Below are 247139 nucleotides of genomic sequence, written 5' to 3' on the forward strand. Positions count from 1 at the left end.
CTGCTTCAAATGCTCCCTTGCACCCCACCCTCGCAGTCCCCGTGCTCCTCCACCCCAGGTCCCCAGCCCTGTAGGATCTGGTCCTGCTCCTCCAGGCCCACCCCCTCGAACTCCAGGCACCCACCTTGCTGCCTGACAGGCGCACCTCGGGATGGGTCCTTCCACGTCTCCATGTGCATTCACTTGCTGGGGCTCCCGGAACAAAATACCACCCGTGGAGTGGCTTCAACAACAGAAGGTCATGGTCCCACAGTTCTGGAGTCTAGAACTCTCAGATCCGGTTGTCCGGGGGCTTGGTTCCCACTGAAGGCTGGGAGGATCTGTTCCATATTCCCCAGCTGCTGGGGCTCTGCTGGAAACTGCTGGCATTCGCTGGCTCGTACAAGCATCACCCCAATCTCTGCCTTCAGGTTCCCCTGGCCTTCTCCCTCTGTATGTGTCTCTGTCCGCTCATACTGGAGGAAGGTCCCTTCTTGCCCCAGCACGACCTCATCTTAACTAAGGACGTCAGCAATGATCCTATTTCCAAATCAGGTGATACTCTGAGGTCCTGGTGGCCACGATGTGAACATGTGAATGGGGGAGGGGGGCACAATTCCACTCCTAACACCAGCTTTTGCCTACGCCGTTCTCTCAGCCTGGAACCCCCTTCCCCAAATGGTCCGGCAAGCAAGCATCCGCTTGCTTCCAGAAGGCAGCTCAAGCACTGTTCCTCAGCCAAGGCCTCAGAGTAGGGGAACTCACAGTGACCCTCCGTCCAGGGTGTCCCTCTGTCCCTGCACAGCCATCGGCCAGCACACCCAACACTGTGTGCCAATCTGTCTGCCTCTTTGTCCCCCTGACTCCACTAGACGGTCGCCTCCTCAAGGACAAGGATTGTAGCCCACGCATTCTGGGGCGCCCAGCACCCCGAGAGGACCAGCCCATAGGAAGTGGCCCTGGGTCGACATCCACTGAATTAATGCATGAATGAGGAGGGAAGAAGTTGAGGGAAAAGATGGAACAGAGAAGAGTGGGCATCAGGGGAGGCGGGGCCCCTTGGCCCTCCCCTCTGCCAGGGAGGCCTCCATGCTTGCACATCTCCAGCGGAACCTCAAGAACTGAGGAGGTGGCCTCTGAAGGCTGCGTCCTGCCCAGCGGCTCAGGGTGGCAGAGGTGGGGGCTCCTGTTGGGGGGGTTGGGGGGGCAGGAACCCACAGGGCCAGGCCCAGCCTCCCGCAGGAGCAAACGGCAGTCCTTAAACACTCCCCAGCAAATGTCTGATGTAAATCTGGTTTTGAAATAATAACCATAATGATAAATGAAAAGGACGGGAATGCAGGAGGGAGGGAAAGGGGGCCCCGCGAGGCCCCTCCCTCCGGGCCACCAAGCGGGGGGAAAAGCACATGGGAAAATTGAAATTAGTTGTGACAGCTGAAATTCTCTGCTCTACAGACGACATTTGACAGGGTACTTAAAAAAATAATAAGAAAAGGGAAAGTGGTTTGGGTTGCCCATGGAAAGGGGGGGACGGGGGATTTCAAGTGACACAAGACGCATAATTCAAGCTTCTTAGATTGCAAAAGCTCTTCTTACCTAAGGGGCCCGCTGCCTTTATTTTTATCCAAATGGCTCAATTACTGCAAAGCCCCACAGAGAAAATTACGGATGTTTGCCTCTATTTTCTCCTCTTGTCTCGACAACTGGAGATATTTTGTTTTCCTTCTTTCTCTTGCTCTCTCTCTCTCTCTTTCAGTGGTGAGGGGGGTGGTGAGGAGAGAAGGGGGTGTTCAGATGGGCTGAGGGGCCGGAGGCTTCTGAATTGCTCCTCAAAACCCACATCTCACACGCACCCCACCCCCAGGCCAGGCCACCCCACCGTCCGCCTTTCCGTGTTGGTCTGCGTCATTCCTCCCTCCCTGTCCTCCCCGCCCCACCCTCTCTCGCCCAGGCCTCCCGTGCCCTGCTCTCCTCTGCCCAGCGGGCACCCCTCCTCGTGGCTCTCCTTCCAGCTCCGCTATTTCCAAACCCTGCAATAGACACAGGGAGGCGCAGAGGTGCCCATTTTCCAACCTCCTTATTGGGTCTCCGTTTGTCATTTTCCGAATTGGCGCTCCAGGGAGCCGGGCCCGGACCCTGCCGCACCGGCACCCGCCTGCTCTGCCAGGCCAGAGGGCTGAGCCTCAGAGCCCACAGCAGGCTCCTGAAGGGTCTCTTTGGGGGGCTCTTGGGGACACCAAGGGATGGTGTCTGAGCTTCAGGTCCCAGGGTCCTGACAGGTGGGGACAAACTGGGGAGGGGTGCCTTCCCTTCCATTTTACCTCTCCTGGCCTGTGGGGTTGAGCTCTCTCCTCTACCCCCCTTCCCAGACCTTCTGCGGGGCCGTCCTTACCACCTCTGCCCCCACTAGGCCACAGCCTCCCTTCTTATCCACCTCCCTGGTCCCCTCTGCTTCCTCCCACCAAGCTAGGCTCCTGCCTTGCCTAGAACCTCTTTCTGGGGCGCTGACATTGTAATGAAACCCAGTCTCTTCCCCTGGCCCGCGAGAAGGCCCGGCAGCTCTCAGCCGCACCCCAGCTCCCGCTTCGTCACCCGTTCCCTCCCTCGGCTCCCCGCACCTGCTGCGGCCTCCACCTGGAAGGCTGGGTGCCTCTCCTTCTTCACCCACCTAAATTCTCTCTGCCTCAGGGAGCCCTGGAAGACCTGTTCCTTCATCAAGGAGCCTTGCTGGTGATCTACTCCCCACCCAGCAGGCCAGGCCCTCTCCAAACCCCTGCAGGTGAAGTTCATATATAAACTCCCACAGCACCCAGAGCAACCAATCAGAGTGCTGGCTGGTGCGGGGGATGGGGGGGTCCCTCAGGCTGGGCTGGCCTTACCCCTCTCCTTGGAGGGGGGGCATCACCAGGTCCCTGGTGCCGCCCCACAGGAGGGCAATCAACACGGGAGTCCTCCAATAATTTCAACCCTGTTGCTGCCATGACCTTGAGCTTGCCTGTCCTGTGTCCTCCAGGGGTCTCTACCGGCTGGGAATTCCTGCTTGGATATCGGTCCAACCCCTCCACCTGTGAGAACTGACTGTGTGCTTCCTGCTCAGGGCTATATCCCGGGCTGCCCACGTAGAGGTGTTTGATGATAGGTGATGAGAGGCTGGGACCGGGCCTCTTCTGCGGAACCACCGAGATCTGGGCCCACCGCGCCCTGCTGTGCCCGCGTGTAGCTTAACCAGCATGGTGGGCACAGTCCCCGAGGAACACGACGTTGTTGGCACTGGGTATCCTGGTCAGACTTCAGAGGCTTTAGGATCCAAGAGCCTGGATGTAGTGCTCTCTCTCTGGGTGACCTTGGACAATTAAAAAAAAAAAAAAAGATTCTAATTATTTATTTGAGAGAGAGAGACAGAAAGAGTACCAGTGGGGGGTGGGGGTAAAGGGAGAGGGGGTGAAGCAGGCTCCCCCCTGAGCAGGGAGCCCTACGCAGGGCTCGATGCCAGGACCCTGGGATCATGACTTGAGCTGAAGGCAAACCCTTAACCTATGGAGCCACCCAGGTGCCCAGACTTGGGGCAATTTATTGAATCCCTCACCTGGGGGGGGAAATGCTAATGTATGTAAATTACTTAACCCCTGGTGCCTGCAGGTAGCTGATTAGTGATTACTGATTAATGATCTAGCTATTTCTCTTATCCCCTTGCCCGCCACAGTCACAGTCGAGAAGGACCTCTAGGTGATCCTGGCTTGCCCCCCACAACACCGCTGTCCACGCCTCCATTCATTCGACCCATATTTACTGAACGTCTATTATTCTCTGGCTGTGAAGATATAGCAGTCGAACAAATTAGGCTAAGAGCCTGCCCCTGGCCTCTCTGAGCCGTGGGTCGTGCTGGACTCCCAGACCCACAGCAGCGTCTCTGTGCAGGAGAAGCTGGGACCATCCTCATCTGGCAGCTGGATAACCTGAGCCTCAGGGAGCCTGAGCCAGTCACCCAAGATCATGGACTCAGAGACAGAACCAGGATTTGGAACTCAGGCCCTTCTGAAGCCAGACCTTGAACTTTCATCTGCCAATTGGATTGAGCTACTCCTTTGCAGAATCCTCCTCGGGGCCTCCACACTTCTGAAGCACCCCAAGGGTCTTACACCTTCTCCCTCAATGCTCTCCTGTTCCCCTGGAGCCCCTCGACCCCGGCTGGGTGCCTCCCTCCAGCCACCCTGGTCCTTCTGTTCCCCAGGCAAGTCTAGTGCTCTTTTACCTCCTAGCCTTTGCACATGCTGTTCCTTTTGCCCAGAATACTCTTCCCTTCCTCTTGTTAACATTTCCTCTTCTCCAGGTCTCAGCCAGACCCAGTGTCCCCAGGGAGGCTCTCCTGTTTCGCTGAGGCTATGAAACAACTCTCACCTTCTCAAGTTCAAGCCCTCCTCACCTGGGGCTTGCCTTGTCTGAAGCTATTATACTAACAGCCTAACTCTGCTCCTAGCCTGTGAGTTCCCAAGGCCAGTGCCTTGTCAGCCTTTCACAGGTCAGACCCCGAGCGCCCAGCACGGACCTGGCTCACAAATGGAGCTCAGCGTATTTGCCAAATGAACGAATGAATGAAAAATCGCAGAAGCCCCTCTCCTGGCCTCCTCTCAACCACGCTGCGAGCGTGAGCCACAGCCACGTAAACAGCAAATACTTCCCATGATCAATGAAAATGGGGAGTTGTTCACATAAGGATTGCTTTGATATAAACTTGCCCTGTCCGGGGAACACAACTCAAAATGAGCCTTTCACTAGAACAGTTGTTTGAAGAACTTATTTTCCCCCAAAGAAGAGCAAAGCAAACAACCCAGGGAAGATGAGTAACATCCCGTGAAATCACCGGCGACCACACACTTTGGAAAGAGTGCAAAGCCGCTGCGTGAACAGGGAGCTCACTCTTTGATCCTTGAACTCTGTGTGGGTTCCTGGGCAGCTTCCTCCAACATCCAGGTTGCAAATAATGCAACTGACATGTTTTGGGTTTTGTTTTTAAGATTGATTTGTTTATTTTGACAGAGAGAGAGAGAGAGAGAGAGGGCACGTGGGGCAGGGGGAGGGGTGTTGGTGTGCACGTGTGCATGGGGGAGGGGCAGGGGGAGAGGGAGCGAGAATCTCAAGCAGACTCCCCACTGCAGGGCTCCATCCCACCACCCATGAGATTATGACCTGAGCCGAAACCGAGAGTCAGATGCTGCTGCCTGAGCCACCCAGGCGCCCCCAAAATAGGCCCCAAGTGAAATGTACTGCGACGTCAGACTTACTGGAACCTCCGTGCCAAGCCGCTCGGCATCCCTCTAGTGTGGGAGTCACACAAGCATTTCCCGCCAGGCCTGAGCTGCCAGGTGTCAGGAGGGGCCCTGCAGAGCAGAGAGAGAAGACCAAGGAGATCCCGTGAGACCCCCCGCCCCAGCCCAGCCATCTCCAGGAAAGGCCTGGAAATGCACAGGTGCGGTGTGCGGGAGAGGAGGACCGGACGGGGCTCCTGCTGGAGTTGCTTGCTGGAAGGTGAACCCACAGAAGCAGAGCGGGAGGCCAAGAAGGCTGCCCTGGCACCCACATCCCAGGATGGGAAGTGACGGCCCACAGGCAGGGAGGCCCCTGCAGACACCTGTCAGGTCATCTCGGAGCCAGGCCAGAAAATCAGGAAGAAGGGACAGCAGAGGTGCCCTCTGTGGAGCCCCAGATGTGGAGCTCCCGGATTCTCCTGCAGAGGCGGGGATGGCCAGAGGCCAGAGACCAGAGACCTGAGCTCAGCCAGTCTGTGGGTCTCCGCCTGCAAGTCCCCAGGTCCCCCTGGTGCAGTCAAGAGAGTCTGAAGGTGGGAACCAGGCAGGACCAGACCCCAGCTCCCAGCTGTCCACACGCCAGTGCTAACCTCTGCTCTTTCCCCTTCTTTCTAGCATCTTCTCCATCCTTGGAAACCCTTCTTGGCCTACCTGAGCAGGTGGGGCCCCAGACACTTCTGCTGGGAGCACCAGCCTGGAGGGCCCCAGGCGGGCGCTCACCATGGCCCCTGCCTTCTGCTGGGAAGCACCCAGTGGGAGGGTAGTTCCAAATGCAGACAGGGGAGCCACGGGCCCTGGGTTTGAGTCCTGCTTCCACCCTTTAGTTGCTGTGTCTTCGGCAGCTGGCCTCGCTGAGGATCCTCAGTTCTTCCCCCTGTAAAATGGGTTGGGAAGAGTCAGTGAGACATGGTTTGTGGAATGCTTGTCACAGAGCAGGAGCTGGGTCCCGGGACTGGTGGTGGCCGTGGTGCTTATCATGATTCTTTTTTCTAGTCCCGGAGGCTCTGCCCCAGCCAGCCACAGTCCCAAGAGGAGCCCACGTGGCTTTCGAGAAAACCTGGTTGAGAGTAAGTTTACCTCCACTTTGTGGCCCTAAACACAGATCAAGTCTGAGGGCCAGTGTCCAGAGACCCAGAGAGGGGCACTCGTGCCCACTGTAGGAAGAGCCAGGACAGGCAGCTAAGAGAATCCTGACCCCAGGCCCAGGACACAGCATCCCCAAGACAGGGCCTGCCCCACACACCCTTCCTAGAGCCTGGGGCTGGGAGGGCCGAGGGTGGGGCTCGATCCGAGTTTTTGAAGAACAAACAAATCCTACAGATCTGGTCCCGTCACTCCCTGCTGAATACCTCCCCCGGGCGGCAGGAGCGGTTCTAAACACGTTCGCTGCAGAGCCCTTCCGACGACGAAATCTTCCGCAGGAAATCTAATCCTACAACCAACGAAAGTACAGATTCCTTGTCTGAGGCCAGGGTGGGGGGCTGCGGCTACCTCCTTTCCAATTCTCTTCCTCCAGGGTGCCTGGGAGGCTCTAAGGACCCCTTGGAATTCCAGCGAGCCCGCTTGGAACCGCTGGCTGGAAAGCTCAAGCCCAAAGGCCTGAACCGGGTATTTAAGGCCTGGCAGAGGCAGCCAGCAGACTGCCTCTCAGCTCACCTCCCAGCCCTTCCCTACACGCATCCCTGCACTTGGCTCTCCCACCCATAACTGACTCAAACCTGTGGCCGATCCCAGAGCCAATTTGCTCACCTCCTAGTGCTTTCTCCTTGATTTCCACCTGGCTGACTCCTAGACCTATGCATTCTTCAAAAATCAGTGAAGCATCGCCTCCTCCAGGAAGCCTTCCCAGGTCCCTGTAGATGTTGGCACTGCCCTTCCCATCCTGGGCACACCTCGCGGAGGGCATTTATCACCTGTCCTGTAGGATCAGAGTCGTGCAAAGAGCCAGTCCCATGTAGGAGCTCAGAGCTTGGGCCCTGGCCTCAAAGACTCAGGTTTGAATCCCAGCTCAAAGCTCAGCTGCTGTCGTTCCTGGGACAAGCTTTCTAGCCTGTCTGAGCTGAGTTTCATCATCTGCAAAACGGGGGTAATAACAACGCCTGCTTCCCACGGTCATTGTGAAGATCAGATGAGCTCGTGTGTGCAAAGGGCTTGGCTTGGTGTCTAGCCCATGCCACCCATGGCTTCTGCCCTTCCTGTGGGTGCCCTGAGGTCCTGCTCAGGAACAGGCTGGGCCAGGGCTAGCAGGAGACAGAAGCTGTGGATCTGCCCCCACCCCGCCACCCCACCCCGGAGCTGATCATGCAGGCCCTGGACCAGTCTAGAGGCCAGGTAAGGAAGTCATGCCCTACTCGTGATGTGCAGGGAGAAAGCACTGAGTCTATACAGCTGGATCCAAGACAGAGGCTCCGTAAATGCCCTTGAAAGGGAAGGAGCTGAGCTCAATGGAAGGAAAGACAGCCCCGGGCTGCCACGGTCTAGAAACGCTTTGTGGGGAGGAAGATCCCAAGCTGGGGCTCTGGGGTGGGCAGGAGGTGGATGGGAAAGGGAAGGGTGTCAGCAGGGCTGGAAGGTTGGGGCCAGGGAGCCCAGGCAGGGGGAGGGTGGGGCAGGCAGGGAGCACCCCAGTTTAATAAAGAGGGGGCCTCCTTATTCCAACTCTGGTCCCAGCTACCTGAGACTGCTTCAAAATCATCTTGTAGTTTTGCTTCTGTCTCGCTTTCTGTGCTGTCTGGATGTTTTTCCTCATGAGCAAGTTTACTTTGAAAATCAGAAAAAGCAATTAAGTTATTTTCATGGGCAACTCAGTCCCCCTTACATCACGCGCACAAAGGACCATTAAAATCAAGCTTAGAGGGACGCCTGGGTGGCTCAGTTGGTTGAGCGGCTGCCTTCGGCTCAGGTCATGATCCCAGCGTCCTGGGATCGAGTCCCACATCGGGCTCCTTGCTCGGCAGGGAGCCTGCTTCTCCCTCTGCCTCTGCCTGCCTCTCTGTCTGCCTGTGCTCGCTCTCTCTCCCTCTCTCTCTGACAAATGAATAAATAAAATCTTTAAAAAAAAAAAAATCAAGCTTAGAAAGAAAAGATAGAGGAGACGCCAGAAGCAACGGTCAAGGGGGCCAGTTATCACACCAGGAACCTGGGAAGAGCAAGTGATTTTGACCAACAGTTCACTTTGGCTTTGAGCTGCCAGAGCCAAAGTCAAAGGGGAAACTGGCAGAAGTAGAAGATGGGGTCATGAAATCACTGGTTCCTCGCAACATGGAAAGGCGGGGCTGTGGAAGCTGGGAATGGTAGTAGTGGCCCCAGTTTGCGGAGCCCTTTCTCCCAGCCCAGGTCTCCCTGGAACCTGTCCTGGTCCTCTGGGGAGCCACCACTGCCGACTTCCCTGGGCAGGTGAGCTACGGAGGATGGAGGTTCGGAGGGTTTGAGCATCGCATCCCAAGTCCAGAAGCCAGAAGTGGCTGGCATGGGATTCAAACCCGGGCTGCCCGGACCTGGAGCCCACGCATGCCCGCACCTCTGGGGAAGGGACAGGAGGAGGTTGCCACATTGAGTGGCAGACAGAGCTGTCCTCAAGGGTAGACACAGGGGTGAGGACTTGCCCCCCTGGGAACCCCTGGCCTGACAGCTGGGGCTGCTGCCTGGGGCTCCCTAATGGAGTCCGGATACCAGGCACTGCTGTGACAGTTGAGCCCAGAGAAAGCAGGGTGCACCAGAGCCCATGGGACAGAAGGACAGGCCACTGGCAAACCGGCAGTCCTCTCATTTCTGTGAAGCACTGGCGTTTAACCCTTGCCTCTCCAGGCTGGGCAGCAGCTACACCAGTGGGGCCAGGGAGCAAGGGGTCCCCAGGAACCAGAGCAAGGAACACTGGTTCCCTCTTCTTTCCATCCAAGTGGGACTGTCACTTTGGCCACCCAGCCAGTGCTTGCTTAGGCAGCCCCTTCTTCTGCTCTGTCCCCTACTCTCCAAAATCTTTCCACCTGGGAAGCAGGCTGGGTCTTTGAAAAAGAGAAATCTAGTGGGAACACCTTCCTGCTCTCATGCCTTCCATGGCTCCTTATTGCCATCTGGATAAAAGCAAGCTCCTGGCCTCCAGGGTGCTTCTAGCCAGCTCTTGTCATTTCTCTAGCTCTTCCATCTAGGCTCTTTTCTGATCTTCCAATTCAGCCTGGCCTCAGGGCCTTTGTATATACTGTTTCCTGCCAACCATGATCCCGCCCTGCCTCTGCCCAAGCCCTGTGCTGGTTTGGTTCTTATCCTTTCCATCTCAGCTTTACCTATCCTGATCCCTGAGACTGGGCCCGGGTGCCCTGTTGTGGGGTCCCAGCCACCGCCATCCTTTAGAATGTGAGCTCCTGAGCACAGTGGAGGGCCGGTGCTCCTGGATCCAAGATCCACACAGGCACGTCCTGGGTGAATTCTTGCAGTACCCGAAGAGAGCAGGCACGGCATTAGCTTGTGCTCTCGATGAGGAAGGTAACGTTCAGAGAGGCTGAAGCAACAGGTCACATAGCGGGTCTGTAGTTGAGGCAGGATTTGAGATGGGGTCTGCCTGAGGATCCCGGAGTGCCAGACCAGGCAGCATCTAGAAGCTGGAGCAGACTATAAAGCCATACTCCAAAAGGCCCAAGCGATATATGGGGTTTGCGATCCCTATATCGATGGGGAAGCTTAGGCTCAGAGATGGGCAGTGAACCCCCCAGGGCCCCACAGCAAGCTGGCAGGAGCTAGGAGAGAAGTCCAGCCTCTTGGTCCCAGGCTTGTTTCTCCTTCCCACCCAGAAGCGTCTCCCACCCCCAGCCAGGGAGGGCTGCCTCTGGTCTCCTGGGGGCGGGGGGGGGGCTCCTGGTGCAGAGGCAGGGGATGCAGGCAGTGCCCAGGCCAGGCACCCTGCCCCAGGAGCTGGGCTCAGTGGGGCGCCCAGGGGCTTCTCCCAGAAGTGCAGCCTGAGGGCTGAGCTGGCTGGAGGTCCCCTGTCTGCCCCTCCCCCAGCCCTGCTGGCAGCTGCTTCGCACAATTAGCCAACAAGTGGCTGTTTTGTGGAGTTACTGCTGATGTGTTTTAAGTGGCTTTCTGAGTGGGAAATGTTCTGTAGGAGAGTCGGGCAGACAAAGGGGAGTGAGTGCATTAGGTTTTATTGGTCTGTTTGGCACACATCTGACATCATTCTTTGAAGCAAGTTCTGTTCAGCCCTGGGAGGATGATAAAGAGACAAGAGGGAGAGAGAGCAGAGAGGCAGACACGCTCACTCGCTCGCACGCGCTCCATCCGGTCCTCCGAGTGGAGGCATAATGGCCGGAGACATTGGAGCAAACTGTCGGACAGATGGGGCCTGCCCTGTTCCGAAGGGGAGGCTCCGGCTGCAAAGAGAGTCTTCAGGTGAAAGAGAATAACTGAATTAGCCAAGCATTGTGCGCTGAGAGGGTAATGCGCCCGCCTCTTCCTAATGGCTGCCCCGTCGCCAGAGAATGAAACCTCTTCTGAGCGCACAGACGATCCAAGGACAAAAGTCACCAAGAGAGATGGCAGAGGGAGCAGGGAGCAGGGAGCCCCCCCACCCCACCTGGGCTGAGGCTTGGACAAAGGGCCTGTCTCCTCGCCACCCTCACACCCAGGGCTTTGGCTCCAGGTTTGGTAAAAAATAATGAGCTAGGAAGTAGCTGCTATGGAGAGGAGTAGCTACCTGTAGAGGGGAGTAGCTACCTGCGGAGGGGAGTAGCTACCCGTGAAGGGGCAATAGACACCTACGGAAGCGAGTAACTATCCATGGAGGGGAGTAGTCAAGTCACCTGTGGAAGGGAATAGCTACGTGGAAGGGAGCAGCTACCTATGGAGGGGAGCAGCTACCTGTAGAAGGGAGTATCTACCTGCAGAAGGGAGTAGCCTCCTTTTGGGAAGGGAGTAGCTACATGTGGAGGGGCTGCTAAGGTGGGAACACCCGGGGGTTGGGGGGGCAGAGGCCCTGGGAGCAGGGAGGAGTGTGGCTGACGGGTGTCCGTAACAAAAGGGCAGGCAGTGGGATGTGGTCTGGAGTTAAAGCGGCTTACCGTAGCCTCGATTCACTGCAGCCATCTTTTTAAGTCTCTCTTTCTCTTTAGGTCAGTTTCTCCTTCTTAAAAGGAGAGGATTTGATTTAACCCATTATCCATCTGTCTATCCGTCCGTCCATCCATCCATCCATCCAGATAGACAGTTATTCATTAATAAGCTTTCTGTTTGGAAAAAGGGTTAAACGTGTTTTGTTCTGCTGTTTCATGAGGCTGGCACGCACTCTCCTCCCTCTACTTCCGGGTTCACTGTGAGCTCCCTCCTTGGAAACCTCTGTTACTCTGTCTTTGCTTATTGAGCAATTTTATCCATTTTTGAAACCTCTTTTGGACACTACCTCCTTTGTGGTGCCTTTTCAGCTTTTTAGCTGACTCTATATGGTTTATAATATCTGATAAGTATTTTGGGGCTTTGATTATGGACCCCAAGTTCTGCAAGGGGCTGGGGATGGGGAAGGGACACTGAGCCCTCCAGGCTGAGCCTTGGGGACAGAGAGAGAAGGAAGAGAGGCATCTGGGTGCAGAACAGCAGTGAGAATGCTTTGAGGGGACAGAGCCCCAAAGGTGGGAAGGGCACAGCCAGAGCCACAGAGCCCGCCTGACGCTGGATAAAGGGGTGACATCAGGAGGGGCCCCAGCTCTCCACGTAAACACTGGAAAACATTGGGGTTGACCAAGGCGGGGATGAAGGCAGGTGCTAGGGACAGTCCTTGCCCAGGAGGAATCAGCCGTGGAGGGGACCCAGTCTGGGCCGAGAATCCAGGGAGGGAGGAGAAAGAGGCTCCACCTTGAGCCCGAATTTCATTCAACTCACCAAAGCCTTCTTGTTGCTCCTGGTGCTCACGCCACCCCCAGCCCCTGCTCGGGGCCTGCTCCTCTGTCCACATCCCTGCAAGCCCTGGGTGGGGACGCAGCAGGTGCAGGGAAAGATGGCGCCTCCTGCCATTCATCGCCCCGGGGATCGCCTCCAACAGAGAGAGCTTTTCTCCCCCTCGAGTAAAAGATACAGCTTCCCCTCCTGCCCTTTCTCATTACGACAGTAGCACACACTTAATTGTAAGAAAAAGTCAAGAATCACGAAATTCAACAGGCCCAGAACCTTGGTGCCCTCTGAGCTCCTCCATACCCCCTACCCCCACATCCAGTCCTCAGCCATTCCTGGTGTCTCTACCTTCAGAATGGATCCTGCCCTAACCCTGACCACCACCTCCACCTTATCCTGGCCCAAGCCCCTAACATGGATCTTCTGTACCGAGCAGTAGCCTCCTAATGATCTCCACACTGAACCCTTTCCTCAGGCTCCTCACTCAGCAGCCGGCAGAGACCATGTTATTGAAAGGGCAGGGGAACAGGACACGCCTCTCCCTCAAAGCTTCCAGACACCCTTCCTCTCACTCAGAGCAAAAGCCAAAGTCCTCCACTGCCCACACAATGCTGCATGATCTGCCCTCCTCCCTCTTCTTGCTCCCCTTCTCTCCTCTACCCACTGCCCCACCAGCATCCCCCTTGCCACACTTTGAATCCATGAGCCCAGTCTTATCTCAGGGCCTTTGCACCTGCTTCTCTGAACACCCCTATCCACATATCTGAGGAACTAGCTCAGGTCACTCCCCAAATGTTACCAGTTTAGAGGATTTCCCTCAAGACCCTGTTTAAATAGTCTCCTCCTGGGCCGAGGGGATGGAGGAATGGGGAGCTGGTGTTAAATGGGTACAGAGTTCCAGTTTAGCAAGATGAAAGGGTTCTGGAGCCAGATGGCTATGGTGGTTGCTTAGCAATGTGAATGTCCTTAATGTCACTGAACGATGACACTTAAAAATGCTAAGAGAGCCCATTTTACGTACTTACCACAATTACGATTTAAGAAAATTCAACCATTATGGAGACATAGCAGATGATCCTCCTCTGGGTGAGACTCATAGATAACCCAGACTCCGACCTATGGGCAGGTATCTTCACTCTCTAGGACGCCAATGTCAAAGCAGGTAGAGGGTTAAATGCCATTTTCAATGACCAAGTAATACAGTGGCTATCAGAGGGGAGGGCAATTTCAACATTCACCACCATGGAGGTAATTATAGTAAAGGAAGGGCCGATGAAAACAAAACAAAACAAAAACAGTCCCTTCCCATCACTCTCTACCTCTTTTTTCTGCTTCATGTTTCTTTCTAGCCCCATTGACTTCTTATACACTTGGCTCCAGGTCTGTGATCTGCTCCCTCCCGCTTGCTGAGCATGGGGTCCCATGGGCATAGAAACTTGGTTTGCTTACCGGCATCTTCATCACCTGGTGGACTGGAAGGTCACAGAATGACTGAGGCAGGACCAAACACTGACCTTCCACTGCCTTCCTTTCCTCCTTCTCCATCCCACAATCAGAGCAGGGAATGAGGTGTCTTCTCCAGCTTCATTCATGCATGCATGCATCCATCCACCCATCCATCCATCCATCTATCCATCAATCCATCCATCCATCCACCCAGCACATATCCCTTAACACTTCCTCTGTCCCAGTTGTTCTCTCCTTTAAGAGAGGGACCAGGTCGTATTTCTTTCTGTCTCTTCTGGTTCCCCCCTCCAACCAGGGCTAGTCCAATCCTTGGCACACAACCCACCAGTGCCACAATATGGAGAGTGCCCCCTGTGCCAGTAGGCAAACTGTCTCTCTCTCCCATTGGGTCCCTGTCGCCTTGGCTGCAGACATGATTGGAACTGTGAAGGGCTCCAATTCATGCCATCCTTTGTGAGTGAGGTAAGTAAGGAGCGATGGGAGAGAATGTACACTTGCAGAGCTGGATGGAAATCATGGATGACCATTTTCTAAGGGCAATTTGTCCAACTGCATGAGATGTGATTTTGTTTTTCTTCTCCCTGGCCCTGGTGACCCAGGAGAGGTTTACAACTGCCACAACAACAAGGCTGGACTTCATCTGAGGGCAGCAGCTCCAACCCACACTGAAGGACCATGATGTTAGGGAGATGGAAGCCCTCAGATGTTAGGCAGGATGCTCTGCCTAACATCCTGGTAAAAACACGCAGGCAAGGGAGCCCAGAGTTGCCATACGTGTTGGATGTTGTTTGCCCTTGACAACCACACTAAAATGGTCTAAAGCCTGGGGAACAGGCTGGGTTTTGAGCTCCTTCCTCTTAACATCTCAAGCAGAAGAATAAATGATTTTAGTGAAACCCAGTAATTCCAATCCCGAGTAATAACAGATGAAGACTGTTCAAAGCAGCTTTCCTCCTGTGTCTCTAGTAATTTTTTATTATATTCTGGACATTGTAAAGATACACGATACAGACATTGGATTCTGTTATCTCCTGAGGAGGACTATTGATTCCTTTTGGAGCACACAGTTTAATTACTGGCTGATCAACTTGAACTTAGCCATGCTTCATTTTATGTCTTGTTAGAGCAGATTTGTGGGTAGACCAATGTGTTTTTCAAAACACTCTAACTTGGTAGGACTTAAACTTCAAATTTTGCCCTACCCCCCATAGATCTTGTCACGGCTTGCTTTTAGGAATTATTAGGGCACATAGTTCCTGAGGTCCTTATTCCTCTTCTGATATCAACGCTGGATGCCCAGGATGTTAATGAGGTCTCTCCTCCCTGGCTGGACTGGGACTCTGACGTCCCTTAGCACTGTTCTTAGCACAGCAATATCTCTGTTTCCTTCCCCACCCCATAGCAGCAGATCTCTGGGGAGACTCAAGTAGTCTTGTTCTGGAAATGGGCCGCCCAGATTTGGAATACCTACTTGCTTCGAAACCCACCCCTGTGCAGCGCCTTCTTCTGCAGCCCCAGGAGCTCCCCAATCTTGACCTCTGTCTCCCCAGCTCAGCAGAATGCTTCTGTTCAGCTGGGACCCATGCTCTGCTCTCTGATTTGTGCTTGGGAAACTGGCCCCAGGCAGAGACCTAGGTGACTATAGGGCTCCTGAGTCCCCCTTCTCAAAGGATTACAGTCTCACCCTGCCTGAGAATAGTTGCCTCATACATTTTGCCCAGTTTCCTGAATGTTTATGGTGGGAGGGCTAGTTGTGTGCCCATGCTTCCTAGAAGCTTGATTTATTTTCTTCTTCAATACAGTTTTTATTTTGGAATAACTTCAGATCTACATATAAGTTGCAAGGAGAGGGCAGAGAGCTTCTCTATGCTCTTCCTCTGGTTTCCCTCTTGTTAACATCTCCTATGGAACCATGGCCCATTTGTCAAACCAAGATATTACCATTGGTACACTATTATTCATTAAGCTGCAGGTTCTACTCTGATTTCTCCAGTTTTTCCACTGATGTCCTTTTGCTGTTCTAGAATCCAGGCAAGAATCCCACAGGCTAGCAGCTCGTGTTTATAGCCAGAAAGTGGACCCCACCCAAATATCCACCAGCAGAAGATGGGGCCATCAATGGTGCATTCCCCTACTGAAACACTATGGTGCTGCGAAAAGAAACAAATTGCAGACACGGGCAGCAGGTAGACAAATCTCACAGAGGCAGGATCGAGGGAGGGAGAGGAGGCTGAAGCCAAGACGCTGTGTGCTTTCTTTGGCGGGGAGTTCTAGCTGATGGCGACGGACCTTACAATAGTCATCACTGTTTGTGGCAACAGACCCTAGAGTGATCCCCCAGTAATTCCAATCCCCCATGTTTACAGCTGGTGTAATCCCTCCCCTTGACTGTGGATGGGACCAGTGACTTGCTTTTAGACCACAGCACCTGACGGACGTGAGGAGTTTTACAGGTGTAATGGAGGTTCTGTATGTTTACTTTTCAGTTCATCCTGAGGGTACATCGGACTTCATCATGCAGAAGCCTTAAATAGACTCTCCAGCTGGCTTGTAGGAGTGTGAACTGCCTGGGAGAGGGGCCATGTGGCCAAAGCAGCCCCCGGCTGACGGCCAGCGGGACAACCGGGACCTCGGTCCTACCACTGCGAGGACCCAAATTCTGCCAACAGCCATGAGATCTTGGAAGACAGCCCTGAGCTCCAGAAAGGAGCGCAGCCCAGCTGACGCCTTGGCGGAAGCCTTGGGAGACCCTGAGCGGAGGACCCAGGAAGCCGTGCCCAGACTCCTGATTCACAGAAACTGGGGGATCCTACACGACTGTTGTCGAAAGCTGCTTAATTTGTGGTCATTTGTTACACAGCAGGAGGTGACTAACACACCTCGGAGGGAGAGTGACTGGGAGCGGGGAGGAGGGGCTTTCTGGGATGCTGGGAATAGTCTATGTCTGGATTTGGGGGGTGGTATTAAATAGTAAAAATTCACCAAGCTTCACACTTAAGCTTTGTGCAGCTCACTGTATGTACTTTATGCCTAAATTAAAAAGAATTTTAATTAAAAAAAAAATTCCAGTGGCCAGCATTATGGGTCGCCAGCCCTGATTTTCTATCCCAGTCACATGAGGACTGAAGAAAATTTGGACTCAGGGCCTTCCGGCTCTCGGCAACCTTCCTCTTTAAATAAAGGCTGCTCTTCTTTTTGGGTCGAGGACCTCTGAGCACGGGATAGCTTGGTGTCTCTGGCTTCTGGTCTTGGCAGGATGTTATGGCTGAGCCAGAGACTGTCCAAAAGGTCTGGTTTCTGCTGCACCTGAATCAAAGGCAGGGAGCTCTACCCCGGTGGTGTGGTGCGTCCACTATGGTCCAGCTCGAAGGCTCTGGGAGAGCCAAGCTTGGCCTTTCAAGATGCCAGTGACATCCCAAATGCCATGACTGCCACCTTGGCTCACAGGAGAAGACAAAAGAGCTGAGCAGGGCGTGTGCCCCAGGGGAAATCCAGAAACCTCCTTGAACTTGCTCTGTGAACTTGAGGAGCACCCCAGCCTCAGTTTCCCCATCTGAAACCAAGGCAGCTAGACTCCATAATCTGGGCTGTTGCAGGCTTCTGCCAGAGACATTTCCGTGGAGCAGTGGACAAGCCCAGAGATGTCCCAAGTCTGTGCGTGCACACAGACCCCAGCTCAGTGGCTGTCGGCGTGGGGCTTCCGGGGAAGGGGTCCTTCTCTGCTGTCCTAACTGGCCCACGTGGGGCTGTTTTTCATGGCACCATTGATCCCGCTAAACCAGGGAGATGCATTATGTCGTCCCTCCTGAGGTCAGGGCTTGGGCATCTCCCCCGCTGGTAAATCGCCCCAGGGGCGGTATTTTAAAGCCCTGCGCTGTGTTTTGGCTCCTTGGGGCTCAGCTTGGGAGTGAGGCAGGGGGCAGGCTGCTGAAGCCTGATATGGCTCTGGGGGACTGGCCAGGCAAAGGGCTGTAGCCAAGGGAGGGACAAAGAGATCGAAGAGAGACTGCCATGACCTCATGACCTCAGAGATGGCTTTAAACCATGATCTTAACATGCCCTGGGAAATCTGGGGCTGGGTCTGCCTCCACTGAGGATAGCGGGGACTTGGGCAGGGGAGGCGAGGAAGGGGATGCTGGGGCTAGATGCCCAGCATCCCTGACCAGACTGCGTTTGTCTGCTCTCCTTGGTGGTCAGAAAATGACACCACAGAGTTCCGGGTTGGCATGGAGATCTCTGTGCATCCTCCTTGCTGGAGGGACTCTGAGGGACAAGGTTCATGGCGCCATCCGACAGTGGGGCAACTGGGCTAGACTCAACCCACCCATACCCTTCCCCCGCCCCCCACCCGCCATCGTCCAGCTTGCTGGTGGCAGTGCTTTTGACAAGCTGCAAATAGGTCAGTCTGGCTCACAGACAAAATTCAAAGGGGTCTGGACAGCTTGTGGGCTAGGGCCCATGGGTGGCAAGGAGCACCTCCAGCCTTAAGGAGTCTCGGGAGGGTTTTGGCTCCCGAGTGGGGGAGGGGCAAGACCTGATGCAGTCTCTGTTCTGGAAATCTCACACTGTCATGGTCGCTGGGGGGCTACAGGGGAGGTGGGTGTGGCGGGAGCTGACTGGGTTTGAGTTTCCCTCCCAGCATTGCTCCCTGGCCCCCACTATCTTCCCAGGTATTCAGCCCGCTGTCCCTGGAGTCTGACAGACCAGGGTTCCAATCCCACTTCTGCCCCAACTTGCTCTATGGATGTGGGCGAGTGACTCTGCCTCTCTGTGTGTTTAGCAGAGAGGGGAAACGGAGGCTGGGGTGCTCCCCAAGGACACAGGTTTAGCAACACCTAGGGTCAAGTGCTGAGTCTGGTTTCCATGAAAATCCCACTTCCCCTTCTGGTGTCCTCTGCCGCCCCCTCCTCAGGGTTCCTCCAGCCCCGAAGACACACCTGCCAGGGCCCCGGTGCCCAACACAGACAGGCCGAGGCCACAAAAAAAGCAGGCCATGGGGCCATCTGCTCATCTGCCCCCCTGGTGGCGTCAGCTTTCCCTGCTGGACCCCGCACAGCCGCCCCCCGCCCCGGGGCCGAGGTGCCTCCAGAGGCAGCCTGGGTTCCAGCCCGGGCTTTGTCTGACTGACCCTGTGCCCAGGGGCTTCTCCTTGCTCTCTCCAGGCCTCCACATCTATATAATGATTGGTGTTTCCCTAAAGTAACAGGTGGCCCTGGTGCCCACAAGCAGATTTAAGATTTCATGTGTTATACATAACATTGGACTCGCTTGGATAAGCGATGTTGTCCTTTAAATTCTCCTCCATTCCTTCCCATCGTGCCAGGGAGCCTTGGGTTGGGGTCCATGTATCTCTAGCGGGTGCCACAAAGGGTCTCCTGGGCATGAGAAATGGTCCCTAAGGAGTCACTGCACATGGGCGTGTGTACATGGTCGCACATTATCATGAGTGCCATTATCCGCGCTCAGACGGACAGACAGACACCGGGCTGGGAGGCACCACCCCACGCGCCCAGGGAGAGTCTGCGCAGGGGACGGCAGCCCTTATGGCACGTCCTTTTTCTGATTCACGCTCCCTCCAGTCTGCCCAGCGGGGGCTAAGGACAGAGATCTTTCTCGAAGCTCCTTTTCATGTGGAAAGCTGCCCTCCTCACCTGTTCCTTCCCACTCCCTGGTGTTTCCCAGGACCAGAGAAGGGGAGTGGGGACCTGGGCCCAGGAGATCTGGTTACGGGCGCGCCAGGCTTACCTGCCTCCTTTCTCCCACAGGACGGGGACGGCACAAAGGGCCAAGTCAGTGACCACAGCGATGGAGCGACCAAATTGCAGGGGTGGTGAGGAGGGATGGGAATGCCTGTGTCGTCTTCTCGTCTTCCTCTGAGGTCGGGCTCTGACCTGCTGCTCCACCGGGGCACCCTTTTGTCCCCAGCCTCTCTCTGCATTTATAGCCCGGGGACTCAGGTCTCCTGCTGCTGCCCGGCTTCGTGGGCTCTCGCGGTCTGCCCGCTTCCCAGCAGTCTGGCCTAGGACACAGATAAAGCCGCCTTTCAGGGGCCTGGGGAGGAGCACTGGGGTCCTCAGCGCCGGCAGACAAAGCTGCCTTGTCGGGAGGCCTCAGAAGGAGCAGGGACCCCGCTCCCTGGTGAGACCCTACCCCTCGGGGGCTGTCCAGGGTACACGGGGGCAGCTGCTCCCAGGAGCAGGGCCATCAGTCTCACTGAGCCCCAGGCACACGACAGTGGAGTTGGGGCTGCCGAGGGGCCTAGATCCCTGAGAGCTGGACTCTTGGGCTTGGGAACAGCTTGGCTGCCTCTTGACCTGGCTCTTCTCAGCCACAGGAAACAAGCATGACTTCCCAGTGCTCTTAAAGTAAGTCCAAGACCCGTAAGGCCTCAACGTGTCTCTCCCTCTCTCTCCTGAGCCAACTCAACCCCTTTAGTTCCTCAAACCTTGGGTCTTAACCATGCTGTTCCCCCTGCCTGGAATGCCCTTCCCTGCACTTTTCACATAGCTCCCCCTGCTGGGCCCCCTCAGAGGTCTGCCTGACTCCCCTATCTCAATGACACCCCATCTCATTTCTGTTTCCTCCTCGACCACGTGTTATCTGGTATGTGGGGGAGCTTGTGTTTCCTTCCCCTGTGTCTCCAGCCCCCAGAGCTGGGCAGGATAAACGGGACACGTATAACAAATAACCGTGGACTGGTTAACAGCATCCCTATCTCCCTGGGGCGAGTCGCCCAGCAAGAGGAAGGAACTGTCAAGTGTGCTAATCTCTCACGCACAACTGTAGAGTATCTCCCCTGGGCCGCTCCGACCCCACGAATGGGAGCCGTACACCTACCTCTGTCTCATCGCCCACACCCCATCCTCTGAGTGGTGCCAAAGGGCTCGGGGCCGCCTCCTTTGGGGCCACAGCCCTGGACATCTGTCTTCATGAACGGGTCTGGCAGGGACAGAGTGAGGCCCAGGGGAAGACCAGGGGAGACCAGCAGGAACTGGGGGGCGGGATCTGTGCCCGGGGAACATGGACATAAATAAATGATCGCACCAGGGATAAACAGCTGGGCTTTGGGCGGTGGGATGGGGGGCAGGGTGCACACAGGGATTTCTCCGACCTCAGGCAGGAGTCGGGTCAGCCGGGGTCCCAGATGGAAAGGCCTCCTGTTCCCAGCCGCTTCATTACCGTCTTAACTGAGTGGCCGGCTGGGTCCCTGTTAGCCCCAGTGCGGGTGGCTGGTGTCACGATTAGTCACAATTGAAGCCCCCGACCCCCGGGGCCGCGGTGTGGGGGAGGGGCTGAGGGAGGGGAGCCATGCGGGGGCCGGGGTGGAGGGGTTTGCTGTGGAATTGTGATGAGCACTAATAATGGAGCAGTTCTCATTTGCTGAAGAGTTACCAGGAGCCTGGCCTGTTTTAAGCTCTGTAGGTGCATCATTTGTTTCTCAGGAGAGCCCCATAAGATAAGGACCGTCTTGGGCCCATTTGGCAGAGGAGCAAATCGAGACTCAGAGAGGTCTTCCAGAGTTCTGGCAACCGCTGTGCTCGCTGGTGTTACTGTGGCTGTGCAGGGAGCCCTCGAAGGCCCCAGCCGCTGTGGCTATCTTCCCCAAGGAGGCTGGCCACTGCGGGCAGAGTCTGCACAATCCTGATCAAACTCGCAGCCCGCTACCCGGCCTAGCTCCCCCAAAGCCCGGACCGGTACTGAGGAAGCACTGGGGAGCCCATGTATCAAGCCTCCCTTTCCATGGATGCAGTTAGCCGCCATCTGCCAGGCCTGTGGTTCCCAAATTCCAGTGGGCCTCAGCGTAAGCCAGGGAGCTTGTTAAAACAGGGGCATTTCTGGGCCCCAGATTCAGAGGCCTGACTTGGGAGTCTGCCTGTATTTCAAGAAATATCCCACTCCCTGTGTCAAATATGCCAATTTAAAAGGCCTAGAAGACATCAACCCAGAGTCCTTTCCTATTGGTATAACCAAGCGATGCCAGAACTCGGACAGGTGGGCCGGTGTCAAGTCTAAAGTCCTATGGCTTGGCCCTAGGGAGCCCTCCCGGCTGTCAGCAGTGGGGAGCTCCATGAGGGGCTTCTAAAATCTCACAGGCTATAAAAAGACACTTGAAAGGAAACCTGGTAATTGTTAAAATTCTGACCCTTTGTTTTACATATGGGGGAATTAAAGGTCCAGAAAGTTAAGGTGCCTGCCTAAGACCACACGGCAAATTAGTGGCCTAGTCAGTTCAGCAAATTTCCACAACATCAAGCTGCCTGGGGTAACAGGTGACTGGGATTCCACCATTTGAGGGTCAGTACTCACTGCCAAGTTCCTAGAGGCACCCATGAAGCCATTAGAATAAAGGGCTTTGTGTTAGCTGGGCTGCTGTGCCCCGGGGCCTGGCACATAGTGGCTGCTCAGTGAAAAGTTTTGAAATGTGCACAGGACATCCACCATGACTGTGGGCAATATAGATGTGGCCCTTGTTGTCTCAGGGCTCACAGCCTGTCACCTCCCTGGCTTGTGAGCCAGGAGAAGGAAGGCTGAGCAGGGATCCCACTTCTCCAGGGGACAAGGTTGATTCTCTTCCTCTTCATCCCACTATGCTAAGAGCTCAGTCTTACTAATCCAAGTCCAGACAGGTGATGAAATGAGGCAAGCTGGAGGAGTGTGAGACATTAAGGCACAGTAGGGACTGTGGCCAAATTTCATGGCATTTGAAATCCAGTGTTTTCAAGAAGCATTGAGTTAGCCAATGGGAAACCCCAACATACCCAAGGGCCAAATATGGTCCATGGCCATGAGTTTGCCGTGGCCAGCATCCCCTGTACGGATGAGGCATCTGGAGACCAGAATTTACTTCTGGGGCCATCTTCTGAGTGTGTGACCTCGGACAAATCACTGCTTCAGTCTCCCCACCGGTGCTCTGGAGGATGGGTCAGGATCGCCTCCCAGACTTGTGCCAGGAAGTTGCTGGAAACCCCGGATGGACGCAGTGAGGCTGCTGTAGCTTTAAATGTGCTCCAGTGGCAGCAGTGAGCTGTGGGCCACCTGCGGAGCCCTCCACAGCTGGGAAGATTAGTCTCTTCCACAAGACAACACCCATTACCATGTTCCAATAGCCATCACTTCCGCTAGGAGAGCCACAGATGAGATATCGATTGGGCTGACCCCAGGCGAGCCCTTTCCCCAGCCTGAGAGGCGTGCAGATCAGCTCTGGGCCTGGGCCTTGGCCGCCGGGCCCAGCCACTCCTCCCTGCAGCTGCCTGGGGCCTTGAGATCCAGGTGAGGCCGACAGCGGGCCCTACCAGGTGGGCCTGTGGGCCGGCCAGCGCCTGGGCTCTGGGCCTTTATTCCAGTGCTCATTACTATCAAGAAGGGCAACTGGGGAGACGAGGGTTTCCCAGGAGCAAAGGTGCCCGCATGGGAAAGGAGGGTCTGCCTGAGAAACGGGGAGAGGTGGGGAGCGAGGCTGCAGTCAGGGGAGGACAGTCTGATGCCAGAGCTTGGCCCAGGAGTGCAAGCTTTGGGGCAGGATGCGACACGATCTCAACCTCACCTTTGTCACTTGAGACTTTGGCCTGCGTCCCAGGAAGCCTGGCCTGCGGCAGCTCCTCACGTCTGCTACTTCTTCTCTGCGGTTCAGGCACCAGAACACTTGGACTAGAAAGGGGGCTCACCCCCGGACCCCGTGCCCCAGGGGCAGGCCGCTCTAGAACGCCGCCCCTGCCCGTACGTGAATGAAATATCTCAGGAGAAATCGGCGGAGAGCAGAGACAGGTGCAATCCCCTTCCTTCATTTGTTCTCTCGTTCGCTCACTCAGGAAATCCCGCCGGGCGGGAACCAACCACCGCCCAGAACTCTCAACAGGCGAGCAAGAGGCCCTCCGTGGTCCCTGCTACCCGTACGGTGACTGGCAGCCTCGGTGGCTTTGAGCTTTCTCCACTTTCCCATGTACCCAATATGTCTCCGTGATTTTTAAAAAAGAAGCAAGGTGTCTTTTCTTCCCCCAACCCTATGATTTCTGAGTCTCATGGTGGCACCACGGAACCTTCTGGGCGCTGGAAATGTTCCCTGTCTTCATCTGACTGGAGCTTACACAGGTGGAGACCCCTCATCGAGCTGTCCACCGAAGATGTGTGCACTTGACGGTGTGTGTAGCTGTGCTTTAGTGTGTATGAGCATTGGGTCTCACCAAAACCACCCCCATCTTCTGCCTGGAACAGGAATGTTTTGCTTCTTCTAACAGCAGGGAGGGGGACCTGGAAGGTGGGCGTGGCTGGCTGGTGGGTGGCTTGGATCTCTCCTTGTCTCCCCTGCCCCAGGAGATGAAACGGGTCTGGGGGTCCTTGCTCAAGACTCAGGTCCAGCCTCCCAGCATCTGACTTCTCAGGATCCTGTAGGTGAGAAACCCTCCTCCACCCAGACAGGAGCTAGAGGACAGAGATGGGGTGGAATTAGAAACAGTAATAAAATAATAGCTAAGCTGGATGGGGAAATTCATTCATTTACTGTAATTTCATCTAGAACCTCTGATGCATGAGATCCTGGGCTGAGTGCCGGGGGATAGAGCGGGGTCACAGTGTGCACACTCATGGCTCTCAGGGTGCCTGCCATCAGCAAGGTAGACGGAACCCATCCCAGGAAGGTTCAGGGCAGGGCATTTAGGGACAGCTCCCCTCCACCTTGAAGGACAAGAAAGTGGTGCTTGTCAGGGTCCAGGGCTCATCAGCTCTGAGCCAGTGTCTGCTGATAAGTAAAATGCAAAAAGTCAAATTGTCACAGGCCAGACACATCAAGGGAGTCTTTTCCCTTGCGGGCATGCTCCATGGGCTAACAACCGTGGCTGGAAGCCAGAAGCCCTGACACCCACGGCTGCTGCCTCTTAAAGAGCCCCTGTGAGGTGGACACTATGATTATCCTCGTTTGATAGTTGAGGACACTGAAGCCAAATGTTAAAGAGGTCACCCCAGGTCATGGGTTAGGAAGTGCAGAGGCAAGATTCAAACTCAAGTCTGAGTTCTCCTTCCCGCTCCTTTACTCGCCCTGATTGCGAATCTCCCACGGTGTAAAGAAGGAGGAGAAAAGACCTTTGGAACGGTGCACCCAGGGTGCACATAAAGGCGGCGACTAGCTTCCCTGATGCTGCCACAGCTCTCGTGTGGCTCGAGGATGGAGACCAGGGTCTGTCCCAACAGCTCGCCTATGCCCCGGGGGGTCCTCTAATATCCCTGGGAGGAAGGACCCATTATGATCCCATCCTACAGATGGAGAAATCAAAGCTCAAGATGGTGAAATACTTACCCAAGTTCTCAAGGGGACAGAGGAGTCGTCAGGATTTAGTATGGGGTGCCTGTGTCTGGTGCCTGAGCTGCCCCATGGTCTCATCCCACCTGCCTGGTCCACAGCTGCCTCGTGAGAGTTCTTTGCTCCCCTCTGGCCAGACACCTTCCTTGCCTGCCAGAGACTGGCTCCAGCCGGTGCATTCCTAGACCATGCTCTTCCCCACCCTTTAACACTAGCCATCTTTCCTTCTTGCATTAAAAACATCATTTGGTTTTTTAAAAAAATATTATTTATTTATTTGAGAGAGAGAGCGAGCACAAGCAAGGAGAGTGACAAGCTGACTCCCTGCTGAGCTGGGAGACGGACATGGGGCTCAATCCCAGGACCCAGGAGATCATGACCTGAACGGAAGACAGATGCTTAACCATCTCAGCCACCCAGGTGCCCCCAAAATGATAATTGTTTTTAACAGCTTTAAAATGTAATTTACATCTCACGCAAGATTTACCCATTTCAGGAAGATAATGCAAGTTCGTTATGGAGTCTATCGACAATATGGAAAATTAATTATGCTGTCAAGGGAAGAAATGAAACAAATATGCAGGTACACACTGTAAACAAATTACATTACATAGATGAAAACAAATGTACACATGCAAAAATGACTAGCAAGAAACATAAAAATATTCACCAGAGCATTTTGGTTAACATATGGATGGAGAAATGAATTTTTTCCCTATGATTTTCCAAAGGTTTTGTAAATTTCAGTATCTCTCTACTAGGTCACTCTGGCTGGGCCCAGGTAAACAAACAGTGGTTGGGAGATATTGACAGCCCCATCTACATCCAACATCTTTTTGAATTTCCTGATTTTTTTAAAAGATATTTTTGTTTATTTTAGAGAGGGGGGATGGTGAGGAGGGAGAGAGGCAGAGGGAGAGGAAGAGAATCTCAAGTAGACTCCCCACTGAGTGCAGAGCCTGATGTGGGGCTGGATCTCATGACTCTGTGATCATGCCCCGAGCTTAAACCAAGAGTCAGATGCTTAACCAGCCAGGAGCCCCTTGAATTTCCTGATTGACTTGAGAGCTAGGAACATGCCCAAAGACAGATCTCTAGTGTTGACAATGACCTCATTCAGACATACCTGGACTTCTGTGGTGGCCCGGGGGCCAGTGGGTAACAGGATCTTGGGTCTCCCAAGGATAACGTCTAGGATATCCTAGATTATCTCCCAAGGATAACCCCGAGAAAGGCAGAGTCAGTCCGAATGAACTAACCCCTGCAACAAGGTCTGTAGCTAGAAGACAGACTGGTTCTAGTAACAGCTGGGGGCTGTTGGTTGAAACTATCAACAACCCAGACCACTTAGCTACACCTGCATGCCCAGATGTGGCAGATCTGTGTTATGCGAAAGGCTGAGAGTCCTGAGAGTCCTAACCCTTCAGTGTCCAAGCGACCCTATTCTAGATCTCTAAGGTGGTTTCCTCCCACTTCTCAGTGGAGTTGGGGTCTGTGGTCAAGAGATCAGGAGCAGTGGCATGTCAAGGTTGTAGATAGTGGCTGGAATGAAGTTACAGGAGTGGCAGGAGATGAAAAGAAGCAGGACCAGGGCTATGGGGTGAGGATTGGATTGAAATGTCTCCATAAAGCGTAAGCACCATTCCCTGTACTTCTAGAGCAGGACTGGGAGCTGAACTGGGTAGAGAGAGAAATTTCGGAAGTTCCTGCGTTGTGGCTTCTGTGCTAATGAAGACTGGGTAGATATTCACTCATTCTACAAATATTTACTGAGTCCTGTTATGAACTGGGCTTGGTTTCAGCAGCTGGGACACAGCTGTGAATAAGACAGATCTGATCTCTGCCCATACAGAGCTCCCTATCCTGGTGGGAGAGACACTCAGCAATGCCCAGCATCTAACAAAAAATTATTAGGCACACAAAGCAAATCAATGCCTAGTAGGTCAAGTGATACGTGATATGGAGCAGAGAAAGCCAGGGTAAGGGGTACAGTAAGTGCCAGGTCAGGGCTCGGTAAAAGTGAGCCTTGTAGCTCTCGCCGGGAGGAGGGTCCAGGGAGAGCTGGCCTGTTTGGGGAACAGCAAGTAAGACAGCGGGCTGCACAGAATGAGAGGAAGTGTGAAAGGAGGTGAGGAAGGGAGCTAGTAGGGAGCCAGATCCTGAAGGGACTGATAGGCCATAGTCAATTTTTTAAAAAAATATTTATTTATTTATTTGACAGAGAGAGATCACAAGGAGGCAGAGAGAGAGGGGAAGCAGGCTCCTTGCTGAAGCAGAGAGCCCGATGCGGGGCTCGATCCCAGGACCCCGAGATCATGACCTGAGCCGAAGGCAGAGGCTTTAACCCACTGAGCCACCCAGGCGCCCCAGGCCATAGTCAATTTTGATGATCTGTTTCTGCATTATAAATAACCCAAACTTAATGGAATAGAACCAAACTTTATTTGTTCTAATGTGCCTAGAGGCTGTTGTTCTGGATGATTCTTCAGCTGGTCTTGTGTGGGATCACTCAGGCAGCTGCTGTCATCTTACGAGCCACATGGTCTCACTTCTGTGTCTGGTAGTTGGTGCTGGCTGGTAGTAAGGACTTTGGATTTTATGCCAAGTGAGATCCACGATAGAGACAGTAAGGATAAGAAACGAAGTGATGTATAGAAACTGAGAGGCATAACTGCCAAAAATGTTCCTAATTTGGTAAAAATCCCCAGGTTCGAGCCCAATGAACCCCAATAGAGTAAACGTAAGAAAACCATAACAACGCACAATCAAGCTGCTGACAATCAGCGACAAAGAGAGTCTTAAAAGTAGGCAGAGAAAGGAGATGTTCTGTAGAGAGGAACAAAAAATGGTAAGTTTTTAGTGACATTGATCAAGAAGACACTAGGACTCGAGTCACCAAGGTAAGTAATGAAAGAGGAACATCACTATCAGTCCTAATGCATTAAAAAGATAATTAGCCTTTCCAACCATGATGACCTCCCCCTGAGAACATGACCCTCTCAAAGGACGTCCTCCATCCATCCTGGGAAGAGGACAGGGAAGCACCTGGTACAGAGCCCCAACTCCTACTCATGCATGTGAATGCCACAAAATCACCATCTTTAGCTACACACAAAATGGTTGTTTTGTGTGTTGGCTGCTCCACTGTCCTTTGCCAGCCTATGAGAGGGAAAACAAGGCTTCCAGAAGGATGCTCCTTTAGACAGAGGCAGAGCTAAAAGCACCCTGAATCCAGGGTAGGAAATTATCCCAGTAAACACATTTTGGAGAAAAAAGGAAAAAAGATCCTAAGGAAATATCATGAAAGGTTTTATGCCCATAAAATTGACAGCCTAAATGAAATGGGCAAATTCCTTCAAAGTCACAATTGCCCAAAGTGACCCAAGAGGAAATGGAGAATATGAAACACCCGATATGAATTTTAAAAAACCTGAATTTATACTTTATTTTTTAAAGATTTTATTTATTTATTTGAGAGAGAGAGGGAGAGCACAAGCAGAGGGAGTGGCAGGCAGAGGGAGAGGGAGGAGGAGACTCCCCACTGAGCAGGGATCCAGATGTGGGGTTCGATCCCAGGACCCTGGGATCATGACCCGAGCCCAAGGCAGACACTTAACGGACTGGGCCATGAAAGTGCCCCTTTAAAAGCTTCCCACCAAGAAAATTCCAGGCCCAGATGGCTTCACCGGTCAATTCTGGCAAACACTGAAGAAAGAAACATTACTGATCCTACATGAGGATAAATACAAAACATTCTTTTCTTAAAACAAACAAAACAAAAAACCCCCATTCTTTTCTTATTTTTAATCGTTTGAAAATGCTTGGCAATCCAAAGCAAAAGTAATTGCAACATACTGTGGGGTTTTGAAAAAAGTAATGCCTACGACAATAAGAGCACAAAGGCAAATGTCATAAGGTTGTTGTGTGTCAGATTCTCATATTATACATGAAATGGTGTGGTATTACTTGAAGGAAGACTGGGGTAAGCTAGAGGTAAACCCCAGAGAATCCACCAAAAAGGCAAAAAAAAAAAAAAAAAAAAAAGCATAGCTAATAAACCAACCACCCAAAATACTCAATTCAATTCAACAAAGGTCAGGAGAACAATTTAGATGTGGGAAAAAAAATCTATAAATGGGAAAAAGTTGAGTGATTTAATCTTTTTTTTTTCCCCCAGTATAGCAGAATATTATGTAGCTGTTGTGTTTGAGAAGAGATTTAATGATGTGGGAACCATTCATGACATAGTGTTAGCATTTTAAAGCACAGTGCAACATCTGATTTTAAAATACTTTAACCTAAAGAACTCTGCAAAAATATTTATAAACGTAGAAAAATAGGATCATAAAGAAATACACTAAGTGTAAGCAGTGTTTGTAACTGGGATGCTAAGCTGATGGCTGATCATTTTTGCCATAAGATTTTAATTTTTTTAGTAAGATGCAGGCCATTATGATGATTCAGGACATAAACAAGGCTCTGGGGGTCAGCCAGGCCAGGGTTTGGTTCTTGGCTGTCATCGTGCTAGCTGAGTGGCCTTTGGCAAATCAATTTCTCAGCATCTGTTGCCTCCTCTGTGAAATGGAGATGGAAGTTTCTACCTCAGTGTTGTTTTGGAGAGCAAGTGAGATCATGTGCATAAAATGTACAGCAAAGTGTTTGGCAAAATTAATATCGAGTAATTCATTTATAATTTTATAATTAGAGAAAAATACATTTTTAAGACATAACCTGTTTGGAAAGAAACCCTCATCGACAAAGGCAGTACAGAGATCAGAACCAGGGCGGGGCCCAGAATAACCAGCATTCCAGTCTTCCCAGTAAAGATGCTTCTGGTTCCAAGAATCAGAAACTCCCTCATCAAGCTTAAGCCCTAAATGATAACTGGTTATGAGAACCCCAGGGTGTCTTACAGAATCCGGATGGAGAAATGCCACCATTAACACCACCAGCACTGGGGCGCCTGATGGGCTCAGTGGGGTGTCTGACTCCTGATCTCAGTTCAGGTCTTGATCTTGGAACCCGAGTTCAGGCCCTGCGCTGGACTCTGCGGTGGGCACAGAGTCGCCAAAACAAAACGCCACCAGCACCACAGTGCATACCAGGATGGGAACTGGGGTTCTAAACCTGGAACCCACTCTTCCCTCCTTGCTCCTGCTTCTTTCTCCTCTCTCTGCTTCCCCCGGCACAGGGCAGCCTATCCTGCCCAAGTACACCTGGGCTCACTTCCGGCTATTTGCCCCTGTCCAGTTCCTGGGAGTGACATTCTGATTGGCTCAGCTTGGGTCAGGTGCCCAGTCATGGTCCAATGAGCTATGACTGCAGGGGCGGAGTCACTGCACCAACCAACATGGCGGCCTTGGGCGCTGGTTGGTGGAGGTGCAGTAGCAGAAACCTTGTAGGCCAGGTGGCTTCCCCCCAAGAGTATGGGTTAAATGCTGTGCCTGTCCTTTTCTGTTCTCTGTCCAGGCTTTTCTTCTTACTGGGGGCTCCTCCTCCTCCACAACTTAGGCTACTTAAGGCCACTGTGCTGTGGTGGGGGGAGTCTCGTGTGGTCCGTCATGGCCGCCATTCCCGGCTGTTCTCCGTGGGCGACGGCAGGACAGCTCTCCAGCATGTCACCCCAACTCTCCTTAGTTGACCCAGGGGCGCGTATCTGGGTCCCCTGGGTTTTGCTGGGGGAGCGAGTGTCCCATCCTTCCAGAGGAACAGGTTCCCCTGAAAAGATGCGTCTGGCAGCGCTTAACTCAGAAAACGCAAAGGTCGGGGTAGGAAGAGCGAGACTGACAACACACGCACGCCCTCGCGGCAGAAATAAGGAAACAAAAATCTCATGTATCCTTTTTTTAATTGTCATTTTACATCTCCCCACTGCGGCCGCCCCAGCCCCTCCCTCTGATGACCATTTTGGCAGGCCACCGGGGAGCAGGGAACAAAGCTGGGGCCTGGCACCCCCACCAGGCCGCCAGCCGCGGAGAACAAGTCACAATTACAAATTACCACAACAATTAGCGCCTGTACTTGGGAGATGGGCAAAGGAGGAGGCCCGGCTCCTCATTGTCAGCCGGTCTATTTGGCAGTGACCTTGCTCTGGAGGCGATGATATTCCTTCAGCCTGTAAACCCGATTGAAAACAAAGAAAAATGTAAATTAACAATAACAACATGCACTCCGTTCAATTAATTCAGGCAGAACCCGGGTGGCGGGGGCAGCTGTTAGTTAAGATGTGTGTGAAGTTGTCTTTTTTTTCTCCTGCTCTGTTCCCGCTCCTGCCCTGGCCCCTCCTGCCCTCCAAACAGGATAATGTAATTAATTTATCTTTAGGGGAAAACATTGCTTGGCATTGTTGAAGACAAAGCATTTAACTGGCAGTGGGAGCGATGAAGAGGCCATTATGAGAACCCAATGTGTTCGGGGCCATTTAAAAGGGTTTATAGTCATAAAATACAGAGGGCGAAGGAGGCGGGGTAGGTGGAGGTGATTGTTGGAGCAGGAGAGCGCCCAGGAAGGTCAGGCTGGATTCAGCTGTCTCTTGGCTCCAGGGACAAAATGGTGGCTCTGTGCCCAGGACATGTGTTCAGGAGACAAGAGAGACTCGTGCCTTCTTCCCAACGCCAAGCCCGGAGAGAAGGAAGTTGGTGACTCAGAACTCAAGAGTTGGACAGACACACCTTCTGGACTTAGCTCCGAGGCTTCCTAGCTGTGTGACTGTGGGCGGCTTACTTAACCACTCTGGGCCTGTTTCTGGGGTTGCAAATTTGTGTAAGAATTCAGTGCAACCCCGGAGAGTGGCTGGAAGTTAGTGTATCATAGCCAGTGGTCATAAATGACCCTGTTTGCCCTCGTGCGTGCCCATCCCCTCCCCAGGCTACGCCTAGGCTGAGCACAGGAGCTCTTCCTGCAGGCCAGGGTCCAGACTGAGTGCCGGGCTGATGTCCCGGGACACATGCAAACTTTTGCCACACCTGCGAGGTGGCTAGGGTCAGTATCCCCACCTGTGCTCCCAGGGGTCCGGAAGGGGTCTGAGACCCTCCTGCGGAGCCAGGATCTGAACCCAGGTCTGAGTGACTGCAGATGACGGTGCTACCCCACCAGGCCATGGGCACCCACATAGCTAGGATGGTTTCCGGCTCAATCTGTAGCTCAGGTATGGTGACAGGCACGAGGGACCTTCCGGCCCAATGACTTTTTGAGGTCCATTTCTACGTCTGGGCCATCTGCCTTTCTAAACCTGCCCAGGCAAGGGGCTCCTGGTAGAGTCCTTCTTGCAGCTAGAGGGGTTGGGAGTGAATGTCTGAGGCAATGGGCAGGACCCAGAAACAGGGAACCCAAGCACCCAGGCTTCTGTAGTTTCCAGCGAGGCCTTCTGCCCCTCTGAGAACGGGGGTAGGCTGGGCCCAAGGCAGGCACTGAAGATGCTGTGGGCAGAGGGACGGGAAGGCGGGGTTTGTCTAGGACGGGACAGCAGTCAGAGCAGCCGAGGTCCCATTAGAGCTTGCTGCCCGCACCTAGGGGGTCCGAAACCAGAGGGAGCGGCTCACCTGAGGGAGTTGATATTGATGAACCCAGTGGCGTCGCCAGGCTCATAGTCACCCTGCACGTTCATGCTGCAGAGAGAGGAGAAGCCGGTCAGCACACCCTAGGCTTCGCTTCCGGAGGCAGGGGCTCTCCGGGGCTAGGGACGACAGCTCAGGCTTGCGGGTACCCAGGATATCTTGGGAAGCGTGGCCCAAACTTTGGTGTCTCATGGCTTTCTGTCCAATTCAGGCGCCCTACTATGGGCAAGGCACCGTGCCCAGCGCTGGAGAGCAGGGAGCCTCAGCCCTGCTCCGTGGATGTGCAGGTAGGGTTCCATCCAGCTCAGCCGGCGCCAGTGGCCGAAATCCTCCAATGAGGACACACCTGTGAGCCAGTCTGCCTTCAGGCATCCAAGCAACAGTTGATGGCCTCCAGTGGCCCAAAGGACCAGGAGGCCACGGGATGCCCCCGCGTCGGCCTCGGACTTGTGACAGTACCCCTGAAGAACTCAGTGCTGGATCCCCCCTCCACCAGCACGGAGATCCATCCACGAACCTGGCACCCACCCCACGCTGGCCAGCCCCAAGAAGGGCCTGGTCAGCCGCCACTGTTACAATATTCCCCCTGTCTACAAGTGCCATCTTCCGGATTCGACAGCCTTCAGCTTCGGGGCTGTTTTCACTTAGCCGTCCTTCGAGAAACCCTTCCCAACCACAGTCCTTCCGGGCAGGCTCTGCCACCCCTCCTGCCGCAGAGCTCAGGGTAACCCCTTCCTGCTCGATGAGCTTCGGACTTTCATCTGCCAAATGGGCCTCTCGGATTGATCGCCGGCCCCACGGGAAATGATGTGGCTGCCACACCTGGCACACGTGCGCTAGGACATGTGTCTTTCATTCACTTATACGGGCTCTTCTTAGGCACTTATGGTCTCCAGGTGCCGGGGAAGCAGGAGCAAGACGAGAACAGGGCCCACGGTGCGTGCAGGGGCAGCAGATGTCAGCAAACTGTCACCCATCGGCCTTAATCGCGGCTGGGATAAACTCTTTGAGGACAAGTTCAGGGCACTGTGGTCTCAGATCTGGCGCCTCATGGCCACCCTCCGAGCCTCTGGTGGGGAGGGGTCCCTCCTCTGTTTCTCACGGGTCCTGCTCTGAATCAGCCCCTTGTCCTCGTGTCTCCAGAACTCCAGCCTCAGGACAAAGCAGTCTCAAGGTTCTCGATGACAAGGCCTCCTCAGGAGCCTTCTCGGAGAGGTGAGATCGGGGAGGAAGAGGGCAGAGGGGAATCTGCTGATTTTTTTTCCCCCTGAGACCCTAAGGCTGTGCCTCTGACTGGCTCTGTGGACTGTGGACTTCTTACAACAACAAGTGGGGTCTCGGCGCTCAGCTGTCCTACAGCTTGTTCAAGACATGGGCTCTGGTGCCCTAGCCCCACCACGCCCCAGCCCTGCCCTTCACGGGGCTCGTGAAGCTGCCCATGAACGCCCACCCCTTCCTTCCTCCTCCCCACCTCCGCGGGCCCCTCCAGGTCTCAGGTGGCACAAGCCACCAGGAGTAGACCAGCAAGTCCCCTGGAAGGGCGAAGCTTCCGGACCCCTGAGGGGCTGCCTCTTGGCACCCCTCAGGGGGCAGAGGAAAAAGCCGGACAAACTTAAGCATGAGCCTCTGCAGCTCCCTTGTACGGACCTCGCTCTGGATGAGAACGCCTACCCCTCCCCACGTGAATCAAATTGTGGCACACACCGCCACTGTCCGAGTCACCCGTCCCCTTTGGAAGGATCCCTGTGCTCCGCTCAGGGAGAAGCCAGGGCTCAGGGCCCCTTCCAGCTCCCCTCCATGCTCATCTGCCTTTTCGCTGCCACCTCCCGCACGCGTTGTCAAAACAAACTTTCCCGCTCCCCTCCCCGGACACCCCGGCAGAGAGAGGCCCACGTCCGGGGACACGCTTGTCCTGCGTGCGAGGCTGAAGAAGTCCTCCCAGAGGTGCTTCTTGGGAGCCGAGAAACCTCTCTTTAAAACTGTGGTTTGGGGTGGTGGTTGGTTGGAGGGGGGTTGGTGGTGGAAAAAGAGTTTACAATGATTTTTTTTTTTTTTACCTCCCCTGACGGTCTACAGAAAACCTCTGTGCTTTTATTTTTGCTCATTCGAGTGGCTCTGACCTGCTCTATAATTACGTTACTTTCTACCTACTGTGCCACGGCATTTCCAGTTCTGTTACCTCTCGCGGCTTCCTTGCTGGTCCCTGCGAGGCTGTCACTCAAGGGCTTTCAAGTCAGCGATGTAGAAATCAAAAAGAAAGGGGAAATGGTCGGAGACACAGTGAGAATAAATGCGCCTGCTTTTCTCTCTTTTTTTCCTTCCCCTTTTTACTTTCTTCATTTAATCTCCCTGAGTGAGGCTGTAAGGTTTAATGAAGGGTTGGGCAGATTATTAGAGGCTGCTGATTCGGAGGGGGAGGGAGGAAAGAGCCAGAGAGAGAAAGAGAGAAGATAATTTGACATTTACCCCGACTGATCTAAACTGATTCAGTTATATTTATGGCTTATAAAGTGTTTAGAAAGATGGAAGGGGGGAGAAGCTCAACGCGGCGAGGACAGGAAAGAGGGAAATAATATTGACCACCAAACAAAACTTGCCCGCTAATTCCCAACGGGACTGCGCCGGGGCTGAGCTGGGCCTGGGACCTGCGTCAGGTGGGGCTGTCGGTCCCCACCTCCTGTGTGGCCGGGTGACCTCCCAAGGGGATGCTGTGGTCCTCGGTAAAGGCCACACTCTCGTGCACAAGTGTAGGCGAAGCTCAAGAGCTCGGGCTGCCTTGGACTGTCCCGGGGCCTTGGCAGCACCCTTGGCGTGGCCTCAAGTCCCCTCCTTGGCTCCCTTCCAGGCTCACTCTGACCCTCCCCTCCCCGGCCGGTTTCCTTCTGGCTTTGGGAAACCTCGAGATGTCTCCCACCCTGCCCTGTCTTCCCCCCACTTTCTCTTCCACTCTAGACCCGTGTGTCCACGGCCTGGCCAGATACCCTCCTGGTCTGTCTCCAGGATGACTCACCCTCAAGGTGTCTGAGCCCACATGGAGGATCTTCCCTCAAGAACCCCCTCACTTTGGGAACTGCCACCCACAGGAGCCCAACTGCGTATGCCAGACGATTCCATACCTTTTCATCTCCCTCCGCATCCAAGCCCTCTCGACTCTTAACCTCTTAACCAGTTGTCAAACCTGTTTCTCTCATGCCCACCTCGCCCAAATCAGTTCTCCAGAATGGCCAGAAGCAGCTCGAAAAGCACAGGTCTGACGGCTCCATCGCTTTAAGATCTGGCCCCGGGACCCTCACGCTCTGAGGTCTGGCTCCCGGCGTTCCTGTACTGCCTGGGATGTTCTGGAATGTTCTTCCAAGGCCCAGAACCTCCGCCCAGGTCTGTGCCCCTGGAAACCTCCTGCTCCCTCTCCACCTGCTTAGCTCCTGTCCTTGGGAGTCCGGCTCCAAGGTGACCTCCTCAGGGAAGCCTCTCCACACCCGTTAGATACCCAGCCAGCCTCTCCTGCGCCTCCGCACAGCCCGACAACATATTGCCTAATTCTATGTTCAGGTGACTGTTTGCCAGGTGCCTTTGGAAGGCCCAGGGGTAGAGGCGGCATCGACTCCCCTGGTGACTGTCTCCCCCGCGCCCCGTGCGTGCTTTGGCGCGTCTCTGTGGAGAAAGCTGGTCGGCAGTGACGCTGGCCATGAGGTCAGTCTGTTCCTCAGCCGGGGGGCCTGGGGGCGGGGGGCACCTACCTCACCAGCTCCTCGTTGTAGAGGGACAGTGGGGACTCCCGGCCGAGGATGTACACCTGGCCCTTGAAGACAGACACCTGCACTTTGCCTTCCACGCGTTCCTGGGATTTGGCAATGCAGTGGCGCACAAACTCGCACTCGGGACTGTGCCAGAAACCTGCGGGGAGGAAAACAGCGAGGGAGCCAGGGAGGCCCAGTGGGCTGGGGCCCGGGGCTGGGAGTCCGGGGAGGGCACCCCGAGCCTCAGCCCATCACGGTGGACCTCGGGGGTGGCCGTTGGCCCAAAGCACACTGGTGAACAGTCGCATCAAGGAACGAGCTCGCGTGCCTGTCTGTGACCTTGCAGGTCTCCTGTGGGTAAGGAGGGCCCTCCCTGCCCTCCCAAACAGTCACCATCCAAGGCTCAGGAAGCGAGGAGGTAACCTCGGCCTCATGCCATGCGTTCGGGCACTACAGTGGGCCAGACCCTGGGAAGACAGCCGGGAAGGGATGCTGTCATTTGCCCACGGCGGCTCGGGTCCTGAAGACAGCTGTGGGGCAGGAGAGCTCCGCTAAGACTCAGACATGTGTGTGCGAGCCCAGGCTGAGCGATGGGAGCACCCAGCAGGGGCAGCTGGGTGGGCGGTTCGGGGTCAGAAAGACCGTGAGCGTGTGGGCTTCACCGCTCTGTGCCTCGATTCCCCATCTATGGAGTGGCGAGGCCGCAGCACCCCTCCCTCCCAGGACCAGTGAGTGGGCTTCCTGGGTGTGGAGGCCCTGGGCATCCGCATGCCGGCGTCCTGCCCGACAGACAGGAAGACCCCCCCGCTCTGCCCCCACCCCAGATGTCTGTAAATGGTCTACAGGCTGCTAATACTTTCCTATGCAAGTTCTTGAATGTACGAAGCGCAGGCTACGTTCTTCCCCCAGACCAGCTCTTTGCATCATCAGAAACAGTCCTGTGAGAAAAACCCTCTTCATCTCTCTCTCTTCTGAGAGAGCAGGTAAGAGCTAGGGAAGTTGAGGCTTCTCCAAGATCACACACAGGCTGCAGTGAGGGGCCCGGGGTGGACCTACATTAGAACAGGTCAGCGTACAGGTGCCTGGGTGGGTCAGTGGGTTAAGCTTCTGCCTTCGGCTCAGGTCATAATCCTGGGGTCCTGGGATCGAGCACCGAGTCAGGCTTCCTACTCAGCCGGGAGCCTGCTTCTCCCTCTCTCTCTGACTGTCACTCCCCCTGCTTATGCTCTATCAAATAAATAAGTAAAATCTTTAAAAGGAAAAAAAAAAAAAGAAAAAGAACAGCTCGGCCTCACAGGATAATCTGGGAGTTTTCCTGTGGAAGGACCATCCGTCAGTATACAAGGTGCCTGGGGAATGTGCTATCCCCCGCCCCTGCCCCTTACCCACACTCTGTCCCCCAGAGCCCTCAGGCCCCAAAGGCTGTGTGCTCAGTTCCCGGCTGCTCCGGGGCCGGTACCTCAGTACCAACGGGCTCAGCCGTGCAGACAGCCATCTCCTCTCTAGTCTCGGTGGCAGGAAGGCGGGCCGTGGTCAGGCCTGGGGGAGGGCCAGCTTGAGGGGTAGAGTTTCCCTGAAACGGAGCTGGGAAGGTGAGCCCACCTGGGCAGCTGCGGGGCCAGATGGTGCGCGATCTCCTGCCCTGATAAAGGGCCAGGTCAGCCCCGGGTCCAGGGCTATTGTTGGAGGCCCAGCCTCCGGGGGCACCTGCAGAGGCTCTCCGTGGGAAAGGGGAGCAGGCCTTCTCTGGGATAGGGTCTGGCGGCTTGTGGGGTGGGGGAGGGCCAGGCAGGGAGAGAGGAGATTGGGTCCCCACCCCCTGGCCTCCTGTCATTTGGGTCTGTCTCCTGCTCTACGCTGACAGGCAATGTACCACTTGCACAGTGAGATATTATTAACCCTCTGGGGGGGGGTAGATGGATTCCCAGATGGGATGCAGGCTGAGCATTAAGCATTTTAAAAATTCGAGATCTGAATATGGCCTCCGCCAGCCCCCCGACCCCCGTTTACAGGGAGACGGGCACCCAGAGAGGTGTCCCCATCCACAGTGAGATCCTGAAAAGTACTCCTGACTCTGGGCTGCACCCCCATGGGAGGGGACACTGATGGCCCCCAGACCCCGCCATGCCTCAGTGGCTTGGCCCTCTTGCCCAGTCAGGATAATTAGACCATTAAGCTCTCAGCCTGGAAGACAGGGAGGAGATGGAGCCAGAGATAAGGCGGGGTGGGGGGGGGTTGGGCAGAAACCCACGTGGGAGCACCTGGCCTGGGCTTTATCTCAGGATCTCCCACCTCCCCTGCATGGGGGTCTTGCACTCAGATTTCTTTTCCCAGCAGACCCCGGGGGCCTGGGGAGAGGGAGAGGGAGCTTGGCCTGTTGCATGGGTATCTTGGGTCTGGGAGAGGGCCGAGCACTGTGCTGATCAGGACAACAGCCCTCTCTGTACCAGCTGTGTGTCACCCCGTCCTCCTGCTGAAGAAACAGCCGAGAGAGAGGAGGTGAGCTATGTGCCCCAAAGGAGATGCGTCCTGAAGCTGGGGTCCTGCCAGGGTGACCCCGCAGATTGGGACCCAGAGGCTGGGGGAAGGGGGTCCGTGTAAGCCCTCAGCAAAACAAGGGGATGGGGTGAGGACAGGATGATGAACAGGGCATCTAGCTGTGGGGCCGAGGTAGAAGGGCTTCTCTGTGCCTCAGTCTCCCTCTCTGTGTTTCCGAGGAAGCCAAGTGTCACAGCAGAGCGGCGAGAAGAGATCTGGCCTGGTGCCCTTTATTTTAGAGGAGGACAAATGAGACTCAGGGGAGACAGACCCTGTCGAGGTCATAAACCCAGCCCAAGGCAGGGTCCCCGGTCCCTGACTCCAGCCTTGGAAACCACTCCAGGCCTTTGTAATTTATCAACCCACACTGAAATTGCATTCCTCCCAGTTCTAGATGCTTTTTGCAAATGCTTATGTAGTTAGTCCTCCCTGTGCAATGCGTACATTTACGATCCCCACTCTGCAGATGAGGAGACGGAGGCACAGGGAGCTTCACTAACTAGCTTAACCCGCTCAGTAACGGTCATGTCTCCCTAACGTGAGAAAGCACATCAGGCACCCCCTCCAAGCTGTGGCAGGGACAGGCTGTTGCCCAAGGCCAAGCAGACATCTACAGGGGCCTGATGACATCACGGGTACCTGGGAAGGCGAGTAGCAATAATCCGTTGAAAGCTTCTAATCACTGTACTTTATTTGGGGATTTGGAGAGCTCAGTGGGTAACAGAACAAGGATTCCACCCCGGCAGTGAGGTGTAGAGGCACTGAGCCGGTGGGCCAAGCTGTGCCCCAGATACTGAGGGACCCCTTGATTTCCCTTTCCTAAGGGCCCCAGCCCACCTTCCCGCCGCCCACTGGGTCTACTGGAGCGGCGGAAGGCTTGGCTTCCAAAGTCAGCCTGTCCTGGGCTCCAAGCCCCAGCCCATCAGCCATGCAGCCTTATTCAGGTGTCCTGGCCTGCCTGGGGCCCAGCTTCTTCACCTTGGTGCAGCTGAGATCAGGTAATGCCGGTGAGTGCCTAGCTCAGAGTCCTGCAGCAAGACAGTCACGCCTGCCTCCACTTGGCCAGGCCAGGTGCTCTCCCCTATGGGCCCGCCAGGCTTAATGACTCTCCTACTTTGTAACCAGAATCCACCTTTCTGCTGAAACCCCACTGGGCAAGAGCGCCTGCAGGAGACAATGGTATTTAAACACCTGTCTGTACCTGGGGGGGAGGGCAGCTTCAAAGCTGCCAGATACAATGGGAGGGAGAAATCACCAGCCAATAACCACTGAGTCCCCTTAAAATCCCAAGATGAGTTACAGTGATTAGGAGCTTTCAAAGGAAATAAAACCTCCGAGGGGAAGAGAGGACCAGGCAAGGGCAGTGGAGGCTGATTCCAGGTAGGGATTATGAATATGCACTTTCCCAGTCTCCTTGATGTCCAGGCCTCGAGGCAGCCCGCCCCCCCCCCCCACAACCAACAACTCAGAAGGACCGTTGGATAGGACTTCTCATGTGACAGAGCAGGGTCAGCAAACATTTTCAGGAAAGGATCAGACAGTAAATGTTTTAGGCTCGGCAGGTCATGTGGTCTCTGTCAACTCTGCCCTTGTCGCTCAGAAGCGACCACAGACAACATGTAAGCCAGTGCCCGTGGCCATGCCCAAGATGCTATTTATGGACACTGGAATTTGAGTTTCCTATCTTTTCATGGGACATGAGATAGTATTAATAAACAGTTTCTCCCCCAACTGTTTTAAAAATGTGTAAAAAAAACCAAAAAACAAAAAAACACCCACGGCTTCGCTTGCGTGCTGAACAAAAACAGGCCATGGACTGGATCTGGGGACCCCCGTGACACGGCATGAGGGATGGGTTTGCAGTCAGGAGGCCTGGATTCCAGACCTGTGACAGATATAGCACTGAATCTCACCTGTGACATGGGGACCATGTGCTAATGTCATTGCATGCATGGGCTACCTCTGGCTCAGGCAATGCCCAGGCCTGGGACCAAGTTCTTGGTCAAGGCAGGCTTTCCCTTGTTTGTGACAGCTCCAGGTTCTGCCTGGTCACAGCCCAGCCTGGGGTCAAAGCCAGCTAGGCCACTCGAGCTGTGTAACTTTTTGTACAAGGTCCTTTAGCCCTGAGCCTTCCGTTTCCTCATCTATAGAAGGGGCTGGTTGCTGCTCTCCTAGGAACGCTGGGAGGAACCCCCGGGATGGCTCATGTCCCCAGAGGGTGCGTGCTGGGTCACAGTGGGCCACCTGAGGGGTGACACTGCCCAAGTCGTGCAAATCACAGGGGGCAGAGCCAGCTGGCTGTCTTGGGGACTGCACACCCTGTAAGTGAAGGAGGCAGGTGCCGTCAGCTCCCCCAACTCCTGTCCCCTGCCCTGACTAGACCCCCTCCAACCTGCCCCTGTCGGGCTCCTGTGAGGATGGCCGTGGGCGGGGTGGGAGTGGAGGAGGGTGCTGTTCACCTGGCCGGGGGGCGGGGGGGTCTACGCACCTGTGTACACCAGCTCGGCGAATTTCAGGCCCAGGCCCTGTTTGATTTTGCGCACTTCGCGATCCATGGTGAAGGCCTCGATGTCTAAATGAGCGTGGTAAAGGATCGTCCCTGCTGGGGTCTCGTAGATACCTAGCCATTTTTCCAGGCAGGGGGAAAAGGAGAAAAAAGAGAGAAACGCATGAAACCCAAACTGTCAGCAAATGACAAAAAAAAAAAATAATAATGACTCGTCTGACAGGAGACAAGCCGGTCGGACCCATTCACTCCCAGCTTGTTGCAAAATGCGCCTGTCATTATGCTCATGCTGGGGCCACGACAGTCCACTCTGCGGCTTGTGGAGAAAATGTCTGGATGCCCCCCTTTGAAGAGGCCCTCAGACGCTGGAAAATGACAGGGTTTCGGAGCTGCTCCCCCTCCTTCCCAACGCGTGCCCACCGGCCCGCGACTGAAAACCTGTAATTAAACCAACCACGGTGGAGCCCAGGGCCCCAAATATCCCTTCCTCCCTTCCACTGGGGAGCCAGGGGAGGGGACAGCTGTGCACACACTTGCACACACATGCACACATGCCACCTTCAGCCGGCAGCTCCCTTGCCAGCCATGTCTCTGCAGATACACCCTGACCTCTGTGGCCGCCGGGGCCCTGGTGGGCTCCCGCACCAACCCCACCTGCAGATGGGGAAACCGAGCCCAGGAGGAGACAGAAGGTTGTGGGAAGAGGGTCTTGCTCGAGCCCCCTCCCGATGACCTCAGGGCCCTGTGTCTCTACCTCCTAGACAACCTGCTTGGACCCAGGGGGAGGGGGGTCTCCAAAGTGACCCTGAGCTGAGCCTGGTCCTGGCTGGGAGAGAGGTCTGATGGGGAGTCCCACACCGGATTTGAGGACACTGAGGCACGGGGAGGCAGGACTGCCCATGCGCACACGGCCAGACCCTCTCGAATAAATCAGGGGAGCGCGCTGAGTGGACCAGGGGCACACCGGCCCCGCGTCCACTCTTCCTGTGGGAGAACAGCAGGCGCAGTCCCCACCCCACCGACGCGACTCTGAAAGCTTCCTTTCTTCCCACCACGTCACGTTTACAGCAGTAAAGGGACACAGTGATCCCGAAAATTCATCAGTCCTTCCACACTGGTTGCTTTAGAAATCAGAAAGGATCTGTGCGCCCTTCACAGTAGCAGCACTGTTCACAGCAGCCAAAACGGGAGCCACCAAAACGTCCATCACCGGCTGAACGGACAACAGGGTGTGGCCCAGTCATGTAACAGGTAAGCTGCTCCTCGGCCTCTAAGAGGGAGGGGATTCTCGACACCTGCTACAATGGGGACGGACCTGGAGAGCAGCACCCTGGGCCTGGGGAGGCACATACTGCCCGATTCCACTTTGAGGCGGTCCCCAGAGTCATGGAGTTCACGGAGACGGGCCATGGGATGGCGGAGTGGGGGGTGGGGAGGAGGCGGCAGCAGGAGGTTGTCGCTTGGGTGGGGGCTACCTGGGGGGCTCTCAGTTGGGGAAGGCAGAATGCTGGGGGTTTCTGGGGATGATGACTGAGTGAAGGTACTTCCTGCCCCTCAAACGCAGATTTCAAAATGGGTAAAATGGTCAGTGTTAAGTACATTTCACCACAATTTAACAAAAAGAGTTTTTAACCACCTGTTCCCCCCGCCCCTCAAATCAGAAGGAGATTGTTTTTGACCTTGGAGCCCAAAGCCCCCCGGGCGTGGCTGAGGGTGCGGTCACTCATCCTCCTCTGAAGGACCTTCCAATCTTCGGTCTTCCACTCTGGGAACTGGAGAAATGTCAGCTGCCAGGACAGGTCCTTTCAGACCACTGGTGCCCCATTCTTACTTGGAGCTGCAAACCCCTTATTCCATCTTTGGCAGAAGCCTAGCACACAGGAGAGAGAGCCCAGGCCCCACCACGGGGAGCAGAGGCTTCTCTGCAGAGCCTCCAGATCCACCAAGATGCAGACATCTCCACCAAGATGTCCTTAAAATGCCAGTCTGGCCCCAACATCGATTTTACAGATAGACAGACTGAACTCCTGGGAGAGAAGTGACTTGCTCAAGGTCGGTGGGAGAAGCATCTGGCTGTCCCTTCCCGGCTCCAGGTTGCCCCTCAGATCCTTTGGCCAAGCGATCCTATGCTCCCTGGGTCATGGACGGGAATGCAAATCTGGGGAACCAAGGAGGACCAGCTTGGGCTCCCACCCTAGCTCTGAAGTGTTCCCGAGCAGGAAAGAGCCTCTCTAGGGGCTTATCCGCAAACCCCTGACAGCCTGGTCTCGGGGAGGGAGGGACACACGTGTTAAAGCCCCCCCTGCAGACCAGGCACTGCTAGAATTAGGACACGCCACAGAAGAGCCTGTTCCGTTTCATTAGCGTGGCTCTTGGGCCAATCTGCTGTCCTGATCCCGTTGTGACCTTGCGGGGGCAAACGGCCTCCCCAGCAGGAAAAACACCAGTGTACTAAGTTCACGCACCGGCCCCAAGCCCAGAGTCCTGGCTCAACCTCCTTGTCACTCTTGCAAACACAGTTCACAGGGGCTCTGTCATCTGTTTCCACCAAGCGCCTGGGAGCCCCAACCCAGAAAGGCTGTTGGAGGCAGAGGTGGAGGGGAGACTGAGAAGAGCCAAGAGCGTGAAAACAGGGAGTCACGGGAAACCTGCAAAAACTCAGCCCAGAAGTCAAGGCTCCTCCTGGGAGGGAACAGGAAGGAGCCACAAGCAAGTGGCTCCCGCTGGCCCCGGGCCACGGGGAAAGGCGCAATGGTTCAGCCACCTGTTTACAAAGACGTTTGTAGAACATTTAGAAATGTCTGCCTTCAGCATGGCAGACACGACCGACCACCACGTTAAAGGGCAAGTTTCCAATTCTCCTAGAAGTTTCATCACCGGAAGTACGGTAACTCCCCACGAGCCACCTAAAGCGAGACACACGGACAGAAGCTTACTGGTCTTTCTTCCCAGCACATATTAAGAGCTATTTATTGAATCAGAGACAGGCCGTCTAATGATTTAGTTTTGCTACGTCTCGGAAAAACCCAGAAACTCTCAAAGGCTGTCTGTATATTGGCACAGACAGTCTCAACAGTGCCAGTGCTTTCAGCTCCCAGGGAATCGGACTCCTTGCTTTCCTGTCTTCAGCTGGGGCAGGCCTGGGACACAGTCCCAGCTGTATTTGCAGGGCTGAGGCTGGGGACCAGAAGGCTCAGAAAACCGACACCTTCACGTTGTTCCCAGCTCAGGTTTGCTGTATGACCTTGGCCCAATTCAGGCACCTTCTGAGCCCCAAGCAAACTGCTCTTCCTTCTCTCTTCCACTGAGACCTGCCCAGAAGGTAGGTCCCCGGACACACTGTCCCCCTGATGTGGCGGGCACGCTGATGGTTTTGTTTCTAGGAGACCGGGGCCGACTCCACAGCATCACCTCCCAGCATCCCAGAGAAGGGACGACAATGGTTGTGTGCAGGGTGCTGGGAGGTCCTCTATACTTTCCAGCCAGCAAGAGCCAGGACCTGCCCAAGGGCCACCTGCTGCTGGCCCACGAGAGCCGAACCCCAGGAAAGGAGCAGTGTCTCCGGTGGGCAGAGCTGCACACTCCTGCAGACTCATGGCCATCGACCCTCCTAGATAATGGCAGGAAGCGTTGGGGGCCAGAAAAAAAGCCACAGCCCTCAAATGCACTGCATAATTAATACTCCTTTTCTTAGGTGTTAAAGTTAATTGTGACTGATCAAAAAGCTGTTTTCAGGCTGCTGCTGTTGTGTGTGTGTGTGTGTGTGTGTGTGTGTACGTGTGCAAGCACTTGAAAGATCCCCCCGCTCCTCTCCGCAGGGGTAGGGGGCTACCGATGATTTCTGTGTACTCCTTCTGGGAAAAAATGACTTAAAAAAAACCAGTGACAGAAACCTGATGCTAAAAGACTATGGATTTGGGGCTTTTGACAGTCGGCATACAAACCACTGCGCAAAAAGGAGGAGGAGATGACAGGTGAGTCTCGCTGTCGCGGTGGAAGAGACAACAGACATCTTCGCGGTGACACGCACAGCGGCTCCAAGTGTCTATTTTCATCTCCCCGTGTTTACAGGAAAAAGACAGAGGTGTCAGCGGTTCTCTGTGGAGCAGCTTCAATCACACCATAATTACTGCCAAGGGGGGGGATGGGAAAAGGGCAAGGAGCTGGGGGGGTGGGGGGGGTGCAGAGAGTGGACCAAGGAGGAAGAGGTGGGGACCAAAACACTGCTGCAGCTTAAATCTGTCTCCTCTGTTCCTGAGGCTGCCGGGTTAACCGGATGGCACAACCTGGCAGAACGGGATGGGATCCGCCAATCCACTGGGGTCTGGGGTCGAGGTGGGGTGGGGTGTGGGTTAGGGCACCCAGACCAGAGGCTCTGGTCCTTTGGGAAAGCAGTATCTAGAGGAAGAGATGTGGAAAGGTCTGGGGAGGGGCGGTTGGCTGGAGCCCAAGGGCTTCCCCTCTTGGGTACCAGGGCCTCGGATGGAGGCGGTTGCCATAGTGATGGGGAGGCAAGTCATGGTGGGTCTCTAGCCATCCTCTATGCTCCCGGTGCCCTGCAGGCCCCAGTCTGGGGATCTGGGTGGGCCTCTGAGGGTACGGACAGCTTTGTTTCATAGCTCTCCCTCTACTCCCCATCTGGAACGTTCCATCTGAGCAGAGCCTCTGGGAGGCCTGGACAGGTGGGCAGGCAGGTGGGTAAGTGGGTGGGCAACCCTTGCTTCTTCCTAGCCAGAAAGTGGAAGAGTCAGGAGGAAGTGAGGTAGGAGGGGAGAGTGGGAGATAGATGGGAAGGGTGGAGGAGAGAGGGACGGGGAGAGAAGAGGAGAAGTAGGCAAAGAGGAGGAGGGGAGGGAGTCCCTAGAGGGAAGAGGGAGCGGCAGGCAGAGGTGAGACCGGCAGGGGCAGGACTGGGGGCTAAGGAGAGAGCCAAGCAGGCTAAAGGAGGGAGAAGGTGAGCGGAAGGACAGGAGCTGGCTCCTTCCCCACTTCCCTCCTGCCTGCCCTGCCCCCCCTTCTCCTCCCCACTGATTTCATTTACTTCACTTAATTAGCCCCCCTCCGGAGTTAAAAAGATAATGTGGTAATGACCATGCGAACAGCCACAATACAGCAAGAGCGACTCCATCTGCAGCTGCCCCAGCCCCCTGGCCCTCTGACCCCGTGACCACCCCAGACTCGGGGCACTAACACTGCCCAACTCCCCACCCACCTCCCCCCTGCACCCCCCCCTCAAAAAAATACAAGCCATTTAACGAGTTTCAATTACGAGCTTTGTAAGATCAATACAAAGGCCATCTCCCCCTCGTATACGGAGGTACGGACACCAGCATCTTCCTGGTCTGCCCTCAACATCATTGACAATTAACAGCTTCTCCCACTACCGTAGACTTAATAAAAATTGTGGGACGTGGACACCCCCAACACCCTCATTTACTGCGCCTGCTCAAGCTTCCTCATGATGAATTACTCAGAGCGGAGACATGAAAACAGGACATCACCCTAAACTCATGAAGCAACCCTCCTCTCTTACCCCTCTAACCCAAATAACAAAACAGGCCAGTTACAACTTCCGGGGGAAGATCACCTGGTGTCACCTCACCTTTGATAAGTTGGAGCCACAGAGAGGGCAAGTAACATGCTAAGGTCACACAGCAAGCTCCTAGGAGTCCGAATCCTGTTTTCCCCAAGGACTGTACAACCCTCAGGCTAAATTCCCTGCAAGTAGGGACAGCCCGCCCACAGGTACACATAGAGTACCTGGGCACTGCAAAGGCCGTGCTCCAGGAACCTTTCCCTTGGTGGGGTTTTGGGGGGTGGTTAGAAGTCAAGGGAGTCAGAGCTGACTGCCAGACTCAAGGCTCTGAACTTCAGGGGTGACGACGCCGCCCAGCTCTGGGGAAAAGGTAGTAGTCTACCATTCAGAGCACTCTGTATTTGATCCATACAACAACCCATTTCACAGATGAAGAAACTGAGGCTCTAGGAGGCTAAGTTTCTTTTGCGGTGGTGCTGGGGCCAAGATGGGGACTCACGTCTGCCACCAGAGCCCAGACCCTCTGCATGTGCCTCCCTTAGGCTCCAGGGGCTCAGTCCCCTTCAGCCCTTATAAACCACCTCAGGGGACCCCCCACCTTCTCTCCCAATCTTCCAGAATGTTCCTGATCCATTCTCTCCTTTCCACATCTACCAGACTCCTCTCCTGCCACCACCTCCAGGAAGCCTTCGCGGCACAGCCTAGCTCAGGCCTTCATCACCACCCCTTCAGTTCAAGTTTACCCGACTGTCCCTACCCAGCAGGATGGCATTTCACGGAGTGACCTTGGGCCCATCCTTACCCGGCAAGGCAATTCATTTTCACAAGTGCAATCCTGGTCCATTGGTATAACTACCCGTACCGCTGGGACACAGCCACAGTCAGTCAGTGATGGTGCGGGGACAGGCATGATGGCAGGTGCCATCGAGGACACCTCTGAGCTCCCAGAGGGCATAGGCTGCCTCTGACCCTTCTGCCTGCCCCTGGGGCCACTGCTGTTTATGGGGCATCTCCCCTGCACTGGACGCCACGATCAAACATGGGCTGGAACCGAGATCTACCCCACCCCAGAGTTCTAGCTCTTAGCCTCCACTCTGTGCCTGGGTGGGTCAGGGCATCAGCCCTGGCCTTGGTTTCCCCTCCTGTAAAATGATGGCGCTGGTCTGTGGCTCCCCAAGGTTCCTCTCTGGTGTGCCTTGTATGATTTACACTGTGTCGTCTCCCAAGGGCAGACTGAGACAAAGGGACCTTTAATCAGATATTAATACAGGTAGGAGGCAAAGGTTTACTGAGGACAGAAGGGAGCAGCTGATTAATTACATTGTTCTGACAAGGCCTTGCCCGAGAGTTTCAATTAGGTTGCTTCTCCCAGACAGTAGCTGTGTTGAGGAGGGAAAAAACCCAACTCACAGGAAAGAGGCAAAGTGGCCGCTTCACTTCCCCCCTCCCCACACCTTTCACGATAAATCCAAACAGGTCAGAGTCAGAAGGATCTGACCCCCATGCCCAGGGCCACCACATCACACTTGGGGAAATGGGGCCCAGAGGTGACAAGTCAGAGGTCAGCGTCGTGCAGGGCAGGGCGAGCTTTCGTGAGGACCCCCACTTCCTGTCTGCCGGACCAGCACCCTGTTCTAAGGGTGCCATTGGCTCTCTGGATAGGAGATCCCCTCATATGGGGAAACTGAGTCTGGGAGGGGAGGGTGTGGTCTGATGACCTGGCAAGGGACCGACAGAAACCCATGGGCTCTGGTTAATAAGAGAGCATAGAGGCACCTGCTTGGTTGGCACCAGAGTTCTCTTCACTCCCGGTCCATCCGGGAGGCGGTGACAGTCCTGGCAGGGGCTCCACACAGAGGCCAAGCCCCACCCAGCCTGTGCCCTGCCTGGGACGGGCCCTGGCCGGCTCCCACCACCAGCGCAGCCCACAGCACCCACCCCTGGCGGGACTCCTGCCCTGCCGGGCTTGTCACCGCCTCAGGGCAGCCTTAATGACCGTGAAATTGGCCCTGCAGGGTCAGCCTCCAAACCTGGCCGACGCACCCAGGACACAGGAGAGCCCGGCCTCCGGGCCGGTCCCTGGCCTCCCCTCTCCTCCAAGCCCCTCCTGAACCCCCAGGTTCCTCCTCACATGCTCAGGACAGCGCTTCTCATCGTGCCCTTGAGAGTCAGTGGCGAAGGGCCCACTATCTTCACCTCCCAGGGGAGAAACTGCGTCTGGTGGGGGAAGGAGTGAGCCCAGAGTCACCCCCATAGCAACACCCAAATGGGGGGGGGGATTCTGAAGGGCCTCTGGGGTCTCCGGGAGCTGAGACACGCCCCCAAGGGCGGTGAGCAGACTCACCTCGGGACTTCATCCCAATGAAGCGGTTCTCCACGATGTCAATGCGGCCCACGCCGTGCTTGCCCCTGGGGGGAGAACGGGTCCCTGAGAACCATGGGCTGTCACGGCTGCTGCGAGGACTTGGGTCAGATGCCACCCACCTGGCTGGGCTCTCGGGGGCAGGACGCTGGAGCCCCGCTCAGGGCGTCAGGCACCATCCCGGGGCCAAAGACGCAAAAAAGCCAGGTCACCCACTTCAACGGCTCACTGGGCAGGTGGGGAAACTGAGACCCAGCGAGGGAGAGGACTGCCTGTGTCACACAATGGGTTGGCTCTCCTCTACGGCCTTGCGTGGCACCAGCCCTAACCACTGCTCTCTCCTGCTGTCTGGGTTCTCAGGTCTGGCAGGAAGCTCAGAAGCTCTAGTTGGACCATCCCTAGGGGTGGCAGACCCTGTGGCGGGGGGGGGGGGGGGGGGGGGGGGGGGGGGGGGCGGCAGGGGGGTTATTAACCTTCCAAGGCTGAAGGCCACCAGAGGCTCCCATCAAACCGGGAGACCCCATGCCTGTGGGCTACACCGAGGCCGCTTGGCCTTCTCAGTCCCTGAGCTTCAGGCCGTGAGCATCAGGCATAATGCCCCCCCCCACCCGCCACCCAGTGCCAGCGCTAGCCACGGGGTGGGGGGCGGTTAGCTTCCAGGAAGGCCTGGCCGGCCGTGGGCACTCACGCGACTTCATTCAGGTACATGAAGAGCTCCAGGGATGTGCGGTGGGTGGTGCCGTCCTTGACGTTGGTCACCTTCACGGGGACCCCTAGGGCGGGAGGAGAGGGCAGTGGGCCAGCGGGCAGGGGCTCGCTGCCTGCCACCCCGCCCTCTCCCTCCGCCCGCAACGCCTTAAATGGATCTGACAGATATGGACTCCAAATGACTCCTTGAAAAGCCCTGTGCAGGTTGGGGCCTGCTGGAGGGAGAGAAGGGGCGAGAACGCCCCCCCAGAATGAAAGGGAAAATGCAATAAAAACGTGCCCCCCCACCCTTCCCATTCTCTCCGTCCCTTTTGCATTTAGGGGCTGTGAAATTGGAACCAGCCCTGAACTAATTGAATTTCACGCTCCACCATTGTCTTCCGCCGGGCACCTTCTGTCCCACCAGCTACCCAGGCCTCCTGGCCGAGGTGCCGCGGAGCTCCAGCTCGTGCGCGCGCCCCCGCTTGCACAGGCGCGCACGCCCTCGCGGCCCCTGCCACGCCGTCGGGGGGACCCCAGCGCCCCCCCCCAACCAGCTCCCGACCCCGCACCTCAGACCAGCCCCAGCCGGCTGATGGCTGGGGTGCAGCGGTGCCCGCTAGGGCAGCCGAGGGGTCGGAGGCAGCGGTGAATTCTGAGAAGTCGGGTCTGGGGTGGCAGGAGGGCAGGAGGGAGGCGGCTGCCGCTCGCGGAGGGGAGAGCAGGGCTGAGTCAAGGGGGGTGGCAGGGAGGGGGGCAGTGGGTGGGTTCAGGGTTGACTTTGAATAGCAAGGGGCACTTTCTTGAGCGGTGTGAAATGAGCAATAAATGTATTAGGGGGCTAACAAGAGAGCTGTAACAGTGACAAAGGAAAGCTGTTCAAAGTTGGCGGATAATCCTCCACCCATCTGCCCAGCTCATTACCATGTACCAGCAACCGGGTGCCAATCAGGCCTCAATAGCGGCTTTCGAGTCTTTATTAAGCCAGGCGCCGCTTGGAGGGGCTTCCCTCAAGGCGTGTCACCTCGCCATTCTTCACCCCCATTTCCAGGGGTTTTATAACTTGGTTGTAAATTGCTATTAAATGTAAGTCTGCCCAATAATGAACCTTAAGCCCCTCTCGCCACTGCCCGCCTCTCCCCTCTCCCTTTCTCTCCCTCCCGGTCCTATTATGGCCTTCGCAGGGGCCGTGGATGGGGCCTGCCCCAGAGAGGAGCCGACATTGTTGGTGCTGCTGCCGGAGAAAGCCTCTTAGCCTTTAAAATAGTTAATAATTAGATTAAAACTTCAAATAAATTAACTAGTGGGTGAATGGGAGTAGTCGGGAACGGCTCCTCCTGTCTATTTTTTTTTTTTTTTCCAGACGGTCCCCAAATCATTAAAATGGATCACGTTTCTTCTCCGGCTCAGCCCTTCGGGCTGCCCTATATCTGGAGGAAAGGCTGCCAGAGCCTTGTGTCCGAGACCCCCGCTGCCTCCTGCCCACCTCCCACCCTCACCCAGGCTCCCTGAGGGGACCCGTCGGAGGTGCCACCAGGGGCCATCCTGCTACCTTCTCCGAGATGATGCCCGGGGATGCCCCATGCCTGCGGACCCGGCCCAGGTCAGACAAAGTGGGCATTCGGGGCTCCAGCTCCAGTCAGGGGCCCCAGCCCATGGACCCTTGGGTCTGCAAGTGGTGTGAAATTCAACAGCTTGAACGGATGGGGGGAGCCATGGACATGCCCACTGGTTTGGCCCGTCTCTCGGGAAAGGCCAGAAATAGGCACGTTATTCAAACACGAACAGACTCCGCTCCCCGCTCCCTCCGCACACCGTACTCGACACCTGTGAGCATCATTTCTTTGGCCTATTTTAGAGGCAAGTGAGCCCAAGGCCCAGAGGGGCCTCATGGTCACAGCAGGATGAGTGAGGGCAGGGATCTGCACCCCCGCTTCCCATTCCCCATCCTCCGTCCCTGAGGTCCCTTGGGAGGGGACGAGTCCCCCTCCCTCTGCTCTGTTCTAGCCCAGGCAGTCGGCTTGTGGATGGGCTTGTGGATGGACTGTCCATCCTCCCTGTCCAGGCTTGGGATGACCTCACACCTCCTCCTGGGTCCTCTAGGTCCTGCCTAGCACCACCTCCTTCAGGAAGCCTCCCTGATTTCTCCAGCTGCCAGGATAAGTCCTCTCCTTGGGTGCCCTGAGCCCTCACTCTGAGCCTGGTCCTGCCCTTCTCATCACCAGGCACACCTTGCATTCCTCTCCGTCCTCCATGGCAAGAGGTGTGCCTGGTGCCAGGCTCAAGACTGGGCATTCAGGTCAGGCCAGCAAACACGTCTTGTTGATAGCAGCAGAGATAAGGAGATCAGGACACCCACCCATGGCCAAAGGGAGCAAAAACACTGGCAGTTTTTGAACTCGGGCTGGAGGGGTAGTTGTATGGTGTAGGTCTAGCTGAGGCTTTAGCTGGGGGTCAGAGGGGCCCCCGAGGCAGGCTCTCTAAGACCCACCATTTACTGAGCACCTCTCCTTGGTGCCAGGGCCCAGGACAGGACACATGCCTTACAGACCACATTCTATCCTGTGAAAATGCCAGGCGGCCGGTGTTTTTATCCCCGGTTTACAGAAGAGGACAGTGGGGCCCACGAAAGCTGAGTGACTGTCCAAAGTCCCAAAGCAACTGGCAAGTCACCGCTTAGGGACTGGAATCTCTCACTCCAGACCTGGTGTCCATGAGCCCACGTGATGGGCGGCTGAAGGTGCTTTCCTTTCAAGTCTGGAGGCTTCCACGGACCACGCCGTCCTGGGAAAGGGGTGGTTAGGAGTCCCTGAAGCCCCCGCCTGAGCTCTGACTTCCAGAAACACAGGAGGGATGCAGTGGGCTCGTGCCCAGGCTCCCAGCAGAGGGCAAAGAGTCCCGACAGGTGGGCACCTACCTTTCTTGAACTCGATCTCAAGGATGTCAGGGCTGTTGGGGGCTTTGGCGGGGTCCTGGGTCTTTGTGTAGAGGCCTGGAGGCGCTTGGTTCTGACAAAAGACAGAAAGAGGCTGGAGGATGGGGTGTCCGGAGCCGAGCCGTGCCCCGAGGTCCCTGCACACCCTGCACCCCACCTCCCACAGAGATCTGCACTCCTTCCCCAGAACCAGGGGTTGTGGCACCTGCCACTGACTGACACAGACCCGTGGGCCTCCCCGTCCCCAGCCCGAAGCCGGCCCCCACTTGCCAGGGGCCCTCCCAGCCCCCAGCCCGAAGCCGGCCCGCTTGCCAGGGGCCTGGGAAACAAAGGGCTCAAGAAATCAGACAATTTTTCCCCTCAACTTGATCTCATCTTTTTCTTCGACGCCCCCACAGCTGGAGGTAGAATAGCAGCGGAGGAACAAGTCAGGCAAGAAAAGTGTGAGTTTGGAGGAGCGAGACAGCCGTGGGCCTCCGGGGAGCGGGCGCTCGCTCTCCCAGGCGCGGGGAAATGGGGTTTATTCTGCACTGACCGCAAAGCTAATGACTACGCGTGACCCCAGCAGGTGCTCTGGCGAGCCGAGCCGTCCCCGGGGTCCTCGAGGTTAATACTCACAGGGAGAAAAGAGAAGAGCAAAGCAAAAACCCATTTGAAAACACATCAACCTTTATGTATATTTTTCCTTGGGCGTGTTGGAAAACGGGCCTCTCGTCTTGATGCAGCGTGTAGAGGGGGCCACTGGCTGCCTGGAGCTCTCCAAGTCCCTCCCGGCACCCAAAGCCCAAGGCCCAGGGGCCCCCCGAGCTGTGCTTGGACCCTGGCCACCAAGGAGGTTGGGGGGCACCTCTCGGCCTGACTGCTCTGTCTCTGCTGTAGGCACCTCGGGGCCCAGCTGTTCCCACCTGGGAAGCCCTGGGGTAGGCCATTCCTTAAATCTTTGCTTTCGAGAACCTGTGGACATTCGCTTGTTACTTTCCGTCCATCTGCGGCTTCCTTTGGGCTCACAGCAGCCCCGCTGGGTAAGAAGGTCAAGTGCTGTCACCTTATCTATAAGTGAAGAAATATAGGCCAAGGGGGGTCCCCCCGCTCCAAGAGTGCATTCAGTGCAGGCCATGACCCAGTACAGGGCAGGGAACCCCAAGGCCAGCCGCAAATATGTGCGGGATTTTAGAGTGGTCTAAAACATCCCCCAAGCCAGGAAGTCAAGGTCCCCAGTGGTGGGGCCTTGGCCAAATTGCTTTACTTCCTTGGGCCTGTTTTCCTCACCTGCAAATGGTGAAAGGATGCCTCCCCTTGACGGCCTTACTTACACCTTAAGCATATAGAGAGTTTTTATAGTTTTTACTGGACATGAACATTACTTAAGAAAACGCCAGGGAGGACCAGGTGCGAGCCAGAGTCTGCTCTGCAGGCGGGGATGGGAGCTGGAACGGACTCCGGGTAGGGCCTCCCAGAAGAGCCCCCGACCCCACCAGGAGGCAGGAGGCCTGGTGAGTAGAAGTGCCCTGGGTCCCTCACCTGTGGTCACTTCACTTGCTGGCTCTACGTCCAGGTGACCAGCCACCCTGGCTCCCGCACCCCTAGGCACATCTCGGTCCCAGGCAAGGGCGACGGCTGGGCCTTCTAGCTCTAACGTCTGAGCTCAGACAGTGGCCTGTGGTGGACCCGGCACCTCCCGGCTGCTGTGTGATGTGGGACCAGCTGCATCTCTTCATGTTTCTATTTGTCCAGTGGGAATAAGGACCCAGAACTGGCCCCAAAGACAGACCCAAAGAGGGAAAGGGTCCTTAGGGACCCTACACCCGAAGCCTCCATGGACCGGGTGGAAAACCAAGGCCAAGAAGTGGCTTGACCACACCATAGTGCCTGCCCCCAGTAGTGTGGAAGCCCCACTGTGTGGGGACTCTGGACTCCCTGTTCAGTGCTCTTTCCATCACCCCCTGCTGTTTCCCAGCCACTTTAGAAACCTAAGGGCTAAGAAACAGCACCAAGGGCTTTGGCCAGAGACAGCCAGCATCATTAATGATGGGGACAGGGTTCGGGTGGTTTCAGAGAGATGCCGAGCTCCCCCAGGCCCGGCTGGGTCCGCCAAGCACTGGATTCCTTGGGCACAGACAGGCCCGACGACCAACCACCCTTGGCCAAAAGGCAAAGTGAATCAGGGCTTGGGTCTCTGGGTGTCGAACGTGACTTCAAGCCCCTTTCCCTGCCTGCCCGGCGGGGGGTGGGGGGCACACTGCCAGCCCCCTGCCCAGGAGGAACTCAAAACAGGGTAGCGACAGGGTAGCGGCACGGCCAGCCCCCACACCTCCACCCACAGCTGCTTCCCGTCTCCACCTGCCCGCCTGACCTTCTCCCGCCACGCTTCTCCAGGAAGCCCCAAACGGAGGAGCGGGCCTGCCCTTGGAAGGAGAGAGGAGGTGGGCAGACCCGCGGGACGGGCGACACGCACTCCACGGTGCACGTCGGAGGCAGCTGGCGTGGCTTCCGACACCCTGACAGCGCCGATTAAATAAAATAACTAAATAGAAATAAAGTGACATTTGCTTTGCATTCCGAGGTGGCTGGGCGCCTGCCTTCTTTTTACTCTCCCTCCTAAAAGCCCAGTTCAAATGACAAATAGTTTGTTGCCGAGTATCAATACCCTCTATTTATCCAACCCAGCGGGAGGGCTCACTTCCAATGTCATCTGGGGGGGGTGTTGGGGGGAGGGAAGAGAGGGAAGAAAAAAAGAGAGAGAGAAAGTGGGGGTGGGGTGGGGGGGGGAGAGGACGAAAGAAAGCATGAAACAGGGCTGAGAAGGAGAAATTGGAAGCAAATGGCCCATGAACTAAACCATGATGTAGAGGCATGATCGATGCCGCAAATGGTTTATTCATCCGTCAGATATGGCGGCCCGGCAACTGAATGAACTCTTTCACTCGGTGCCGTATGAAGTTAAAGCAAGTAAATTTCTATCTTTCTTCGCATTAGCTGCCTCATTGCCCTTCAATCAGCCCTCACGGAGGCAGAAAATGGCTCCACCATCTGCCTTCAGACCCTCCCTTCGGCAGGTCTCGGGGCTTTTTTTGGAGAGGGGGAGGGGGCACCGGGTTCCCTTAAGCCCTGTCTCCCCATCTCCTCCCGAGGGGGCCAGGGCGGTGGGGCGGGGGTGCGCAGGAACTCTCCTTCTGGAGGGTAACACAGAGCCCCTAGTGACTGCCTCCTAACTCCAGAGATCCGGAGGACCATGTCCACCAGGCTGGGGGGTGGGGGGACCCCGGGATGCAAGGGAGGGTCCTGAGGCTTAGCCTGGGGGTGCTCCCTGACAAAGGAGGGCAGCCCAGGAAGCCAGAGCCTGGGTTCTTCAGCCTCACTCCGAGCTTCTCAGTGGGAATGAGGTTTCCCCTCTCTCACACCCAGCCCAGCCTTCCCTGCCCCAGGGGAGGGGTCCTGGGAGGATCTTGGCCCTTTTCTCCAGAAACAATCTGAGCCTGCCTGAGGAGGCAGAGAGGGACCCCTGGCTCTATCCAGAACTGAGGTGGAGGGATAGGCCAAGAGCTTTCTGTGCTGCAGAAGGGAGGGGCTGGGTTGTCCCACTGTGTGCAGGAGGAATCAGAGACTCAAGAGAGGCTGCGTAACTTGCCCAAGAGTGCACAGCAGTAAGTGGAAGCGTCGGGATGCAGACCTGGTTTCTTATCTCAGGGTGACTGATGCATCAACCTTGCCACCTTGATCACTCGATGGCAGAATCCTTGAACAGACTCTCTTTGGCACCAACTCATCCAACCACCGCCTTCCTGAGACAGGAGGCCGGAAGGGAAAAACCTGCCCAGGGTCACAGAGCCATCTGGACCCCCAGCCCTGGCCCCAGGGGCCATTTCCCCTCTGGCCGCGCCCTGCTCCCCCGTCCCCGTGAGAGTGCTACGGGATGTTGGGAGGGGGGTAGAGCGGACAGCCGGACAGCCGGCCTGTGCGGCCCGGCCCGTGTGCAGCTTGGCCTCTGCAGGGCTCAGCCTCGCCCGCCCCCCTCGGTGCTGACTGACTGGCTAATTAGGGGTGGCTGGCCTGAGTGTCGTGGGGTCAGCAGAGCATGAACTGGAAAAACCTGTGGCCAGCAGGCAGCAGCCCCATGGGGCCATCAGCCCCCAGGGGGCAAGGGTGCGGGCTCTCTTGAGTGACACGGTTGGGCAGAGTGGATCGTGGGGCGGCAGGGCGGGGGGGGGTGGCGGCGCGGCGTTGGGGGGCACCGCAGAGGCAGGAGGGCCGGCTCCTGAGAGATATGGGGTGAGTCACTTCTCTGGGCCTTGGTTTCTCGGTTTCCTCGCCCATAAGACGAGGGCGCGTACAGCCAGCAGCCAAGGAAAGTAAGCCAAGAAAATGCTATAAACCCAGGCCTCGTCCCAGAATCGGCTGCTGGTAGCTGTTTCACGGTCACTAACGCTGACCGGGCGGCTGGGTCCCTGCTGGAGCCAACCCAGGACCCCCGGGCCGGGCTCCAGCTCTCTCACTCTCCCCAACACCACGGGGGCGTCCTGCCCTCCAGCTGGCCTTCTTGGATCCCCCAGGCCCAGCTGCCCGAGCACACTTCTTCCCGAACGTCAGACAAGCAGCCCACCCCACCCCCAAACCAGCCGCCCTGGGTGTGGGGCTGAGCCAGGGACGGGAGAAACATTCCCTCAGGGACAAAGAGATTTTTCTCTTCCCAGGATGGATTTCGTCCTGCCGGACCCCCACCCCCACCCCATCTTCCATGGTGGCAGCGGGAGATACAAAGGGAAACCCCCCCAGGGACAGAAATCCTAAACTTCAAACAGGGCCGAGGCCCAGCCTGGCCAGTCTATGAGGTTGGGGACAGGGGATCAGGGCGGCCTGCCTGGGGCGGCTGCGGAACACAAACCCAGACAAATGGGTCCTGAGGCTCTAATCTGTGCCACCGGCCCCCCCCACCCCCCAACCCCAGTGCAGCAGGAGCAGCCTGAGAGCTGGTAGGCACAGGCTGGGGGCCCTCCCACAAGTGTCTCATCTGCCTAATTGCTTCTTTATTGTCTTACAATCACACACTCTCTCCATGCTGCCCTGAAATATTTCCTTCCCCTATTCATCCCAGTGGCAATTAGAAAGAGTATGGTGGGGGGGTGGGGGGGTCTCGAAACGCAGCAGCTTGGAGTAGGCAGGCGGAGGAGGGGCTGGGGGAAGGGTCGGCCCCAGGCCCACACCCGGCCCCCGTGAAATTTCAAATTAGGCTACCATCACATCAGACGGCATCGGCAGGGACTCGCTACCACCAAAGACGGGTAGCGCTGTTCACAGGAGACGGCGGGGGTGGGGGGCTTACCTTGGGGTTCTCCAGGATTCCAGCCTCATAACTGTAAGGGGGAAGAGGAAGACAGGGGATCAGGTGGGGAGGGGCAGGGAGACACCCTCCCCAACATAAGCTTGGTCTGCCCTTCTTTCTCTGGCAGAGCAACTGCAGCTAACCCCACCCGGAACATTTTGGGGCTCCCCCAGTTGGCTGTGGGCGCTGAGGTTGCAAGGAGCCTGGGGCTTCCCATGGGCAGGGGGCTTCATACATGCTGTTCTCTCTGCCTTAAACACACCCTCCCCCTCGTACTTTGGACAGTCAGTCCCTTCTCATCCTTGAAGTTTTCATCTCAAATATCACTTCCTTCGAGAAGCCCTCCCTGATACCTCAGCCAAGGGCAGGTGCCTATTATCTAGCCCCTGACACCAGCCCCCACCCCGCCCCAGCCCTGCAGGGACTGAGCAGCAGCAGCAGGGAGCACGGGGTGAGGGGCAGGAGGAGACCACTACCAAGGCTACAGGTGCTCTGGGGAGGCAGGTGCTCCCAGATGTGGGGCAGCGCAGCGCACAGGTGGGATGTCTCGCTTACCTGATGTGCATGAGGTTCTCGTCCATGCTCCATGGGTTCTTGGGGGTGACCGGGATGGGGATTCCGTGTTGCTGTGGGTGAGAAGTGAGACGGGGCCAGCGTGAGGCAGCTTGAAGGTGGCCTGAGAGCCATGCCCAGCTGCCTTGGTTTTCTTATGAGGCTGTGGACATTCCCCAAACTCTGGTCCTCGTGCAGTTGAGCCGGGCGCCCCTCCATCTCCTTCCCCTCCCCACACCCCTGGCTGCCTGGGGAATGAGCAAGGGCCCCATTACTGGACACGCCCGTGCAGAAACTACAAGGCTCTGTGTCTAAGATATCATGGAGTGGACACTGACCTTGGAGGTTCCTTCCAGAAGATTCTCTGAGTCTATACTTCATGGGCCCTGAAGCACTAGGGTGTGCCAGACAGTGTCCCAGAGGCTTCCCACTTGCTGACCCCACCCCTCTACGACCCCCATGAGCTGGGGGGTGGGAAGGGCCCAAACTTCCACCATAGATCTCAACCGAGGTGCGCGCCCGCACGGTACTCAGTATTGCCTGGGGAAAGGGCTCCTAGCTCCTGGCACCTGTTTACGGTACCCCCCTGGCACGTTCTGGAGCCACTCCTGTCCTCCTGCCTTGCACAATCACCACATGACTCTGCAACCCTTTAAGGAACATCCCAGCTACAGCCCCTACCGGCTCTAGCCTCCCCTAGTGGTTCCAATTACGCCTGGCTTCCCAAATGGTTCAATCCATTGTTCAAGGAGAAAACTCATCCCAACCTTGACCCTGGGTCTGAAGGGTGTTGGTGATCACTCTGAAGGCCCACCTCACTCAGCCTTTGGGATTAAAGACAAGGCTGACCTCTTAGCCCCCCTGTGCTGTCCCGGCTTAACACCTGGTTGGAATCCAACATGCACATTACATTCTGCTTTCCCCTCCCCTTTCTTATGGGGCACAAGGCAGCTAAGTGGCCCTGCCAGGCCTCTGTAAGGCAGTGAGACCAGACGCTTTGCTTCCCAAGCCCCTTTCAGCACCTTGCCCCACCCCCCAACCCAGGGTCCTAGAACCTGGCCAGCCCCGGTCCCTGTGGCCCCCACCAGCATCACCCTGTCTCTCCTGTCGGGGCCACACATGATCTGCCCTCAGTCCCGCCACAGGAGGCCTCCAGCATCCTCCAGGTTTCCTTCATCACCACCTTAAGATTTCAAAATAAATGAAGCTAAAACCCTCCAGATGCAGGGTTTCTTTCTTTCTTTTTTTTTTTTTAAGCTTTACCTGGGGAATTGCATTAAAAGATAGTCCAAGTCTATTCTGGGATTTGTGTACTCCTCAATTTAAGCCACATGCGCAAAGAGGGACACCTCATTTAGAGGCTGCTCAATATCGGGGGGGGGCACTCACCTCCCCCCCTCCCGAGTTGTGACCAAGACTTCGGGCAAGAGCTGGAACCCCAGGGCTGGGGGCCCAGAGAGCCAGCAGATGGGTTGCCCGCAGCCTTTGTTTTGGGGGGGGGGCTTGGAAACACTTTCGCCTTCCTTCCCACGGGGCCTCCACTGTCGTGGTGGGAGCAAGGAGGGGAGGCGGGGAGGAAGGCGCGAGGGACAGGTTGGGCAGCTGTCCTCCGCAGCAAGAGACACACACGCACGCCAGAAATAGTCCCTTGACCAGAGAGATTTTTGTCCCCGCCTGCACCACCCCCATCAAGAAACTCTGACTGCAGTTGAGGACAGAAAACAAAACCACCTTCCCACAAGTACACAGGCAACGGCCCTGCCTTCCAGCCCCCTCCCTCGTCTCGTCCGCTGGCCTTTTTAAAAGAAATTAATTACGGTGACGATGCTTACGACAGGATGATGGAGGCGGGGGAGAGTGGAGTGGATGTGTGTGTGGCTCTCCTACCGCACCTTCTGGCCTTGGCAACTTGCGGGTCTTGAAAGCAGGGGGTTTTCAAAGTGCCATTGATTTCTGTCTTGGCAGAATCAGCTGTCTGATTCTGCATTTCGGACAAAGCCCGCTTGCTGCTCAGTCATTCTGGTCATTTCCTGGGTGCAGAGACGCGGCCTCCCTGAGTGTGCCCAGGTTCCCCAGAGCTCAATGCGGTACCAGCTGCCCAGGGAGGCTCCGAGGCCCGGGACCCCCCCCACACACCCCGCCCCCACCCCGCCAGGGCCCCTCTCCTCACCATGCTTTCCTGCTCCAAGATTACGGGGGACGGAAGCTCCGTGAAGGGACTTCTCCCCCAAAATCTGGGAAGGCGGGCCCACAACACGCCTGAAATTCATCTTTGCTGGGACAACACCAGGAGTCGCTTTTGTTTGGGGCTTAACGGAAACGAAGGGCAAGGCACGGGTCACCCCGGCCCTCTCTTGAACCAGGAGTGCCGTCGTGAGAATGGAAACGGGGCGGGGGTTCCAATTCATTATTCTTAAAGATGAACTGAGGCTCCATATTCTGTCTCAAGGAGACGAAGGGGGGTGGGAAGCCTTACCCACCCCGGTTCTCTTAATAGCTCTGCGATTTGACAATTTGTTTGGCAACATATGGGCTTGCTCTTGTAAACTCCCCTCTTAATAATAAAACAACAGATGGTACAGGAGATCTTTCCTCCAAGCCCTCCAGGTCTTAATGGGATGCTGGCGGCCGGGGCCGGGCTGGGTCCCCGCCGCGTCCCCTGCCACGCGGCACCTTGGCTGCTGCAGGAGCTCACAGCCAGCCCCGGTGACTGCTATTTAAAACCCGAGCAATTTTCTGGTGTGTGCACCGAGTTGCTTTTCCCCGGTCTGATTGATTGAGGCTGTTTGTCAAGGGCTGCCATCGAGTCGCTAAAAAGAAAGGGACCCCGGGGAGCGGCTAAGGACCTTTGATGCAAAACTTCTAATATGTTTTATTGCAACTTGTACTTCAAAAGGGTTGGCTCGACAAAAGCCTTTGTCTGCCAAGGCCCCTCGGAGCGCCTACCTGTCCCCGGCAGAGAGCTGGGGACAATGAGCAGCCCCGTAATTGCCGGCCGGAGAGCACCTCCCTCACACCTCCCACAGGGGCGGCGGGAGAAGGGGAGGCAGACTGAGGACTCTCCATGGAGATGCCCAGCCCAGGCAGTGACCGCACCTCTGCGGGGGCCGCCCCTCCGGGAACAGGTGCCACTGAGCCGCAGTGGGCAGGGTCAGCAGGGGCAGAGATTCAGTAACCCCCCCCAACCCCCCACCCCCTCCTACCATCCCCCCAGAACGGGGATCGCCCCCCAGCCTGGTACGACTGGTCCGGTCAGCCCCTCAAGAGGGCTAGGCCCCTGGGGGCAGCAGGCAAGGGCTGAGGGTGTTTTGGGAGACGCAGCCATACCTTTGCATACTCCATCAGATCATTGCGGCCCTGGAACCGGTTGTAGAACTCGGGCATCCTCCAGGGGGCGATGACCTGGGTGCGGGGCAAGGGGTCAGGTGGTGGGAGAGCCCGGATGTTGGCTTCTGCGGGCCCTTGACCCGGCAGAGCCAGCCTCTGTGCTGAGGGGCCTGGGACACCCACTGCTCACCTGGGGTCTCCAGCGAGGATACAGCCCATGCGGGCCGGGCAGAGGTGCCCCACTAGGCAGGGGAAGGACAGGACCGGCTACACTGGGGGTGGCCCGGGCTCCGTGGCAGGAAGGCCCTGCATCCCCTAGTTGGGTCCCTGTCCTTCTGGGCTTCCGTCTCTCTGAGACTTGGGGTTCAACCTTGACAGGCCTTGTGTTTCTTGCTGGCAAGGCCAGTACACCCACTCCCATGGCCTGGGGACTCAGAGGGGATGCACAGGGCTTCAGATGCTCCTGCTCCGGGACGGGAGGCCTGGACAACAGACGGTGCTCTCTACCCATTCCTCTTGCTTTCTCTCCCTCTGCTCCCCAGAGCCGCTTGGGGTGGGGAAGGAGGGGGAGTGGGAGCCTGACTGGGGGCACTGAGCTCATTCACAGGAGCTCCATCAGCCTGGAGGTGGAAAGGCAGGTCCCCAGGAAGAGCCCCCACCCAGCCCTGGAGCCAGCTGGGCCCCTGCCTCTGCTGGTGAGCTGTCCTGGGCAACCCCCACCCCTGCCCCCTGCCTTAGAATAAGAAGCCCCGGCCCTGGGAGCTCCCAGAAACCAGCTGTGGCCCTCCGCCTCCCCCCCTTGCCTTGCCCTCTATGGACAAAGATTCAGAAACAGGACACCCCCAAGCTACTGTGGGAACCGAGAGAGTGGGGGTCAGAAGAAAGCCCCTGTGGTCACCCGTCTGCAGGCGGCCAGTTCGCGGCCACCTCCGAGGACTTCTCAGCTGCCCAGTGTTTGGGGTCCGAAGGGATCAGTGAAGCGCCTTAGCTCCAGGCCACCCCCAGCCAGCAAGTGGTACAATGTTCCACTTAAAAAAGCATGAAAGAAAGAAAGATGGAAAAAAAAGGGACCCCCCACTCCCCGAGGGCCCTGTCAGAGCTTAGAAGGCAAATCTTTTGCAGCCTGAGGTCCAAGTGACCTCTGAGGAGCTTAGACCTAGGCCAGTGTGGCCCAGTCCTGTGGCACAAGCCACCCATGGCCCCTGGGGCCAGCGATGTGGCCGGTGCCACCCGAGACGGGCTGCCGCGGATCTCAAAGACTTGGGACGGGAATGGAACACAGCTCACGAAGGATGTTTTCATCTCCGCGACAGATTGAATGAGACTATTCGGGTACACAGCGTTCCATAAAATATAGTATTAAAATGAAGTCACCTGTTGCTTTTTATCTTTTTTTTAATTTTCTTTTTGGTTTGTTTGTTTTAACGGGGCCGCTAGAAAAATCTAAATCACCCACAGGGCTCACATCGGTTACACACTATGGCTCTGAATGCCCGGAGCCTGGCCCAGGGCCTGCACTGAGTGGGCGCCTGGTGTATACCGAAGGAAGGAAGGAAGGAAGGAAGGAAGGAAGGAAGGAAGGAAGGAAGGAGTGGATGGACAGACAGAGGGACACAGGCCCAGGGCCAAGGTCAGGCTGGATGGGCAGGGGCGGTTGATTTCCCCGGATCCTGGTGATTCCCACCCCAGGGAAGGGCTCCAGGATGTTGGGGGTCAGACAGACAGAGCTAGGGCCTTAGCTGGGTGACCCCGACCGGGGTTGAGTGGGCTATGAGCACCCCAGAAACAGGGCAGCAATGTCCCAGTCTGCACCCAAGAAGCTAAATCCGGGAACACCGAGGACACTGGCCAGAAGGCGCCACATCTTTCTGTCCCACGCTCTCATCTCCCCAGGCCCCTAAGTGGTACCTCTGGGAGGGGCTGATGGTCAGAGACAGTGCCGGTCCCCTGTGTCTGGCATGAGCCCACGGTCGCTCCACTGCAAGACGGGCACCACCCACCTGGAGGATCAGGTGTCCTCTGTCCCTGTCTGTGGAAACTCCCGGACTCCATACCCTGCCCTCCCCCCACCCAGGGACCTTAGCTCCCAGCACCCACCCCGAGGGGAGGGCAGCATCTTACCTTAATCTGAGGGGCCAGTGAGTAGCAGGTGAGCTCAAACCGGACCTGGTCATTTCCCTGGAACACAGAGCGGGGGGTGGTCAGGAGCCATAGCACAGGGGCAGGGGCAGGGATCAGGGGGTCCGGGAGGCAGAAGCTGCCCCTCACGACTGCTGACCTCCGACTGGGTGGGGGGGGGTCTGCTCAGGGAAGGCCCCCTGCATGGCTCTCCTCTCACCCCAACCTCGAAACCCCCCACGGTTCGTACTCTCTTTGAAAAATGACGGTTGGTCTTAGAGGGGAAAGCCCAGCTCCTGCCCTCCGGGCAGAGTCAGGACAGGAACACAGGGCTCCCCGGGCGCTCGGGTGTGCGGGACAGGATGCTTGTGGGCCCGGCTCATGCACCCCGCGGTGACTGCCGCGACTTCTGTGCACGTCGTGCTGTGACGTGTGTGTGTATGGGGGGGCACGTGTGCAGGGGCGTGTTGGCAGGACGGGGACGCAGGCGTTTGGGGATGTGGCAGGGCACCCACACGCACCATCGTCTATGTACACACTTCAGGGGCCGTGCGTGTGCCTGAGGCTGGGGGTCTGGCCCCGCTGAGGTCCCGGTCCTTCCCTAGGCAACCCCCGGCTGCCCACACCTCGGCCTCTTCAAGTTTTCCTCCCCGCCTGGCCTCATCCACCCCAATCCAGAGCCCGAGTCTGGGGCTCGGGCTCCGGGGTGCTTGTGCTCCTCATATCCATAAAACTGGGAAGCCTGTTGCCTCGGCAAGCCTCAGTTTCCCCATCTACAATCGCTGCCACTTGGCGGGGAATGGGTGGAACCAGGGGACCACGGAGGGCCCTTTGTCCTCGGCTCTGCTCTGGGAAGCTGAGGTCCCATCAGAAGGGACCAGTTCAAGGACCCCCAGCCCCCACCCCCAAGGGCTGCGCGGCCTCTCTGCGCCCACGTCCTCCGCTGCAGACGGAAGCCTCGTGTGCCCCCCCTCCCTGGCGCGCAGACGCGAGGGCTGCCAGCGTCCTGCCCGCTTCCCATCAGCTCGGCACCCGGAGGGGGGACTTAAGCTGTGGAAATAACAGAGGGACCTTTCGCCTACTGTGAAAACTGCACGGGAAGGCGGCGGGAATGACATGTTATTTTCCAGAGTCTTGTCAGGCGGCATGGAAACGCAGATCTCAGCCCCTCTCGGCGGAGGAGCCAGAGCCCAGGGACTGAGGCTGCCCCCCAACCCCACCGTCCTGTGCCTCTCGCGGGGGGGGGGTTGAGCGGCGCCAAACCTGCCACCCCACTTGCCCGCCGGCCCAGCCCTGGCGTGAGCACCCACTAGGCGCTCGCTGTCACCGGGGATAGAGCCACGCAGGGCCAGTGGGGTATGCACCCCGGCTTGCCGATGACAAGAGCGAGGCTCAGAGGAGTGATGTCACCTGCCTGGGGTCACACAGCCAGCAGACATTTCAGTCTTAAGACCTCACCTTCAGGTGACCGGTCCGAGCTCCAGACTTAAACTCACTGAGTCCTCACAGCTGACAGCAGTCCCCCGGAAGTAGGTTCTGTTATTATCTCCGACTTACAGGTGGGGAAACTGAGGCACAGCCAGGGACATGTGCCCAAGGACCCCATGGCCAGCCCAGTTCCTTCAGCAATGGCAGCTACCACGAAAGGTAGATCCATGTCAGACTTGGAAAGCACAGGGTGCTACATCTCCTGGTGACTTCTCCCCCCCACGGCTTCATGTTCCCCTAGTACAATGGCAGCTTGTGCTTCCCTGGACAGGCCTGCTGGGCGGCTGTCTGCCCATTCAGACCCACATGGGGACACCCATCTGTTCCAGAGTCAGAGACCCTCCCAGAAGCCAAACAGCCTCCCTTGGTTCAAACTCTGTCCTGATGAAAAGCCAAGGTGGGTCCAGTCCCCCCCGCCCACCGAGCCCCAGGACCCTGTGGGCCAGGGCAGCTCCTGGCTGCTCCCCCGGGACAGGAGAGAGCTGCACCCTCCACACCATGTGTGTCCACGTGCTGATACACGTACAGGCGTATGTAAGTGTGGGTGCAGCGCCCACAGGGACTGGAGGGGCTGGGGGTGGGGGTGGGGGGTCCGCCCATCTGTTCCTGGGCTAACCATACAGATGGCGCCTTTTACAAAACTGCTCCCCGTACCCCTGCCCGAGTCTGGCTCATATTTCCAGGCCCTTCTTCCAATACTGGGGTGGGGGGAGGCCCTGGAGGGGCTACCCCAGCTTCTGTGCGGCTCTCCACAAGGGAGGGAACCGGGTGGGGCGTGGAGGGTGAGCCCCAGCTTGAGCTCTGTAGCAGGGGCTGCCTGGCTGGGCCCTGGGAGGGATGCTGCCTCCCACCTCCAGGCCTTTGCAAGGGCTGTTCCTGTGGCCTGGGGTGCCTTTCCCCCTTGGTGTCACTGGCTAATTCTTGTTCCCCCTGTGTTCAGCCCCCTGCTGGGTTAGGGCTCCTAAGTTCCTGGGTGCCTCCCAGAGCCCATGCATGGAGGACCAGTGCTGGATAAACCCTCGGGGAGTGAATGAACACACACGTGAACGCGACTTCTGGGAGGTGAACGGGGGCTCCCGAGGCCCTGGTTTCCTCCATCAGCGACTCAGGAGCTAGGAGAGGTTAGGGGCTGAGTTTCCACATGGCCACAGCCTCAGAACTGGCCACGCCAGAATCTCCATCTGTGGGGGGAGCCCCTGCCATCTGCTAACGCTCCAGCTTTTTCTGCACTGTGACCCCCTCGCCAAAAACTGCCAAGGGTCCTCTGGTATCTCTCTGGGCTTGCCGGCCTGACCCCCCGGCCTCGGTTCTTCCACCCGGGGCCACAAGCCGCCCACACTTGTTCCAGAAGCCCACCTCCCGGAATGTAAAGTCACAGACGCTGGCCCTCAGCCACCAGGCCATAAGCCACGGCAGGCCACCAGCTCCCCTGCCCCCTAACTTCCTGCTGCAAACTTGGCATTTCTCTGGACCCCACCCCGGGCCTGCCTGGTTCTCCCTATTCACACTCCTCAGTTCTAGGAAATTGTCTCCAGAGACTTGGCGGGGGTGGCTTTCCCCGTTTCTGTAAACAGGGGAAACTAAGGCACAGCAGTATGTCTTACCCAATAATCCCAGGGGAGATAGAGATCCAGGGTAGCACTCCCCTCCCAAGGCCTTCCAACATCTAGTCTTGGAGGCCAAAGAACGTCTGGAGGGGGTGTTCTTTTCGGAACCCCAGTCCTGCGGACCCCCGGTAGGACCCTAGGATCCTGGCCGGTGGTGGCCTTTCCAGCGGCTTTTCTCCAGAGTCAGCAACCCAAGGCCTCAAAGCCAAGCCTCTGGTGCCCTCCTGTGGTCAAACTGAGAAGCGCACACAGCAGCAGGTGGCTACTGGCAGTTTTGGGGAGGCCAGGGTAGGGGGTGGGTGTCTCCCAAGACCCTTGAATCTCCTAAACCAGGGCCAGACCCGCCACATGCACACATTCACTCCACCAGCCCTGAATGCCACCCATTCTCAGTCCTGGGGCTACCACTGGAGGGACCCTCTCCGGGCACAAGCCCTTCCAGAATCCTGATCTGGCCTCTGCTTAAACATCTCCAGGAACAGGGCGCTCACTGCTCAGCCCACTTCAATATGCGCAAATGAGATGGCTGGGAAGCTTCTTTATTCCGCACCGACTTCTGCTCTCACTGACTTTCCTCTGCCCACAGGAGCCCCCAGTACAGGTCTGACCCTCAGACGAGTGGGGCAGTCCCCTCCGGTCCCGGGTGAACCGAGCCGTCCCTGCACGCCGACCCCGTGCCGAGCGCTTTTGCAAGTTATCCTGCTCGTCGCTCCCAAACTGCCCCATGAACTAGTGCCACTTGCTCCCATTTTACAGACAAGGAAATGAAGGCTCATGGGGGGTGAAGTCACACAGCCCAAAAGCAGGGGACCCGGGATCTGAACACAACTGCATGGGCCCTAAGCCCTGAGTCCTGGACCTCTGGGCTCCCCTCCACCCTGCCCTACAGCTCTCCAGTGGAAGGCAACACGCACATCTCTGTCCAAACAGCCCGGCTCTGTCCTCCTGCTCCAAAGGTGCTCACGACTAGGCTGTCGGTGAGTGCTAGGGCCACGGGTCTGGGTGAGAAACCTGCCAGTTCCCTTCTTCCATAGAAGCCCACCATTTGCGTCCAGAACAATCCCAAACACCCCACTGGGGGAGTCACGGGGGGCCCCCCATCTGGCCTGGGGCCCCCCTGTGCTCCAAATTGTAGGCCCTCAACATGAAGCCAGCCCTGACGGAGCCGGCTCTGGTTCCATGCTCCGCTCCCAGGGAGGCCGCAGTCCAAGGCTCCTGGCTCCAAGCCTTTGCACAGACGGATCCCTCTGCTGGGCGTACCCTTCTCATCCTGCAAGGCCAATGTCTATAATCAGCCCTCCCTCCCCTGCCCGCTGCTCCGGCAGCCGCCTTATCACGCATCCCCTCTCCTCTCCCTGGGGACAGGGGGAGCCCAAGAGTTCCACACCGTTGCCAGACCCAGCTCGTGCCCAGCCCTTTCTAGAGGCCCAGCAGAAGCTTGCTGACCTATGGCCCAACGAATGAATGAACACATGAGCTCTCAGAGACATGAACCGGTGTCACCCTTGTTTGCAAGGCTACCCTGCAGTCGCATGTCCTCGGTCCTAATTGAGGCTGCAAGTGCCTTTAAATTCCAGAGAGCCAGAGCCTGGGTCAGGTTAGCACGAGGGGGCCAGTAATGTAGTGAGCTCCCCGTCACTGGGACGTGTGCAGTCTACTGATGGTGAGGTTGTTAGGGAGCCAAGTCCTGGACTGGGCTATTGACTTGGTGTCCAGTGATGTTGAGAGCCCAAAACTACAATCTTCAGAGTAACATTGCCCAAGAGTTGCCAATATTGGACTCTTGTTTCCGGAGCACGGCCCCCTGTGGGATAGGGCGCTGAGGGCTCTCCTGCCTGGTGCCCCACAGGGCTCTGTCTCATTCTGCACTGTCCACGTGGGGCCTGGAAGTCGGGGGTGCACCACAGGTGAGTTGTGTCCACCCCCAGAAGAGAAGTTGAAGCTTCAGCTCCCAGTACCCGAGGATGTGGCCTGATTTGGAAATAGGGTCTTTATAGAGGTGATGGAGTTAGGTTGAAGTCACTAGGGTGGGCGCTAATCCCCATATGACTGGGGTTCTTATAAAAGGAACCACAGAACCACACATGCCTGCAGGGCCGAGGAGGGACAATGCATGGGGAGAAGACAGCCATGTGCCTGGAGAACATCAGTGTTGTGTCTACAGGGGCTCAGCCATTGCTATAGAAGTCTGGAGAGGCCCGGAATGACGCCTTCCTAGCCCCCTCAGCGGGAGTGTGGCCCTGCCCACACCCAGGCCCCAGAACCCAGAGAGACAATCCATTTCCAAGGCTGGAGCCGCCCAGGGTGTGGTGCTGGGATGGAGCCCTCAGTGCAAATTAAGACCAGGATGCCCCCTGCCCCTCCCCAATCCACCCCCGTTTTGCAAATGAAGAATCTGAGGCTGGGGGAGGGGAAGGGCCTCCCCAAGGGCCACACAGCTGGGATCACCCCCTCTTTGCTAACGCGGGTTTCCGACCTTTTCCACTACCATCGTGTGGCAATGGGTGCTGTGTGACCTGGGTGGGTGGGGGACGTCCCTGAGCCTCCATGTGGAGTCTGCAAACTGCTCCCACTGTTGGCCGAGCCCGCCCACGGAACCCACAGCTGCCCACGGAACCCACGGCTCACAGCCGCTTCCACCCCCAGTACCCGCCCCTACGATCCTGGTCCTCCTGCTCAGACCCTGCCGGCCGTGTGTCACCACAAGCCTGCCTCTCGGGGGTGTGGGGGACGGTGGCGGGGGGCAAAGTGTGCCACTGCTCAAGGACCGTTGGCCACCCTGGCTGCCTGAGTCCCGTTGGCAGGTTCACCCTGCCCCTCCTCCCCTGCATGCGCTGCCTCACCTTTCCTGTGGCGCCGTGAGACACATACTTGGCTCCCTCCCGCTGGGCGATCTCCACTTGTTTGCGGGCGATGCAGGGCCTGGCGAGCGAGGTGCCCAGGAGGTAGCGGTCCTCGTACAGCGCACTGGACTGGATGGCGGGCCAGATGAACTCCTCCACAAACTCCTTGCTGACGTCCTCGATGAACACCTGCGGGGAGAGCAGCCCATGGGAGGGAGGCTTGGCAAGGATGGAGCCCAGCCAGAAGGCAGAGCCCCAGGGGCCTCCCTAATGCCTGGCAAGAGGCACCTCCATTATTCCTTCTGTATCTATAGTAGACATCATCAATCAATCCTAGCATACAGTGCTATTACTCCCTTCTTGCACTCATTGCAGACATCGCTAATCAATCCTGATTTCCATCTAGCTGAAACTGGATACAGTTTTTTTTTGTTGTTTTTTTTTTTTGACAGGCAGAGAGAGACAGACAATGAGAAAGAGATACAAGCAGGGGAAGTGGGAGAGGGAGAAGCAGGCTTCCCATTAAGCAGGGAGCCCAATGCAGGGCTCCATCCCACAACCCTGGGATCATGACCTGAGCCGAAGGCAGGCACTTAACAACTAAGCCACCCAGGTGCCCCTGGATGTGATTCCTAAGTCCCTCCCAGCACAGCATTCTGGGCCCCAGATGGAACCTGTTGTCACCTAAGACCTAGAGCAGTCCAGAGTAAGTTATCCACAAAAGCTCTAAGCCAGGGATGATTCTATCCCCCAGGGGAAGTGTTCCCCAGAAACCATCTGGAGACATTTTTGGTTGTCACAGCAGATGGGCTGGGGGAAAGGGCTTCTGCTGTCTCATGGGTGAAGGCCAGGATGCTACTGAACATCCCACGTTGCTCAGGACAGCCGGCCACACAAACCCATAGTGCCAAGATCGAGAAGCCCTAATCTAGAGGAACGGCTCTCAAAATGTAGACCTTGGACGTCTCAAGACCCTTTCAGGGAGACGGAGCAAAAAGACTTTTTAGGGGCGCCTGGGTGGCTCAATGGGTTTAAAGCCTCTGCCTTTGGCTCAGGTCATGATCCCAGAGTCCTGGGATCAAGCCCCGCATTAGGCTCTCCGCTCAGTGGGGATCCTGCTTCCTCCTCTCTCTCTGTCTGCCTCTCTTCCTGCTTGTGATCTCTGTCTGTCAAACAAATAAATAAATAAAATCTTTAAAAAAAAAAAAAAAAGACTTTTTAGAGTGATCCTAAGGTGTTATTTGCCTTTTTCACCAGGTTGACATTCACCCTGAATTTATAAAAGCAACGATGGCTACTCAAAACACAAATCAGGGCAGAGACACGGTCACTGCGTTCCCAAGGCCTCCACTCCACAGTGAAGATTTCACTTGAGATCTGTCTTGAAGCCGTAAAAAATGATGACTTTTGTCGAATCTCGAGCACAGAAGGTGAAATACACACAAAACACTTCTGTTGCATTCCAAAGCGAGTTACAAGCTCAACTAGCCACTTTTTTTTTTTTCTTCACAGAACATTGTTTTTACTGGAAAGAATGATAGACAAATTATGGTCTTTCAGACTTGAGCGTCTGGCCAACAGTTTCACAAAAATGAAGAAAACTGAGTATTTGTTGCCAATGATAAAATTCGGGCTTTCCAGTTAAAATTAGAATTATGGGCAACTTGCGTCTGACAGCTTCCTCATATTTCTGAGTAATGGCGAGACTGACAAATGTGATATTTTGGTATTTTATCATGAAACATACCAACATTTGGGAGAGCTGCCTAACTCAATGAGATAATAGTTTTCTAAACGACCAATGCATGATGTCGCACCATCTCGCATGGTGAAAAAAAAATCCATCTGCAGGGCAAGATGGACAAGTGGATTTTAATGCATGAAAAGTTCATTGTGGAGTTTCAGTTTCCCTGTTGCACTGATCTTTAAGAAACTACCCCTTGTTGACTTTTGATGGGGTATTCAAGAATATCCCCAACTCTCTGAAAAGGATTTTAAAATATTCCTCTCTTGGGGCCTGAGTGGCTCAGTTGGTTGAGTGTCTGACTTTCGGTTTCGACTCAGGTCATGAGATCAGGGTCCTGGGATCGAGCCCCACATTGGGCTCTGTGCTCAATGAGGAGTCTGCTTGGGATTCTCTCTCTCCCTCTCCCTTTTCCCCTCCCCCCTACTCACACACCCATGCTCCCTCTCTTGAAAAATCTTTAAAAAAATAAAATACTCCTCTCTCTCTTCCAGTGTTACATTCATGAGGCCATATTTTTTCCTGACGCAAACCAAAACAACACGTCACAAAATGAATGGCAACAGGGCTATGGGAATCCACCTGTCTTCTGTGAAACCAGACATTAAAGGGGTTTATAAAAATGTAACACAATGCTACTTTTACAAAAAACTCTTGTTTGGAAATAGTTACTTTCCTGAGGTAAAAACGTCACTTATGTTAACCTATAAGGTGTTTAATATTATTCTTTTAAAAATGGGTTAATATTGGGGCGCCTGGGTGGCTCAGTGGGTTAAAGCCTCTGCCTTCATCTCAGGTCATGGTCTCAGGGTCCTGGGATGGAGCCCCGCATCAGGCTCTCTGCCTGCCTCTCCGCCTACTTATGATCTCTGTCTGTCAAATAAATAAATAAAATCTTTAAAAAAAAAAAGAAAGTATATGGGAGCCCCTGAGGGCACAAAGTTAAGGATTACTGATCTAGGGTAATGTATGAAGGCCAAATCTTTACACGAAAGCCCAGCTTATGTGAAAGCCCAGCTCATGTTCAACATTCACGCGTTCTTCCTGCACTTTCTGGTCTCTTGCTCGGATAATTCTTCTCTCTGAGACGCAGGGGACTCTCGACCAAGGAGGGATATCCAGTGTTAGGCGCATGGCCAGTGATGGGATGCGGGACTCATTCATTCATTTTAAGGTACTAATTGAGCTCCTACTATGTGCCAGTCTTTTCAGGTTCCAAGAACCCCACAGAAGTACCCTACAGAGGGAACCAGTTCTGGCCAAGCAGGTGGGCTGATGGCCTTTCACACCACCCCTGTTAGGTCCCCTGCGAGGGTGCTGGGGACATCCCCATAGGAGCAGCTCAGACTTCATACTGTGAGCCTATATGGTGAACCACGTTGGCTCTGTTCACCATCTGGGCTCTGCACCCAGCAGAGGACCTGCCTGCCCCATGATAAGATGCTCAGTCAATGCACTGAACTCAACTAGAACTTTCTGATTCTGCAGAGTGGATGGAAGGAGGGACAGAGATAAAAGAGGAATGGGCAGGTAGGTGGATGAAGGACGGATGAAAGGATGGGTGGACGGATGAAAGGATGGATGGATGCATGGATGGAAGGATGGATGGATGGACGGTTGGATGGATGCATGGAGGTATGGATGGATGATGGTTGGATGGATGGATGGATGTGTGGATGGATGGATGTATGGATGGATGATGGTTGGGTGGATAGATGCATGGATGTACGGTTGGATGGATGTGCGGATGGATGGATGCATGGATTTATGGATGGATGATGGGTGGGTGGATGGATGAGTGAGTGGATGAGGGTAACAGGGATGGGCAGGTGGATGGACGGATGTGGAAAAGGAAATAGGTGAGCAGGTGGGACAAGGAGGTGGTGGGGCAGAGAACAGTGACTAGGGAAGTCAGGGAGATGCTGGCGCCCACATGCCTGAAAAGAGAAGGGAAGCGGACGACAAGGAACTCTGGGACAGCATTGCCCCTGCTGCCCCCACATGTCAGAACCCCACTCCCAGCCCTGAATCCTGCCTCCACTTGGTACCTTTTTGGCCCCGAGCTTCAGTGCCTTCTTCCTGGCTTCTTCAAAGTCTTCCTTCTGGCCGATGTTGGCCTGAGAAGCAGAAGCAGAGAGGGGCCATCAGCCCAGCGGCATAAAGAAGAGTGGGGGGGAACTGCAGCCGCCCTGGGCAAGTGCTGTCTACAGCACCCCTCAAAGGGAGGTACTTTCCATCTGAGGGGCCAAGGTCACAGTAAGAAGGAGAAAGGCACAGAGCAGGGTCTGGAGAAGCTGGACTGCTTCTAGGTGACACTTGTCCCTCTCTGGACGTGCTGGGAAGCAGTTCCCGTGGGTCAGAGTGCTAGGTGGCCCTGGCCCTGCACACTAGGCTGCCAGGACCCAGAACTTGCTGCCACTGCCTTAAAGGTCTCAGGCTTGCCTTAAGTCCATCTATCTCATTCTGAAAACTCCCCCAGAGCCAGTACCGAGGCCGCTGTGTCAGAAAGTGCACAAACCCTGGGGGACTTCTGCCGCCGAGCACAGTGACTAGACCATCCCAAGGCATGTGGGCAGGTGGGAGGCCGTCTCTGCTGTTGGACTCCAACTTCTGTGACAGTCCCCTCTTCAGACACCAGCGTGGTTTCTGCTGGCTGCACTCTGGCCTGCTGCCCGGGTTTCGACCCTGCATTCTGCTCGCCAGACTCTGGAATCTTTCCAGAACCCAGGTGCATGTGCTTTCTGAGGGCACTCAGCTTTTAAATCTATTCTGCAGTAGCCGGGCTTCTGGACCGCCCCACTGTGCTGCCATCAGCAAGTCCAGCACACCCTGGGGTCCTCCTGTGCTCCCAAAGCGGTGACTCTCACTCGCCAGGGGGCTGGGAGCAAGGCACTTCCCCTCCTGGGCCTCACTCTCCCCGACCCATGGGACAAGGGGACTGGGTGCTGTTAGGTGGTATTGACTTTAACTGCAAACCAGTCATTCCTGGCAACAGCTGAATTTTTGTCTATGGAGAGCACCATCTTCCCTTCCTCTGGAAACAGAAACCTCTCTTCTGAGCCCTCTTGCCATAAGAAGGGAGGGGAACCTTCGTGTCTCCTGCTCACTGTTGGGACAAGCCCAGGATCCAAGCCCACACAATCAGAACCCTTCATGACACAGCCATGGAAATCAATGCGTGGCGGGCAGCAGCTCCGGCAGTGAAAATACCCCTGGGCTCTCCCATCAGGGCCTCTGCAGGAGGCTCTCCTTTCCCTGGGAGAGCCAGGTTACAATGACAGGAACCTTGCCTGCCCTGTGGAGAGGCCAAGAATGAAGCCCAATAGAGGTGGAGACAGATCTGGATATGCACCTGGATCTAGCCTTGCCTGAAGCTGTCAAAGCCCAGATTACTATCACATGAGCCAAAAAACTCTTTTTTTTTTTCATTTTGTTGATTTTGCTTAAATTGGTGTGTGTTAGACTTCAAGAATTTGCACTCAAGGGTCCTGAGTACATGGAGGATTCAGAAGCTACCTCCAGTCTAGTTCATTAGAAACAGAGCCAGCTTGACCAGGGATGCCTGCTGGACCCAGCACAGGGGAGTGGCATCACACATAACCTATTACCAGCCTGGGACCTGTCTGCCCCTAGAACTAGGTGGTCTTCAAGGGCACTGTCAGTTCAGCCACTGCAGGGTTCTGTAAACTTTGCAGAATTACTGGGGCTGACAAGGGACTTCTGGAAATGGGGAGAGTGTGCATTCCATGGCCTTCAGCAGGCCCATGGTCCCTTGCAGGCAGGCTGGCCAAGTCACACCGCCAAGCTCTTTCCCGCCGTTCCCCACTCTGGTTGCCCACAGAGAGCTGGCCTCCCTCGTGCTCTGCAGGGCATCCCAGACCTGGGGGACACCACGGATATTCGTTTTATGAAGGAAGAAAGGGAGGGAGAACCACAAGTACGTGCCTATAGTTCAGGGCAGGCTTAGGGAGGGGTCAGGCGAGTGATGGGGAGCAGGACAAATGGGGAGAAAGACACACTGAGCATCTCCTTACCAGGTAGGCGATGACATCATAGCCTTGTTCCTTCAGCCACACGAGAATGCAGGAGGTGTCCAGGCCGCCACTGTAGGCCAGAACCACGGAGCCTTTGCTGGACATCTTGTCTGGTGGCGGGGGGGAGGGGTTGAGGAAGGACAGTGACGCGGAGCCAACCCGTCCAGACCCGTCAGCCCCTGCAAACAGCTCCCCACTCCCGACCCTTGGCCTTGGGCAGCCTCGTCCTCCAGCACCCTCCAGCATCCCCCACTCTCGCTGGGGGCTTGGGAACAAGATGTTCCCCTGTCATCAAGGCCAGCCCAGGAGCTGTTCCTTCCCAAAGCTTCACCTTCTCCACCCCTACCCGTGGGGAACTGACCCTCCCACTGCATGCGCAGTCACACACAGGCAGGGTCTGGGGAATACTGACAGCAGCTTGGGGCTGTCGGGATCGGGGGGCCCCTGGGGAGTGGTGGGAAGCACGTCTTACAGCCACTCCCCCACCAGCTAGAGAAGGCTGAGCTGTTGGGACCAGGCCATGAAGCTTGGGAGACATGGGTGGGGTCACTTGGAGAGCACTAAGCGTGGCTCTGAGGGCCTCCCGAAGCTCGCCCTGGACCCCCACCATGACCCCAGGGAGTAGCTGCTGTCACAGCCCCTGGGGAGACAGAGACTGGGGCTCAGAGCACGTGGCAGGGCCCTTCCCAGCATGCAGTGCTGCCTCCCAGCTGCAGGCAGAACGGGATGCTGGGGCGCAGAGCTCCTGACTCTACGCTTCCTCCAAACGGGGGACCCAGTGAACCCTCCTACCCTGGGATCTTAGACTCTCTTCAAATGCAGGCACCTCTGGGAGGGAAAACAAGAGACCCCGAGCTCCTGAGGGACCTGCTGCTCTGGGACGCAGATGCAGACACCAAGCCCCCGAGAAGGAAGGAGACGGGCAGAGGGAGGGCCTTCCTGGAGGTGCAGATCACAGACCTGTCCCTCTGCAGCAGGGACAGGAGTGTCCCGCCCTATCCATCTCCTCGGCTACCCCGAGGCATCAAGGGCTCCTGTCTTCTTGCTTTTGCAGCTGCTGTTCCTTCTTCCAGAAGCCTCTCCCCAAACCCTTGGGCTGTGTTGGGGCTCGCCCTACCTCCCCAGGCTCTCTCCCCAGGGCCCTGAGAGCAGATGCCGTTACTGTGCCCTTTTGCTAAAGAGGAAATAGAGGGTCAGAGGTGGAGAGTCATGAGCTTGACATCAGATGGCCAGCAGGCAGCGGGTCCAGATGTGGAAAGAGCCCGTCTGGCCCCAGCGTCCCTGGACGTGGCCCAGCCTCCTGCATTACAGGGGAGATGCCTGTGTCTGGTGACGGCGTTGACCCTGGAGCCTGACCAAGGGCAGGGTCCTCATTAGATACTCTTGGGAAAAGCCATGGATACCCCTCCACAGACCCCTGGAGCCCAGAAGGGGCAGCCCCCCATGACAATCGCAAAGATGCAGGCTCTCACATACCGAAAACCTTCCCTGTGCCTGGAGGTCCCGAGAGGTGCTGTCCCTGTCACTCAGCCCTGCGCAGCAGAGCCTGGACAGAGCCCAACATGACTAGAACACACGTCCCCTGTGCAGACACAACTCACTGGCCCACCCACCTGCCGGCTCCAGGGCTCACATACCCTGCAGCCCTTTGGACACAGAAGGGAACAGTGAGTTTGGGGGGGGGGGTGTGCTGTTTCTGACGCATGTTCACAACTTTTGCCTCCAGTGGGCATCCGACCACCTGCCAGGCCCTGGCCCCAGCCACCTGTTTGCTGGTGACTCAGCAGACCCTGACCCTGGGGCCAGGAGATGGTGCCCATGGCAACTGCAGCCAGGCAACAGGCCATCAGAAATGGAGGGAGGGAGGGAGGGAATGGGAAGGGAGGCAGGAAGGACCTGGAAAGCACCTTGGATTGGAGATGTGGGTTCCTGGCTTCTGGAATCTGACTTCGCAGCTCCGTGAACCACTCTGCAAAAGCAAAAACTGTTCAGCTTCTTGGAGCAGCAGTCCAGGGGAAGCCGAGGCCTTGAACCTGGCCTCTCCTGCTGCCGGATTCCCCTTGAGCAGCCCTGTTGATCGGGGAGATGTGGGGAGGCCCAGGAGCCACCCGCCCAGCCTCCCGGACCTGGAAGGTACTGGTGCTCCCAGCTCCGTCTGCTTGTGTCACGGGGCTGGGGGTGGGGGTGTGTGTGTGTCCTGCTGTATGTCTTCCAAACAGCTCCACTCAGGAATAACTGAGATACAAGAAATTGCATTTACTGAGAATCTCGGATTTAACGCAAAACCGTCACCACGATCGACATAAGGAACCTATGCATCATGGGCTGAGCCCTTCCCTTCGAGTCATCTCTGTTTTAGAGACCGGGAAACTGAGGCTCAGGTTAAGGAACTGGGCTGAGGCCTTGCTTGGCGGGTCCTGTGGCAGAACCAGGACTCGAACCCAGAGTGGCTGGGCCCCGCGAGCCCCTGCTGGAAGGTACAAGGGCCAGAGAAGGGAACCACGGGGGCACATGTGGTCTGGGAAGCTACAGGGGGCTCGGACACCCTGGCATGGCTGGGGCGGGTTCAAGACAGGGAGAGAGGATGCCGGTCCAATATTCACCCTGTTCTTAGAGTCTAATCACCTTTATTTTTCTTATTAGCAGCAAAATGAACAAAAGAGTGCTAGCTATTTTTTTTTTTTTGCTTCTCATTTTAATCTGTAATATTAACTTCAAATGTATGAAGTAGAGATAGGGAAGGTCACTCGTGTATGTAACCTAGCAATACTTCAATTTACTGTGGATAAATGTTTAAGAATGCCACACACAGGGGCGCCTGGGTGGCTCAGCTGCCTTCTGTTCAGGTCATGATCTCAGGGTCCTGGGATCAAGACCCGCATCAGGCTCTCTGCTCAGCAGGGAGCCTGCTTCCCCCCACCCTCTGCCTGCCTCTCTGCCTACTTGTGATCTCTCTCTGTGTGTCAAATAAATAAATAAAAATCTTAAAAAAAAAAAAAGAATACCACACACAAATGTAGACCTTCAGAACAGGCAAAATGTAAGGCAACAGGCTATTTCTCATAATAGCTTTAAAAGACATTTTGGGGGACACCTGAGTGGCTCTGCGGGTTAAGGGCTGGCTCTTGATTTCGGCTCAGGTCAGGATCTCAGGGTCGTGGGATTGCACCCCACACGGGGTTCCATGCTCAGTGGGAAGTCTGCTTGAGTCTCTCTCCCTCTCCCTCTGACTCTCTTCTCTCTCTTTCTCAAATCAATAAATAAATCTTAAAAAAAAAAAAAAAAAAAGAAATAGAAGTCCCTGCCCTGCTGTCTCCTAGAGCACCTGGAGCCAAGAGGGTGGGCACAGGAGTGAGGGAGAGGAAACCCCATGGAGAGAGACAGACCGCCTGTGCCTGCCCCGCTCTGCCTGTGAGCCCTGGTCCACGGCCCATACTAGCCCACGTCACGTGGGGGTCTGACTGCACCCCCCACCCCCACAGCTGTGAGCTCCACAGGGACAGGGACCATCTCACAGACTGCACCTGACATGCGGCTGGTACTCAGAACGATGCCTTGGATGCTGTGGTCTAGAGGTCAGTTCCTTGCCTCGAAAGAGAAGGTTAGGTAAATCCCCCGAAAGCCTAGAATTCTAGGGGTGCCCTCATCCTGTCTGAGGATGAGCCTGTCTGCTTGCCAGGCTGCGTGCGTGCACGGGCACCGGGGACCTTGGTCCTGGGGTCCGGGCACAGTGGAAGAACGCACGTAGCCCCATGTCCCCCCCCGACATCCTTTACCAGAAGAGGGACATCTGGGAGGAAGGAAGAAGGTGGCCTCGTCCTGAGACGCCCGCCAGCCCAGCCCGAGTTGCAAAGGCGGGCGACATTCTCCGTGGCCCCAGCCAGAGCTGCCCTGCACCAGAGGCAGTGCTAGGCCTGCCGTGGCCCTCGCCCTGTTCCGTGGAAACCCTTGTGCTCTAAAATGTCAAAGCAGGAACGAGGACAAGAGAGATACTGTGTTCAGGGCCACACTCGAGGAGGAGACTTTTACTACCACACGGGGCTTGGAAAAGGTAAAGCAACTTCCTGGGGCCACAAGGTAGGGGAAGGCAGGGCTGGGACAGAACCCTGAACGGACTGCACACCGCCTGTTCGTTGCTGCCCCGTGCCCTATACAGTCGGGACTCTAGGGGACCACAGATCGCCTCCCCCTCACTGTCGTCTTCCAGAAAACAAAACCCTCAGTGAGCCGTCACCAGTCAGTGCATTTGTGTGTGCCAGGCCTACAGGCCGGCAAACGTTCTTCCAGAACCCCTCCCTGGCTTCTGACTCAGCTGAGCTTAGTTCGTTGCATTTTCTTAAAACCCTAACTCCACTGAGGCCAGAAGAATTCTCTTTGGGTAATTCCTCATTCTAGGGCTGCTACCTCTGTCCCTTTGGGGCCCCCTTTTCTGTCTGAAGACCTAGGCTGCAATTCCACACTCTGACCAGGAGGTGCCGCTGCCGGGTCTCAGCCTGCGCAGAGGTTAGACAGGTTCTGCTCAGCTCTTGGACACATCCTTGGTAAGACAGGGGAAGGATGTTCTTCCCAATTGACAGATGAGAAAGCTGAGGCCAACGGGCTTGCCCTGGGCTAGACACTGAGCTGGCTCTCAGCCGTGGATTCCTGGGGCCTGAGAATCAAATCAGGAGCACTGGCTCCCTCGAGGACAGTGGAACTCCAGCAAACGTCTCCCACCCAGGGTTAAGGGTCATTCAAAGGGTCTGCCTTGGTTGGGGAGGCTGAGTCTCTGGTTCTGGTGAAAAACCCGAGATGGGTGGTAGGGAGCCTAAGAAGATCTCACTAGACTCTGGTAAGAGACACACAAGAGAGTTTGGAGCCCATAGAGGAAAAGAGAGTGCATTCGTTTATTTGTTGAATCTACAAGTCTGGGGAGGGCGCCTGCCACCCGACAGAACATGCCAGGGCCTAGAAGGTCAACCCTGCCTATAGTGCTACAGCAGAGCTCAGAGCCTCAGACCCTGAGCTGGTTTCTCTCTTTCCACAAGGGTGCCCACGGGCAAGGCATCACTTCAGGGGCTTTGTGCTCTGGTGAAGGCGGCTGGCTGGCCTGGCTTACTTCCCAGGACCCATGGAGCTAAGATGAAACGGGGCATGGGAAAGTGCTTGCGCAGCAGGTGAGTCTGGGCCTGGCTCCCCTGTGAGTCAGGTTCCTGGGGCCCTAAACCAGGGGAAACGGCTACCAGCACGGCCACCTGGCCACAGACCCCCGAGCAGGCCCGCAATGGGTGGGGTGCATGTGAGGACTCTGGGGACCTGACCATTTGGAGTGGGGGCCTCCCTCCTCTGCCCCACCGGGTGCCTGGCCCCAGCTCCAGGTGCTCCGAGGGCAGCCTTCATCATTCCATCAACTTGTACTGAGCAGAGCGCTCTGCTTCTCAGAGCAGTGCACAGGTGGCTCCAGCTGGGACAGGCCCCCTTCCCGCCCCTGGGCTCCCCTGCCTGGGCTCTGAGAGGCAGATGGAAGAGGGAAGGGAGTTTAGAATGAAGCCACCCCGGGGTCCATCCATCTCCAAAGTTCCCATCCCTTTGTGGCTCTTTCTGTCTCCCTGGTCTTCCTCCCCACCGGAACCTTCAGTAGGAGGGCAGAGAGCTTGTCTCCTGTCCCATGTCCCCCAATTATGGCACAAGGGGAGACCGTTAATGAGTAAATGGACGCATGCACCGTTCTCAGTGTGTCTACAGAGACTGCCCCACAGACTGTTTCCTGAGCCCCGAGCCTGTGCCAGCTCTGACAGATGGAGAAACTGAGGCTCAGGCAGCTGGCAGCTGACCCAAGACTCCCCTTTGGGGCCTGCCTTCGCGGCTTGGGTCTACTGGCTCCAGAATCTGCCCTGTCACCAGCCATGGTCTGGGAAGGAAGGATCAAAGCCCAGGGTCTATTTGATCCATCCCCGCGGAAAGGACAGGTTTGGTCCTGCCTGCGACGTGCAGCCAGACCGCGATGCTCCAGAGGAGACGCCCCCACTGCGCGGAAAGGAACACTGAGGCGGCCAGGTCACGGGACCTCCTCAGGAGGAGCTCCGGCGGGCTGGGAGAGGAGTTTCCTCTATTTCACAAGGACTCTCCCTCCCAGGCGGGGCGCAGCCGCCCAAGATGCCAGAAACAACAGCAACCCGGACCGCGGACGTTTCCTGCGGAGCGGCCCCTCCCGCAGCCCCGAGCCCAGCGCCGGCCAGAAACCCGGCACCGCGACCCGGCGCCGCCACCCTCCCCACCCGGCGGAGATCGCTGATCCCCTTCAGAGCCAGACACTGCCCACCGCTGCCGGGGAGGGAGCGCAGTCCCACCCACGACTCCAGCGCCTCGCGGCCCCGGTCCCGGAGCCCAGCTGCCCGGAGTAACCTGAGGCTCGGGGCTGTGGGAGGGGCGATACGCCCAAGTCCCGGGACAGGGGGCCCAGGTGGGGCTGGAACTCCGGGTTCACGCGCAGAGAGGCGGAGGCAGAGACCGCGCGGGGGGTGGCCGGAGAGGGGGCGAGAGAGTGGGGACCCCCCATACCCTCCGGACTCCAAGGTCTCCATCTGGCGGGCTCCGGCAGAAAGGAAGCTGGATTAGAGACGGGGATTCCAGAAAGGACCCCGGCCCGCAAAGGGGACAAATAACCCGACCTGCCGCCCTCGGAGTCCCCGGACACGCGCCCCGGCCCCATCCCCGAGGGCCCCAGGAATCCGGCCGCCCGGCGTTGGCCTCCTTCCCTCCCGTCCGGTGCCGGCCCGGGGCGCGCGGCCACTCGGCGCCGCCCTCTGCTCCCGCCCGCGCGGGCGCCAGGAGCGCGGTCCCCTGGGCCTCCGCGGCTCGCTGTCGCCGGGACCCGCGGCGGGGTGTCTCCTAGGCGGCGGGGTGGGAGCGGGAGTCTCCGGCCGGGAGCTCCTTACCGTGGCCCGGGCGGCGGTGGCAGGCGGCGGAGCAGGGCCGGTTGCGTCGCGAATCCCAGATTATAAACACCGGGCCGGGGGCAGGGCCGGGGACCGGGGACACGTGGGAGAGCGCGCGCGACAGGCCCCGCCCCCGGGTCCGGCCCCGACCGCGAGCCGCTCGGCGTCCGCGGCCACCTGCGGGTGTGGGCGGGGCCCGGTCGCTCCCTCCTGGCCCGCCCCTCCCCCTCCCGCGCTCCGGGGGCCACAGCCCCCGCCCCGCCCCCGCGGCCACAGGTGCTCCAGAGGGCGCTCGGGCGATGCTCGGTCCGGGTCCTCTCGCCCCGGCCCCGGGCAGACGCCTCCTCCGGACGCGGCGGAGGCTGGACCGCGCGCAGCTGGCGGGAGAGCGCGGCCGTCCTGTCAGACACGTGCCACCGCTCCGCGGTGGGGGTGGGAATTAAAGTCCCTTAGATGGGGGCACCTGGGTGGCTCAGTCGTTAAGCGGCTGCCCTTGCCTCAGGTCATGATCCCAGGGTCCTGGAATTGAGCCCCACGTGGGGCTTGTGTGCTTGGCGGGAAGCCTGCTTCTCCCTCTCCCTCTCCCCCTGCTTGTGTTCCTGCTCTCGCTGTGTCTCTCTCTCTGTCAAATACATAAACAAAATCTTAAAAAAAAAAATTTTTTTTAAAGTCCCTTCGGTGCGGTGAGTTTCGTGTCCACTCTTATCCCATGGTGGCCTTCTGCAGACCTCGAAAGCCCTCCCTTCCCCCCACGGTAGCCCCCATGAGCGGGAGCCTGGGGGGAGGGGGAGAGCACACTGGAAGGTCGGGGTTTCATCCCTCCGTCCGGGGCTGCTTCTTGGCCGTCTCCCCAGAGGCTGGCAACTGACCAAACTCCCTGGGGCATCCAGTAAATAGTGAATAGAAGACTGGGCAACTGCCATTGGACATCAGGGGTTCACAATGGAGGTTTACAGAAGTGAAGTTTCTTGCTTGCAAAAAGAAACCGGGAGCTGCTACCCCAGCCTGGCCTTGAGAAGGTTCTGTGTTTCAGACATTGGCCAGCCTGGTTTAGAGGCCCCAAAGCCCCCATCACTGCAACCACAATTGAGCGAAATAGCAGGCAGGCGCCCCCTGCCTCCGGCACCCAAATGCCAAAAGTGGCTGAGGTGGCAAGGAGCCCCTTAGGAGCTGGGTGGGGCTGGGAGGCAGGTGGCAGCTGGCCCCCTTACCCCACCCTGAGCCGCTGGCCTTCCGCACTAGCAGGAAGCAAGTGTGGAAGAGCCAAAAACGCACACCTGTGCCCTTGGGTAGCTTCTCTCCCCAGCGGAGGCGGGGAGGAGGGGGAGCATTTCCACAGTCCTCTCTGTCTCCATCCTATGACTCTGTTCTGGGTCTTTGGATGCCCTTTGAGAAAGTTGGGGGGAGTGTGGGTGCATGGGGGGCCACCTCCTTGGAGTTATTACAGAGGGAGTGGGGAGGGAAACTGAGGCAGTGAGGCCTGGCCCTCCCCTGAAGTCCCTAAAGATAGTGGTGGCCCCAGAGAGAAGCCCCATGACCCAGACCTTAGAAAGAGGGTGGGGTGAAGAATGAGCCCCTGCCAGTCTAGGATGGATGGGTGGGGGGCAGGGGGATGGGAGAAGAAGTAAGGTCATCTGTGTCGATCTGGGACACAGCTACACCCTTGTGGTTCTCACCAAGCACTGTTTCATCTCCCTGCCTTCACTTACTCTTCACAACTACCCTATATGAAATCACTGTGACCACTATCCCCATTTTACAGATGGGAACCTGCAGCACAGAGAGAGGGTGTGTCTTCCCCAAGGTCACACAGCATGTTAGTGGCAGAGTGTGATTGCCCAGTGTCGGAAGCTCTGGCCCAACCCTCTGTTTTAGCTTAGGCTTGAGTTGACCTGGTAGAGGCACCAGGGTCTCAGTCCCAGGGTCACAGGCTGTGGGGACCTTTACTCTGTGTTGCAGAAATGACTCCAGTCCAGGGGACTGTCCCTTTCTGATGCACAGGCACTGGTGACGTTAGGGACAGTGGTGTCACAGCTCTTCGGGAAAAAAAAAAGGGCCCAACTTCCCAGTACAGGTCCTGCCCACTGGGCACCAGAGGGGGATGAGAGGCAGAGGTTAAGGCCAGAGTGGATTGGCTGGCTCCCCGATGAGCCACCTTCCACCTGCAGCCCTCCATCCACACCCTGCCCCAGCCCTTTCCCTGCAGAGCAGGTCCTGGGTCCAGCACTGGGGCGTGGCCAGAGGGGATCCCCCACCTGGGCCCGAGCCACACTATGGCCTTTGCCTTTCTCCCACACCCAGGTCAGGGTTGTTCATCTGTATTATCTTTTTGCCGCTTATTCTTGCCTTATTGCAATGCTGAGAACCCCCAGTAAGTGTTGAATAAAAATGGTGACAGTGGATATCCTTGTGTTATTCATGATCTTAGGGGAAGGCATTCATTTAGTCTTTCACTGATAACTGTGGTATTAGTGCAGGTTTTCTGTAGACACTTTTCATCAGATGAAGAAGCTCACTTTTAGTTTATTGAGAGTTTTTATCATGAGTAGGGGCTGAATTTTGTCAAGTGCTTTTTCTGCATCTATTGAAATGATCATATATGTTTTTCCATTTATTCTTTTTTTTTAGATTTTATTTATTTATTTTATTATTTTTTAAAAGATTTTACTTATTTATTTGACAGACATTGCAATTGGGCAGAGAGGCAGGCAGAGAGAGAGAGAGAGAGAGGAGGAAGCAGGTTCCCTGCTGAGCAGAGAGCCCGATGTGGGGCTCGATCCCAGGACCCTGAGATCATGACCTGAGCTGAAGGCAGTCGCTTAACCAACTGAGCCACCCAGGTGCCCTGATTTTCTGTTGATTCTATAAATATGGTTACATTGATTGATTTTCAAGTGTTGAACCAACCTTGCATTCCTGGAATAATTATATCTCAATAAAGTTGATTTTTAAGTTTTTAAGACAAAACACGGGGGGATGGGAGCTTAGGGTTAAAAGAGACATGAAGGATGTACTTGGTCACAAGATATAGACTTCATTTAGATCCTGATTTTTTTTAAAGATTTTATTTCTTTGTCAGAAAGAGAAAGAGAGCACAAGTAGGGGGAGTGGCAAACAGAGGAAGAAGCAGGCTCCTCTAGGAGCAGGGAGCCCAATGCAGGACTCCATCCCAGGACCCTGGGATCACGACCTGAGCCAAAAGCAGGCGCTCAACTGACTGAGCCACCTGGGCATCCCCGGATCCTGACTTTTTTCAAGCATAAAAGAAACACCCTCTTTGTGAGCATTTGGAAATCGAACACTGACAAGACCTTGAATGATGGTAAGAAATTACTGGTTGGTTTTTTCCTTTTTTTTTTTTTTTTTAACTAGATGTGATGATGATATTGTAGACAAGGGTTTTATTGATTTTTTTAAAAGTTTCAGAGATTTATTTTAAAATATTAATGAATTAAAGCATTTTTAAGAAAGCCTTTGATGATCTGTCATCACTCTTCGTATCAAATCTAGAGCCCTGTACTTCCTCCTCCGCCCTCAACCTCTACACCCTGGTTGCACTGGCCTGCTTGTGCTTTCTTCGGCATGTCAGACTCCTTGCTGCCTTATGGTCTCTGCACTTACAGTTCCTTGGCGACCGCCCCCCCTTCCTCCCACCAGATCCGTCCCTTGTCCGATGCTGTCCATCCTGCTGACACACAGTCGATGCCTGGAGATTCAGGAAAGGATGGTGCAACGTTCTTCCCCTCCCCACCGCCGCCACCATCACCTCTCCCCTGTAGCTCTCGACACCTGTCTTTCCGGCTATGTCACCGCCGCCCCAGCCCACCCCCCCACACTGCAGCCAGGGCGGTTTTCCAGAGGGTGGGCTCTGATTCTTGTGGCCACTTGTCTGAACATAGATACAGCCTGAACATCTAACCAAGGAGCAGGACTCTCTTGTCTGCCTTCTCTCCTCTGCCACTGGAGGGCTCTGCGCCTGCTAGTCACCAAGGGGCCCGGGAATGGAGAGACCCTAAACACGGCACGCCGCGACCATCTCGTGGTTGACGCCAGATACCACTTTGCTGCTGCCCAGACCTGGACACTGGCTCCAGGAACAAGAGTGTCCTCTAGGCCGGACTCCAGGTGGCCTGTCTCTGCCCAGAGGGAACACAGAGTCCAGTTGTTGGGTTCTTGGAAAAACTACATCAGGGAGTTTAATAAGTGACCTGCAGGGCTGTTTACCAACATTGATAGTTCCGGACAGCCTCAGCCTCAGCCTGGAGCTAGGGCTCTGGGTCGCTGGATGGCCCCTTGGCCAATGATTGCCTGCCGGCAGCTGGAAAAGCAGAAGTGGAAAGCACTGCCTTGGAGCTGGCTCCCGTGGCAGCTCCCGAGGGAGGCTCCTCTTCCCCTCTGGGACCATCCCCGGGGATGTGGGCAGGGGTGGGTGGAGTCAGGGGCGGGTGGGCAGCACAAGATCGTGAGTCCTAGCCCGGATTCCAGGCCAAGTCTGCCACCGGCTCGGCAAGACATTGAGCAATCAGTCCCTTCCACCAGCCCGCCTCAAATAGAAATTTAGATGGTGCAGGAGAAAAGGAGGCAGAACTGAATGGACACTCCGTTGGCAGCTCCTCAGGTCTTGAATTGCCGTGGTCCCTCCTCTTCATCGGGCTCCTGGCTCTTCCCCTCGTCCCCCTCCTCCTTTCTTGGGGGAGGGGAGGCAGGGGACCTTGCAGGCTAATGCCCCTGAGCTCTGGAGTCAGAAGACCTGGTTGAGTTCTTCTTTTCCCCTTCAGGCTGTGTGAGCTTGGACAGGTGTCTCACCTTCTCTGAGCCCTCATTCCTTCATCTTTGCAATGGGCATACTCTTTCTTGCCTCTGGATCTCCTCGGAGAATAAAAATTCATAAAGAGACGGTTTACGAATATGAAGGGTGAAGGGGGTCTGGGAAGCAGCAGGCAGGAGACAGCAGGGGTGAAAGAGAGTCAGCACTTCCCCTCCCCTCGTCTCACCTCTGCAGTGCCTCACCCTGGGACTGACCTTTTCATGGGCTCCATAAAAAAATTAACAGCCCAGCAAATGGCAGGGCTCAGTTGTGACTTTTGGCCCCTAGGGTTGCACAAAGAGGGGCATTTAGCCCAAGGATGGTCTTCATAGGTGGGTGCTGGATAAATGGGTGTGGGGGGGGGCTTGGAGGACCCCAGCCCCTCCACCCAGTGTGAAATCCCACCATTAGTGACATCTGTGGCTTAGTTACATCAGGGGCGGCAAACTATAGTCCCCGCCAGTTTTTGCGAAGCCTGCAAGCTAAGAACGGTGTTTGCATTTGTAAATGGTTGGGAAAAAAAATCAAAGGGAGACTATTTCATGACATGTGACGATTGTATGAACTTCAAACGTAAGTGCCCACGAATAGGTTCATTGGAACACAGCCACGTTTCCTCATTCGTGTGCTGCCCGTGGTTTTCCAGTGTCTCAACGGTAAGGGGAGTGGTTTCAACAGAGACTGTTCTGCAAAGCCCAGAGCACTCCCTATTCGGCCCTTTAAGGAAAAAGTGTGCTGACCCCTGGTTTAAACAAAAGCAAGATCAAAAAGTAGCTTTGAAAGTGGAAGCGCCCTGGGAAGATTCTGGAGGGGTTGTGGGGTGGAAGTCCGGCGTGCCAGTCTAACCATGAACTTACCGTTCCGTCACCCATCCAGCCAGCGGCTGGGTCGTGTCCCCTCTCCAAGCCTCATTTTCTCTGTCAAATGACACAGCGATTTAATGCACAACGTTTAATCCAGCACTGCTGGAAGCCTCCGTTTACACAGTCTGATTGTCAGCCACCCCTTAATGAGAAGTAACTCAGACAGCTTTCCTCCGTGCCCAGACGAGAGCTTGAGGAGACACAGGGGGTACGGGACAGTGTCACACTGAGCAAGGGGAACAAGGAGGAAGGAAGGGTTTCTCCTCTTCAAAACCATGTGCAAAAGACCCTCTTTCTGTCACAGGCCATGGCCAGGGGCAGCTGGCAACAGGGGGTCACTGAGGCAAGGGCTGCAGCCAGCCCAGGGCGGGGTCGGGGTAGCGGGGCGGTGTGGGAAGACAAGCAGCACACTCCCCTTCTGCCGGGACTCTGGAGTCTCAGATGCTGTCCCAGCACACTGGAGACCGGCCAATACATACAGAGATGTTCTAATCCTGTCCCATCCCGGCTCATTCCACCAAAGCCAAAGTCCCCTCAACAGCCCAGAGGCCCCAAGGGTCTGACCCAACACCCTTATCTTTCTGATCACAGCTCCCTCTTCCTTCCCCCAACCCAGGGCAACTCCAGCCTCCCCCACCTTCTTGCAGGATGTCTAGAGGAGACCACCTTCCAGCCTAAGGCCCAGGGCTGCTGGACCAGAAGGTTGGTGGTGGCCACCGCCCACCCTGACCCTCCCCCACAGCCAAAGCCTGTCCTTACCAAAGCAAAAATAACTGGACGAAGAAATCGAGTTGGTTAAAAGAAAACATTTTTATATTATACGGACACATGGGGCTCAGGGTGACAGTGCCATTTGTGGGCGGAGGATAGCCGCTGCGGCCCTCCGGGGTTCTGTCCTTCCCTCTTGGGCCTGCGGGTGTGCTGTGTCCCAGCCAGGTCTCCCTGGGGCTTGGAGGGGCAGGTCAGACCAGCAGGCTTCCCTCCAGTCCAGCCCAAGGGCTTCACCACCTAAGGGCAACCTGACACTCCTGACTGCTGAGCTCCACCTCCGCGAGGGTAGGGGGAGTCGGGTTCGCGCGATCCGGGGGTCAAGGTTACATCTTCCCCTTTGCAGAGCGGCGGGTCCTGTTTGCCGAAAGGCCTGATGACGCACAGGGGTGGGAGATTACGTCGCTTGCCACAGCCCGGTGGCGGCGAGGACAAGGGCCACCTGGGCGGTGGGGGCTGGGCCTGCTCCTCCCTGTCCCCCATCCTCGGAGGTCACTGGTCCAAAAGCTGCTGCCGGCGACCACGCCCCTCAGTAGGGATAAGGGGACACCGCGATGAGCAGGACGAAGACGCTTTGGTGGCGCGGCGCCGCGGCGCGCACCTTCAGCCGGTAGAGGCCGGCGCGGGTGAGCGCGCGGCGGGTGTAGACGGCGCCCTGGCCGGCGCGCAGCGGGCGCAGTGCGAAGGGGCTGCGCGGGTCGGGCTCGAGCACGCTGAGCTCCGTGCGGTTGGCGGGGACGCCGGCCTCGGAGAAGGCGGCGAGGCGGGCCACGTCGTGGTGGGCGCGCACGCCCAGGGGCAGCGGCAGCAGCTTGTACAGCAGCGTGGAGGGGCCGCCCGCGCTGCAGTCCTGCGAACAGCGCCGGAAACACGTCCTGCGGGCGGGATACACGGACCGACTCCGGTGGCTGGCGGTATAAACCGGCCCTCAGCCCCTCGCCCCGCAGCCCTCGCCCCGGCTGCCCGTCCCCTCGCCCCCAGTGCCTTCTCTACAAGCACCACTGTTAGCCCACGTTGGAGATCAGCAAGCTGAGGCCCAAAGAATCTGGAGACGTGCCCCTTCCCGTGGGAAGCGGGTCTCAGAATCCCATCGGACTTTCCCAGCTCACGCCCCCAGGCCAGTCCGGTGGACAACACAATTTAGAACCCTCCAGGTTCGCAAGGCACCCCAGAGCTGAGTCACCTGCTCTGGGTTTGCAGGGGGAGGAGGACTCAAAGACACGTGCCTAGCCCTTCCAGGGCATCCATGTCCCTCCAGGGCCCTCAGCCTAGGCCTCCCAATAGGTAGAGTCCAGGGCAAGTCACCTTCCCTAACTGCTTCTGCTACAGCTTGTGTCCGCCAAGGTCCCCATGCAAGTGCATCTTTACCAGTATGTGTAGCTGCAATGAGTGGTGTGAAGGAGGTGTGTTCTGTGCTTGTGTGCCAGTGTTTCGGGTCCTGGGGTTACATGGGGGGGTGTGTGTGTGTGTGTCCCTGAGTCTAGGGTTTTCTGTGTGTAGCCATGTGTGTCACGTGAAGGTCTCCAAGTCCCCCTGGCCTTTGGCCTCTCCTTGCCCCCAGGTCCTTATGCTCCAGCCACAGGATCATTGCACTAAACACTGGTGCCCGGATGAACTCGCACCCTGAGGGGCTGCAGGAGGGGCTCCTCAAGAGGGCACCCTGCCCTGTGGGGACAGAGGCCCCGCTCGGGAATTCTGGCAGGATTGACCCCCCACCCCCGCCCCTAGCAGGGCCCCTGCCTGAGACATGGCCCTTCTGGAGGAAGGATCCAGCTGTCCAGGAACCAGAACGTAAGCGCCCAGCTCCAGGCAGGCCATGTGCCCCGATTTACCCCCAGCCAGCTCAGCCCTTACCCTGGGCTGGAGCCTTGCCGGTAGGTGGCCGGACACGGCGTGTCCACACACTGGTAGCTGCCACGGGTGTTAAAGCACATCTGGCTGGGCCCACACTCGATGCCGTCCTCCTCACACTCGTTGATGTCTGGCAGGGGAGGGTGGCGGGGGGAGGTTGGCAAAGAGATGGGGAATAAAAAGGTGTGACTTAGTGGGAGGGCCCAGGGACAGGAACCACAGAAGGAGTGGGAGCAGGGAGAGGCAGGAGAGAAACGCCTTCAGAGGACCAGTGAGGCGGGCAGCCCCTCTCCCCTCGGACCCAGCCACCTTGATCTGGGACAGTCCAGCTGGCAGGCCCTGAGCCCCTCCCCAATCCCCCCAGGTGGGCACCCTGGGGACCTCTGGAGCCTCCAGCTGGGCTGCAGGGTCTTGAAGAGATGGGGGCCCCTCTGGGACCCAGAGTGCCAACTGCCCATGACCCTTGTTTGTCCCAGGGGAAGCCCCGCCCTTCTCATAGGACAGTCACAGATCCTCCCGGCAGAGAGTGAGGGATGGAGACAGGCAAGGCAGGCTGATTCCCACTTTCCGGGGGTGGGATGGCTGGCCCCAGCCTCGGAGCACATTCAGACAATCGGGATCGCACCTTGGCTGGGGAGTTAGGGGACCAGCAGCAGCTGCCTCACTGGAATGCTATCTCTGAGCCTGCCCTCCCAGGTTTCATCCAGCCACTTCAGAGAGGACTGTGTTAGCCCCATTTCACCAGGAGGCAGAGGCTCAGAGAGGTGAAGTGAGCTGCCCAGGGACACACAGCAGCGCTGCGATCTGCCTCCAGGGCTGCTTTCGGAGCCTGCCCACGCAGCCTCTTAGTTCCTGCCTCGGAATGTGGCTTCCAGACAGGCTGTGGGCCCCTGGGGTGCTCTGACCTCCTCTCCCTGCCCCCACCCTAACATGCGATGGTTTAGAAGCAGCAGGAGACAGCCTCCCCTTCCCAGGAAGCCCCGTCCTGGCCCGCCCAGAACTGGCAGGGGCCCGCTCACCCTGGCAGTTTTTCCCGCTGGGAAGGAGGCGGTAGCCAGCAGGGCAGAGGCACTGGTAGCTGCCCTCGGTGTTTCGGCAGGCGTGCTGGCACAGGCTCCTCACCCGGCACTCGTCCAAGTCTGGCCGGGGGGGTGGGGGGTGGGCAATGGTGGCCGAGACACACACTGAGTCATTGGATGCTGTGGCACTCCGCCCCGTCCGCCCCTTGTTCCCAGAGGCTTGGGGGGTGGGGACGCAGGGGGGGGAAGGTGGAGACACTGCCCTCCACGCCACCCTCCCCTTTTCTTCTGCTGCCCAGCACCAGCCTCCACGGGGGCCTGGGGACCATCCCTGCCTCCCCACCCCCACCGGTCCCTGTTCACCGTCTCATGTGGACCTGCAACGGCCTCCTTCCTGCCTGCAAACCTCCCTCCCTGACTGCTTCACCTCTGCACACCAAAAGGAGTTGTTTCTCAAAAGTGGGTCAAGTGTCCAGAAGTCAAGTGTTTGGGAGAATCCTCTGTTTCCCCCGCAGAAGCACTTTCCTAGTGCTTTATTTTGGGTGCCTTTCCTAGAAGCTGCCCATCGGTCCACCTGTGCCACCCATCCCACTTGCCCTGAATCCCGGGGTGTTGAACACAGGGTGTGGTGCCCAGCAACCCAGCCCCAGAGCCCAAGCTAATGTGGCTACTGTGTCCCCAGTGGAATGGCTGGGGCCTGGCCTTACCTGTGCAGATCCCGTTCTGCCGGATGAAGCCAGCAGGGCACCAGGCCCGACCCAGACTGCTCGGGGCCCTGGAGCCCGGCCGGAGGGAGACCCAGGCGTGGGAGGAGCCCCTGGGGAAGGGGGCACGGGGCCGCAGCCAGGGCCCTAAGGGGCCCCGGTGGCTGACAGTGGTCACGTTTTGGTCGCTGCGCTCTAGCGGGACACAGGTCTTGCCATCACGGAGAAGGGTCTGGCCCGGGGGGCACAGGCAACGGTAGCCGCCCTGGAGGTTTTGGCACTGGAAGGCACAGGTCTGGGGCAGCTGCAGGCATTCGTTGATATCTGCAAAGGAACAAGGCCAGGCAGGGGGCCAGACGTGGGTCAGAGGGCTTGCCACGGCCACTCCACCTGACTGTGGCCACCTTCCTGGGCTCCGGCCTTCCCCGGAATCTGGCGGCCTCCCCCCCACTGCATACAGGCCTGCCCACGAGCCTCCCGGCACCGCCTCCAGCCTCTGCTGCTCAAGGAGGCCCCGACATCCCCCAGCTCTGGGCCTCCTCCCAGGTTCCCTGGTACTTCAGCCTCCTGGGGAGGCCCATTCTCCCTGCTCAGCCTCTCGGACACCCTCCCACTTCTGCCCACCCTCCCCCTCTTCCTGGACTCCCGAGGGTTGGGGGGGACCTAGGCTCCCAGGGGAGCCAGACAGCAGCAAAGCACGGATCCCGGGGCATGGAAGGGGGAGAACGCACCATCAATGTTAGCTATGGTTTTGGTCCCAGAACTCAACAACACCCTTGTCACCCGTGTCTGCCTACGCGCCAGGGGGTTCTGACCCGGGCTCCAGCGAGGGGCTGAGTAGCCCCATACCTAAGCAGGGCAGGCCGGGGCTCTGGGTCCGGTACCCCCGGGGACAGCTGCAGTGGTGCCCGCCTGGGGTGTTCTCACAGATCTGGTTGAAGTGACACTCATCCGACTCTTCCAGACACTCATCCACATCTGGGGAGGCAGGGGTGTGGACAGAGGTGGGGCCGAGCCTCTCCCCCTGCCCACAGCGGCCACAGCACACCTCTCCACCTCTGGGCCTCCTCCCTGACCCCTCCTCCCACTTCAGTGCCACCGGGTAGAAGGTCAGTGTTTGCAGCCACCTGCCTCAATTAGGCCAGCTTTGGAGAGCAAGAAGGTTCTGGGGTCCAAAAAGAAAGCAGGGGCTTAAAAGGTGGGTTTTGGAGGCCGAGTCCCGGGTTTGGGCTGAGCTCTGCCACGTCTCTGGGTCCTTGAGCAAGGGACTGTCCCTCTCCCATCCTTTGTTTTCTTATCTGTGAGAGGGTCAGGACGGGACCTTTCAGGAAAACCCTGCATCACGCACGGGGAGGCGGTCGGAGACTGGTTCAGGGAAAGAGCTCACGAAAAACAAGGAAGTGAGGGCGGGAGGAAAGCAGGAGGCAGAGGACAGCCGGGGCACCTCCTCTTCTGAGTTCCAGGTCCTCCTGCCCTTTGTTTGCCCTTGTACTAGGTGGTCCTATCCTCAGAGCCCGAGGACCTGAGATCAGAAAGCTCTAGAATGCTGGGGCAGGAAGGTCACCCATCCAGGGCAGAATCTTAAAGGCTAACAGCATCCGATTCCTAGTGGCCGCTGGAGAAGCTGTGTTGAGAAGGATTCCGAGGCCATCTTGGGGCCGGGAGGGGGCCTTGGGGAAGGGGCAGCAGACATGGTGTATTTGCCATCCCTGACCTGGTCGGCTGCAGCTTTCTCCCCAGCCTCACTGCTCCTCCTGCCAAGAGAGTTCTGCTTTCCCCAGAAGCCCAGAGGCCCAGTGGCACACAGTACATCCTCTCCTGAAGCCTGGGACCACTGGAGTCCGGACAGCCACCCATCCTGCCCCGTCACCTTCACAGCCGGCCCCGTGAGGGGCCACCCGGAAGCCAGGCCTGCAGTCGGGGAGGCAGTGGTAGGACCCAAAGAGGTTCACGCAGCGCTGTCCCTCCTGGCAAAGGTGGGCATCCCAGGCACACTCATCCACATCTGGGGGGCAAACAGGGACGACGTGAACACACGTCCCCCAGGCCCGCTCTGGTCCAGGAGCCCCTGGCGAGAAGGCCCCGCCCCTGCTGCTAGCTCCTTCCATCATCTCGCCCCTCCCCCAGAAACACAGAGCCCACCCCCAGGGACCCACGGGCCTGGATCTGACGTGGGGTTGCACACAACCCCCTGACGTGGGGTTGCAGACAATGCCTCGTGGGCACACGGCTCAAAGCCAGTGGAGACTTGGCAGGGCCAGGCCTCACTGGGGAGGGTCAGCATCCTAGGGTCGGATTTGCTGTCCAGAAACCCTGTGATGGGGGCAAACAGAGCAAGTGGGGCAGATGGCTGTTCACCCACTTCCTAACCCAGTCGGTGGGCAGTGACCATGGGGTGGTGGGAAAGGCCGCGAGGCTGTGTCCAGGCTCAGCAGGTGCGCGTGCCATGAACCCGGGGTGGCCCCGTGTATGTCCTCGGGGCTCCCTATCACCCCAGCATCCGAGCTCCTCCCATCTGCAGCCTGCGCAGCAGGAAATTCCCGATGGAAACAGGGTGTTGCCATCCCCAGGCTCGCAGCCAGTGCTGTCAGGAACAGGCCACGTCCTGAGGCGCATGCCCCTGGCTGGGGTCCGTGGCTCCAGAATGGAAAGCCCAGCGCATGCCCAGGCCGACTTCAAGGAGAGCTTCTGCCCTGGGGCCCACTCACCTCTGCAGTTCCTGTCATCCCTGGCCAGGGCAAAGCCCAGCGGACAGGAGCAGGAGAAGCGACCAGGTGCATTGTGGCAGGAGTGAGAACAGGGGGTGGGGCCCTCCGAACATTCGTCCCTGTCTGGGGGGCAGGGTGGGGGGACAGAGCTCTGGTGGTCCGCACCCACAGGACACAGCGTCCATCCCAGGCTGAGCGGCCTCCCTCGTCCACCCCGGGGGAGGGGGAAGGCACTCACCCACACAAAACTCTCCCTGGGCATCCAGCTCAAAGCCCTCCGGGCAGCCGACTTCATTCTCATCTACAAGGCAAAGGGACAGGTCCTAAGGATGCCGGAGCACTGTGGCCAAGGTGCCCCAGGACAGACAGCAGTCCCGGCCGTAGCTCCCTCTTGCCAGCCTGGCCAGGTTGATGCTCCCCAGCCCTGAGCCCGGCTGAAGCCCAGCCCATCTGGGAGCCCATTCCCACCCAGCCCAGGCCTGGTGGAGGCACTGGCTGTGAGGGCTCACAGCAGGCTGGCCAGACCAGAAGTCAGCAGACACAGGAGAGATTATTACAGAAAAGCACAAAACGGGCCGTCCCTGCGTGCAAACACGCACTGCTGAGAATCCAGAGGAGTGGACCTGGCCCCTGGCTGTGGGTGGGGGAGGGGACCTGCAGAATGGGTACGTGATAGCATCTGATGGCGGCGGCAAGCACAGGGGCGGCAGCAGACTGAGTCCGCAGACAGACAGGAGCCCGGGAGCCCGTAGAGACGGCTGGGCCCCAACTGCACTGAAGTGCTGCTCAAAGTCCTGGAGGAGGGGGGGGGAGGAAAGAGGAGGAGCGAGAGGGGGGAGGCAAGGAAGGGGGGGTGGGGGGACGAGAGGGAAGAGGGGAGCCATCTGAGAGCCCATTCCCAGCCCAGACCTGCTGGAGGCACCGGCTGTGGGTCACGCCACAGCAGAGGGGAGGCTCACAGCGGGCTGGCCAGACCATAAGCCAGCAGACTCAGGGGAAATCATTACAGAAAAGCACAGAACCGGCCATCTGTGCATGCACACGCGCACTGCTGAGAATCCAGAGGAGCGGACATGGCCCCTGGCTGTGGGTGGGGGAGGGGACGCGCAGAATGGGTACGTGATAGCATCTGATGGAGGCAGGCACAGGGGTAGGGGCAGGCCACGGTCTGGAGACGGGAGCCCAGACTCCCGCTGGGAGTCACTGTGAGGGCGGCAGGCTGCGAAAGCAGTTGCTGGGTGTCAGCTAAGGGTGTCAGAGAAAACGCTGGTAACTCCTGGTACCTACAAGGCAGGCGATACAGTGTCCACTTTACAGGTGGGAACACTGAGGGCCAGGGCACTGCCGCCGAGGTGCCACAGCTGGGAAATGGGTGTGGCTGGGTTTGAGCCAGGGTCTGCCTGACCCCAAAGCTATGCCCTTACCACGGTCCTGTGCTCCATGCTACGAACAAGCTACCAGGTGTAGCCTTAGCCTCCCCGGCTGGATATGAACCGCATCCGTACGTGGGCGGCCAGGCCTCCAGCAGTGGCTCCTGGCTGCCCGGGTGTGGCCTCTGCTGCAGGGGCCTTTGAGGACAGTGGCATATGGCTGGAGTCTGGAACAGCAGCCGGGGCGGGGTGGGGGCGGGCTTGGACCTTCACCATGGCGCCCAGGAAAAGGCTCTGGGGGGTTTGAACAGGAGTGGCCTGAAAAGCCACTGTTGGGCATATGGAAGGTTGGACGGGAGCAGGGACACGCGGGAGGTGAGTGGACAAGGAGGTGAGCTGTCCCAGTCCCGAGTTTCTGGCCCACGGTCAGTGGGTGCAGGAGGTGGGGCGTCCCCTTGGCTTTTGGCCAGGTGCATCTGGGGCCCCTGGTGGGGGTTTAGCGGGAGCAGTGGTGAGTGGAGGCCAAGGCTGGGGGCCTCACCGGCTTGCAGGGCTGTGGTAAGCTGGAAGTGCAGGGCCTCGGCCTTGGGGTCGAAGGCCGAGCTGATAGCCGAGGCCCTCAAGTGCTGCACCAACGGGGGCTGGAGGCCCTGGGCCACCTTGTACTGGACACTGTGGTTACATCGCAGGAACGTGGGAAGCCCGTCCTGCAGGAAGTGCTGCGTGGAGCCCACAAACAGATGGCCTGGGCCAGTCTGCACATAGCTCTCCTCGAAGTCCTGGAGCAGGGATGGGGGTGGGGAGGAGAAAGGGGCAGGGAGAATGGGGGTAGAGTAGGAGGAAGAGGGGGAGGAGGAGGAGGAGGAAGGAGACAGATAAGGGTCAGATTTCAGCTCCCAAAGGGTAGGACCCTCAGCCCCCCATTCAAGGGGGGGGCCTTTCTCCTCCTCCTCCAGCCGGCTGGGCACCCTTGCGCAGATGACCATGACCTCCCTCCGGCATTCTCGGGTATGAAATGGGGAAGACACTGGAGAGGCTGGGCCCACCAGGCTAAGTCCAGGCCAAGCCACACCCTCACTCCTCCTGGGGTGTCAGGAGGGGATGCTTGGGGCGGCTCATCCTTCTCTCCCCCGCCTTCTCCCCCGCACACCCCCACCCCATCGGGCCGGCCCCCACCTGTACTTGAAGTTCCGCTTCAGCCAGGCTCTCGGGGATGCCGCCGCTGACCTCCACATCGAGGAGCAGGAGGCCATCGGGATCCAGGCCCCAGGCCTCCTGGGTCATGGTGAGCAGCTCCCCTGTAACGCATCCCGCCCAGCCCGGAGTCACCACGCGAGGCCTCAGCCCCACCCAGCCGACCAGGGAGGAGACCAGCCCGCCACCCCCTCACCTGTGGCAAACTCCACATGTGACTTCTGCAGGAAGCTGCCACCTGTCAGAGAGTGGCCGTTCAGAGCGTCCCCACTCTCTCCAGCCAGGGCCCAGTAGATGGGGGCGATGGTGACCACGAGGACCCGCATTAGAGGACCTGCACGGGGCGGGCGTGGAGGCTGGGTCAGGGCTGGGTCCTCAGGGCCGCCACTCTCCTGCTCAAGATCCCTCTGTGGCTCCCTATTGCTCCGGGAGGTCTCAGCCTCTTCCCTCCCTGCCCAGGCCCTACCATGGGATCACCTGAGTCAGTTGCTGGATTAGAACCTGGGAAGGGGCGAAGGCAAATACCCAGTTTGTGGAGACATGTGGAAAACGTGCAGAATATGGGTGTGCACAGACGGGCAGCTAACTTGTCGATACTCAGTTCAGTTCAAGGAATCCTAAGGGTAACTGGGTCACTGCCGAGCTTGGGACACAGGGGCTGGACCGAGCTGGAAATCAGGTCTCCTAACTTACAGATGCCTTCCAGAAGAGCCTGGGAGAGGACGGCCATGGACTTTGTAAACAGGGCCAAGAAGTTGCTCTGGACATGGATTCCCTGACCTTCACGTGATGCCCAGGCCTCCTCACAGGGCTGAGGGCACCTCAGTCTGGGGATGCAGAAACCCCACTCGCTTGGGGTCAGGGAGGGTGGAGCTTCTCTGTGGAGCCCCAGAGGAGTGGTCTGGAGGACCCAGGCTCGTGGCCAGCAGAGCCTGTTTCCAGCACATGGAGGCTGGCCCACCTGGCTTAGGGCCAGCTGCTTCTCCAGGGGCAGCTGGAAGTAGCAGCCCCATCTGGGCGGCCTCTCACTTCACTCGCTCTCTGCTGCCAGCCAGCCTGGAGTGACCCCCGGCCAGAGCTCCCTGACCCCACGCTGTTCACACAGGCCTGCGGTCAAGGGCAGCTCTGGAGGAGCCGCTTGGGCAAAGACCCGGCGTGCAATGCCCTCTCCCTGCTCTGGACCCTCAGGGTGCCCTGCGAAGGGCGAGGCAGCAGGGTCTGCAACATCACTTCAGAACATTCCATCTGCTAGGGCACACTAGGATGAATCTGAGAGTGGACATTCCCTGGTGCTCTGGGCCTTCGAACTAATTTTATTGGCTTTATTTCTCCCTTTCTGCCCCCTCCAGGGGGCATACCCCTTCATCCTTCTTTTTCTTTTCTTCTTCTTCTTCTTTTTTTTTTTTTTTTAAAGATTGTTTATTTATTTATTTGACAGGCAGAGATCACAAGCAGGCAGAGAGGCAGGCAGAGAGAGAGGAGGAAGCAGGATCCCTGCCGTGCAGAGAGCCCGATGCGGGGCTCGATCCCAGGATGCTGGGATCATGACCTGAGCCAAAGGCAGAGGCTTTAACCCACTGAGCCACCCAGGCACCCCATCCTTCTTTTTTTATCGGCTCTTAACAGTGAGTGGGTGGGGGATCCTCACTTGGCCGTCAGTGCTCTCAAAAATTGTTATCTGACTGCATTCACGTATCCTGGTGATTTCACACTGTCTCGGTCTGATTCTTATTTTGTTCTGTTGGGAGGTACTTGGGGGGGGGCGGGTAGGAAGTGGCCTGTACCTAAATCCACTTTGGCTTGGACTCGGGTCTTAGGGGTCGGCCGGTTTCCTCCAGCCATCAGGCCCCGAGCTGGCCTCAGGACGCAGGCGCAGGTGCGGCTCTGCCCCCCACTTACCCACACTCGCAGGGACATGGCTGATGCTGCTGTGGATGGTGGTGGCCCCGGAGCCTGCCTCCTTCCGCATGCTGCTGTTGAGAATGGCTCTGCTAAATTCCTGGCCATTGATCACCCCGGACATGCTGCCTCGGCTCCCGCGGAGCTCCCCTGGGAGGAGGTGGAGGACAGGGACATTATCGGAGGAAGCCCGTACTGGTACCTGCTTCAGGGAGGAGCAACGGAGGCTCAGCACGTGCAAGTGACTTGCCCCAAGCGACAGAGCTTGTGAGTGATGGACTCACTGCCCAGGAGATCCTGGCTCTGAGAGAGAAGAGGTGGGGAGGCTTTTGAGAGGCGCCCTGCCCTGGGATGGTACTGGCGTCTAATTCTGGCTCTGCTGTCACCTTCCTGAAAATCTGGACAAGTCAGGCCCCCGAGACACCCTTGAGTTGGGTTATCTATACAGTGAGGAGGTAGGAGCACAGATGTGCCAAAGACCTGTTGGGTTCTAAAATGCCAGGAGCTTGTGATGGAGGAGCGGGCAGCCTCCTCTGGGCCGGGGCATCAAGCCAAGGCCTGAATGCTGCCACCTGAACATCCTTCATCCCATCCGTGGCCCTGGCTCCAGCCGCCCCGCAGCTGGATTTCCAACAGCAGCGGGGCGGTCTGCAAGCAGGTGCTCTCTCCAGCACTCATCAGAGGCTGCTTCCTCTGGCTAATGGGCCAGCTGTCTCCTCGGCACAGATGGCATTCGGGGGGGCGGGGGGGCGCATGAGACAGAGGCTAGTCTGCCTCTTTGCTTGCTGGCTCTCTGGGGAAATTAACAACTAATTGCCCATGATCTGTCGAAAAATAACATAAAACACTCGACTGCCAGGATCCTAAATGGGCAAATCAGGGGGCTGTTTCACTTTGGATTCCAGGAAGCAGTGCCGTTTTCCTGCAGGCTGGAGCTGGGGTTTGAGGCGATCTGATGCCCATCTGGGATGTCTCTTGTCCATATCCGCAGCTCTGGGGTTTATAGGAGAGACAGCGGAACAGGCCCGCGGATTGTCCCTGGGCTCTTAATAAGGGCAAGAGGAAGAAGTCGGGTGCAGAGAAGAAGGCAGCAGCATGGCCTGGCATCTTTCAAAGCGGACAAGAGACTGGAGGCTGGGGATGACCAGTCACCATCAACTTTCTCAGATATGGGGTGACTTGGCAGCCCTGTGCCCCCATTGAGGCCGGGAGGGGCTCCCAGGCTGATGGGGAACAAGGAAGAGAAGACAGTGTTGGTGGTGAGGGAACCTCCAGACCCCTCCCTGAACACCTTTTACCTCTCCATGCCCCATGGGAAGGACTTATCCCATAGACATACTCATGCGAGCATACAAAGATGCCCAGCACGGTGTGCTTTTTGGAGGGAAAACTGGAAAACAAAACAAAACAGAACCCTAAAATGTTGCTTATTTAACAAAGCCAACAGCAATTAAGTTAGGAAAGCATCCCTTTGGGATAAGAAACCACTGAGAAGATGTAGGCCGGGCTTCCTGTCAGGGAATATTGTCCAAACAGGTAGGTTGTAGGACAACCTATAAATTTGACCTCATTTATAAGAAGGATAAAGCACATCTCTTTATGTTTGGGGAAAAATGTGTAAAGAGATATACCCCAAGTAATGGTCAGAGATCGCTCTCTTTGGTCATTGAAGGAAGTGAGAACATTATAATTCATTTCTTCTTTGTGGATTTGTTTCTAACTTATCTGGCCTTTCTATAATTAGCATATGGGAGACTTTCAACACGGCTGTTTCCATTTAGAAAGTGAGGCTGTTCTGAATGAATGATGTGCCCTGAAAAAGATGGATGGGAATCCTAATCCCCAGACCTGAGGCTGTGACCTTTTTTGAAGACAGGGTCTATGCAGAGGGGACTGAGTTAACATAAGGTCATTGGGGTAGGCCCTAACTAATTTAATAACTGGAGTCCTTACGTGAAGGGGAAATCTAGAGGCAGGCAAGTCTCTGGGGGGAAATGCCGTGGGAACTTGCAGGTAGAAATTTGGATGATGGGGCAATGCTTTTATAAGCCAAGGAACACCGGAGTTTGCCAGCAAACCGTTAGAAGCTGGGGTCAGGGTGTGGGACAGACTCTTCATCACGGATCTCAGAGGGGACCAACCCTGCTTCTTCTTGATCTTAGATTTCTGGCCTCCAGAACTGAGCACTGGAAGTACTCCAGGCTGCGGTACTTTGCTATGGCAACCCTGGGAGATCCATCCAGAAGCCACATGCAGGGCTCTGCGGTCTGGGGTCAGGGCTTCCGAACAGGAGAGGAGAAGGACGGGGACCCCGCTCTGAAGGTGTCCTACAGAGACATGGAGAAGTAACCTGATGGTGGGTGCGGTGACAGAGGAGTGACGGCTGCCGTGGCTGCGGACGGAAATGTGTAGGGAGTATTTGCTACAGAAACACAGAAATACACTCAGAAGGAATATTCGGAGACTTTCCATTGTGCAGTCTGAAGTCATCTTGCTGCGGTTTCTCAGGACAGGCCTTTTCCTGGTTTTGAAGTCTGGCCTGAGCTGAGGCATTGGGAGCTGAACGGGGCGGCCCGAGATCGCCAGTGTCTCTAATGCCAGAATCAAACAGAAGCCATCACCGCCCCCCTACCATGGCCAAATTCAGACTTTACACATCGACCCCCAAAGGGGGCACCCTGGACATCCTGGTCTCATTCTGCCTACTTCACAGGATCGTGGAACATCCCCCAAAGAGGACCCACGTCTGTGCCCGGTGAGCACGAATGGCCAGGATTCCCATCCAGTATGAACAGCCGGCCCTCGGGCTCTTGGAGCCTCAGTTTCCCCCACTGTAAAGGACAGGGTAAGGAAGATGACCCATCAGTCCCTGCCAGCTGGTTCCTCCCAAGTTTGTGACTTTAAGCAAAGAGAAGATTCGGGTAGCTGGCAGGGCAGGGGGTGGGGGGGCATGTCCACCATAAACAACACACACATCCCCAATGACCAGGAGATCCCGCCTCTGTCCCCCGCGGTCTGAGCGGGGACACCCCGTACCTCTGACGGCCAGGACCGCCCGGGCCGTGGCAGAACCCAGGAGGTTGTGAGCGACGCACTCGTAGGCGCCCGCGTCCCGGGCCTCCACACGCTGCAGCCACAGGCTCCCGTCGGGCAGGGTCCGGAGCCGCCGGCTGGCCCGCAAGGGCTGACCCGCTCGCAGCCACTCCACCGTGGGCACCGGCTCTCCCGAGGCCTGGCACTGCAGGGCCACATCCTCCCCGGCTCTCGCGGTCACGTCTTGGGGCTCCACCCGGAACACCGGGGCACCTGTGGGAGGCCCGGGGCAGCTTCAGGGAACGTTTTGTTATTTGTGTGTGTTTCGGAGGTAGAAAGGGGATAACAGAATCACATCACATCATCACATCATCGGACAGCATCTCCTTCGAGACACTGTTTCCCAGAGCAGGACCGTGCTGCTCAGAGCTGCTTGCTTGCTTCCTTTCTCAGCCCACAACAGACCCTAGGTGCCTTTCCAGGCCATGGCATCCTCGTTTCTAGCACCTATTTGGTGGTCCACTGTTTGGGTGTATTACAGGGGTGTTTCCAAAGTGGTGCCTCTACTTGGTGCCAGAGGGGAGACGGGAGGGAGGGAGGGCCCCGTCCCCTGCTGTGGGAGAGTCTCACCAAGTGGCTGCCTGACCCTTGGTCTCCTCATCTGAAAGATGGGAATCCCTGTCCACTCGCTCCCACAGACCCTCCAGCTGCAACGAAAAGGCAGCACATGCCCAGTGCTGGCGAGGGTGGGGTAAGGCGAACTCGTACACACCGAGGGCACGGGAGCAAGCAGGCACAGCCCCGTGGAGAAGGACCGGCCGAGGCTTGGAACAGCAACAGTCAGCTCTTTTACAGCTCTGGAGGCCAGGAGTCCCAAACCAGCTGTTTCACGGGGTAATGTCTGCTTCCTCCAGAGGCTGCAGGGCAGAACCTGCTTCTTGCCTCGTCCCGCTTCCGGTGGCTTCTAGCGTTCCCCGGCTTGAGGCTGTGTCTTTCCAGTCTTCTCCTCTTCCTCCTCATTCTCCTCCTCTTATTCCCCGTATATAAGAAATATACACCTCTCTCTTACAAAAGCACTCATGATAGCATTTAGGGCCCACCAAGACAACCCTAGATCACTTCCTTAACTTAATCATGTCTGCAAAGATCCTTTTGCCAAGTAAGATCACATTCACAGGTCCTGGGGACGAGGACACAGTCATATCATTGGGAGCCACAGATCAGCCTACCACAGTCAGGATCTCCTGAAGTGGAACGCATGCCTGCTGTGTGTCCCAGCCTCTCCTGGGTCCACACCCTGACAGAAACGTGGATGTGTGTCTACCAGAGGCGTGTGTTGGAATGCAGAAGCAATGCTATTCCTAACTGCCTAGAAGTGCCGGGCAACAGGCAAACCGTGGCACCGAGGATGGAGGAAGGCCTTCCACGAGCGATCTCACACACAGTGTCGTGCCCAGGAAGCCCGGCACAAGAGCACATACAATAGGGTTTCATTGAAACAAATGTCAGAAAAAAGCAGGAGCAAGATGCTAGCCATTGCTGTGTGAAAAGTCCAGCAAGTCTTCTCCCCCAAAAACCAAATGTAAAACTTAACAAAACTAGCCAAACCAACTATTTCAGGACTCTAGACGTCCAGGAAGCGATCATTTACCCGTGAGAAGCTTCTAGAACTTGGGGCGAGAATAGTGGAGGTGTATGGCCTGGGGCTGCTCCCATCTCCCACCCCCACTGTGGTCATTCTAGTGGTTTTGCTGGAGCTGGGCTGGCTGCAAACCCCGCCCCCCCAATCTTGCTATCCCAAGGGACCGGCTTGATTAGCAGGCGAGGAGGCAGGTATATTCTGAGAGATCAGGGTGTTGTCAGGGGACGGGAGAGGGGGGCAGAACTGGCAGGAAGCAGACGGGACCTGGCACCTCTGCCGGTCTAAGGAATCCAGGGGACCAGCTGGAAGCTTAAGGAGAAGAGCCTGGAAATGAAGGAGCCCTGGAAAGGCCAGAGCAGCTCTCCGCACATCCCTGGCTTCCACAGACCATGCGCACCTGTGCAGGGATCTGGGGGTGGCTGGGGGTGGACAGGAAGAGTCAAAGCCAAGGCCACTCCAAAACTGCCTGAACTCTGAGTCACACCACGGCCACACGCAGATGCATCGATGGGGGGTGGAGCCTCAGTTTCTTCCCCCTTAATTTTCAGCAAGTCGGACCGTGATGTGTCCCGTGCAGAATTTCCTCGGGTTTATCCTGTCTGAGTTTTGCTCAGCTTGTTGAATCTGTAGGCCTATGCCTTTAGTGCAATTTTGCAGAATTTCAGCTCTCATTTCTTTGAATACTTCTCTCTCTTTTCTCCTTTCCTTCGGGGACTCTGACGTCACCCTGTCAGATCTCAACCTTCCGCACGTTTCTGCCGCTCTGCTCCTTGTTTATTTCAAGCCTGTTTCCTCTCTGTTGTTCAGACTAAGCAAATTCTATTGTTACATCTTCAAAACCACCAGTTTTTTCCTCTGTCCTCTTCATGCAGCGGTTACACCTGCCCACTCAGGTTTTCCTTTTATTATCAATGAAGTCCTACAACTTCCCTTTGGTTCTTCATAGCTCCTATGGTGCTGTCCTGTTTCAAGCACGTTTCTAATTGCTCAGCCACGCGTTCTTAACGACACTCGTTTTAAGATCTGTGTCAGAGTATTCCAACGTGTGTCGCTGTCTGTGGACCCGCTCTTCTCGTTCAGGTTGAGTTTCCTCGTTATTGAGAAGACGAGAGAGTTTCAGCTGCATCCTGAACATTCCAAGCACGACAAGCCTCTGGTTCTTATTTCCTAGCAGGCTTCCTCTGCTGCTGCCAAGGGAAAGGAGGTGCTGCCTCATTGCTGGCAAGTGAGAGCAGACATCCAGCCTCCCTAGCTGGCCTCCGGGGGCACCCCAGAACATGAGGGGTGCTCCACTACTCCCGGGCGAGCCTGGGAGCTCAGGGTTCCCAATTCTCTCCGCTGACGTCACTCTGGCTAGGGTGGGAGCACACCTGTTATTGCCCCTCACTTGGCCTCACCTGACGCCACCCCCCCCCCCGGAGGGATACAGGGGTGCTTAGAACAGGGAGCAAGGCTGGAAGGGTAGGTTCCCCGCCCACCTGGTCATCGCTGATGGGGCTTGGGGCGGGGCTGTGGTTCTTTTCATGGTGTTTGGCTAGACAAGGGTGGTCATTATAGGAACGCTTCCCATCTTGATATGCTATTCCTTTCCTGGCCCTTCCACAAGAGAGGCAGGCTTTTGTGGGGACTCTCTGTGCGTGTGTGTGAGGGCTCCTTGGGAGTCGCAGGTGGCTGGCTTCTCGGGCCTGGGACACAGGAGGCAAAAAGAGAAAGGAGGGAATCCACCGCCATGTCACTCCACGGGTCCCAAGATCCTTACTCAATCCTTCTTTTCTCCCTCAGAGTCAATGTTTGTCTTCTCTGTAAAGTCCAAGCAGCCGTACGCAGCAGGGCGAAGAGGGAGGAACGCATCTACAATGCCATCTTGTCTGGAACCAGAGCCTCCCACCCGGTCCCCTGCGGTCCATGACAGAAACTCCCAACAAGCCACAAGGAAAATAAAACTTCCTCCACCTGATAAAAAGCACCTGCAGAACCCCACGGCTGTCATCATACCCAGTGGTGGAAGACTCAGTGCTCCGTGTCTACAGCTGGGAAAAAGTGAGGCTGTCTGCTCTCCCCACTTCTCCTCACCCTTGCATGGAGGGTCTGACTAGTACAATGCGGCCATACAAAGAAACAAAAAGTATCCAGAGTGGCAAGGGAGAGGTAAAACTCTCTCCACTCCTAGGTGATGTGTAGAAAATCCTATGTGTAGAGGTTCCTAAGGAATCTGGCAAAAATGACCAGAGCTCATTAATGAATTTAGCAACGTTTCTAAGATCGAGATACAAAAATTAATTGATTTTTGTACATTAGCGATGCAAAATCCAAAAATCAAGCCAGTAATAATTCCATCCACAATAGCATCAAAAATAATAAAATACTTAGTAATCAAGGTAACTAAAGAGGGTTAAGACATGAGAACTATAAAACATCCCTGGGGAAACGAAGATCTAAATAAATGGTACAGAGCAATTGGATATCCATATGCCAGAAAAAAAAAAAAAGATAGAAGAGAAAGAGAAAGGAATTTAGACCCTTATTTCACACAAAAACTAACTCCAAGTGGATCACAGACTTCCATGTAAAAACAAAAACTATCAACCTTATAGGAGAGAAGGTGACCTTAGGCTAGACAAAGTTTTTTTTTTTGTTTGTTTGTTTGTTTTAATTCAATACCAAGCACACAGGGCTGTAAAATACAAAGTTGGTAAATTTGGACTTTGTCATATTTTAACACTTTTGCTCTTCCAAGGCACCAATAGGAAAATGCCGAGACAAGCCACAGAATGGAGGGAAATATCCATAAATCACGTATCTGATAAAGGACTTGTATCCAGAAGACATAAAGAACTCCAGAACTCATTCATAAGACAAACAACCCAATTGTGAAATGAGCAAAACATCTGAAAAACACTTACCCAGAGAGGACTGATGAATGGGAGACAGACAGACACACACACACACACACACACACACACACACGATCAATATCCTCAGTTATTAGAGTTTGCACCCACTGGGATGGCTGAACAGAAAAGAGAGACAACAAAAAAGTTGGCAACAACGCAGCGAACCCAAAGCCTCATCCACCCGCTAGAAGAAAACCAAAATAATACAGTTGGTTGGGTGGTTTCCTGAAAAGTTAGCCATACCTAATAGACTCCTAGGAATCTTACCCAGGACGAAGGAGACACACATCTGCACAAAGACTGAGTGTGATGTTCATAACTGCGTTATTCCTAACAGCCGCAAATCAGAAACCAGCCCCATGTCTAGTAACCCATGAACGGATACTGTTCAGCAATAAAATGCAGTGAAGCATGGACAGGTGCTATAATATCGATGAACTTGGAACACACTGTTGAGAGAAAGAACTCAGAACCGAACACTACACAGGGTTCCATTGAGATGAAGTTTCCGGAAAGGTACGCTTGCAGTGGCGGAAGGCAGATCGGCAGTTGCCCAGGGCTGGGGGGCACGAGCAGACGGGCAGAGGGAGCTTCTCGGAATGATAAGAAACGTCCCAGAAACAGATCATGGGGGGTGGATGGACAATGCTATAAATTTACCACGGCAGTCTTAGAATGGGTGAATTTTTTCCCTTTTAAAAAGTGTGGTAAAAGACACATGATGAAAAGTCTACTGTCTTGACCACTCTGAAGTGTAGTATTGAGTCATGGAGTGCATTCACACTGGTGGGCGACCCTCACTGCCATCCCCCTCTGGCACGCTCTCGTCTTGCAAAACTGAAAAATCTAGACCCATTCGACCACATCTCCCCATCGTCCCCCTCAATTCTGCTTCCCTTTCTATGACTCTGACAACTCCAGATACCTCAAATAACCCGAATCATACGATGTTTGTGTTTTGGTGACTGCCTTATTTCACTTGACATCCTCTATTTTTGTTCATGTTGTAGTAGGTATCAGATTTCCTTCCTTTTTTAAGGGAAAATAAGTATGAAGGAGTGAATTTTACAGTATATATCTTAACGAAGCTGTATTTTTAAAAGTAATCTCTATGCCCAACATAGGGCTCGAACTCATGACCCCAAGATCAAGAATGCTCCACCAACTGAGTCAGCCAGGCCCCCCAAGGTGACTTTTTTTTAAAGGCGAAACTCTGGACAGGGGTCACCTGGGGCAGGGGACATTGACGGGAAAGGGAGCATGACATGATGGGAGTGGCTGGGAGCCGGTGGTTTTCCATTTTTCTATTTTTGCTCTGGAGGCGTGTTAACTTGGTGAGTTCACATTATGAAAATTCAGTGAGGGGCACCTGGGCGGCTCAGTCCCCAGTTAAGAATCCGATTCTAATTTCAGCTCAGGTCACGATCTCAGGGTCGTGAGATCAAGCCCCATGTCAGGCTCTGTGCTGGGCGTGGAGCCTGCTTGAGATTCTCTCTCTCCCTCTCCCTCTGCCCTCCCTGCTTGTGCTCTCTTCTCTCTCTCTCTCTTTTTCTAAGTAAGTAAGTAAATAAATAAATAAAAGATTAAAAAAGGAAATTCACTGAGCTCTACCCTTGTAACATGTCTTCTCCCTATGTGTGTTAATTTTCAATAAAATATTTTAGTGAAAATGCCTATAAAGACGATTTCACAGGGTTTCCCTGGGGCTCAGACAGTACTCTGTAAATTACCAGCTGCTTGGCAAACCCAGGAGCTGTCACTATGATCTTGTGGATGGTTGTGAGTTCGAATAAATGGGCCCCCCGCCCAGGCCTTGCTGTTGGGTGCCCAGATTTTCATTAGCCCAGACCCCACTTCCCATTCCGTAACTGGGGAACTGATGAGTCCCACTTCATGGGGCCTCAACTGGGTGTTCTCGCTAAATATTTGTCAGGGAACTCCCAGTCCCTGGCTCTGCCTCTCGTCCCTCCGTTCCGATCGGAGAGCCTGGGACACACCAGCCCAGCCTCAGCAGGGTACTCCATACCCAAGTGCCCACCTCGCACCGCCCCCACCCAGGGCCCAGGCGAGGGGGAGACCAAGACTCACTCTGCAGCACGAGGATCACCACTTTCTCCACCGCGCCCACCTCATTCTCTGCGATGCACTGGTACTGGCCCGCGTCGTCTATCTGCAAGGGGGCGTGGAAGGGGGGGCATGGTGTTCAGGAGAGCAGGAGGAGGGGGACAGCAGGGTACAGGAGCAGGACACATCTAAGCAGAGGAGCTTAGAGCATAAACCAGCCAGGGGCTCGTGGAGCCCATCAGAAAAGCCTCTGTGACCACCCGTCAACAGACCTCCAAAGAGATCCTGGCCCCTTTCACGCCTGGAATGCAGGGGTAGTGGTGACTGAGAGCATGGATTTGTTGCCCTCAGCAGAGCCACACGCTGCAAAGGCACGATTCAGATCCCCCTCCTCCAAACCGGGTACCATGAAGTCTTCTTCTATGGCACATTACTAGGGATTCCTTGAAAAGAATGTTCCTTGGTGAAGGAAGTTTGGGAAACACTGAGTCAGACAACAACTTGCTTCTGACTGAAGGATTTCTTGGGGCTTTTATTGTGCGGGCGTGTGCCATGAGCCTTCCAGAGGGGAGATGGCTTGCAGTGTTTTCCCAGTTTAGTGAGAGGGGAGCTCTTTGTACAGGAAACCCACCACCACGGCCAGCGAGGAAGTCCAGGAAGGACACGGCTCAGATTCACTTCTGGGCAGCACTGCCACCAGGAACGGGAGCTGGGGGAAGCCTGAGGCCACCATCTGTGCCCAGAGGTGATATCTTGGAGGCCGCTCTCAAGGGACTGCAGGGGCAGCCCAACATGTGGGTAAGAGGTGAGATCGGGGGTCAGATCTGGATGGGACCAGATCTGGATGGCTCCACTGGGGACTGTCCCGGATTCATTACGAATACACCGCCACGTCCCCAGATGAGTATGTACCACCACCCATTGGTAAAATGGGGATCACGGCTGCTAAGATTGGACAGGATCTTGGATGATCATGCTCATCAAAGCAAACGTACCTACCAGTGGCTGGCCATGGTAGAGACTCGGGTAACAGTGGGGGAAAGCAAGGGCCCCTAAAAAGAGCCTGAGAGGAGGGGACTGTGGATGTCTGCGTGACCACTCAGACTTGGGACACAGAAGGGAAGGTGAATGAGCCTGCCCCAGGGCTCAAGGCTTTGGAAACAGCCTAGAGCAGGAGTCAGGAGAGCTGGGATGAGGTCCTGCCTTGGGCACCTCCTGGTCATGGGCCTCTCTGAGCCTCAGTGTCTTCTTCTGTAAAATGGGGCTCTCTTGTCTACTCTGGGCATTTATCGGTATTATCGAGGAGCCAGTCATGCTTAAATTCCCAGCATGGGTCATCTCACTGATTTCTTACTTTACACCTATGAGTTAGAAACAACGATTAGCCCCATGGAATGGCTAGGGTGACTGAGGCACAGAGAAAAGTCCCTGGCTGGATGTCACTCAGGTTAATGGTGGGGAGAATCTGGGTCATGGGTGGGAAGGTGCTTTGTAGACTGTAGGAGCCCGTGGTAACCTGATGAACCCTCTGAAGCCATCAGAAAAGGCTGTAGGTTGTCCCCACCCCAAGGCATGGGGTCCCGCCTTGCCTCTGTCCTGCGGATGGTCAGCGAGCCATTCTGCAGCCGATAATGGAGCCGGCTGCCCCTGAGCGGGAGGCTGTCTTTGATCCAGCGGATGTCGGGCGCTGGGGCACCATGGACCACACAGTCAAGCTGGACGCTGCTCCCCACAGGCTCTACCACATAGGAGAAGGCCTCCCCTTGCAACACGGGGGCTTCTGCAAGGTGACATCAGACTAGATATCAGAAAAGAGGTTCCCTCTGGCTCAGCTTCTCCCATAAACCCATCCTGGACACTCCTGCTAGGCCCAACATGACTGTGAATAGTCAACGCATCAGGGATGTGTCATGGGTGAAGTGAAACAGACTTCCGGGGAACCCTGATTTGAAAAGGAATGAGAATACTGCTGTGATTGATTAATGATGCCTGAGACTGCTGTGATTGATTAGTGATGCCTGAGACTGGCACAGGAAGGAAGGCATGGTGATGAGTGTCGTGTACTTGCTGTAATGGATAGATTGTCCCAGCTGCAGAGTACCTGCCAGGGACATTGTAAAACAAAGACTACATAACCATTAGGACACCTTGTTTGGACACAGCAGCACTAAGAAATCCCTGATCCTTGCTTCATGCAAACCTTTTTCTTTCTTTTTTTTTTTTTAAGATTTTATTTACTTATTTACATATTTTTTTAAAGTGGTTACTAGTTCAGAGGTCAGGACGTCTATTTCTTAAGAAAATCAACAGATCAGGTTCAGCAGAGGTCCCAGGAGAGGCCACCAGGCTCACGCCCTACCCTTCACGTGGACAAAGCTGACTGCCTGCACGCGGCCCACTCTGTTCTCGGCCCAGCAGACGTAGGTCCCGCTGTCCTCTCTGGTGACGGCCACCCGCTGCAGTGTGCTGCCCCCGTCCTGCTCAGACACCCCATCTGGTAGAAAAAGAGATGCCCCGGAGGGTTCTGAGTCCAGGGGACCAGGGGCCCCTCTTGCCCTGAATCCTTCACTCAGGCCAGGGTACCAGCAGGTTTTTGGCAAAGACATGAAAATGGGTGTCTCTTCCCAACGGTGGGAGCTGACTACGTCAGACCCATTGATGGCAGGCACAGGCCACGGGAGGGGACATGCTGGAAGAACCAGGCTTCTAGCATTTTCGAGTCCACACCGTGAGCTGGAGGCACGGGTGAGGGTAGGTCTTTGGGGGCCTATTAACAGGAACATCCTGCCTTAAACCAGTTTGCCCTCAGCACGCCTGTTATCTCCATATTGAGATGAAGAAGCTGGGCTCAAAAAGGCTGAATCACTCCCCAAACTCCCTCCCCGGAAGGCAGTGGGGTCTGGTCACAGCCTTCCTCACAGGTACACAAGGTGAGCTCCTGAGCATGTTTCATAGCACCTGGATTCCAGTTCAGGAGCGTCTGAAAATATCACTTTGCCGGGGAGGGGACTTGGCAATTCATCACTTCAGCAGACATTTATTGAGCACCTACTGTATACTCTGTATGCTGTGTGGGCCTTGTGTTTCTCTAAACATCAACTGGGACAGAACCTCCCCTGCTCACCACCAGGAAAGGGGTTTACCAGGGGCCCACCATGCTGGTTGTAACACAAGCCCCCTCCTGGCCCTAAGGCCCCTCGGCCCCTCGGGGTGGAGTCTTTCTCACAGGGGGCTTCTTGCCAGGTCTGACATAGGACCCGTCACATAGGACCACACGTGTGTTTGCTCTGCTCCCCCCTACACAGGGCCAAGCCTGGAGACACCCTCTTCCTCTCCATGATGCTGAGTCTCCCTGCCAGTCTGCCCTTCCCCTGGGGTCCCAAGGTCCCCATCCCCCCCACTCCCAGGAGGCCCAGACCCGTGACCGGCCGGTTGTTGATGGTCCAGCCGATGCGAGGGGTCGGGCTTCCCCGGGCCGCACAGCGAAGCCACAGCCTGTCCCCGAGGCGCAGGCTCCGGTCCCCAGGCAGGGTGGTGAAGGCCGGCAGAGTCAGGATGCTGAGGTGTATGCGGCGGCGGGCGTGGCCCGCGGCGTTCTCGGCCACACAGGTGTAAGTCCCAGCGTCCTGGCTCTGAGGGCAGAGGAGGGGTCTGCCTGAGTGCTGCCCCCACCCCCAGCTCCTAGGAACCCCTTCTGCCGCAGGTTCCCTTGGAGCATGCAGCCCAGAGGGGCGAAGGGGCTCGCTCAAGGTCATACAGCCAGCAAATGGCTCTGCTTCCCCGCTGCTCCCTGGCGCCTCGCCCCGGCAGCCTTCCTAACCATGCAAGCCCTGATAACAATATCCACAACACGCCAGAGACCCTGTTCGGGACCTCACCCGCACCAGCTCATCCCTGGTCCCATCACCCCCGAGACAGGCCCCATGCAGGGTGCCTTTTGCCGAGAACGCTCAGCCAGGCTCTGAGACATTCCGTGGGGCACCGGAGCAGGGCTGGTGCCCTCGCCGCTGTGCTATCCAGCTCTCCGCGCACCAAGGTCCAAGGACTCTGCGACACTCCCGCTCCCCCTGGCAGCAGGTGCACCCACCAAGCCACCACCCAGCCATCTGGAGAGAGGCGCACTTGTGACGACGGAATCTAAGAGCTGTTGGGGAAGGGGGGGCGGGGCTTGCACCCACACCCCGGGCTCAGGTCAACAAGAGCAGGGTGGAGAAAACCAGGTACAGTCTGGGGACACAAAGTCACCCCCCTCCCCGTCCCCCGTCCTGTCCAGGGCTCCTTCCCTCCCTTAGGAATTAGCCATGGAGGTCCAGGTTCAATCTTGGTTCTGCGCCTGGGCAACAGCGTGCCTTGGGAACCCTGGATACACAATGAACCTCGGTTTCTTCATCTGGACTTGGGGGATTGTCAGCCCCTTTTCCCCAGCTTCCTGGGACCAAAAGCTGCGTAGCACTCAGCACAGAGCATGACGAACGGGGTGGGGGGAGGTGGTGCTCAGCAGGGGTTTTCTGCTCCTATTGTCCTGTTATCCCACACGGGGTCAGAGGCTCACCTCCAGGTCCTTCACCAGCAGCTCCCCAGAAGGCTGGATGGTGAACTTCCCCTCGGCTCCGGACACGGGCTGGCCATCTTTCTCCCAGGTGATGCTGGGCTCAGGGCTGCCACTGGCCGCGCAGGGCAAGAGGGCGTGGGAGCCTTCGGTGGTGGACAGGTCAGGGAGGCCAGTCTCGATCACGGGCGGGACTGTGGGGAGAGGAGGGCTGCTCGGAGATGGGGGCTCAGCTAGGGTGGGCTGCCCTGGCTCCAGCGCCCTCGGCTGCTGGCGTTCTCCCTTGCCCCTTCCTCCACCCCTTTGGGCTGCCTCCCAGCTCTGTTACAGGCCATTCCCCACGGTCTGGACAATTGGGGGACTATTTGAGTCTGGTGAAGCCGTGACAGTGTGATCCCAACACACACACGATGGCAATGGGACAGAAATAGCTTTTGTTACTGGAAAGCCCAAATGAAGGAGGGATGGCCAGACCACAGTCTCATGAAGGGTCCCAGGAGGCAGAGCAGCCCAAGTTACGGTCCAAAGGCGGACCTCAGGCACAAAATGGGAGAAGATGCTTTTCCCTTTGTTCCTTCTGGAATACAAGCCACGCTGGGATAGGGAAGGGTACAGGGATGCCGGAGCCCCTGGCTCGCTGGGGTCTGCCTCAGCCCCCTTCCCCAGGCCCACCTTGCACCACCAGCCGTGTTCTCCCCACGGCGCTGCCCGCGCTGTTCTGGGCGAGGCAGAAATAGTTCCCGGCATCCTCCGGGCTGGCGTGGGCGATCCGCAGCTCTCCAGTAGGCAGGACCTGGGTACTCGCTCCTGGATTTGTGGGGAGGAAACAGGGGGCTGGTGGCTGGGGCGGCAGGACCACCGAGGAGGGGCAGGAGGGCCACTTGGCCATGCTGTTTGACCAGCAGCCAGGGTGGGGGCACAGAGCCCCAGAGCCCAGCTAGGCTGCCCCCTCCCCAGCCTCCCCACCCTGCCACGGATGTTCAGATAGAGTGTCACACTCGGGCTAATGAACACAGACGGCGGGCAGGGCGAGAAGAAGACACCTCGGCTTTCTGGGACCTTCCAGCAGGTCTGCAGAGCTCCCCCCCTCGCCCCGCCCACTACCCCCACCCTTCCCCGGGGCAAGCAGGGGGATCCCAGGCCCAAACTGTTCTTCCCTTGCTGGTGCCGAGCAGACTCACCTGCAGGGATGCTGAGCCCCTCCTTCTGCCAGCTGATGCTTGGCCGGGGGATGCCTGAAGCCTCACAAGGCAGCAGGACCTCCTCTGCCACCAGTGCCCGGACCACGCTGGGCAGAGGCTTCACCACAGGGGAGGCTGCAAGGGGACAGGGCCACAGAGGTCCCTGGGGGCGCCTTTAATGCCCAGCCCCCTCCAACCAGGGGTGGGGGCCTGAGCACCAGAGAGAGGAGCCTCTACAAGGAACAGGGGATTCCTGAAATTGCAGCATGGATCAGAGGCAAGTCTGGGCATCTGGAACCTGGGGCCCTCCCCTCCCTACCCAGCCCTACCTGCCTCTAGCCCTCCACCTGCCAGGAGAGGCTTACCTTGCACGGTAAGGACCACGTGCTTGTGGGCCACACCCGCAGAGTTGCGGGCTGTGCACGTGTAGCGACCGGTGTGGATAGGGAGGGCCTGCCCGATCTCCAGGGCGCCTGTGGGTGGCAACAGGACATGGAGAGAGCTAGGGGACCTGGGACAGATGTCCCTTACCTCTCCCCACTGCCCTTGTGTCTCTCCTGCAGGCCACTCCACCCGCCTCCCTGCCTGTTTGTAAGCAGCATGGGAAAACCTGGGTTCAAGGCCTGCCTGTGCTCCCTGTTGGGAGAATAACTGTGGGCAAGTCTCCTCCACTCTTGGGGCCTCAGTTTCCCCATATGTGCAATGAGGAATCAGACAGGATGGTCTCTAGAAACTTCTGGATGTGATGTCCTAGGACCTGCCACTGCCCTGCCCAGAATCCCTGACCCACCCATACTTCCGCGGGTCCTTACCCTGCTACCTTTGCTGTGTTCTGCTCAAAACTTGCTTCCTCCAGGAAGGCTTCCTGGATTACTGCTTTGTCTGTCTTCCCTCTGCCCTGTCTTCCTTAGTCTTGTCTTAGTCTTAGTCTGGTGCTCAGCGAACACCATTTTATTTTATTTTTTAAAAGATTTTATTTATTTATTTGACAGAGAGAAATCACAAGTAGACGGAGAGGCAGGCAGAGAGAGAGAGAGAGGGAAGCAGGCTCCCTGCTGAGCAGAGAGCCCGATGCGAGACTTGATCCCAGGACCCTGAGATCATGACCTGAGCCAAAGGCAGCGGCTTAACCCACTGAGCCACCCAGGCGCCCAGCAAACACCATTTTAATCCTCCTGGACCACCCCATCCCCAGATAGAACCAGAATCTCAGCTCTCTTTTACATGATGGGCCTCCCTGTAACTGATTGACAGAAGAAAGGGTTCTGTTGCTTCAGAAGGGTTTGAAAAGCACAGATCTGGCCAGTGGTGCTCAGGCTTTAGGATTTCACTCGCTCACCAATGAACAAGCAAATGTAATTTGGAGAATCCCCATAAAGTGGCCAACTTTTTTTTTTTTGTAAAATGCTTTAAAAAAAATTAACATGTAATGTATTATTTGCCTGAGGGGTATAGGTCCGTGAATCATCTGGTTTACACGCTTCACAGCTAAAGTGGCATTTTGACAAGTGAAGACATTTCAAAAGCGCCCATTTACTATCACCTTGATTTCATGAAAGAAACTTCTAATACCAAAATATTAAGAAAAGTAAATTTTAGGGTAAAGGAAAATCCTTCTGATGAGACTCTCATGTAGCTATCATTTTCCTCACGTTGCCATGAAGCGGCACCGCTGTCAGCTAACATCAGGGAACCACTGACGAATACCAACATGCTAGCGCATGAGTGGGGATGCTAAGGCCCAGAGAGGGTGCGGGGATCCCCTAGGTCACACAGCAGGGAATGGCAGAGCCAGGCCAGGGCTCTCCATCTCGCTCTCCCACCGGGCTCCGGGGGTCTGCCTTTACACCCTCTGCCTGATCCTCTCCGTCTCTGTTCTCCACGGCTCACCCTTACTTACCCGAAGGCAAGACACGGTAGCCATTCCCCCGCACCCCCAGCTGGGCGCCTGCCTTGCTCCAGGACACGACCGGGGCTGGGACACCCGTGCTGTGACATGTGAGGACCACAGGGGCCATCTTGGTCACGGTGAAGTCTGTCTGGTCATCGGCAATGGTGGGAGGCACTGTAAGGCAAGACAAGGCTTGACGCCCTACCAAGGTCCACAGAGGACCACATAGCCAAGGGGCCAGGTGAATGAGAACTATCGACAGAGACTAAGACATAGGTGACATTATTGATGGAGGGCCAGGGAGGGAAGGGCGAGAGAGGAGAGGTCACATTCACTCAGGAAGTATTTTTTGCTGGATTGGGGGTACCCTATGAACTGCTCTCTGTAGGAATAGCAGCTAGGTCTCTCCAGAGCTAGGTCTCTCCGGAGAAGAGGCTTCCCAAGAGTTGGGGAGGCCAGAGAAGGCCTCCAGGGAAAGTGCCATTTAACCTGAGATATGATGGGAGAGCAAGGACCCGCTGGGTGAAGGGCAAAGGGAAGTGCTCAGAACAGAGGGAACAGCATGTGCAGAGGGAACGGCATATGCAAAGGCCCTGAGGTGAGGAACTAAAAGCTAAGCAGCATGACCAGATCCCAGAGTGAGGTAGGCCTTGGGGTGAACTGAACCTGAGGGTTAGGGGAGGTGGTGGTTGGCTGGGCCATCATGCACAGGACCCTGGGGACCCAGGTGACACTTTGCATTCTATTCTGAGTGCAGTGGGCACTGTGAAGGGAGAAATTTTCACCAGAGTGATGGAAAGGTCAGAGTGCGGTTTAGAATAATCTGGATTGGGGAGCGGACTCTCCTGAGAGCTCCTACATGCCAGGATCAGTGCTAGAGTCTGCATCAGTGTGAGGCTGGGTGGGGTCAGGAGATGCCCGTGATGTCCCCATCCTCTCTCTCCTTCTTCCTGTTCCAACGTACCCTGGACAGTCACTTGGTAGAGCCTGCGGGCCTCACCCATCTCATTGCTCACCACGCACTCAAACTGGGCTGAGTCCTGGGGGCCGGGAGCTGCCAGGAGCAAGGCATTGGAGGGCAGGAGCCTGGAATGGACAGACAGACAGTCGGCCGGCTGTGACCGGCCTGCCCGGCAATCTGGATGCAGGGGACCGGGTGTCTCAAGACTAATTTCTCCCCTGGTATCTGTCCCCCCGCCACCCACCCTGGTCGGAATCTAGAAATTCCTTCTAGAAGTTTCTACTCTTAAAGATGTGGGCAAGTTAAATTTTCACCCTTGTGTTTCTCTACCACCCTCTGTTTTCTTCTGAAACCAGCAGTTTTGACAACTTCTGCAATAGTGATCACGTCCAAGTCCCTTATCAGAACGGCTCGTGTTGGTGGGGCACCTGCTGTAGAGGACAGCTCCACGCTGGCCTGGCACAGGATACAACAGATGCCTAGAGAATTAAGTGGTGAACGGATCCCTTTAATGTGCCCGCGGACCACTGCATGACCTGTTGCCTTTGAGAAACGGGGAGACTAGTATCTGGGTTCGGCTGAACCCAGGTCTCCAGGCACTGACGTTGTTAGGCTCCGGCAGCTGTGATGGTGTTAAACCCCTTGTTGGGCATCTCAGTGAAGATCCTTCTAGACCCTTGAGGTCAGGACACAGATCCTGGCACTGGCTTCGTTGAGAACCCAAGTGCCTCCCTGCCTTGTTTCTGACAGGCCTCCCTACCATGAAACGGGCACCCTCTTCCCCATCCTGAGGACCTCATGGTACCACCCCGAGGCCCAGCTCCGTACCGGTAAGCACCCTGCTGCAGGTGGAAATCCAGTTTCTGTCCATCCTTCCACCAGACCACCCGGGGCTTGGGGGAGCCGCTGGCCTCACAGGGCAGTGAGGCAGGGGTGTGAGCAGTGAGGGTCAGGTTGGATGGGCCCGGGCTGATGGCTGGAGGCTCTGGGGAGAGAGCAGTCACCAGGAGACAGGGTGCGGGATGGAGGCAAGGGCAACGCACCCATCCTCCGAGGGCAGGGGAGAGGCAGGAGACACTCTGCAGGAATCTTCCAACGGGCTCCCTAATCTGGGGTGATGGGACCTTTGCTCGCCCCCAGCCCCCATTTGTCGGCCTCCTAACCCGCTCTCCCTGAATATAGCCCTCAGGGTCCCACTCCTCATCAGCCCTGCTCGAGGCCAGCGCCGAGCAGAGTGGCCTCCACCAAGGGGATCCATTGGAGTGAGAAGAGCGGAGACAGTCTGGTACAGTGATTCTGACGCTCTCCTTTCAAATTTTTCCTATCTTGCCCATTCAATGCAATAGTATAGCATTAAGTGTATGTGCCAAATGCATAAAATAAAGAGGTGTCTTTGAGTATGCATGTTCCCAAGTTCTACTCACAGGCTTCATTGTCATGAACACTGAGAGACCATTGCTCTTGGCTCCCGACAGCAAGGAGGAACCCAGAAACCAGGCTGGACCTGGCCCAGACAGGGGATGGATGCTGAAGGCAAGGAAGCTGCCTGTCCTGTCCACTTACCGAAGACCTGGAGATCACGGCCTTGCCGATCGGAGCCTGCAGAGTTGGACACAAGGCAGAGGTAGTGACCGGCGTCCTGGGCAAGGACTGGCCAGATCCTCAGGGAGCCCTCGGGCAGGACCTGCAGCCTAGAATAGAGGGAGGGGGTTGTCATGGAGACCAGTAGCCTAGGGAGGCCCTTGGAGGGGCTGGACCCTGGGGGCGGCTCCTCTGCTCCTGACTTTCCTTGCAGAAAAGTGCTAGCTCTGGAGAACTGCATCCATGAAGCCAAGGTTAGAGGAGGTCACGGCCATGGGCAGCTCCGCACATCAGGGGGCCTCCCGCGGTCCTACCTGGGCCCAACTTCTCCCTATGAGTCAGCAGGCAACAGCATCCAGATAGCCCTCCTTTTAAGCATGTCCCCCAGATCTGAGGACTGCCCCTTCCCAGGGCCAGCGGGACTGGGGATGAGCTGGACTCAGGCTGGACCCGTGGAATATTCTGCTGGGATTGTCTGGCAGTTTTAAAGGCTCTGCAGGCTGCTTGAGCTCAGAAGCCATAACTTGGGGCCTGGGGGTGGGCGGGGGCCTGTCTCTGCCACGTTACAGAGAAAGGTGTAGAAAATTGGCCTGAGAGAGAGACACACACACACACACACACAGAAACAGAGATGATCAACCAAGAGTCAAAACCAGACAGACAGACAGATGGACACCTGGGGTTCTCGACACCCTCAACACCCCGGACAAGCCTATTTCTTGGGTTCCGGGAAGACCCACATGCTGGCCACACAGCCACCTTCCCGTGCCAACTGCCCAGGCGGTTTCTGCTTAGAAGCCACCCCCGAGCCCCTTGCGGTCCCGGTCCCACCTGGGGCTGGCAGGATCCAAGGGGGCTCCGTCCTTCCGCCAGCTCACGAGGGGCGGGGGAGTGCCGTCCACCTGGCAGGGCAGCAGGGCCGTCTGGTTCACGGAGGCGTTCACCGCGGCCGGTCCCGGCTGGATGGTGGGCACCGCTGGGGGAGGGGCACGGAGGGAGTGGGTGTCGGGGTCGCGGCCTGAGGAGGGGCCAGCGCGGGTGGGGGTGGGGGAGGTGAGGCCCACTCACTGTGGATGTCCACGTGGAAGGCCACGCTGGTGCTGCCCGCGGCGTTGTGGGCCGTGCAGCTGTAGTTGCCCCCGTCGGCCGTGCTCAAGGCCTGCAGCTGGAGGAACCTGCCGGCCTCCAGGAACTGGGTGTGGGTGTCCGCCTGCAATGTCCGCAGGGCGGAGAGAGCCTCGTTAGTGCTGGGCCAGCACCAGCCAGCCCCCAGGCACCAGGCACGGAGGACCAAGGAACCAGCGGGGCAGGTCAGTGGCTTAACTGACACCCCTCTGGGGGAAACAGGCTCCTGTGGGAGGGGAGGAGTTCCTACCCCTGGGCTCTGCCCATCGGGGACGTTGCAGAGGGGCCTCAGGCCTAGATCAGGAGCTAGAGCTTCTGGAAGACCTACAATCCTTGGCCCCGATTTCAGGGGTGGGGGAAAGCACAGAGAACCTCGGTAACTAGCCCCGGGTCACCCAGCCACTGTGTGGAGCTCGGAGGTATAATGGGAAGCACACAGAGAGGCATCAGAAGCCAGGGTGTAAGTCCTAGCCTTGCCTCAGTGTCCCCATCCAGAAGATGAGCATGACAGTAATAAGAGGAGTGCGGGATGCCAGGAAAGCGGGGACATGAAGTGCCAGCGGGGGCCGCCCCCAGCACTGAGGATCCAGGCTACAGGGCCCAGGGCCTGAGCGGCACAGAAGGTGGCGTCCCCGGGTCCCCAGCCTGGCACCTACCTGCAGCAGGATGCCATCCCGGTGCCATTCAATCTCGGGGGCCGGCTCCGCCTCTACTGAGCACTCCAGAACGAGCTGCCCCGGAGCCAGGCCGACCACGGAGCGGGGGCCTCGGGGCCCAATAATGTGGGGGGGACCTAGGCAGGCAGCAGAGAGGCTGTGAGAGACAGACCTGTCCCCGCAGGCCCCATCCTACCTTCCTCTCCTGCCTCGGCCCTGGCACCCCCTCCTTACCTTGAACCCTGACACGGAAGCTCTTCTCAACTTCGCCAGCAGGGCTCTGGGCCAGGCAAGTGTACAGCCCAGCATCGCCCACCTGGGGACGGGGCAGTGTGAGCCGCTGCCTCTGGCCCCAGCCTGCCCACCCCCCGATCCAGTTTTGTTCCTCCACAACTAAGGACCAAGGATTCAGACTCAGGCTAGTTGAGTTGGCCACCCAGCCTTCCCGATCATTCTCCTCTCTGGGATGCTTCTTCTCTAGCTCCACCTAACCATTGCTTTATGGCTAGGGCAAAGCCTGCTTCCTCCAGGAAGTACCCCTTGACTCCACCAGCTCTCCTCTTATTTCTGCATCAGCCTTGGCTTTGACCTGGCTGGGAACTCTTGAGGGCAGGGCCCAGGTGGGTGGTCTCCACATGCTCACCCCGCACAAAGGAAGAGCTCAGCCTAAAGCCCAAGTGCTACAGGGTCCTTCTCCTCCCCTGCCTCCCCTTCCCCCGGCCTCATCCCACAGTAAGGGGCCAGCAGCACCTGCACGCCCTCCACCCGGAGCTCCCTGTTGCTGTCCTCAGGCCTGCTCAGGGCCTGCCCGTCCTTATGCCAGGTGATGTTGGGCAGGGGGGTACCCCGGGCATCACAGCGGAGCTCCAAGGGGGAGCCGGGGGTCAGCGACAGCTCTGCAGGCTGGCCGGAGTCCTCGATGTGGGGGGGATCTGCAAGATACATGGCCATGGCAGCTACATGCAGGGCACTGGGAGCTGGGGTCCATCTCCCACCCCCTACCATCTAGAGGCTGACCACAGATGGGGCCAAGGGCACTAGAAACCAGGAGCCCCTTTGCATGGGCCAATTATTTGTGCTTTAAAACCAGCAAGCACACTGTATGGCAGGGGGTGAGGCAGGGGGAGACAGCTGACATAGCTCTTTCCAGTATGGCACAAAAATTTGCAAAATTTCATGCTTGATACTTAGGGCTCTGCCTCTGGATTTCAGGGGTTCCTTGTCCTGGCTTGAGGGACAAAGCTGAAGGGCGTGGCCCCAGGAGAATGAAGGGCCACGTAGCCCTTCTACGGCAAGGGCAGCATCCTGTATGAGACTGCCTTGCCCCCAAAGCCCATACCCAGGCGTCAGGCCCTGGGGTGATCCACCAAGGGACTCACCTCCCCCCCAACCTTCTCCATCGGCCCCCCACCCAAGGCCCACCCTGCACCCAGGCCCAGAGAGGCTGGCCTTGTGGGCAGAGGACTCACCCATCACTGTCAGCTGGAAATGCCGCTTGGCTTCCCCCGCCTCGCTCACGGCCACGCAGGAGTAGGTCCCCGAGTCACCAGCTCCCACTGTCTCCAGCTGCAGACTGGGCCCCTGTTCCAGGCTCTGGGGCAACAAGGGCTCCCCATCCTTCATCCATGACACCAGGGGGAGGGGGCTTCCCTGGGCTTCGCAGGGAAGGACCACCGAGGAGCCACGGACCACCATCACGTCATTCTGGAAGTCCACCGGCTCCAGGACAGGGGGCACTGAACAGGGCAAAAGAGGGGGCAGAGTCCCTTCATTCCATGGCAGGTCACGCTTGGACCTTCACACAGGCTGTCCCCACACAGGTCAGAGTGCCCTTCTCCTGGACAATTCCTTCTCCTCTCCTGTCTTCAGCTTAGACCTCACCTCCTCCAGAAAGCCCTCCCTGAACTCCCCAGGCCAACTAAAGGACCCTCCTCTGTGTTCCCATCACTCCCTGTCCTTCCCCTGGTGTCACTAGTTGCCTAGAATCATGATCACCTCTTTACAGAGCTGTTTCCTGCACTGCCCTCCTGGGGACAGGGGTCACCTCTGCTCACTGCTACATCCCAGTGCCTGGTAAGGCCCTGGCACACCACAGTGTCTTAATGGCTGCTCCCGAGATGCATGAACGAGCAGCCAAACGAATCAAAGGCTGAGTCTCTGTGTTCGTGCCCTAAGAGGCCAAAGGATGCAGTTATTCTCCAACACCTCCCCCCCCAAGGAGCGTCCCAGTCCATACCATGCACCTGCAGGGTGAAGTTCCTGTTGGTCACGCCGGCTGGGTTTGCAGCCACACAGGTGAAGACACCAGAATCCGCCAGCTGCACCTGGGAAATCCTGAACCCCCCAAGAAGGGTGGAGGGGAAAAAGGGAGGGGACTCCATCGAAAAAGTTCCTCTCTCTTCCTGTCCCCCCGGCCCCCACTCTCCTCCCCTGATCAAGTGGCTGTCGGGCAGGGACTTTGCTTTGTCCTCCGCTCTATCCCGGCACCTGGAACTGCACCTGCAAAAGCTGGCACTCCAAAGGGCTGAAGAATGTGTGAAGGCTTGCTCAGAAACCTTCTTGCAGGAAGCCTTCCCTGATTTCCCGCACCCCAGGGCAGGCTGAGTTGGATACAAGCAGGTGTCCTCACCTGGATCTGTGCCTCCCTCCTTGCTGTAAGAGCCTGAGGGCAGAGGCCCCTTTCATCTCTGGAGTTCTATTTGGGGCTAGGGGGAAGGGGGACCCTCACTCTCCCCATCATAAACCTCTGTGTGTCTATATTATTTTTCTCTGAAAACCACTCAGAGGGGTTCTGAAACCCAAGCTACCTGAGGAGTGGGTGTGGGATCCGCCGGCCCAGGGGCCAAGGAGCCTGTTCCCTACCTGAGGGTGCGGCCAGAGCTGTGGAGGTGAGTACGCTGGGAGAGCGGGAGGGGCAGGCCGTCCTTGAGCCAGCTCACGCGGATGGGCGCGGAGCCCCGGACGGGGCAGGCCATGGTCACCAGCTCCCCGGGCCTGCTCACCAGGGTCCCTGAGCTCTCGGCCCACTGCTCGATGATGGGAGGGACTGGGGGTGAGCAGAGAGAAAAAAGGGGCGGAGAGAGGTTTAGGCAGAGGGTCTAGGTGGGGGAGATGGGCTCCTCTTGGGCCAAAGCCAGGAAGCACCAACCATCTTATATGGGGTTCTCAGACCCCAGGGTTCCGTCCGCATCTCCCCCATTCCCCAACTCTCCCGACACAGCCCGCAGCTGGAGTGCTTGGGCCTCTGGTCTAAGAATGGGATCCAGAGGCCCAGAGAGGTCAGAGGGTGGCCTGGATCATAGTGCCGGCATGGCTGGGAGCGGGCAGGTCTCTTCATCCTGGCCCTGGCATTGCCCTCCAGACGCCCCAGTGGCGGTCCCCCCCTTCCCCGTGGCCAGGCCCCGCAGCTCCGGGATGGCAGAGCCCCCGCCCCTCCTCGCGTCTCAGCTGCTCACCCAGCACGCTCACTGTGTGCAGCCTGGCGTCCTCCCCGGCGGCGTTGTGGGCCACGCAGGTGTAGGCGCCCGAGTCCTCCGCCTTCAGGCCCTTCAGCACCAGGGCGCTGCCGTCCACGTAGAACCTGCGGGGGGACGGAGCGCCGTAGGCCGGCACGTGAGGGTCTGCAGGTGTTGCCTGGGGCCCCGGGTGGGCCCGGGCCAGGCCCTTACCGGAGGTGGGGGCCTACGCCCCGGTCCAGTGGGCCACCGTCCTTCAGCCAGGTCACGTCGGGCGGCGGATGCCCGTCCACCTCGCAGTCCAGCCGCACCTCCTGACCCTCCAGGACACTGTGCTCCTGGCTGGCACCCGAGCTCCGGATCTGGGGGGCCTCTGTGGCAGACACTGTGGTGAGGCCTGGGGCCTGGTGTGGGCTGGGACAGGGGCCAGGACACATAGGGGGCGCAGGGCGCAGACCTACCGAGCACGGCCACCACAAAGTCCTTGCGGGCCTCGGCCTGGGCGTTCTCGGCCACGCACGTGTAGGTACCAGCTTGGGCGGGCTGCACGCGACTCAGCTGGAGGCGGCCCCCGCGGGAGACCACGCCGTGCGCCACGCTGCTCTCTGGGGGGGTGCAGAGACGTGCCAGACCCTCACCGGCTCCAACCCGCCCCCTCCCCCAGGTGCCACCACTGGGCCCAGACACAACAGTCTCATGACTCCCCTGGGCAGGTTCCCCTCCCGCACACTCACAAGACCCTTGGAACCTTTGCATCACCCGCTGGCCTCTTGGGCTCACAAGGAAACTGAGGCCCAGACAGGGGCAGGGTCTCTTGCCAACTCTATCATGACCTTCCTCAGCTGGGTCTCTCGTTGTTCTGTGCCTTGGAGCCCTTCTCTAGTTCCTCCCACTGGGGACATTTCTTGCCAAGATGTCGCTCTCACTTTAGTGTCCAGGAATCGCTCCTCTTCCTGTGGACACTGGGGCCCTCCCCACCCCCACCCCCCCACCACCTCCCAAGGCTTCCAATCAGGGTGAACCAGCCACCCGCTGACTGCTTCCTGGTCCCCATGCAGGTCCTGCTAGGGGCACCCCAGGGCCTCTGCTCAGGCTGCACCCCCGCCCCAGGCTGGCATGGCCCCCATTCTCTCCAGCTACACCTCAGCCTGAGCCCAGGCCGGGCCATGCCCCAACCCCAGGGCCTCACTGGCACAGCCAATCTCTCAACACGAAGGCTTCTGAACAGCTACTGTGTGTCTAGCTGTGAGTTTGGGGTTCGAAGCCAAGTAAAGCTCAGCTCCTGTCCTCAAGGGGCTCCATGTGCATCAGAGACAGTGAGACACGCGTGATCCTGCGTGATCAGCCCCAAGAAGCCCCCGACAGAGCCTGGAGGGGTCAGGCACGTTTTCTGAGGAAGCAGATCCTAGCTGGACTAGGCGGGTGTGAACGGCCAGTGGAGGGGCTCAGGGGGGTCGGGGTGGGTATTTTGGGGAGGAAAGCGCATGTGTCAAGAAAGGAGGTGGAGAACGCGGCCCAGAGTGGCTCCACCACCAATCCGAAGAGAAAGGACCATGTACGCCCCACGCAGACCCGTCCCCGAACCTTCCCGGCACACTATTCACCGCCCTGGGGGTGGGGGGGATCCCTGTCCACCAGCAGATGACAGGACTAACCAAGGATGATACAGGCACACAGTAGAAGAGTCAGCCATAAAAAAGAATGAAAAACATTTAATATTTTTTTAAGATTTTGCTTATTTATTTGATAGACAGAGATCACAAGTAGGCAGAGAGGCAGGCAGAGAGAGAGAGAGAGAGGAGGAAGCAGGCTCCCTGCTGAGCAGAGAGCCCGATGCGGGGCTCGATCCCAGGACCCTGAGATCATGACCTGAGCCGAAGGCAGAGGCTTTGACCCACTGAGCCACCCAGGCGCCCCGAAGAACATTTAATTTAACTTAAGAGAAGGAATGTGGAATGGACACACACTACGTCAGGGACGGACCCTAGAAACAGCAGGCTAAGTGGAAAAGCGAGACCCAAAAGGCCACTTGTTGCAAATTCCAGTGACATGAAATGTCCAGAACAGGCAAATCTAGAGACAGAAAACGGGTCAGGGGCTGCCTGGCGCAGGGGTTAGTGGGAGGTTTGGGCAGAAACAGGGGGTGTAAAGTAATGGGTAAGGGGATGCCTTTTGGGTGGGTTGTGGGAAAGGTCTGCAAATATAGTCAAAATGATGGAATTACAAGCTTTAAGTGGATAAATCATATGGTATATATACATCTTGATAAAGCTGTTGTTGAGACAGGGAGAGAGGGTCAGGGGAGGGACAGACAGACAGACAGAAAGACAGACGGACAGAGAAGGGAGTGTGGGAGCAGCTGAAAGCAGCTGGGTCTGTGAGGTCCAGTGTGGGGCAGGGGGAGGTGGCTGGCTGGACCCCACGGGGCCTCCCAGGCTGCGGTTCTGAGGACTATGGCCCGAAGGCTTTCAGTGGACAAGGGACCCCCTCAGAGCGGCACTTCGAGACCCCTTCCTCACTGTGTGGAGACGGCACTGGAGGCTTGGAGTGGGCCCAGGACCAGTGTGGGGGCTGCTGCCCTCACGAGGCAGGGGGACCGCGGTGGCTGGAATGGGAAAGGCTAGGGGCAGAGAGCTGGCGGGCACCAGAGGTATTTCCCCAGCTGACAAGAGGAGGGTTCTGCTGGGACCCTGGGGTGGCAAGGAGAGGAAGAGAGCCAGACAGGGATGAAGGCCTGGACAGGAGGTGACCAGCAGCTGGGCTGGACAGAGCTGCATTCTGGGAGGAGAACAGCTTTGGAGGCCAACGCCAAGCCTGGGGTCAGGCCGGCTGGGCCCCCAGCACCTACCTCGTGGAAGCTGACCGGGGCCACAAACACAGGGAGCCTTTGGGCCCCCACGGGAATGGCTATCAGCATTGGGATTTCAAGGGCCAGCAGGGTTGAAGACAAACGGGGTGTGACAGATGGGACATTGCCGCCTTCGGTTTGCTGAGAACCGTGACCACCAACACCTCTTCCCCTTTCGCGGTCACGGCAGCACAGAAAGGAATATTTGGTGCCAAAAAGACACGATGGACTCACCGACAGGCATTCTGTCCTTCAGCCAGCTCACAGCAGGTGCGGGGACCCCGGTCACGTCACAGCTCAGGACCAGGGGGCTCCCGGCCACCTGGCTCACTTTCTCTGTCTTGGGGTTCTCAAACACTGGGGGCACTGCAGGAGAGACACCCAATTGCCACAGTCCTAACTCTGCAGCTCCCTTCCTTCCACTCGGGCACATTAGGGACACCCCACCGGCTCTTCCTTCTGGTTGGTAGTTGACATTTTACGCTTTGCCACTGGGAGAGGTACAGGTTGTTTTCGTCACCGGTGTAAATAGAATCTGCTTCTATTTCAAAACATTTACAAAGCAGGGTCCAGAGAGGTCCGCTCAGCCCAAGGATGGCGAGCGCATGGCTAATGTGCCAGTAGCTCTCAGCCTCTGCCGGGGCAGACATCACTAATCGATCCAAACACTCCCTCCTGCTCGGCTAGGGGAGGCCACGCAGCCCAGGCAACCACAACCAGCGGAACAAACGTGGCTGTGCTTAGGATGCATCCTCTGTGTTCTCAGCAACAGACCCTCCCCCTTCCCACTGCTCAGTGTAGCCATCAGAAGGCTTTAAACAGCACACCTAGCGTCAGTAATTTTCAACAATGGCCTTCATTTTGGCTCCCAGTTGGACCCATTCACTGCTCACCTGGTGGGGAGGCCACTGGCTTTGCCTTCGGGGGCAGAGAGCCGGCGTCCCCTGCCCACCGCCCTGTCCTTCCCATCTTGCCCAGCAGCTTAGATGAGTGCAGGGTCGCTTGGGTAAAACTGTGTTTCTCATTGTCCCTGGAAGCCTGCGGTGGCCAGCTCCTTATGTCCCCACGGATGTGATGCAACCCAAGGGGACAGATACAAGTCCCACATCTCTCGCTTGAAACAAAAAAGCTCGCCCTCTCGTTCTGTTCCTTTCTGCTTCCCATGAGCTGGGAGGGAATGCATGTGGACAAGGGCAACACCCTGAGGAGGGGTGCAGATCAGCCGGACAGAATGATCCTGGGTCCCCAAATCACCACTCAGTCATTTACTTACCACTTGGTAGGCCCTGAGCTATCCGCCAGCCTGGACGCTCACCCCCGGGCTTTTGCAAGAGAGAGGTAACATTCTCTCTCATTTAATCCACTGTGTTTTCAGCTCTCTTTGTTACACAGTGGACTCTATACCCTAACCGAACAGCTGACCCCAAGCAAATGTGGCTGAGCCTTCACCCCTTGCTTCCCTAGGTGAGCTTCCCCTCACCCCCGCCCCCTGGAGCCATGTCCAATCCAGTGTTGTCTGTGCTCCATCCTTGGCCTGATGGAACCGGCCTCCCCTGGGGCTCCAAATGGTGGTGACATGGCCCCAGGACTCCCAACAATCTGATTCCTGGGGGCTCTCCTCCCGGGGCTGGCATGTAAGGCTCGTGCCCAGCACTTTATAGATAAGTTCACGGCAGCCCATTGACTGAACGCTTCCCATATAGTAGGAGGCAGTGCTGCCTTCGCTCCTTCGACTAAAGACAACCCTGAGGCTAGAAGCAGGCGAGGCGGTGTGCTGAGCCCCGGAGCAGGTCACAGGCAGAGCGCTGTTTTGATCCTGGTCTTTTCAGGGCTGAATCCTGTGCCCTACACACTCAGGGCTCTTGCCTCTTTCTAGAAACTGCCCTTCCCACCCTGGGCAGCCCCGTGTGCTGCTAGGGGTCCCATGGCAATGCCCTCAGGCTGGTCCCCGGCTTACCCTGGACAGTGAGGACAAACGTCCGCATGGCCTCCCCAGCCGGATTGCTGACTTTACAGCTATACAGCCCTTTATCCAGCACCTAGGACCAAGAGAGCACGTGGTGATGGTGTACCCAGGGCTGGGATGGGGGTACCCAGGGCTCCCCCAAAACATCCAGGCCACAGAACCTTCTGGACAAGGGACTTTCCAGATAGGCTGGTTCTGCCTGGGAAGCCATAGGAGATAGGACCCCCTGGCCTTCCCCAAGTAGCAGGAGGGCTACTGGGAGGTGAGGGCACAGGTTCCAGACCCCCACCCTCCCCTGAGCCTGCACACCAGCTGAGCCTGGAGGGAAGTCCCTCACTGTGGGGATGGCGCTGGGCCAGGAGAGAGGAGGCCAGCACCGTTTCCCAGAAGAGCAGCCGATTGTGAGTCTCATCCACACCAGGGAGGGTGGCCTGGAAAAGGCTTCCAGATCCCAGGCAAGCAAAGGCAGGTGATCGGGAATGGACCTGCTCAAGGTTAGCTCAGAACCAGATGGGAGCCCTGCCCTCTTCTCATGGTTCCTGCCCTGGAGGCCACTCGACTCGGGGTGAGATCCTGCGGGCCTCGGAGGCAGCAGTCCCCACGCCGGGCCACACGGCTCCCCAGTCCCACCCCCCCGCTCACCAGGACCGGGACCCACAGCCACCCACAGCTGCCCATGCCACGGGCTACTCACCTGGGCGTCCCGGATCTCCAGCCTCTGCCCCCCCAGCAGAGCCTGGGTGCGCTGTGTCAGGACCAGGGGCTGCCCATCCTTGTGCCAGGTCACGGTCGGCTCCGGAAGTGAGTCAGTCTCACAGCTAAGGATGGCTTTGTCCCCGGCCCGGACCGCGATCGCATCCTGGGGGCCGCTGGGAGGCCGCCTGAAGGTGGGGGGAACTGAGGCAGCAGGTGAGTAGAGTAAGGCACACCAGCCTCCCCTGTGGCCTCTCCGGCTGGTGGAGGCTCACAGTGTCACATGGTCATGGTGGAGCGCCCCCACCCCCCAGCCCAGGGATGGCATAGACCCAGGGAGTTGGAGGCAGAGTCTAGTCTAGGTCAGTGTGCCAAGGACCTTCTGGGTGACCTGGGAAAAGCCTCCTGCGTTCTCTGGGCCTCAGCCCCCTAGATGGGGAGACGCTCTGATGGCCCTCCCGAGCGCTTCCCAACACAGGACAGGCCCCGGCTGGGCTTGAGCCCTCCCTAGGGGTCCCCACAGCCCACGTCCCTCCAGCAGACGAGTGCAGAGGTCCTCCACCCCTGGCTCTGAGCGTACGGGGCCTGGCACAGTAGGAAACACGAATACCTCAATCAGACCCAGGGTTAAAAGGAACCTTCCAGTGAGTCCTGCCTCATGACAGCTTGGGCCAGCTTTTCCCCAAGAGGACTCTGAAGACCAGGAGCCTAGAAACTGGCTCCAGGCTGAGAACCTCTGATCAATCAGGCTTGGGAAGGGCCTCGGCTGGGATAGCTCCCGTGGCTGTCCCGCTGTCCCCTCCTCGACTTCAGAGGATACCGTATGCCCTGCACGGGCAAGCCCTTATATACCCTCATTTAATCCCTATGCCAACTGTCCCCTCACAGGTGGGAGGCCTGAGGCTCCAAGAGGGAGAGTGACTTGCCCAAGGTCACGGAGCCAATACGTGCCCAGCTGAGTCTGAAACACAGCGAGTCCAACTCTCCAGACCAGGTCTTCCCAGCTCTGACCAGAGAACATGGGCACCCCAGCTTCTCCAGGGCCCGCTGCCCCTCTCCTGGCCTTGCTGCCTTGGGGGCTGAGGGCTTCCTGAAGGAGTGGGGGACAGTGGAGTTTGGGGGACAGACAGGACGTACCCAGCACGCTGAGCTGCACCAGTTTCTGGTCCTGGCCGGCAGCACTGAGGGCCTCGCATGTGTAGGTCCCAGAGTCTGATGGCTGTACCCGGGCCAGCTGCAGCGTGTGGGTGCCTGGTGGGGGAACCGGCCTCTTACACCAGCGAGCAGGCCGCAGGCCCACAGCCCTCAAGCCTTTCCAGATTCCCCATCCGGTCCCAGGTTGGAGGATGTAACTCTGACCTCCCACCTGGCTTCAGGCTGGGCTCCAAGCCTCAGTTCACCCACCAGGAAGGAGGAAGACGTCTTTTCCCAGGGAGAGGGGCTGGCTGTCCCGGGACCACGTGACCTCAGGGCTCGGGTGAGCATGGACGTCGCAGGACAAGGAGATGGTGCTGTTGACGATGGCAGTGACCTGCTCCGAGTTCGGACCTGTGATGCGTGGGGGGGCTGTCCCCACAGCCGCCAGGAGAAAGAAAGGTCCATGAGAATGCATTCCCGCAGGGGGCCGAGAGCCACAGCGTGGAACATGGCCTCGAGGAGCTCCTGGTGCCTTGCCTTGGTTCGTCTTCGAACAAGGCCATGGACCACCCCACCGTGTGTCATAACTGCCTCACAGATGAGAACACGGGGCTCAGAGATCAGAGAGGGAGAGTCACCACCCCAAAGCCACACAGTGGATCAGGGGCAAAGCTGAAATATCAATTCAGGCTCACGTCCTAGACCCGGAGTGCTCCCCCCTGTCATCCCTGTCCCTGAGGCCACAGCTGCCCCACATCTGGAGGCAGAGCTCAAGGCCAGCAAGATGGAAACCCCCTACCGGGTGGCCTCTATGAGCTGTACATTTGGGCTGGCCTCCTGCTCGGCTGGAAGGTCGGTCTGGGGAACGTGTCAGCCCCACGCCAACGATAGAATAAGTCTCAATAACGGTGCTGTAAGGCCTCAGAGGAGTCGTTCCCTGGCAGCCTCTGACGTTGCTTAAAATCATCTGGAGTGGGCCTGCAAGGATCAGGGTCCCTTCCCTGTCCCAGGAGATGGCTGGCGTCAGCCAGGGTCACCCATGGGGCACACGGGCCCAGAGCCCAGGATGCTGGAAGCAACGAGGCAGTGCCTCTCTGGGCAGGAAGAGGGGCCAGGTCTGCCCACAGGGTTGACTGGGGAGTGGGCCACGGCCAGCCCAGAGGCCCCCTGAGCTGGAAACCCCCCGGGGCCGCTGCTCAGCCCAGCTCACCTTGGACCCTGAGGGTGAAGAGCTTCTCCGAGGAGCCCGCCGGGTTCTCGGCCACACACATGTAGCTGGCGGCATCAGTCACCTCCGCCGTGGACACCTGCAGAGGCAGGGAGAAGGTGCCTGGGACACCGTACAAGCCTGCTGGCTCTGGGGTCCCCCAGGAAGTACCGCGAGGGCTCCCGCCCCCAGAAGGCCGACCACCTCTGTCCTCATGGAGCAGTGCTCAGGGGGCTCCGCGGATAGGCACACATTGCCTGCCACATTCCCCAAGGGCTCTCTGTGACCGTCGGGGCACAGTGTGAGGTTGACATGGATGATTCCCTGTAGCAAACTACGTGGTGACAACAGTGTCCCCCCGGCCACAAGCAGTCACTCGGTGCTGTACTGGGCTCTAGGAGGAGGTGCGTATGTGTCCTTTCTGGGAGCTAAGTGCAGCCCTGTGTCACCAGCAAGTTGAACTTGGATTACTTGGGGGGCTGGGTTCAATCCCGGCTGCTCCAACGTGCTTCCAGGCAAAGAGCCTCGTTTGGCAGATAACGGCAGCTCCTTGGTTCCTGGACAAGCAGGACCGAGTCACAGCAGTTGCTGCCTTTAGCCCAAGCTGGGGGATGCCCTGACCTGTAAGACTCGCCCGTCCTCTAGGACCTGCAGCCGTGGGCTCGGGGAGAAAGGCAGCCCGTTCTGGAGCCATGAGATGCTGGGCATGGGGTTGCCCAGGGCCGGGCAGTGCAGGCTGACGGTGCTGCTGGCGTTTACGGTCATCTCTTCCACCAGCTCCTCCGTGTCACCCAGGATCACAGGTGGGGCTGCGGGGGGCCAGGGAGAGCAGGGTGAGGAGCAGGCAGCCTGCCTGGGAAAGGCCCCTGAGGTGGGGGGTGGGCAAGGAGGGGACAGCAGCACATGGTGCCAGGCTCTGGCTCAGGGCGCCCGGTGCCCTCTTCCCTGCCGCCCCTCGCCCTACCCCCTCCAACTCCGGGCCCTGATGCAGCTAAGAAATCTGGGGCACCGGGAGGGCTGGGATTTGCTCAAGGTGAAACGGCTAGAAAGCGGCCCACTTGGAATTTGAACCCAGTCCAAGCTCGCACGGCCTCCGCGATCCACCTCCCAGTACGGCAGGACTGAACGTGTGCTTTGCCTTGACCCCGTCAGCAGGGAGGCCCCCGTGGGGCCCGGCGACCGAAGCCCTCCAGCCCCAAGCTGGCCACTCACTCAGCACAAGCAGCTCGTAGTGCAGCCAGTCCTCGCCCGCCTCGTTGGAGGCCTTGCACGAGTACCTGCCGGCGTCCTCCGCACGCGCCAGGGGAATCTGCAGGACCCGGCCTCCTGCGGGGACACGGGACGGACACCTGAACGAGGGCACGAGGCAGCAGACCCCGAAGACATCACTGCCCCACCTCCTCTGTGAAACGGAGAGAATCAGCCTGCCCTGCTTGCTGTGGGCCAGGCCTTGGGTGAACATTTTCTCGGCCTCTGCCACTGGTGCTTCTCCTCCTCCCATACTACAGATGGAGGAACTGAGGCTTCCCAAGAGTGCCCAGCCGCGCTGAGCCCAGCTCCCGTGAAGACAGAGGGAGGGGGCAGAGAGCCGGGCAAATGTCCAGGGGTGGGCTTTTGGGAAGCAATCAGGCAGCTCCTGGGCTGTGGTGATCAGGGTTCGGGGATGTCACCTGGGACCCTCTGCGATCAAGAGAGAGCTAGGGCCAGACCCAGGCATCTCTGTGGGGCTAGCGGTGGTCTCCAGTGGACCCGGGTTAGGGTTACCCTGTGTTCTGGATTCTGCGTTGGGGGATTGCCGGCCCCGGCTGTGGTAACAAGGGTTGGGACTGGGAGCTTATGACCTCCAGAGCCAGCGACAGTAGCGGGACTGGAGAAACAGCAGCTGCGTTTGGGGGTCCCTTGACATGTGATGTTAATCTATGGTAAGGTTCAGAATTAAGGTCCCCTTGTGACCACTATGCGCCCATGATTAAGGGTCAGCGGCCGGGGTCAGAGGTCAGTGGTGGGGTTGGAGGGTAATGGCTAGGACGAGGGGGGCGGGGTCAGCGGATGACTGGGATTAACCTCTGGTCGGGATCTGAGGTAGGAATCAGCATGTGACCGAGCTCACTGTGTACCCAGAATCTGGATCGGTGCTCGGGTCCAAGGGCAGTGGCCAGGGCGAAAGGTCAGTCAGGGGTTTCTGACAAACAGCTTTCAGTAAGCATTGCCTCTTCGCCATCTCCAAGAGGCTGCCGTCTTTTGCAAGCACCAAAGTACATACCTTGGAATGACCCTGTTTGTCCAGAGGCCCATGCAAACACCCGGCCTCCACCCCCAGCCAGCCCCACCATGGCTCCAGGCCTGGCAGGACCCAGCGCAGATCCTAAGCTGAAAGGTCACCGAGTCCTGGCCCATGAGATGACACAGGGCTCTACGCCTGGAATCCCCACCCCACCCCCCACAGTGTGGCCCTCATGAGATCTTACTAAAGGGATGGGCTCCCCCTGCCGAGAAAGACACCAGCTTTGGCTGGTTATCCTGGGACATTACAGAGCTGGAGGCGGGCACGGCCCAGGTGAGAACCTTGGGCCTAAAAACCAGAGGCAAAGGGGGACCCCGTTCTTGCCTGGAAATAGGCAAAGAGCAACTAGCCCAGGTTTGCAAAAGGCAGCCGAGGCCCAGGGTGGTCGCGTGGCCTGCCCGTGGTCACACAGCAAGCAGGACACGGGAGAGCTCCAAGACTCGTAAGGACAGTAAAGGAGCCCAGCTCCGAGGCGGGTGAACCCTGATCTCTGCCCGCCAATGCCCGACCTCCCTGCACACCCTAAACTACCTTGCAGAACAGACACCCCATCTGCAGCTGAGAGGGGTTGGTCCTCCCTGTACCAGGTGAGCTCCGGCGGGGGGATGGCGTTGGTGTCACAGTACAGGTAGGCGGGGTTGTTCTCCACAACTTCCCGGCGTTCCGTCACCCCGCCCCGGGCCTCCTCTTCTTCCCTGGACAGGATCTCGAAGGCTGCACTGGCGTCGTCCAGTTTCTGGAACATGGGGGGCACTGGGGCAGGGGGCAAAGCTGTTAGAACACACAGCCGAGGGATGGGGACTCGTCTCTGCTCAAGGAGAGCCCGGGCTGGCCTCTGTCGGGTGTGGAAATCTCACGGTTAGAGCAGATCTCTTAGGTCAAGGCAGTTTTTAAAATCACTCATTCTTTCCGCCAGTGTTTACTGAGCAACGACTATGCTCGGCACCAGGGTAAGGTTTCTGCCCTCTATGGCTTATGTCCAGCAGCCTCAAAAGACACCCCATGATGTGCCGACCCCTCTCCGAGAAGGAAGCCAGATCCTAAGTTTCAGCCAGAGTTGATGGGAGCACAGAGGCACAAAACCATCGGCTGTCAGAAGTGCTGGGGGCCCCCGAGGCCACCTGATCTGATGACCCACATTTTACCCAAGTAAAACCAAGACCAGGGGGAGGGCAATGATGGCCTCAGGTCACAAAGTCAGTTAATGGGAGAGCCCGGCCAGGGGTCTGGAGGTAAGGCACACCAGGCAGCGATGAGAAAGGGAAGGATCCGCCAGGAACAGAGTCCTCTTGCCAGATTCTTCCAGACGCACAGACACTCCCCACCCCCAGCTGGGCTGCCCCCCCATTCCCACCGGCCCCCACACACCCTGGATGAGCACATTGAAGTCCTGGTCATCCTCGCCAGCCACGTTGCTGGCCACACACAGGTATCGGCCTGAATCCGAGACCTGCGTGGGCTGGATCTGGAGCAGCCGGCCTTCGCCCAGGACGCGGAGCCGCGGGTTGGGAGTCACGGGCTGGGGGTGGGAGGGGGGAATGATCAGAAATGAGGGGCCAAAAGGACCCCGAGGAGCCTCCATATATATGTGTGTGTATTTTTAAGATTCATTTATTTGATAGAGAGCACGAGCGTGGAGGCAGGGAGACCGAGACATTCAAGCGGGCTGATTGCAGAGCCTGATGCAGGGCTTGAGCTCAGCACCCTGAGATCAAGACTGGAGCCAAAACCAAGAGTCACTCAACCAACTGCATTACCAAGGTGCCCTGAGCCTACCTATATTTTGATAAAAATTTTAAAATACAACACAAAGTGACGGTAGCACCCTGACGGTTTGAGAACCCCAAACCTGTGGAGCTCAAAAACCGGGAGTTAAATGGGTAAATGCAGGGTTTAATACTGATGAGGCCCGTTCCCTACGAACAGTTGGATTTCTTGTTAAAATATAAAGTGGGGCAGGGCCTAGGCGGGCTCTGGGGCCAGGTGCTCGGACGGCCTTCTCTGGAAGGTTCCAAGCAGAAGCAGGGCGCCCCCTGGTTTCCTCACTCACCCGTCCGTCCTTGTACCAGCTGATGGTGGGTGGGGGCATGGCCCAGCACTCACACTCCAGGGTCAAGGTACTGTTGACCTTGGTCTTCACTTCCTTCACGCTGGCCTCCCCCAAGGCGTCATCTTTGGAGATGGAAGGGGGGACTGAAAACCACAAACGGGTCTGAGGAGCAGGTCTAGGAAAGGGGTGCCGAGACCCAGTGCACATCCCACACCCAGAGCAGTCCCAGAAACGGGGGGACTGGTTCCCAAGGGCCGAGGAACAGGGGCCCTGGAGACAGACCCGCTCTTGTAGCTGTTCACTTAAGGAAGAGAGTGCTGGTTGTCAGTGGTTTACAGGATAGGGCAGGTCCGGGGCAGGGGAATTCCTGGGGTGACCTCTGGGGGCCATTCTGGGGGAGCTGGGTCTTAAGTTGTGGGGCCTCTGGCCCCACCACAGTGCAGGTGGCAGAAGGAAGCCAGGACTGGGGTGGATCTGAGCATCCACCTGACCCAAGTTCTACCCCACGTGTCCCCCATCTCTTGGGGTCCTGGGCCCCAAGGTGACTGAGTCAGCCTGGGCTGCTTCTGACCACCACAGGAGGGGCCTCGGGTGTCTGTGGGGCCCATGTGCCAGGGGTCCCCAGGCTTCCACATATCTTCCGCCTGTCCTGCTGGTGCCCCAGAGTGTCCCTGACTCACTGAGCACTTCCACATGGTAATTCTTCATGGCCTCCCCAAGTTCATTGGTGACCACGCAGGTGTACTGGCCCGCATCTTCCTTCTGGGCATTCAGAATCTGCAGCCCGTGGGTGCCTGGTTGCAGGGGCAGTGGCCAAGGTCACCCCCAAGGACACATGACCTCAGGCTCACCAGCCCCTTCCTCTAACCTAGCCCAAGAACATATCACCTGTCCCCTCCCCCCCACCCCTCCACAGGACATCACCTGGGAGCAGCTGGATGTTGTTCGAAGCCTCAAACGGGGCACCGTCCTTCATCCAGCTGATGGTGGGGGAGGGGAAGGCCAGTGCCTCGCAGATCAGAGAAATGGGGTTGTTGATGGTCACAGTCACCTCCTCATCTGCACTGTCCTCGGTCACTCCCAGGATGGTGGGAACCACTGTGGGGGAGGCCGATGGTGTGATCCTTAACAGTGATCCCTAACCCTGGGCCCAAGGAGCCAGAAAAGTCTCAGACCCTGGTGCATAGCTTCAGAGCCTGGGCTTTCCACCACTAAGCAATGCCACAGGAGAAGCTGGACGATTCCTGCCTCAGTTTCCCCAGTAGTCTCTTAACATCCAGGCGATCTACTGATTTACCAGAGCCTTGTCAGTTCTGCTCGTGTTCCAGAGGGCTCCCTGATGCACCAATAGCCCTGTTTTCATTCATCCTAAGACTTCCTCTTTCAAGTCCCACAGGAGACTGTCCGCTTTACTGTCCAGCATTTTTGTTTGACAGACAGAGATCACAAGGAGGCAGAGAAGCAGGCTGAGAAAGAGGAGGAAGCAGGCTCCCTGCTGAGCAGAAAGCCCGATGCGGGGCTCGAACCACCAGCATTTTTAGAAACAGATTTTATTAAGCCAGGCTGTGTTCCTCTCATCTACTAGACCCCTGTTTCTCCTGACAAGACAATTCATGATGATTGTCCTGAGGAGATGGACACCTGGGGGTCCTGTCACCTCTCTAAGCCTTAGAGCTTCCTTGGGGACACAGGGACAAGGACATCTCCCAGCTCCTAGACTTGCTGTGAAGATCCAACCAATCGGGCCTGTCCAAATGCCTAGCCCAGGATTAATGTTCACCCAACAGAGCTATTATTTTGTTGTTATTGTTATTGTTGAACCCAGAGAAATGGAAAAACAAAACAAAACAGGAGAGGGCTGAGTGGGATGCTGTCTGTAAGGCACTGGTCACCTTGGTTCTCCCTCCCATGGGCACCCAGGGCGGCTAGGAGAGGCCCAGCACTTACCCAGGACACTAAGCTGGAAGTGTTTGGTCTTCTCCCCCACAGTGTTGGCCGCAATGCAAGAGTAGTGACCAGAACTAGACAGGTTGGCCTGGAGGACCTGTAGGAGGGCTCCGTCTGGAGAAATGTGGTGGGCATCTCCACCAGCCAGGGGCCGGCCATCTTTGAACCACGTGACCTTGGGCTGTGGGTGGCCTGTAAGGAGGGGAAGAGGCAGGGAAGATAATTCAGCAGGTTCTGACTAGGTTGTTGGCCCAGAGGTCAGAGCTGGCTCCAGGATAGGGTAGAGGATATGGATTCTCCATCTCAGTCCAGAGGCCCATGCAGCAGGGCAAGACACAGAAGCAGCCATCAAGCCTGGTCTGGGTCCTTTCCTACGTGGTTGACTGCCTTTTCCTTATGGAGGAGTGGGCTGAGTTGGCTTGGTGGACATAGGCAGAACAGAAAGGCAGATTATTCCTTTCATTCATCCATCCATCCATCCATCCATCCATCTACCCAGGCAGTCACCCAGCCCAGTCCAAAAGCATTAATGGGAGCCTACTCTGCCAGACACTAGGAAAACCATGGTGACAAAGCAGTCCTTGGGTCCTCAAGGACCTCAGAGCTCAACTGGGGTACACAGATGTCCCAAGGCTATTACAGTCCAGTGTGCTTCATGCTGGGACAAGAAAGCCCTGGGGCCTGTGGGAGCACAGTGAAGATAACCCACGGGCCCAAGGGGTCAGCCAAGGACTCCCTGTGGAAACTTCTGGAACCACAGTTCTATAGTCTGGTGAGGAGAGGGGAGTGTTTGGGGGCAGGGGCTTAGCAGGTGCAAAGATGAGCAGGGATGTGGTGCCAAGTTCATGATACAGAGAGACCCACCACGAGGACCAGTGGGGCTGAGGGCAAGCAGGGACTCCCCCCAGGACCCCCACTTCTCTGAAGCTGCCTTCTCGTGCTTCTCCTAGCCTACCGTGTGTGTGGCCCTTACCTGTGGCATTGCACATTAGATGAGCTGTCTGCCCCTCAGGGACCTTGACTGCCTCCTCCAGGTCCTCGTTCTCAATCCTGGGAGGCACTGCAAGAAGCAGGGAGACAGAAGGTTACTGACCAGGGCTGGCTGAATGACCGTGAAGCAGAAGACAAGAGGCCAGAACCAAGAGCCCAAGGCAATTGCCTTCAATTCCCTGTGCCTCGGTTTCCCGTCCCACTGTGCCTGCTTCCATGGGGCAGTGAGTTCAATAAACATCTGGTGTTGGCTGAGGGAAGTACCAGTGCCTCTAGGGGAAGGCCCTGGTCAGAGGAAGGCGGTTGAGTGGTGTTGAGAATATTTGCCCCCTGCCACTTGGGGTTAGTCTTTACTGTTTCTGGAAAGTTCCATGGCAGCCTCAGAGCAGAGGTTAATGATCAGGCACAGAAGACAAAGCTTGGCCTCTCCCTCCTTCCTGTGCTGAGCTCCCTGCTACAGCATGAGCCCTAAGTCCTGGGCATGGGCCCTCCAGAAGCTCCAAGGTGGCAGAGGAGGAATTCATGGGGTCCACATGAGAATGGGGGTGTGACATACCCAGAACCTCGATGCTGAAGTTTCTCCGAACCTCCCCAGCCTCGTTGCTTGCCAGGCACGCGTAGAAACCTGTGTCTTGCTCCTGTACCCGGGTCAGCCTGAGCATCCAGCCACCTGGGGAGGAAGAGGAGTGGGCTCCAAGGACAGCTACAGCAACCTCTGTCCTAGCTGGAGCCCAGGCTGCCCACCAGGAACAGGAGTGCACCAGGTGTTGTCATTAGACGTGTATGTGTCTGCCTCCCGCAGTGCTCCTTTCCTCAGGTGGGGAAACTGAGGCCCAGGAGGGTAAACGGAAGGAGGGAGGCCCCTGGATTAGACGGACACATGGGTAAACTTGAGGACCCTGTTCTAGTAAGAAGGCTCTGTCCCCTGGCTACCCCTGGTTCTGGGGATTGACTGGGGCTAAAAGGACAGCAACAGGTTCTGCAGTCCTGGGCCAGGCCAGAGGCCCCCATTTTATTCTAGCAGACCTAGGAAAAAGCCTCCTTCTCCCAAAGACCTCTCAAAGGCAAGCCAGTTTCTCCCAGGCAATCCAATCAAGGATCATCTAAGAGCATGTCATTATGGCTATTCCTGTGCCCAGGGCAGACATCACTAATGGATTGCCAAGCTCCATTTTGCCCAGATGCAGTCTCTGAATTCATATCACAAGGCGTTTGACAGCCCCTACCAAGTGCTCAGAAGTGGTGCACGGGGGACAGTATATTTGCCCTCCCACCTTTGGCTGTGTGCAACAAGTGTTGAGTCACTGGTGCTAAAGCTGAACCTGCTGTTCCTGCAAGATTCGGATGGGACACCGCCTCTCGGTCCTCAGTTTCCCCATCTGTATACCAATAAGAACCATCACAAACCAGCTTTGTGGGCAGGACAAATATGCAGAGAAGGTGCTTGACTCAGCATTTCTAAAGTATGTTACTGTTCAGGAAGCGGTTACCGATGTGCCCGAGAATTTTTTTTTTTTTCCGGCAGTACTTATCAGAACCTAAACTATGCAAAGAATCACTGTCAGTCTTCAGGAGGGGAACAGGGCCAGAAGTCTTTTCCAGACTTACTTAAATCTAATTGCTTCTCCTGGAGTACCTCACCTAGCGAGTGTTTTTGGTCGCATTCTTGGGGGACCAAGAGCTCAGTGGTTATCCCAACCAGGCCTGGCAGCAAAGGGTCAGAGGTCATGGACATGTGATAAACAGAGGCAGAGACAGAGGGCCAGACCTGATAACCAGATGCTCCCCTGGCTGGAACCTCACCTGCCAAGAGGTAGGTGTCCTCCCCGGGGCTGATGGGCTCCTCTCCTCGGAACCAGCGAACCCCTGGGGGTGGGACACCTGTGGCTTCACAGAGCAACGTCAAGGGGCTGTGCAAGGTAGCAGAGATGTTGGTCAGTGGGTTCAAGTCTCCGATGAGCTGTGGGGGCACTAGACACAGAACAGAAACCGCATATGGGGGCTGTACGCTCCTTCCCTGCCCCCTAACAGCTCTCCCGGGCAAGGACCCCCCCCACCCCCAGTCAGGGATGTCCCAGGAGCAGAAGTGACAAGACCAGAGTGAAGTGGCTGGTGGCCACAGGCTGGGCTTTGGCTTCAGGCAAACACCTTGGGCCTCAGTTTCCCCACCCCGTCCGAGGGATGCTAGGAGGATTCTACAAGCACTTAGCACAGTGCCTATGCTGAGCAACAGGACAGGAGCTAGAGCCAGGGGTCTGCAGACACACCCCTGAATCCACACAGCAGAGGCGAGGGACACTTCTGCACTTTCTAAAGGATCCATTCCAAAAGGAAGCCACACTCTATCAGGCAGGGAGAAGTGGGCGAGGCCAGGGACCCCTGGGAGGTAGAGGGGGAGGGAGCTGGCAGAAAGCACAATGATCCTTAAACCCAGCCTGAGCCACCTTATCTCTTAACACTTCTTGCCCCTACCCTGAAGCATACAGTTAGAGCTCAATCAAGGATTGGAATCAGGGGCGCCTGGGTAGCTCTGTGGGTTAAAGCCTCTGCCTTCGGGCTCGGGTCATGATCCCAGGGTCCTGGGATCGAGCCCCGCATCGGGCTCTCTGCTTAGTGGGAAGGCTGCTTCCTCCTCTCTCTCTCTCTGCCTACCTCTCTGCCTACTTGTGATCTCTGTCTGTCAAAGGAATAAATAAAATCTTAAAAAAAAAAAAAGATTGGAATCAGAAGGCTGTTGCAGCTACCCTGAAAGTACCATATCACCTCTCCAGGCTTCTGCAGAGTCTGTTCCCTCTGCCCTGCACACTGTTCCCCTCACCTGGGCACCTCGTTAATTCCTACTCAGCTTTTACATTTCAGCTAAAAGATTGCCTCACACAGGAGGCTTCCCTGACTTCCCATGCCAGTTTGGGGCTCTTCCTTGTGTCTCATGGGCCCTGGATCCCCCCCACCAATCACATGAGTCATGCAGAACAGAGACTGCTTATTTCTCCAGGGCCAGGAAGGGAGTAGGGGAACAGCAAGCAAGGAAGAGAAGGAGGGAGGAAATGAGGGCTATTTGGAGCCAGTCCTGATCCTGAGAGTATTCAAGGCCTCCCCCAACAGCGGTCCCATCAGCGGCCTGACTCCTGGGAGAACAAGGGGCTGTGCCTGTAGGTTGGGCTGGCCTTGCCCTCTCTGGTTGGCCCTACCCCCGTCCCCTCCAGTTCGCAGCTGGTCCTCACCCAGCACGGAGAGCGTAAACCTCCTCTCGGCCCTTCCGGCCACGTTCTCGGCCACGCAGCTGTAGCGTCCGCTGTGGGCAGCCTGAGCCCCCTCCACACGCAGCTTCTGACCGTGATTCTGCAGCCGCAGGCCAGGCTCGGCCGTCAGCGGCTGGCCGTCCCGTTCCCACGTCACCTTGGGCGGGGGCTTCCCGGTGGCGTGGCACTGAAGGGTGGCCTCCCCATCCTGGACCACAGAGACCTGCGTGTGGGGCTCCCGGGGGCCAGCGATCTGAGGGGGAACTGAGGACAAAGCCCGTGAGGGCGGGCCGCCGCGGCCTCTGGACACCAAGCCCTCCCCAAGATCCAGGCCTGCCCCTATGCAGGCCTCTGCGCCACCGGCCACTTGCTGGCTGTGTGATCTTCAGGTGGCCTCACCGCTCGGGGCACCCATGTCCCATCTCTATAATGGGGTCACGGCAGTGCCCTTGACCCCTCCCCCGCACCCTGGGCATCAAGGGCCAGACGCTGTTAGGAGGAAAAGGTCACACAGCGCAGCCTGGTGAACGGTGAGGGCACTCCCTCCTCAGACACCAGGGCCTTCCTGAAGCCTAAACAGTCACTGGGACCATCTGGGGCGGAGCAGGACAGCACAGGTGGGAGGCTGAGCGGGGCCCTTTCCAGTTTTATTTTCTAGAACGATTTTTACAAGGCTGCGTATCTAATTTCATCCTTGCCGGACTACAGAATGTAGGAGCTTCACATACATTTTACATCGCTTTGTTTCCAACGGTTTCAAGATACATTTGGTTTCTCTGGGCCAAGGGGGGCTGCTTGGGATCCTGTCACCCCTCTGTCGTACCGCTCACGAGCGGTAGCAAGCTGACCGGGAGGGGCCAGCCGGCGGAGAGGGCACGGGACATTGTCCTCATTGCCACAGTTCCTGCCTTTGCTGGTTGCCCCCCCCGCCCCCCACCTGCTGGCCCCTTCCCCCCGGTTCAGGCCGTCCCTGCCCCGCTCACCATGAACCTCCAGCAGCTGGTCCTGGCTGCTATTTCCCGCCACGTTGCTGCACTCACAGGTGTACGTGCCGTCCTGGGCCCGCTGGGCCTGTCCCAGGTACAGGAGCCGCCCCACAGCCGACACCTGCTCGAGGCTGTTCCCCTCCCCTGGCAGGGGCCGTCCTGGATGCAGTGAGAAAGAAGCCTCTGGTCCTTCCACCCAAAAGCTCACCCTCCCCTCCCCGGTCCTGGCCAACTCTTGCTCAGGCCTTCAGGTGTTCGCTTCCACGTTCCCCTCGACCAGGAAGTCTTCCCGGAGTGACAGAGCTGTTCCAGCACCCCTCTGAGCTCCCACAACCCCCAGGCTTCTCCTCATCACAGAGCTGCCTGCAGATCAGTGTTCCGTCTGAATTCCAGCCCAGCCTGGGCCTCCGGGGAGCCGACCCTGCCTCATCCTCCCTGGGATCCTTAGGGGCTCCTTGGGGCCAGACACGTAGTTGGGCTCAATGAAGGTGACGGAAGGCTCCATCCGTCCAGCTGCAGCGAGCTGGGGAGGGACAGCAAGCTGCTCCCCCTTACCTTTTCTCTGTCCATGTTCTCTCCCCTGCTGGCTTGCCTTGCTGTGCCCAGGCGGATCCCTAGCCAGCTCTCTCCTCCAGCTCCAGACCCCTCCCCCTGACTGCCCACTTGACATCTCACAGGGTGCCTAACAGAGGCTTCCAAATTAACAAGCCCCAAACTCCAGGTCTGCCCCCAGACCTGCCCCCCAGTCTCTCCCTCTCGGTGATGATGACACCCTTTCTCCTGACTCTCAGACCCAAACCTCTAGCTACCCTGACTCCTCCTTCTGGCTTCCCATCCAACCCGGCAGGAAATCTGCCAGCACTGCCCTCAAAACGCATCCGGAGCCTCTCACCACCCCACGGCCACCCGCCTGCTCTAGGCGGGCAGGATCTCCCGCCTGGAACCCTGCACCAAGCCTCTCATGGGCCATCCTTGCTCTCCATGGTGTGTTCTCAGCACGGCCGGCAGGGTGGATTTGCTAGAGTCTACACAGAACTGTGTCGCTTCTCCATCCAGAGCCTTCACAGCAGCCCCGTCCCTCTCCAGGTAAAAGTCAAGATGGCTACAGTGGCCTCCCACGCAGGCCCCGTCACTCTGGTGACCATCTCTGGCTACCTGTCTCTTGCTGACTTGGCTCCAGCCCCTTCCCTCTTTGCCTGTTCTTCAAACACGCTAGGCCTATTCTTGCCCCAGGACCTTTGTACCTGCTCATACCTCTGCCTAAAATGTTTTTCCTTACAATACTCTCATGCTCATCCCTCCCTAACCTTCTTCGGTTTTGCTTGGCGAAGCACCCCTGGCCACCCAGCCTGATACTGCAAACATCTTCTCCCTCTTCTGCTTTTATTTTCCTCCACAGATCACACTTTCCATTAAAGTTATGCACTAACTCTCTGTTTATTATCTGACTACCCCAATCCACCACCCTATCTCCAATGCTCAGAAGGGGCCCTGGCACAAAGAGGCTCTCAGTAAATATCAGTTAAATGGATGAATCCCAAATATTTGTGGAGCTATTATCTTGTACCAGGTGCTGGCCTGGAATTCAGACCGTGCCCCACGGGACTCAGACTCCTAGGACAGCAGACGTTGAAGGACTGAGAGGGCCACATGACAGGTTAACACAGAGGGGCCGTGTCCAGGAGGCCCAGCCCTGGCCTGGGGTGAGGGCCAGGGAGGGCTTTCTGGAATGACCAATCCAACTCCCCCTGGCTGGGAAGCAGCTGGGGCCCCTGGCAGACTCGGGGACTAAGCAGACAGGGGCTGAAGGCAGCGTCTCTTCCCTAACCAGCATCCTTACCCCCCAGTGCCATAAGCCCCCCATCTCCAACTCAGTTAATCTGGGGGCTGGGGCACCAAGCGAGGGCAAAGGGACACTGAGGGCAGGGCTGGGCGAGGGAAGCAATCATACCGTCCTTCTTCCAGGTGATCTTGGGGAAGGGGATGCCCCGACATTCACAGGACAGCCTGGTGGGTTGCCCCTCGGTCACGGTCAGGGTGCGGGGCTCCCTTGAGGGGAACGCAGGAGGCACTGAGGAAGAACAGAAGAACGGGGAGAGACGTGGGTGAGTAGTGGGCTGGAAAGGGAGAGGGACGGACAATGGAGAAAGCCTGTGTCCTGGAACCACTGAGGCAGCATCCCCCCAGGGGGCGGGGGGAGGGAGCCCAGACCAGCCCCCGAGACCCTCACCCCAGATGTTCAGGTTGTAGTGCTTCTCCGAGCGGCCCGCCTGGTTCAGTGCCTCACAGGTGTAGCGGCCTGTGTCCCCCAACTCCGCTCGGCTCACCTGGCAAGAGCAAGAAGGACCCATCAACGGGGGCAGCACAGAGATGGGGTTACCCCTAGACAAGACTGTGTGACCTTGGGCCGGTCACTTTACCTGACTGCATTCACCCCTCCCCCTCCTGGAGCCCGGGGCGGTGACAGCACCTCTCCCCTCTACTGCACCGTGACGTTTCCAGAAGCCACGGCTTGTGGTGGCCTGACGTGGGCCGGGCCCGTGGAATGGGTTCCCCAGCCCTGCCAGCCTCACCCCCATTTCATTTCCACGCCCGGCCCTGCTAAGGACAATGGGCACCCGCTGGGCCAGCCCCTCTCCTGCCTTTAACCAGCTCCTGGCCTCTTTGGAAAGACCAACAGGAGAGAGCAGAAGGGGAGGTGGGGAATGAAGAAGGGTGCGGGCAGGAGATCCTGACGGTGTGAGGAAGCAAGCCTGGGGCTTTAGCAGGGGAGGGAGGGCACACGGTCCGGGCGGCGGAAACCAAATCGAGGTGCTCAGAGTTGGGACCGATCACGTCTCACAAGGTGGAGGGGGGTGATCACGTCGCCCCCGCCAGCTGACATGGACGAGCTGTCCTAGGGGCCGGCTTTCTTTTTCGAAGAATCCCGGCCACCCAGGAGAAAGGTGGGAAGATGCGTACAGGTGACGGACCTGAGGCCCGTGTGGTCAGGACGTTGCCCAAGGTGGCACGGCCAGGAGGCAGTGGGGCTGAAATGCAACTCCAGGCTGACCCAGAGTCCCTGACTCTAACCCCCCCTTCCCTCGCTGGGCGAGGGGCCCGATGAAGGGCTCTAACGCCCAAAGGCCTGGAGGCCTCTGAACAAGGAACAAAAACAGGTGGCAAGAGAAAGGCTCAGCTTTGTGGGGACTGTGGGAGGCCCTGCAGCGACTTCTGACCAGGTCTGGAGGGTGTACCCCGGGCCCTGGGTCATACGGAGCTAAACTGCCCTTGTCGGGGCCCCCGCAGGCCCGCCGGCATCCCAAGAGGCCACCCACCTCCAACAAGGCCTTGTCTGCAGAGAGGTGGACGCCGGGCCGCGGCTCCAGGGGGCGGCCATCCTTCCTCCAGCTCAGCACGGGAGGGGGCACGGCTTGGCTCTGGCACTCCAGGGTCACGGACTCGTTGGCCACGACGGACACGTTCAGCTCTTCCCCGAGGATGCTTGGGGGCGCTACGGCGGGGGGCGGGAGGGGAGGCTCAGGCGGGTGGGCGGAACCGGGGTCAACACCAGCGGGTGGGGAGTCTGCGTTAGGAGGGGGTCTCCGCCCTGAGCTGTCGCCCCCTTATCCTCCCCTCCAGGCCCTTCCCAGTCCTGCTCCAAGAGGAGGCCCCCAGATCTGAACAGTCTGGTGGGTCGTAGCAAGGTCAATATCCCACGTGCGATTTTGTGCGTTAGCGACACGAGACGTCACCGCCGAGGGAAAGTAGGCAAAGGGGACCCGGGATCTCTCTGTATTAATTCTTACAGCTGCATGTGAATTCACCTGTGAATTATAATTATCTCAACATTTTTTTTAGAGCTACAACACCTTTATTTATTTAAGTTTTTTTGAAAAGCAGATCCCCGAGGCACCTTTTCCTCCAGTGCAAAAATAATCAGAGAGGTGTGGCAGTTAGGAAGGCAGGGTCTGGGGGTCAGAGCTCCTGGGCTGGAGTCCTGTGTCTACCACTCAGGCACTGTGTGAGGCCCTGTGTGAGGCCTCTCGGGGCCTCGATTCCCTCATCTGTAAAATGGGACTAAAGAAAGTACCCACCTCACGGGGGCTCTGTGAGATTAAACATAGTGAGAACTTGGGCACCCAATCCCTGTTAATCTCACTCCAGCAAAGGGAAAGAGCTAGAATGGACGGCTTCCTCATTCCCTCATCACCCACGGCTCTGTGTTTCCCAGAGTTCTCAAACACTCGACAAACACTCCGCAAAATCCCATAAGAGGGATTGTTAAAACAGCAGCGACTGTAACTGTGTGGTTTGTGAGGGCAGCGAATCCCACGAGGCCCTCTAAAGCGGGTGCTATCTTCACCCCATTTCACACATGAGGAAAGGGAGGCTCTGGGGCACCTGGACGGCTCACTCGGTGAGGCATCCGACTCTTGATTTCAGCTCAGGTCATGATCTCAGGGTTGTGGGACCGAGCCCTGCATCAGGCTCTGCACTCCACAGGGGGTCTGCTTGTCCCTCTCCTTCTGCTCCTCCCCCTGCTAGCCCTCTATCTCTCAAATAAATAAATAAAATCTTTAAAAAAAAAAAAAAGAAAGAAAGAAAGAAAGGGAGGCTCAGAGAAGCAGAGTGAGTAGCCCACGCTCACAGAGCTAGGAAGCGACAGAGGCAGGATTTGAACCCCACGTCCAAGACACTCAAGAGCTCCAAACACGCACCCGACTGCCTTTCCAGAATGGAATTACCCCCTTTGACCTAGGACAGTGAGGACACCTGATTCCTGATGAGGCTCAGTGCTCTTCCTGCCACATCTCGCGTCCTCTGCCTGCTCCCTGAACACGGACGGAGCTCCTGGTTGTGCGGCCGCCTGCCCGCCTGCCCACGATGGGGGGGGCTCCCCACCACCTGACCCCCAGTGAGGGCAGCCACAACCTCAGGCTGGTGCCTCCTACATCCAACGGCCCCTCGCTTTCCGGATGAGGCAGGGGTGCCCCCAGCCCCAGCTTCTTGAGCCACTGGCCTGGACCGGACAGCACCCGAGCCTGAGACTTACTGTGGACAAAGAGCATGACGTCCCTGCGGTCCTCACCCACCGCACTCACGGCCACACAGGAGTAGCTGCCAGAGTCCGAGGCCCGGGCACCGGCCAGGGTGAGGACCCGGCCCCCGGGGAAGACCTGCGACCCCAGGAAGAAGCCAGCGTGAGCTTGGGAACCTCCGGGAGCAGCACCCACACCAGCCCCAGTGGGGTCCAGACCCCAGAGCTGCCCCAGGTGCCGGGGAACCTGGAACTGTGTCCAGACCTGACATCAGTGCCCCAGAAGAGTCCTCTAGAACAGTGCTACAGCTAGTGAGCCCCTGAAACGGGGCTGAACCCCAAGAATAAAATATACATACAATAGACTTCAAGAGCCAGGACACAAAGAAAGATGTAAAATGTCTTGATAATTTCTATATTCGTCATATGACGAAGAGATTTTTGGATAGTTTGGGTTAACTAAAATATGTCATTGAAGTTGGTTTCATTTCTTTTTACTTATTTGAATGTGGCTACTAGAAAATTTAAAATTACACATATGGACGGCTCGGGGCGCCTGGGTAGCTCAGTGGTTCTGGCTCTTGGTTCTCTTGGTTCCGGCTCAGGTCATGATCTTGGGGTCACGGGATCGAGCCCCGCATCGGGCTCCATGCTCAGCCAGGCGTCTGCTTGAGACTTTCTCTCCCTCTGCCCCTCCTGACAGACATGCATGCTGTCTCTCAAATAAACAAATAAATCGTTTTACAAGTTACATATAGAGCTCGTGTTGGGGGCGTGCGTTGTGTTTCTGAAGACCACGAGGCTCTCGACTGTCCTCCCTTCGGCAGCTCTCCTTCCTCCCTCGGGGGAACCATCCTTGGCGGCCCCTGCTTCTCCCTCACCTTGGAGCTCCCCGGGCCCGACTCTGCTCCTAGCGACCTAGTGAGGCACCAGAGAGGAGAGCGAGGGCTGCCCCGTCTGCTGACCTGGAGGCCTGAGGCCCCTGCAGTGGACACGGGGTTTCCATCCTTCAGCCACATCAGCGTGGGGCTGGGGGTTCCGGTGGCATCACAGGTCAGCCGGACCGGGGCGTTGAGCAGGACGGGGCCCGGCAGACTGGGCGGCAACGTGATCCGTGGAGGCACTGCGGGGTGGGGGTGACACAAGGCACAGGGTGAGCCCCTGGCTGGGGCACCCCACGGAACACACAGCCACAAAGAACAGTGCAGGGACTGCCACTCCCAACACGGGTACATCACTCCATAGCTCTCAGGGTGCTCATCTTGTCCTTAGAATGAGGCTTCTACAGATGGGAAACAACCTTCTGCCCAAGGCTAACCAGCTAGAAAGGGACAGAAGTAGCACTTGAACTTGGGTCTTCTGGTCAGCATGAGGTGGTTATTACGGGGATGGCATGGGGTAACAAGGCTGAGGGTCCCTGGGCAGAACGGACGGAAGGATGATTGATGGATGGATAGAGAGACAAGGGACAAATGGATGGGTGGAAGGGAGGACAGATGATGGGTGGATGGATGGATGGAAGGAAGGATGGACGAACAGACTGACAGACAAATGGACGGAAGGACAGCTTTCAGGACAAGGACCCCTGCAGTCCCCGGGCAGCTCACCGTTGACCCGTAGCCCATACTGCAGCTCTGTGCTTCCTGCCACGTTGGTTGCCACACAGCGGTAGCTCCCAGCATCAGAAACTCGTGCGCGCTCAATGTGGAGAGCTCTGCCATCAGCCGACACCGTCACTCCCTTCCGGGCAGAGACAGGCTGGCGGCCCTTGAACCAGGAGGTATCTGGGGGACAGAAGAGAGACGCAAGCGCTGTGACCAGCCCTTTAGACTGTGCCCGGATAATGCGCACCCACAGACGGCTGCCGGGGCGGGCCACACCGCGTGCCTTTATTTCAGGCACCGGGGCAAGCCGGAGTTCTCCAGGAAGGAGGCTGGGGTGTCTGGGGTGTCTCCAGGAAGGAGGGCAGTGCTGTCTGGGACAGGACACGGGCAAGGGGGAAGTCCCAGGGGATGGAGCCTGGGGCAGCCGGGAGCTGGGAGAGTCATAAGCCAGCCCGACGCCCTCACGCCTCTCCCTGCCAGGAAACCACGAGGGAGACCTTGAGAGGGAAACATGGTGCACCCCAAATCAGCGCCCTCGTAGGCCTGGGCCGATGGAGCCGCAGCTTCCTTATGTCCTGCCGGCGCCCACCCTGTCTCACACCCAGCCCCGAGCTCCTGGTCCTTCCCCCGCTGCCGGTCTAGAGAAGAGCCCCAGACAGACAACAGCTCAGACAGCTGGCCCGGGGCAGTCCTGTGCAGTTGCAAACTCTGAACAGAAGCCCCCGCACTGAGCCGCTGCCTTTGGCTCAGGTCATGATCTCAGGATCCTGGGATCGAGTCCCGCATCGGGCTCTCTGCTCAGCAGGAAGCCTGCTACCCTTCTTCTCTCTCTCTCTGCCTGCCTCTCTGCTTACTTGTGATCTCTCTCTGTCAAATGAATAAATAAAATCTTTAAAAAAAAAAAAAAAAAGAAGCCCCCGCACATTTGCTTCAGACACCAGTGCACGTGCTCTGGGCCCTGGCGGTGGCCGGCATATCAACATGGAATACAGAAAAATTTGGGAAATAGGGGAAAAGCCTCCTGAGTGCTTGCTGTTCTGTCCACAGCCCCAGTGGAGCCTGGGGCACCAGCCAGCCTCATTGGATGGGGAGCTGGGCCCAGCCCGGGGATGGCTTTCAGTCCAGAGGAGGGGTCTTACCAGGAGGGGGCACGCCCGAAGCCAGACACTCCAAGGTTACTGAGGCATTTTCCAGCACTGCCTTGTTCAGCGGGCCCGGCTCAATGTTGGGGGGCACTAGGGGAGACAAGGAGAGCCCCATCTTTGGTGGATGTGGCCTCCGGGGAACTCCTCCCAGCCACCCCTGGTGTCCCTCCCTGGCCTTCCCAAAGGGTCTAGGCAATAAAAGCCCCAGATGGCTCATGTCCCCTGAGGGAGGAACCCTGCTCCTGAACCCGCACAAGAACAAAGACACTGGGCTATAATCTTTATGGCAGGGACCCAATGGGGATAGCCCCAGCGCCCAGCGCCGTGGGGACTGCCAACAGCCGGCTTGATGGAAATGGACACTTCCAGGGATTTGCCCACGCGGGCGGACATCAACGAACCCAAGAATGAGTAACACAAGCAAAGGTTAAGTCTGAAGGCGGACAAGGACATGCTGCTTTTTTAAATCCCTTTCCCCGCCCCCGCCCCCCCAGGGCAGCCCCAGGGGCCCTCGCAGGATCACCCACGGCCCAGCACCCTTGTCCTCACCCAACACCTTGAGAGCCACGTCCCTTTTGCTCTCGCCGGCCAGGCTAGTGGCGGCACAAGTGTAGAAGCCTTCGTCGTTCAGGTCCACCTTCTCGATCTGCCAGCGGGGGAGGGATGAGAGAGTGTGGCGTGGGGACACGGAGCCCCACACTGGACGGTGGTCAGAGGGATGCCGGGACGTGGGGCACAGCCGGGTTGCTGCAGACTCCAGGGGTGGGAGAAAGGAGTCGTGGGGACAGTTCGGCTCTGGGGGTGGAGCTCTAGACAATGCATTCGGATTCCAGGGGTACTTCCCTTCTCCCCCAGATCCCTCGGATACTGAAGCCATCTAGGACCCCCTCCCCTCCTCACCCCACCACCCAGTGCTCATCCTGCCCCCAGACTACCAGCGCCCCCCTCAGGGTTACCAGGACCTCTAAAATGTGACCCCTCCACCTCTGTTCTTGCCCCACCAGCCCTGGGGTCCTTGAACGTACCTGCAGTTTCCCCCCCGAAGCTGCCAGGGCCACCCCATCCTTCCACCAGCGGAGACTTGGGGTGGGTACCCCAGTCCCCACACACTGGAGGGTCACAGGCTGCAGGAAAGGGACTGTGATATTGTCGCCCCCAACGATGGTTGCCAGTGGGAGCTCTGGGCAGGGGGAGAGGCAGGGAGAGCCCAGGTCAGGGTCAGGACGGGTGCAGTGAGCACCCAGACTTCCCCTCACTGCCGGGGGTAGCGAACATCCTCACAGGGCCAGCCTCTGGCCTCTCGCCACTCAATTCAACAGACGCCTGGCTTGGGGGAGAGCACCAGACCAGGAGTCAGCAGAGCAGGTGTTCCCCTTTAAAATTCTCCTACCCATCCACCCGCCCATCCACGTGTGCCTCGAGCCTCTATTCTGCACCAGGCACTACAGTGCCGCCTTCCCAGAGCTCCCAGAGCTGGGCAGGGGACATGGACAACACAACAGGCCATTTTATAACACAGCGGGTGGCACGTTAGGCAGGGCAAGATCAGAACCACAGTGGGATCCGGGAGAGCTTCCTGGAGGAAGGGGTGTTTGAAGACAGACCTAAAAGAGAGCGGGGAAGCTAGGCCAGCAAAGAGTTAGAGGGAGACTACTCCAGGCGGAGGACAGAGTTACCTGCAGGCTTGGAGGTGAGAAAGCTGATGTATTTCAAGAATTGACTGAAGTTCACCGGGGTCAGCGGGAAGAGAGTGAGCGGAGAGAGGGCGGGCTGGGGAGGGGAGTGAGGGCCTGTGGACAGGACACGTGACACACAGGGAAACGGCCGAGGCCCGCCTCTTACACCTGTGTCTCTTTGGGGAGCCGGAAAGCCATGTCTAGAAACGGCGCCTAGAGAAGACCAGCCCGGGCCCCTCCCTCACCCGCCAGGCTGCCAAGGGCACGGATGTTCGCGGCCGTCCGGCCCTGCCTGCCCCCGGCATCTCAGGTGGCCCCCGCCCCCTCACCGTGCACCGACAGCTCCACTTCAGCCCCAGCGGTGCCCGCCTCGTTGGTGGCCTGGCAGGCGAAGAGGCCGGCGTGGCCCAGTTCCACGTGGCTGATGCGCAGCGTGGCCCCCCGTGAGGCCAACCGCACCCCAGCCAGCTCCTCGGCCGGGCGGCCGTTCTGCAGCCACCTGAGGGGGTGGGGAGGGGAACGTGTCGCTCGGCCTGGGGCCAGGGAGGGCAGGGTGGGCAGGATCTCCCCGGCTCTGTGGCCTCCCTCATACCCCCTGGCAGGGGGTGCCTCCCATCCCCACCGACCCCGCAGCGTGCGGCCTCTGCCTGCCGGCACCCCAGCCCTGGCCTCCACCGCCCCATACGCACTGCAGAGTAGGCATGGGGGAGCCTGAGGCCTGGCAGAACAGTTCCAGGGGCTGTCCCACGAGGGCGGTCACCTGTCCCGAGCCGTCAGCCACCAGGAGCTGGGGGGGCACTGGAGGGCAGGGCCCAGCAGTGAGAGTTTGGGGCTGGGCAAACCCAGGTCCCCAGCGCCTTCCAAGCAAGACCCAGACCTCATCCTTCAAGGCCCCCAGGAGGCCTTCTGGGACCACGGGGTGAGTGGCCCTTCTGGTCTCCCCACAGGCTTAGCCTGCTCAGTAAATATCTGTCTCCCCACCAGACCGAGGCCTCAGGAGTCTCGTCTGCCTTGTTCTCTGCTTTGTCTCCAATACCACATGGGCCTGGGCCCAGAGGCAATGCCTGAGAGATGTTGGTTAAATGGAAGCAAACAGGCAAAGGCCCATCTCACCCCGGAACCAGAGCCCACACAGCCCAGCTTTGGGCCTCAGGGAGTCCAATGTCTGGCCCGTTGACCAAGAGCATCTGGAAGCAGAGTGGGGTCCTGTCCCCAGCAACCTGGCTCGGGATCCCTGAGCAGGAAGTATGATCCTGGGGCTCAACCCCGCCCCCTCGGAGCTCTGCGGGACCTCCAGCCCAGGTCTGTGTGTTCGTCAGTCCCTAGCAATACGGGGATGCTGAGCCTTCACCACCCTGCATCCCCCAGGGGCGGCAGGCCCCCACACACAGTGGGTATAGAAGAGCGGTCCGCAGCCCGGGTGACTCAGGGGGGACAGTCCCCAGCGCACCTTGTACTTCCACGGAATACTGCAGCACGGCCTCCCCAGCGGGGCTGCTGGCCACGCAGCTGTAGGAGCCTCCGGACGCCTCCCCCAGGCTCTCCAGGCTCAGCACGCTGCCTCCTGCCTCCAGCCACGTCTCGTTGCTCTCTGCCACGGGCAGCCCCTCGCGGTGCCAGGAGAGGGTGGGGGGTGGGTGGCCTCTGGCCACACACTCCAGCGCCAAGGGCCTCCCAGCCACGGCCTTCACCACACGAGGCTCCCCTCCAGCACCCTCGATGGTGGGTGGGACTAGGGAAGAAGCAGGGGGCTGCTCAGGGACCAGAGGGGGACACCTGTCTGCTCTCCGCCCAGCAGGCCAGCATAAGCCCCTTGCTGACTGACCTCCCATGGACCACCTGCTCCCCCGCCCCTGGCTGGAAGCATTGTCTCCCTCCCTCTGCCTCTGGACCACATCCCTCCCCCAACACGGCTTGCCTCTTCTCTCCAACCCTGCCACCCCTGCGAGCTCCCCGAGAGCAGAACAAGAGCACGTCTGTGCACGCCTCCGTGGCTGCACACAGTAGGTCTCTATTTCCGTGGATCTCAAAACGATGGGCACCCCAGGACCCAAGACTAGCACCGCTGCTCCTTCCGGCCCTTCCCTGGTCTGAGGAAGTAGATGCCGGGGGCAGGCCAAGTCCAGAGGGTCTTTGGGGCTCAGCCCTCAACAGCCAAGGGGGTAGCTGGATGGGGACTTCTATCTTCCCCCTGGAGGGGTTGCAGAGACCACAGAGCCCTCACCAGGGGCCATGGGGACACGACTGCCTGGAATGAGACTCTACGTCTTGTTACAAGCCCCTTCGAAAATTGTAGGAAAATGCATTTCCAGGAGGTCCTCCGATCCCCAAGTGACAGTCCCCAAGACGGCAGCTGGGAGGGTCCTCAGCAGTTGCTGGTGAACCCCGCGCAGCCCAGCTTCCCTTCGGGGTCCCCATGGCCCCGGCCCCCAAGCCCTCCACACCTTCAGGGGCCAGAGCTCCGGAGCTGGTCCTCTCCAGCGGCCGGGATGATCGCACCAGCCTGCATTCTGGGCCTCAGACCCCACGCCTGCCCACTTACACTCAGTTCCCCCCTGCCCCGCTCAGAGCCCAGCCCTCCCCAGGTGGGTCTACACCCAGGTCAACAGCAGAAGATACACAGTAAGACCCCCTGTCCGCACACCGTGAACAGGTCGCATCACCTCCTAGCAAGTGACCTTCGGCCAGCCTCTCCTCCCCGCTCCCCCCCGAACCCCCTGCGCTCCTGGGTAAGTAAGTGTGAGACAGGGAGACAAGAGCCCAGCGCCCTGAACCCTGATGAAATGAGCTGATGCTGTGAAAAGCCCCAGGGGCCCCAGCTCACAGTAAGTGATTAACGAAGAGTGGTTAATTATTCATTGAAGAGCAGTGAAAAGCTGTACCCCCAGAGGGAAACATGAATTCTCCGCTTGGCTCTGCCTGGGTCCCCCAGACAGGCCTTCCCTACTCTGGCCTCAGCATCCTGCCCATCTGGGTGAGGGAAGCTGGATAAGCCCAGATTCTCCCTGGTAACTCCTTAGTCTCAGTAACCTGGGCCTCTGGCCACACCCCTTCGGCAACTGTTGAAGACAGGCCCACCATAACCTAGAGTGCCCCACCCCCACCTTGCTGCAGCCTCCGCCACTCACCGTAAACCTCCAGCCTGGAGCTCTTCTCTGTGACCCCCACAGGGTTGCTGGCCTGGCAGGTATACGTGCCAGCATCTACACCCCGGGCCCTCCCCAGCTGCAGCTGCCGGCCGCCCCTGGTGTAGACAGCCTCAGCGCTGAGCGGGAGGGAGGCCCCATCCTTGAACCAGCTGATGTTGGGAGCAGGCACCCCTCGGGCCTCACACAAGAACCGTACTGGGTGGCCCTCCATGACGACCACCTCGCTTGTCTCGTTGGAGCCCCAGATGGTGGGAGGTGCTGAGAACGACAGTAGAGGGTGCTGGTCACAGAGAGAGAGCCTCCCCAGCCCCAGAGTGGTGATCCCACGCCCGTGGGCCACAAACCCTACACACGTCACCAGCTCCTACCACAGGGTGTGGAATGCTTGGGGCACGGGGACAGTAGAGGGTCTGGGGACAGATGGGAACAGACCTCTCGGGACATGCTGAAGTAGGACCCAGTCATCACAAGAGGTGGGGAGATGTTGGAGGAGCCCCGGGTCTGGCCTCTAGACCCACTCTGCTTCTAACTCACTGCGTGACCAGGCACAGGTCACTTCCCCTCTCTGTGTGTACTCGGTCTCCCCATCCATAAAATGACCGAAATCAGGGGTTCACCACTGGTGACACCCTCAGTGACGGAGGGGACATGCGGGCACGGCACAAACTAGCACTGGATCTCAGGACGGAACAGCTCTGCCCTTCCCAAACTCCTTCCATCCTGATTACAACAAAGGGAAAGGCGAGGTTGGTAGAGGAGTACATAATCTTCTAGTACTTTCTAGAGCAGTGCTCTCTTGCTGCATTTGTTTTCAAGCCCCGGGCCCTCCCCTTTCCCAGGATCCAGGCGGGTGATTCTGGCCTCTGCTTCTGCCGGGGGGAGAACCAGGCTAGGACTGCCCAGAGGCCCTGGCTTCCCACTTGGAATGGAGACATCAAATATCCTTTGAAATAAGTGTGTTTCCATGTAAGACAAGGGACTCGATTTAAAGAAAGGATCATCCCAAGCAGGGTCGGGAATAGGAAAGCTGCAAAGCTGCGGATGGGGACAATGGGATTCAGGAGCCTTGGGCCAGATTCCCTGTCCCTCCCCACAGCCTTATTGGACCGGGAGCTCCTCCTCCTGGGCCCCCGTCTCTGCCCCGTCCTGACACCGTGCAGCGGGCAGCCGTGACGGGGGTGCCGGGCTCACCTTGCATTCTGAGCCGGAAGTCCTTGGCCTGCTGGCCGGCAGGGCTGAAGGCCACACACTGGTACCGTCCCTCGTCCCCCAGGTGACTGCTGGGGATTCTGAGAACCTGGCCATCCTCCTGGAGCTGGACGTGAGGGTCTCCTGGAAGGACAGGCCTGGAAGGGCGGGCACGAGAACGCCACCGGTTAGGGCGAGGCTGCACAGAGGGGAGCCTGCCTCTGGTGAAAAACGAGTCTGAAAGGTTCCCAGTTGCTGGAAAGAGTGCCCGTCCGCCGGGGGGTGCCTACAGTGGCATGTTATTCAGCCAGTGTAGGCCCAGGACGACTGGCTGAGAGCTCAGATGATGGTTGGCATTGTTTAGCAATCTGCTATTTTTTGTTTTAACATTTTTTGTTGTTGTTGTTTTCTTAAGATTTTATTTATTTATTTGACCGAGAGAGAGCACAAGCAGGGGGAGCGGCAGGCAGAGGCAGAGGGAGAAGCAGGCTCCCCACTGAGCAGGGAGCCCAATGCAGGGCTCGATCCCAAGACCCCGGGATCATGACCTGAGCTGAAGGCAGACACTTAACCCACTGAGCCACCCAGGCGCCCCAAGCAGGTACTTTGTTTTTTAGACATGATACTGTTGCACGTTCGGCAGACTGCAGCAGAATGTCACGTGACTTTCATGCACACTAGGAAATGAAAAAATTCATTCGATTTGCTCTATCACAGTATCTGTTGTCTTGCAGAGTCCTGGAGCTGAAGCCACGGCATCTTCGAGATGTGCCTGTCCCCCTCCCTGCTTCAGCACGGACGAACCCTGAGAATTGCCTGCTAAGTTAGGGACGCTGGGCCCAGAAGGACATGTACTCCATGACTGCAGGGAATTAATCTGAAATACAGGCACATCTACAGAGATAGTGAGACGACTAGTGATTGCCAGGACTGATGGGTATGGAGTCCCCTTTTGGGGTGACAAAACGTTCTGGTACTAGAGAAAGGGGACCGATGGTGTGCCCGCGGTGCGGGCACTAAATACTATGGAAGTGTGCCCTTCAGAATGGTTGATTTTATATTTTGCAAATTTTACCTAAAAAAAAAAAGTTAAAAACAAAAAGCAACACTGGCTAAGTAATGAGAAAATACTGCCGGCGGGAAAGAGGAGTGTCCCTGGGCAATGGCAGGCGGGGGCGGGAGGTGTCCCATGCTGCCCTCTGCTGCCTGGGTCCTGGGTGGCACGTGTGATGCCTGTCAATCTTCCTCACTCGAGTTTGCCCTCCCCAAGGCCCCCCTCCACCCAGCCCCGGCATGGGCACCACCCCCATACCATGCACCAGGAAGACCACTCACTGCCCGTCCTTGGTCCATTCCACCTGGGGTGTGGGGACCCCCGAGGTCCGGCACTCCAGCTCCACCTCTGCACCGGCCAGGCCCAGCACCTCCTGGGCAGCCCCGGCTCCAAGCACGGAAGGAGGAACTGGGTGTCAAGGGGTAGAGGGGACAAAACTCAAATCCTGCATAGGCAAAGGCCCTGTGGTAGGCCTTCGTCTGTGTGGATCCCCAGCTCGGTGCACCCTTCCCTCCCCATCCATCCCTCACTCAAAGCTCCCTGGCTGGATCGGGACCCTGCTCTGTACTTTCTCAGCAGCCTGTATGGTTTTTTTGTAGCACGTAACACAACACTAATTACAGGGTTAAACATGTGACTGTCTAGTGTCTGTACTGAGAGTTCTGTGAGGACAGGGATGGGATCTGTCGTGGGCCCCTCTGTGTCCCTGACACTCAGCAGGAAAAGTCCCCCTCCTCCCCAGCCTCCATAAAAGGGTAGGGGCTCAGTCACTCACTGAGCACGAGGAGATCGAAGTCCCTCTGGGCGGTTCCTGCCTGGTTCTCCGCCCGACAGGAGTAGAGGCCAGAATCACCCTCCTGAATCCTGGGAAAGTGGAGGGCCCGGGACTTGTCCAGGAGATGGTGACTGCCTGTCTTGGGGATCTGGGCAGGAGAGGCCAGAGGGAGCTGGTGAGAAGGGTCTAGCCACTCCCTGACATCAGCAGTAAGAACCTGAGGCCCAGGGAGAACCTGGCCGGTGACTTGGAACTTGGGGTTTCTGATAACGTGCCATGCCCCCTCCACCATGCAGTCCCCCAGGCTTCCTTGTGGGAACACAGGCCTCCACTGTCCAGCGCATTCCCCAAAACCTGTCACATCCCCTTGCCACACGTGGCACATGCAAAAACCCATTCAGAAGGCCCATACCCTATCAAAATCCCACCCACAGCCCGCCTCCCCCCACCAACCTCCCAAGGACACCCACCGGCTGCCCATCCTTGAACCACGTGATCTCAGGGGCTGGAAAGCCATTCGCGTCACACTCCAAAGTCAAGGACTGCCCGGCCATGCCTGACACATTGGCCCTCTGCCCATCCTCCCGGATGCTAGGGGGCACTTGGGAGCAAAGAGAAGCAGAGAAGCTGTCCCCACCCCGGAGGGTCACGGCTACCCAGATCCCATCTGGACCACTCTCCCTGGCCTGGACGGGGAGACTGCCCTTCCCCAGATTCTAGGGTCTCACCCCAGTTTCTGATCTGGCCACCAGGATCGACGTGGACCTGGGAGTGCCGCAGAGCCCACCCTGGGACCCGCACACCCCAGCTGTTCCCAGGCACTGTGCCACTTTCTCTGACATTCAGCTCTGCAAGGTGCTGGGGCCCCCAGACCCATCTGGTTCTCCTTCTAACCTGTTGCTGCGGTCACCTGGGAGGGACCCTGGAGTCGTCATCTCTGAAGGTGGGGCCTGGGTCTATCTTTGTACCAAACCTCCCAGGCAAGTCATCACAGAGCAAGCCAGGGCGGCTCAGAGCCTGCCCCACCGTGAGCTCTCGGACCCTGGGGAGCTGGCGCCGCCCTACCTGGGCATCCTGAGGCACCACTGGAAAGTACATACAAGCCATGCCCTGCTCTGGGGTCCCGGCTTACCGTAGACCACCAGCTTGGCTCTCCTGGACGTGGAGCCTGCCTCGTTGGTGGCCTGGCACTCATAGTCTCCGCTGTCAGCGGGAGAAACTGAGGCCAGAAACAGGGAGCCTTCCTCCAGTACCTCCAGGTCCGGCCGGCCACGCAGGGGCTCCAAGGATGGGCCCTTCCGCCACGTGATGTATGGCTTGGGTGTCCCTGGCAGGGCACATGGAGTCATCAGCATGAGCGCTCTGTCCTCCTTCCCCTCTGCACCCACATTCCCGCCCACTCCCTTGTGCAAACGTCACTGACCCTCCGGCGGTGACTCCAAGCACCTCCTCGCCCCTAGCCTGGCAGGAGTGCCCACGTGCCCACTGCCTCCCACCCCGTGCTGCAGGTCCATGGGTCTCCCGGGGCTCTGAGGGCCACAGGCAAGGGGCCAGAGCCCTCTTCCCGGCTCCCTTCTCAAAGAGGTCCCATCATCTGGAATCCTACCCCTGGCCCCGTAAGCTGGCTCACACTACTTTCTGCCAGTCAGCCCCAACTTTCTACTGTGCACATGATGCTTTTACTTAGATTTCTTTTGCCTACCGCCTGTCTCCCAACAAAGGCCAGGATCTTCACTCTGATTCCCCGACCCCACCCCTCAAGCCCAGGGCCCGGTCCACAGCAGGCGCGAACTGAATGCGCGAGCCCGCTGTACTCAGCATCTGTCCAGTCTGTGCTGGAAAAGGGAGGCTCCGGTGCGGCTGGGCTGCTCGTCCCTCCACAGGCATGGGGCTTGGCACTGCCAGCCTCCCCCCAGCCCCACTGTGAGCACCACAGCCGCCCCGGACTCCCTTCTTGGACACGACTCACTGCCCAAGGTCCATCTCTGCCACCAGGCAGAGATGACCTGGCACACGGAGGACTGGGAACACACGGCCACCCCCCTGGGGCCGGGCACACAGTGGAGTCCTCAGATTGGTGTTGGGGGATGACCCAGCCTCCCAAGGGCCACACACGCCCCCACCCTGTGGACCCACTGGATGACGTCAGGACAAAGCGCTCTGAGCGCTGGGCCCTCCCCGGCCCTCCTTCCTTCACTGGAGCGACATAGGAAGGGGACACTCTCCAAACGCCAAGGTCAGCGCCCTCACACTCCATCACCCCCCTCCCTCTTGGCCAACGCTGGTCATCGGGACCCACAGTGTGGGCAAAGCCACATGGGCTAATGCCACGCCCCACCCCAGACACAAGCCCCCCGAATCGCTCCTCCAACCTCAGCCACGGGGAAGAAGGGGTGCGCCACCCCATTTGGGCCAGTTTCTGATCTAGGGTGGCCAGCAGGACATGGCACACCCTGGGCATCCCAGGTTTCACCTCCTTCCAGAGGGTCCCCAGCCCTCTACCCCCCACCCCGGCCACTGTGCCTCCCGTTCTGGGACTCTGCCCACCGCCAGGAGGGGAGGGGGCCCGTCACCCACTCTGGGCCCACCCATGAGCCTGCTGGAACCTCTTGCCACAAGGGCCTTGCTCCCCACAGCGGGCACACAGAGGTGAGCACGCACACCGCACATGCACACCACGCCACCTGCATAAACACCAGTCCACACACATGCTGCAGCCCCCAGGCCACACGTGCCACAACATGTGCTCACACATATGTACACACCAGACACACACAAGCCCCCCCACACACATACACCACACACATCACAACATATACATATGCATACATACCCGCCGCATGCGCAACACACTCATGCAACACACACAAACACACACCACGCCACACATATAACACACATGCCACCAACACATACACATATATACACACCCGACACACATACACCTCACACACCACACACACCCCACGCCACACACACACACTGCCACACACACACCACACACATATACACCACACACCACACGCACAAACACACACACCCCGCCACACACACTCCACAACGCACAATGCTCCCCCCAGCTCTTCAGCTCTTCTGGAGCGGCCGACCCCACCCCCACCCTCCCGCCATGCCAGGTCCCAGGACTTCAGAGCTGCTCTCCTGGAGGGACACTGAGTTTTGAACCTGGAACTTGTTTTTAAAAATGCAAAACATCTAACCCGTCAATGAGCTCTAACCACAGAGCTGCCCCGTAGCTCTGCCCGGGGAAGATTCCAGGGGACTCCGAACTGTCGGTGACAATCACTCACCTCACCTCCCCACTCCTGGTTCACGGGGGCCAAGAGAGGAGCAGTGGTGTGGCCCACATCCCCAGCCAGGCAGCGGCCGGGCTCCTGGCCTTCCCGTCCCGCCCCCCAAGGAGCAGGCGGGTGCTGTCACCCACCGCGGGTACCAGGGCTTCTGCATTCCGAGCACTGGGCGCGGCACCTTCTCCTTAGCCCTCTGAGCCCAAGGTGGCACGGCTGGTGAATGCCAGCGCCCAACCCTGCCCACCAGGCAGCGACCGGCTTGAAAGGGAGAAGGCCAAGGGCACCTGGGGGGCAGGTGCTGTTGATCAGAGGGGGCTTGGGTTATGCTGATTCAGCTGAAGTCGGGCCCAGAGGACGGGCCGCTGACTGACCAGAGAGGATGAGGGGCATGAGGGGGCAGAAGGACCCCTGGCTGGGTCCTCCACCCGCCCCCCCCCCACCTCCCAGGACTGCGGATGGGCGGCTTGCTGTTCCCAGAGACAGGCACAAGGTGGCGCCCTGGCTGAGCGTGGGCTGTCGGGCCTCCAGGTGGGCGGGTCTCAGAGAGGAGACCAGGAGGTTCCCCAGCTGCTCCCGCTCAGCCCTGACTCCTACCTGCCCCTCCCTGGGGCCTGTTCCAGGGACTTCCCTGGGCTCCTGGCACCAGAAGTGATGCAGGGACTAAAACCAGATCTCCTGACTCCTTCTAGACTTCTTGTAAGCAGCCTTGGACTCAGATCCCCATCCAACACATCCCCCTGAGCCTCTACAGTGTGCCAGGCACAGTGCCGGGACCCAAAACTCCTGCTGTGCCCCCGACCCCTCCCAGCTGTCCTGTGGGGGGGGGGGTCTGGAATGGCCCCACTGTACAGATGAGAAAATAGAGGCTCTGTCAAAAGGTACGAACTGCCCCATGGTATCTGGCCTAGAGGGGCCGAAGCGGGGCTCAGCATGGGATGGCTGACCACAGAGGTGGCTATCCTGGCCCCACGACTGTGCTGCTGCTCCCAAGGGGCCCCCAAAGGGCCAGTCTGCCTCGAGCCACGTGAATCCATCCTCTGCAGCGGCCTCCGAGCCCCAATCCCAAGACCCTTGGGCTGTCCTTGCCTGGGCTGTAGCATTCCCTAGAGGAGCTGGGGCTTAAGGGGCCCTTTGGGCAGGGTCAAACGGCACCACATATGTGAGTCACCTCCTGGCTGAGTGACCTCTGACAACTTGCTTACACCCTCTGGGCCTAGATGGCCCCTAGTCAAAAGAAAAAAAAAAAAAAGCCAATGCGAATACCCACCCTACGAAGTTGTCAATAGGATAAAGTCCTGGCACAGTGCCGGGCTGAAAGTTTGGACCCCCTAACCCTCCGTAACCCATGGGCACTGCCCCCTAGGTGTGACCCAGGGTGCTGACATGGAAGGGGTGCTCCTTCCCAGCCCAAACCCCCGGGGGCCCAGCATCACCTCTGGCCGGGCACGGCAGGCTGGCGTTCTCTCCCGCCACTCTCTCCAGCAGGCCGCTGGTCTCATCGGCCTCCCAGTGCGGCGGCTCTGGGGAGAGACGGCGTGACCCTACTTACCCCGGGGCCGATCCCATCCACAACCCAGCCCGGCATAAAGCCCTTGACTTCCTGGCCACTGGTGAAGACCTGCCTCCCACCAGGTGGCCCATGGGTGGCCCACGGAGAAGGTGCCAGGGTCCCCCAAGACTCTAGGGCTTGGAAGGTGGAGCCTGGCATCGCCCTGTCCTCCGTGCCCCTCCAGCTGCCACTTCCCGATTTAATTTCAAAATAGCGAAGGGCTCCTAGGTGGTTCGGTCGTTGGAGTGTCTGACTCTTGATCTCAGCGCACGTTGTGAACTCAGGATCGAGCCCCGCACCAGGCTGTGCACCCAGCATGAGTCTGCTGGTCCCGCTCCCTCTGCTCTCACGCCTCCCTCTCTTACATAAATAGAATCTTTATTTTTTTAAAGATTGTTTTTATTTGAGAGAGAAAGAGAGCACGCATGCACACAAGCAGAGGAAAGGGCAGAGGGAAAAGGAGAAGCAGGCTCCCCTCGAGCAGGGAGCCCGATGCAGGACTCGATCCCAGAACCTGAGACCAGAACCTGAGTCGACGGCAGACGCTTCACCGACTGAGCCACCCAGGCGCCTCATAAATAAAACCACTGATCCAGACCTCTCCGGCTCCAGGCACCTCCCACACGTTCTCTCACTGACTCCTCGCATAGAATCAGGCCCATTTTCCAAGAGAGAAAACCGAGGGCCACAGAGTGGAAATAACCGGCCTACAGTTGTCCAGCTGGAAAGTGGGAGAAGCCGAACCTTGGCCCTGGCACCTTCTGTCCACACCAGTGGACAGGGTACCCACGAGCCTCCCTCACGAGGGACAGCGCCGCCACCTCGGGGCACTGGAGGCTGGGAGGAAGGCAGGGGTCACGGATCTCAGAAGCCCTGGCTGCTGTGGGGGGAGTTCTGGAGTTCGGGGGACACTCACCCAGCACCCGGAGCTCCAGCTCCCAGGCATCCACGCCGGCGCTGTTGGAGGCCTCACAGCGGTACACCCCGGCGTCAGAGGTCTGGATGGCGGAGAAGTGGACGGAGCCCTCGGGCCCCCCGCTCTGCAGGGTCACCCCGTCCTTGGACCAGTTCAGCCGCGGCTCTGGGCTGCCCTCAGCCACACAGTTCAGGTCCAGAATCTCTCCTGCCAGCACCTTCAGGACCCGCGGGCCCAGCTGCACCTGAGGGGGCACTGACATGGCCCCGGGGAGGGGCGTCAGGTCGTGGAGCCCCCAGATGGGGGTCACGGAGCCCAGACCCCCAAGGAGGGCCTGCCTGCCCTCCCTTCTGGGTATCACCAACCAGCACAAATCATCACGGGGCTTGGTCTAAGGCTGACCATTCCTCATTCTGTCAGGAAAGGACAGCGGGACACCCCATGTGGACCCCCCAAAGTGAACAGTCTGGCCTTTCACCTGAACACATGTGTTCTCATCACAAAATCACTCCTCCGTGCTCCGCGGCTCCCCCCCACCTCCCCCAACCCCCCCAGCCCTTCCCACCTCTCCCCGCCCCCCTACGCCCTCCCTCCCCTGGGCTGGGGAAGATGTAGGTGCTCACTTCTACCACATTCACATCTCCTCCGTCGCACTTGGTCTTTCCTACAGGAAGGTGATACCATGCCCATTTGGCAGATGGAAAAAACTGAGGCTCAGAAGGACTGTGTGATTAACCAGAGCCGCCTACCCCTTCAGCTGATAGGACCTGGAGCCTGCCTGGCTCTGGGGGACCAGGCCCCCCTGGGCCTCTATGTCCAGGAGCAGGAGGGTGTACACACCCCACCCACCCCCACGCCTGCCAAAAACAATAGCAGCTTTCTCTGTGCTGCACGCCCCCTTATGACAACCATGGGATGGGCATTACTGTGGGCCCCCCTTCACGAAGGAGAAAACCAAGGCTCAGAGAGGCCTAGGGCCCAACCAAGGTCACACAGCCCGGCGGTGGTAGAGGCAGGATTCAAATCCGGTCCTCCCAACTCTGACGCCCTACATATCACCCAGCGCCCCCGCTGCCATGTTGCTCAGATGTTCATGCAAACCCACAGCAAACTCTCTGAGCCTTGACCCTTCCACCTGAGAAATGGGATGCTAGCTTAGATCAGCGGACAAATTTTCTGGAAAGGGCAAGAGAGTAAATCTTTCATATGGGCCAGATGGTCTGTCTCTCAGCTACCCAACTAGCCATTGTGGCACCAAAGCAGCCTCCCAGACCACACGTACACAAGTGTGTCAGGCCGTGCCCCAAGAGGGCTGGTTTTATGGACACTGAAACCTGAACCTTGTGTAATTTTCACGCGTCACACAGTATTATCTGGGGTTTTCTTTTTCCCAATCACTTAAAAATGTGGACGGCGTTCTTCACTGGTGGGCCATGTGAAAACAGGAAATGGGGCAGATGGGGTCCAAGGGCCGGAGTTGGCTGACCCCGTCTTCAGTCATTCCCTGGGGCTTTTGGAGATGACAAGCTCCCTGGCTCTTTTTGGTGGAGCAACTCCGTGGCTAGTCTCTGTGGATGGGACCTGGACACCCACGGACATGTCCACTGCTGGGGTCCCAGCCGAGCCAGGAACCAGAACCCCCTCCTGTCTTCTAAGCCCCCACGGACCTAGGCCTGCCCTGGGCCCTGCCCTCTGTTCTCAGGGCATCCCAAGCATGAGCACAGGAGTAGGGAGCAAGGGAAGGAGAGAGACAGGGCTGGAGGAAGGCAGGATGCAGGGGAGGGGAGGAAGCCCTGGAGGGCTCCCACGAAGAGGTGACAGGGCCCAGCCTGCAGAGAGGGAAGAGCACGGAGAAGGCCTGAGAAAGACAGAGGGAAAGGCGGGGCCACGGGTGAAACCCAGGGGACCAGGAGGGCCCTACCTTGCACCTCGAGGTTGTAGCGCCGAGAGGCGGACCCAGCAGGGTTGCTGGCCGTGCATCTGTAGAGGCCGCTGTCACTGACCTGGGCCTGGGCCAGACGCAGGGAGCCTGATGGGAGGAGGCGATGCCTGCAGGAGTGAGGGGCACTGGTGAGTCCACAACCAACCCCACCCCCACGGGAAGGACCTCCAGACCCAACTTGGAACTAGCCACCTACCCCTGGAAGCCTGCCAGGACTGAGGCTGTGTCTACCCCCAAGCTTCAGTCTCCCCCACCCCCCACCTGCCTCTACTTCCAGGCCAGGGCCAGGTCCCACCCCAACTGGTCTAAGACCTAATGAGTACTGGACTAGGAATCCACAGCTTGGGGTCTGGTCCATAGTCCGAACTTTCCTCACTGAGTAAAGCAAGTCCCTTCCCCTCTTGGGGCCTCCATTTCCTTATCTGCAAAATGGGCACACCAGGAAGGCCTGCGTCTGGGGCTGGTGAGCGGATTCCTTGTGGGTTCAGCCCAGGGCCTGGCACAGGGTCACCAGTAACTCCCCTTCTTCTACTGCACGCCCTGCCCTCAGGAAGGGGATGAGGCCCCCTTTGCCCGCCCTTCCCACGGCTTGCAGGGAGAAGCTGCCAGCCCGAGACCCCCTGTGCCTAAGTGCCAGGTCTGGCCAGACTCGGAAGCCAGTGCTCTTTGGTGCCCTGTGGCCCAGCACGGTGCTGGGCCCTCCGGAGGGAGCTGGGGAGGCTGCCCGTCACGGCCCTCCCCATCTGGCCCACCTTGTTCAAGGCACCTGGCCCCTATCCCAAAGGGATCGGGGGCCCCCAGCCAGACTCCTGCAGCTGGGCTGGACCCCACGGGGCCCCTGCAGACATGATGTCACCGGCCCACATGTGCTGGCTCTGTGAAGCCCCTGTCCCCACAAATCAAAGAGGGCAGCTGCAGCCACTAGCCCCAGCTGGCCCCAAATGCAAGCGGCCAGCATGGGGGCGGGGGACCCCAAAGACCAGCCCTGCAGACTGTGCTCCCAGGATACAGCTGAGCTCTAGAGCCCCATAGGTCTGGGCCGCCCCCTCCCCTTTCTGCTGAGCCTTGGTTTCTTCCTCAGCAACACGGAGGTGACAAGAGTCCCCGTGTCCCAGGCATCTGTGAATCAAGTGCTGGGCATGTGTTTTTCAAACAGGTCAGTGTCACCGGCAACAGACTCTCTAGGCAACCCCGGGCTAACTACTTTGGCCCTGCTGGGCCTCTGTCTCCCCATCTGTGAGATGGGGTAATAATCGCTCCGCTCAGCGGCCCCTCCTAGAGCATCCAGCAGGCATGTGGCGCAAGTTCTCTGAGGACAGCTGTAAGTGACACATGGGGGGGTGGCCTCAGCCGAGAGCCCAGGCACTGGGTCAGAACACTGGGTCAGTCCAACCTTGTTTGGACACACGCTTGCTATGGGAGATTGATCTAGACATTTAACCTCCCTGTGCCCCCACCGTCTCATTCTGGAAACTAGAGACAGCAGTGGCGCTTATCCCTCCTGGGGTCATCAGAAGAACAGAATGGCCTAACGTGCAGTACACTGCTCAGAACAGAAAGGTACTGAGCAAAGGGCAGCGGTTACCATGGTGATGACGGCACAGGCACAAACAATACACAATACAGTTCTGCAGCGTTTAAAACGTTCACATAACTGGCTTCATGTGTATGTGTGTTGGGGGGGGGTCACTCATTTTTCACTGCTGTATAGTATTCCCATGTGATTCTACCGTAATTCATGAACTGGTTTCCTTTGGTGGACATTAAATATTTAGATTTTTTTCTTTCCTATCTTCCTCCCTCTCCCCCTTCTTTCTCTCTCTCTCTCTCCCCTCTACCACCAGAGCTCTGTGCACACTGCTGTGTGTCCTGTAGGCACGGGCACAGGACTCCTGGACCACAGCGCATACACCAGCCACTCTCATTGGCACAGACCGCCTCCCTGATGGCTCATAGGGCTCAGCTTCTCATCAGACTCTCATCAGGCTCTCCTGGCCCCACCCTGAGACTCTGATGGCAGTGCCCCTACCCGGGTAGCAGATGGGAGCAAGGCTTTGACAACAAGTGTCCCCGCATGAACTACCATCTGCCTCTTTCAGGCTGACCTAGGGTCAAGGTCTCTGTCTCCCTAAGACTCCGAGTCCTCATCTGGAGTTACAGGAGCTGGTGGACGGACGGGACATGAAGCCTGTGGATGTGGGGCAGAGCCAGGGCTCAGTCAACAACCAGCTGAGCTGCCCTGAGCTGGTTGCTTCATCTTTCAAAAGGGAGGAAAAACACTTCGGTCCCATTTCATCCCAGTAACGGGGGAATGCTTTCCCCACCTGGCATCACTTTCTTGGCTTGGTTTTTCTTACAATTGTTGTCTGTTTGGTTTCTTTAATTAAATAATGTTGACATCCACCAAACAAGGACCAGATCATTCTGAGAATGGGGCGTAGCCTCAGTCACACTGGCGGCAGGGACACGGTTCCCTCCCTCCCCCGCCTCACTGCAAACCTCCGCTGGCAAAATGGGGACAGCGCAGCTCAGGGGAAAGAGATCTGGGGTGGGGACTGCAGTTCAGGATCTGAGGTCTGGTCGTGCTACAGACATGCTGTGCAACCTCAGGCAACCGGACGATGTCTCTGAACCCTGACTCTTTCATATCTGAAGAGGCAGCTCTGGATTCCTTTATTCAGAAGTTGCCTTCTAGTTCTGAGAACTTTAGAGACCACAGAGCTCTTTGCTGGCTCGCTCCCTCTCTCTCACCCTGCCTCAACAAGACCTTAAAAGGATAGGAAGTAGGTAAAATCTTAAAAAAAAAAAAAAAAAAAGTGGGGGGGGTGCCTGGTGGCTCAGTGGGTTAAAGCCTCTGCCTTTGGCTCAGGTCATGATCTCAGGGTCCTGGGATCAAGCCTCACATCGGGCTCTCTGCTCAGCAGGGAGCCTGCTTCCTTCTCTCTCTCTCTGCCTGCCTCTCTGCCTACTTGTGATCTCTCTCTCTGTCAAATAAATAATTAAAATCCTTTAAAACATTTTTTAAAAGGATAGGAAGTAGAAGCTTCCGGAAAAAGATAATCAAAGAAAAGTCTGAAAGCGGAAAATTCCCTGTAGTGAAGGTAGGCAGCTTGTCTTTCTTGGGACCAGCCCCAGGTCAGTGCCCAGAAAGGGAATGCTGCTTGCTTTATCACGAATGAAAATGGAACACAGGGAGAATCCAACTTACAGATGGACAAGCTGAGTCCTAACAGGCCAAAGGACCCAGTGCCCGGCCCCGTGCAGCCCGAGTCTGCCGCCACTGACAAAATGGTCCTATCACCGCCTTGTTTCAAAGCTCTCTGCGGCTGTCCACTGCTGGCTTCCCCAAACCCAAGCACAGTATCCTGGCCTGTGTGGACCAGTCCCCCACTCCTGCTGGACCACCCTTCTGTCTACCTGGGGCACCCCTCCACCTCCTGTGCACCCAAATTACACCAGCTCAGCCTTCAATACTCAGACATCACCTCCTCCAGGAAGGTCTCCTGCCTTGACGCTTCAAGGCCGGTAGGGGCAGCCCATGGACTCCCACGGCTGCGTGTCCTTCCCCCGCCCCATGGGCTTGTGACCCAGCTCTCCCTCCCCTTTCTCAGAGGCTCTGCAGGTCTGGCAGCTGGAGCCTGGGGGTGGGGGCCAGGGAGAGGTGGGAGGAAATGTGGAGAACACGGCCGCTGTGCGCATGTGGCGTGATCTGCAGCAGCCCCTCCGTCGTGGCAGAGCGGCCAGATGGCTCCCCAAAGCACCCAGATGAGGACAGGGGAATTTCCTGTTTATGACATGTCCTGGGCCCGAGTTATCACTGCTGGCTGCCCCTGCAGGGTTCACACCGACACACAGATCGGGGCTCAGATCTGGCAGCGGCCCACCTACTCTGCCCAGTCCCTCTGGTTCTTGGAGTTCCAAGGGGGGGACCTACCTACCCAGGGAGACCACAGGGCACCAGATAGAAAGTGCTCGGAATCAAGCCAAGAGCTGGGAGCTGGGCTACACCATCAGCCTCGGGCCAGCACACTCAAGCTCACCTGTCCAGCTCCCTCACATTCTCTGTGGCTCACGAAGAGAAGCCACCCCTGTCTTGGGCAATGCCCTGCGTCCGGTTACAAGACCCTGGAGCCATTATGCCATTCATCTCACTTGGGATCACCTGTTGACACTGACACTTCTGTGAGTGGAGGGGCCAGGGTCCTGCCCTGTCCCCAGCCCTTAAGGCAGGCCCTGACCCACACACAGTAGGTGCTTAATAAATGCATGGCAAATCCCAGCTGTCCATGCACACACCCTGCCCTCCCCCCTTCACTCATACTGTGTCCCATCCCCTCCAAACTGGTCTTAAGGACACTCTCCTGCCCTCCAGATCCCCTTCAAGGCCACACGTGCCCCAGCTCCTCCAGCAAGCCCTCCCTGATGTACGCCCTGCTCTGAGTTGCGTGGAGTTCAGCTCAGCTACCTGCTCATTTGTTCCCCCGATAGACACAGAGCTGAGGGGTTCCGGGTGGGCCGGCCGCTGCAGGGGTGGGGAAAACGCTCCCGTCCTCGGGCTGCTCAGAGTCCAGGCGGCTTGTCTACGCCCCGACCCTCTGGCCGTGTCCCCTATTGCTCGCCCTGCTGCCCCCATTTCTAAAGGGCCTGCTGCCGCCCTTCCAAGCTCACTGCATGAGCCCAAAGCCTTCAGGAGAAGGATCGGTGGCTGTCCAACGAACAGCACCCCTCAAGGTCACCCGCCAGAGGGCCGGTCCTCACCCACGTGTGCCTGCCACGTGCCTGGGGGGGCACGGCTCCAGTCGGCCACCTTCTCCCACCGATGACCACTCTGACCCTCATCTCCGTGCTGGGGTCACGCCACAGAACCTTGTAAGGAAGCCCCAGATGGAGAAACCAGTCTAGAGAATTTAGGTAGAGGGGACTGATACCCACAAAAGGACCAAACATGACCTAGGTGAGAGCGGGAGGAGGCGCCATCCCCATGAGTCCGAGGAACAGCGCAGCAATGCCAGCACAGAGGGCTGGCAACGATTGAGCGCCTCCTGTGTGCCATGCACATCTCAGCACCTACTACGCCCGCTCTTGCCCGAAACTCCCAACGGCCGGAGCTGCAAGGCAGACAGAGCCTATCGGGAGCACCCTCTTCTGCAGAGGACAAACTGAGTCCAAACAGAGAGATGAGGGCCCCCCAGAGGGTCAGGGCAGCACGCAGACTTGACCTTTGGATGCTGCAACCATGCTCCCAACCATCAAGGTACTCCTCGTGTTTGCTTCTGAAGTTTGTTGCACTTGACTGTTCTCCAGAAAGAGAGCTGTCGGCTATAGGCTAATGAGGCCCCGGCTCAGAGCTGCTAGGCCAGGAGGCAGCATGAGCTGTGCGCATGTGTCAAGGCGAAGACCCCACAGGGGGGCAGTCGCTCTTCTCCGGGACCACCAGAACCCGGCTGCAGCTCGACAGTCCACTCCACTCAGGGCTCTCCGCGGGATGCCCCCTCTACTCTCTGTCCCCTCCCCGCTGGCTTCCCCCCACCCCCAGATGCGTCCAGATTGGCCCTGAGTGGGACCTTGGCCCGCTGCCCCCGGGAGCTGAAGCCCGAGCCAGGAGCGCGCACAGCTGTCCCAACCACACCTCAGAGCCACAAACAAACACTGTTGCCTGGAAACCCCACCGCGCCCCAGCATCCCGGCGCGGAATCGTGGGACAAGAGCCACTAAGAGTTCTCTGGCCACCATCGTCTGCCCAACCCTTTCATTTCTCAGATGCGAAGACTGAGGCCCAAAGAGGGGATGAGTCTCGCTCAAGTTCAGTCAGTAAGTTGGGGACCAGGCTGGGACGGGACAGACAGACGCCGGTGTCTCTCCAAGGGCCGTCTCTCGTGGCTGCTGCCATGGCCCCCTGGGCACACGGGCTTGGCTCAAGAGCCCTTACTGACAGTCCGGCCGAATCACGACTCTGCTTCTCACAGGCAGCAGACACACAGGGTAGTAAGCACCCAACGACCATTCCCACCCCTGGAATCAGTTGTTTGCTTTTGGGATGATACCCCAAGGAAATGACCCAGAAGATAAGGAAAAGCATTTGTGGGAAGATGTTCCAACAGCGCATGGGTCCCCATGGAGAGCTGGCAGGGGAGCACATGCCCTAAACAGAGAAGCCGCTTAGCAACCATGAGAGCCGAGCGCCCTGGAATGTTATTTTGCCCTTTCAATGAACAGCAAGTGACACGGGCCAGGATGAATCAAGGAAATGGGCAAATGGGGAAGACAATACCAGGGACAAGGGGCAGAAAGAAGAAACACTAAGCCAGATCCTATCCAAGCATCTGCGTGCCCCGGTGGGGGGAAGGGGGTGTGGACGCAGGGGGAAGGTTTCAAGTTTAATGATACTCAAGCACCTACAGTTGTCTTTCCTTGGGGACTCATTGACTCAGAGGAGAGAGGAGCCCAGAGAATCCTCTAGACCCTGCAGAGAGAGCAGTGGCCTGCCTGACCTTAACCCAGAAGCCTGATGCATGTGCGTCAACATGTTCTCACGTCTGCGAGCAAGTCCCCATGTGTCCGCGTTTGTGTCTGCACGCATGCCTGTGTCTGTCCATGCGTCTGAGTGTCTGGTCTCTGTGGGCATGTGTATGTGTCCATGTCTGTCCATGTCTGTGTGTGTGTGTGTGTGTGTGTGTGTGTGTGTGTGTGTATGCATGCACGTGCACGTGTTAGGACGCAGCCCCAGGAGTAGGAAGGTCAGATCTCAGTTTCCCCACCCCTTGGGCTTCTATTTCCCCCTCTGTGCACCGGGCATGGCGCTGCTCACCCCGGCCGCCTCCAGAAGGGCTGGCAGGAGAAGAGGGTCACCTACGTCCCAGTGGAAATGCAGGAGGCCTCCGAGACTCAAACACATCGGGCTTCTCAACCTGACTGCATCACAGAGTCGCCAGAGAACCCGAAGAAGCTGGCAACCCTAACTGTAGCCAAGGCTGAAAGCCCCTCGCCAATGACACCCAGAGTCAGGAAAGACAGGCACCAGCCAACCACGGGACAGACGCCGGCCTCTCATCCCTGAGGAAAGAGGAAGGGGCCATGGCAGACGGGGAAGGGCTGAGTCCTGGAGGTCCGTGAACACTTATGACTCAGAAGACTCCATCCACAAACTTCCAGAATGGCCGCTTTGATGGAAGCTGAGCCTTGGGACCCCCCTGGAGAAGGAAGAAAGGAAGGACAGCCTCGGAGAGGGAGCGGACAGCAGCTCCCGTCCGCCCGGCACCGCCACGCTCCGCTCGGTGCGTATTTCCGGGAGGGCTTTTAAATCCTCATTTTCTGGCTGAATGGCTGTAGGACTAAGGGCAGCTGTGTGTCTGTGAGCAAACGGAGTTCCATTCTGTGCGGGAAGCTGTCTGCGCCGCAGGGAGGCCCAGGGAACCACGGGGACCCAGAGCCTGTGAGCCAAGTTCAAACGCAATCAAAGTCGGTGAGGTTACTCACCATGGCCAGCCGCAGAAACACCCCAGAGGCCCCTCAGCAGGTGGCTGAATAGACAAAAGGGGGTCTTTCCATACAAGGGAGTACCATTCAGCCACAAAATGGAAAGAGGTCCTGATCCACACTACAATTTGCTTGAATCCCCAAAACATACGTAGCGTGAAAAGAAGCAGACACAAAAAGCCACAGATTATATGATTTCATTTCTGGAATCTTCTGGAAACATCCAGAAGAGATCAGTCCGAAACCAGAAAGCAGATCAGGGGTTGCCAGGGGCTGGAGTGGGGGACAGGCAGGCACAGGAGGGGCTGCCACTGAGTGTGGGGTTTGCTGGGGGGAGGGTGCTAGAAATTGCTGGAAATGTCCTAGAAACGGTTGTGGTGATGGTGACATGACTCTGAATATGCCGAAACCCGGAACTGTCCCACGGGGGATTGTATCTCACTAAAGTTTGTGTATTTAAAACAGTAGGTTAGAACAAAATGAGGTAAGAGATGTGATCATCTCCCAAATGCCAGAAACGATGCCTTAGTTTGTGAATAGCCATGGCCAAAAAGTGGGATCAGACGGTGCGATTTTCCCGCACTTGACCGTGTACGAAGCATCATTCATCCCTCATGGGCCCCTGTGAGCCTTATGTAAACAACGTCCACTTTACAGGTGGAGAAATAAGCTAGGAGGAACTATCGGCCACCTGAGGCCACACGACCCCCCCGAACACCAGCCGGGATCCGCAGCCAGGTGTGATCACCTCCACGGCCTGAGCTCCTCACCCAGCCCCGCAATCCCCCCCAGGCCTACTTTCCTCTTCACTTAGATAAACTCCCAGAGTCCCGTAAGTCTCAGGGGAAAGCTGGAAGCCAGCGAGAAGTGGAGAGGGCAAGGGAGAAGGAACGGAACGCAGCATTGCAAAAGCAGCTCCTACAAATTTATGGCTCCCGGCTGATCTATTAACACATCACAACCAGGAGGGGTGAACAAATGGGTATACTGCGGATCATTTCAGTAACAAGCCATAAATAACAAGCCCCGCCGGCCGCCACCCACCCGAGGAGCTCGCGCCAGGCCCTCTGGGAAGAGACGGAGGCTCCCCGGTCTCCCAGCCCAAGACGTGCCGCTGCGGGGACACCGATGGGGCACACGGGTGGAGGCGCTCAGACCCAGCCCAGGCACAGGACCCCAGCCACAGTCAGGGGTGCGGGCTTCCAGGTTTGGAAGGGCTCACCAAACAGATGTTCTGAGATGCATAGAAGCACGTGTGGGCGTTCGCGGGGGAGTTGGGGGGGGGGGGCGAGAACTCCTGGGTCTGGAACTTCTCAAAGTCCTTGCCAGGACTGATGTCACTGGTCAGAGCTCCCCACCACCACCACCACCACCCCCTCCCGCCGCCCTGGGCCCAAAACTCAAGGGCCTCAGGAGTTTCGAGGCCTTCTTGTCTGGAACCGCCATCCCCCGCAGCCCTGCCTGTTGGGGGGTGGAGTGCGCGGCCTCTCCGAGGGCAGGCGGGAAGCTGAGTCAGAAAGCCCAGCCACCAGACACCTGGCCTGCGGAGCAGGCGAGGACACAGAACGTGACACTGTCCCAGCGGCGGCGACCACAAGTGGCTCACCGCACGTCGCTGAGCCTCAGTGGGCCCGAGAGAAGGGCTGCCATGCAGATTAATGGAGTTTCTGCCTGCAGCATCCAGGGGCCAGGGCACGAAGTGCTGGGCAACCGTGACTCCAGACCGGTCTCTGTCTTTCTCTTGGAGGGGTCTCTGCTCTCTCAGGGGTCCCCCGAGAGGCTTCCGGGGCCCAGGGACTGAAGTACTATGTGTGGGAGGCCTGGGGGGCTCAGTCATGAAGCGTCTGCCTTCGGCTCAGGTCAGGATCTCAGGGTTTGGGGATTGAGCCCCCACTGGGTTCCCAGCTCAGCCGTGGGGGGTCTGCTTGCCCCTCTGCCCCTCCCCTCACGCTCTCTCTCTCTCAAATTAATAAAATCTTTTTTAAAAAAAAGTGCTATGTGTGAAATAGAAGACACATCCCCCTGGGAATGTCCACAGGGTCCCACCCACTGGCTGGGTCACTGGCCACCTTGAGGCCAGTTTCCTTAGACCCCAAACTCCACCCATTTCCCAGGCCCAGGGGCACGTGGTCCGGGTTACCTGTCTGTGACAGATGGCACAGGGAGGAAGTCCTTGGTCCAGGTGACCAGTGGAGGTGGGGAACCCTGGGCCTCACAGTCCAGGGTCACCTCGTCACCGGCCTTGGCCGTGACTCTCAGGGGCTCTTCGGCATCATGTGAGCCGTTCACACGGATCCTGGGCTCAGCTGTTGGTAGAAGCACGCAGGGACTGTGAGCCGGACAGGAAGTCATTGCACAGGGGCCCAGGGGGACCAGGACAGCTGCTCCCAGGAAGCAGAGAGGACACTGCCACCCTGGGAAGTGCAGAGACTGGGTGGGCTCTGCCATCAGGGAAGAGCGCAGGTTTGGGGGTGGCCTCAGACCCAACGGTTTCTCCCCTCAAGTCCCGGCCTCTACCTCTTCACGGTCACCCTCCCTCTGGAAGCTCGGCTGGCCTTGGTGACCCTGATCAGGTCCTTCCTGCTCAAACATCTGCTACCCACTAGCTGGTTGGAATGTTCCCTGGAGACATTCCAGATGGTTCTGTCCTTATCTTCTCTGTCTCCCTTCTCCCCTGGGATCATCCCAATTATTCTCAGGCTATCAACCACCAGAAGACACACATGTCCCCTGGCCTCCTCAAACCCTCACTGGGGGTTTATAACAACCCATGCCCATCAAGTCTTTCTCCTATCAAGCTTGAGGCTCCTGATGATGGAGATTCCCTGTACCCCTCTGTCTTTACGCCCCACCCCCACACTCCTAGCCAGGTGCTCGCACACGGACGGCACTGGTAGGTGTCTAAGCAACGATAATTAAGCTAGCCAGCTGGAGATATCAAGAGCCATGTACCCCTCACGCATCCCTCGCACATGAGAGAGAAAACCTCCATTCTAAGAAAAAAGTTTTTTTACAATATGAAAATATTGGCTCTAGGAGTATATCTAGGAAAACTGGACTGTGCATTTGCTCATTCATTCCAGCCAGTTCCTGAGTACCCAGCTCTGCATGAATGCTGGCCAGAAGCAGCAAAGGAGATGGATCCTGCCCCTGTCCTCCTAGTGTTAGGGCCCAGAGGGAACACGGGTACCAAACAGCTCAATACGTGATTCATGAATTAACCAGACTTGCGAAGTGTCTCACGAAAGGGAGATTCTAGAGAATTGACAGCAAAGTGACTTGGAGTCAGAGAGCCTACATCTGACCAATGGAAGAAGTCAGCTGGGCCAAGAGGGGTAGGGAATTCCAAACAGAGGAAACTGCATGTCCCAGGCCCTGAGGCAGGGGGCACCATTTAAGAAATTGAAAGGAGCAAAGGGTCTGGGGTACAGAGGCTCAGAGAGAGAGGTGGGCAAGGGGGCCGCCAAGGTGAGAGGGCTCTGGTTGAGGGCCTGTGGGTTTCCAAGCCTTGTTAGAGTGACGGTTTCCCGCCATCTGCTTACAAAGGGTAGAGTTGGGACCCCTTTAAGGGTATGCCCCCACTACTGAGGACTGGAGGAGGACATCTTTAGTCTGTGTACCTTTCAGATAGGCAGAATTTAGAGGCAGGATTGACAGAGGACAGGGAAGATACAGGTAAGGTCAGATTGTCCATGCCCCTGCCTCCACAACTGCCAAGCCCTTCTCCCGAGACATGGGGAGCCATCACTCACTGTTCACAGAAAGCCTCATCTCCTGGCTTGAGAAGCCCACAGCATTGGTGGCTGTGCAGACATAGGCCCCGGCATCCTGGGGAGATGGCCGGACGATGACCAGGGTGCCATCCTTGCTCACATTGTAGTGGAGACCCCCAGAGTTCAGCACGTTGGTTTCCTACGGTAGAGTCGCAGGGGACATCAGCAAAGCCCACACCCCATGGGGATTTGCATCATTCTCTTCCCATGATGCACTGGGCCTGTCTCTGGTTACCCTCATGCTAACAGGCTGCTCTTACCTTGGTCCACGTGATGGTGGGCGTGGGGACTCCTGAGGCCACACAGGGGAGAGAGGCTGGAACCCCTTCATTGGTGACATGGTGGGTGGCACTGGGCTGGATCCGAGGTGGCACTTTCAAAAACAAACCGATTTTATAAACCAAGGTTCTGAGCAGCATTATCCACAGTAGCCAAAAGGTGGAAACAACCCAATTATCCATCAGTGGGCTGACGGATAAACGCAATGGAGCATGCAGAGGTCAAATATTATTCAGCTTTAAAAAAGGAATAAAAGCCCGATGCGTACTATAACAAGAATGCACCCTGAACACAGTATGCTAAGTGAAACTAGCCAGACACTGCACAAATACTGTATGCTCCCACTCACAGGAGGTCCCAGGGATAGGGAAAGTCAGAGACAGGAGGGAGAATGGCGGTTGCCAGGGGCTGCGGGAGGAGAAACGGGGACCTACTGTTCAATGGGAACAGAGCTACAATTTGGGAGGAGTAGAAGGTTCTGGAGCTGGACGGGGGTGGTTTATAGCACTGTGAATGTGCTTCATGCCCCTGAACTGAGTGTTTAAAGTGGGCAAAATGGTATTTGCTACAATTTTTAAAAAACTACTTTAATGAAAGAATACAGTGGCATGGATCTCGACAGCCACACTTTTGTAGACGGATGGAGGGCAGCCGCGCCTGGGAACCAGCTGTGCCATTTCTATGCTCTGGGACTTCGGATAAAACCACTTAATCTTTTGGTACCCGTATTCCTTCATCAGCAAAAAAGCTCCTTAAACTCAATTCCCTGCCTACTCTCCAGGGATGGACAGATGAGAAATGGCAGCAAAGAGTGTTCACAGAACACAGTGAACTTGAAAAGAAGTGCCAAATCCATTCTGGGCACCACCCAGATTTGCGGGGGAGGAGAAACCGGGTGTGGACCAGTCGAGAGAAGCCGAGGGCTCTGCCAGTAATGCTGAGACCCGTTAGGGAGGAAAATGCCCTTCTGGATCGTCTCAGGGGGCCAAAGCCTGGCAAAGTCGATTATTAACACTGAATGGAAATGAAGCGAGCCAAGAGCCAGCGCGGGCCCCGCGGGAGAGAGGTAGCCTCCTCTGCTGGTCCCGAGATCCTGCTGAGGGACAGCCTGTCTGAGCTGTTAGGTCAGAACGGGGAGTCTTTTAAACCTCGTGTCTTGAGTCCTTATGAAATTTAAGTGAAACATACACAGACCCTGCAGGATGTATATATTATATAAAAATCATTTATATACAATGTAAACACAGTTATATACAATTTCAGTTACACGTAACTCATTACATATGTAGTGTGTGTATATGCACATGTGCGAGCTCACATGTGTGTAAAGTGTGAGACATACACACCAACATGTAAAATTATCTGGTTCTCCTTAGCTTCTGGCATTATGGGAGTCTTGTCTTTTACTTGTCACACCTCAGATTTTCCTCCAGTGAAAATGTACTCTTTGTGCTTTTTTTTTTTTTTAAAAGTATTGAAGATCAAGTTCTCCCCATGCCGCTTCCCCATGCCATCACACCTCGCACCCCTCCCCCACCCGGGGACTCACCCTGGACAACGAGGTCCACGTCCCTGTGCTGAGAGCCAGCCGTGTTGGTGACCACACAGCTGTACCTCCCCGCGTCCTCCTGCAGCGCCCGGTCAAGGTGAAGGCTGCCATCTGCTCGGACGGAATGCCGGCTGCCGGGTGGGAGCTGGTAAAGGGGGAGGAAGCCCCAGTCTGAACTGAGGCCCAACACCGAGCCAGCTGAGAGAGTGTTCTAGAAGCACACTGCCTCCTGGGCCGGTGGGGAGCAGGCTGGACTGAGAGGCTAGCACCCCACCCCTTCCCTGAGACTCCTCGACCCCTGCAGAGACTTAGGGCTATGGGTCATCTTGAACCCAGTCTCCCACGGCCAGCTGGACTAGGACAAGCTGCCTGACCCCCGTGGGCCAATGGGAGCCTCTCCCAAGAGTGCAGGGTTGGGGCCAGAGCCTTTCCTGAGCAGGGGCTGGGGCTCCAAGGCCCTTCCACTCCAAGGTTAGAGAGAGAAGGGACAAACTCCCAGTGAGAACAGAGCCACATGGGACCACACCAGATGTGGTCCCAGAGAGAGAAACAGAGACAGCAGCACCTGGTGGCTGCCCAGATGTGTCCCCATGGAAACTAGGGTAAGGCAGGGAGTGCTGGTCCGGAGTGGGGCCTGGGGTAACCTCTGAGAAGATGTAAAGTCAGCCGATCTTTGGGGAGGGTGTTCAGCCTTCTTGACCCTGTCCCAGAGGTCCAGACTCACACCCTGCCCTCAGGTTCTAGAAGCTGCTCCTGAGCCATCTCCGGGCCAGGCCTTTATGGGCTGAGCAAGCCTGAGGGGGTTTCTGCCCAGCATCCTTACTGAAACAGACTCCTCATCTCCAGCCACTCCCCGTCCTGGCCTCGACAAGGCCCAGGGCCACCCCTTTCGCTCTGCCCCTCCGATCCTTATCGGGAGGGCTCCTCACCGCCAGAGCCCACACCCCCAAGCAGGGGCCTCCTCAGGGTCATGGGCAACCACGCAGGCTGCAGGGGGAGTCAGTAGCATGATCGGCCTCTGCAAAGCTCTCAGAATGGGGGGGTGGTAAAAGCACTGTCTCTGTGCCCCCCAACTTTCTGCTCCCTAGCCTCAGCACTGATGAAGCCCGAGGTCCTTCCGTAGCTCTCCAGCAGGGACCAGCAGCCACACGATCCTCGGCAGGACTTGAGAGGGCGACAGAGGCTTTCTGCGCACTTGTCAGAGAGTTTCTGGAAGGACGCAGGAAAGAGGAAGAAAGAGCACAGTCCCAAGCAAGCGAAGAGCGAAGCAGAGGTCGAGGGGTACACAGCAGCCTCTCCGTGCCCCGGCACCAGGGCCACTGCGCCCAAAGAGTCAGCACTCACGGGCAGGCCGGCCCTGAGCCAGCGCCTCTCCGGGAAGGGCCTCCCAGCCAGGATGATACAGGGCAGGGACACCGGCTGTCTCTCCAGCACCCGGACAGTAGAGGCGCTGCTGGCGATCTGCGGGGGGGCTGTGGGGACAGGAGATGGTAGGGGTCACCCAGATTCCCACGGGTGGTCATCTGGGGGACAGAGGCCCCACTGGCCCCCCTCTCCTTCCCAGGGAACCAGTGGGAGCATCAGGATAAGGGATGCACTCAAGTCCAAGGTGCACTTTCTGGGGCATGCTGCCCAGGAAGGAGGGGTCCAGAGGCTCCTCTTGGAGAACTGGGCAAGGACACATCTGTTCCAGAGGGTGGACAGCCATGGGGGGGGCCTCCCCAGGGGCCCCGATCTCCCCCCCAAACCCTCCTCCCCTAGCTCCACCAGCGAACCATGTCCAGTCACGACGAGCTGGGCCTCTGCCCGGACCTTCCCAAACATATTTTGAGCTTCGCAGACATACTGGGCCTGGTCTTCGGGGACCACACCTGAGGGGCAGAAAGGGGCAAGCTTGACTGCCCAGGCACACCTCTGCTCCAGCCCCCCAAGGGGCAGGAAGCCCTCAGCAGAGCCCGGCCCTGCAGAGGGGAGGCAGGGGGGCTGGGGGAAGCAGTCAGGCCTTGGAAGGGCAGGAATGGGGCCCGTCTGTGAATCCCTGTGCCTTGTGGTGTGAGGGATGGGGTCGCCAATGCAGACACAGGGGTCGGCATCCGGCCCGGCCCGGCCCAGGGCAAGCGGTCATAGTAGTGACAATGGTGGCCGTGACAATTGTTAAAGCACAGAACACTTCACCTGTGTCAGGAACCATGCTGGGCGCTTCCTGTGTAAGACCCACATAGCAACCCCTCCGGGCAGCCTTTCAGGAAACGCAAGTGGCAGCTTCTGTCCTTACCACTGCCTCGGGTTCAGACTGTAGCCCAGGATCCCAGCCAAAATATGACCTCGCGACCACCTTACCCATGGTCATCACCAGGGTCAAGGCTCTGCTCCGAGCCCCCCAGCCTGGGGGCCGAGACTATCAGACACCATCCTGCCTTCCCTGGCCACCCACCTCCAGCCCCAGGGTCTTACTCTCAAAGAACAGCACTCCCGAATCGGGCTGCCCGGTCCTGCTGCCCCGCCCGGGCCCCAGTGGCTGGCCATCTCCACGGTGCCAGGTGACCTTCGGGGGCGGGCGGCCCGTGGCCCGGCACGCCAGGAGGGCGCTCTTCCCCAGCTCCACAGTGACGTCCCGGGGCAGCTCCGCCAGCCGGGGCGCATCTGCAGGGAGACGACTGGTCAGCCATGCCTGGGGGCTGAACCCCGCCAAGCCCCCAGGGCGCTGTTCCGGCTGCCCGCCTCCCCTCCCATTGTTGGGAGCTTCCCTTTCTCCCAACCTCACCCTGTGAACCTGGGGCTGAATCACATCCAGGGCTCCAGAGCCAACCTGAGCCTGGCTTGGTCCAGCCCTGGAGAGCTCTTGGGGATCAGGCAGAGGGAGCGGCCTTTGGCAGGACGAAGTTGCCGCCACGCCTCATACCCCCGCATGGGGTCACGGGGGCCTCACCATGCAGGCGGAGGCAACAGGCCAGCTTTTAGCAGCAACACCTCCTGGGAAGCCCACCTCTGAGGGGCAGCAAGTCAAGGTCCAGCCACAGGAGCCCCACCACCTCGGAGACCCTCCACACCACCCCCCTGCCCTCCTCCACCTTCCTCTTGCAGGTGTCCTGAACTTGGGCAACCGTTCGTGACCCCCAAGAGCCGAATCCATGGAGAGATGATGAATGGCCACCTTCTCTCTCCTCTCTACGTCTCTGTTTGCTGATCTTTTTCTAAGGAGTATATAAAACTCCACCACAAAACGAAAACAGGCTTACAATAAATGAGGTGGCCTTACACCTGATGGTCCAGACAGGACACTGGAGCATGACCAGGGCTGCCTTAATCATAGCACCAGGACAAACGTCCCAGACGAGAATGGCCCTGCTCACAGGAATCAAACAAAACTCTAGTAATACACAAATATATTTCCCCCCCATTTTTCCTCCACACACCCCAAACCTCATGCCCTTCCCCAGAGTCACCCCTGTTCACAGTTCACAGTGTTTCTTCTAAGCCCTGTCTTATATTTATAATCAGGAGAAAATAAGTTGTTTCCCGAAATAGGAATTCATGATCCTGCCAGGCCAGGAGCCAGGCCAATTCCAGATGGATCCGGGCCTTGTCCCCACAGCTTATGGGCACAGTTCTCAGGTCCCTGTCCCCAGACCTGCGACCAGGAAGGTCCCCTAGCCTTCTCTTAACCCCATGGCATCCAACACTATGGAAAACCCTCCACCGTTTTGTTCTGTCCGCCTCCCTCCAGACATCTCCCCCGTCCATCCAAATCATGACGTCAAATTTCCCTCCTGGCCTGGGGATTAGGGATGTTCCAAGGAGACATAAACACAACTTGGAAAATTACTGCAAGGGGGACCCAACAGTCTTGGAGCCGGCCTCACACGCCACCCGCACGCCTGTCTTTGCTGGTGGTGCCTCGCATCTGCCGCAGCCCAGGATCCCGGAAAGCCTCTGTTCCGGGCTCGCCTCAGTCAGGACCATTGGTCCTGCAGAGTCCTGGCCCCAGGAGGCGTGGCTCTGCCATCCCCCCTTGCTGGGGAGAAACCCCCAGAGTCTGCTTTTTTACCTGCTCCGTCCAGGCAGATCTGCTTCTTGACCCATCCCTCCTTAGCCCCCAAACAGCCCAGCTTTGTCTCCAGGCTCTGGGACACCACAAAGCGCACTCTCTTCCCCTTTCTCCTCCCAGGCCTGAACGTGCCCCCCAAAAGGGACAGCTGGCCTCTAACAGCAAATAATCCGTACAGAGGGCAGATTCTGGAATGCCTACTGAGGGACAGGCATGGTGATGGAGCTTTCAGAAACACAGTTTCATCAACCCCATTTTAAAGATGAGGAAACTGAGGTTCAGAGAGATCAGGAGGCTGCTCAAGGGCACAGCTCCAAGTCAACAGCGGAGATGGGCTCCGAGCTTGGGTCTGGCTGCTGCTAAAGCCCAGGCTCTCACCACCGCACCCCTATGTCCCCCTGCGTCCTCGGGAGCAACTTGGCTGCTGTTTCAGCCAGAGCCGCACCCACCCCTCCTGTCCTCTCTTTGGGGTGGATTCCAAAGCAGCCAGATCCCAGACTCAGATTGATCCCACCCAGAAAACTCCAGCCTCCAGCACAGCCATCCCTCCTGTCCCAGGCTCACTGGAGCCCCCAAATAAGGCAGAGCCCCAGAATCCTCATATGCTAGAGCTGAAAGTCCTGTGGCCCCCTCATTTGCAGACGGGGGAAACTGAGGCTGGGGGCAGAGGCAGGGCTGACCCTGAGTCCTGCAGCGTGTCGGTGGGGACTGGGTTCCCAACCCGGCGCCCTTCCCAGAGACTTATCAGTGGGTCAGCCATCCCTGCCTTCAGGCCCCCTCCTCACAGACTGCCAGGGGAGCCCTGCAGCACCCCAGCAAGGGACCGCAAACTGGCCCTGCATTGAGGGAACGTCAGCATGTCTGTGACGGGGGGAACGGTCTCCACACCCCCCTCCTGGGACAGTTCCTGCCACTGGGCCGGGGCCGCCAGCGCTGGGACACACTCCCCTGGGCCTCTTCCTCTCAGAAAACTACCGACAGTTCTAGTCTACAGCCGCACTGACATAAAGGCCAACATGATCCAGGCCGGATTCCTTGTCATCTACTTGTTGTCATCCATCCGTTTCCTTCTGATTTTTTAAAAGAAATGAAAATCAGAGCCATGTCCCCGGGCTCTGGCCCCGTCCCAGGCCCTGGGTCCGCGCCCGCTGTGCCTGATGGAAAAGCCAGAGCTGCTTCTCCCCTGCTCCCCCAGGCTGGCCAGGGGGGCCCCTGTGCTCCCCCAAACACAAGCTCTTACCCCCTGCTCATCTACCCAGCAACCTGGGGCTCCCAGGCCGGGAACAGAGGGCAGGGGCGGAAAGGAGGAAACACGGGGAGGAACAAGCATCCTCTCTTTTGAGGGAGAACCCAGCAGGTGCAGATCAGTTCGCTCAGAGCAGGGAAGGAACAGAAAGGGAACAGAAAGGGCGCTGAAATTGGGGAAGGCGTGCCTGCTGGGAGCCCGGTCTTCAGCCCTGTGATGAATCCCCCTGCCTCCCCAGGCCCAGGGCGGCCGGCGTGTTGAGCATCTGCTCCATTCAAGTCCCGAGCGACACCTGTTCTCTCATTAAATCTCTCAAGGACCCTATGAGCAAAGCTCTATTGCTATCCTCCCTTTTCACAGATGGGGAAAGGAAGGCTCAGGGAGTCCAATAACTTGGCCAAAGAAGCAGGGGGGTCTGGGGTTCATCAATGCAGGAATCAAGTCTACCAGAAGCTGGACCCACAGGTGATGGGGGCCACCAACGCTGGCACTCACCGCCCTCCTTCCCAAGCACGGCCAGGAAGCCGGTTCCCAGCTCAGCAGCAGGAGGTGGGCACAGTGCCCAGCCAGCCGTTCCCCGCCCTGGAAGGCTCTGCCCGCCTGGCTAGGAAGGCCGGGCCACAGCTGCCACCCAGATGGGCAGGAAATTCGATTTCCCACCACTGCTGCCAGGCCAGCTCTCCCAGACACGCTGGTGCTGGGCCACAGTCCATCTCTTCTCTGACCTCAAGCCGAAGGCCACCTGTGGCCAAGAAGCCCGCCTCTGGGGTACCAGCCGTCTCCTCCTCTGACCCAGGGAACTGGCCCTAAGGTCCATTGCTGACAGGTGAAGGACAGGACCAGGTGGGCTTGTCAGGCTGGGACCCAAAGAAATAAGGCACTGCTGAAAAGAAATCAGACACGGAGCAGAGGATGCCTGCCTGTGACAAAGCCAAGTACAGCCCTGCCTGGAGAGCCCTCTCTGTTCACCCAGAACCTACTATTAACAATGACAGCAGCGTGGATCAGAACCCGCCGCCCCAGGCCTGTCTCACCTCGCACACGTACAACGTCCCAGAGAGTTCGCCGACCAGGGACCCGAGCCTCAGGGTGGGGAAGCAAGTCCGAGCTCACCCTGCCGCTGAGCATAGGGGATGCCCTCCAGGGGCTAAAGGCCTGGGCCCTGGGTTCGGATCTCAGCTCTGCCACTCACCAGCTGTGTGACCTTGGACAAGTTCCTTAACCTCTCTGTGCTTCCCCTCCATCCCTACAGGAGGTAATGACCGAACCCGCCTCAAAGAGTTGAGAGGTTCACGTGCTAGTGCACAAAACAGGCGTAGAGCCGGCCCTGGCAGTGGCAAATTTCACAGAAATCCTGGCTTCCGTGTTTCTTGCTATCAGGCCCTAAGCCCGCCGCTTTCCCCACCCACCCTGCCCCACCCGAGAGGGAGCCACACAGCACACCCTCTCTAGGGAACACTGAAGCACATCATTCTCTACCCTAAAAACTCTCCTGACCCCCGCAGGAGAAAGCCTAAACTGTGCTGGACTCCGGAGGCGAGCACGACCCAGAGCAGTCAGCAGCCCCCGGGCGCCCCTCGGCCCCGGCTTGGTCCTACTCCCCGGCTCGCTTCTCTTGCCACAGGAGGTCTGCTCCTCCTGCTCCGCTTGCCTCGAACACGGCTCCCCAGCTCATCACCTGCCTGACGGCTTCTGGGTTCCTCCCGGACATCACCTCCTCCAAGAAGTCTTCCCAGCCTGCAGTGTCGTTTGGACCCCTTCTCTGGGCACCAACAGCTCCCCACAGATGCCACCTGCAAATGCTCCCAACCCCGAGATCCCACTTGTCCATTTGCCGTCTCTCTCCTTGACACCAAGAGCAACACAAAAGCAGATGCTGAGTAGTGCCGTTGTGTCCCTAGCACAGGGCCTGGCCCCCTAGGGACCACGTGCTGGAGGAAGGAGGGACGGAACAAAACAGAGGCTAAGAGTACCCCAAGCCTGGGGGATCCAACCCTGACTTGGTGCCAGTGTCCTCAGGGCCAGAACCTATTCCTCACAGGGCCTGCTCCCCTCAGGGTCCCCCACCGTCCTTGGGGATCCCCTTGGCCATCCCACCCAGCCAAGACCAGCACACTGCTATTTCTCTGTGCTTTCCCGGGACTCCCCGCATCTGCCTCCCCACCGTGGCCACAGCAAGGCCCTCAGAGCCCGGTTCACGCTAGCCCAGCATGCCCAGGAGCTGTGTCTACAACTCTGAGCAATCCCCACGGAACTCGTGCAGGCCCGGAATGCAGATGTCAAGGCCGTGTGTTGCCGCAGAAGAACCCAGACTCCTCATCTGTAAAATGGGGATAATCACCCCTCTGCTTATTAAGCACCCAAGATGGGCCAAACCCCGTGCTAAGCATTATTTGCCCATGATCAGCCCCATTTTACAGATAGGGAAACTGAGGGTCAGTGACTCAACCAAAGCACATAGATGGCAAGGGATGGAGACAAGACGGGAACTCGGGCCTCAGGGAGGACAACGCTGGTCTCTGTGGCAGGCAGCCCCCAAGGACCCCAGCCTCCTGGTACACACACACTGGAGGAGCCCCTCCCACCCACCGTGTGCCAGGGTTGGTCTGTGTGACCAACAGAATATAGCAGAAGTGAGTGTCTGTCCCTTCTAGGACCGGCTGGATATAAAGATTGCAGCTTCCTTGTGGGATTCTCTCCCTCTCCCTCCCTCCCTCTCTCTTCTCCCTTTCCCTCCTCTCTCTTCTCTCTCTCTTCTCCATCTCTGTTCTCTTTCCCTTGCCTTATTCCCTTTCCCTCCTCTCTCTCCCTCTCTCTTCTCCTTCCCCCTCACTTTTCTCTCTCTCTCCTCTCTCCCTCTCTTTCTCTCCTTCTTTCCCTCCCTGTCTCCCCCTCTTTCTCCTCTTTCCCTTCTCTCTCTCCCTTTCTCTTCTCCCCTCTCTCCCTCACCCTCCCCCCACTTTTCACCCCCCTCTCTCCTTCTCCCTCTCTCTTTCTCTCTTTTCTCTCTCCCTCTCTGTCAGTCTCTCTCTCTCAGCTCCCTTGCTCATAGGACTCCATGTCAGGAGAAGCCTTCTAAAGACACGCACATGGTGGATGAACAGAGGCATCCTGCCAGCCACCGCGGGAGTAAATCCAGACCGGCTCCTCCAGCCCCAGTCAAGCCTTCGGATGACGCGTCCCCTGCTAAGCATCACCTGCAATCCCATGACAGCTTCCGAGCCTCCGCCACCCAGCCAGGCCAAACCCTGGCCTTCCAGAAATGCCAGTGAGTAAGTGCTTACTGTTTAAGTGGCAGAGTTTTGGGGAAATCTGTCACACAGTGAGAGACACTGTGTCCTTGGTCCCATGTGCTCCAGACCCACAGGATACAGATTCTGTACCGGCATTCTCTACGGGGGCGTTCCCTCCTCCCTGCTCAGAGGTGGGGCAAAGGGGTAGGGGGCACTCACGTCCAACCTCCAACCGGATCTCTGCAGACGCATCGCCCATCTCATTGACGGCCCGGCAGGTGTATGTGCCAGCGTCCCTCTCCCGAGCTGCTGGGATCCGCAGTGTCCCGGAGCTGGAGGCTTCGGGGGCCAGAATCATTTCAAGACCCCCTGGACCAAAGACGGGAAAGCATCAGGCAGGTGCCCGTGGTGGCCACGGAGGCTGCTGAGCCTTCCTGACCCTCGGGCTCCTGGAGCTGCACTGGGCCGAGGCCTGGGAGGGGCCGAGTGGGGCAAGGTTGCTCCCCCAAAGCCAGGACCCCTGTTATTTAACGGGGACAGAGTTTCAGTTTTGTAAGAGGAACAGAGTTCTGGAAACAGATGCCGGTAACCGTTGTACGACAAGTGAAGGTACTTAATACTACCGAGCAGTATCCCTAAAAAGGGTTAAGATGTAAAGTTTGTTATTTGCATTTTACAATTTTCTAAAAAGAAGTTTTAAGTCAGCCTTCCTGGCTCCAGTCCCACAGTGGGCGGCTTTCCCTTTGCCCCTCTGCTGATGAGGAGTGAGGCCCCGCCTGTCCCCCCATGTGTGACAGGCTCAGCACCTGCAGACGCCTTGCCTGGGCCTCCCTGGTTGGTCCCCATCCTCCGCCCAGGCTCCAGACTGGGAGGAGCACACCCCAGGCATGGCTGCTTCTCGGATGCCTGACCCCAGGCAGGCCTCCCAAAACCCACCCCGAGGCCTCCCTCCTTTCTCCCTGCTGTGGTCTACTACGCCCAGGCTCCCCTGATCCAGACCCACTTTCTAGATTTTAATATAATTTTTTATTTTTACTGCTTTTATTGTGGGGAAATGTACGAAACACAAAATTGGACCAGCTTAAGCATTCTGAGTGTCCAGTTCAGTGGCATGAAATAGGCCCACATGACTGTGCAGCCCTCACCTCCATCCTTCTCCAGAACTGTCTCAGCTTCCCAAACTGAAACTCTGTCCCCAGCCCCGCGACACCTAGGCCCTGGAGCCCACTCTCTTCCTGTCCCTGCGCATCTGTCTCATCTAGGTCCCCATGTAAGGGGAATCCTAGAGTGTGTTTCCTTCCAGGGACGGCTGGTTTCTCTCCGCATATGGCCCCCAGGCTCCTCCGTGCTCTTCTCAGAATTTCTCCCTTTATTTTCAAATAAAAAAAAATGGGGGTGGGGGCACCTGGGTGGCTCAGTGAGTTAAAGCCTCTGCCTTCATCTCGGGTCATGATCCCAGGGTCCTGGGATCGAGTCCCATATCGGGCTCTCTGCTAGGCAGGGAGTCTGCTTCCCTTCCCACTCTCTCTCTCTGCCTCTCTGCTACTTGTGATCTCTGTCTGCCAAATAAATAAATAAATAAATAAATCTTTTTTTTTTTAAAAAAGAATTTTTTTTAATCGTGGTAAAAACCCCAGAACAAAATTTGCCGTCTTAACCACTTTCAAGAGCACAGTTCAGGGGCGATGGCTGAGTTGACTTTGTGGTACGATTTGAACTCCACTTCTCTTCCAGCCTGAATAACGTCCCACTGAGAGAGGCCCTTTTTGACAAAGGGTTCCCGGGGTGGGCGGTCAGCGGAGCACCGAGTCAGGAGTCCCGGGACCTCTGCCACCCAGGGGTGGCCTGGCACATGCTCAGACTCTGAGCTGCTTCTGCCTGGGTCAAGGTCAAGGTGGGCTCTGACAAGCTGGCAGACAGGTGCCGTGAATGATAGAGCGCCTCCGGGTCAGAGAGGGCAACACGGGCGAGGGCTGACCCTTGAGAGGGAGCTGGGAGTCTACTCCTGGAAAGACAGGAGCAGCCCCTGCTGGGGGTTCCAGAACACTCCCAGCAGCCGAACTCCAGCTCGGCGTCTGGCATCGGGAAGCCCTTCTGGACCCATTCACTCAAAAGAGCCTCGGAACAGCCCTCGTACCAATGGCCCCGTTTCCAGATTAACTGCATCCCCGTCACCGTCACTAAGAACACCAAGCCCGGGGGCGCCTGCGGGGCTCAGTGGGTGAAGCGTCTGCTTTCGGCTTAGGTCGGGATCCTGGGGGTCCTGGGATCGAGCCCCGCAGCAGGCTCTCTGCTCAGCGGGGAGTCTGCTCTTCTCCCTCCTCCTCAAATAAGTAAATAAAGTCTTAAAAAAAAAAAAAAAAGAACACCGAGCCCAGCCCGTGTGCCAGGCCGCTTCTAGACATTTCACGTGCATGAACTCATCTAACCCTCACACAAGTGACCTATCTGATGCTCCCGTTTCCCGGATGAGGAAGCAGGCTCAGCGATGCCAGGCCACCTGCCCACTGTCACCCAGGGGAGGCAGAATTTAAATCTGAGCCTACTCTAAATCCTGCTTCTGGCCACGGAGCTGGGCGATAGGGTGCTGCTGGAACAGGCCAGCCCCCCAGACACCCCATTTGTAGGGCCACTGCCCCATGACCATTCTGGAAAGCAGATCCTCCAGGGGTCCCAGAGGGACCATTCCCCCAACCCCTCTCCCACCTGACGTACCTCGATACCAGATGACGCGGGGTGGGGGCACCCCGGACACATCACACACCAGCACGGCCGCATCCCCGACAGCGGCCGGCACCACCGCGTTCACCGCAGAGATGGACGGCGGGTCTGCATAGGAACAGATGGGGAACTTGGGACCCGCCCACAGACTCCCTAGAGCAACAGTGCAGATTTTCCTGGGGGGAGGGGTGAGGACAGAGAAGGAGCGGCACCCCCTGCCTTCTTCCCCACCCCTCTACCGGTCAGGGACCGTCACCCAGAAAGATCTGGCCACTGTTGCTTTCCTAGAAGTTTCTGACTCAGGACCTCAAATGAAAGCCAGTCACTCTTGGAACCAACCCACCCTACACACATTTTTCTCATTGAATTTGCCACAAAAGCCAAAATGTGGGGCATCTGGGTGGCTCAGTTGGTTAAGTGGCTGCCTTCAGCTCAGGTGATGATCTCAGGGTCCTGGGACTGAGCCCCATGTCCGTAGGGCTCTGCGCTCAGCGGGGAGTCTGTTTCTCCCTCTCCCTTTGCCCCTCCCCCTGCTTGTGTGCTCTCTCCCTCTCTCTTAAATAAATAAATAAATAAGATCTTAACTAAAAAAAAAAAAGGGGGGGGAGTTAAAACCCTACAAAGTCCTAAAATCCTCTACATGGGCTGCCCATCCCTCCCCATCTCCGCCCCCAACTCCCTCCCATTCTCTCCACACTAGCCTTCTCCCAACCTCTTGAGGACCCCAGACTCATCCTGACCTCAGGACCTTTGCCTCACCAGGTCCCTCTGCCTGGAACACTTCCCCATCCCCATTTCTGCCCTGTGCTCCCACAGCACCCTCCAAAAGTACCATTACCTGCTTGCATGCTTCTTCTGTGCCCCCCATTAGAATTTAAGCTCCCCCCAGGCAGAGACCAAGTACTCCCTGCTCTATCCCCAGGGCCTGGCACACAGTAGGTGCTCAGTAAGTATTTGTGGGTGGGAAGGAGGGAGGGAGAGAGAGAGGTTCTCCTGAGATGCCAGGGGCCCAGGTACCTGTATAGTAGAGGGTGACAATCTCCTCATCTGTGCCGACCTCATTCACAGCCAGGCAGCTGTAATTCCCAGCATCCTCTGGGGCCACATCCTGAATGGTCAGGGTTCCCTGGGCATCCACTCGGATTCTGGAGTCAAGCCATAAAACAACATGGTTAGTGGCCAAGGGGCCGATCAGTTCCGGTCACATGAGGACTACCTCAGTCATCATCAATAACAACTTAATTAGGGACGCCTGGGTGGCTCAGTTGGTTGGGCAGCTGCCTTCAGCTCAGGTTGTGATCCCAGCATCCTGGGATCGAGTCCCACATCGGGCTCCTTGCTCGGCGGGGAGCCTGCTTCTCCCTCTGCCTCTGCCTGCCTCTCTGTCTGCCTGTGCTTGCTCTCTCTCCCTCTCTCTCTGACAAACAAATAAATAAAATCTTTAAAAAAAATAACAACTTAATTAATAGCATCACTAGTGATTGCCATTTTATACTGACTGCTTGCTCTGGGCCTGGCTGTGTGCTCGGAGCTTTACATAGATTGTGCTTGTGAATTCATGAAGGTAAAGCGACTTGTCCAACGTCACACAGCCTGGACGGCGGGGGCAGGATTCAAGCACTGGTCCGCTGGATTCTGGGACTGTAGCTCCTAACCCCCGAGCTCATACTGAGGCATCGCTATGTTTCCAAAGTGATCTTGCTCCTGGGTCTCAAATGATCCCAGAAAGAAGGCAGGGCAAGCACTACCCTCTCCCCGCACCACCTCCCATGGCCATCGCCCCATTTACAGGCAGAAAGATGGAGCCCCAGAGGCATCCCCTGGGGGCCATTGTTCACCTGCCCCTAGTCCCAGAGGCCCTGGCCCTGGGCTTCTTACCTGCTGTCCTCTTGCAGAGCATGACCCTCTCGGCTCCAAGAGATGTGGGGTGGGGGGTACCCGGAGGCCGAGCAGCTGATGCTCACCTCCATACCCTGGGAGAAGTGCTGGGACCGGGTATGGATGCTGACCTGTGGGGCCCCTGTGGTGTAAAGAGTGGACGGGTAGGGGACAGCCTGTCAGGGCAGCCACGCTGCTCCGGGTGCCCAGCCCCGGCCTCCTCTCCATCCCCAAAGTCATAGATGGGACAGACGTAGGAAGCAAAGGCCCCAAAGGGCCTGAATCTTCAGGGAGTGGCTTTCCTGGGAACTTGGGCTGACCAGGCAGCCGCCCAGGCCACATGAGGTAAATTTCCCAATGCCCCTGGGAGAGCCTCAAGCTCCCTGGGGTTCTGCTCCAGGCTGAGCATCTTGGAGAGGCTTGGGCAGGTAGGCAGATGCCAGGGCTGGGGACAACTCTCATCGCCAGTGACCCTGAGTGAACCCAAGCCCTGCCTGTGTTTTGGCCCCAAACTTAGGTTCTGTTCACAGTACAACAGGCTTGTTAGACTCAAAAAGACCCCACGAGGCAACTCACCTAGAAAAGGTAAACAGCCCCTTCCCATGTCAGGGACAAGACACAGCAAATATAGATGGCAGAGGCTAGACATGGCTCCAGACTCCTTCTCAACACACTCTAGGCAACTGACCAGGAGTTGTTGGCACCAGAGAGAACAGTTGTCCCAATAGGCTCATTTTCACGTTTGGGGAAATAGCGGCCCAGAGAGAGGGATCTGCGTACGCCCTGGGCAGACCCGAGGTGACCTCCGGGTCCTAAACTCCGACACGGGCGCTTTTCCCACTGTCTCCCCTGACCCCATCTGGCCAGTGCCCCCCCAGCCCCCTGCCAAGTTCATCTGATCCCTGGACTTCCAGAAGTTTCCCAGATTCCATCCCTGCCTTAACATACTGGCAGGAGGAGGAATAGAGGTGTTTCACGGCATGAGAAACCAACAGGACACAATGAAATCGGCTTGGCCTACAGCAGTAGAAACTTAGGTTAGATATTAGGATGAACTTTCCAGCAGGGAGAACCACCAGACTTATGCTTGGAGACTATAGAATCCTCTTTCCCTGAAAGCTCAGAAGACGCTCACAGGACTAATGTTGCCTGCCAGACTGATGCCTGGGCAGAGGCACGGATGGATGGGCTCTGGGGAGAGGCAGTAGATGTGTTAAACTGGAAGGACAGGCAGAAGGCAGAGCCTCACCTCGCACCAGGAGCCAGACGGACGCCCTGCTGACCCCATTGGCGTTGCTGGCCAGGCACTGGTACCGCCCACCATCAGTGGGACTGATGTGGCTAACCTCCAGGGACAGGTCGGCCAGCTGGGTGATTCTGCCCATCGAGGCCGACAGGACCCGCCAGTCCCGGATCCACGTCAGGTTGTAGGGGACATCGCTCAGGACCTGGCAGGACAGGATGGCGGTCTCCCCGGGGGACACGGTGATGTTGGGGGCGGGGACCAGCTGCGGCGGGGGATCTGAAGGGGTAAAAACAAGAAAACAGGAGGGGGCTGACACAGAGAGGGGCCCATCCTGCGGGTGTCGGGGGCATCCTGACTCCAGAGTCCCGCACGGGCCTTGAAGACACGTCAGGCTGCAGAGCAGCAGAGGGACCATCTGCTCACCATCCCGGACCGGCGCCGCCGGCGGAGGACACACTCCCCCCACGTCCCCTGACGTCCCCACCGCCATCACACTCCCGCCGAGGGCTGCGCGGCAGCTGCGCGCGTTCCGCGGGACCAGCTCTCCACCGCTCTTCCCAGCCGTGAGCCCGTGACGCCACCCTGGGGAGGACAGCCCGGGAGACCACCCTCAAGAGGGACACGGCGATGAATCCCGAGCTATTCTCTGCAGATCGCAGGGGGTTCCTAACAGCCAAATGGACAACCGAGGCCACAGCCCCCAGAGAGGCAAGCGCTAAGAAGACCACTATCTTGACAAGGAAAAGGGGTAAGTGACGAGGCCAGAGACTGTCTAAGCAGGGGTGTGGGCCCGAGCCCTCGCAGGGAAAGAGCTGGGTCTGCACAAGTTACACGGGCTAATGGCCTGCTGTCCCCAAAGAGCATGTGAACTTGACAGCCCCGAAAAACGATACCATAGAAACCATCCAGAAATAATATTCTGGGGCAAATGAGAAAATCTGACTGCAGCCAAATTAAATAGCATTAAGGTATTATCATTCGTTTTATTAGGTGTGATCATAAAATTTTTATTATATGGGAAAATGTACTTTCTTTAAAAAGAGAGAGAGAGAAATACCGAAATGTCAGGATTCCCTACAATTTAGTTTAAAATAGTTTAGCCAGAGAGCAAGAAAGCAAATATGGAAAAATTTTAGTGATTAGTAAGTCTAAGGAATGGGTGTGTGTGTTTCCTTACACTGTTCCCTTTCCTGTCCTTATCATTTATAAAAAGTGAAACCATGGGGCGCCTGGGTGGCTCAGTTGGTTAAGCGGCCGACTTGATTTCTGCTCAGGTCATGATCCCAGGATCATGAGATCAATCCCACGCGGGGAGTCTGCTGGGATTCTCTCTCTCTGCCTCCCTCTGCCCTTCCCCCCTCCTCAAATACATAAATCTTTAAATTTTTTAAAAATAATTAAAAATGTAAAAGTAAAACTGTTAATTCATTCCATAGAAGCATGTTTGCAGGCACATTATATCATTAGATGATAAAAAAAAAAATCACGTTGTCTATGTGTGTGTAATACATATGTATAGTTACTATTCTAGTTTTCTTAAAATGCACACATAGATAAAGGTCTTAAACGAAGTAAATTAAAATGCTATGGGGGGCGCTGGGTGGCTCAGTCACTTAAGTGTCCGACTCTTGATTTCAGCTCAGGTCGTGATCTCAGGGGTGTGAGATCAAGCCCTGCTTCAGGCTCTGAGTTCATGGGGGAGTCTGCTTGGGATTCTCTCTCTCCCTCTGCCCCTCCCTCCCCACGCCATATGTATGTGCTCTCTCTCTCTCTCTTTTTTCTCTAAAATAAATAAATAAATATTTTTTAAAAAATGCTATGGAGGGTGTTTCTAGAATAAGACCAGAGCTTATCCGGATCTTCTCTTGCCTGTCTGTACTTCCCCCGTCTTCCTGCAAGGAACACGGCGAGTCTGTGCGAGATGAGAGGCTGCAGACGGGCTAATCTTTCCACGTTCCTTGGGCTCCTTTTCTTCCCTTCACGACAGTTTAGATTCCCGGTTTCTTTATTTATTTTTAAAGATTTTATTTATTTATTTGACAGACAGAGATCACAAGTAAGCAGACAGGCAGAGAGAGAGAGAGGAAAGGAATCAGGTTCCCTGCTGAGCAGAGAGCCCAACGCGGGGCTCGATCCCAGGACCCTGAGATCATGACCTGAGCTGAAGGCAGAGGCTTAACACACTAAGCCACCCAGGTGCCCCTAGATTCCTAATTTGTAAAACAGAGCTGATTTCATTTCTAGATGGCCTGTGGCATCTCCAACCTTCCTGAGCTGGATGGTACCATCCTGGCAGGACCCTGGAGGCATTAAGGGAGGGGATTTCCAGATGGACGGTGGGCCCTGGAAGGGCCGAGGGGAGGAGGGCATGACCCTAGCCTGGCTGCTCGGCCTCTCTCCATCTGAGATCAGCAGGCCACTCCTGGGTGACAGCCCAAACGGGGCTCCAGGAGGCAGGTGTCCATGTGGGCAGCAGACTCTGGGGGATAGACAGTCCCTAGCAGCTGGCTGGCATGCTCCCCCACAGATGGAGACACCCTGGGGGAAACCCTAGAGGGAAAAATCAGGAAGGAGGTGGGGAGGGGACACAAGGATGCGCGGGAAGGACAGACCTGTGACAACAATCTGGGCCTTTGCTTGTCCGGTCCCAGCCCTGCTGATGGCCGTGCACTCATACGTCCCTTCCTCGGTCTTGGAGGCCCGTGGGATCTCCCAGCTGCTGTTTCCCGACACCCTGAAACCACAGAACCGCTGGAGACACACAATCCCGCTGACCCAAGCCAGGGACCCCCAGCCTCATCCGATCCCTAAACCCTGCCCAGAGGGGACAAACCCTCTTAGAGACTTGGTAGAAGAGTCAGACTACCAAGAGCATGCAAATTTTACAACATGCTGTGTGACTTGGAGCAGGTCGCTTTCCCTCTCTGAGCATGACTTTCTTGTCCATGATGGGGAGGGTCTCCGAGGGTCCTTCCTGCCCTGCCCTCATGGAGCCAGGCCCTGCACGGGATGAGTGTTCCAGAAGCCGAAGAGGCCCACAGCTCCTTCACAGGGTGATGACCCAGCAGTGGTGGGAGCTTTGGCGACCACCTTCCCCCATTCCGGGCCAAGCTGCGAGCTTCCAGGAGGACACTATGACTGAGACCAAGGTCCTTCTCCTGCCACCCATCCCCTCAGACCCCCAGGTCTGGGGACACCAGTGACCAGCACCCACTCACTGAAAGTGTCTTTCCTCGCCCAGTCTGGCTCCGTCCCGCCGCAGCTGCAGCCGGAAGGGCAGGGTGCTGTGCACAGAGCAGGAGACCAGCAGGGGCTGGTGCAGGTAGCCATGGATCCTCGGGGGCATGCTGACCATGGGGGCACCTGCAGGCAAGGCCCAGCAGTCAGGGTCCCTCCCTGCCAGCCCCCCCATAGCCCGCCCTCATCAGCGATGCTGAGATGCCGGGATGAGCCAGGATTCCATCTGGCCCTGCCATCTGGAGGGCACCAAGAACTGGTTGCTTTGCCCCTGCTAGCTCGGTTTCCACCTCTATAAAATGGGCTTAATCCTGGTACCGACATCCCCGTGCTGTCGTCCGGAGAGTTGGTGAGAGGCAGGGCATGTGCACAGGGCATGGCCAGCCCCCGCGGGAGGAGCTCCTGTTCTGTCTGCGGTTTGTGGGAGGACCAGCCAAGAGGGACCGGCCTGCGCCCCCGCCTTCTCCGCTGTCCAGGACGCAGACGTCGGACCAGTCCCGAGATCTGACGAAATGCTCCCCAGACTGGGCTCTCCACACTTCCAGACCTCTCATCTGCCTGGAGGGTCAGTCTCACCCAAGGATGTTGGAAGAAAGCCTTTTCGTTTATTTAAAAATAAGCAAAGCTGGAACATGGCTGTGAACGCGAAGTTCACACAAATTTTTGAGATAAAATAAGACTTCAATGAAATCTCAGTTTCTGATGAGCCCCGTGGGGCCCCCGGGAGACACCCTCCTCCGCCTATCCCTGGTCCTGGGGTGACATGTTCTCCCCCATGGCTAGTGGAATCGCTTCAGTGGGAAGGTCTGAGAACACCCCCGCAGGGTCAGCGACTGCTGTCAGGGCCTCCCTGGGGGATCGCGGGCGGAGGCTCAACTCTCGTCCTGCCCTCCCCCTCCGCATCCCCACCAGAGATGCTCCGTGGGTGAGACAATGCACCAGACGTCCTCCGAGCCCAGAGCTGGGGGTGGGCGGGCGGCGGGTGACATCATGCTTCGGGCTCCCTGCCACATCCCAGGGGAGAGGGATGTCGGACCATCCAGCCACGTCCTCAGCTGTGTGCAGAGCAAGTCACCGCTCACCCACACACACTGGGGCCTCTGCAAGGCCAGCTCAGGCTCTGTCTTCCATGAGCTCCATGAGCCCAGGAAGCACCACCCGCCTATGTCTCTCAACCCAGGGCCTCCTGCTCAAGGCCAAACTCCCAGCCTCCCAGACCTAGAAGGTGGGGAAAGAAGTAAAACTCCAAGTTACTTCCCTTCTCCCTGCCCTGCATGTGCATGCACGCGTGCATGTGTGCGTGTGCACGCCCATACACACACACACACACACACACACACACACACACACACACACACACTTTCATCTAGAGCAGAGATGAAGACCTAAAGCCAGAGCTCAATTCCAAACCCTTGGTTCCTCTGAAAGACCAGGAGAGAGAGAAACAGAAGTTGCTTTGCCCCTGCTGAAACTCCATCCTGAAAATTCCTCCTTGGGCTTCTAAAAGCCAAGGGAGGAGGGGCCCAGGGACCACAGCAGGGGAGGGGAGGCCAGGAGGCTGAGAGAAGGGGGGTCCCAGGCCCCCCCACCGTGTCCCACTTGGCCTCTCAAAGTTCTGTACCTCACCGTGGGCAACTTCGTGCCCTCCCCGCACCCCGACTTGAAGTAGACAGAGGATTTTGCTCCTTGTCCAGAGATCCCCAGCGAAGAAGATGTTGGGTGTCAATGACCTCCATCTCTGTGAGCTCCCCCCAGGCCACGGCCATGGGAAAGGGGGGAGTGATCAAGAGGAGGGAACAAAACCAATGGGGAAGCCGTTGGGCAGTGAATTTAGATACCCCAAGCCAGGACCAGAGGCAGAGCTGGAGAGCCAAAGACTCAGCCCTGTGCTCTGGAAGCTTCTGACCTAGATGGGCGATCTCAGGGACACAAGGAAACAAGCAAGATGCCACACATGACCAAAGATAGGACCATAAAATGACCTGTGCCCACAATGACATGAGACTAACAGCAGCTGTCACATGTGGGGGGCCCTGGACCACGATGCCCACATCCTGGGCAGAGCCTCAGGGCACCAAAGAGATGTCTTGCTTTGTGCATTAGCTTTTGGAACCCTCGGGGCAACCCTGTGAGATGGGCAGCCTCAGCTGCTTCATCTGTAAAATGGGGACACACCTCAGAAGTATTGTAAGACTCCGTGAGCTACTACATGGCAGGTGCTTGGCTCAGGATTGTCCCATGAGAGGCGCTCAAGACAGTGACTGGTCTTATCATGATTATGATTACACAAGAGCGCACCCCCACTCACTGCCCTGCCCCTCGCTGTACCCACAGAGCCTGGCACCACGACGGACACAAAATGAATGCTAGATGAGTATCTGGATGGAGGCACACATGCATGAGCGGGGCGGGGGATATTTGGATGGATGGATGCATGGACGAGTAAGTGGATAGATGGACGGATGGAGGGAGGTTTGGATCCACGAGTGTTGGGTGGATGTCTGAGTGGGTCAACAGAGGATGGCCTTGTACTACCTCCTTGACCTGATAGCCACATCTGAAGCCACTCAGTACTGAGCACGTCGCATGGCAGAGTGTGCTGCTCGCAGAAGCTTAATGAACATTTCCTCATCTCATCTAATCAGGGAAGGCTTCCGGGAAGAAATGGGTCTCCAAGGGAGCCAGGGAGCTGGGAGCAGTAAAAGCCAATCACTCACCTGGGGCCACCCCACTGTAGGAAACTCCAGACACACGGACCAGGGGATTCCCCTCATGGTCTTGGCCCTTCACCTTGAGGTAGAAGCGCTCCTGGGGGGCCTGGAAGGGCGGTCCGCCCCACAGCTGATACGTGGATCCGTTGGAGAGGGGCTGCACGGGCAGAGTCAGGAGGGGCTGCCCTGAGCTGCGCGAGAGCTCCACCGAGTCCAGGTGGCCAGGTGCCTGCAGGCCCGTGGAGTTGATCACCACGGAGATGGGCACCCCTGCGGAGGGAAGGGTGAGGAAGAAGATCCTGGCGTCTGTACCTGCTCCATGATCCTCCCCAAGCAGGGGCCTCTGTCCACAATCAGGGACCCAGCCTACTTGGCCCTCCTACTGCCCGCTCACCTTCTGTTCCTTGTGCCAACTAATGCTGGGGGTGGATAAACAGAGGGGGCCTGCTACTGTCCGTGGTCCTGAAATGCCCCGTCCATCCAGGCCACGGCTGCCCACCGCTGCATCACCTCCTGTCTGCAGACTCGGGCATTTCTCTCCACTCTCCCCTCCCCCAGTAACTCTAGGGCTGGCTGTCATCAGGCAGGCCCTGGGACCAGCCTAGGTGGGAGACACCTGCGAGTCTGGGAACTCCAGCTCCTGCCCGTCCTCTTCCCTCTGTTTACCTTTCCTTTGATTTTTCTTTCTGACTTATTTGAAGTGGACTTTTCACATTATTCCAGAAAACACAGAATTGGAGTTGGGCTTCATAATTCCCTCAGCTGATTTGGGAATGTCGCTTGGGTCTTTCTCTTTTCACAGTTATTAATTTTTTTCCTTAGAGATCATAAACCAGGAAACAGAGGGTGTGGTTGGTATGATCCCATCAAATGCCTTAAAAATTTTGAAGAAACATGGAACAATCTGGAAAGGGCATTTAAATCTGGAAGTCCAGATTCCTTTGAAAAAGGACGCGTGTCCATGCTGGGCCCAAACCCCACTGCAGCAACAATCAGCCAAGGGCATGCCCCCGAGGTGGGAACCCCCACTTCCTGATGCCCCTGTACTAAGGCCAAGTGCCAACTGCTGTTTATCATTTACAACTGCCCTGCTGTTTCTCTCTCCCTCTTTTTTAAAAAAAAAAAAATTATCTTGGACCCACATCTTTCCCAAAAGCAGAAACCCGAGAAGGTCACCTGTGGCCCCCCCTTCTCCCTCTCCCACTGGGGAACGGCCCTAGGGACCCTTCAGTTTTCAAGCACTGCATTTAGGATTTCTTTTCTCTCCTGACTCTAGAAGTTTCCCTGCCTCTCCCCCTTCCTGCTACTGGAAAAACAAGCACTAAATAAGCAAGTGGCCCCCTTTCACTTTGAAGATCTTACTGCTAGTCCTGGCACAGAACCAACTAGGGCTGACAAGGATGACAAGGGTTAGAGGAACTGCACACTCTACAGCTCTAAGGCTCTGGCAGCTACCGCCTTGGTCCCCAGTCAGTGACCAGGAGTTAGCCTGACCTGGTCTAGGTCTCTCCCCATCTCCCTTCCGATCTGGTCCCAGCAAAATCCTCTGAAGGGCCCCATGGTGAGGGACCACAATTTCTAAACTATAAACTGGGACCCCTGATCTGGCCACCAGATGGTGGTTTCTGGCATAGAGTTCTGGCAACCAGAGCCAAAAGCCTCTGCCTGCTCTGGAGCCCAGCCTTCTCCAGATGGAACCATGCTGGGGCACACAGGCAACCCCAGATCCCAGTGGGCGCCTTCTGACCAGAAAACGGACCTTGAGCCTCCAACTCCAACATCCTCCTAGGCTCCCAAACCACCCCCCCCCAAGCCTGCACAGGGCCCACTCTAGCTGCACACTCATGGCCTGCCTCCCAAGGCTCCCCCACGTCCCAGAAAGCATCGCCCCCAGGGTCAGGAGCACAGTACCTTGCAGGGGCCACTCGATGGTGTGGTTGAGGTCCAGAGAGGGCTGGGTGGAGAAGCCGGCCCGGAAGTCGATGCTGCTGACACCTGTGATCCTCACTGAATGGCGACCACTGCTGTAGACCTAGCAAGACCCAGACCCCATCCCCAGGGCACCTGACTCCTGTTCCAGGGCAGAAAGCTGCCACCCTGACCTGGTGCTGACTGTTGGAATTCTCCCCATTTTGCAGACATGAAAGACAACTCCCCTCCTCCCTGGGGGCCCAGCGCTCCGCTCCCTAGATGCAGAAGAGGTCCCAGCGTGACACTGTCCTGAGTGGGACTCTTGAAGCTGCTCTGCCTTTCCAGCTGCCCCCCCCCCAACACTCAGAGCCCCATCTGTCCCCTGCATGTCTAATTTCTGCCTTGCCTTCTCCACTGGCATTAGAGCTCTTGGCTCAAAAATGCTCAGAGTTTGAAGGGCAGGGCCAATGTTGCCCCTTTGCCTGTAGCAGCTACACCTCGCCCAGCGCCTAGCATCCAGGAGGCGCTCCATAAAGGTTTGCTCAACCAGCAGGAGCTCCCATCCTTCCGAGGCAGCAGCCTGTCCCATGCCAGGACCCTCTGCCAGGAGCCCAGCCTACCCCCAGTCCCTGGTCTCCAGCACCTTAGGGATGAGAGCAGGCCCCCCACCCCCTGCCAGGTATGTTCCTCTAAGCCATCCTTCCCCCCAAGGTCACCCTTGTTTCTTTTGTTCATTCTTCATAGAATAGGTTTCTGAAACTCAAGCTGGCTTAGTCACCTACCTCTGCACACTCAAGCTGTTTCTCCAACTCTTTCTTAAAAGTTCCCTAACTAACCCCAAACCACTCTACTTCCTCTCACTGTTGCAAAGCAGAACACTTCTCCTCTGTTCTTGACCCTCTGCTTCTATTGATATGTCCATGTCACCACCCATGCTCCAACCCGCAGCTCCCCAGGGCCCCAGGCTCCCCAGGACAGGCAGAAGGGAGACAGGGTCCCAACTTGGTGAAACCAGCCTCCCTCCCCCTGGGAATAAGGGCCTCTTACCTTGATGGACCATAGCCCAGGATGCTCAGGCTTAAAGGCCACAACCTTGGCAGAGTCAGGGATGTTGAGAAGCACATTGAGGCCCTCATCCTTCTGTAGGATCCTCCCTGTGGAACCCCCAAGGAGTTCTCAGTCCCTCATCCTTTCCTGGTGGTGACAGAAGCCCCATCCTGTCCCCAGGAGCCCTGAGCCCTCCAAACACCAACCTCAGGCTTCCCAGAGTAACTGACAAGAGACCTTCGGTGCTGTTTGGTCCTTCATCTCATTGTGCACTCCACCCTTGTCCACCCCCATCAGGGTCGGACACCTCTAGACCTCTAGACCTGGGAATCACGACATCTTTGGAGCACTGTGAGGCCAGGTGGCCAGGTCCCAAATCACACTGACCCTGGGTGACCTGAACAAGTCACTCCACCTTCCAGAGCCACAGCTTCTCATCTCAGTGGCCTGCCACTAATTCTTGCCCTGACTGACCTGCTAGGCCACCGTAGGGATCCGCTGAGAGAACAGAGGGAAGACCGCCCATGGGCCTCGCGTCCCAGGGCCTGTGGTTATCTTCCTTCCCCTCACCTGGCCGCTAACGGCCTCCCTGCTTCCTCGCCCACCACAGGCACCCTCTCTGCCCTCCACGTGGCTTTCCCCACCCTCCTTGTTTCCAGAGCCTTGTGTCCAAACCCCCTGCCACCCTGGGTCTCTCTCTTTGTCCCATCCTGGACTCCTAGCTCAGTCTCGGGGTCAAAGAAGAGGCCAGCACTAGGGTGCACATACCCAGAGGGTCGCGGACTTCAATCTGGGGTCCTGGACCGCTCAGGGAGATGGTGACCTCCTTCAGGCTGGGGTCAAAGGGAATCTTCCACGTGTGCTCGCCCTCCTCCTTGTGGTCTGTGGACAGCAGGTGCACCTTGGTGGCCTGGACCGCAGACTCTACCCACTTCAGCACCTGGGAGGCAGGCATAAGAAGAGGATGCCGGCAGGTGTCTGTGGTCTTATTTAGAACCGACCCACCGGAAATAGGTCTCTAATAGGTTCCTGGCAGGATCCAGTCCCCCACCTGGGTTTGAGGCAGCATATAGGCTTTCCAGGTCACCCGAGGCCACCCCACTCCCACTGCCCTACACCAGGCCAATTCACACTTCATTACCCTCCTGGCCTATGGTCTGGGAGCTGGGAAACCTGGATTGAGGCTGCTTGGAAGGAAGGCCTAATCTCAGTGGCACCCATTACTTCCTCCAGAAAGCCTTCCTCATGCCTCCTACACACAGATGAACCCTTGTGATCCAGACTCTCCCCCAGAACCATGTAAGTCACCGTCACCCCAAGGGGCCTCAGACCACCCTCCTGCCAGGGTGCCCTGTTCTCTAAGCAGGACTGAGGGGATCTGCTGCAAAGATAGAGTCTCCTCCTGATCTGCGTCATGGCATTGAGAAATCTTCAATCCTTAAACCTTAAAACTGCAGATTCATTCTAAAATCTTAAGTGTTTGGGGCAGGTCCCAATGAAAAGCAGGTAAGAGGTGAGGACTCCCCCTCCAGACTAGCAGATCACCTAGGTGCACATTTAAAGTATGATTTGGGGGGGGGTCCTCAAAATCCCTCAAAGACCACCCCCCAGGAGTACACAGACCCCATGTCAGCAACACTGGGGCTAGCCTCAGATCTCTCACTGAGCACAAAATTACGGAGTTTCTTCCAATCCTCACCATGGCCTTCAAGACCACATGTTCTGTCCTGGGTTTTAGGCAGTTGTCCAACAGGTCAGTCTGCCCTGACTCTCCCCCATGCTCGCATGGGTTGGACCCCCAGGGTTGGACCCCCACGCCTCCTGAGGCAGTGCCCACCACACATGCTGCTCTCTTGCAGAAATGACCCGCTCCCTCCTGCGTAGGTTCATGTCTGCCTCCCCTCTTGGCCTGGAAGCCCCATGAGGACAGGGACTCTCTCGGAGCTATGCCCCGAGCTCAGTGGTTGGCATGGAGAGGGTGTTCGGGAAGCTTCTGTTCACTGTGTGTGATACGGCAGGGCACACAGCTCCTGAACGGGGGCATCAGATCACAGACCCCTCACTCTGTTCCACCCCCAAGCCCGCCTTGCGATCACCACGCCTCCCAGTTTCGCGTTAGAAAACCAGGAATGAGGATGAGGAGGGGGCCTCCTTCCAGGCCAAGTAAATTTCAAGTTTTCCCAGGATGCTTCTCAAACTAAACAAAATGAAACTTGGACCTCGCTGTACAGCAAAGGAGCACCATAACCACAGAGAGAAAAGAAGAACTCTTGGAGCATTGAGAACCCAGGGTTCAACTGAGCTTTCCTGGTGGGAGGCACCCTGGGGACAGAAAGAGCTGCAAAGACATTCTTCTTTAGGAACCTTGATTAGGAACCTTGATTCAGTGCCCAGCTCAGGAGACTGTTTATGCATCTTGCAGGATAAAGCAAAGACATAAAGACGGTAAGTCTTGCTGAACCAAGATTTTCTCTTACAGCCAAGTGTAAGAGAGAGTTGCAAGTGTTTTATTTATATACAAATTCATTCCAAGTGAATTTATAACCCGGGGATTTCTAAATACCATTCCCCACAGGGATTGTTTGGAGAAATGGCTGATTCTAGGCTGGGGCAGGTGATTTACAAGGTAAGCGTGAGACAACTGGTCATTCCACTAAGCCAGGACGTTCTCAGGGACTAAGGGGACATATCAATAGGAACCAGCCCAAGAGAGCTCCCATTAGCTAAATCTGGGGGAACTTGAGCCCCCAAAACATAATGACTGTAATTAACGGAAACAGATCCGATTGTAGACTCTGCATGCCCACAATAATACTCAAAAAAAAAGAAAAGCAAAATTCAAAGCAATGAAACCTCACTTACCACCAACGAAGGTCACTTCTTTATTAAAGACAAAGAACTAAGTATGATCCCTGCCTTTTCAATAGGTTTTTTTTGTGCTTCAAAAACACCAGGACCTCAAAAGCTCTTCTTCGTGGAAGGAGGCCCACGAATAAATGGGCAAGAGATGATGCAATTAGGACACCACCATCCTGCAACCCTTAATGAAGTCACCATTTCAGGCAAGCGTCCGCCGTGGACGCTACAACCATTGGGTGAGAGTGGATGGGGGACCAGATGTCCACGCAGAACCCCAGCATTAACCCACAGACCACTTGCACCATAAAGGGAAAAATGTGGCCCTACAATACAGATAACTGTCACCTCCTTCACCCAGGAACCAAACCTACCATTAGGAACAGCAGGACACTCAGACATGACTTACCTCCTGGTGTGATGCAACCAAAGAGAGATACATAGCACCAACTGTGAACTATTCCTGCCTCCAATGCTGGCCTCCGCTCATCAGTCCCTGAGAACTAACTGCCAGGTTAGTTAGGGAAATGGGTGGGGGGACAAATTAATGACACCACAAGGAAACAATCAGATGAATCTGGAACCTGGGACATTGTACAATCAAGGCCTCTCCAGCAAGTTAGTGGCAGTAAAAAAAAAAGGGGGAGGCAGGTAGAAGGCTCCAGATGTAAGCAGACTTAACAGACACAATGAACAAATGAAATGCACAGCCCCTGATTAAATCCTGATTTGACAAAAACTGTTACCAAAGACATTCTGAAGACAATTAGGGAAATTTGAATTTGAACTTGGCATTGGATGATACCAGCCCTCTTCATTTAATCAGAGAATATTGTGGGTTATGTCCAAGATCATATTTAAAAAAAAAAAAAACCTATGCTGAATTATTTATGGAGAAGATAGAACAGGAGAGACGAAGCAGGTGGGGCCAAAAGGTTAAGTGCTGAATCTAGTTGGGACATGGGTTCTTCTCACTTTTCTTTAACATCTTTCATAGTAATTTTTTTACATAAAAGTCCCTTAAAAAGACCAAGTATGCCATGACTTTCATAAATACCCAAAAGACCACAGTGGGGTCCGGTTGCCAATTCCAATCAACTAGAAACGATGCTGTTGGACTGCAGACAGGAAACCGCTCTGTGATTGATGAGTGATGTCTGCCACGGATATGGGTTGAGAGAGCGGAGTCTCGCGTGCTGCCTATTGGCCACCCTTGCTCTGAATCATAGTCCTACCATGCAATCTTCCATGCAAGAGCACAGGACACAAAGGGAATGGGAAGATCTGCCTTAGATTGAAAAAATGAATAATACGTTTTGTTCAGACTGAGCTGGAATGCAGGTGCTCAGACTTCAGCTATCCCAGGATAAGAACCTGCACTCTAAAAACCCTCTTCTGCATGTGATCGTATGCCCTCCTTCCGTTTCACCTCACTCTGCAAGTAACGTTTCTCTTAACAATACTCGTGCACGTGGGGGCCGGCTGGAGGAAGCAGCAGCCGAGGCTCCCAGCTGGAGAGGTGGACAGAAGCGGGCGAGATGCCCCCACAGCTAAGCCACAGCCCCGTGATCACTGTCCTCTTCCCCCCCCACCACTGTGGGGTTGAGCCTTGTCAGGGCTCGGGAGGAAATCATAACTGAGCAAAGCTGCCGGGTGGCGGCGGCACCAGCTGACAACGTCCCAGAGAGATCACACCCACTGGTTGTGCCACAACTGTCATTACAAGCTTGTCCGAAGATGTTCCAACAGAGGGATGATGCCTGGGAGTTCAAGCTACTGAACCGCAGAGAAGCCTCAGACAGAGTACCACGCCAGTGACCCCAGCAGGAAGCAGCATGCCCACGGGTCCTGCCCTGAAAGCATGTGGCCGCCGGGGAGCTGGGGGTGCCAACCATCTTGCCCAGAGCAAAGCCAGACCCCCTGTAGGCCCAGGCCTACAGACAAGGCTGTCTGGACCCCACGATGTCCCCCAGGCTCCAAGCAGAATGCAGGGAGCCTTCTGAGTGGACAGCCTTCATCAAACAGGCTCAGTGTTGATTTGGTGGAGACAATGGCTTCCAGATGTTAGCGGGACTGGGGGCCTGCGAGCCAGCGTTGCAGTGGGATTCATCTCTCTGTCACCGATAGGGAAGGGATGGGAGAATCTGGCGCTGCCGCCCTGGCCAGATGGCTGCCGGTCAGCCGTTCACGGCAGATAAATCATCCCTGGGGCTCCTCCCTGGACACTTGACAGCCTGGGCGGCCGAGGAAGCAGAGAGGAGAGGCCGGGGGGCCTAGAGGGCCTCAGAACCACAGAGCAGAAAGCTGGGGCCTGACTGCGGGGCCTGGGGCAGGAAGCTCGGTGGGCAGGGATGGGGAGACAGCACCGGCCCCTGCCAGCGGCTCACCGCTGGGCACTCAGGTCCTGAGAACCTGTTCTGAGAGAGCCCTTACTCCTCAGGGGGCTTCGCGGGCACCGGGCATGCGTTCTGGGCACCAAAGCAGGGGGCTAGAGTCAAAGCCATCACCAGCTCTTACCACGGGCTTCCCAGTGCCTGCCGGGCACCCCCATCTCACAGGCAGAGGCTCTCTTAACCCACTGTGCAAAGGAGGAAGTGGAGGCCCAGAGAGGTTAAGTACTATGTTCAAGGTCACCTTGTAGGCAGGTGGCAGGGCCAGGGTCTGCAGCTGGCATGGGGCCCTAACCCTCCACCACGCTGCCTCTTCCCGGAAGAGTCCAGGATGAAGTCATCTCCGGGGCCTGTGCCTCCTGATCTGTTAATTGGAACCACCTGGTTGGACGTCCCCCCCTCCCCCATCCTCCACACTTACTGTCTTAGAAGGTGGTTCACCTTTCCCCTGGTTGATGCACAGAATCTGGGCGATTTGGCACATTTGTATGGGCTGGTGCTGGAGAGGGGAAGGGTCCGGGCTCCCAGAATGGACTTTCCAGGACCAGGGAAGGTTACAGAATGAGGAGGTATGCCCAGGAATTCTGGCCCACTCTGCTGGGGTTGGTGACGGTATCGAGCTGGTTCTAAGCTGGGGGGAGGCTGTGCCTGGGCCAGGGTGGGTCATGGAGCTAGCTAAGCCTTGACCAGAAATGCACACCTCAAGGGGCAAAGGTGCCCACCTCCCCTGTCCATTGAAAGATGGCAAAAGCTCCAAATTACCCCCACCAGGGGGAAGGGACCTTTGCCTGCTTTAATTACCCTAGAACCCCACAGGGCCACCGCCCCAACTGGAAAAATGTCCAAACTCAAAAACACTGAGACCTAACCTGGACAGACTCTGTCTCCATGCCCAGCGCCTGGAACCAAGTTAGCCAGTAGCAGGTGCACAGTAAGCAGGAAATGAAGGCAAGAGAGAATGCGGAACACGTCCCTCCGGCCACACTGGACATACCGTGAAAAGGTAAAAGGACTAACTACACCCGCACAGTTTGGGAACTTCCGCAGCTTCTGTTCTGAGGAGTCATTCTCTCAGCTGGAGCCCCCGGCGTGGGCAAAGGCACTGTTCCCTCTCCTTGGGGAGGTCTCGGGGGGACGACCACAGCCCTGGCTGCTGCGGCCAATTTCTCAGGCTTTCTGAATGTCTGGAAACATCTGGAATGACACAGCTCTGTGTCCAGGAAGGAGAAGGATCCAGGCCCCTACCCAGCGGCAGCCAATCCTGGCCACTGGAGGTCCCATCAAGTCAGACACACACTGCCAAGTCAGGCTCCCACAAGCAGAAGGCTGGACACCGTGGCCAGGAGCCAGTGGACTCGCCCCCACTTTCCCTGCCTCAAGAGAGGGGACAGGGGAGCCCAGCCCCACACCTGGACCTGCCCAGCTGCCCTGCTGTCTGAATTGCCCCTGACATTTAGAACCCAGCTCCCGCCCAAATAGGTCTCCCCAGAAACAAGGACTGAGCTATCCGTCCACTCTGAAAGGCCTCCCACCCTGGCTCGGGCGGCTCAGGGCCAGAGTAGGCTGACATGCCAAAAACCAAAGTCTCATGTGTCGCAGAGAACCATAAACGCCATCTGTCAACGGGGAGTTACGGCGCGCTAATCTAAACACGGCCCTGGAGACCGTTCTCTTCAGGCCATAAATATATAACACAGAAAAACCCTCCCCTGGAGGCTGCGGCAGGGCTGGCTGGGGCCGGGGCCCGCCTCCCAGACATAGCCTCTCTTGCTTTCCTCTTCCCAGGGCCTCAGGCACAAGGGACCCCATATCTGTCCATTTACCCGCTATTACTGAGCACCTGCAGTGTGCTGGAGGCCACAGGAGGTCCTGGGGATACAGCAGCAAAGAGAACCCGTCATAAGTGCCTGGCTCTCAGGGAGCTCACAGCCTAACGGCGTTCAGTGATGCCAGGCTTAGAAAACCAGTTATGTGAAGCAGTACTGGGAGCTGGGAGAGGGTATGAAAGAAGACTTCATTTTGATGGGAAATCAAGAAAGTTCTGCCAGGGAGAAAGCATTTCAGCTAAGAATAGGGAAATGAGGAGCCCATGATGGTGTAGGAAAAACAAGTGGCATGAGCAAAGGCCCTGGGGTAGAAAGACATGGGACACTGAGGAGCGAGCGGAGGTCAGTGGGGTGGCAGCTGTGAGCAAGGGGGAGAACACAGGCCATGGGGTCAGAGAAGGCTCTGGACCTTCTCCAGGAGACAGCCGGGAGAGACCCTTTGGTCAGATCTGCTTTGGAAAGATCCAGTGTACAAGGGACGGCTCGTAGAGGCTCAAAGGTGTCCACTGAGAGCATCACTTCCCAACTCTGCTCAGTGACTTCAGGATGGCAGCTTGAAATCAGTCAGAGTAGGAGGACTTATACCATGGAAATGGGCATTCTTGTTCTATTCAGGGAGGTGGTTGTGGACATTCACCAGCATGTCCCTGGAAGGATCCCTCCGGCTCCTGGGAGGGAACGGACGTGCGGGGAGAGGGAAAGCAGAGTGAGCGCTGAGTGGCCAGTGGGGCCTGGAGTGGGGTAAGGCCAGACACCTGGTCTTAGAACAAGACAAGGATGCAGACACCTGATCAGCACCGAGCTGAATGATTCCAGATCACTGATGTCTGCCTCAGGACACAGGGCCAAGCAGGTCCCTGACGGCTAAGTCCCCCCGCAGGATCTCCTGGCCCAGCAACAGAGCCTGAATCAGACAGCCCCTGCCCCCCACCCACTCCTCTACCCACCCCTGGGTTCCCTGACTCCAGGGAGAAGCTCACCCCCCTACCCCCACCTCTGGCAAACTTTGCTAGGTCCATCCGCAGGCTGCACCATCCGGGGGACCTAGGGTGCTTCCTCAAGCTCCAGGCTCTTTACCTGAAAAATTGGTAAGTCCGTGGCACCTGCCTTTGGGGTGGGCAGCAGGTAGAAGGGTCTGGAGAGACGACGTCATACAGCCCTGAGTACAGCGCTCGCTGCACTGGCCACAGGGTGAGACACAGCGCTGCCCATCAATGGCAGCGACCCAACCACCAGGCACAGGTTGCCCAGAGACGCAGGAGGGCCAGGGCAGGCTCACCTCGGTCACCTGCTGCTTGTCCAGGTGGAACACCTGCCCGGAGCTGGTGGCAGCGATCTCTTCGTAAGCCAGATAGCCGGGATGAGTGCGGTCGCCGCAGTCTCCCGTCAGCACAAAGACCACCTGGAAGAGGGACGTGAAGCCTGGCTCCGGGCTCCCCTGGCCACCTGCTTCAGGCGTGTGTGGCAAGGCTGGGACGAGGGAGGGGGATCCAGAGGGAGCCCTTGCCTCTCTCTGGGCTCGGGTGATGCATCTGTAGAATGGGAATGATGGGAGTATCCGCCCCGTGGGGACCGGGGCTAAGGCAGGTCAAGGGCGTAGCACGGGACCAGGAACACTTCAGGTGCTCCATAAACGGGAGCCGTTACGAAATCTACAACAAGGCAGGAAATGGAAATCGGCTGCTCTGCGCAGCCCCTGGGGGCCACGAAGTTAGAAGAACCTTGGAGAACGCAGTTTGCTCCTGGTGGGAGACCAGAGACCAGAGAAGCTGTCCCGGCTCTTGAGACCTTCACCCGAGGAGGTCCCACGGTTGGGTGGCCCTTCCCCCTTCCCCACGCACGTCCCTCCCCCAGCCCTGGCTGTGTAAGCCAGAAGCAAAGCCCCAGCAGGCCGTCAGGCCCCGAGGAAGCAGGCAGAAGGGCGCCGCACACCCCAAAGACAGGAGCGGAGGCAACGCCAGGAGGAGGATGGATTGCACAGGCTCTGACAGGGAGCGGGGAGAGCGGGTGGCCTGGTCTTTATCAAGAATGAGCCTCGCCAGGCGGCAGGAGCTCCGGCGGGCCAGGGGCCCAGAGCATGAGAACACACTTGGACTTCACCAGACCAGCTCGGACTTGAGGGTCCGCGGCTGCACTGGCGGGGACCCTGGAGGGGAAGCAGCCGCCCTCCACCTGGCAGATGGGGGCTTGGGCTGCCTGCACCGGGGACCCCGGCTTCCTCAGCACTCCTGAGGGCCCCCACGCGTGCGCCCCCAAGGACAGCCTACTCACCTGTGACTGTTTAAGCTGTAAGAGCCGCAGGAGCTCCTCCTTCTTGTGGTAGTCCTTGGCGCGGGCGTCCGAGAAGACGTAGATGAAGGAGCCGGGGTTGGCCACCTCCACGGCTGCCTTGATGGCCCCCACACTCATCTCGGGGCAGTCACCGCCCCCCTGCAGGGCAGGGGTATGTCAGGGGCTGGCCCACCCACGGACGTCTCTGACCCTGACGGGTGGGCGGGGGGTGTTTAGACAAGTAGCACCTTCCCCTTAACCCACCCATGCAAGAGAGGCACGGTCCCTCCCGTGGGGTCAGCACATGATTATTTAATTATCACTGTGAGGAGTGATACGAGCTGGGGAGGGGGGCTGGGAGCCCCAGGACATCTGACGGGTGCCCCAAAACAGCCACGTGTTAGCCAAGGATGGGAGGACAAGGGTGCTGGGGGTGCGGGGGCAGCCAGGAGAAGGAGCGGTTGGCATGGGGCAGAGCAAAGCATTCAAAACCACTTCACCAAATCCTCCTTGTAGCCGGCCCTGGAATCCGTCCCAAACCAGCACATGCTCCCCCGCTCCCCGACCACGGACAGGAGCTCTGCTCTGCAGGGAGGGAGTGTGCCCTGCCTCACGGGCTTTGCCCAGCCAGTGCCAGCAACACCGTTGGCACGTGGGCACTTTTCAGTAATGCTCCCTCCTGGGTTCAGCCCTCCAGCCCACAAGCACTTCCTGTCCCCTACGTGCCAGGCCCTGTTCTGGACCTCACAGGACTGGCGGTGGGTTAGCCAGCCTTCAGGAATCTGCTGCTCTCCCCGGGCAAAGAAAGGTGTTCGAGGTGGCAAAGAAGCCCAGGTGGTTTGGGGGGATGGAGCGAGACCTCTCACTCACCACATACCTCCTCCTCCTGCTGCTTCATCCACTCACTAAATAATAAGCACCTACTATGGGCAGGGCCCAGGGACTCCCAGAGGGCCTTGGGTCACTGAATAAAGGAAGGAACCCCAAGAAGTACAGGATCTCCAGCATCCCCAAACTGGGGTGCAGGCCAGAGGCAGTGTTAGGAGGCAGGCATGACCGTGGCGGGAAGCCACCATCTTGGGCCCTGGGTGGGGCAAAGACCTTGGCCTCAGGCTGGGACGGGAAAGGAGCAGGCAGCAAGCAGCGGGGTGGGGTGGCCCACCTGCACATAGAGTTCTCTCAGCTCTCTCTGAAACACCTCTGGGTCGGCCGTGAGGGTCACTGGGCCAATATCTGCGGGAAAAGAGAGAGAGGCCCAGGCTGGCTTGTATTCCCAGACACACTACCTCCATGGGATGGGGAAGCAGTCACAAGATGGAAAAGAACATGAAACCTTGGGCTCCAGAGACACCCCTCCCAACCAAAGGGGGAGCAGTAAGGGGACAGTTTCCGGGTCTTCCAGGACGCTCAACCGCCTGCCCTGCCCCAAGTCAGGCCCAGAGCTCCAGGGGAGCACAGAGATGAGACAGAGGGCCAACACCCCGTTCCTCCTCGAAACCACACCTCGCAGTCTTTCCTGAACATGGCTGCCCTAGGAGCCTCCCCTCTACCACCCTACCCAACCCACCATCCGTGGGAAAGGAATTCTGCAAAGACAAAGAGACAGAGAACTGTCCAACACCAGACTGATCAATGAGAGGAAATCTTCTAGAAACGCCATCCGCGTATTAGCTCATTGAAAAAGAGCAGAGCTAAGTGGCGAAGGTTGACTACACCCAAAGTAGGCGACGATGGGCGGCAACAGGAACTTCCGACCGCTGCTCGCTGCTCGTGGGAATGTAAAATGGTTCGACCACTTTGGAAGACACACAGGACTTTCTAAAGCCCTAAGCATGCGCATACCATGAGATCAGTCATTTCACTCCTAGGTATTTACCCAAGAGAAATGAAAACATCTGTCCACACCAAGACTTGAACTCAAACATTCAGAGCGGCTGCGTTCATAACAGCCCGGAACGGGAAACCAGCCAAATGTCCCTCAACCAAAGAAAGGATAAAACAAACTGTGGTCTCTTCGTGTAATCAGATTCTGCTCGCAAAGAAAGCAGAAGAGCTACCCATGCAGGCAGCCACACAGATGCCTCTCACAGACATCCCGTCGCACGAAAGAAGCCAGACACAGAAGAGTGCACGTCTATACGACTCCATTTATAGAAGCTCTGGAACAGGCAGGATTAATCTAAGGTGAAAAGAATCAGAACGGAGGTTGTCTGGAGGCTGGGGAGCTACACAGCGACTGTCAGGGGAGTCAGAAATGTTCTATAGTGTGATAGGACTGTGGGTTCCACAGGTCTGTGGGTTCCCCCAAAGCGCAAAGCAAAGATTTGTGCATTTCAATGTATGTAAATTTCAATCCCTAAAGCCAGCCCAACAGAGAACACTCATGTTGAGCGGGGGTGGAGAGGGGAGGAGGGTATAGACGAACAAGAACGGCAGAACAGGTTTGATGTTTGGTGATGGGGATGTGCGGATTCACTACACTCCTCTGCAGACTTTGTATATATTTGAAATGTTCCCCGAGAAAAAGATTTTTTTTTTTTAAATAGCTGTAACTGAGAGCCACAGCCAGCCTAAGACAAAGCTAGCAAGGCACTGAAAACAGGGGCAAGGATCCCAACTCCCCTTGAGGATGTGTGCACGAAGGGGGTTTTACAAGTTTTATGGACGTCAAGTTTCTTAGGAAACTAGTTCATCTGCATCCTTGATGACGCTAACGATGGACTGTTTTTAGTTCAAGAATTCTAAATTCTAGTCACCCTAAAACAATTCCCATACTCATCGACTCATCAACTTGACCTTGGTCCTTCTTAGGGAAGGAATCCCATGAAATTACCCGGCATTCATCCACAATTCTCAAGGAGAGTGTGGACACCAGCTCTTCTGTCCAGCACTTTAGGAACCAATTGTCCCATGGGGGCCCTTGATTCTGCATTCTGAATTTATCGTTCATCATGCCCAACACCCCTCCCTCAGCTGCTGCGGCGTTTACCAAGCCTTCCCCCTCCCCCCATGGCCTCCCACTCTCTGAACTCTGCAGCAACTGATCCAGCCAAACCCTCAGCCTTTGCTGACAGATCTGATTGGAATCCTGACTCCATCCTTTAGCCACGGCACATCTCAGACCTTACTTCACCGCCCCCAGGCTCGGTTTCCCCATCTGTAAAATGAGGCATAGAACAACACCATCTCTCCTAGCTGAGGAAGCATCACTATGAGAACGCAGCGGGGTCAGGGAGAGACAGACCCCGCATGGATCCCATGTACACAGTGACGTCTCCGCAAACACAGCCACATGGTTGCCTGTGTCCTAGTGTGAGGTCCTCAAACTCCAGTTAGATGGAGAAAAGCAAAAATTTTATTCAACATTGGTTCTTTCTTGAACACGATAATACATGTTCAATGTAAAAAAAAAAAAAGGGACACAAATGATACTGACATTTACTAAGATGACACTGGCATTTACTAAGCACTTACTAAGTCCCAGTCCCTGTGCTGAGATGCTTCCTGAGCACTAGCTCGCTGAGTTCTCCCTGGGGTCCAGTCAGTCTCAGACTCACCCACATTTTACAGAGAACATGGAAGCCTAGAGAGGCCGAGTACCTCCCCAAAGACACACAGCCAGTAAGTGGCAGGGCTGGGAGGAGCCTAGGTCTGTACAACTCCAGAAACCGAGCTCTTGAGAACCACTCCCTGTGAACTATACGTAGAAATTCCTGATACACAGAAAGAGAAAGGAATTCTACCAGCCGGAGACAGTCATTCCAATTTTTACACATAACCTCCAATACTTTCATGCATATTTGTAAGCCTGTCTCTTACACATATGCATACCATTTTATGTAGAATTTCTACTGAAGGGGCACCTGGGTGGCTCAATGGGTTAAAGCCGCTGCCTTCAGCTCGGGTCATGGTCTTGGGGTTCTGGGATCGAGCCCCGCGTTGGGCTCTTTGCTTAGCGAGGAGCCTGATTCTCTCTCTCTCTCTCTCTCTCTTTCTGCCTGGCTCTCCGCCTACTGGTGATCTCTCTCTGTCAAAAAAATAAATAAAATCTTAAAAAAAAAAAAGAAGAAGAAGAATTTCTACTGAAGTATCAATAACGTACTATTTTTCACCTGATTCTTTTCACGGAACAACATATGTTGAACACCTTTCCAGGAGACCAAAGGCTCAAGTTCAAGATCATTTTTAATGGCTACAAAGTATTTCCTTTGTATGAATGACAAAGAGTGGCCAGGCTCCGTCTCACGTTGCTTGTTTCCAGTTTTTATAAGAAACAATGATACCAAGAACACCCCTAGATCCAGAACATTTACACACCAGCACAGCTGAGGCCTTGGCACATATTCCCATGAGCACAATGACTGGGTCACAGGCGAGGACGTTTGAAAAGACTCTGGAAGCAAGTCCAGTAACCTCATAACTGTCCTCCCCTTCCCCAGACGAGCCAGCCACTCATCCGTCCACCTGCCAATGCTAGGGAAGATGGCTTGCACCCAGCTTTGCTCACATGGAGAATGGACACCGACGGCTCATTGTCTGTAACCCAGGGCAGCCCGCCGGGAGCCCAGCTCTGACTCTGGCTGGCCCTGCCCTCCCCCATCATGGTCTAGTGACCTCAGCTCCCCTCGGTTCCCAACGCTGGACCAGGGCCCCAGCAACCACGTTCTCTCCCGTTTGCAGCAACATGAGAACAATAAAGTCGGTGACGTCAGTTATCACAAATCAAGTGGCGGTTGGAGAGGCGGCCCTTTATTTTCCAATCTCTGCTCTTCCTCCCTGGCAAGCTGAGGACTGCTCTGTTTTGTGGAGGGACAGTAATTGTTCAGGAGAGTGGATTCTGTTCATATTTCTACCTGGTAGGATAAAATGAGGGTCACCTATGTCAATTCCTTCTGTTTGCATTTTCTTTTAGATTTTTTTTTTCTTTTAACAATTTTACTGGATTGAGAAACCCAAAGTGGGCGGCTCATGGTAGTGGTAGAGGGCGGGGAGGGTGCCAGACTCAGCATCTAGCGTCTAGCCTTCTACCGCCAAGGCTGCTCTAGAAGGGCCCTCACTCTGGGAGAGGAAGATTCTCCTGGGAAGTCACCCACCCTGATTCCCTCACACCCCTCAGCGACGCTCAGTGACATCCTCGTCCAGCCTCCTTATGTCCCAAACACTCGGCCAGCTCATGCTGAAGGCCAGGGACTGTATGGCTAACACACAGACTTGGACCATTTCAGGAGCCAGGGAGGTTCCTCTGAGCTGGAAAGCCCTGGAAAGGATTGTAAGGTTGGCCTTTGTATTCGTTTCCTGTTGCTGCTTTCATCCATTACTACAAACTCAGCATCTTAAAACAACACACACCATTTCTGGAGGCCAGAAGCCCTCAAATCAAGGTATTAGCCACATGGCTGCATCCTTTTTGGAGACTCTCCAGGAAACTTTGCTTCCATGATTTTTCCAGCTTCGAGAGGCCGCCCATACTCCTTGGATCGTGGCCGTCCTGCATCTAGAAAGTCTCCAGCAGAGAATCTTCCAGTATCTCTCTCGCTACCCTCTGCTGCTCCGCCGCAACTCCTCGGCCTCCAGCTCCCCTGCTCCCTCCTACAAGGAGGCTTGCGATTCCAACGAGCCCATCTGGGTAAGCCACGAAAGTCTCTCCATCTCCAGATCGCTAACTTAACCGCACATGCGGAGCCCCTTCTGCTGTGTCAAGTAACAGATTTACGGGTTCCGTGGATCAGGACACGCACATCTTTGGGAGGTCATTCATTCTGCCTCCCTCAGACGCCATCATCCTGTCTCTGGCAAGAATGGACTTGGGAAAAACCAATTCAAACTACAAACCCATGTGCCAAACATAACAAAGTTGAAGATAAAGAGATCCAAAGAGGGCGCCTGGGTGGCTCAGTGGGTTAAAGCCTCTGCCCTACGGCTCAGGTCATGATCTCAGGGTCCTGGGATTGAGTTCCTCGTCGGGCTCTCTGCTCAGCAGGGAGCCTGCTTCCCCCTCTCTCTCTGCCTGCCTCTCTGCCTACTTGTGATCTCTCTCTCTCTGTCAAATAAATAAATAAAATCTTAAAAAAAGAGAGAGAGAGAGATCCAAAGACCCCACCTTTTTATTTCACTCAGCATGATCTCTTCCAGTCTGGTCCATGTTGCTACAAAAGCTGGGTATTCATCCTTTCTGTTGGAGGCACAATACTCCATAGTGTATATGGACCACATCTTCCTTATCCATTCATCCGTTGAAGGGCATCTTGGTTCTTTCCACAGTTTGGCAACCGTGGCCACTGCTGCTATAAACATTGGGGTACAGATGGCCCTTCTTTTCACGACATCTGTATCTTTGGGGTAAATACCCAGGAGTGCAATGGCAGGGTCATAGGGAAGCTCTATTTTTAATTTCTTGAGGAATCTCCACACTGTTCTCCAAAGAGGCTGCACCAACTTGCATTCCCACCAACAGTGAAAGAGGGTTCCCCTTTCTCCACATCATCTCCAACAGATGTTGTTTCCTGTTTTGTTAATTTTGGCCATTCTAACTGGTGTAAGGTGGTATCTCAATGTGGTTTTAATTTGAATCTCCCTGAGGGCTAGTGATGATGAAAAGATATACAGTGGAAAAAAGACAGTCTCTTCAATAAATGATGCTGGGAAAACTGGACAGCTATATGTAGAAGAATGAAACTCGACCATTCTCTTACACCGTACACAAAGATAAACTCAAAATGGATAAAAGACCTCAATGTGAGACAGGAATCCATCAGAATCCTAGAGGAGAACATAGGCAGTAATCTCTTCGATATCAGCCACAGCAACTTCTTTCAAGACATGCCTCCAAAGGCAAAGGAAACAAAAGCGAAAATAAACTTTTGGGACTTCATCAAAATCAAAAGCTTCTGCACAGCAAAGGAAACGGTCAAAAAAACAAAGAGGCAACCCACGGAATGGGAGAAGATATTTGCAAATGACAGTACAGACAAAAGGTTGATATCCAGGATCTATAATGAACTCCTCAAACTCAACACACACGAAACAGGCAAACATATCAAAAAATGGGCAGAAGATAAGAACAGACACTTCTCCAATGAAGACATACAAATGGCTATCAGACCGCACCTTTTTAAAGCGAGAGAACCTGGAAGCCCAAAGAGAAGAGAAGGGAGTCCTTCAAGGTCAGCGGGGAAGAGCTGGTGAGAGAGCTACTTGGATATATCATACAGACAGTGACCCCTTCTCTTGTTCACCATTGTAGGTCTTGGGCCAATTTCAGTGCTGGGCACATGGTAAACATTCAGTAAATCCGGTTCCAACGAGTAGCTGAATAAATGGATTTGACTCCGTATTGTCTGAGCAGCCCCAGGTCAGGACAAATCTTCATTTATCTTTATAACCTGTCCCAGAACAATGCCAGGCATACGACACTCAGCAAGCTCGTGCTGAATGTCAAGCCCACCCAGGCCCCAGTCCCTCTCACTACAACACGCCACTGCCCGTCTCCCAGAGAAACAGATACGAAGCGAAGCAAGGAACTGATGTGGTTGTTTGGGACATGCAGAGGAGCTGGCCATATGGAGGAAGGGCTGGTCAGATGGACAAGAGTGTCCATGATTGCTTTAAAGACAAAGGGCAAAGCCCCAGTAAAGACTGAAGGCAAGGGTTTTTTAAATGCCTGCCTCAACTTCTGAGAGTACACGCTTATACATACACACACACACACACACACACACATCTGATATTACTTCCTTTTGCTGAATAAATCATCCCCAAGCCAGTTCCAGGCACAGGGTGTTACTGATGACTGGCCCCATCACCCTGGCGCAGGACTGGCTTCCAAGATGCAAAGGAAAGGTTGGGGATGTATATGGAGGTCTCCTTGCCACCCCTTCTCCCAACCACCTGCCCATCCACAGCTAGAGACAGCAAGCCAGAGATGGATGCCTTCTTGTAATGACTCAATACTGCTGCATGGCTTCCTCTATCATTCCCAGGACCCACTGCACATCGTCACTGACCATCCTGAAACCCCACCAGGACAGGGAGCTTTCAGCAGGATGACCATCTCAAGACCCACCTTCCCGCGGGACAGAGTGAGGTGATAGGTCAGGATAGGAGAGGGAAGGACACCTGACATGTCCCCATAAGAGTTTACTCACTGAAAGGGGTCACCTGAGACCCTCCTGATCTCCTTCTTTCACCCAGTCCAGGCAGGGCTGGCTCTGCACAAAAAGCTCTGATCACCTTACATCTTAACATGCTGCCCTTCAGGCATGATATTGTTGGTGATGATGGTGGTGGTGATGTTGTCACCGATGTTGATAATGATGGTGGTGGCAGTGATGTTGACATTGATGTTGATAGTGGTGGTGGTGATGATGCTGATGGTGGTAGTGATGGTGGTGATATTGACATTGATGTTGATGATGGTGGTAGCAGTGAGGTTGATGGTGGTGATGGTGGTGATATTGACATTGATGTTGATGATGGAGGTGATGGTCATGGTGATGGTGGTGATGTTGACATTGATGTTGATGGTAGTGGTGATGGTGGTGATGTTGACATTGATGTTGATGATGGAGGTGATGGTCATGGGGGTGGTGGTGATATTGACATTGATGTTGATGATGGTGGTGATGTTGACATTGATGATGATTGTGATGGTGGTGATGGTCACAGCAGTTTCTATGCCTTGAACACTTCTTAATTTATAGTCTTGAGCTCGCTTCCATTAATTTTTCCCGGTTACAGCTGAGGATACCAAGGCTTAGAGAGGAGATAATGCCCTTAGTAAAGGTCAAACAGCTATTAAGTATACTTAATGTCTGCCCTGGTTTCCTGGGGACACCATAATAAAATACTATGAACTTGGTGGCTTTATACAACAGAAAGTTTCCTTCTTGCAGTTTTTTTTTTTTTTTTAGTATTTTATTTATTTGACAGAGAGTGACCCAGTGAGAGAGAGAACACAAGCAGCGGGAGTGGGAGAGGGAGAAGCCGGCTTCCCACTGAGGAGAGAGCCCGATGCAGGGCTCGATCCCAGGACCCCGGGGTCATGACCTGAGCCAAAGGCAGATGCTTAACAAGTGAGCCACCCAGGCACCCCCCAACAGTTCTTGAGACTAGCAGCCCACAGTCAGAGTCCTGGCAGAGCTGTGCTCTCTCTGAAGGCAAATACCAGCAACCCTTGGTGTTCCTTGACTTATAAACACATAAACACTCCAGTTCTGTGCCGTGATCATGGGGCCTTCTCCCTGTGCAGGCTCTGTGTCCCCCCTTCTTAGCAGGGCACCAGCCATATAGGATGAAGGGTCCACTCTACTCCAGTATGAACTTATCCTAACCAATTACATCCTCAGTGATCCTATTTCCAAATAAGGTCATACTCTGAGCTTAGGGCAAGAATTTCATGAGGACACTACTCAACTTAGAACAATGTCAAGTCCACTTGCTTGGCTCCAAAGCCTGTACACGTTGCCACCAGCTATGCTACCTCCGAAAGCCACAGTGGGGATGGAGATGGTATTTTAATAGGATTAACTGTTTTAATACTAAGTAAGCATCAGGTGTTGTTCTATGCACTTGGCATACATTCACTTAGGGGAAAAAAAAAACAGCGACCAAAGAAGTGGACTGTTTGTTATCCCCATTTCACAGATGAGAATTTGAGGCCCAGGGAGGTGATCTGACCTGCCCAAGGTCTTACAACACGGAAGCTGTGGAGGTGGGATTCAAAGCTGGTCTGTCTCACCCCACGTTCAAGAACTCAGCCGCTGTCAAGCTGCAGATACTCAGAAATCGTCCCCTTGTTTCCTAGCCCCTCGTTCTTGTTTCTGGGGGGGAGGGGTTGGATAGAGGCTCATGACCGAAGGTGGGCACTTGCCAAACAGCTGGGCAGACGTGGCGTGCAGTTTTTCTGAGCAGGGCCCGCCGGCAGGCTGCAAAAATCATTAAACCCATGACCTTGGCTCCACTCATGCCGCCCTAGAGCATCTGAGCCCCAGAAGCCTGGCCCGGAACCATCTCTCCTTCGGCAGATTTTTCCGCTCCACCCAAGGAGGGCGGAGAGCCTCTGGGATGGGGGAGGCTCATGCACAGGCTCACACCCAGCTCCGCACCCAGGTGATGTCCCAGTCCCTTCCCCAGAGTCCTGTGCCCCAGCTGAGTCGGTCAAGGCCACAGCCAGGCACCAGAGGTCCAGCCTTAGAAAGACTTCAAATCATGGACCCTTCCCGGGGTCTGCCCTTTCCGCCTCCTCCTGGAAAGCAGGGCTTGAATCCGGGACCATTTCTGGATTCGCACCTGCCCCCCTCCTCCAGCCGCAGGGCCCCCGGGCAGGGCCCCACAGTCTGCCACCATTGTGGGCAAATGGCATCCCCTCTCTGGGACACAGTCTTCCCATTTCTAAGGCAGGGACTGGAGAAAATGAAGGCCAGCCGCTAGAATTCCAACAGTTCCTGAGCCGGGGGCTGGGCGAATGCGAGTCCCTTGAAAACACCCACAAAGGACAGACAGGGTGGGGAAGGAAGCCACCGGGCAAGTGGCTCTGTCCAAAGAACGAAAATGACCCCAGAACCTTCTTCTACCTCCTCCTTCATGTCCAGGAGTCCAGAACCCGACGCTCCTGAAGGCCGTCTCAGGAGGGCCCCCTCCCCTGAACACCCAACGGAACCACACCCAGCCCTGAGTGTCACATCAGCCAGTCTCTGCTGTCTTCAGGGAGAACTTCATATCCACACTCCTGGCAGCCTCTGAGCCATTGTCTCCACTGTTCCCTCTACCTGGAGTGCTCTTCCCCAAGCTGTCCAGCCTCTCCCCTACCCTCTCCTACCCCAGCTCCTCTCCACCTCAGCTCGAACATCACACCTATATCCCTAGGGACTCTTTGTACCAGGGACCACACTGTGGCTAATGAACTTGGCTCTTTGCTGTGGGCCAGGCTGGACGGAAGGCAGCAGGGCAAGCTGGCTCTTGCCTGGCCCGTGGTGATCCTTCGAGAACCACCTATTGAGCAAATAAATAATGGGGGTCAGTCAGGGGTCCCTGGGGACCAGACTAATGCCCCCAGCCCACCCCAGCCCCTTCAGGCAGATCCCTGACGTCCTCACCTTGCCACTCCTCCTCCCAAGGGCATCCCCAACCGGTCTTGCTCTTTGCACCCCTGTCCTGCACAGACTCATGCCTGGAAAGCCCAGGCAGGGACACTGCCCTTGGAGCAGGTGCCATCAATGACAGGGAGGCACCTAATCCAGCTGATAGCTCGCAGGCAGCTCAGAAGCCCCAGCCTCCACGGAGAGAAGCACAGGGGCCACGCCGCAGGGCGGGACTCTCCGCTCGGAGCAAAAACTAATTGGATCTATTTCACGATGAGAGGCTGGTTAGCAGCAATGTCGCTCGGGGTGACCGTACACACACACAGCAACCCCAAACACACACACAAATCTGCAGCCAGAGGCCGAGCCGCCCCAGCTCACAGGCCACGCTGTGAGCTGGACGTTGGCCTGCCTCTATCCTTGCCCCTGACCACCTAACCCTCCTCTTCCCCGAGTCAAGCCGACGGTGCGCCTGGGCGCCCAGAGAGGATGCTCAAACTCACTAACCGTCAGTCAAAGGCGAATTAAAATGGGACACCGTTTCACACCTAGCAAATTAGCAAAAAAGGAAAAAATGATGTGCCCGGATGCCAACGAGGTATGATGTGGGGGAAAAATGCAGTCTTGTCTTCTGCTGGTCGGATGGCAGGATGGTACAGCTTCTCTGGAGGACAGTTTAGTAATTGCTATCAAAATTTAAAATGCTCATGTGCTTTGACAAAGCAACTGCATTTCTGGAAATCTACCATACAGATATGTTGGCGAATGTGTATGTGTTTTGTTGTCAAGAAACTGAAAGCAGGGCGCCTGGGTGGCTCCATTGGTTAAGCCTCTGCCTTCGGCTCAGGTCATGATCTCAGGGTCCTGGGATCAAGCCCTACATCGGGCTCCCTGTTCAGCTGGAAGCCCGTTTCTCCCTCTGCCTCTGCCCCTACTCCTGCTTTTTCTCTCTCTCTGTCAAATAAGTAAATAAATAATTTTTTTTTAAAAAGTAAGAAAGAAACCAAAAGCAATCTATTTTCCACAATATGGGAATGGCTGGATAAATCAAGATAGGATTAAGATAAATGAAGACCCCTTCTGTCACATCTTATGTGGTGCATTACTATTTCCTAACATGGAAAGTTATCTGGTGTATCATGTAGGGAAGGAAAGCAAGTTGCAAAACAGTATGAGTTGAATAATTCCATTTTTATGTAATAAAAAATTAAGTATATATATATGTATGAAAATTAAAATTACACACACACACACACACACACACACGGTCTGGCAGGATACAAAATAATTAAAAGCATTTGTATCCCTTGAGAGTCATACTATTAGAATATTTTACAAGTGTATATCAATTTTATAATTTGGGGCCGGGCTGGCTCAGCCAGTTGGAGCTTGTAGCTCTTGATCTCAGGGTCATGCGTTCGAGCCCCACATTGGGTGGCAAAGATTACTAAAAAAGTAAATCAATAAAGTTAAAACAAACAAACAAAAAAGTACACAATTTGGGGAGAAAACTTAAGAATTTAAGCTGTTAACCGAAGGAGCTAACTCAGCCCCGATGCCAACACTTGACAAAGGGCACACAGAGAGAATGTCCCCTACTGATCTGACATGCTCAAACAAAATGCAACATTCCCCAAACAAAACACTGGCCAACGGGATCCAGCTGGATATGAAAGAATCATCCGTGACCGAGCGGGGCTTATACAGGGAATGTGGAAGTCGTTAAAAATGAAGGAATCCCATCAATAGGTCAGCAGGAGAAAGAGCTTATGAATATTTCAACAAAGCCAGAGAGCTACTGGCTAAAATTCAGCACCACTCCCTGTTCGGGATTATTTTTTGTTTTGTTCTGGGGTGGTGTTTGGTTTTTTGGTTTTGGGGTTTTTTTTTGTTTTGTTTTGTTTTGTTTCTACCCTTAGTAAACTAGGAATGAAAGCCTCATCTTCATTTCCTTGTTGAAGAAAACCTCAAACCGAGAGCCAACATCACACAGCAGCGCCCGATAAGAAGTAAGGCAAGAGTCATCACAGCCGTCGTTTGTGTTTTCGTCACTGTTCTGAAAGTTCTGGCTGATAAATCACACAAGACATTTCAAATAAGTGAAATATATGATTGGAAAAGGGGAGATGATATTATTATCTGGACAGGTAATGGTTGCCAGCCTAGGAAACTCAAGCCATTACCCCCGAAATTAGAAATACTTTAAAAAAAAAAAAAAAAGGCAAACAAAACTTCAGTAAAAACATTGGAGACAAAATAAATATATGAAAATGAATTGCTTTCCAACATACCAACAATACTCATTTGCAAAAAATGTAATGGAAAAAATTTCCTAATCAAAATAGTAACAAAAAAACAAAATACTTAGAAATGATCTTTAAAAGAAATGGGTGGAACCTATAAGGAAAAAAATTATAAATCTTTACAAAAGGAAATAAATATGCGGACAAAGGAAGAGGCATCCGTCCTAGATGGAAACGACTGGGTTTTTTTAAATGACAGCTCTCCCCAGATCGAGATTTCATACAGTTCCAAGCAAAAGCACAGTAGGAATTTTGTGGGGGAAGTTGACTAAGTTTTTCTGTTTGTCATCTGAAGGGATACATGTGTAGGAATATTTTGAAAATAAAGAAGAGGAATCAAAAGATATAAAGGACTGGCCTAAGTCATCCTGCAAATAAAGTCATCTGTAAGACTAAAGGCAAAAGAAGGGACTCTAATTAGTAAAGTTGTTTCCCGTGGGGAAACGAGTTAACAATGCTAAAACCACTTCTCCGCACACTGGACCAGAACCATTAAGTAAACCCATGGTTGATGGTGGGTGGTGGGAGCAGGTCTGTCACGGTTGGAGTGGGAGGTCATCGATAAGCAAGAAGAGGAGGCTGGAATGATCTCCAGGACAATAAAACCAGAGTTGGAGACATCAGTAGGAACGTCCAGCTTAATTCAGACACAGACAGCAACATACAGAAATACTTATAGATGCAATTATATACAAGGGTTACCTCTACAGCATCCCTTCCTCACTCTGCCAGCTAAAGGTCTTAAAAGCAGTGACACCCCAGTATATCCAGCACTCAGATCCTACTTCCTAGTCCCACTTTTGCATAAAAGGAGCCAGGGATTCTTGGATAAATTTCTAGATCTAGGATAAGGGCAGGAAATATACAAGATGAGTCTTGAACATCTTTTTTTTTTTTAAGATTTTATTTTTATTTATTTGTCAGAGAGAGAGAGAGAGAGAGCACAAGCAGACAGAGAGGCAGGCAGAGGCAGAGGGAGAAGCAGGCTCCCTGCCGAGCAAGGAGCCCGATGTGGGACTCAATCCCAGGACACTGAGATCATGACCTGAGCCGAGGGCAGCTGCTTAACCAACTGAGCCACCCAGGCGTCCCGAGTCTTGAACATCTTGTAGTGCCGGAAAATAAGACAGTGCTTTAAAATACACACACACACACGCACACACACACATACACACACACACAATGGGAGTAAGTCAAAGTCTTGCAGAAGCCAACAAAAAGAGCTGCCAATGACCAAAAAACTGAGGAACAAAATAAAGTAGGATTGGCTAGTAGTATTGGGTCATAACCCAGAGAACAAAGTAAGTATCCATGAGTCTATACTGAGACACGGAAATAACAGAATAGATGGAGAGGAAGAGAAAACTCTCTGATGAAAAATTCCAAACGATTTACGCCAATTCTCTACCCTCATCAAGGTGGAACACAATGTCCCCTTCTTAAATGTGGGCCATACATAGTGACTCTTCCAAAGAGGACAGTATAGGGATGCCTGGGTGGCTCAGTTGGTTAAACATCTGCCTTCAGCTCAGGTCATGATCTCTAGCTCCTGGGATTGAGCCTGGGATCAAGTCACGTTCCCTAATCAGCGGGGAATCTGCTTCTCTCCCTCCCTCTCTGCCCTTCTCCCTGCTCATCCTCTCTCTGTCTCTCCCAAATAAATAAATAAAATCTTAAAAAAAACACACACACACACAAAGAGGACAGTTTAGAAATGGAGAAAGAGAAGAGGAACTTCAGAGTGGAGACAACTGTCAACCTCAGCCATAGGATCAAGGTCAACACCAACCATGACGGTCATACTGACAGAACATAATGAGAATGGCATTGCTCCTCTGTAGTCTTCCTCTCCTGTCACCCAGTCTAACTGGAGAAAAACACCGGACAAATTATGACAGAGGGACAAAAACATCTGAGCGATTCTCATCAAAACTGTCCATGTAATCAAGAGCAAAGTCTGAGAAATGGTCACAACCAAAGGAGCCCAAGGAGACACGGCAACTAAACGTAACATAGGCTCCTGGATGGGCTCAAGAAATGGACATTAAAGGAAAACTGAGGAAATCTGAATAAAGAATGAACATTAGCTAATAATAACACATCAATATTGGTTGGTTAATTGTGATAAATGTACTACGGTAATTTAAGACGTTAGTAAAGGAAAACTAGGTGTTGGGCATATGGGAACTTCTGTACAATCTTCGCAATAAATCTGTAAATCTAAAATAGAACTGTGCTAAAATTAAAAGTTTATTTAAATAATTTTTTTAGATTTTTAAAATTTTTTAAAGTCATCTCTATACCCAACGTGGGGCTTGAACTCCCAACCCTGAGATCAAGAGTCACACACCCCACCAACTGGGGCCAGACAGGCGGCCCTAAAATTTTTTGACCATGAACTGATGAATGGATAAATATGTGGTACATGTACATATGGGACGGAATATTATGGAATACTGGAATATTATCCAGCCATAGAAAGGAAATCCATAGAAAGGAAACCCTGCCATTTGCAATAGCACGGACGGACCCTGAGGGCGTTGCACTATGTGAAATGAGCCAGACAGAGAAAGACAAGTACTGTGTCATCTCACTCACATCTGGGATCTAAAAAAGCCAAACTCCGATACAGAGAGTAGAGCGGTGGTCACCAAGGACCGGGGGACAGGAGACGTGGGATAGAAACTCCCAGCTGGAAAGTAAATGCATTCTGGAGATCCAACGTACCGCGTGGTGATTACAGCTAATACTGTGTCATATACTTGAACGGAGTCAAAGGGCAGGTATTAAATATTCTCACCCAAAAAAATAAATGGTAATTAAGTAACAAAGAGGTGTTCGCTAATCATCTTGCAATATATAAATGTATCAAGGCAACTTGTGCCACACCTTAAACTAACCCAATGTTCTGGGTCAATTACATCTCAGGAAAGCTGGGAGAAAACTAAAAAAGGAAAAAAAAAAAGGTAGACCCATTGATTGGTTGATTGATTGATTTAAAGAAAGCTCATGGAGCCCAGAATGGGGCTTGAACTCACAACCCTGAGATCAAGACCTGCACTGAGATCAAGAGTCAGATGTTTTACCGACTAAGTCAGCAGAAACAGTTTTTTAAATAAAAGAAAACAATTTTTTAAAGAAAAAAGAATATGAGGAAGAGATTGCCTTATTAATACATATTATAAAACCAAATAATTAATATAATATGTTCTTGGCACAGAGTTGCCATATAACAAAACAGAATGGGAAGCCCAGATAAATTCTCAATAGATAAAGTAATTTGAGATAAAGGCAGGATCCAAATAAATGGAAAAAACAACAACAACAAAAAAAGAGGACCGTTTGATAAAATGTATCTGAACAATGATCCCATCCTGGAAGAATTACATTAGATTGTTTTTTACACCAAATTTTTTTTTTTAAATTCAGGTTAAATATTTAAATATAAGGAGAAAACCAGTAGAAAAAACTAAAACATGTACCTAACTGATTTTGGGATGGGGGGGAAAAGTCCTTCTAAGCGTGTAGGTGAGGAAATTACAAAGGAAAAAAAAGTCAGGCGCCTGGGTGGCTCAGTGGGTTAAGCTGCTGCCTTCGGCTCAGGTCATGATCTCAGGGTCCTGGGATCGAGTCCCGCATCGGGCTCTCTGCTCGGCAGGGGCCTGCTTCCCTTCCCCTCTCTCTGCCTGCCTCTCTGCCTACTGTGATCTCTCTCTGTCAAATAAATAAATAAAATCTTTAAAAAAAAAAAAAAGGAAAAAAAGTCAATAGATTTTGCTACAAAAACATTTAAAATTTTAGACCACCAGGAAAAAAATAAATAAATAAATAAACTTCAGACCGCTGGGAATTACAAACAATACTAAAAGGCAACAATCAAGAAAAACACTAACCACGTAACAAAAAAACAGTTAATAGCATCAATATGAAAGTCCTCATACTGACTGATAAGAAAACTACTAAAACCCTAACGGGAAAACAAGTAAAGTCACTAACAATTTGCAAAAGAAGAAATTCACACCAAAAATAAAAATCTAGTGAACATTTGAAAACGCACTGAACCAGGGTGCCTGGGTGGCTCAGTCGTTGGGCGTCTGCCTTTGACTCAGGTCATGATCCCAGGGTCCTGGGACCGAGCCCCACCTCGAGCCCCATGTTGGGCTTCCCACTCTGTGGGATGCCTGCTTCTCCCTCTCCCCCTGGTTGTGTTCCCTCTCTCACTGTATCTCTCTCTATCAAATAAGTAAATAATCTTTTTTTTTTTTAAATGAAGAAAGAAAATGCACTGAACCTCCCTAAAAATTTAAATGTTTTCCGTCTTTTGAATTAGGAGGGAAAAAATGTTTTTTATCTTAAATTCCCGCTGTTGGGGATAGCTGCTCTGAAGCTGTCCCTTGGAAGTTTCTGATAGAAGTTGAAACTCCTCAAACATTTTGGAAAACAAATTGAAGAGTTGCCCAGTGTGTTAAAAATGGCCTAGGAAGCTTCGAGAAGCTTCACCCTGAAGAAAAACCAATCAGAGAGAGAAAGATTTGCACATGGGAGTGATTTTTGCAACATCGTAATAATAAAAACCTGAAAATGAGCTGTTTTCAGCCAGAATGAAACCATTGACAAAATGTTCAGTTTCTGGTTTGGAAACATACCACTTTTTTCATTTAAAAACTTTAAGGATATTTCCAAAGCACAGGTCCTGGTTTCTCTCCCAACACTTGCAGTCCAGAGCCACTGACAGTGCCCCACGAAGACTGGTCCTTGGGGTTTAGGATGGGGTTTTCCTTTAAGAAAGCCCTCTTTGCCTACAGCCTTGGGGGCCTCGACAGTCAGCTAAAACCCCCATTTCTGAAGATCCTCTTCCATGAAAGGGAATTCCACTGGCCGATTCAAACCTAAACCACAGTCCAATCCCTGCTCGGAGCCCCACAGTGGCGGCTCACGGCCCATAGAAGGAAATCTAAGTGCTCCAAACCCCCAGGCCTGACGTCAGAGCCTGGACCAGTCTTGCCTTTCCACCTCCCCATTTCCCTCCTCCTACGTTCCCCCCAGCACCTGTCCGCACGTGCCGGCCACTCCCCAGCAAGCACCAGGCGCTCAGGGAGCCCACCACCCCACTGCCCTGCCAGCACCAAGCATCCGCCAGGCAGATACTCAAAAGCTGTGTTCGAACCCTGCCCCAACACTGCTTCGTCCTCGGAGAAACTTTGGTCAGCGCCCTCCCTTGCTGACCCGTAGTCAGGAGCTGGTACCGGAGCCAGCATGTGACACATTCTACTCACCACCTGGCCTGTCCCCAGCAGGATGCCTGCCTCTTACAGGGAAGCCTGCCCCCCTTCACTCTGGGGGCCTCACAAAGGCTCTGCACACAGAACCCGTACACTGAACACAGAGGTGCCCCTCTGCCCTTGGACCTGGATGGTTTGGGGAAAAGGAGGACTGGAGATTTTGACTCATAGAGGATGCAGTGAAGGCCAGAGGGTCGCACACCAGCTAGGCATCCAGAGAAGGGAGGAAACGCTGGGGGTGGGGGGCTGGCTTCAAGGAAGCCCACAGTTAGAGGGCGCGCGGCAGGGCCGGGGCAGGGGGCACAGCCCTCAGGAGCTCCAGCCTGGGCCCTGGGACACTAAATCTGCCTCCAGCAGGCTGCTCTCCTGCCCTGCCACTGCAGCCAAGCATTTTGGAGGCAAGTGTGGGTTATAAATCAGAAATGACATCACCCTGGCGGGTGGCTTTGGGTAAGCCCCATCTGAGTCCTGAGCCTCAGTTTCTCCATCTGTAAGAGAAAGGGGTAGACTGATCTCTCAGTTCTTTCAGTGTGGTGTCTTTGGAAGCCCAAGAATGATCCAGAAAGGACTGGGGGGATGGAGGGACCTGTGTCTGAGCTGAAGCCCCACAACCCCCCCCCCCCGCCCCAGCTTTGTTGCCCCAACTAGGAGGTAGAAGCTATCCTTTCGTTCCCAAAAATATTTTTCTAGACCTGCCCCCCAGGCTCTGGGCTTTGAGCCGCAGAGCCCTACAGAACCCAGAACTCCTGGAAGCAGAAGGACCTCCAAATCCAGCCTGAGGACTGCACCAGATTAAATCACACCCACGTTGCCCATTTTGCAAAACTCTGTAATGCTGTTGTGATTAATAAAGGCAGCTTCTTCTAAAAAGGCTTACTATCTCACATAGCCTTGGTTCAAGGCGTGTTTTCTCAGCCTGAGGCGCTCTGTAGTACCATTTTGCAAGGAATCTGACGCTTTTATTTCATGTTCTGGCTTTACTTTTTACCTTTTTTACTTTTTGTAAAAAGTAACGCTTTTGTTCTTGATAGAGAGGCAGCTGGATGGAGAGGCATTCGATAAAGCAGACAGTAAAATATTCATCCCAGGATCTGGGTGGCGGGCAGACAGATGCTCAATGTACTTCCTTCCCTCCCCACATTTTGCTGGAAACCTGGAAACCCGAAAAAGCCGCCCTGCTCCTCAGAAGGTCGGAGGTCTGCGGCAGGACTCGGCAGCTGTTTCCCTGACGCTCCCTCCGCACAGCGGGGGCTCCCAGGGACCCTGTCAGGGCAGGGGTCGAAACTCAAGCGGCTGCGAGGGGACCAGGCCGTGAGAATCGGGGAGGTGGAGGCCACCTGGACGAGCTGCGGTTTTCCCAGGGAAAACAGGTCAAGGGTAAATCGAGGCAGGGGCGGGTCTCTGCCTGCCTCTGGGGGCTCTTGGCCTCTGAAGCCCGTGCAGGGAGCAAATTCTAACAATTAACAAAAAGTAAAAACGCAAACGCTGCACGGCCCCATCACTGCCAAGCCCTGCGCACGAACGTGTCTCAGCGAGCGTGGGGGACAGTTTCTCCCCCGGTTTCGTAAATGAGGAAGGTGAGGCTCGGGAAGGTGAGGTCACCTGCCTAAGTCACACAGGTGTGGCGGCCCAGCATCCGAACGCGGTGCCGCCGCTCTCGGTCGCTAGCCCGACTGCGCGTCCCGCTACCCCCGGACGCGCGGTAGAGGGAGAGACAACGAGGTCCCCGGGGCCAGCAAGGGGCGGCTGCCCCAGGTGCGGGGTCCGCGGGCGCGAACGTGTCGAGAAGGCGCCCCCGGCCGGCGGAACAGTGTACCGACGTCCAGGTGCGCCCCGGGCGCGATCGCCGGCGGGGTGCGGGTGAGCGCCCCAGGCCAGGGCGCCCGGGGTGGCGGGGTGAGGGGGGACGTGGGGACGCTACCTGGGTCGTGGAAGGGCACCAGCGCGTAGTTGGCGATGGCCTGGCTGCGGCGGCTCAGGCTGCTCTCCAGGATGCGTGAGGCGCCGTCGAGCACCTGCATCAGGTCGTCCCACATGGAGCCGGTGACATCGAAGACGATGGCCAGGGTGGCGTCCCCCGTGGGAAGGGGCAGCGCCGGCCTGGGCTCGCCGACCACCGCCGCCGCCGCCGCGGAGACCGCCATCAGCACCGGCAGGAGCGGCGCCCGGGGCATCGTGCTCAGCTGGGGCGACCGACGGCGGCCGCAGCGGTGGAGGCGCGCGGGTCGCAGCGAGCGCGACGGTCCCGGACTCCCAGCGGCCGCCCAGCGCGCAGCGGCAGCGCGGCGTCTCGCTCGCTCCTGCGGGACGCGGGCTCGCGGCGGGTCCCCCTGCTGGGAGCCCGGGGCGGGTCCTAGAGCCCACCCCGTTCAGGGTCACGGCCCGCCTCCTCCGCTCCCCCCACCGTGACTCAAATTTTCCCGGCCCCGCGGTTCGCCAGTCCAGACCCGAGGTTAGCGGAGGACGCGGGGCGGACCGCAGCGGGGAGCTGGGGCGGCGGCCAAGGCGGCAAGGGCTGGGGACGCGCGGGACGCCGCGGACACCTGCGCCTCCCGCCGAGGGCGCGCCCCGCTGTGGGGGTGGAAGAGGGAGGGGCACGCAACGGCCCCTGTCCCGGAGGACTGGCCACAGCGGGCCTTGGCTTTTGCTGCTCTCTCCACCCATCCCCCTAAACTGCCCCCAACCCCGACACACAGAGAGACATTAAAAGATCTTTTTCTTTCCACAGGGGGTCTGTGCTTCCCAAGTACTGCAATTATTAGGGTCATAACCAAGCACCCTAAGCTAAGCACCCACTACGTGCTAAGCGTGTTTACATAGTTATTATTTCCTCCCGTGCTCGCTGCAACCCTAGAGGGAAAGCACTAACACTAAGCCTATTTTACAGATGGACAAACTGAGGTTCAGTCCGCAGCAAACTGATGGGAAGTCATTTGCCTAAAGCCACTCAGCTCTCAAGTGGCGGAGACAAGACTAGAAGCCATAGTTAGAGAGACTCCAAAGCTCCTGGGCTTGGCTGGCTCCCCTAAGTGTTGGAAGACATTGTCAGGAGTCAGTCACCTGGTGACTCGGGGCGGTGGCGCTGGAGGCTGCCCCTCTGCCCAGCTGCCTCACCAGATCCGGTGACTGCCTGTGAAGGTTACAGGGCACGTGTGACGGGTGTGTCTTGGTTCCCCCAGTTAGCTCCCAGTTCCCAGCCCAGTTCCTGGCACAGGGAGGGACTCACTAAATGCTGCCTGAAGAGATAAGAGAGAGTGAGCCTGCCTGGTTTTGAGAGCCACGGGAAAGAGGGCCGCTTGCTCCCCACCTCAGGCCCTCCCCTGAGAGAACCATGCTCACAGGACAGGGACAGCAGCCCCCTAGACACAGCGAAGGGCTTTGGGTCTATAACTGGTTGTTGTTAGGGGTGGGGGGATTTCTCCAGCCCCTGCCCCTTCAGACCGAGCAACCAGGAGGAAGTCGCCCCCTCCCAACCCATACAGTCTCAGCTCCTTCCCCTTCAGTCTCAGCTCATGTCCCGTCTCTGATCCCTAGTCCCAGCATGGACCACACTATCACCAGTGCCATGTCCTGTCTGTAGGTCTGTCCCTTCCACCCCGAACTGTGAGCCCCCGGGGCAGCAGGAACACAGTGCCTGGCACACTCCAGGTGCCCGAGGAAGGTCGGTCACCTGAATGGGTCACCTGAATAGGTCAGCTTCTAGCTGGGCACTGGCAATGGTGGGGAGCAAGGGGGCGGCATCCCTGGGTGTGTTCAGGGACTCACTGCTAGACCAGGGCAAGGCCCCTGTGTCAGAAGGGCTGGGGTCCAGGAGAGAGGATCTTCACGGAGCTCGCTGGCTCACGGGGTGTGGTGGGAGCCAGGTGCCCGGGGCCACGCAAAAGTAGAACTCATGGCCATGTTCACCGGAAGTCGAGTCACCTGCACTTCTGAACACTGGCTCTTTAAATCTCCCTGGGCTAAGGCCGTGATTGGCCCCAGAGCCTGGGCAGGGCTGGGCCAGCTGTTGGAGAGAGAAGAGAGGCTCCAGCTGTGGAAAAGCAAAGGCGAACAGGAGCCAGGATCAGGCCGGGCTCACAGACGGTGACATTTCAGGCACAGTGTGGGGAACTTTGGGAACAAACAACTCCTTCAGTCATTCACTCCAGGGACATTTGCTGAGCTGGGTGTCAGGCACTCTGCTAGGCACTGTTGGGGGAGGAGGGACAGACAGATGCAGAAGACATGCTTCCTACCCTGGGGAGTAGAGACAAGTAAACAAATAATTCTAAGTCAATGACATAAGTGCTAATAGAGGAATTACCAAGAGCTTTGGGAGCTCAGAGGAAGGAGGAGCTGAGCCTAAGGGGTCACTGGAAGTCACAGAGTGAGCCTGAGAAGGCTTGAAGAACAAGAAGGGAAGGGCATTAGGGGAGCGGGAACAGCATGTGCAAAGCGGGGGGCGGGTGGGCGGGGAGGCACGAGACACCCACTGCTGGCCCCATGTGACTGGAAGGTGGTGGCAGAAGAGGGGACAGAGGCCGGATCCCGAAGGACCTTAAATGGTTTGCAAAGAGCGTAGGATTTCTCCAAAGGCACTGGGGCAGGGAAGCAACCTGACCCAATTTGCATTTCAGAAAGGTCACAGCACAGAAGTTCAGAGGGGAGAACTTGCAGACACCAAGAAATTACAAACCTACTCCCCAAGGACGTGAGAGCAGAGCTGACCCCAAAGAAAACAAGATGCTTCTCCTTGGGCTGACCCCAAAGGCATGTGGGGTCATGGGTTTGAGTCCTGAAATAGCCTTGTGAACTTGACCAAGGCCTTCCCCATCTCTGGCCCTTGGTTTCCCCATTTGTAAAATTATTCGAGGTGGAGGGGCGCTTACAGGAGGACCTCCAATGGTTCTTGCCGCCCACCACTCTAGACACACCTGCAGGAATCGCTTGGAGGCACAGGAAGGATTCAAGAAAAGGTCTGAGCTCATCAAGACAAAGCCTCCCCACCGGCCATGGGAGAGAGCCTGGGGGCAGGGGCACCTGTCATTCTGTCCAGGGTGGCCAGGTTTACTGCCCCAAGCACGGGCCTTTCCAAGTCCTCAGGGCTTAGCAAGAATGTAACTATGGTCACCCCAAGTGAGCAAGGCCCCAGGTCCCAGCAAGAGCGCTGAAGGCCCAGAGGAAACAACCCAGCCTTATCAATCAATTTCCATCCCACCATCTTGACCTTCCAGGCCACCTGGGAGCCCGCATTTTTGAACTTAAGATAATCCACATTTTTCCCCTGTTTCCAGAAGGAGCGGTCTCAGAGGAGCTGTTTTTGTTTCCTAACATAACCACATGTTTGCCGTGGAGAGCACGGTGGGCCTGGCCCGTCCACTTGCAGGAAGAGCGCACTGTTACTGCTCACCCCACCGCCCTCTGCCTTGGCTTGGCTATCCAGTCCCGTCCACTGTGTCTACACTGGGGATCCAAGACCAGATGGGGGGCTGGATCAAAACCTAGGCCTCTGGACACTTGGCCGGTCAAAGAAAAGTGGCCCCTCCCTACCAGTGGGCCTTCCTTATGCTTCCTTTTGTCCCACTCCCTAATGCATCCTAGTGGGACCAAGTTAGAGTCTCTGATTTTAACCAGCACCTCTCCTCCCATCCCAGACAGCCCTTTTGCTGAGGGGCTCTGCCCTGCTCCTCTGAAACAGTGAAAACACAACGATGGAGAGCATTTGGCCAACCCTAACCCAGGGTCAGACCCTGTAGGACTCTGGGGAGGGGGGGTTGGGGAGGGCTTGGACTCGAGTTTCAGACACTTAGCACCTTCAGAATGCTGAAGCATCCTATCCCACCCATGTTCAACCAAAATTCCCCAGGACAAAACTGAAGAGAAACAACCCGTATACAAGCAAGTGGGCTGCCTGTTGCTCTGCGCACAGAGACCCAGGACCCTGAGAAAAGTCTCAAAGCCTTGTTTCTTTATTCTGGGAAGGAATAGAAGAATTAAGTGAGGGCCCCGGAAGGCAGGGCTAGCAGGGAGTGTGGGCTACCGAGGAGAAGGAGGAGAGCCAGGAAGTTAGAATCTGCACAACAGCCAAGGGCTCCAAGCAGCCAGGCCCTTGAGTGATTTATGGCTGAATCCACTCCTTCTAAGGAACCAGCCTCCAAATCACATGTACCAGAAGGAATGGTTTGAGACTGTCCCAAGAAATACTTGAGCAGCTCAAGAGACAAGGGATCTCTTGCCCATCCCCATGTTTTCAAGAACAAATAATGAAATGGGCTTGACCCGAGCCAAGAGCTCTGAGACTCGCTCCCCACCACCCAGGCCTCTGGATGGAGCTCATGTGCCACCGAGCCCCTGATGCTGTCATCAGGGCAGAAGCAGCCTGTCTCATTGGCAGCTCCCTGTGCTGTACACTAAGCCTTGTTGTCATTGATGGCCATCATGTCACCTCTGTCATTGTCATCGGTGGCTGGCAAGAATATCCAGAATGAGTTGAGGTTCACTGTCTGTCCCTTTTAATTTTGTGTTCTATCTATCTATCTCATAATTTAAAATTCCACTGAAGTGTTTCATACATTTTTACACAAACTGTTAACTTCTTACCCCAAAGTCTTTCCCCCCTCCTTCCTGGATAGCCTGGCTTTCCCCCCTCTCCCCCCAGTTTCCTAATTCAGGATCAAAACCCAGGGTGTCTACACTTCTTCCATGTGACTTGAGGAAAAATGACCCTTTCCCCTCTCCAAGAGAAATCCTGATGGGATAGGTCACCTTGTGGTCCCACTCTTCTTGCCAGAGACTAGGCTGGGAAGGGGCATTTGATGCCGTGCTAGCTAATGAGACATTAAAGGAACATGTGCTACTGTCTCCCCAGAGTCAGAGGACTTACGCTGCCTGATTTGCAGTCTTACTCCTAAACAACAGGAATGAAGATGGTATGATACAGGCAAAAAGAAAGATGAAGAGACCAACAGGACAGAAAAGAGCCCAGAAATAAATCCACACCTACATGGGCAATTGATTCTTGACAGACGTGCCAGGGAGGAAGGGAAAGTCTTTTTCAGCGGACGGTGTTGGGAACAATTGGATAACTGCATGGAACACCAACAGTCCTGGATCCCTACCTCACACCATACACAAAAGTTAATTTGAAAAGACTCATTGGCCTGAGTGTACGAACTAAACCACAAATCTTCTAGAAAAAGAGTCACATAGAAGGAGGAGTCCTTATTCTCCCACTTGGTATCATGTCTGCCTAGGACCCCTGGAACTCTGCAGCCTGAAACCACGAGGAAGCCAGCCTAATGGAAGAGAGCTTTGGAGTGGTCCCATGTGTGACTTTCTCAACATCCGTGATAACACATTTCTTTCCTGGTTAAGCCAATTGCATTGCATTCTCTGTTAATTGCAGCCAAAATTTTGCTCACAGAGCCACACTAATCCTTTCGATTTTCCCTCATATATGTGGTGTGCAACTTTACACAACTATTTCTACTAGGGCAGCAAAGAAACCAAGCACTAGGATCATCATGAGTAGTTTAAGGGATTATCAAACAACTTTCCTAGACCTAGGTTTCTTCTTTTGTGCTGACTTTGAACTCCAGCTCTTGGGCCAGGTGCCAAGATATTCTGCAGCGGAGAGCTGCAGAAAAGTGACCCACAAGAAAATGTCCCCCAAGTACAGAGACCCCCTGTGACTCATTCAGAGCCCCAAGTCCTAGCACAGCCCCTGGCTCAGTAACTAAGTGTTGTGCAGATGGATGGCTGAACGGGAAAATCCGAGCCCTCCCACTCGCTGTTTTATAAACCCACAAACTCAATCAGTACAATTAAGTTCCATAAGCTCTATCCTTGCCCCTTTACTAAGTCCCCTTAATTTACACTCTCCCATTATTTGAATAATTTCCCCCAGGTGTTTGAAGAACATGGTCAGAATTGGACAGTCTTTTGTTGGGGATAGGGTCATGAAAGAACGAGGCCCCCAAATCAGGACCCTTCCGGCCACAGCAGGTTCCCCTCCTATCAGGCCTAAGTGCCCACCATGAGTACAATTTCCTCTATGTTCCATGGCAAAGGATTTGCCAGTATTTGCTACAGAAGGCTCCTGAGATATAGCACTTGGCTCAGAGAAGGTAAGCCTAGCCCTTTCTCATTGGTCTATTAGCTTGGATTGTTCAGCAGACCAGCTCTTGTCAAACAGAAGATTCTGAGAGCCTGTCTCTAAGGCAATGGGAAGGAAGCATGACAGCCAAGAAAATTCACGGCCGAGCATTGAAAGATGCCAGGTCAAGGAGAGCAGGGCAACGGGGATGTTAGGTGGGGTGGCTGCTGTGAACGCTTGGCATTTCCTCAAAAAAATCAAACATGGAATTACAATATGGTCCAGCATTTCCACTCCCAGGTATAGACCCCAAAGAATTGAAAACAGGTGTTCAAACAAGAACTCGCACACCCATGTTCATAACAGCGTGACCCTCGATAGCCAAGAGGTGGAAACAATCCAGATGTCCATCACAGATGAACAGATCAACAAAATCTGGTCTTTCCAAATAACAGAATATCATTTAGCAATAAAAAGGAATTGCTGGCATGGGCCACAGCATGGATGAACTTTAGAAACATGATATTAAGTAAAAGAAGCCAGACACAAAAGACCACAGACTGTCTGGTTCCATTCATAGGGGGTCACATAAACAGAATCTGGAAATATCCAGAATATGAAATAGGCAGATCCATAGAAACATAAAGCAGACAGGTGGTTGGCTAGAGCTGGGGGTAAGGGAGAGAGAGGGGGCAGTGATTGTTTCGTAGGTATGGGGTTTCTTTTGGGGTGATGAAAATGTTCTGGAATCAAATAGGGTTGATGATTGCATAGCACCATGCATGGACTAAAGTCACTGGATTGTATACTTTAAAGTAATTAAAATGGTGAATTTTATGTTAGGTGTATTTCAACACACACACACACACACACACACACACGAGAAGACACAGGATGTGGATGTCTGGGGAGGATGGGTGGAAAACCAAACAAAGGCTTCAGGATGACCAGGGGATATGTGGAAGCCAGCTCTGGTGACACCGAGTCCAGCCCCCGCAGGTGGGAGCGCTGGGTTCTCCCACCGCGGGGAGCCCCGCCCCCCAGCCTCCTTTACCTTCCTGCCAATTCAATGTCCCCCCAGGAAATCTGCACGGAAAGATCCCTAGTGTCATGGAGGTGATGTCCATCAAAGAAACAGATCAATCTGTCAATTGAGGCATGGCAGCTGACCTTTGATGAAAGCAGAGAATTGCAAAAGAAGGAATCAGATTAAAGATGTTTAAATCCATCGTGCCTAGAGCTGCTTCCCAAGAAACCCCACTTGGAAAATCTGAGGGAAAGAAATGATGCGACCCAGCCCAGACATCAAGCCATGACCTTCTTAGCATGGAGAGGGGCTGCGTGCCAAGTGGCAAGATTTATGGGGCAGACTCCTTGCAAAAGGAGATCTATTACCTCCTATTTGACATTTAGTGAAAAACAGACTTACAAGGCAGGAGGGAAGGTCTGGCCGGGCAGGGACAGCGGTGTGAGCTGCAGCCCCCTCATTCCCAGGCTTGCTCCCGCCTGGTTAGCACCAGGTGAAATTCTCTAGCTCACCCGTGATTGCCCAACAGCTGCTTACATCAGCAAAAGTCAGCTTCTGTGGCCTACAGTTAAGAACACAGACCCATTGCTTCCTACAGATAGCTTCCTACAGACTTCCTCCAGGGACAGGATGGTCACGGATCCAGGCTGAACTAATCCTACTGTCCCAGCCCTCCGGCTGCAGGGATTGGTCTGGAGGTGGACATGTGACCCCAGAAGAACCAATCAACGTCCTTCCCTGGGATGTTGCTACTGGGGAAGACTCTTGTTTCTGGAGTGTTGGGACTCCGAGGCTTCCGGTGGGAGGATGGCTACAGCCTGTTCCCCACTCCCCCAGGAGGAGACCATCCCAGTAGGAGACAGCAAAACCAGCAGAGAGCAAGAGAGAGAAACCTGACGCCCTTCATTGTAATGCCCCGCACTGCCTGTGGTGTGATTATGCACTTTGATAAGTCCCCCTTTCTTTCTCAGGTGTCTTTGGATGGGTTTCTGCTATTTACAATAAAACCCTAAATATTAAAGGTGGAGAAATGGCCTCATGGGCTGATGTTTCTCTTGGACTAGCAGCTGACTTACAGTTAGTTGAAAGCAGCAGAATCCCCAAGAATGGAAAGACCACGGGCAGAACGGGCCAGTAATAGTCGGTCAACAAACATTTAATGAACATCTTAAGGCTGCGTCCTTCTGCTGTCTATAATATGATCCGGCATCCAGCAAGCACTTATTATTGCGAGGTATAGCAAGCTGTTGTTACGCTGGTCCTCGTGTCCCCTTCCCACTTACAGGGAGGAGGGACAGGAGAGGGCAAGACGGGTGGGGTGTAGGACAGGCTGTTTCCCCTTTTCCTCCAAACATCTCCAATTAAGACCCCACCCCAAGTGGTTCCTCCCAACTCTGTGAACTTGAAAAAGAGGAAAATATATTTTTTGATGTAACCAGGAAACTGTGCTCACTGAGGGAGTTGATGACCTGCTCTTGGAGGAAGCGGTTGGCTTGGAACACAGTACCGCTGTACTGAAGGAGTTCCCTGACTTCCAGCTTGTAACGTTCTTGCCAAGTCTCCCCTGCTGGCACGGGGACCACAACCCTGTGCCTTCTGGGACTGGAAGGAGAGAAAAGCTACTGCCCCAAGCTCCTGTACGGTGTCCCCCAAATTAATGCATTGAGTTTGATGGCTTGGCCTTGGTCTGACCTTCAGATCAGATCAGCAAGACATCATAGCCAGAAGAAACTCAAGTGCAACTGGAAAGTATCAGTCAAGTCAGTCCTTAGAAGACTTGGAGGTGTTATCAAAGGGGCGATCACACTTCACAATGCCCACTCCGATCTCAAAAAGTCCCCTTTCCACACGTCCCCAAAGGTGTCCCCTTCTCACAGCTGCACCTCCAAATTTTTCTACTCCTCTCCCTTATTCCAGTGCCCCGCTCTCTTCCAATCCATCATCTCCTCCTTCCAACAGGATTGAGCCCTTTTTATTTTATTTTGTTTTATTTTATTTTAGTTTCGTTTCGTTTTTATTTATTTGAAGTAATCTCTACACCCAAAGTGGGGCTTGAACTCAGGACCCCAAGATCAAGAGTAGTATGCTCTACTGACTAAACTAGCCAGGCACGCCAGCAGTAAGCCCTTTTTAATTTTTTTTTTCAAGATTTTATTTACTTATTTGACAGACAGAGATCACAAGTAGTCAGAGAGGCAGGCAAAGAGAGGGGGGTAAGTAGGCTCCCTGCTGAGCAGAGAGCCCGATGCGGGGCTCGATCCCAGGACCCTGGGATCACGACCTGAGCCGAAGGCAGAGGCTTTAACCCACTGAGCCACCCAGGCGCCCCTGTAAGCCCCTTTTTAAAATGAAAATTAACTTAGCCCCTTTAGACTCGTCCCTACTTCACCTATCACCCCCATCAGCCCACAGAATTTCAGGGAAGACAACAAAATTTTCATTAGGAGGTCAAGGAGGGGGAAAGGCACTGACTGCACAGCCTCCATCAGCCTTCTCCCCGCAACAAGGTCATAAGAAGAGCATAAGAATAAGTAAGTTCTAGGCATATGTGTGTTTGGATGTACACAGGTCATGTCTGGAAATCAGCCATTAACCATGAGCTCTCCCTTAGGGAGCGTGAGGACCGGTGTATTTCAAATTCATGTGTGTCCACCTCCTAACATGGTGCAATGAAGAACACCCGTGCTGCCGTGAGGACAGCCCTTTGGAGACCAAGCGATCTTGTTCTTCCCAAGTGTCATCTTGTCCCCTATTTGACAAACTTCTACACGCAGTGGCCGCTTCTCTCCACAGTTGACCGAGCTAGTAAATAGACAAGCCACAAGGAGACAGAAGAGCTGAGCACCACCCTCAGCCACCTACTCTGACATACAGAGAACATTCCACCCGCCAATATCAGAATACACGTTCTTCCAACTGCAGCTGGGACAAGGACCAAGATACACCATGGCCCGGGTCATCACAAACCTTCGCCAACTTAAAAGAATTAGAATACAGAAAGTATGTCCTCTGCCCATCATGGCGTTAGACTAGAAATCAAGTAGGAAAATGAAATGACAGTATTTCAAACTATTTGGGATGCACCTAAAGCCAGGGAAAGTTTACAGTATTAAATGCTTCTGTTAGAAAAGAACCAGCATCTCAAATCAATAATCTAGGCTTCACCTTTAAGAAACCAGAGAAAGAAGTTCAGAATAAATACAAACCATAAAGAAGGAAACAGAGATTACAGCTGAAAGCAAGGACCTTGAAACCAGAAAAATCAGGGAAAAAAAAAGTCCACGAGGCCAAAACCTGGTTCTCTGAAAAGATGAATACAATGAATAAACTTCCAGCAAACTGACAAAGACGAAAAGAGAAAAAAAAAAAACCGTCTCTATGAAGAATAAAAAAGAAGGGATATCACCATTAGCCACACAGACATGAAAGGGTTAACAAGGTAAAAGAACAACTGTGTGCTTGGGGCTTCTGGGTGGCTCAGTGGGTTAAGCCGCTGCCTTCACCTCAGGTCATGATCCCAGGGTCCTGGGATCGAGCCCCGCATCGGGCTCTCTGCTCAGCGGGGAGCCTGCTTCCCCCTCTCTCTCTGCCTGCCTCTCTGTTTACTTGTGATCTCTGTCAAATAAATAAATAAAATCTTTAAAAAAAAAAAAAAAAAAAGAACAACTCTGTGCTCCTAAACTCGATAATGACTGTGAAATTAACAAGTTCCTCAAAAATGATAAAGGAGCAAAACTCCACTGAGGTGAAACAGTTAACCAGATTCATCCTATAACTAATTGAGAAAATGGGAGCATTCCTCTCTTGGTTTCAGCTCAGGTCATGATCTCAGGGTCGTGGGATCCAGTCCCATGTCCGGCTCCCCACTCAGCATGGAGTCTGCTTGAGAATTCTCTCTCTCCTCTGTCCCTCCCTCCATGTTCTCTCTCTCTCTCTCTCTCTCCCTCTCTCTCAAATAAATAAATAAATCTTTTTTTTTAAAGATTTTATTTATTTATTTGACAGAGAGAGATCACAAGTAGGCAGAGAGGCAGGCAGAAAGAGAGAGAGAGGAGGAAGCAGGCTCCCTGCTGAGCAGAGAGCCCGATGCGGGACTCGATCCCAGGATCCTGAGATCATGACCCGAACCGAAGGCAGCGGCTTAACCCACTGAGCCACCCAGGCGCCCCAAATAAATAAATCTTTTAAAAAAGATAAAAAATTTAAAAATTAAGTGAATCTTAAGAGAACCTTCCAAAAAGGAACACTTCTTGTCCAGAAAATTTACTGTTAATCATACCAAATATTTAAAGGGCAGGGGAGGATTCTTCCCAATAAAAGAAAAGGGAACATTTTGGTACCAGGATTACCCTGAGACCAAAACCAGATAAATATATGCAATAAAAGGAAACTACAGACCAATATTTCTCATGATAGATGCAAAAATCTTCAACAACATTTTAGTAAACCAAATTCAGAAAATTAAAAAATACACCAAGACCAAGTGAGGGTAAACCCAGATATGCAATATTCAGTATTTGCTAGCAGTCTGTGCTGTGTAATCTACCACATGAAGAAAAAGTACATGATCAAATCAACTGATTCAGAAAAAGAATTTCACAAAATTCAATATCCATTCATGAAAAAACCCTCAGCAAATAGGAATGGAAGCCAATTTACTCAAACTGATCAATGACATCTAGAAAAACCTGCAGCTACCATCAGACTTAGTGGTGAGAGACTGAACAGCCTCCCCCTAACACTGGGAACAAAGGAAAAGACATCCACTCACACCCCTCCTTCCCAACATTGTATGGGAAGTCCTAGTCAGTGTAGCAAGGCAAGGAAAAAAGGTGGGGTTTGATTATAGACTGGAAAGGAAGAAATAAAACTGTCTCTCTTTTCAGATGACTTGACTGTCAGAATAGGAAAATCCAATAAATTTACCTCCCAAAAATCACAGAACTGGTTTGTGAGTTTCCTAAGGTGGCGGAATCAAGATCAACACACAAAAATTCATCTTATTTCTACCTATGAGTAAATGAACAATCAGAAATCAAAAATTTAGGGGCCCCTGGATGGCTCGGTTGGTTACGTGTCTGCCTTTGGCTTGGGTCATGATCTCCAGGTCCTGGGGCTGAGCGCCGCATCAGGATCTCGGCTCAGTGGGGAGTCTGCTTCTCCCTCTCCCTCTGTGTTCTCTCTCCCTCTCTTGCTCTCTCTCAAATAAATAAATAAAATCTTTAAAAAAAATAAAAAATTTAAAGATACTGTTTTACAATAAGCCCCCAAGAGGAGACACGTAGGTATAAATCTAACGAAACATCTACAGGCTCCATATGCTGAACATGATAAGATGCTAATGAAAGGAAGAAAAAAAAAAAAAACTAAGGAAATGAAAAGATGCACTGTGTTTATGGGTCGGAAGACTCAGCATAGTAGAAATGTCACTTCTCCCCAGATCAATCTTTCAATGCAATTTCAGTATAGATCTCAGCAGGCTTTAAGATCTAAACTCACTGATTCTAAAATTCCTACTGAAAGGCAAAGAAACGAGAACACGCAACACAATTTTGAAAAAGAATAAATCGGGAGGATTCATGCTCCTCAATTTTAAGACTTACTCCAAGCAACAGTTAACCAGTCAAGCCTGGGCAAGGGAAGAGCCACATAGGTCAAGGAAACAGAAGAGACGAGTCCAAAAATAGACACTCATGATTACGGCCAATTGATTTTGACAAAGGCATGAAAGCAATTTAATGGAGAAAGGATAAATTCTTCAACAGTGATCTTGGGACCATCAGGACCGCCCTATGCAAAAACTAACAACACAATAAAAAAAGAACCCTGACCTATACAAAAACCAACTCAAGGGGCGCCTGGGTGGCTCAGTGGGTTAAGCTGCTGCCTTCGGCTCAAGTCATGATCTCAGGGTCCTGGGATCGAGCCCCGCATCAGGCTCTCTGCTCAGCCCGGAGCCTGCTTCCTTCTCTCTCTCTGCCTGCCTCTCTGCCTGCTTGTGATCTCTCTCTGTCAAATAAATAAATAAAATTAAAAAAAAAAAACTCAAAATGGAGCA

At 56.1% G+C, this 247139-nt stretch overlaps 2 protein-coding genes across 2 annotated transcripts; both read right to left on the bottom strand.

Moving 5' to 3' along the window:
* Positions 1-30752: 30752 nt before the first annotated feature.
* On the bottom strand, positions 30753-82787 carry ASS1 (argininosuccinate synthase 1). The gene is made up of 16 exons (XM_044264680.1): positions 82729-82787; positions 77719-77780; positions 75812-75921; positions 73826-73894; positions 70034-70222; positions 64099-64155; positions 61978-62052; positions 58654-58724; positions 58099-58129; positions 52761-52851; positions 49845-49929; positions 49139-49203; positions 41241-41372; positions 36215-36371; positions 32463-32528; positions 30753-31036 (listed from the first exon to the last, which is right to left on the bottom strand). Exons 3-16 carry the CDS (start codon positions 75914-75916, stop codon positions 30991-30993), a joined length of 1239 nt encoding a protein of 412 aa, XP_044120615.1. The 5' UTR covers positions 75917-75921; positions 77719-77780; positions 82729-82787; the 3' UTR covers positions 30753-30990.
* A 6402-nt stretch (positions 82788-89189) lies between these two features.
* On the bottom strand, positions 89190-234154 carry HMCN2 (hemicentin 2). The gene is made up of 98 exons (XM_044264681.1): positions 233902-234154; positions 214480-214550; positions 213318-213476; positions 212326-212448; positions 204743-204914; positions 203975-204081; positions 202928-203048; positions 201023-201286; positions 198287-198431; positions 197681-197802; positions 195072-195344; positions 193823-193964; positions 192962-193089; positions 191939-192052; positions 189443-189592; positions 183151-183339; positions 182472-182567; positions 182041-182168; positions 180697-180841; positions 179129-179241; positions 178848-179007; positions 177236-177401; positions 167599-167726; positions 165678-165932; positions 164646-164732; positions 161037-161231; positions 160375-160505; positions 159905-160052; positions 159411-159537; positions 158079-158233; positions 156867-157145; positions 155189-155470; positions 154428-154536; positions 154068-154237; positions 153088-153242; positions 152612-152708; positions 152057-152152; positions 150921-151097; positions 150279-150436; positions 149329-149452; positions 147611-147786; positions 146524-146620; positions 146245-146364; positions 144291-144452; positions 143290-143571; positions 141869-142036; positions 140622-140735; positions 140049-140135; positions 139076-139267; positions 138053-138226; positions 137809-137922; positions 137129-137271; positions 136447-136597; positions 135610-135831; positions 134007-134120; positions 133416-133603; positions 132798-132894; positions 131855-132016; positions 131588-131701; positions 130452-130654; positions 129749-129830; positions 128026-128157; positions 125405-125548; positions 125157-125316; positions 124944-125068; positions 124351-124534; positions 123725-123822; positions 122958-123224; positions 122239-122420; positions 121723-121804; positions 121489-121625; positions 120776-120917; positions 120539-120683; positions 119690-119817; positions 118955-119111; positions 118130-118251; positions 117175-117339; positions 115640-115747; positions 115275-115409; positions 114766-114900; positions 114097-114287; positions 112963-113176; positions 111904-112038; positions 111134-111324; positions 109569-109650; positions 102948-103217; positions 99912-100061; positions 98209-98346; positions 97995-98116; positions 97360-97597; positions 95687-95749; positions 95449-95571; positions 94611-94745; positions 93590-93718; positions 92744-93064; positions 92037-92156; positions 91021-91147; positions 89190-90041 (listed from the first exon to the last, which is right to left on the bottom strand). Exons 1-98 carry the CDS (start codon positions 234152-234154, stop codon positions 89696-89698), a joined length of 15219 nt encoding a protein of 5072 aa, XP_044120616.1. The 3' UTR covers positions 89190-89695.
* Between the last annotated feature and the right edge of the window lie 12985 nt (positions 234155-247139).

The sequence above is a fragment of the Neovison vison genome, chromosome 9 (assembly GCF_020171115.1).
Source record: "Neovison vison isolate M4711 chromosome 9, ASM_NN_V1, whole genome shotgun sequence".
In the NCBI taxonomy this organism is placed as follows: Eukaryota; Metazoa; Chordata; class Mammalia; order Carnivora; family Mustelidae; genus Neogale; species Neogale vison.

What these genes read in the sequence shown, in the direction of transcription:
- ASS1 (XM_044264680.1), bottom strand. Translation starts at nt 75,916, where the DNA reads ATGTCCAGCAAAGGCTCCGTGGTTCTGGCCTACAGTGGCGGCCTGGAC. An exon ending in CACTGGCCCCTCAGATTAAG is followed by an intron (nt 62,053 to 64,098) that starts GTAAGATGCTGC and finishes CCCCGCACCCAG; the next exon opens with GTCATCGCCCCCTGGAGGAT. An exon ending in GAATCCTGGAGAACCCCAAG is followed by an intron (nt 52,852 to 58,098) that starts GTAAGCCCCCCA and finishes GTCTTTTGTCAG; the next exon opens with AACCAAGCGCCTCCAGGCCT.
- HMCN2 (XM_044264681.1), bottom strand. Translation starts at nt 234,154, where the DNA reads ATGCCCCGGGCGCCGCTCCTGCCGGTGCTGATGGCGGTCTCCGCGGCG. An exon ending in GGGGCTCAGCATCCCTGCAG is followed by an intron (nt 114,901 to 115,274) that starts GTGAGTCTGCTC and finishes CCACAAATCCAG; the next exon opens with GAGCGAGTACCCAGGTCCTG. An exon ending in GGCGGTCCTGGCCGTCAGAG is followed by an intron (nt 100,062 to 102,947) that starts GTACGGGGTGTC and finishes ACCTCCTCCCAG; the next exon opens with GGGAGCTCCGCGGGAGCCGA.